Source organism: Strix aluco, chromosome 11, assembly GCF_031877795.1.
Source record: "Strix aluco isolate bStrAlu1 chromosome 11, bStrAlu1.hap1, whole genome shotgun sequence".
NCBI classification, from domain to species: Eukaryota; Metazoa; Chordata; class Aves; order Strigiformes; family Strigidae; genus Strix; species Strix aluco.
The window spans coordinates 5425927-5714284 of NC_133941.1; the positions used below are offsets into that span (position 1 = coordinate 5425927).

The window sequence follows — 288358 nt, forward strand, 5'->3', positions numbered from 1 at the left end:
TTCTGGGCTACAGTTGGGGTTCAAAACTCCCCTATCCCAGTGCATCAAATGACTTACCAGCACATAAATGGTGCTAAATGTGTGTGCCTGCCACCCACTCCTAAAGTAAAGACCCTGAAAATGTCCCTGTTCCCAGGGGGGTGGTGTATGCATGTCACCACGGGTAGGAGGGTGTTGACTGTGTAAGGTATGGCCATTGAGCTGGGGATTCAGAGCACCTCCAGAGCCAGGTGCTAAACTCTGCCACAGAGGGAAGGGACCCAAAAATCCATCATTGTGGGTGAATGTGCTCCAGGCTCTGTAACTATCCCAGCCCCATTTGGGACCCAACACCCCCTTCACAGGCTCTTCCCGGAGATATTTTCCTCCTCCCGTATGTCCAGGGAGTGTCTCATGGCTCTTGGGCACCGGAAGATGGTTTAGTTTAATAGTTTATTACGTCAGGCAGGTTCATCTAGGCAGGACATTTTTCCAACATTTGCCCATCTTTTATTTATGAGTGGTGAACATTTGTCCTCGTTCCCCAGGGTGGCAACAGGTTGCTGTGCTTGGGGGTGAAGGACATCAGCTTTTCTGCTTCTCTCTCAAATGGCTGAAACCCGGGCTAGCAGCGGTCATTTTTGGTTTGAATTGGCTGCTGGGAGGGAGCGACTGCAAAACCTCTCAGGAAACTCCCAATCTAACATACTTTCCATCAGACCAGCCTGCTTTTTAATTTCAGGTAGGGGTTTGCCCCGTGCCACGTGTTTGTAAGTGCCCTGCAGGCTGCTGCAATTGGCTACTTTGGGAGATATTAAAATACAAACTGAGGCCTTTTGGTGGAAGGTAAGTGGTGGGCAAGGCTGACGACCATGTAACAACAGGGGCTGTACCAGGGCAGACCATCAATTAGATGTCCAGAGACAAATCGTAAGATGTAGAGTGGAAACAACTGTGCAAGTGATAGCAGAAATGTCCTAGTACCTGGGGAATAGACAGTCTGGTCCCACCCTGACCTTGGGGAACAAATCAGGAAACCATCTTCTTAATTAATAAACTGTAAAAACAGCCATGAGAAAAGAAAATGCCTTTATTCTGAGAGGTGGGGGCTCTTACATCTCAGCTTGTATTTTTTTCTTTTTTCTAAGGCAGACATAAAAAGACTCCATAATTTATTCTTAGGACATCTGAATAGTTATTTATTGAGAAGCCACAGTTCTCACACTTTTACAACTGTCGGCTTGTATAAGGCAAAAAAAGCAAGATGGATCACTATTTTACACAGAAAGTAAAAGCTCTGGAGGGGGTACTGATGGACATGCAGTTACTGGTCAAAATGCAATGTACATGACATATATAAAAACCATTGTGAAACAGAGGAATTGTAAATTATGGTTACAATCTACTGAAATAAATATTCAATATATTATTAATTATAAACACATTTGTATAGTCTAAGATTGTAAATAAAGTTGTCTTTGTACATACACGGTTATTTGAAATTTAAACAAAAATGTAACATTTAGAGGAGCAAACGTCAACATAAAACAACTGCTTTGGACTTCTAATGTGGCATGATATATCCATAATGATAGGATTAATCTGGTGTGGCAATTAGAATGACTAATCCTTTGGGATGTAGCCTCTATGGAGTTAACTGCATATTGAAGGGAAGAACCTGGTACATTAACAAGGATGCAGAATGATTCAAACGGCTGTCTGGGTTTGTTTGTTTTCTGGTTTTTAAATGAACAGAGAGAACAAAAAAATCATTTGTAATTGCCTCGTTCTTCTTTTAAAAACAAAGCTGTTTTTTATTAATTTTAAGCAGTTGGCATCCACAGAAGAGAAACAAAGAAATGAAAGGACTCGATTCACTCATCTTCACAACAATTTACCATCAATGTATATACAGTACATTAATGAAGCATTGTTTAAACTTTAATTATAACAGGGACACACCTAGCATGTTTTCTATGTAGTTTTTCCATTAACAGTATTAAACAATGGTGCTTCATATTGCTTATGAACATATAGATATGAAATTAGGAAACCGATGAATCAAAGAGAGGTGCTAATCTTATTACCACACAGCTAACATGGCATTTGTATTGGTAAACTTCTCATGGGCATTTAGAGCTGACATAAAAATTCCTAATGTGGCTAACTGAGTTACAGACGAGGTACATGCACGGATACCAGGTGACCCCCAGCTGGTCCTCTGGGCCAGCCTCCCTAGTCATCCTCTTCATCTTCCTCATCGCTGTCCTTCATGGTGATCCCCTGGAGCCCTCCGCCCTCGCTGACCGACGCCGTGGCCTCCTCTACCGTCAGCCGGTTCCGGATGGTCTCGTAGGTTTTGCTGTTTAAGGTGGAGTCCAGCACGCCTTGCAATCGGAAATCCCGGTACGTTTTCTAAAGCAGGGGGAGGCACGGAGGAAGGAGGAGACAGCACAGAGGTCAGTGCTGACAACGGCTCCCTGCTTCACCACGGGATTCAGCCCATGGCCCTGCGCTCAGGCTTTGGGGCCACCAACGGAAGAGCCAGGGATGCCAGGGAAATCCCAGCCCCGGGGATGTTTTGCATTGCCCTGGGTAGCACAGAGGCTGCAGGGGGGGCGTCCCGGCCGGCCACCACTTTGCCGTGGCAGATGTCCCTTTAGGGTGCCTTGGGGAACAGATTCAGGCTCTGCGACTCCATCCCTGCCTTCGCAGGGCCCGCAGGGTGGCTGTGTGCGGGATGCTCAGGGGAGCTTTGCGTATGGTAGGCTGGGGTCTAAAAAGACATGGCAGCAACATGCTCCAACTAACGTCCCTTGTTTCTGGATACATTCATCCTGCCTGTAATGTCAGTTATTTTTCTTCACACAGCAGAACGCTTATCGCCCGTAACCGCATACGTGATTACACGTTCCCGGAATGCTCCGTATTAAACAATCCTACCTACAGTATTGGGATTAAATAAACTAAGTCCAGGATACCGGAGAAAATTGTTGATGTATAAACATAAGCACACAGCATGTGTTTCTTAAATCTCTCTTTCTTCACCTAATTCTGAACCTGGAGTTGTATTTTCATGGTTAGCTATATTTCCCTTGTTATTACGATTAATATCTCTCACTTTAATTTATGTTTAAAAACTTCTCGACTCTGTGAGATAAAACTGGCCTCGTAGTTCACTTAATTCAGCTCTGTGCTCTGTGTGGAAACTATTTACTGTTCTGCTATTTCAGAAAGTCCTTGGATTTGTTGTAGCTGCTTCTGAATGTAATATTGGTATAAATAAAGCACAAGGAAGAAAGCTTTCCTCAGCTAGCTGACAAGTAGAAATAATTTGTCTGTGCCTGTTGTTTTCAGTTATGAAAAGCACATTTAATACATTTCAGTTTTAATTTATTCATGCCTTCAATGTGTTCACTGCACACAAGACCATAAACATTATAAAATACTAGACCAAAAAGCATTAGATAGAACCTAAAATGATCAAAAATATATTTACCCCCTTCTGTGATCTTATTATTTCATGTAAACCACTGTGATTTCACACTGAAATAATTATCATTAGACCAAGGCACGCACATGCACACACACATATACACATACACGTGCACTCAAGGAAAAAAAATGTTACTTTCAGGGTATGTTATCTCACCTTTGTGATCTCTTAGAGTTGATTATATACACCCATTGTAAAAGAAACAACTTCAATTAACTATGAGAACAATCCTCATTTGCATTCCAACGATAATCACAAGCCATAGCTGGGTTAAAATGTTTCTAGTAAAACAGTGTTAAAAACTTTTGGTTTGATTTAACCCATTTTAACACTGGCGCTCATTGGTGTGATCAACATGTTTGTCCACAAAAAGGCTAGTTTTGGTGCGCTTACTGTACAGGTAGGGTCAAATAGCAGTAGAGTTTCCCTTTTTTCATGCAAGCAGTTACTTTGTTCTTATTTGCACACCTGTATTTTTCATCTATATGCATTTCAAGTTCCTGTTTGTCCTTTGCTACATACGCTACACACCAGTAATTTAATTTTTAAGAATTTTTATGACTGGCTTAATTTATTTGCCGGCGACAGTTTGCCTAAGAGAACACGCCTCACACATGCAGGCATACACACATGCTCCTTCCAACAGCGAGATGGGATTGAAAAACACATCGGCTGATTACCTTTACTATCCTAATGAGAGTTTTCAGTTGGTAAATGTGAAGCTGTAGGTCCATGCGGTCTGTCAGCCAGGTGCAGACAACATTCATCGAGCTGGTGTACCATTGCTGCAAGAGAGACAGGACTTCTCCAGCAACCACGTTAGGGCTGCGTGCTGTGCCCTGAGTAACACAGGCTGCACCCAGCACCCAGTCAGCACCAACCTTTCCCACCAGCCAGCCTGTTCATGGGGCGTAACAGACCTAGAGGGGGACGCAGGCACCTGCGTTGACACAGAATTTCCATGCATGAGCTTTTAAATTTTAATAATAACAACAAACTTATTAGGAGGGGTAACGACCAGCAGCAACACCGCAAGGTTTTTGTAATCTGGTTTTGCCATTGACGGGACTTGCCAGCAGTGGTGTGCGTTTGGCCCAATCCATTCTTTAACCCGTTCCCCCACCCTGTGGGAGCACAGTCCTGCCTTTAAGTGTGTCAGACCCACACTCAAGCTACTTACCATCTTGAAATTCAAACATAACCAGCCACGGGGTGAGTCTGGTTCCGCAGGGGAGGCTCATGCAGGGCAAGGTTTGGCTACAGGTGAGGATGCTGCTGTAAGCACCTACAGCCGCCGGCCCAGGCTGTGCGGGAAATGCTTTGGTTTCACCCTCACCATTATGAAAGATGGAAAAGCAGCAAACAAATGAGCTTTTTTCAAGCTACTGAACTCACAGGGCCCTTCCAGGGGCTGAAATTTTGCTGCTTGTCTGCGAAAAAGGCTTGCAGCTGTGTGGCAGCAGCCTGCCGGCCCTGCGGTGCAGGACGTCTCCGGTGGGCTGTGGATCAGCGCCCCGCTCACGCAGGGCTGGCACTGCACGTCTGACACCACACAGACGAGCAGCGAGCCCTCGAGAGAAGGAAAAGCAGGGGTTGTGGTGGGGGGGCGGGGGGGAATGACAAAACCTCCCCACGGCGCTCAGCACAACGGTTGATTACAAAGTGGTCTGTGTACAGAAAAACCCATCACGCCTCTGTATGCACAGTCACACCCTTCTCTCGCAATCTCTTACATGCACACAGATCAAAAATCTATACTGCAGACCAGCTGCAATTAATCTAGAACCAATTAAAGATGCAAAAAGCCCACTGGACCAGTTTATAAAAATCCTGATCGAGCACCATCCAGGTTAGTCTGAAATGCAGCTCCCTCCCAACTAGCCTAAAACCTCGCGTCAGTCTAACGCAGGTATTACTGCCTCCCTTCACTGCACCTTTGGGTGGGGGGTCTCTGACACAGAAACATGTCCTCTTCCCTGGCTGCTGCAGCTGCCAGCGCAGCAGGGGAATGGAGACAACTGAATATTCTGGAATTTCAAAACTGAGGCCAGTGACTTGCTAAGCCTCCACCCTTCAACACCGGCTGAGAGGCCAGCGCCTGCTGTGAGCCGCATGTGGGTGGTGCTGCTGGATGTGCGGCTCCACCACCATAAGCTGACCCTGGGCAGGGCTTAGCTGGCAGCATCGGGCCCACTGACACTGCTGTCCTGGAGCACCCACAAGCTAGCACAGGGCTCACCAAAGCAAACAAATGAGTCCAAGCTAAACTAGCCCAGCACCACAGCAATGTGGGCTCAACACACATTATCAAACCATACAATAATGCACCTGGGAGCTGCTACCCTCCACCAGGAGCAGAGGTTAGTCATGCTGCATGGGGAAGGGTTTTCCCCCTCACTTCAGTGAAGATGTTCCTGTACTATTTCTACATCACCTTTTAATAAAATGGAGGAAATAAAGGGGTGGAAGAGTCACCCAGGAAATAGCATGTGGTGATCTCTTGCTCGATGCTTACACCTTGTGCAACTTGTGGCAGAGTTTCCTGCTGGCCCTTCATCTCCAGGACAGAGACCTGGCAAGAGCGAAGAGCTCGAATTAAACTAATAAAGACAGGCAAGCAGGAGCTCTCTTCATAGCAGAAGTCAAGCTCAGACACTGTTTGCTGTCACTTGAGGTCCTGACGTCAGATTGGGGTTGAATTGTGAGTGAAGCACCCTGGTTAGCTAGTATAGGCCCGACCAGCATGGCAGACGTGAAGGTCTGGTGGGTCTTCATACCTTCCAATCCCTCAGACTAGTCTGAGAGGTTAGAGCATCCCTGGATATCCCCAGACAGCACCTGTGGGTGCTGGGACAATGACCCAGGACAGGCAGCGGCCAGGCTGGGAGGGCGGCACAAAGCAGCTGCTGTCACTGTGGAATCTGCCTGGGTTCATTTGTAATGCTGGCGGCCTACATGGGCAAAACAGAGAGAAATCATCGCTGTTTACAATGTCCCTTTTCTGCAATCAGCATGCTTAAATGAGTCATGCTTTTGGGTGACATTAGCTGTGACCCAGGGCTGCGCTGCAACACAGATGCCCAGGTCACCCGAACGCTTCCTTCCACCACCTCTTTAAATCAAAACCCACAGAGGAACAAAGCGACTGTATGTTACATACGCACACCCTCTCTCTTCCACTGCTGCCTCTTGTCTTCCACAAAACGATCTGCCGGGAGTTTATGTCACCTCTAAAGGAGATGAGAAGTCCCTGGTGGGGACAGGTCCTGCCCTTTCTGTTTGTCCTGTGCCACGCACACCTACACGGCTGTATGGATCTGAAACAGAAATTACAACCTCTGCCCGGAGGTTACTAGCAAGATGATTTTGCTGCTGTGAGACCTTCAGATTAAGCAAAATGAAACATTTTTTGTGTTTCTGATAGGCACTCCAACACGCTGGATTCTGGGGAGATGCAGACTCCTCTGAGCAGGATCCGAATCGTACCCCTCTCCTCTTGAGCACAGGCTGACAAGGGCTCAGCCAGGCGTATTGCTCAGCCACATGAAAGGAGCTCTCTTTCTCAAAGCTAAGTTACTGCAAAGACTTTCTGCTTTATGAGAAAAAGACAAAGTCTAATTCATTGATCTTGATACACAAAACCGTCACGTCACTTCATAGAGCACACACCAACTGCTGAATTTAAGCCCTGCATATTCATAAAAATAAGTTAGCCCATAAATTAAATGTTCCCTTTAGCTATCACTAGTGTTGATGTGCTATAAGACGCACAAGCCCTCTGATTCATGACTAACCTACCAAAGAAGATAACATTTGCATATGATTATATTATTAAAAAAACAACAACAAAGCCAAATGCTCTGAAACGGAAACGTGATCATTTCAGACAAAAGAGCACAGTGTGGTCCCGTCAGGACACCAGCCTCCTTGCTCTCCCTGGGTGGGTCTGCCATGCCCCGAAGGGCAGCGGGGTGTGTGCTGGGTTCCTTGGGGCTCCCGCTCCAGCCTTGTGGCTTCTCCCCATACACAAGGTGCAGAGGGCACAGCCCCAGTACTGAACTCTGGGGCCTTGTCATGGGGCTGCAACACATTTCAAGCACATTTCTGGAGCCCCAGTGCCAGCTATGCTGTGGCGTGGGCACACCGAAGTAACTGGTATAAATACGTTTTCTGAAAACTTCTCACACCTGGTTGTAAAGAACAAGTAGTCCTCATTGATGCTCCCAGGGCCATGGACCTCAACTCCACATATAACTTGCTGCTGCACACACACATTACCGATGCTAGCTGGCATCCCTGCCCATCGCTCGGGACAATTTACACTCAGTTTGGGGGCACAGGGTGCAGGATGGCTGTGGAGGGTGTGTCCTGGTGGATGCCACACATCCACTGGGATGTCAGCAGGGAAGGGACCAGGGACCCCGCGGAGGCATGCCATGGCCCCCGCTGCCTGCTGTGTTGTGTGGCCTGGCTAACAACAGAGGAGAGGCAAACAGACGCCCTTTGGGTGCTATCAGAGCCCAGTAACAGCAAGTAGCTACTGTATTTGCATGGCCAGGAATTTAATCCCTCTTTCAGGTTAGTCTTCCCGTTCCCCTTCTGTCTTTCACAGTGACCCTCATTGCTGGGTGCTTGCCTGGGTAGGTAAGGTGGGCCATGGGCTGGTTGGGATGCTCCTGGACAGGCATGAGAGGAGCTGGAACAGGACAAGGGTGGGCTTCCACGGCTGCCCATCCAACACCCCAACCAGCACAAGCAATAAGCTGCCTCATCCCCCACCTCCCCCCGTCTTTTTTTTTTTTTTGAATGCACAAGCATGATCAATAAGTTGCTGAAATAGCAAGTTTGTCTCTGAATACATAAATTGCAAAAATTGATATGAATAAATCTGCAAGTAACACACTGAGTGTGGCACATTTCATCAAAAAAAAAGCCCTGTGCTGGGTTCCTGCGCTTTCCGGGAGGTGGTGTCATTACACATACCCAGGAACATCTGCAAACCCCCGTCTTCTTTGGTGTGAGCTGAATGGAAGCATGACCTCCTGTTCCTTGCCATGAACCTTGAGTTCACACTCATATTTTACATGTTACAGGAAGCCACAGCTCACCCCAGGGGTGCTGCAAACAGAATCTTGTAAGCCAGATGCAACACTGCTTCTTAAGGCACCTGAAGGAGCTGTATTCTTCATTCAAAAGCTTACATACTAGTAGCTTAAGGTCACTTCAGCTTTTGTAAAGAGTGGGACAAAACCAGGAATGCTTATAGGGCTGGGTTGTCAGCAGGGTAGCAGAGGGATTACAAGGAACCTGTGACTCTGCCTCTTTCTGCCTTTACTGGTAGTTTTTTTGTGTGTGAACAAGTGCCATACAACAGATTGAGGCTGGTATAAAGGCCTGGGACTGTGCAAGAGCACCCCGCTGAGCCTCAGCTGTGCTTGCAATTAGCAATAGGCATGAAATGATTATTGTTGTGGTGGCTGATGGCAATCTGAAGTGACAAGTTTTATGGGGGAAGTTGTAGTAGGGATGTTCAGCAAGTTTCTGCAAACCATTAATCGAAGGCTGTAGCACAGTTTAGTCAAAGCTATTTTATGTCATTCCAAAGGTCTCACAAGGATGCTGAAAGAATATTTTTCTCTCAGTGCCTTGGAATGGAGTTTTTCTAGGTCAGGGATTCTTTACTGCCCTATTTAGTGTCAAAAATACCCATTTGCCTCAAATTAGCAGAAAGCTTGTAGTTAAGGGCTAGAGATTAGGCATACAAAATTACTCAGCAGGTGACTGCTGGGTGGATTTGGGGGTTGAGAAGTCTTTAAAACTGACTACAAGACATTATATACTTCCGACAAAAGAACATAGTAATCCTACCTGCTTGCTTTAACCACTGTTGTTTGTCTATTATTATGTGCTTTAATGCTCATAAGAGCAAAACTACTGGTGATACTACTCAATTACCATAGTAACTCTCCCCTATGACCTCTCATTTCAGTACTCGCTTTCCAACCAGAACCAATCCAAGCAGGGCAAATCTATTTAAAACTGTGTCACACACAGCACAAGGAGGCTCCGAACGCCGGCTGGCTCCCTCTCTTTGTCCGGGACACGGACTTGTTTTAAAATACTGAAAGGCAGCTTTGAAATGAAGCCTTGAATTCAAGGTGTTTCAAAGGTGAGGGACTGTTTGTCGGGCAGCTGCCTCCACAGCATCCCCGAGCCAGCACGGAGTGAGGGGACCACAGAGGTGGGAAGGGAGAGAGGAACGGGCTGACTGAAAACTGAACCTGCTCTCAGGCAACAGCCCTCTCTCAAAGCGACTTGAGCAGCCAGGAAAAAAAAAAAAAGAATAAAAAAATTACCGACTCTTTGTATCTGGTGTTTGCGTCCCCGTCCAATGGGCCAGAAGCTCAGCTGGTGGAAAGCACAGCGGGGCTGTGCTGATTTACAACTGCTGACAGTACGTGACAGCCGAGAGAGCCGTGTCCAGCCCCGTCCTGGGCGGCTCTGAGATCAAATTCGGTATTCGGCGTTGTCACATGCATTCACGGCAGCCACCTCCCCTTGGCAGGTGTCGTCTCCGTGGGGAAGGTAGGGATGCAGACGCCGCAGCTCAGGACCGTGCTTTGTGGGGACCAGCTCTAGGCACACAGCTGCCAGCGTTGCGTGAAGACTCGCTCGGTGAACGGGAGCAGGAGCTCTTCTGGTGAAGTCCTCCTGCCCGAGGGACCGTGCTCCTGCCTTTGCTGACGGCGTGCCCTGTACGCACACGCAGCCAGGTTTGTACGCACGAAGCTGGCTACAGGTCTGCAACCCAAAGCCCAGGCTGCTCGACGGACCATTCTCATTCCTCCAATCTTCTGTGGCCACCAAAACGTTCCTCTCCACCTGCCCTCAATGTTTCTTCCGCTGTTGATCCCAGGCAGTCATTGCAACTACAAAAACTTGGTAAAGACAGTAAGCGTGAAGCATAGAGCCTCATGGCCAATGCAAAAAGAAAGAGAGGTGTTCCCAGCAAGCCTGAACGTACATGGCAGCGAACGTGATCCCAGTTTGAGAGCCCCCTCCGAAGGCCAGCTCAGCCGGGACGCTGGCTGTGGATGAGGGCGGTGATGGGACGAAGTGTGCCTCTTGCCCGGCTCCCAGAGAGCACTAGCGAGGTCTCGGCTGGGCTGCCAGAGCTGGGCCCCAGCTATTTCTCAGGCTGTGTTTTGGAAACCTGGGTTTTGTCTCGTTGAAGAAAAAGACATGCTGGCCCCCAGGCTGACCCACAGCCAGGAGAGCAGGGGAAGAGCGGGAACAGGGCCTTGGTGACACAAGTGTCTCTGAAACTCTGAGTTAAGATACATGGCGGAGGCCTCAGAGGAGGTCATGGCACAGCCGAGGCGGGTGAAGAGCCACAGTCCCTCAGGCACACACATAGCTCTGGTCCCCAGTGCCGATGAGGAGACAGGGACAGGTCTCCTGCCATACGATGATGAAGAAGGAAGAGGCACATTTCTCCCCTGCAAGCATACGTTTTCTGGATGGCAAGCAGAGACCTGCCCACACAGCAATCCCCATCCCACGTGTTCATCAACTTTTCTTCCCACTATGCAACAAAACCCATCCTCCGTGCTGGGTATCACTCCACGGTGCCCTGCTTGCAGGCTCCCTGTCCCCTGCCATTTGCCGGGGGCCCTGGAGAGCCACCCAAAGGCAGATCAGCATTTGGAGCTACAAAATCTCTGGTGCAGGGGGCCAAACCTGCAGCGGGGTCAGGGGCTCATCCCCACAGGCAAAGAGCATCTGGCTCGGTCGTGTCCTGGCCGTGGCTATGGGTGGCATCAATAATAGCCCAGTCACTCTTTCGATTTACACCTGTCAAGGATTTGGCCCGTTCCCCCAGGCTGGCAGGGGCCAAGGCTCAGGGGACTGAGTATTGCATCTCTGTGAGTGCCTGGGTTTACCAGAAGCAGAGAAATTGGTGTGACATTGTCCATGTTACAGAAATGAAGTTTAGCTGCTGTGGATCTAAGAGCATACAGCTAACCAGAAAATAAGCAATGAGTTAATATCACAGGCATTGATCAGCTAGTCTTACAATTAATGCTTCCAATAAAAAAAAAAGCTCCCCCTTTTTATTCAACAGAATAAGAAATTAAACACTTGTGGGCTCATTCTAAAGAATGAATGAAATTGAATAAGCTACCTAGCACTTGAGATTCCCAGCGAGTGCTTGAATAGAGCAAACCTCCTGAGTTGAATGGATTGCCTTTTGGGACCAATTTGTCTCTTTTCACTCTTTATTCCTCCTTTTTTGCTGACAGATGTACAAAGGCGGAACTGCGCTGTGCAGCTTAGCTACATGCACCCACAGCAGCTGTCACTTTTGTCGAGCAAGTTAATCAAGCAAATGCCACCATATCCCACTTTCTATAAGGAACAACATGTTATAGACAGTAGTCTTGGGAGACGGGGAGGGAGGGAGAGAGACTTTATTTTAACTTTGAGTAGCTGGTAGTTTTTTTTTCCCCTCTGTGTGTAAAAAAAAAAAGAAGAAAAAAAGAAGCAGCCAAACCCGGTAGCACAAGCTGACACTTTTGTTTTCCCATAGAACAAATATTTAATATGATTTTAACTCTAATTTGTACTAGAGGGAGACCTGTCCGGTTTTAATTAAATTTAAGGGACTTAGGGAAACACGGTTAAAAAAGAAATGGAAGCTTTTTGTTTGCGTTAACGCTTGTTGATAATAATATATTGATTGTCAATTGCTAAGCCCAAAAGATTAGTGTAGTAAATACTATTATCTGAATGCCACAAGTGAAGTGTTAGCTTCCCGTCCCTGCTTTTCCCTTTGTGAGGCAGTTTGAATCACTCGTTGTTATTTATACATTTTCTTTGATAAAACCAACTTGTGTGGCTGATTTTTTTTTTAAACCCTGCCTCATTAAGTGCATAATAGCATTTACGTGTGGGGCTTTCTGCTTTTTAGCCTTTCAAGCTTAAGCTTATATTCCTCTCTCACAATCATGTTTCAAAACTTGGGATGTTCACAAACAATTGGATACACACCAATATTGTATATATCAGATGCTCTCTTGCTATTGCCAAAGACTAGAAAATAACAGAACATTATCCTCAAAGAGTAAATAAATAGTTATCATCCTGCTACGCTGCCGCATGCCAGATAACAACACTGTCCGATCATTAGGTAGCTCTTCTATTGCACATAACTCTTTAAGTGTGTACACTCTCGTTAGGAATGCAAAAGTCGACATCAAAAGTAGGTCTTTTGGTGTAGCTCTGCGAGCACACAACAGCAAAGCAGCGAGAGGGCTACAGGCAGCCCTCGGTTTGTTATTAGAAAGGTAATTCCCCCCCACACACAATTCACACACTTTGAAAGTATCTTCTCTTTCAGAAAATAAATTTAAGTTTTAGTAGCAGATTGCAGTGTGCTAATTTAACTTCTTTGCAGAGCCTTCGGGTTGGTACATTCAGAACAGAGCACACAAATCGGAAGTGTTTGGGGTACGTGAACTCTTTGCCAAACTCTGGACTCTACACTTGCCCCTCACCCGTACGAGCAAATCCTCCATCAGCCGTGCTTGGCAGGGCTCTGCCTACGCCTGGGCAGCAGTCCTCACAAGAGGCACCATGACCCTCATTTTCTGAATTAAACCTCTCTATTAAATTCTACATTAAATTCTAGAGATCTAGTAAAGTGCTAACAATTTAATAAAAATCCTCTGAAACCCCAGGGTCTTATTTTTTAAAATGAAATTTATGACTTCATTCTATCAAAGCCTTGTGAATCTGTCTGGAGTCTCCCAGGTCACACTCGCACTGAGCTATTACTGCAATAAACGGCTGCACGTTTTTTTCTGGGGATTTTTGGTATCGCTATAATGCTATCGCTGCAAGTACACACAGTGTATTCTTCAACATTCACCCCAGGGCTGTGTTTTCTGGATGCCTTTTACTCTATTTTATATTCCTTGACTATGAAATTTCATTCACATTGACAATGTAGCTATACGAGGAAGTTACAAAGTCAAAGGGGCTCGGTATTAAAATAATTTGTATTATTATTGAATAAAGTCACGGTCCCAGAGTTGCCTAATAGGGTTAAGCTGCTAGCCAGAGCGACTCATCATCTGTCTAGGATGCAAATGGCATCACCGAATTATATTATCTTCAGCCCCCCCCCTTTTCCCTTCCCAAAAATAAATCACAAAAAAACTTTGAATTGCACAAGAGCTCTGCTTTCAAACAGGGAAAAGAAATCAGAATGAAAGCTGAAACGCAGACCCAGGCGCATTGAAGTGCCGCACGCTTTTTGCAGTACATATGGCACCTGAGATCACCCACTGTTTGGGGATCTCAGCAACAGGGTGCGCTCAGGCTGGCGCTTCACCCTTAATTGGCTTGAAGTTGGACCTGATGGGGCTCGGCGGGTCGGTGCCACGGGTGTTAATGGGAGGGAGGCGCGGGGCTCCTTGTGGGTACGTTTGTGTGTGCTGGTGGGATTGCACAATTCCCCACTCGCCAAAGGGCCACAACTCACCCCGCACGCTCCTCGCTGCAAATTTCTCTCTGCTCTTAACCCTAAATAATTTTACTCCTTTTCAGGGAGGAAAAGGAGGATCAGCATCTTTCATGCCAGCGGGGCCACGGTCCCCAGCAAATCAAGACACCCAAGAAGATCATCTCTAACACTCTGCACTTTCAGTGCTGCACAAATCAGTTAACACCTACACGTGTTTTGTGCAGCTGCAACTCCACACGCCGTGGTGGGTGCAGGTTTGTTTACTCTGCCCGTCAGTGGCTTTGCAGGCGATCTGTGTGCTCTCATCACACAAGCAAACGTTTCCCAGTGCAGGTACACAGCCAGAGCCAGCAAGGGACCTGCAGGTGGTACTGCACCTTCACCGGAGGACGAGCAACTCCGCTGCTGGGGATGTAACACCTCGTACTTATTCAGGCGTTCCCGAGCTGTACGTCAGGGTGGTCTACGCGCTAGCCAGATGCCAAAATCTCTGCGTAGGCGAGAGCCACACACTCACATCCCTGGCAGAGGGGAGGGCAGGGCAGCCACAGGGCAGGACATGCCAGTGACTCCCTGAGTGGGGTGGATTGCAGTGAAAGAGCTACTGCAGCACTGGCAGATGCGGCGGCCGATGCTCGCAGAGATCCAGGAAGGTCACTGACAGTCCTGGAAGCACCTCCAACTTCTCTCTTATCCACTATGTCCTCAAAGCAGGGACACCCCATGCCTAAGCGAAGGCAGGTGCCTGCACATTTGCAGGCTCAGGGCCTCGGCGGGTGCCTCCTTTCCCCTCTGAGACAGGAACAGCCCCAATCCTTGGGCATCGCATTACACATCTGCAGAAAATGCTGCCTTTTGGGCAATCTGTCCTGGCTACATGTGTCCCTGAGCTGGAAGACTCTGCCTTTACAGGGTGTGCTGGCACACAGCATCCCATGTACTTGCAGGCAGGGGACTGAGCTCTTAATGGGGCCCTGGGTACATCATCAGGTTGGCTCTGGGTGCTGGGCCCTCGCTGTAGATACAGCTCAGCAAAGTGCACAGCACTTGCTGGGAACTGTCAAATAAAACCCAAAAAAACCTGCTGCTTTGCAGAATTTTGCAGACCTTGGTTTTCCTAAATGAGAGCTTCTGCATAAAAAAAATATAAAGGCGCATACACACAAACCCACTTCTGTATAGATGCTAGTTCTCAAATACTTTTTTTAACCTATAAAATATTCTCTGCTTATTTCCATTTTTCAAAAAAGAAATGAAGTTGACATGTTAAAATCTGAGTTTCTATATAAAGCAGCTTAGTAAAACACAATATCCACACAGCGTGCTGCTTTTTTCTGTCCCAATTCCAGGGCCCTGTTAGTGCAAGGCAGTGACGGTATAACTGGATGCGAAGTTGCTCAGTAAGATGCAATACAGTAATGCATGCTATGGAGTGCTTTAATTATACTTGTTATTAGGATTAATTGAAAGCTGTCACAAAGTGGACTTGGTAGACTTGAGCTGGTTCTTTTATAGCCTGCAAATTTCATAAAAGTAGCTAGAGGCTGCCTGGATATCTCAGTCCTGAGGGTTTTGTGAGCACGGGAGGGAGCAGCATCCCTGGTATCATTCCTGGGGTTACACACTGGAGAAAACGCATTCCCTGCCTGAATCCTGCTAAGCATTTTTGAATGCTGATATCATACATCCAGGGCGAGGTTTAAAGGAGCACCGGGAAAGGAAAGAGCTGCAGATCAAGAGAAACGAAGTGACCTGGGACGGCTAATCTCGCATGCATGGCTGGTGCGGGCAATGGCAGTGATTGTGTGGGGCTGGGCTGCAGGGGGAGAAAAGAAAAAGAGGGATTGGAGGCACTGAGGGAAATCAGACAATTCTTCATTGTCTGTGCAGGGCTCAGCCCCGCACATCTGTGTGCACCGGGACGTCCCGGCCCTTCCTGCACTCCTCACACCCCCAGACTCCCCTGGCACCCGTGTGGGTTGGGTTCACGGCGGACACCAGCACCTTCAGGCTCTCCTTCCTGACAACCCACAAGACTGGAGCTTCAATTAGCTAAGGTCTCTTAAACGAAGCTGGAAGGCAGCTTCAGCTCGGAGCGTACTATGCGACTCGTACACAGTTATAAATGTGCACAGGCAGCTCCTGGTCAGGGAGCAGAGAGGCTGCTTGGCAGAAGGCTCTCTCCGGATTGAGGATGCCTTGTTGCCTGCAATACAGCACGATGGCACATCTTCCCCAAAACCTACCTCGGCTACTCACACCTACCGGGAAATAAATGATCTTTCACTCAGTGCTGGTCCTAAAACAAAAATCTCTGACGCTCAAAAGCACTGTGCGGATGATGTTAGCAAGCCTATGCTGACCTTAACGTAACAGAGCAATCAGTCTGCCTTCTTAGAATGATTAATGGAAAATCTCCTCTGGAAAAGAAATCAAATTAACTGTCTTCAACCAAATGTCTACTGGAACATGAAAAGCTGTTCCAATAAAGACATTTAGGAGGGAAAAAAAGCCCTTACGAGCATGCAAAATCCAGTGACAGATCTAGGACTTATTTTATTAAGACTCCCTAAAATAAATTAAATGGAGCTTACTCAAATGAGCACTTCAGGAAAGAAGCCTTGCTAAGGGGAATGCAGGAGAGGTGGGAGGCCACGCGCGAGTGCATGCTTGCTGCCGCGTGAAGCTCACATATGGGAGTATAAAAGGACGAGGGTTGGCTCTGAGGAGCAGTGTCCGTGCTAAGCTCCTCTTTCCGCTCCTGTGTGGCTCCGAGAGGGCGCATGGGAAGAAAAAGAGGCTGCAGAAGGACAGTGCACGCTGTGACCCCTCAGGATGAAGAATTTGTCCTTTCCTAGAAGATATAAGGACAACTGCCATCACGATTTTATTTTTTTCCCCAGCAAAGGTCCCTGCAAGTGGGACTGATTCCAGGTCTAGGTCCAAGTCCTGCCAAGCCAGCCAAGGGCTGCAGCAGCCTCTGCAGCGAAAGCTGCACTGCTCCGGCTCCTCCAAAGATGCACGGGGAGAAAAAAAAAGCAAGCTGCACTTCCTCGAGATCAATCTGCCTAATTGTCTACATTTCACAACTCACTTGGGAAGGGGGGGAGAGGGAGAAGGAAAAAAAAAAGCAAAAAACAACGCAGAAGAAATAGCTCAGTGGAGGCCATATCAGGATGGGAGTGGGAGAGAGTTAGTGCCCTAATGAGCAGTCTAGCTGCGTAGGAGGGAAACAGGTTGTTGTCTGTCTAAGAGAAAGCGGTGAGTGCGGCTGCAAGCAGATATTAGATGGGAGCCCGGCGCGAAGTCTGATATCCGTTCTTCCCCTGATCCTGCAACCCGTCCTCCTGTGAGTAATTCTAACTCACAGTGAGTATCTCCACTGACTCACGACCAGGCTTTTGGGTTCGAGGAGGGGAAGGAGAAGGGAGGGTGAGAAGGGCTCTCTTTGGCATTTGATTGTGCCGTGCAAGGCTTACACTCTAGCAAGAAATGCCATTGATCCTGCAAGCACGCCTTGAAGGAGCTGCCAAAATTCAAGTGGGCAACCACGCTGAAGGAAAAAGCTTTGATTTTAAGAATAAGCTAATGCCTAAGTGTCTGCAGAGGACTTGCTGAATTAACCGATCTAGCGGCCAATCTGTGTTTTGTAAATTGTCCATATACTCAGGTGTGATATCAGGTTCTAACCCAGTAGGTACGGAAACATGCTGAGATGCCTGTGGAACCTCCAGTAAACCAGTGAGAAGTGCTCAGTCAGGTTCCTGGAATTTTGTACAAGGATTTTGCTGAAGTCTGAGACTCGCACTGCCCTGCATCCTTACTGCTTGATATCTCTGATATTCAGAAGTCAGTTACCAGCGAGGGCAGCCACCTTTGAAAATATGAGGACAGTCCTGAGCTGTACCCTCAGGCCCGGCACTCATGCTGGGCTCCTGGCTGGGGAAAGGAAACGAGAATCCACCAGCTGCAACATCAGCCTTGGGATATCGCTGCGGCTTCCTAAAAACCCAACTGAGCTGAGCCTGAGGGATGGGACCTGGTGCTAGAGCCCCAGCTGAGGGCTTGTGCCTCCCCGAGGGCAGTGGGAGGGAGATGCTGGCTCCTCTAACAGATGAGCAGTGGCTTCTCCTTTGCTGCTGGGAGAGGACCTGGAGTAACTGTCCCTCTGTACTGAGGATGGCACAGGGCAGAGCAAACCCCTGGTCTCCCCCATTGCCCTCCACGCAACGCCTGCCTGGACCCTGCTGATCCCACCCTGCCATCAAGATAAAAAAAAACGCCTCCGTCTTGCAGAGACGAATGGGCTCGCTTTCTCATTTCAGGAGAAAATACTCCGTCTGGTATCCCGGCTGTGACACAGACCTTCGAGGAAGCCGAACATACACAGTGACAGTGAAGTGGTAAAACTGCCTTCTGCAAAAAGCACCGTGACTACTGCCACCTCAGCGGGCTGTATCACTGCGTGATTAAGTTCTTACCAGACTTCTTGGTAAAGGCAACCTTCCTGATCTGATAACTGCCAAGGACAAGCCAAATACGCAGGGTCAATCTATGCACATTTAATCCCCAGAAGGCAGATTAAGTGTATAATTGACCCATATAATCCACATATCATCTCCAGTGAAATGTTTTCTATGTCCGGTTTAGGCAGACATGAGGCCCATAAGAAAGCGATCAGAGACACAGTATTACCATTGCAGTGGATTTCATCAGAGTTAGAGATGGCTTTTTAATCACTGATCTCAGAGACTGCTAGATTTAAGCAGATGAACTAGCACTAAGCACATCTGTTTTAATCCTTATCTTCTACTCAGGCTGGTGTCTTCAAGAAGTACAAGGAGGAAAAAAATAAATTAATTTTTTTTTAGGTCCTTGCAATCTTAGGAGCTTCTCTTAGTGTTTTGATCTCTCATATCAAAAGCATGTTTTTGTTTTTTTCGGTAAGATATTGAATTAATCATCAGAGAGAAAAATGCCATCTGCGCTATTTAGGGACTGCATCAGGATGCTGGAATTCACAGGATCTCGGGGAGCTCACTCGACATTCAGTAGCCTTTTGTGTACGTGCTACTCGCCTGCGGCTGGGGAGGAAATATTCTCGCTATGTTTTACATTAGTGTTTACCAATTTATGAGGAAGAAAGGTTGGCATTCACACTATCTACTAGTCAATCATAGGCTTTCTGGATCACATATGTTCTGACGGGTTGAAACCTATACTGTGAGTATCTAAGGGTGTGTGTAAAGATATACACACGTACACATATGTATAAATAACTTCCACTAAAGGACACAACCCTTACAAGTAAAACTCCCACTGCCTTCAGACAAAATTACGGATGTATAAACCCTGATCCTATGAAATTCTGAGGGTCCCGAGCCAAAGGGGACCCGAATTTTGCAGGATTGGTCTAAAGACTCGAGATCACTTTCAAGATATTTTCCCATGTTAAGATACACCCATCTGCCTCTGCCTCATTGTTCTATAAACAGTCACATTCTGTGTGTCAACTCTGCCCCCTTTCCGAGGAAAAAGTGATAAAATTTTACTTTCTATCAAGCATTATACGGAGTTTACAAACCTTCTGCATTGTGTGCAAAGTATCACAGCAGTTTAAATCCCAAAGCACCCAGCCACGTGCAGGAACGCAGGGAGCGGATGCTACGACACTGTTCTGAACCTCTCCTGTTCCCATTGCTCTCTACCAACGGGCCTTATTACAGTGTTTTAGCTTTAAATGTTATCAAATTAGTGAGCCAGGCCAAGTAAATAAGTCATGTTACTCTGCAGTAAACAGCACTGCCAAAAAGCTAGTTAGGTTTTGATTACCAGCAGAACTCCACGATCAATCTGTTCGTTCAACGATCCCAAGAATACAGATTTTTAAAATTAAGATGACTCTATTCTGAGGGGGGGAAACCCTGACTAATTTGCAGAATTAAGAGTATTAACACACAGACCACACAGAAATATTACAATAATCTTCCACAAACACCAGTATCTCCCAAAGAGCACAGCCCTGTTCTGTAGGTGCAAGCAGGGCACATGATGCAGGGGAAGAAAGATGGTTTCTGAGCTAAGAAATCATGAAAAATGCCAAAAAAGATTCATTAACCCAGCTTCTCTTGGGAGATGGCCTAACGCACTCTGCAGCCTCTGCTCCTGGGAGGAAACAAAGGGGAAATTAATGGAAATGCTGAGCAGGACTGTGGAGAAATGTGGGGATTAGGAATATCCTGGGAGCTGCCAACCCCACTGAACGTGCGATAGGCAACCTTGCACTGCACACCTCTGTTCTTGCACTACTCATGACTGCACAGAAAGGAGATTTAGCCCCATATTATGAGTGTCTCTAATGTGATTCCACTGAGACCAGAGGAACTGCCTGCAGGCAGATTTAAGCTGGTTACCTGCCACTGCTGCACGTATTACCATATAACATCCTACAACTGGACTAAGCTTTTGGCTGGGGTAAGCCAGCATTGCTGCACTAAGCCAGCGGAGGAGCCGGCCTCGAAAATGTTAATAATCTCATTGCCCGGAGAAATTTTGCAGCTAAGAGGATTGCTCCTCTGCTGCGCTGGGGGAAGCCAGAACAAAATCAGGCCCAGGTCTAATTCAGCATCATAAATACTATTTTTGATTATTCCTTTTCTCTCTCTTATTAGAAAGGTATCTAGCACCTAAAGCATCCTCGGAAATTATGTCCATTGCTGCAGAGACCAAAGGAGCTTAAAGACCCTGTGGCCATGCTGCTTCGCTGCGTTAGGTGAGGGGGCAAAGGGCTGCAGGGCTGTGGCTGAGATCAAGCTTGGGACAACAGTGTTAAGTGTTTGCTCCTGTCCTTACCAAAATCACTGACTTAAACAGGGACTAGGCCTAGGTGACACTCCACATACTCATAAACCCTGCTGCTACTGACCTGCCAGCAGCACCTCAGCTGTGCTGAGAGCTGACCTTGGGAACAATCAGCTTCTTCAGCTGCAACCTGGCAAAGATGATACACGACCGCTCAAAACATAATTCCAACTTTTGGGTGGCTACGGCTCGGCGCATCCCCCTCCCTCCTTGCGAACCGCTCGCGAGCACACACTCATGTACGCGAGACGTGCAAAGATGCCGGTGGCATCGGGTCCCAGCGCTGCCCCTCCGGCATGGGGAACGGCAACGGGAACGGGAACAGGCATGGGAACAGCTCCCACATGCTGCAGCTCCTGCCTGCCGCCGACGTGGGTCAAAACAGGCAGCGCAATGGAAAAACCCTACTCTTGATTATTTTATTCTGCATCGACCAGGGAGACTCAAGGAAAGCAGGGAGGGAAAGAAAGGTTTAGCACTTTTTGCTTTCCGCCAAGGTAGCTGCTCTTTTTTTTCATGTCAACTATTAATTTGTTTAAAATATGGCTTGGTAAAACTAAATACGAGTGGATCAAACTGAAATCAATATTTGTGCTAATTACAGCCTTTTGAAAATTGGAATTAATGGCCCAAAGGGTACAAACACACCAACTGTGAATCATAGGGAAAGGATGAGGGAAAAGGCAGTGTGGGCATTGAAAAGAACAGTCCAGATGAGCTCTGGAAATTTAACTGCTCATGGAATAAATTTCAACACAAACGAGCAATGCACTCGCAGGCCCGCTGCAGATGGAAGCGACAGTCTTTTGTTTTATGTTTTGTTTTTTCTCCCCATGCCTGCTTGATGGGTGATTTGCGTCTGGTGCTCTGCGCTGCAAACTCTCCCCGGAGCGAGCACGCGCGGCGCCCGGAGGAGGCACTGCCGTGCTCCGTGCATGAATGAGGCATTCTCAGTGGATATGGGTCATGCTAGTAGATGTACACAGTAAGATTATTTGACTCTAATTCATGCCACTTGATATAATGTGATAAAACATTTGACATGAGAGATAAGTTCCATTTTAATCCGAAAAGGTGCGGGGGAAAGAAAGAGTGGGAATTGTAAAGGAGGAAGAGGTTTCTAAGGGACAGGTAATGCGCAGAAAGAGAGGTGTCGAGTGAAGGAGGAAGTTGGTTGGGAAAAAAAGCAGCTTTCCCTGCACACTGAGGAAGCAAATGAGCGAGTAAAGAAAGCAAGGAAGGTTGTTACAGTTCCAGAGCTGGGAGACTGAGAAATGGCACTGCTGAGAGATGAAAGAAGGAAAGTAGGAACAGAAGCTGCTTCAAACAGAAATTGATATATGGACAAATACCCTAAAGGAGACTGAAACACTAATGCTACAGGCTGGCTGTCAACAGAAAACCTTCGCTATAGAACAGCTACGAGGACAGAAAGGCTATAACGCGACAAGAGCAACAGAAACAGAGATATTGGTTAACATGCATCCAAATCCAAAACAAACAGGCACCACAGGTCACTGTTCTCTTACAGTCCAATGAACTTATCTTGTGCAACAGAAAAATAGCTCTGAACATCTGGGTCAGTTCCTACCATTCCAATTTCATCAGGGAGACCACGTCTCAACTTTACCTTTGGTGTCAGACACCACAAGATGGTCCTCCTGAAATATGGAAGTCCATTCCTAATCAGATCTGTTTTGGTTAGATTTTAAAATAAATATTTAGTGTGCTTAATTTGCTGTCAGTTTTGGAGTGCTTGTCAATGAAACACACTGCAAAATGTGCAGAAGAGACGGCCCTTAGCAAACGCATCTGCCAAAAACCCGGCTCAAATTTTAACAGTGAGAACAATGACCAAGATGTTCTGTTACAGAGAGATTTTCCACAAGCTTAAACATAGTAAAGGGCTCTCTTAGAAGATGCTGTTCCCTTAAAATCCACGCACAGACAGACCAAGACACAGTAGACTAGAGATTTAAAGCAGGCAGAGAGCAGATACGAGCCTTAGTCAGAAAGAAAGGAAAGATTTATTTATTTTTTAAAGCTATAATCAATAAATTTTCTCAAAATGTGACTTATCCTCCTGTCTTATTTTGTCACATTTTGGGTCTCTCCTGCTTGGTGTCCAAGGAGGAGAAGGCATTTACTTACATCAAATAACCTTTCTATATACATCTCCTCATTGACCTTATCACGCAGGACATCCTGAGAGTGGCGGACAAATGTCACATAGGCATCAGCAACATCCATCCCCGGCTTCTGCATGGGGGAGAGAAGAGAGAGAGAGAGAGAGAGAGAGAGAGAGAGAGAGAGAGAGAGAATCATGAATAGGGGCACAGGGGGCAGCTCCTCTGTGTAGCCTCATTGCTGCTTTTCCTTCTCCTCCATCTCCTGCTGTCCTCCTGCAGTTCACCCTTTCCTTACCTGATGGACACCGAGTCCCGCTGCTTTGTGCCCCACGCCCAGCAAAATGCTGTGTGCAGCCCAAGATCATGCAAAGACACTCGCTTTTTCTTTTTTTTTGCCTCGAGTGAAGCCAGTCAGATGAATAAAGCTCTTCCTTGACATACCAATGCCGAGAAGTTGTCTCGTTACCTTTAATGCTGTTGATCTAATGAGTGAACCAGCAAGCAGGGCTGGGGATTTGTTGTTTTCTTGGGTCATCTTCTCTATGCAAGCCCTCTGGTTTCTGAAGGTAGAAAGCTAAGAGCCAGAGCTGGGCTTTTGCTTCTTCTTCTGCAGTGTGAGGATGTGTGTAATAAGCAGCTCGCGTTGCAGGAGGCATCCCAAAATCACCTTTTTTTTTTCTGTTCAGATCCCTGACTTTAGGTCACATTTACTGCTGCTCTTAAGAATGAATTGGGTAAATGGTAAGTCAGGGAATATATGTCTATATGAATGCTTAAGCTGCTGCTAAATGCCAGCAAGCATCCCTGTGCTGTCACATCTCTACGGCTCTGCAGAATTTAACTGATTTTAAACAGTAACTTACAACTGTGCAAGAGTTTGGGGACAACAGCATTTCTTTAAAGAAAATGGGAACTGAAGCAGGTGGATGGAAAATACTTCAAAAAAATCCTGTTTGAGTTCACATTGCTTGATATATTGGAATCAAACTTACCTCAAAGGAAACCCATTAAAATACTGTAACATGAGTTATTACAAGACCTGCCACAAAATCTTAAATTTCCATGGCACATTGTAAGTTTGTTAATAACTAGTGTCATTAGTTTCCATTACTGTGATTTACCTCAGATCACAGAGTATCATTTCTCTGCAAGATACGATTGTCAGCCACTGTAAATTGAAGTTAGTTAACACATCTGTGTAATTTCCAGGGTGAAAATGAGGACAGTTTGGAAAGCAGTAGGAAGGGAGTTTTTTAATACAAAGCAAACAATTATCAAGCAAAGGGCCAGTGCTTGGCCCTTGGGAAGCCAGTAACATTTCTTAACACCTACTGCAACAATGACAAGGTATTAATTTGAAAAACAATGAGGACAACACAAATGTGGCAGTAGTCAAGTGTTACACTTTCAAGCAATTTTCAGCACACTGATCGTGCCCATTTCAAGGTGGCATTAAACGGATTGGTTTGTACCCAGACAATTGTAATGGTGTTTGTGGAATTAGATTTAACCAATGGTTTTCTGTTCAACACTGGGATTTCCCCTCTGTTCTATAGTGAAACAGGTTTTTCTTTCTCTCCTTCCCCTAGAAAGGCAGTGGCTGAGGGACCACGGGGCATCCTCCCGCAAGGGTCTGGGAGCTGTGCGGGGCTGGTGGTTGATTTTATGAAAAATTTTGGGTCTGTCAAGGAAGCCATTGTAATGTGGCTTCACTTCCAGGGGAAGGTGGGGAAACAACCAAAAAATAACCCAGATAAATGATTTGTGCTCTATTTTACGCAAAGAACTGGAGCGTCCGACTGGCTCCGAGGACGGGAGCAGAGCCTCGCTCCTCCCACACGGCCATGATGCTGTGGACCTCCCGGGGCTGTCCCTGGTGCAATGCTTTTGGGAAGGCTTGAAAGGGTTATAGAGCATTTTACTGAGACCACTTCCCTGGAAAGATGCTTTACTTTCCAGGAACACAGATGCCTCAGAGAAGGCCATGTTTTGCCCTAAAAATTACTTAAAACAACTGTTCTGTGCTCAAACTGATGATGACTAAATATTTAAGATGCACTCAAACAACTAGGAATTTCAGCTGAAGGATCTCCACATTTTCTAGGGCTAGAAATGAATTTTGAGTCCCTCTTTCGAATGCTCTGAATATCTTGTTTCTATTACTCCAAGACAACAGGATGCCAATCTCTGCACTGGGATATTTTAAACCAAGCAAGACCTCTTACTGTTCAAGAGTTTGTCTTCCCCATGCTGGGCTAAAGATACGGCAATTTGGTAGGAAAGGTTTCTTTCGGGCTAAAGGGATAGAAACACCAAATACAGGTGATGTGGTCCAATATGTCTGATAAATTTATCATGCTGTCATGTGAGAGCACGCAGAGCAATTGCGTTCATGTTAAATGTACATATGTACATTACACATACAGCTCATTAAACTCAACTGAGTTATTCTTGATTTACACTGCCCAGTCTAACTGAATGCAGGATTTGGTGCAGTATCTTAAGATCTACTCTTTCTTCATTTCTAATTGCACAGGCTCTCTCTGCCTGTAAATGTTACAGTAACCCCTTACTCCAGCCAACATTCATATATTACACTTCAACTCAATTTAAATGTAAATTTCTGGCAAGTTAAGTGCTCTGTCTAAGAATGTTAAGGGCTCTTTTCCTTATGAATCAAGGTCTAATTAGAAGAGACGATGTACAGTTTTCCTATACCAATTACAGAAAAATGGAAAAAATTATTTTCATTAACAATTTCCCAAACACATGTTGCTAGCTCATCACCATTTCCCCAAAGTAATAAAAAAGTCATTTTCCGAAAGAGTAAAATAAACCAACAATTAGAAGAACAAAAATAAAATAGATTAGCTAATGTGTTAGATGTGTGTTGGCTCAGTTCTAACATGTCTGGACCTTTTTGTTTGGAAATTATACTGTATTTGTACAAGTCCAAATGAAGAATTAACAGAATGCACTGCTCCCATTTTTTTTAGATGTAATTCAAGCCAATTGCATAAATATGGTACCTTTTTGACACCATCTGCAAATTATTGCCTAAACAGCCTCGTAGGTCTCCATAAGAGGGTAACTGCTCATTATTAACGTCATAGAGATATTCTTTCCAGTTCAAATGTTAGAAGTGTGAAGGCCCATGGTTCAATCTTGGCTGTTAATGCATAACGTGGGTTGCTACACATGCCATAAACCAAAGCACGATGCAAATTACTATGACAGAAGTTGTTTAAATTGTGCTTACGGGTACATCCACGTATTTGGAAGCAGCCTTCACCTGTAAAAGGAACAAGAGGAGAGTTTACACCATCAGTACGTTTTCAGGTCTTTGTTTTTTCTTTAAACACCTGTAAGAGCTTCTCCAGCCAAGACTTGGGACAACATAATGCTGAGTGGGGGAGAAAGGGTGATAAAAACTACATTTCCTGTCTAAAAGAATAGGCAAGGGTGGTATTTTTGTTGTTGTTTTTTTTGAGAGGTAACTTTACTGCTGCTAAAGCTCTAATAGCAACAGATGATAGTGTGGGAGTTGTGCTTCTCCCTCTTCTACTTCAGCGAGCGGGGGAAGACGGGGTTTGTAAGTAGACATCGTTATTTTCTTCGGAGGCCTCATTCTCCACCTGATGCCACGTGTCTCTGAAGGCAGTCTGTGGTTCTCCCATCAGGATCCGCATCCCAGGGACCTTGGGAGCCCCTGGCAGCATGGGCACAACGGCAGGCAGGGCCGGTTGGCACCTGCACCAGGGTGGCCGCTGGAAAGTGCCCAGAAGACCCTAATTTTGCCCCCTGCCCGTAGTCCCACACGCAATGTGCTTCCCCCAGCTTTGCCTGGGGCATTATCTTCCACCTTTTTGCGGGCCCTGAGGCTGGCAGGAGGTCACAAACGGTGTTGGAGCAGCGTGCTCATGCCATGCCATGGAGAAGCGCCCCAAAGCTTTTCTGCTTCTCAGACTCTGAACAGCCACATTAGTTTCCTATGACTATTCCCCCCTTTAAAAGATGTTATCTGAGGAAGGGTATCAGGGGGTGGACGCTGCGCTCTGCAGTGTCCTCACACAGTGGTGGGGGCTGCAAGACCCCAAAATTACTTTGTCTCCGGTTTGCCATGCAGCAGGGTGCCCACTGCCTGGCACGGGAGGCAGGGTGGCCCCCAATGTCAGGGCCAACTTTTCCAACTGAGCAGTGCCCAGCTGGCCAGAGAGACCTTTTTCCCACTGTAGCATAAGGCACCGTGTCTAGAAAGAGTACGGCTGGGATTTTCCACAACACTTCTGCTTTTAATTAGGGTAAGCGTTGCCGGCCATCTTTGTTTGGGTGTAAAAGCTCACCTGCTTTTAAATATTTCTAAAGCTACCATTAAAACAGCCTAAATATAACACGCACACAGTTGCATCTTGGGATGAATAAATTATGTGTCCCGAATGAGAGAATGAATGTATGTGTGAGACAGAATGTGAGAGTGGGTGGAAGCACTCATATGGTGTGTGTGGGGGGTGCATAATTAAGCACAATGAGGCGATACAAAAGACCAGACTGGTGGTAATTGCTGAGGTGAACGCTGCAAGTATTGGCAGCGCCCAGGCTGCCGAGCCGGGGGGCAAGAACAGAGGGAAGGGCAGGAGGAGGGCACCGAGCGCCTGCCACCGCGATGCGACTCGGGGTCTGGCTGTTGGAGGGGATGGAGGGGGACGGGCACATCCCAGCACAGGAGTTTATGAAGGAGGTAGCAAAATCAGTGCCGAGCCCTCACTCCCAGTAAAGAGTGAATGCTCGTCTCTCCTCCAGGTATCCCTGTTTCCAGCCGGCCGTCTGGACACCTTGTCCTTTCACTGCATTTATCCTCACAACTTTTTTGGGAGGTAGAGAAGCACTATCCCTTGCTCCTGCTGAACAGGAGTGGAGGAGCCCCAGCCTCCATGCGTGAAGGCAGCTGGAGCCTGGCCAAGGGCTGCAGCTCTGGTGGAGCAGGCAGTCACGGCACACCCACGCCGGCGTGGAGCAGCCGCAGGCAGGGATGCCCAAGCCAGCTCCAAATAAACTCTTTTTCTGAGCAGCAAAGCTAAAGAACCAGGAGGAAAGCTCGGAAAACGATGTGGCTTGACAGCCCGCAGAATTCAAGCCAGGCTGCGCTCAGGGCTGCACTGTGCCACGCACCTGGATCTTCAGATCTCACACAGGGCACGAAGTAATGCAGCGGTACCCCAGGAAACCTGCAATCTGAGCGTGGATTTAGCACTCTTAGGTCCAGCTTAGCGCCACCATCTCAAACTACCTTCTCCAAAGCCAAGAGGCGACAAGAATAACTCAGTTGGCTTCCTGCAATCTCCCTCCTCCACCCACAAAAAAACTGAGCTTCTTCTCCTGCCCACTCCCCTTTAATCAGAATAATTACTTGTTTTTCTTTAAACTCGGATTTGGCTACATTTAGTGAAATTTCCAAACTGCCGGATGTTGTGTGATTTTTGCTAGGCTGCCGTTTTTCACAAAGTATGTGACTTTGCCATGAAACGTCTCAGTTTACCATACAAATTTTGCGCAGAACAAAAATAAGATCTTTTACTTCTGTCTCCCTTGGGTAATATGCAGTCTTTAGTTTTAATTACCGTAGGTGTAATTCTCCGCCTACAGAGGCCATCCAGATTAAAGGGAATTTTAGCAGCTGTCATTCCTGTGACTCAGTGGATCTGCACATGCAGACGCCCAGCCAGGGCCTGGGCTGCTGCCGCGGAGATGCACTTAAATGTAGCAACAAACAGAAAAAAAACCCGTCTGGCCAAATTTAGAAGGGTGTTTTCCTCTCAAAGTGCTCTGCAAGGAGAAGTGGCTAGTGAGAATTTATTAGGACAACAGATGCATTAATTTTATCTTGAATTTCGAGGCAAGAATTGGAAATGAGGATATCCTACTAGGTGATAAAACTGTCTGTCACAAGACCCCCGATTACATGTCACTTGCAGAGCGCCTGGAAAACACGCGATGAAAGAAGTCGGTGGAAGGGGGTGGGAGACTAATGCTTTCTAGAGCTCAGCGGCTTGGACCATCACACTTTGTTGTATTTGTTCAGACAGGGAAAACGTGGGAGGTGGTGCAAGCATGCTGTAACAAGAGAGAGTTTCTCTATTTATCATTGCAAAGACTAAACACAGCAAATCACATTACTACTGCAGGCAAGGGAGACTTTCTAAGCCCAGTGCAAAGGGGTCCAGGCTGTTCCTCTGCCTCTTCTTGTGGCTGGTGCTGCCCAGTGACTCCCAGCAAACAAGTGGGCCAAAGCGAGAGACATCCCTTGCCCAGAAAAGAGCAATCCTGCCCCCCTGTATTGCACCCAGCCTCCTGGCTGGGGGTGAGGGCTCAGCACCTTCCTGGCGATGTGCACACACCACGCACAGTAACTATCTGGATGCACATCCCTTCCTGGCTGGAAACTCAGGAAACTGAAGCTACGGTGCCAGGTTTAAAGGTTGCGGGGCTGCTGGAGTGGGACAGACTGGTTTGCTGCTGCTGGGGCAGTTAATCGTCAGTCAGTTTCTGAGGAGCAGCTGAGTGAGGAGCCTGAACCCCGCGCACCTACGTGCTGCCTCCTCACGGGTGCCCAGAGCCCAAGCATGGCCAAGGGGTTTGCTCAGCCATCGAAGGGAGCAGCACTCAGCAGCGTAAACAGTAGGATGTGGTGGGAGCAGTGCAGCAGCAACCGAGGAACAGCTTGGATTCATGGAGAAGGGCTGCACATTACACTGTCTACCCGGGCTGATGCTGGTACTTCCGATGCCTGGAAAGCTGCCGCCTCCACATCCTCTGCTGCTGGCACGCGAGCATCTCCTAACCCTCCGCAGCACTGGAACAAGGCAAGGTATCCACCCCAAGCATGTCCCTGAGCAGGGATGAGCACAGCCCTGGGGCTGTAACCATGCACATGCAGGGGTTATCCTGAGAAAAGAGCTGCACTGCAGGGCAGTGAGTGGGACACCCTCCCTTCCCCTCCTCCTCTGAAGAACAAAGTGCCTCCAGCACACCTGAAAAGTCAGGATGCTTAGTTTGAACCCTGTGGTGGTTTAGATAAGCTGCCAGACTTTGTGCACACATCAGCCCATGAGCAGAGTTTCTTGCCTCTGCTGGTGAGCCTTCCTACATCCATCCCTGTTTCCAAACAGATCCTACAAAACTGCCTCAAACTCAGTGAAAAGGGCCCAAGAGTAGCGAACAATAGAAAACTGTAAGTAGCTGAGACAACTCCTGAACGGGGCTTTGGAAAGCCTTCCCAGTCTGCAGAGCAGTGCCTTCTGCCTCCTGCCTGGTCTCTGTGAACAACTGAGTGCAGGACAGGCTGCACATGCAGGCACCGGGGCCAGTGGGTGTAAATGTCAATACAATGTTCCAAGCAACCCCAGACATATGTTTTGGGATGTACATCTGACTGTGAGCCGAGAGAATAGATGCCATATTTTGAAAGGGACACTCTTGTAAACTTTCTGGCATGCATTTTCAGAAGACCTTTGGAAATCAGCTGTTATGTGTTTGTCCTAAGAAGCTGTCACAACACTTTTCTGGAATACAGGTCATATTGCTAAACACTTGCTTGATGCTGAGGCCAATTTTCCACAGATATTGTTCTTGGCCTGTACCTTTCTAGGAAATATGTAATGTGATGAGCTGTGGGTTGGTTCTGCAATGTTAGGAAGAATTGTGGCATTAGAGGCACCTTGTGCTGTGTAACCTCATGGCATTTCCCCTACCTTGTTCTCTTTTAGAAACACAAAGGCACTCCCTAGATTGCCCTTATTTTGTTTTTTACTATGTGAGATGGTCACTGTCACGGCTAGAAGACTGAGAGGAACACACCCGTCACGCAAAGTGGCAACGAAGCAACTTCTTTAGTTAGGGAAACTGCATGTATGGTGCAATGATTTTTTTCATCTTCATATGCATTCTCAACAGAATAAACTCCACCAACCTGAACGGTAACTGAAGATGGCTTTACTCTGTGCTACAATACGATGGCCTATGCATCTTGGGTGCTGATGTACTGTATATCTGCATACAGGTTGTTTGTTTATCATGTGGGGGTTACAGTGTGCAAACACCACAGAATGGCAGAATTATTATGTAGCTGATCTAGCCCGGGGAGAGCAGAAGATTACAACTCAGGGGAAAAAAAAACAAAGAAGAAAGGAAAATATTGTCTGTACTTACAGTAAATGACAGGAAAGAAGAAAACAAAGTTCCTTCATCGTATCTAGACAGTTTGGCCAAGACTCCTTCCAAAATGGTGACAAACTACGAAGACAAAAAATACTGCAATTATTTTTAATAATTGAACAAGGGTGCAAAAATCAGCATCAGCTTCAAAGAAGCCAGTGGAGCTTTCACCATTGCCAAAGGAGCGGACAACCTGTCCCTGAGCACAGGGGGCTGGGGAGTGGGGAGAAAGGAGCATTGCCTTTCGGCTGCTACGTGGTCCACCTCTTGTTGGGTGAGAATCACCCCTCGGTGTCATGGGTGATGCTGGGGACAGGAGGTGGGTGCAGTGTGCGGGGAAGCCAGCACAGCCTCTCTGGACAGGGAAGCTGGTGGTTCTTGCTCCCAGTATGCAGTGTCAAGCACACAGCTAGCTGGGTATTCTTGCAGAAGAATTGAACTGGCATATGTTGGCGGATTATGTTTAAAGGTCTTCACTGTATAATAGGGATGACTTGTTCTCAGAAAGTTTGAAACTAGAGGAAAACACACCCCACCATCTTTCTCCCTCCATGCCAATTCCCCTCTGTGTTAGCACAGCACACCAGACCTACACAACAACCCAAGGGAAATGCTGGCAGCTGAGCTAGAGGAGCTGACTCTGATGAAAAACAATTTCCAAACAATTAAACCTGACATTTTGGAATGTCTTTCCCACTACTGTCACCTCTAAATTAATTTCTTAGAAGAGCATATGGCGATCTTGCACAAGACGAGTTATTTTGTCCGCGCAACCTTATGTGTAGGAGTGGTGACCACCTCTGCGTGCCACCCCAACGTCTACGCAGCAGCATTTAGCAGTGCCACCCCCTGACTGCAGCTACCCTCAGTGCCATGGGGTGATGCTGACCACGGGGTGTTACCCCATTAACATAACACCCATTCCTTAAAATCACTTCTGGCCCCAGTATGGCAATCCTGCTAGCAGCATGTTACATCTCATGCAGCTCCTAATCATCAAAGAGTCACCATGAAAGGACTGGGAGATGTATGATCTTGCCTGTGAGAAACAAGAAGCCAATTCAACATCTTCATGTGTTACATTTTAATGGAAACACACATATTAAAGATGCAACGTTAACAGTGAATCACTTCACCTGAAGCTGAAGGTTACCTTTGCCACTAGGAGTGTTATCATTTCTTTGACGGTTTCCTCAATTAGTTCATCTATTTTCGAATGGTACTGGTGCTAAAGAAAAATAAAAGGAGAGGGGGAGGAAAATATTAGCATTGATCACAGGCGAGAGCTGTACGGTTGTCAGCCTCTTCCCTTGGTAAACCACAATATGCAGTATCAAACCGAAGAATTATGCAGCTTATTACCCTGTGCTCCACTGTAGTGGCCAGTGAATACTTACACTTGCAGGAGAGACCTTGAATTCAGGAGACTCTTACACCAGTTTGCGAAGCATGGGCAAACCCTGCCCTCTTCTGTGTGCCCGCAGCTCCGGGAGCCACAAGCAGATGTAGGAGGGGAGGCTTTGCCACCCCTGTGAGCACCAGCACCCACTGCTCCTAGAGACCCTGAAGTGCTTTCGCTTCAATTCCGCGGACTTTGTCCTGTTCATTTTGCACATGGATCCCCCCTGGCAATGAGATACCCGGAGGGAAATGGGCAGCCCTTGCCTGGGGGACCACAAACCACACAGCCCTCGGCAGGGCACAGGGAGGATCTGCTGCACCAGGGGAGCTTGCAGTGGGGTGAACCACTGGGAAGGACGTTGCACCTTCTCACCCACTGCAGCAAAGTGCTTGAACCTGTGTTACACACCGGGTTCAGCAGGGACGTGGCTCAAATTGAGCACTCATTTAAACGTTTTACTTGGTGACTATAAGATAGATTTAAAAAACACCCAACAAACCAAGATGAATCTTTCTGTCCCATGCAAAAGCCAGCAGGCAGGGCAGCCCTGAGCTCTGGGTGTTAGCAGATCTGGTGGCACTAGCCCAGAACTGGCTGACCAATGCCAGTGCCTGCAGCATCAGTGTTTCTGAGTCTTCAACCCAATTTCTGCACATGCCAAACCTTGCTTAGCTTGGGAGCTCTGATGCAATCAGCTGCAATATGGCTAGAATAGGTACTAAAATACAGTCTTCTACTAATTTAGAAAAGACCTGTTTCCAATACAAGATTTAATTAGTGAAAACATACAGTATATTCTTATTTTCAATGGACTGAGAAAATACTGATTATGACTGCTTTCCAACACAAAACATTTGATTTTTCAGTCAAACATTTCAAGCACTGGTGCTAGTCACTATATTCATTACCACTTGGCATTAATATTGTTTTAAAATGTTAACATCAAATCACATTGAAAGAGACAAATCTGCTTTAAATACTAATCAGACTTTGGGAAGGAAGACTGTGAGGGCTTTACAAATGCTAGATGCTGGTCTCAGTGTCTGATTGTTAGTCTCTGAACTGCTCTACAGTTTGGGGAATTTTTTCTATGACAGTAACATTAATACATTAATACATTTGGAAAAAAGAAAATAAAAGTAGGACACACTTACCCACACTTTAGCAAACTTTTCAGATGATTGGGGACAGAAATAAAGAGGAAAGTGCAAAAGACAGGAAAAAGAACATATGAAGATAAAGAATACATAAACCAAAATCTTTTAAAAAAAGAGACATATGAGAATAACAGCATCATGCACAGAAACTATAAGCAATGGAAAATGAAATGTGATCAAAACCTCCTTTCACTGAAATACAAGAGATTGCTACCTTCAGTATTTGCAGGCAGTAAAACAGGGTGAAGGGACTGGATTTTACCTAACTGCTGAGAGTCTCTTACGGTGTTATTTCGCTCCGAAGAGGAAGGCAACCGGCTGTCGATAGGCAGGGTTCAACATGGGGGCAGCCGCACACCCTTTAGCAGGGGTGGATGCACCTGAGGAGCGAACCCTGCTGCAGGGGCAGGGCAGGCAGGGCAGGCAGGGCAGGGGTAGATGGTGCAGCACATCCTGGCCGATGTTCCAGCTGGGGCCACACAGAGTCTCACACACGCGGGAGGACAGGCTGGCACCCCACACCGCAGGCTGAGATCTGCTGGGCCCGCTCAGGGGGAAAAACATACACGAACAAGCACGTGATACCTGCAGCTGCAGTTCCCGTTTCCGTGCCCTGCTTTGCAGGTCAAGACATACATGAGTCCCCGATGGGATCATAGTTATGATTAACCTGTTTAACGCAGAGTTAGCCCTTATCAGCTCCCAGGATTGACCTGGCACAGCAGAGAGGTAGCTGTGGGGTGATGGGAACCTGTAACATCTGTGTACACAGCCAGGACCTCCAAAGGGAGATGAAGAAGGGGTTGTGCATGTATTGGCGGTGTCTTCCCCATGACATTTTGCGTCTGCAACTGCATTTTCTGTGTGCGGAAGACCTCGCAACCAAGGATTTAGCTAATTGCTTTCCTTGGGTAAGTCATTAACTCAAAGATGGCTAGCGACGTGCAAAACAACACACTGTGAAATGCACTGACCGATGCATTTTCAGTTAAAAGCTTGTTCAAAAAGCAAGTAAGAGCCTTGATCGAATAAAACCACAGCTCTGAGAGGAGGAGAGGACCCTGTGCACGCACCAAGGCGGTGTGGCAGGACTCTGATCGCTCATTCCCATCGTGGCTGCAATCCCTGGGGCAGACTCAGAGCCAGTTCCAGGGCCAGTGACCATGCAGGATAGGGCCCGTGTGGCCGCGGTCCTGCCCCGGGCAGCCGCAGCGATGTGTGCCCTGCACCGCCTGTGCTGCAGCCCCAGCTCCACCTCGGGAAGGCGAGCCCTGGCCAGGACAGGGTCAGAGAAGGCGGTGGTTTGGGAAACGACTGCCTGGTGCTGCTTTCACAGATGCCTGGCTCGTAAACCAGCGTTTCTAACAGCTCCTTCTGCATTTCTTTTGAAAACGCCTGAGGTTAAAGATCACATAACTGGTTTGCTTTACCCAGCGTAGGCCCCGCTTTCGATCGAGTTCCTCGCAGCTTTCTATTAGCTCAATTATTACAATCCATAATCAGTGCACTACAATGATTCAACTTGACTTTATGTGATGAGTATCTTGCCTTGTCATGTAACAGATTGTGTGTACGTTGTATTTCTCTAAGGACCATCTGACCTTAGATATTAAATAGAAACATACTAGACCAACTGAGAAACATTTAATACATACATTTATCCCCTTAGATGTATTAAAAATTCAGAGGAAAAATAAATATTTAAGATGGTAAAGTATGTTTACCAAATGTTTTAACAGCTGCCTTTAGAGACAAGGAAATGGAAATGAAATGATGGGTGTTTGTTTCACAGGGTAATGCTCGCAAAATGCATTCAAGTATCTGCTAAAGTGAGTGTAACTGAAGGTAGTCTTAAAGGGAAGGCCTTTGGGGTGGGAGGGAAATCTCAGGAGCGAGGTCAAGTAACATGTCGAGAGAGTCTCTGCCCACATACAGCTTTACACTGTCAGAAAAATCAGTGGTTTGTTTCTAACAAAAATGTCTTCTCCAGTTAGGTCTGGGCAAAGGCCCCTGCCTGAACACCATAGTGGGCAATGTGAGCCCTTTTTGCTGCTTTTGAACTGTCTGCAAAGGGACCACGTATTTTAGGAGCCGTGTGGCAGCTGCAGTGCTGTGGAGGGGCCCGTCAGCGAGTTGTGTCTGTCCCTCCGTCTCTGTCCATCCCTCCGCAGTGGGGCTGCAGGTAGCCCTGGCCAAGCTGTGTGGCTGCCACACACCGGGGATGGGGGTACAGAGGGACTCAACGATGCGCAGACCTAGATCTCCAAATTACAGAAGAAGACACAGGCTTGAAACCTGGTTTCTCTTCCCTCTGCTGTCTATCTGACTGTCTTATCATTTCTACTGGGAACTGGAAGAGACGGGCTGGCATTCTGTCCTCCCCTTGCGGGCTGTAATGACAGATCTATAGTTTAACTTTTACTCCCCCAGCACGACCATCTCAGTGCACAGGTTTCAACAGCTTCGAGAAGAGGAGATGGATGTAGCTGAAATACAGAGCGGCACAAGCGAATGGAGCAGGAGGTGGGAACACTCATTAAAAGGAAGAAAAGAAAAAGGGAGGGTGTATAAAAATCTGCAGCCCTAAATGGTAACTTATGCACTGATAATTTACATCTGCTTTACAGGTCTGTTAGTTCAGCTATCTGTTAAAAACCTCATGCCCCAGCAACTGCTGCTTGCCACAGGAGTTAGGCTGTCTCCGAGCTGCTGTACCAAACACCTTCTTGAAGCGGCACAGGCAGATTTGCGGAGCTAATCCTGCTGCAGCTGAGAACAGCAGAGAAACAACCGCGCTGCCGCCTGCTCCCCTCTCACTTGCAGTTTGACTCAGGCTGAACGTGCATTGTGACTGATGCTCAAAATTCGGAGGAAACTGTGGCAAGCACAGAGCATCACAAGTTAGCAGCGAGAAAGACGCAGCGAGTGCCTGGTCACACTATATCCAGACGCAGCTGATGTTATCAGTCTCATGACACCTCAATACTTAACCTGACAGTTTTATGAATGCAATGAGCTTGCTCTGACATGATATCGGCGTCTGCTTGATCTCCAAAAAGGGGACTGTGCTAGTATAGTGCACTGGTTTGTAGTGGGGAGCATTGCAACCGTAGCTCTTACTGGCTGATAAGGCACTGCCAGGCAGGTGCTGCAGCAGCTGCAGGCTGAGGGATTTGGGGAGATAAATGGGTATGAATATGGAACAGAATGTGGCAGAGAAGTTCATGTCCAAGCTTGGACAACAACAGCCCCCTCAAGATCTGCTTCAGCTGACCTGGAGGACAAGGGAAGAGCCTGATGATGAGCGGTATGAAACCTCCCTTGCAAGGTGACTGTCACAAATAAAATGTTGTAACGGAAATGTGTATGAGAAAAATAAAAACAACAGCTGGATCTGATCCAAACACCACTGACATCAGGGCAAAGATCCCTGGCTGCATCCAGTGGCCTTCAGAGCAAGTCCTCTCAGAGGAACAGGGTGAGGTAAACAACTGAAAAAAAACCCCCAAAACTTGCAATGATTCACTGCAAAATCTGACCATGGAAAGTTGTAGAGAAAGGACTTATCTAGGGAATGCTGACAAGCAGCAGGTTAGGAGAGCCAAACAGTATTTGTGAATTTATTCTAGACTGGTATATGAATATTTAACTTGGCTTGAAGCCACTGTAGCAAAATGATTATTGTGATGCATTTAATCTAGTCCAATTTACCACATCTTTCTAATTCATAGATCAATTCACAGAAACCTCAACCTGCAACTATGGCTTCAGAAGAAAAAAATCATCAGCAATTAATTAAAACAGGTTTGTTTAGAAACTTGAGTCATTAAGAACCTGGAAATCCAGGATCGTCAAGCGTGCTGATTATAGCCAATACTCAAGGAAGTCACAGCAGCTGGAATTTAAATCTACTTTTGAAGTTATCTATTTTGGTGGCTTGTTTTTTGGTTTTTGTTTTTGTTTTTTTTTTCCTTGCAAGAATCACAGCAACGACTTGGCATTTCTGTTTTCCTTATGTTTGTCTACAGAAAATAGTCATATACAGAAAGTGTGTTGCTGACACCTGGCTCCAAGGTGCAGTTAATGACTCAATATATATAGTTATCATGCATCAACCAAGCTTAAGAGATACCTTATGCATACCACAGTCCTTGCAAAAAGAAACTCCTAGGTGACAGGGATTCCAAATGTTCATATTCATTAGATTCATTTGAGTGCAACCCCCTGCATATTCATCTGCACACTCTATATGGAACACTAAATCCACAACTGATACAACATCTCTGAAACTAGCACAACAGGAGATAGGAAAGTTCATGACTCTGCCTTTAAAAGCTGTGAAAGGAAGAACCTGCATTTTTACCTCTTGGCCCATTTCCATACTGCAAAGCTTTGTTGACTGAGCTTTGGCATCCACCATGACATTAAACATGGTGCATATTGATTGAGGGACTCGGAAGTCTGTTGATCGGCTGGTTTTCTGCAGCTTTACTTCAAATGCAATCCTGGTTCTGTTAAGGAAAGTAGAAAAAGATGTTTCAGTTGCTTTTAAACATACTGAAGCTAATGATAATAATGTGAAATAATACTGAGAAGAGTTTGAGAAACCAGAAAACTGAATGTTTCTGTGAGTGTTATTGTAAAGCACATTGTTACAAATGTGCTTTTACTAAAAATGATTTTCCAGTTTAAAAAGAAACCCACTTTGCAGAATACACACTATTTCTAAAGTATGCAGTGGCTTCAGGGAAACTACGACTTTCTCATGCTTGATAAACAGTGTGATGATGTTACAAACAGCAGTGACAATGTACACCTATAATTTGGTTGCATTAGCTGATTTATAACCACAGGCAAATAGCAAGCCTGACGCATTAAAGAAAGCTCATATTGCTCCATGATATCAACTACAAATAACAGAAAATCATTCGCCACTTGACTAAAAGGACATCGTGAGATCATTGCATTTTGGGGTTCTACATGACTGTATTTGCTTGATGAAAGCTCCTAATGGTCTCATAAGTTCATAGAAGTGGTTTCTCTGAACCATACATATCCACCAGAAGACATCTGCAAAATGTGCATGGGCGAAGTCGTGCATGTATGAACACACACACACACACACGTCGCATGAGGCCGCGCCTCACTGCTCTCCTGAGGTTTCACTGAGCTCAGATTTGACATCCCCAGCAGTTACAAACTGTGTTACACCCAGAGTTTTGTTGGGCCAAAGTCTGCAGAATTGGATTCCACGTCGCATTTTAAAATACCAAGGCATTTGTGACTTTAACATGGGGAATACTCTGCAGTACGGTGGGCATTGCCTTGCCTTTCTTTGGAGCCCCTCTGCAGATTCCGGAGGTACTTCTCTAATCTAACCTAACACAGAACAATTATCACATCAGACAGAATCTGCCAACAAATTAACATAGGAGCTTCAATTTAGAAATAACAAATAATATCAGCTGCAGTTCAGGAATAACTCTGATCTTGAACGATCCCCCGAGGGTTATGTAAATGAAAACTCATTTACAAACGTGAAACTCCCATTCTTGGGATCAGATCTGAGCTGGTACATAGGTCCTCCTGCCTGGATTTATTAGCGAAACAGGCCTTCCTTGCAAGGGTTGCTTTCCTGACAGCACCGAAATACAACCAAGTGTGGAAGGCGGGGTGGCTCCTCCATGGTATTCAACAGTTCAGAGACAGACGCGAAGAAAAATGTTGTGTCAAACTAAAATTGCTAAAGAAACCTTAGCCAGGCCCTGTTTGCAGGTGATATAAATAGGGAAGGCAGCATATTGGTTTACATCAGCAGTGGCATTTGAACTGATTTAATTACCAGTGCCAGATTTAGCCTGGACTCGGGGACTAGAATCTTGATAATTACTGAAAGGACCCAAAGTGACTGGGATTTTCCATCTCCTCACAGAGATGAGCATGTTCCTACTTATGCTCAGAACCATTATATATAGTCATACCATTACAAGCTGGGCCAGGTTTTTGCAGAGGGGCAACATATTTGTAGAAAGGTTGAAGCAGTTGGGGAAAAAAACCCTGGCTTTCAGGCACACAAGCCCTTCTTCAGATGTACCTGGAAATGTGCTTATTTGTCCCAGTTAGTGGAGCTAACCTGGTCTGATTTCTATAAATCATCACAGCTATAACCGTACTGCAAGTGCAGCAAAGATGCCTTGGTTCCAATAAAAAAAAAAAAAAAAAAAAAAAAAAAAAAAGAGAGAAGTGTTTTGGTGGCGGTAGAGCAGAGAGCAGAGCTCCAGCACTGGGTTTGCTCCTAAGGGATGGTCTGACAACTGGACGACCACTGAAGCTCAGCGTTCGTGACAGCCACAGGACCAAAGATGAGCTGCTGCAATAAAGGGGGCTTTACTCAATGCCAAAGACATCACGACCATCTCACTGCACTTAAAACGCACTGGGGTTTATTCCAGAACAGTGAGAGAGCAAGCCTCGAGCTGTCTGCCTTCCAACGGGCGGGTCTCCTGCCTACATCTCGGGGACCGAACGTGCCTTCTCCTGTGGTGACATAGCACATCCAGACTGTGAGGAACGGGCAAACAATAAATGCCACGCTCACACTTGCAGAGTGGCCAGGCAATTGTGGTACAGAACAGCCACATCACACATTGCAGCTAATATTAGCATGTACCAGCTGTATTTGGCATCTATTCTTCCTTTGGTTTGTCTCTTTGTCTATTAATTTCTATTGTCTATTAATGGAATGCAAAGTTCATTTCTTCCTCCTGCCTCATCACCTCTGATGCTAAATGGACATAAATTACTGCGGAAAGGTTAGAAATTTAACCTCAACATTTTGCTTTCAGAGTGACAGCTACCTGTATGATTAAAAGTTTTTTAAAGAAACCTCTCTGTTTTGGAAGATCTGTAGGTGAATATCCTATAATGTGGCTGATGACACAACAGCTTTTCTCAATCAGCAGCAGATGTGAAACCCGTGTGCCAGCTACCCACTATCCCCTTTTTGGGATCACTTTTTTTGCTTGTTTTTTCATGGATCTGTGTTTTTTAGGTGGGTGCTGGGATCTTACTTAGGGCTATGCCTTCAGCACTCAACCTTGTTGACTCCAAACGGCATTTACGAAGACTTGACCTCATGTGCAGCACTGAAAATAAGTAACTACCTATAAAGCTTGAAAGAATGGGAGATTTATTGCCTTATTATAGGTGAATATGCACTGTCCAGAGTCTCAACAGAGAAGTGTTCGCTTGGGAGAGTTCACAATTCACAGCAATAGGATGGCTTTCCACCACGTCTGTGCTGGGCAGAGGTGAGCTGGGGTCACTGGGTTGTTGAAGTGAAGCTTCACTGATAATAAGACAGAATAAACCTGCATTCTGTGAGCTCCTATGAGAAACATGACTAGTTTGCTCACACGCACGTACCTTTTCACACAGGACTCGATCATGTCACTCGCCATAAGCTTCAAGCGTTGCTCTAAGTGTTTTCCAAACTCCTCCTCAGGCCAGTGCAAATCCCGAATGAAGGTCTGTAGGGCATCAAGTTTCCAGAACAGATCTTCTGAGGTGCCTGATCCATTGCTGGCAGGGCAAAATGAGAACAAAAGTCATAAGTGGCATCAAGTCTTTGTAACCTGATGTGGAGACCATTCCTGCAACAAGTGTAGAGCAGACAGTAGTTTCATACACAGGACAACGCTGGCAATCTCCACCATCAGGATTTTGAGTTTTACCATACAGTTGCCTAATCTACCTTGCTGTCATCACCCACAAAACTTTCCAGACCAGATGAGTAAGACAACATTATGAGTTACACATATTAACAGGAAGAATGTGTGTATGGTAAAAATCAGCCTTAGTTAATAACCACATTAACATATGTGATTATTAAGAATTAAGGCCAGAAATTGTGGTAGAAAATCCTCGGTCAATAATAACTGCCATACTAGACTGTATGCAGTTATTAAGATTTAGGGTTTCATGCAATTCTCCCCCCTCCAAATCATATCTTGAGTTTGCCTTGTCCCCCCACAGTGAGGCCCCGTTTCCAGGTAAGGGACAGTGCTAACAAGTGGTGAGCGAGGACACGCTTTATCTCTTGAACAGCTGAAAAAAAATCGGGGTAAGTCAATTGAGCTAAGAGCACTAGACATCTCATATCCAGGAGTTTTGGCAGGATTGACAGCTGCACCCTTTCACAGATCTGCCTCTTGCAAAGGCATCTACAGGACAACAAATTTCCATTTTTAAAAAATTTATTTTGCAACATCTTTGGTCTGTCACAAAACTCTGAATTTCTCTCCCAAGCATATATTCTCATACCCCCACCCCTGCCCAGATGGAAGTCTTTGGTCCTGCAGTGTGTAGCTACACCGGCTCTTTTCACAGTATAATTATATCTCAAACCTCCACTTACAGAATAAAAATACAGAACTGGATTGCGCTCTGTTTGTGCAGAGAAATTTATGCATCCATAACCCTTTTCTCTCCTTCTCTTCTTCTCCCTCATTTTTTTTTTTTTCAGAACAATTACCAAGGGAGCTTCAAGAGTTTCAACCCCCTCCTCGCATACCACTAATGCTAACACGGTAATTTATAAGATATTTAACACACCATGCATTACCACTTGTGCTGACATCATCTATAGAAACAGATGAGGGAGGGTGTTTCTATTGTGACAGATGCCAGCTGCATTGAGTTAATGCTAGAGGAGATCAGAGCTAATGCACACACGGCTACTGCCAGGTGAGAACCGTAGTCCCAACATGCTAGAGGGGTCCTGCGGGGTCCTGTGCTAACAGAGTTAACGAAATAAAGAATGTCTCAGTTGTAGGAGAAACATATCTGACACTAAGCAACAAGTAACATGTCCTTGATGGAGGGGAAGGGTGAGTAAAAGGAAACCAGGGAGATGAAAAGATAAAGAATCAGGCATTTCCTTTAGCCAGGGGACCAGTTTTTACAACAGTCTCAGTGTTCATCTACCGCCAGTTTTCAGTTGCGCCTGGTTCAAACCTGTGCTTGGGTATAAATAAGCTTCAACAGTCTAAACCCAGTTTTGGAACTGCATGAATTTATGTTTTAAATAATTAAATACGTACAAATGCAATAATTGGTATTTACTACAGCAATATTATGACATCCATTTGGTTTCAAAATTTTTAAAGTATTGTTCTTTTTCTCACTTTTGATTTAAGGCTCCATGCAAGTAAACAATATAGTATATTCATTTCCAAGATGCACTGTTAATATTTTGCTTGTGAGCACCATAATTACTCTAATCATGCAGGCAGCTTGCAATATACCACTGATGCGCAAGCGTTTTCAGAGGAATTATCCAATTTTCTGTCATGACATGATTCTTATCTTTTCAAGGGCAATACCACAAAGCATGCACAGAGAAAGATTAAAACTTTCAAGTACTCTTTACAGACAACTGCCTAAGCTAGCCTTTAATATAGCTATCTTAGCATGAATATGAGTTGTATAGCTTTGAAACATAAATGACCGTGCTAGTATTTTAAAAGTTTTTAAAATCTGTAAGAAAGTCAAACATCAGAGTTTGTTTTACTTTGGTTCATTACCACTGCTCTGCAATACAGCCTGCACGAGGCTAATGGCAGAGGCATTTTGGTGGACTCCAGGTGTAGATGTAATCAAGGGTGTTTCAGTAACACTGAAGGGGGTAGTTTTGGGGGGGTTCTTCAGTTTCATCTTTTAAGTGAGAAGGTAGGGAAAAAGCAACATATCCGTGCAGTGCTGGCTGAGACCACCCCATGCCAACCCTAAATAACCCTCCAGGAATTTAGAAGGCAAGATCTCTGTTCCTGTGGTAGGACATCCTGGGAGATGAGCTACCTCAAATGACGAGATTTGGGTTGATCCCACTGTGTTCCACCCTCCACACCGCTCGGTGACTGGGACGTTTAAGGGAAATCTGCTATAAGAAGAGAACTTGCCTAATCTGTGCTTGGGGTTTGTGGTATGTCCCCCCTGAGCTCCACTCGTGCACCCTGGGATGCTTGGACAGGGAGCTGGGAGCACAGAGCACAAGGCTCCTACAGATCAATTGCTTTGAAACCATGCCCGATTTTTGAGGCCATAATCTAAAGCTCAGGTTGAAAATATCTTTCTTTAGTTGGTCAAGGCATTGTTCAGGCTGTAATGATGGCTATGGAGCTTCAATGGCTCTCTGGGGCCTCCCCCAACATGAATAAAAACTGTTGCAGGGTGTTCTTCTTTGTTAAACTGTTTCATCAAAATCAAGACAAGAATTATTATCTGGGAAATGCAGAGACTGCATTAAATAAAATTCACTTTTAGATCTACATCTGGTCCACAGAAATTGGTTGACTGGCATTGAAATTGGTTCATCTTCTCTTTTGGACAAAACTGTTTGCTGAGACACATAATGTTGCATTATAAGTTCTGTGGTTCGTATGTTGTTCAGACCATGTCCCATTGTTGACAGCTATTTTGTAAAGCAAGATACTTGCTCAAACTCTCAGTGGGAGTAAGACAAATTTTCGAGATTTATACAAAAACCCTCAAAATACACATGCCAGAAATTCACTAGTGTCTCATTCAGAAAACGTCTAATTAACTGTATCACTCTTTAAAGTTTTATATAATGCACAGAAACAAACAATACATATCCATGCCAAGATTACTTTAAATTTAAATGAGATCTAATTTGAACTGAATACACACTCAGAATCATAAATAGCAGCCATCCATGACGGTGCAGAAAAGCTAGGCATTTGTGGGATGCCTAGTGGGATGTTAACTGGTAGATTTGGTACTTTAGGGAGATTCACATTTGGTAGATTCACATTGGGCAGATTACTTGTTAAACTCCTGTGGAAGAAACAGACAGAAAGAAAAAATACCATAACAGTGACAATGCAGATGTAGCAGAAGCACATGACACTCATAAACAAATCTGCAAAGTTCACAGCACAACAGTTAAAAAAACTAAAGCAAAACATTTCAGAAAGAAGCATGAATATGGAAGCTTAAGTGTACTGGGTTTGCAGTCCGCAATAAAAAGCAAGTTACTTAAAAAAAAAAAAAAAGCAGAATGAAAAGAAGAAGAGTCACAAAGTAGCAAATTAACAGAGAACTCAAACACCCACAGAAAATAATTCCACCTTCAAGTCCTGATACCATTTCAAAGTGCAGAGAGCAGCCTTTCCTCAGAAAAATCTCATAAGGAAATGAGCCTCATTTCTTACACGCTCAGGTTGGATGACAGAGCTAAACTAAGAGATCTACTAGAGAATTGTGATTCAAAATAATAAACAGAGAGTTTGACATTCCAGCCCTGCAGAAGTCCATAAGAGTTCTTCCTGCCACCAAATTCAGGAGTTGGGATTTCACTGCAAAACCTCTCTGTTTATTTTGTACTCTACAAATAACGAAGATGTGCTAAGCTGAAGCAAGGAAACGATGAACCACAAGGTTCTTTCTCAGTGAAGACTCATGCTCTGATCCTGCCCTTGTGTTCCTCGATGCGGAGAAAATGGGTCCCACAAGTTGCCCAGTTCTACGTGTGCACTTGAATGAATTGCACTTAATAAATCCAGGGCTGGTATATGAATGTTTCTTGGCGGGAAACGGGCTATGGGGTGATTAAGACATTCAAAGGTGAATTTATCAAGCATGTGTACTTGGGCATCACGCCTTCAATAAATTTTTTCAGACATGCAACTGTTAGGCAAATAGAGATCTTTTAGAAGTGGGCCAGTGTATTAATTTAATACCACATACTCTCCTGAAACAATGTGTGGTGTAACAGCACCGCATACCCGAAGTTTGCCACACATCCTGATGTTTTTTAGTGTGCTAGGTCTCTAGATGTTATAATTGGTCTAATTCTGTATTAATGAGTATCTCATCACAAATTCTAAGCAAACTAAAAATGTTACAGGATTTGGAAATCAGAAGCCAGTTCAGAAGTGTATGTTGTTTCTGCCTTAATCTTGTCATACGATATGGCACACCGGGACACAATCCATTTGAGGAACAAAACCAGATGCTTTGACACTGTTTTGACCGGATCATTACTTGGGCTCAGTGAAAATGGAATCAGGACTTCAGGATTTCAGCTTCACCCTGCACTGCTGAAGCTACTGAAACATTTCTATTGATGTGTGTGGGCACAGCTTCAGTGTTCCAACTTCCCTGCTCTCAGTGACCGCACCAGGACATGCCACATTAGGAGGTCTGTCCCATTCCCCTGGATTAAATTAGTTACAGTACAGGCAGCATTATCTGGACTCTTGGAAAACTATCAAATTATACACTATGTCTTTCAAGGAATATGAAAATCTTAGCAACTTCCTTGAGTCATACTTTGAACTCCGTTTCTTACTGCATGTTTTATATATCAAAAACCAAAATAATGGAATTCAGCTGGCTATACTGAATAAATGTTTCCTAACGTAACAGAAGATTGAACCACGTCTCTGCAAGAGCTTAGCTTGTTATTCATGGCAAATCTTAGGGAATAGACTTTATCCTCATCCTCCCTTTGTGAATAAAATCCCTTGTTAGGGAGGAAAACCACAATCCAAAGTATTTTTCTAGTGAAAAAAAAAAAGTTGTGGTTTTCTTTTGTTTCTATGATTTTTAGCAGATTCAACTTCACACTATCTGCTTCTCCTCTTTGTCAGGCAGTAAGCAGATATGAGAATTTACTAACGAACAAAGCTGTCCATTGTTTCCATTCATACTGTATCTGCTATTAAGATGATATGATTATTGAATGAGACACAGACTCCATAGTGATTGAGAGTGTTAAATCTTCAGAAATGGCAGTGCATGTGGTTAGATACTGATATGGAATAAATAAAGAAATAGCAAGAGGTGGACAACATATAAATGTATAAGGAAAAGCAACTTAAATAACTTAGCCAGATGGTAAATACATAAATCAGAGGACCTTTGGTTTTAATATTAAAATTCAAGAAGTGACAGTGTTATATTAATAAAAACACTGTATTAATAAAATATGACTTCTAGAGTAAACAGTATACTATATTCACACGGAAACATATTTCTTTTATACAACACATTATTTTGCTGATGCAAGGATATGTTGCAAGAATAAGTACTCTTAAAACAAAACAAAACAGCAAAATAATGGAGTATATTATGTTAACATACAGTAACTAATTTTAAAAATATTCTCCTGAATTGACATGCACAGTTTTGCAGGTTCAACTGATCTAATTATCTGGCTAACAGTTGCAGTGAGACCTGTAAAAAATGATTAATATTACCAACAAATGTTCCAGCCTTGCAGTTGCTCAGACCATAAAACTACAGGTCCAAGATGAGAAACTGTTTCTAGAAGCCAGCCATGCCTATTTAATATAGATGGCTAAATATAACCTCAGCCATCAGGCAGGGAATGTGGGCATTTGCATCAACAAGATGAGGGCTGTCTGATTTAAGACGACTCAGCTTCAGGACTGGATCCTGATACATTTGATAAAAGACGCATTCTCTGGAGCTGTACTGCTTGTTTTCTTGGCTTCTTCTGATTCACCCCCATTTGTGTCTGCTCGCTGTATAAATGGCTTTCACCTGTACTGTCTGCTGGGAAATTCTCAGTGCAAACAGATTGGCAACATACCCCTGGACAACATCCCAGTACTCACACTGTACTGTAGCACCAATCACAGAAAACAAGTCCAATTGCACAGGGGCTGCTCCTGTAGAGCTGCCCCAGTACTGAAAGGAGGACAGAAAAGTCACAGCATTTTTACTGAGTTGTCTCCTGGCTTCAGAATAGAGCTAAACGAGACCCTTTTCCATACTCAAAGGCTCAGTTCCTGTGGGATGCCTGAAATGATTTAGTGATGGAAGACACAAACGCCTGTCTCTTCCATCACTATAAATGCTTACTACCTTACTGCCTAGGCTGAGCAAATGCTCAAGAGCAAATCTTTTCACAAAAGCCTCGATATGAAGCAAAGAGCTTGATAGTGAAGTAGGCAGTCAAATCTGTGCTCTTCCTCTGACTGACACCCAGAATAGTAACAAAAATACTCATTTTCACTACAGCTGTGCTTCTTTTAAGGGGAAACATTTTTCACTAGCATTTTGTAGTAGTACAACCTCATCAAATGATTAGTATAATCATACTAAGTTCTTACATTTATATTAATGATACATTCATAAATAGTTTGCAAAGGGTTAGCGAGCAATTAATAGATGCTAAAGCCAGGACTACAGTGCAGCAGAAACAGCCATAGGTCAGTAACATCCTAGTCAAGCAATTGAAATTGGCTGTCATTGCACCGGCTTTAGCATTTGCTTAAAAAGATCTTTCAACACAGACACACACACAGAGACACACACACACACGTACGTGTCTGCTGGCTGCAAGATAAATCAGCGTTCTCTGAGAAGTTAGCATGAAAAAAACCCATTGCAAACCCTACTTTTCCAAGACCTCTCAACTCACCAGAGAACAGACCTACTCTTTATCCTCCATATTTGGATGACTGTGCGAAGGACAAGCGTTCCACATTTCTCTGCGTGGATTCATACAAGCACACCAGCTGCTCTAGCTATAGGGCACGGACCCCCTGCAAATTCAGCAGCTCTGCAGAGGCAGATTACATAGCCCTCATGAGCACATTACATCAATGCTTTTTCCCCCCATGTTTTCAATACTTAACAGTATCTCTCTCACTGTTTGTGATTTCTATACCTAACTTGTAGCATAAGGTGCAGAGTATTCAGCAATGAAAATAGAAGAAATACATGCTTGCAAACTGCCATCTGGTCAGGTTATAGAGGGCTACATATTTCAGCCTTGATTGCAAGCATGAGCATAGAGAAACCCTTTCAAAAGACTATGTTGTGGAATAATTTCTTGCTTAACAGGAGATAATGAGATTTCCTTCTCACAATTCACTGTAGAGATCCAAAGCAGGACAACAGTAAGCTCTGTGGAACAGACAGCCACGATGATCTATCTTTTCTGGCCAACCTGAAGTCCTTTCTTCAAAGCAGAGGAAAGCCATGGAAAAACACAGTGCAGTGTTCCCAGTTCCCAAAAAGCTCTGCTGGAGAGGTGGCAATGGAAGGCCATGGCTTGGGTGGAAATTAGCTGGTCCAAACTATTTGAGAATCAGTGGCCAAAAATTCAACTGTGCTGCAGTACAGACATGTGGGGGGAGAAGGCAGCAGATAACAGGAGGGCAAATCAAACAAAATAAGTCTCTGACCTGAGTTTTTCTGCAAGATCACTGTCAATCAGACAAAGAGGAGCAGGTGGTCTGCCCAGGAGGCAAAAGATGATGCCTTAGTTCTGAACAGCCCATCAAAAGTGTCATAAGATGCTAGGAATGACACCCCTCTTCTCCCTTAAACTGTGTGTGCCACCCTCTGTGCATTCGCTGGTGCCTTCCTTCACCGGGTCACATCGCGTTAAGCCAGCATTTGCAACTCGTGCTTTTGTGTGCAAGACACAAGAACAAAATACCAACTAGTGAAAAAAACCCCGGAGTGCACCTTTTCACCAGATGGACACAAGCTTCTTGTGAAAAGCACCCACTTTTCTGCTGGAAGAAATCTTTTAAATACCCAAGTCTGTAAGGCAGATAGTCCATCCCGGGCTTTCGCTTGAAACTGCAATGAGCAAAGCACTCGGTAACTGGAACTCCAGAACTGAATAACCATTACAAGAGAACTAAGAAAAGACCATTTATAACTATCAAAGATAACTTGAAAATGATAGATAATGGCATACCCAGGGACAAAGCATTCTGACAGGCAAGTACCACAGCCAAGTACTTATAGACATCTATAGTTAACCCACTAAAGTAATTAAAAGCCAAAATGATGTCAGCTTCTGACAAAAGGAAAAAGCAGAACTAATTGCTTATTGACTGCTTGACTGAGGCGGACAGGTACACAGAGTTAACTGCCTCTGTTTCATAACAGACAAGGAAATACAAACACATTCATTACTAAAGCAGAGCTCTGAAACTAAAGTTAATGCTAACTTCGAAGTGCAATTCTGCTTGAAGGAGTGGCTGTAAAAATGGCATTCTCCTACTCGAAAGATCTATTTCTTGTATGTTTTCTGGGTCACATCTGCTTATTTGAAACAAGATTTTTTAGGATTTTTAATCCTGTTAGCCTGCAGACCAAAGACAGCAAATGGAAAGTGAGAGAGGTTCCTGAATGCCAGCCACTTAACCCCACTCAAAACAGAGGGGATGATCAGGTGTCAAGAAAAGGCCTGAGATTTGGCAGGCAGAATCCTTATGGATGCTGAGGATGCACAAGAAAGAAAGGAAAAAACCTGGGTACTCAGACTCCAGGTTGCATATGGGAGGCTGGCTGCCGAACAAAATCTCTTTTCCTTGTAAACGGAACATATTTGGTGTGAAAAGCCCTGAAAGACCACACGTTCTTTTATACAGCAACCTCTGAGAGTGCAGCGCCACTTAACTTCACCTAGGGAATCACAAAAAAGCAGGGAAAATAGTCTCTCCAGAGGTCACCTGGTCCCAATCCCCTGTCTGAGGCACCATCAGACTCATGCTGTTTGCAAAGGGTCGATCTTTATCTTTGAATACCTTTATTAGAAGGAAAAGTGTGTTCTTTTCCTTTGTAGGATCTGATTTGGCTTTTTAGAGCAAGCATGACAGGGTTCAGCAATGCTTCAAAACCTGTGAAATAACAACAGTAATCCAAAGCACATGCCATGTTTTTATCATTCACCAGCTCTTGAGTTCAATTTGGGTTTCTCTCAGGCTACTCATTTCTTGCTGGTAAATTCCTCATTCTCCAAATTCAATAACTGATTCTGTTTGAATCATCTCGCCTGTGTTTTACTATGGTTTCTGCACACCTAATCCTACAGGCAAGGGAGCTGGGACCCGCAGAGCTGCCCTGGGACATGGGGACACGTGCAGCCACCAGCTGCGGGGCTGATGTGAGAAGCACAACGCTGCACTATTCCTCCATGGGGTGGGTGGCAAAAATGAGTATTGAGAAGAATAAATACAGCAATGACTCACACAGGGTACAGGGCTGGACTGAACACAGTGAAGCAAGGTTTTTTTGTTCTGAAAAGGAGCTATTTGAATTCAAAAGCAGCATTGGAAAAGGCCTTTTAGAACGGGATCCAAAAAGCCATGCCAGCTAAGAAGGTTTTCACATTTTCATGCTTCCATGTCCAAAGGCACATGGTTCAAACTGAGGCAGCAATGCATTTCAAAAAGCAAATACCATTTCCCTTATTAACCTGAAAACCCCAGAGAGATCAGGCCTTCTATTTTTACCATTAAACTAGAAAAATCTAAAGCACTTTCTGCATGTCCAGTCTTATGTTTGCTAATTCATCTCTGTATGAATCTCCATCCACTTGCACCCAAATTCCGATTGTATCAAAGGAGGTTTCCTTACTTTACTGGCTCCCATGACTCCCGCTCAAAGCCCCTGTGAATTGACTGTGCAATTGAGGACTCCATCAGATCGACATATCTAACAACAAGTGGAGCAAACAGGTCTTGGAGGTGTTTGTGGAATTTTCCATTGCACAAATTATCTAGAATAGATAAATAAAAGTATAGTAAGACACTACTGTTACTAGAACTTCTGTAACAAACCACAGCGTGGCACTTCATTACACAATGCTTTTGTCAGCGAACAGGGAGAAACTTCAAGAACATAACAGGAGCTGGCATCAGCCACCAGTGTTCATGACAAAGACAGCAGGAATGGCTTCTTACTCCAAACAAATAAACAGACAACGAATCTTCTTTTCCATTAACGTCAAACTTACAAATACATTATTACTTCCTGTGAATAAAATGGATGTAAGAAATACAGCATGGCAAAAATTATGGCTTTTTCAGGCAGCAGACTCATTTCTTCTCTGGTTACTCACTACCATGATGCTGGAAATTGCTCTCTGAGGATGAGTCCCTGGCTTTTTTACGTGGCTGTAGAAAGCAAACTGGGGCCCTGGTCTGGGATCTAACTGAAGGCAATGCCAGTTCTGCCACCAGCTTCCCGGGGAGTGGTCGGACCACGCAGGAGAGTGCCAAATTCTCATGGGTTTTGAAGGCATGGGCCCACGTGCTTTGGAGAAGAGCTTTATTTCACAAAGTGCTATTCTGAACTACTCCTGCTTCCATTTACTTTAATATTTTCCTCCCTTCAATAAAATCTTTTAAAGCAGGGACTGTTTTACTCCATGTTAAATAAATGCAGTACACACATATAAAACGATACACACATTTAATGACAGTGAGATAGAGTACCTAATTCCCTGCTTATCAGGCAGCTATTACCAAGAAACTTGAGAAGATGAAGCAAAATAAAAGTTCAACTTCTCACCTTTGACTGAGGCATTTGATTTAAGGGGTGTCTGTGCGCTTTTTTCTAGTGGAAATGGAACAAAACCAAGCTGATGCTAAAAGAGTATGTACTGTAAATCTCTACCCATCTCAGTTCTCTGTGCAGTACGGAGAGGCTGAAAGTATTATCAGTAACCTGAGCTGCCCACTGAAAAAGAAATTATCAAAATACAATACATACAGTCACTACGGAGGGAATCGTTTAGAAGCTGAAAGAGCGGAAAGCTGTCCCAGGTGTCTGGGGGTTGCACCTCTAACGCAGCATCCATATCCACTGCAAACAGTGACAGGAAGGTCTCCGCGTGCTCAACCATTAAGTCTGACCACCAGGCAAAGGCCTTCAGAGTTGGTAGAAAAAGATAATAAAGAAGTATATTAGTTATAATAAAGCACAAGGAAAGATGTTAGGCCACGTATCTCAAAAGAAATGTGCATCCCATGGAAACTACCTTTATTGTAAAGAGAACAGTGCTTTAAAGTAGTAGCCTGCACAGACAGTGCTAATCACAGGAATTAGGCACTGCTATTTTAATACAAAGATTTCTTGTAGAGAATCTATTCAGAGCTCCACCATAAAGGCACGCAGCTGTAACGTGGCAGAGAAGGTTTTGTCTGTTCAATTTACAATAAATGACTTCATTCATCTTTATTTATGCTAATTATCAGAAAAAAAATCAACTAATTCTTATTCTAAAGTACAGAAATTTGGGAGTTTCTTCACTGTGCTTGTGAGTTTTCTGCTGTGTTTTTCAACAGTTTAAATTTTATTTGGATTCACTACTTCTATTTTTCTTGAAAAACCAGAAGCCTAAGACATTAAAATACGTCCTAAATCACTCACAGTCTCCTTTAGAGATATTTCAAACATCACCAGTAGAAGTTATTACAGCACTGTTCATTTTACATGGTTAGCTATACACATCCATAGAAACACACTACCACCTTCATAATGCTACTGATTAGGAAACTGATTACAAAGCTCTATTATCAACATGCCAAGATAAAAAAAAAAATATCTACGGCAAGCCTATATTTTCACAGAGCCAGGAAAAAAATATATCTAAACTTGAAAACCAAAAAATATCAGTGAAGTAACTCATTCTCATGCACATGGGTCCTTAAAATTCACTGTACGGGCTCTCTGACGTGGCATTCACATCATACATGGCTCAGATGTGAATGCTGCAAACGCATGCATGCGTGTTTAGTAATCACTTCTGGCTGGGAACATGCAATATGAGGAGTGCTGTCGTTAGGACCATGTGCTGTCATTTTGAAGTGATAAGAAATTACTCAGTGACTTAAAGGACCTAAGAAACGGCTTTCCGGCACTTTGCAAGAAAAAGAAATTTCTAGCATAGGCACAAGACTGGAGATGAAACAGAAAAGACTGGGAATAGATGAATCAGTTCAAAGAGGAATTGCCAGTCAGGAAGGGTATTTTTTTCAGATTTTAGCAGACATGAATAAGCAGAATGGACTTTCACTTTCTCAGGATTCAGTTTTGATTCACTGATGAAGAACTGCACTGATGTGCAGAGCACAACTCCGGCTGCTGGTTCACTTGGCCGTGGAGAGGGAACAGTGCCCCAAAACCAGGTTACTTCCATGGTCCCCTTTAATTCTTCCTATTTTGGCCTCACTTCTCAGCTGCCAGTGATACTGGCAGGGGGTCTTTGGGACTATTTCCACTCCTTTGTTCCCCCAAAATATAAAGCAGACTGACATAGCTCTGCTATTATTCCATGAGCTGATACAAAACTGGTGTGAAGACATGGATAGGTTGGACGTGGCACTGGGCATTATGTGCCCAGAGCACATCCAAGATGTAAAATAACAAAAATAACCGAATAACCCCCAAAGTAATTTTAGTATGGGCCTGCCCTGTCTTGGGGGTGAAGATGTGGATGAGGCGGGCTGTGTCATGAAGGGGCGGGCTGGGCAAACGCCATGCCCGGAGCAGCAACACCGGCAGGTTACGGTGTCCCTGCAGTCATGGCATGGGGACAAGGTGGCTACACTGGGCTCCTTTGTCTGTCCCCAGCCCCACACACGTGGATGAAGCTGTCGGCACTGCCACAGCAACACCTGCCCTGGGGTGCTTGGAAAGCTCAGGGGCAGTGGTGACAGTGGCCCTGGGTGTTGGCAGAGTTGTTGCTCTGGAAAAGTTGAAACCGAGGTGAGGGAGCCTGGAGGGCTGAGCACGCGTGGCAATGCTCTTCAGATCTTCCCACATCTGGCGCTGGTGTACAAATGAGCATCGGAGCGCTGTGTCAGGAGGCATCGAACCGCTGTGAAACTGCACAGGAACCGAAAACATCAAGACCCAGGTCTGCTCCCAATGCCTGCTCAAACCTTCTCCCCAGAGCGCAGGTGGAAGACGAGTGGATGCTGAGCTGTGGGGCTGCGGAAGGTCCTCTTAAAATTAGTAGCACTTGTCTGTGGTTTTCAAGGAGGATGTCGGGGTGATCCTTGCTCTGATGTGGTTTCTCTGGCTGTGCCTCTGCCTGCCAAGAGCCTGCCATGCTGTCTCCCCAGCAGATACTGCCCACAGGTCTGAGAGTAAAGAGTGATTGCTATGAAGGACCAATGGCAACCAGCATTTTGGAGGGAGGGAAAAGAGGGGAGGCCAAAGAATATCTTCTGCAACACATCTCAACATAAACACTTCAGAGTCCTGCAATAAAAACCTGCTTCCATGAAAAAGGAAAAAAGAAAAAGCTAGTTTTAGGAGAAATTATGAAGAAAAACATGCGATCATTTGTGGGAAAAAAAAAATACCCAAACCAGTAACAGCTTCCCTTTTGCTGGAAAGTCAAATTTTAGCTCTGTAAGTCCCTAACTTATGTCAGGATCCTCAACCTCTTCCTCCCTACTCTCAATGAGCAGTACCTTCCTGCGGTGGGAGCGGTAACATCATACTTTGAAAATCTCCTTCAAGATGGTAACATTTCATTTATTTACCATCTACTTACCTGTTTTGCTCAAAACACAGTGGCGAAAAAAAGTGTGCTTTCTAGCCAAACACACCTATTATTGTATATTTTACACATGGATACACATGTATATATGTATGACCTCAAGGAGTTAAAATACATATATACATATACACATACGTATACATAGAGAGAGAAAACACAAGTTTAAAAATAGGTGAATGCCATTGTCTCTGGCATTTGTCATCAGTCATCCAGAGAAATGGAAAGGGAGGTGGGAGACGTCTGATGGGAGAGATGACACAATGACAGAGACCTCCCGCTCTCACAGATTACAGACGTAGGCACATGGTTTCTGCTGCGTTTCTGCCTGTGCTGGTTTGCTTCTCTTTTACGGGCAAGACAAACCCAACTGACTAGACACGGCACTTCTGTTGTAACGTATTTTGAACATTTTCCATGCTCTGAGTGTTATCTTCTGGGTTCTCATTAGGGAGTCTGCCTGGATGTCCATGTGGGGGAAAAAGGGGCATGTTTTAATTGCAAAAACTGTTGTTTTTCAGTAAATTAAGGCATTTCTTCAGTAAGCAGTGCTATTTAATTTTCTGCTGAACATCCAAAGTAGACTGAAGCGTCACACCTCGCAGCTCGAACCTTCTCCAGGTGAAAGGACAACATATCAAAAAACCCTCACCTGGAATAATTTGGGGGAAAAAAAAAGTGCAATACCTCAGCAATTCTCATTGCACAGTGAGATCATAATGTGGCTACAATGCATAATAAAAATCAGTGATAAACCACCCAGCCTCTTCTCTCTCTTCCTTTGGGTGCAATTCAAAGTATGCAGAGAGCTGGCCAACTGCCTGTACACTGCTGAAATGCCACAGCCACCCTCAGGACAGGGATTCAATAATGTACCGACAGCGTGCCGGGCTTCTGGAGAGATGAATTTCACCCTTCCAGGTCACCATTCAGAATAAGGGACCGGGATGCCTCCTATCCATGCTGGCATTAACCTTCTGTCTCGAATCAAAACCTTATGACACAAAAGATGCTGGAGAACAGTTTTGAGTCTTCCTCCTGGTGAGGATCTCGGCAGCGTGACTGGCTGAACGCGACCGCCCCTGTAACCACTTCCTTCAGAAACCTACTATTTTCAAAATAACCTGCGTTTTAAAAACAAGTCCCTCCTGGCTGGTTGTACCTCCAGCCTGTGCTGGTGAGGAGTGGAATAAAACACTCTTTATCCTTGGACAGGTTACCACAGTTCATGCGCAAGTGCAGCGCTCTCGAGCACCCCCTCGCTTTAGTAAAAATGAAGTTTATTTCACTCTTCACCCCGTATATTCTCTCTCTACATATAAATACTGTATATCCAGTACAAGGCACATACAGACAAAACCAGAGGGAGACCACTACCATTCTAGGCACTTGTGTAGTACTTAGTCCATCTCCACCACAGTGTACTAGAGGTTGGGTGAATGCAAAACAACAGAGGTAACAACAGGCTGAGGAGAGAGTCCAGGCAGGTAGGGTTGTGTTGGGATGTAACTGCAGCGCTCGTAAAATATACCCATTGCTACATGCATGGACCGGACTACTATGCCACATTTACCCTCCTGTGTCAGGCTACCAGCTCCGCAAGCAGCCGACTCAAAGTTGCTGTTACATTCCTCGGTCAAAGTTACGGAAGCGAGGGCAACCCGGGTAAAATCCCAGTAGGAAACATGGCACTGAGAGGGCATGCACGAAATATGACAGGAGTGACTCGTTTCATTCGGTTTAGTCACATACCTCTTTCCCCTGCCAGGATCATCCAAGATTGAATGAACAGTAGAAAAACAGGGAGGAAATTTAAATATGCAATCAGGCATTAGTTGGGTGTTGTGGATTGTTGTGTATTATCAATAAGTTAAATTATACTGCAAATTTAATATACACTGGAATGATTTTTAGGTGACTGTGAAATTATTTATCAAATGCTTTTAATGCAAAATATAGTGAGAGTATATATATATATATATCAACGGGAAGGAAAAGAGAAAATAGTGAATGAGTGTTACATTACCTACAGTCATCAACAATAACTGCTCACTCTGAATTTCAAAACGGTTAGCTTTTCAATATGCATCCAAGAGCATCAGATTTGTAGAAAACAGAGGACTCAATCCTGCAAATACTTACATGGGTATGCAACATCACTTGCTAGGACAGAAACGTCCCCACGTGCTGAGAGCGGGACTACAGCTAGCAGGGTCAGCTGCCTGTGGGGTCAAGTGTTTCCAGGATCAAGCCTCATGATTTTCTGGTCTATATTTGACTATGACATGATTTCAGTGGTTTTAAAACATGAATCTTTTTGTTAAAGTGCTTTGAAGAGTTAGGAGTATTTGTATTAGGCCTTAGATAATCCAAATAATGAGTAACAGAGAATAATTCATCCTAACCTCTGTGACTAGTAATTGAGGTATTCCCAATAAGCCAAGGCAAAAGAGGCTAACAGGAAACCAGGTGAGTTAATCATGTACCGCAGGGGCCCAGGGAAACCCCTGGAAACAACCTGAACGCTCAGAAAGGGACAAAAAAATAATTGTTTTGTTTTGTGGTGGTTTTCCTTGCTCCAGGTCTAGACAGCAGGAGCGGTAAGCTGCTGCAGGGACCCGCTAATGCTGTCTGGAGGCACAAACACATGACATTATTTGGAAATACGACCTTTCTCAAAAGTGCACGGGCTTGCTCTCGTATGTAGTTGGTGGTGAATACATTTGGCCAGATTCGGCTCCTGCTGGCGCTGGATGAAAGGCTGCAGACTGACGTAGAGGAGAGCAGAACTTAATTAATTCCTCCTGTAGCCCCCCCTCCCCTCTGCAAAAGCAATCTTCCTGAACTGTACTTTGCCTTCGTTGCACTCGAGCACCATTATTTCGGAATGCTTTCGGCTTTTAAAGAAGATAACCCAGCACCAGGTGGGAAGACATCACACAAATATACAAAGCTGCCAGCAAGCCACCAGAGCCTGCTGAAGACCTGGGGGACACGACCTCGCAGGGCACCGCTGCTCACCTCCGCATGGTGTTCTTCGTTTTGCTGTAGGACTTCAATTACCAATTCTGCCAGACGTATTGTATCTTCTAATTTTTTAGCTGGTGTGACTAACCGGCCTACATTTTCTGTAGTACAAGAACTCGAGTTAAAAGGGAGGCAGAATGAAAAGCTAGACGTACAGTAAGTTATTTTAGAGGTTTTAAAAAAATCCGATAATATTCTACAGCTTTAAAGATCTTTTCATGCATATGTTAAATGCTTATATAATTAGTACTGAGCAAACCAGAAAGCCACATTCGTTATTATACTACGAAAATACAGTGCTCCAGCTCCAAATTTCACAATACTGTCAGAGTTGTTTTGCTTTATGGTGAGATGGTGCCACTTTATTAGCTCAAATAAGAACATCGCATTCCCTAAAGACAGCATCTGGCCACTAATATACGAACAGTATGTATCCTTCAGTGTAGATGATGCTATTATAGAAATTATGTCTATATTATTTTAAAATTCTTTTAAGAAGATCAATTCAAACAAATCTGTCTGTACTTTTAATAAATTGTCAGACTCGAGCAATTTAAATGTCACCTGCTACTGAAAGCAAAAATTGCAGGTCTGCCTTGCTCCAGGATTTAACTCCACAAGGGTCAAGGAGTTACGCATGCTGGAGGGAGTGGAAAGTGGTAAATCCCACTAAGCGTTCATAGGTAAGATTTATATGGGAAAAGAGATGCAACTTTACAGCAAAAACCCCGCAAACAAACCAAAGAGTTTAAATCCTGGAGCTTGGTGTTAGCTATGTTGAGCTATTTTGCAGCATTTTCTGAAGACTTTTAAAAATAATTATATTCTTCTAGGTAATTTATATTATTAAACATCCGAGGTGCTAACAATCTGGAACATTTAGAGTATTTCACTAGAAATAATACAGAGAAAAAGAAAATAATCACACTTTCATCGAACTACAGCTTCTGCAGAGCTGGCTGACTGCAACCGAGGAGGTTTCTGTGAGCTGACACTGCAGCTCACTTCCCTGAGGTGTGCGAAATCTCCCTGCCATGGTCGCCCTGAGGAGAAGTGGAGCAGGAGACCTGCTCCCTGGGGAGCACCTACACTGCAGCACGTCACCACGTTAACTAGGAGACGTGTCCCTCTGGTTAATGACTGGCTGCCAGTCCCGGCTCTCTCGTGCAGCTAGGGTGAAGAACTGCATCGCACTGTGGTAGTACACCAGTCTATTCATGCCTCTGGGCATTATATTTTGGTCTCTCCATGATACCAAAGCTGGAGAATTTGTAAATGGGTGAAGTATCAAAAACCTAATAGCCAAATCAATCTGCAGCTAGCAGCGTACAACAGTGTGTCCCCAACACAGCAAAACCCTAGCAGTACATGCATCGAGGCACCACTACCAGCAACCACCCCAGGATTTCCAAAGCAGCCCAGCTAAGCCAGCAGCTCGGGTCGTGCTGACACACAAGATGCTGGATGGGCATCTTGCTCCAGCCTTCTGCACTCACTAATTTTTTTGCTAGTGTTTAGGTCTTCTTTACTGCTGGGACAGAAACCTGTGGCTGCATGCAGGTGGCACCGCTCTGCTCTACTGAGTGACCTGGGGAGAAACCCCTGTCTTGCTAAAGGCTCAGTGAGCTTCGAGGACTTAATTGTCCCCCTCAAAATCTTGCCAGCTCTTAGTTTTCCCTGAATACCTGTCCACAGGTATTTCCTGTAAACCATGAAAAGGAAAGACGTGTTTTTCAGAATGGTCACATTTGGGTGGTCGAGCGAGGGGTACATGGGCTGATTTTCAGAGGAGCTCAGCAACCCGGTCAGCTGAAGTCTGGCATTGCAGGCGCTCAGCTTGGCTGAGAGATGCAACATGGTAAAGCACCATGCAAATGAACTCTACTTTTTTGTTGATGTATGCCACAAATAGGGGCCTTGGGGGTTTCTTCTCCAATTTTCCTTTTGTTTCTTGTATCACTGGAAACAAACAAAAAAAATTATCCAGGTTCCCCTTACTATAATTTAGTGGGCAAATACTGAAATTGGAGGACTGCTGGTTAACTCCTCATTCTTTCTCCTATTCGATCCAGCACCTCACTAGCTACAAGAAGTAGAAACCTCTTCCTTTTGCAAAAGGAGTCCAAAGACATGTCCCTTAGTAAGCTCTTGTTGTTTCTGCACCTCCAAAGCCAAGGGGAAGCTTTTCCATTGATCAGAGCAGCATCAGGCCCATTCTCATTTGCAACACTGATCTGCTCTCAAATACAACTAAAAGACAAAAGTGTTAATAAGAACAACTGCTCAGAGATGCTGTCTTTAAAGAAAATATTGATGCTTATACAACTTTGGCAGCCAGCAGATGTCAATCTTAATTTTTTTTCTTCTTATTTTAAATATTTCCCTGGTTAAGTTACTATACATCAGAATATTCTGCTAAGATAGCTGGAGCACTGACAGTTACATGAAACGTATACGATATACTTATCAAACATTTCATCCAACATCATGTAAAGCTCATACATATTTATAGTTTTCATGCAAAATGTTATGCAACAACAATGTTATTTTGTGCTGACGTTGATATTTGAAAATGTTGCATATGTCAGACATTGCTAGACAAAAAAATGTGGACATTTTGAAATAAATGCTACCTCTAAATCTCTAAAACCTACCACATCGCACTAGGTATTTTGTATAAAGCTGCACATGAGAACTAGCTTTCTACTGCTACACAAGCAACTGCTAGACTAGAAAACCACTGAATAAAAGGAAGGAAGACTATTACAGTACTTGGCGGCTGTTTGGCCATGCCTTTGAGCATATGATTTATCATGTTAGTCTGCGTTTGGGATGATGGTGGCCCAGCCGGTGGCTTAGGCTTGGATGGACGGGCTGCTTGTGCATGACGGAGAGAGACACCAAAAGTAAAGAGACAAATGACTTCATAAACAGTGACAAAAAGATGGAAACTTCAAAAGGAACATAAGCAGAAATGATCAAATACAAATGGAATAAGCTGCTGGGTTTCTGCGTATCGGTACTTGAAGTATTACAGGGTAATGACACCATTTGACAACACATATTCTAGAAGTCAGCAGATTCGAACATCCTACAGTACTGTGCAATCAGAAAGCTAAAAATTCAATGCAAGTATGAAACTGCACTTCATGCAGCCATGTGAGGAAACTGAAATAGGTTAATTCAGTTAAAACTCTGGAATTCAGAAAAGGTGAACTAAAAAAGATGACTTTAAGTCAGCACCCCAATGCTTAGGTACATTTAGCAATAGAATAACGAGCCACAGGAATTAATTGCTTTGCAAATATCAATTACACATTTTAGAATTAAACGTCACTGTTGGTTAAAGGGAGCTATAAAATATTCTTGTGCAATTTAAACATGTAAAAAAATCTGTCACTTAAAAATGTGTGGTTCCTGATCGTTTCCAGCTCATTTAATTATTTTCAACTTGGAATTCTAGTGGCTTTTATATTCTGGGTTGAATCATATATAAAAACTTGCCAGCTCTATCAAATATGTTACTTGCTATTCCAAATGTTAGAATACTGCAATCAGGACTTGACCCATCTGTCATATAGTTTACAATATCAGCATAGGAAAAATTCAAAGAAAATAGCCTTTCCTTTTACATACACTCAGAGAATAAATTATATACTGTGAATATATTAACACAATAGTTTCTATTCCATTTAATAACAGTTTTTAGCAGCATTGTGACTATTTTTAATAATGCCATTTGCAAGGAATCTGGCATATTTATCTGGACATTCTATTGCCAAAAGTCCTTGCCATTTTGCTTGCATTTTCCAGTGGGGGAAAAAAAAAAATCGTTTGGCTTGTGCAAAGTAGATTTCTGATTGCTTTTAATTCTCACAGAATTATAACAGTTATCAAAGTATAATAAAGAATATTCGAGTAAAGCGTTAAAGAGTACGAGTTAGGTTGGTTCCCCTCTGCATACACAGAGATATACATACATACATAAACACATACAATGCGCACGTGCGCACACACACACACACATTTTTAGTCGTTTAAGCTGTGTAATGATTTAATTCAGACTTGCAGATTCAAGCTACCGGTTTCAGGGTTATTTTTTTTTGTTGTTGTTTTCTGATAACAGGAAAAGAAATCTATTTGTTCATCTCTGGGGTTATCCTGATCCTTGTTCAATGTTTACCAAGGGTGGCTTTGTCCCCAGAAACAAACCTCTCAGCCTCAAGTGACAAAAATAACTGATTTTTGGGCATTGGCCTAATGACTTTCACTCTAATTTAAAACATAAGCAAGAATTCAATTTGGCTACTCACTGATGGCTCCTGAGCTCCACATGTAGATGTAGGAAGAATATTTTACTGCCCATCACTACGGAGAGCAATTTCTGCCAAGGTGCCCAGATGGGGACTATGGGGAGAGAGAAACGCACATCTCCTCCCACCCACACCTGGCAACCACGTGGTGGGAACCCCTTGCCACTCAGGGGAGTCAGTCGGGCTCCAAAGTTGGAAGTATCAAAGAGAGACTGCTCCTCCTGAGTGCCAAAGCCAGGGTAAAACTACATCCCAGAACTGCATCCCACCACACCTCTCAGCACTGCGACCTTCAAGCACCCTTAAACGTGAGTCCAGCTCCTGCATCCCCAACAGCTACCCATTGAAAAATAGATTTTGGGCTTCACAGACATCCAGACCCCACAGTGGCAAATGGGCCTGACTTGTGCAAGTGTCTTCTGTCCTAGGGAAAAGTCATTAACAGAGAAGGAAGAGGAGGAAAAGGCAAGAGATGCAGCAGCACTGGGACTTCACGATTCGCTAGTGCAGCACGTACAAAACAGCTTGGAGGAGGCTCCTGCTGTGCAGTTGTCAGCACAGTGCCCCGGGGTGGCTTTCACCTCTCTGGGAGGCCCGAGAGAGATCCCCCCCAGCGCCTCACCCCTGCTCCTGGCATCTCCCCACCGCCACCGGCTCTTGAAAACAAGCTTCCACAAGGGATTACAGCAGGTTAAGCACAAATTCTTGATGTAATTCTGATCTGGCCCAATCGGCACAAATATTCAGCTCTTTTGTTCATTTAAATTTTTCAGACCCAAATCCAGGGCTCTTGCATGATGGCTGCAAAACCACCTGGAGCCAAAGGAGAGGAGAGGAGAGGAGAGGAAGAGTTCTCTCCCCTCCTGGGTGTGCTGAATGCCTCGTGAGCCCCAACCCATGCTTTTCTTTGTTGTCTCTTTATTGCATGAAAATTTAAAAGATTAAGTTCTGGCTAAGGAAAGTGATTAATTTCCTCTAAATTTAAATAGAAATGGGGACATGACTGCAATGCCCCATCAGGCACTGGAGTTTATGTGCTCCTCTGGGTCCAGGTCTTGGAGATAACACGTGAGGTCCCTATCACAGGGTGTCTCGGCTCCTGCTCGGAGCCAGGGAGATGCGTAAGGCTGGATGGGTTTTACAGCACTTGCCAACGATCAGCTGCAGTGTGTGTGGCAGGTTTCATTTCATTTTGGCTTTTCTTTCTTCCCTGTCCTTTTCCTCTCTAATCCCTCACCACAGCCAGTTTAGCATCAGGAATGCTCTTGTAATTTGTGGCTCACGTGTGTCAAATGGATCAGATTTAAACACTTCCATCACTGAAATCAGAGGCAGGAGCAGCTTCTTCCTTACTAACAACCTGACAAAGTGCTTTCCTGGACAAACTTCTGCCAAAGGTTTGTAGGCTTCTAAGTGATACTTGCTAATAAAATACTCACAGAAACTTGAATTACTTGGCAAATTCTGGGGTTATGCTTGCAATAAGCTTCAGCCTGCAATAACAAGTATATTAAAATATCTGTGCTACTTTGGGTATGTACATTGCATACAATTCATTGTGTGAGACTTTACGGACTGGAAGATTTTCAAACTACATATTTCTCACTCAGCACCATGATTTCTGCTAGATGGGCTACCAACACATCAGCAACAGTGAGAATTACACTTGCAATAGGAGAAGAGCATTATTGACTTTTCATATTTTTTAAAAGCGTAGCCACTGACTCAATGATTTCCTTGTAATAATTAAAAATATATGACCCCTGACAAAGGCTTTGGTATATAAGTGTTATGTGTGTGTTCATTTGCGAGCCAATCATGAAAATGATAAAAAGAGCTGCTGTTCTCAAGATAACTATAAAGAATAATGGACTTAGCCTGAGGATGAGGCAAAGCAGCCTTTTATTATATTCGTGAAATGAATTTGCATGTATCTGAAAGGGATTTCAGTGATTATATCATTTTGTCTTTCAAAATAAGATGTGTTATCTTAAAATTAAGAAAAATCAATATAAATTCTTCGTTTTCAACTGAGAAAGAGACTCTAACTCAGATCTCAAAACTCAACATACTGAAAAGAGAACTGATCTCCTGACTTTCTGATGATTATTCAGCCTATGAGGAATTTTTGTGCATATCTGAATTATATCTCATGCCTCAGGCAGCAAGTTGCTCTGCAGTTGGTAAAAGACTTGTAGAAAGATAACAGCACAATGCAGATCTTTGTGATTCTGAAGCTCTTGTAATAACTTTCATACTGCTTTAAACAGTAGTCTTTGAAAGGGCAAGAGGAAATCTCGAAAGCTGTGTAAAAATTCTTTGTTAAACACAACTGAACAGCACTTCAAGGGTGAAACAAATAAAGCAGCAGTTCAGCAGTACACAAATACAGGTTATAGCTATACCTAAAGTGCCTGACTTAAAAAGTGCATGATTTATTAACGACTTCAGTCTCCACTCCCTCATACAAAGACCGATGTTTTCATATATTTTGCACCCATGTTTATTTGGGCAATGTAATTATATTTTCTTTTTAAGCTTTGTGGTTTATCACAAATGCTAGGAGTGATTGCCCAGTGGCAGCTGGGCTGACAGATCACACAGGACCTCTCCTTGACTCGGACCAGGTTAATCCTGGGGCAGCTCAGCCCCTCATCCTTCAGCACACTCACTAAGAGTTACAGATATGTGCACAGAGCTTCCCAGGCTGAGATCCAGAAATAGGGAAGGCGAGTGACGTAAAGTGAACATGGGGACTCTGACAAGGGCCAGTACAAACAGCTTGAAAAATACCATTGCTTCTGAACAACCTGCAGATTTGCTCTAGTCAAAACCCAACCTCTTCTGCACCCTCAGCTGAGGACGCCTTCCACACCTGCTGGGGCGAGTGCTACGTGCAAGATGCTCCATGGCTGGTGCCAGCCGAGGCTGATGCAGCTAAAGTCGCCATGCTCTGTCCCTCTCCTGGGGGTGCACCCGTGTCCCCAGCCTGATGCAGGCACCTGAGAGGTGTCTGCCTCTGCACAGTCACCGTGGCTGCCCCTCACTGCTCCGTGGGCAGCACTGACCCCTGCATTGCTGGGTGTGTTTTGGAGGGAAGTCTGGCTTCCCTGCCAGCCTGGCTGGGAGAGACAGATCTGGGGAGGATGGTGTACACCAGCGATGCACCGTGGTGAGATGCTGTGCCTCCGGAGTCCTGCTTCCCTGGACAGGGGCTGGGGAGGCTGCAGGACAAGCAGAAACCTGGCATTTTTGGATAGCCCGAGTAGCTGATTTCCCTTGGTGACAGAGCAATAGGACTTCAGTGGGTCCATCCACTCTCCAGTTACTTTCTGCTTGCAGTCTGTGCCCCATTGCTCTGCCACTGTGGCACCGAGCAGAGAGGCCAGAGATGCCTCCACCCCCACGTCTCCTTCACATCTCATCTCTGTGTATCAACTCAGCAGTACCTTAAGAAGCTTCTCTTTACAGAGACCAAAATCAAATCACAGTATTAGAAATACTTAGTCTGAAAGCTAAAAAAAAAGTCTTATACTCAACACAATCAATTGTCAAACTGACAACTATCGCCTTGGTCGGCACCAGCTCTAAAGCTGCCTGTACTCAACTCCAGCAGTGCAAAAGGGCACTTGTGTTCATGGGATCCCTCAGTGCCTCGGCACTCCAACACAGAATCACAGAATCATCAAGGTTGGAAAAGACCTTGAAGATCATCTAGTCCAACCATTAACACAGTGCAGCACATTTCAAATGCTGTGCTTAAGGGATGGAGAAGTTATTATTTTCTAAAGGAACAATGGATTCCCAACGTATATAATAAGTAGACGAACGCTTATTAAGAGGTTGCACTTATTAATCTGAGTTTTAGTAGTTTTGTCTGATTAATAATTAAAGCAAATCATTCATCTTTAATTGTTCTAGCGTAGTGTTCTGTTTAATGTTCTATTTCAATATTTTTAAAGCCAGGCAAGAGACTACACACTTTTCAGGAGAAAGGACATCAAAGGGTGACATCTGTGTGTTTAAGAATAAGTTGTTTTCAGTATCTTATTTTTGTTCTTGCTTCTGGCAAAATAAATAAAAAGTCAGGCCAAAACCCAGGCACTCTTGACTCCACTTAAGCTGAGGAACTGATTTCAAGTTGAGTCCTGCTGACCTTGCCTGAAAATTTTTCATTTAAGACAATGGGAGATTTGTGGGCACGAAGCAGCGGAGTTGCAACTCCCTATGTCCTTTCACTTGCTCCAAGCATTGAGAAGAAGCAGTTTGATTTTTAAATGAGCTGGGCCATAGAAACATCCTGCTGAATTTCTAAACCGTAAGCACGTGGCGAGCTGGTGCCTGCAGCACGATGCTCAGTGCATTTATTGTGCTTAATGCATAGCAGCCTGCACTCACTTTAATCCTCTGTAGTTAATGGTAATAGCTGGGATTGTTCTATTTGCTATTTGTTTATTTGCACCTCATAGCTGTAAGGAAAACTTATTCTCCATTTCCTAAATATCTATTGCTATTCAAAATTACTTTTACTGTCATGCAATAGCTCTAGATCATGGGCCAAATTTGAGCTGCGAAGGCCTGGGGAAGCCAGGGCAGAACCTCGCCCAGCCTCTCTCGCTGCTTTTTAAAAGCAATTTCCCTTTGCAAACAGAGCTGAAATCAACCCGATTTTTTTTTTTTCTTTTTCCACAAAACAGAACAATCTACTCACAAAAAGAAATGAACAGTTCAGGTTTCAAGGACTTTTGAACTAGGACTGTGGGATACAACAGAAACGAGAACAGGGGCTGCAGAGCTCCGCCATCCCTTCTGAAAAGACGGGCACTTGAGCTGAGCCTTTGCCTTGTTACATGTCACCACAGGTTATAAACGAGAGACAAACATGACTTCTGTCCCACTGGATCATTTGTTACACATTAACAAAAAAATAGAAAATAAAAGAAAAAAAATTAAAAACCCAGTCCTCCCATCAGGGCATAAAACAGAAGATATGAAAACCAAAAATGAACGTTAGTTTAGTTATAAATGTGCTTGTTAGGTGTGTTAAATTAACGGCCAAATCACCAACATTTTCTCACCCAAAATGAACTGCAGTTCTTTTGGAAAACAAGAAACTTTCTCTTTACAAAGGCTAGAATCTCCTCTAAAATTATCTCCTAAGAAGATACTATATTTCCATAAGGTATTTCTAATCTACACTCTATTCTAAGGAAGGAGGAAAAGGAGATTATGTAGACAGCACAAATTAACTCCTTAAGTATTAATGCATCTCCATTTTCAGCCTGAAGGAGTACATATCTTAAGGAGCTATGAAAAAAGAAAACAAAATAAATATAACTCAACAGTCCTAGCAATTTATAATGCATATACAATTGTTCACCTGCGTCCTTTTGATTCTCTATATGAAAGAGAGAAAGCAACAAGGAGAGAAAAGAGAGAAACAAGAACAGATATGCAGGATTAATGAGCAAGTGGACCGCACAGCCCCCCAGTTATGCGTGATATATGACATTTGAAAAGAAGAAAAGTCGCCCCGTCTCGCCCCCCGCCCCCCTCAAAGCATGGGGTTACCAAAAGAAGCTCCTTTCATAGAGGTGAAAGAAAACGCTGCACAAATAGAAAACCAGAGAGGGTGAGCTCTGAGGACACAGAGGGGATCTCCAAGTGACAGCGGGTCTGGGATGTCCCCTCCAGAGCTCGGTGCAAAGGAGTCAGTAAAAAAATCGAGGAGGAGAGCAAGTAAAGCGCATCCTTCCGCTCGAGAGCTAACAGTCAGGAGACATGTAAGATCTGATGTACAGAGAAAGGACAGCCTTATACGATCTTATACACAGGACTGGGTAAAGATCTTATACGCAGGCAAAGGGACGGCTTTTTCCAAGTGTCCTTTATCTGACCTCTAGCTCACTTCTCCCCGATGTAGCTGCTACCTTTTGATTGTGTACCAGTGACAAGCACTTTACAAATTGGGGTTACACAGAAGCAAAGTAAAAATGCATTCAGGTCACGGACATAAAGAAGAACTGAAAAAACTCACAGACGATCTGAGTTTATCACAAACAGATGGGTTAATTGTCTAACCTGGTTTAGGCTGATAAAAAGTGACTGGACTTCTCACACTGGGTTTCACAGACAGAAGCAACAGACAAGCCAATGCTAAAAGACTTGAAGCAAGGAGAGTGAGTTGGTTTGGATCTGGACTTTCTTGAGGTAATGAAAACAGAAAGAGTGAGGACAGCATGGAGAGGAGGGTGGTAGGTACTCACGAATGGTTAAATCCATCACTTGAGAGGCCAAGCAGAAGACAGGATGCTCATACATTTCTCTCTTTTTCCCTATAAAAGAGGATTTGGGCATGCAAGAGGCTTAGGTCAGAGGTAAAGAGGTTATAGGCTATAGGTCAGAGGAAAACTTTATATTAGGTTAAAAGAAAAGTAGCCGTAGAGTATTTTGGGATACACACAGGATAAAAGGAAGAAAAAAAAAAAAAAAGAAAAAAAAGGAGGGTTAAATCTGGAGATCTACTGGATTAACCATTCAGCATGCCCATGAGTCACAAGAGAGGCTGTGACCATGCCTCTAGAGGTTTGCTCTGAACTGTTTGCAAGAATATAATGATCAAAACGTCATGAATAGAGGGAAATAGAATTTCATTGGTTTAAGGCTCCGAGATACTAAGGATTTCAGCCTTCAGTATCTAAGGCTTTCACAGGTATTTCTTCATAAGCATAGCCTCAAGCACTGCTGCCAGATTTGGTCCTGCATTTCTGACAAAACTCTCTTAAACATGTGACTATTCAAATGTCAGCTTTCAAAAGCAAGATTTCAAAGCCATGTATGGGCACGCAGGAATGCATCTCACTGAGGCAAATTTGTTAGTTGCTCTTCTAAAGAAGTATTTGAACATGTAGTGGACTATGCTCATGAGAGAAAACCTGATGCATGCAGCTGGCGGATGTTGGGTTGTTCGAATTAACAATCCCAGCATGCTTGGAAATTGGTGTTACAACCACTTTTATAGAGATAGTATCAAAAAGTGGCTGTGGCCAATCACGGATAAAGGAGGAGAAAAGCAGAAGAGAGCAGGTAGTGTGGAATGAACTATTTCTCTGAAAAGGTAGCTGGAAAAAAATAGGTTTGTTGCTTCAAAGTATTCCCAGACCTAAAAGTCACAGTGCAAAAAAGAGGGCAGATAATTAACACAACCAAGAAGAATTGAGGCACAAAAGGAAAAGTACACACTAACTGTTCTACTTTGGAAATGAATGCATTTTTACTTACAGATCATAAAGTTTGTTTTTGCATAGATTTATCTGAAAGAAGAGAGCAAATCTTACCAACGAGTTAGTGATATTTACACAGAGAACCTAAGGGAGCCAGCCCTGGGTAGAAGCATCCATCAACAGAAAAGCTGCTTTTGATTCTCAGTCCTTCTCCATCCTTGTCAAGTATATTTAAACATTGCATTTTACAGAATACACCAATTAAAATATCCTGTGAAGTTGAGTACTTCGATAAATTGACTGATAATACAGTGCTTATGAAACCTTCGTTCCTTCTCTATTTTTGTCACTCATTACCAAGTCAAGAGTTGATAAACATCCTTTTAGTGCCCAATTCTTAAGTGTTTCTCACTGGATGCATAACAATGAATTCATTACCACTGGTACACAATTTGCACCGTTAGACAGAAAAAAATGGAAAAAGAGAGGACATGTCATGTACAGAACCTGTACAATTTGTCGTATAATAACCCAATTTTTCATGTAAACAAGAACTAAGAACAAATCAGAGGGAGTTTTGGTTTTGTTTTTTTTTTCTCCTCTCAATATTGTCCTAGAGGCATACAACAATAATCTCAGCTGTGGGAAAGCTTCACATCACACATGACAGAAACCCAAAGTCTAGAGCAGAACATACCATTCATCTGGAACATACAAGGTTTAAGCAATTGGGAGCTTGGATAAAGTTGGGTAGGAGTTTCAAGTTGGGAATAGCAGCCAACAAGGTACCAACATAAACTGATTAACATGTAAAGAACGACTGGATCATAGAGCTTCAGCTAACACATATCCCCCAGCAAGCTTTAAAATGTCTTTTTGATGGCTACATGTGTCTCTGGTCACTGGCTATTATTCTCCCATAACTTAAAAGGTCAATAATATCATCTATGCCAGATTTAGAGTGACAAGAAAGAAATCTGATGCAAGTATGGGATCACTGATGCAATGCTATGCAAACTGCAAAGACAATGAAATACTCCCAGAAAAAAGACATTTTAAATTGGTTACAAATGATTAAGCATAGATTAAAGAGTTTTTCAGCTTCTTATTTTACATTTGTTTCCTGAGCTCCACTGTCACAAGCAATTAGCTGCACTATACCTTCAGCTGCAAAGATGACATCCCAAGTATTTCTCAATTTGTTTTTTAAAACCACAACATGAGTCTGAATACTATACCACTGGCCAAATCCACTAACAATGAAAAAAAAAACCAAACCACCAAGCTACAGTTCCTTTTAACTGTTTCCTCTCTCTTTTCCAGAAAAAGAAACGTTTTGCATAGCTTCCATTCTTAACTGCTTCCGAAGCCAACACCACAAAAATGATTCAGAATCACATCAGTTTTATTGACAAGTGAATAAATAGCAAATGAGCTTCTTTTAAATAGCTCCCAGCCACAGTTGCCGCCTAGAAACATAACAAAATTGTAATTTCACAAAGAAAGAGCCTTACCTTCAATTTTGGCATACTCTGATAGTCGAGTATAATTGACTAGAGCTGCTTGCTCCAAGCATTTACGGATGACTGTTTTTACCTCCTCTTGAGGGACCGGAGTAACTATGTCTTTCATCAGAACCTTGACACAAGAAAATCTGATTTGTTGTGGCATCGGGCACACACAACTGCTTTTCTCCAAGCCCAGCACATACATCCATTCCTACATCAGTGCTGCGTGGCTCTCGGGGTATGTGAACAATATGCAGGATCCGCTACAAGGTCACCTTGGCCAGCTTGAGACATGGGACCTACCCCTGCTGTATTATTCGCCTTCTGCATCTATACCCTGTGGTGTGCCCTGAAAGCTGTGCTTCTGATTTTTTAGGGCATGTCATTAAGATCTACCACAACTTTCCCAGTGCCAGACAATGTTACGCCCTTCCCGGGCTCTGGTGATTGACTTGGGTTTAGGTCTGGCCTTGGCCGTACTGCATGTTAACAGAGGTGAGAAGGATGTGGGAGCAGCAGGAAGGCAGAAATAGGGACGGGGAGGATGATGGTGAGCAGGTTTCCTATGCCTGAGGGGAATGAGCCTGCCTTGAGATGGGAATTGCACCGGACAGCAGCCAGGCATCGCTTACAAGGGTCTGCCGTGTAGATGCTTGCCAGCGAGATCCTCCACCATCAACACAGCCGCAGGCTGCGCTGCCTTTAGTGGCCAGACACACGCTGGCCTCCGAGCTGAAGCAGGAGAGATAACAGCCCCACCTAACACCCCCCATTTCAATATTAACTATTATTAATTACATGTCCTATGCAAAAACAACAGTTCCTCAAGCTCTTCTGGATAGAAAGATACATGAATACAGGTAATTTTAACTACTCTCTGTTATTCTTATGCTTACCCTTTCCAGCAGCGATAGAGTAGCTTTTAGTGCACCTTCTGGACGGCCAAATGGAAAGCAGTACCTAGAAAAACCACATCACGTTAACATCAGACCAGGTGCATGTGAACAAGCCCTTCCAGGGTGAGATGCTTTCCTAAATATGCCCAAGCCACGATCTAGTCCCTCTGACTGGATTGAGCAGTCTTTCTACAAGGTAATTTTCTGAAAGGGTTTGATGGTGTGGACACTAAGGCAGCAAAACAGAATACAGGGTAGAAATAAGCTGATAGTTTTAGCAGCTTATTAAATCTGGGTGTCACCTGGAGAGTTTTTAGATCTCATAGGAGAGAGTTAAATATCATCTCCTTGTAAGAACGGAAAAAAAAAAAAAAGCCCCTCTGAAAAAGACATTTACTTCCAGCCAGAGACCTGGCGATGCACCAGGCTGTAGGTAACTGGCTGAACTAGCCACTGTCCCTGGCAAGTGGCAGCTCCAAGGGGCTCCCGCAGGGACTCTGTGTGCAAATGCACATCACCCATCTGCGTGCAAACGTGCACAACCTGCCCAGGACGCCGCTGGTGCACAGGGGGCCATTCATCCCTTTTTGTGGGGGCAGTATCCGTCCTTTCTCTATCTACGACATTCCTGCAGAGAGCCCTGCCTGTCTGTATACTACAGAGAAGGGAAAATAAATGGGTAGTAACTGAGCAGAGGGGAAAAGAGAAATAAGAGGATAAGGGATTTTTTTGTTGTTGTTACACTTTAGAAAAAATCCACAGCGTTACCATGCCGCCTATGGGAGCAAGACGGTTTGAAATATCCTTTAAAGGTTATATATTTAAAATCACTCTCCGGCTACAAACGTGCTACAGTGGAAGCTTCACTGCCCTGTGTAGGTCTGTGCCACTTATGCAAAATTCCCGTATGCGTTCAAAACCTGTCTTCTTCCCTCTTATAGGAGGGAGCTGGGAGGAAATCAGTCCTCTCACATTCCGTCTGGGCTCTCTGCCTTTACCTAAAATGCGTGATCTGATTCTCCAGAAGCAAGCGAAGCCGCTCCTTGATCTCTTCGAAACGCTCTTTCTCGTCTACGGTCACAGTTCCTATCCCATCAGGCCTGGAGGAGAAATACCACGAATGACTCAGACTCCACCTCACCACCTTGGTAGCGCATCCCCACAGCACGCAGCGCGCTGCCCGTTCGGAAAGGGATGTCACCAACTCTGAGACCCGGGACAGAGGATGCGCCACACTGAGACACGGGTGGTTGCAGCAGCACTACTGCCGAGGTATCAAAAATAAACAAATAAAGAAATATCCTCTCTCAGAGTGATAATTTAGATGTGGAACCCCCCCTCCCTTCTTATTTTTCCTTATTTTTCAGTTCAGAAAAAAGCAGAACCCCCCTAAATACAGGTATATGACAGGAAGCACGATGCCACCTCTCACTTCAGGATTGGGTCCACTGCTGGCAAAATAGGGACTGAATTTCTGCAGAAAAATTCAGCTGCTAATTTAACACAATTCACGGTATAAAAGAATATTGACAACAGGTGTATATACAAACAGAATATAAAATTCTGCACTCCTTCACAACCGCTGAACCACCCTGATATAGTGATTTCCTGAAGTGAACCATCTTCAATACATGCTGCTGAAACGTGCCTAGAGAGCAACATGCATTTTGCATTTGAAAATGCAATGCCTTTTTGGTCATTTAATTTTAATTTAGAAAAATTAACACATTGATACATTTTATCAAGGATTTTCTCAGACTGTTTACAACACTCTTGTATTTCAGGAGTGCACAGGAGCGCGTTGCGAGACACCCAGGTCCTGCTGCCTTGGGGTATTTCTCATCTTTCACAGAGCACAGTGTGCAGGCGAACCCTGCCGAAGCTCTCCCGGGGCTGGATGATGCGGTGGTCCCTGTGCTCTTCCACCCTGTACCTCTGTCGATGCCAACCCATCCGAGAGCCGAAAGCAGCAATCCCCTCCTTCTCCCCCACACCCACACGGCAAAATACGCCGCGCAGCAGAACCCCGGGCGAGAGGAGAGAGCGAGTCTAATCCATCCACCAAAGGAATCGGCCAGGCTGACAATCAACGGCACCGCTTCCCATTGCCGGCGAGCAAAGTCTACGGATTTCTGTACTCCTGGGCAACTCTGCTGGCACAGGCGCTCTTTAGGTAATGTAAGACGTCTTAAAATTGAACAAATGTTCTTACTTAAAGGCCTCCTCCAGTGTTCAGCTTAAGCTGCATAAATCCGCAGTACTAGACTGGTTTGGCTATACAAAAGACTTGGCAAGGGATTACAAAGCTTCTAATGAACCTCCTGTCAGGGGTTAATTGGTTGGCTTTATTTTCCTCTTAAAGAATCAAAGGCCCTAAAATTTTAAAAAAAGCTATAAAAAATTAAAAGCTATAAAATCTGTACAATCACTTCTCCTTGACCCTGCATTTAGTAAGCTCCTAATATCATAAATACGAACTCTGATATTCCAACACAGGTGAATAAACCATTAAAACATTTCAGAACAGGAACTTGCAAACCGTAAATGATATTTACTGCAAAATTTTAAAGCTAAATATACGTTAAATAAAACTTGCAACTTGGACACAGAAAAAGACTTGGATACCAGGGGATGTATTTAAATTTAAACAGCATTTAATCAGAAATCTTTACTTGATTATTTGCCAAATTTAGTTGTGTATTAGGGAAAAAAAAATTTAAAAAGATTTAGGCTGAAACTTGGATAAAATGTCTCAGCTGGGGAACACATTTCATAAACAATTTTGGAAGTATGGATCTGGTCTCATTAGTACCTAATTAGGACTAGTTATTTTGAAGAAATGAGCAAGCCACAAAAAAACCAAATTAGATACCGAGCAAAAATTAATGTCTGAACATGCTTAATATATTTTTATTCCAAAGTTCCATAAAATATTTAGTATTCACAGAGAGATGTTCATGCCTTTTGTGATGCTGTGCACCTCACAGCGCCTGGTTTGCTCCCAAGCAGAAGAGCAGATAATTCAAGGCAGACTGCAATAACTGCTGCACATTAAGGGGCAGGGTTGAAGCCCTCATTTGACTTTTGGCATTCGGTTCTCTCCCTGTACCCATACCAGCTCACAGGGTGTCACTAGGTTAATTGTATCAGCGCTAACAAACGAGGTAGGAAAAGCCGCCTGTCCTGGCAGTGATTTGCTGGTGGACTGGAAATGGTCTGAAAGTTATGTTACCCTTTGCTGGGTCAATAACCTCAACTGGTGAGATTTAATGGCAGGATCTGACAGCTCGGGTTGGGTTGCAGCCCTTCCATACAAATTGCAGTCTCTCACTGTATTCAAAGGGCTTCGGTTTTGCCAGAACCGGTTACTTAGTGCTCGCCACATAACGACTCGTGGTGGACACCTGAAATGGGCCGACGTGACACCATCAGTCGTGTCCTGGCCGGGCAGTGGCAGCTCTGGAAGCATTTCTCTGAAAACACTGACCCACACAAAGATGAAGGGTGGGCTCTGGAGAGGGAACCTCGGGCCAACATGGCTCTCGCCCAAGTCACAACACCCCAAGGGATGACAACCCAACCACCGAGGTGCATGTAGACCATGTAGGCTTAACCCCCTGGTCTTTGCCTTTCTTGGGGTCTTTGTGAGCCAGGAGGACATCAAAACCGGTGACTCTGGCCACCGCTTCCTCCATGCAGGGCCCGCCGCATGGTGTAAACACACGCCGCTCTTGTGTATCATGCTACTGCAAACTTGAGACAATCTACAGGTCAGCTGTAGCCATTTTTGGAGCAGCGTGGATGTCTGGAAGGGCCTGCCAACCGAGAGCCATCACCACGGCAAGGACTCCCTTTCTCACCCAGCTGTGGACTATATTGCATCTGACATGATGAGCATCTCTGGAATCTACCTTTCAAATTTTCGGCAAACCATTTTCTCACTGTCCTTCACAAAGTTGACATTTTCGGCAGCATGATAGGAAAGATGTCATGTCGGCTGCTTTTCAAGTTGTTGTCACAGTGGTTAGCACCAGTTCTGTCATCTTTGCTTTCCTCACAATCCCCCATCTTGAGCCATGTCACAAATAATAATACTTCCAATGTTTTTGTCAAATTTCAAATAGTATCACCCAGCTGCACATCTTCGGATTCACTAGTTATGTTAATCTTTGTTGCTCATCTTCCCAGAAGCTGAAGCATTAGGAACTCATTAATTAGTGACAAATGCAGGATATACATAGAACTGGAAAAACACTACCCAAAGCCTTGCACTTAATTTATTAGCTCGATAATTTTGAAACCTAATTAAATATTCAAGTCAAATATACATTGAAAATGTAATCTTTTTGAGGGAACATATTTATTTTCCCTTTTGCAGGAACACAAAGGGTATATAGCTTAGCATCGCTATAATTTAAGATTCACTTCTGTGCTCTAGACAATTTCAGTACATGGCTGATGGGGCTGAAAAAAATCCCCAGGAGAAGCTCAAGTCACACCAGCTCATTCTGATGCTTACTGGCAATTTTGTTTTCAGAAAGGTGTCCAGCTCAACTTTGATATTTGCTATTTGATCTCATGGACAGAAGCACTGACTCCTCCAGCGAGCAGCATTTCTGCAGCAAGGCTAGCTAAAATGCAGCTGGAGGAAACGGATGTTCTCATATGCAACCGTTATTACTCTGAACTAGTGATGGGGAATGAGAGGAGAGCAAAAGGATGAAAAAAAGTTCTGTATGCACATGGTCTATACAGCTGCACAAGGGACAAAATGGACTTGGGTCTATGAATTTGGGTCAACAAACAACATAAATGTCTCCATCTGTGTGGAGACACAATTTCGTTCAAGTCTCTGTAGCTCCTGCTCACGGACACTTGAGGTGTATGGCAGAAGTTGTGGGCAGACAGGGAAGCAGAAGGGCAAAAAAGGCAAGAAAAATAAATAAGGAGATTTTTAATTATAAGTAAACAAGTTTCAGATCACTCCTTCTGCTGCAGATTCACTATGTTGGCTCTAAACTAGTAAATTCCCACTGTAAATATTTCATATGAAAAGTTTTAAATGCCACTTTCCTAATCCCCCCTTGTTTTGAAGTTTTAAGCCACGAAAACAACAACATCAACAAAGCAGGTGGTGAAATTAAAAAAAAGGGTAGCAATTTAAACAGCAAAAATGATAGTCCTTGTTGAGCTTAGATGGTTTGTGCAAATTCTGGGCTTAATTATAAATTGTAATTAGGACCTGTGATCCTAAGGCCACTGCTTTATTCTGCAAGCCCCGCCTCCCCCCATGCCCTTTTCTAATTATACCCCGTGCCCCCAGGGCTACTTATGCTGCTAAAACAAATATATCAAAATGATTTTTTAACAAAGACTAATATATGAAGCAATAGCATGCATTTGTATGCAATTATAAATATACAGTATAGCTCCAGTGGGTTAATCTCTTTGACATAAGCCTGTATGAAATACCATGGCGGCTTATAAATGAAAAGACATATCATCTTTTACACCTTTTATGTTTAACTTGTCTACACTTTTTTTTTTACTGGGGAAAATATTGCTTACACGTAGCAAACAGATCTTTGCACGCACTGTGAGCCCTGGCATACAGAGCCAAGGAAAAAAAAACAATGTCAAAAACTGATGCAAATAATTTGATTTTTTAAGTAACAACTCAAATATAAAACACGTGCTGCCTTCAGCTCCCTTGCTGGTTGCCAGGTGCAGCACATATGAGCTATACAGTAAACATCGATGATTAGTGCCTTGGACGGCATGTGTCAGGATAGGCTTTCAAAGGATCCCTTGCAGGAAGACTTGCCTGCGCGAAGTCCCACCGGTTGCACAGGGACTGGCTCTGGGGATGTGGGCAGGATCACAGCTGCCTGCCTGCTGCCTCCTACATCTCCCCCAGCAAATCTGACCTGAAAGAGCCCACCTGTTTAGACCCCTTGAAAAAAAAGCTTATTCAGCAAAACATCGATTTTCCCCGACTCCCCTTTCTTCTGGGGATTCACACCGTGCGCGAAAATGCCGGTTGAAAGCCCTTTGTTCAGCCCAGCCCTCCGCCCGCTCTCCTGGGCGCTGCCCCAGCCGCCCGCTCAAGATGCTGCAGAGCATGGGAGCCATTTCATCCTCCCAACTCCTGCCTTCATTTCGCTTGGGCTCTCCTCCACGCCGCAGCGCCGAGCCAAGTCACGGCTCATCGCATCTCATGTGCGATCTGCACCCCTGACGCACCGCGGCTGAACCGGATGGTTTCTGAGCACTGCCATCCTACACCCATTGTAATGAATCACGTCAGCCGGCCGCACAGGGCTGGTTATCTGCTGGTGGCTGGCAACCCACCGCCCTTCAGCACAGATGCCAGATCCTATTCAACAGACAGCCCTAATGCACGCCGTGTCACCGCGGACTCATCCCGGCGCTGGTCGGGACACGGAGCCAGCACCTAACGAAAGGTTACGGCGTTACGCCCTGCCAGATTGTAACCTGCCTTACTGCAGCCAGGGCGATTGATCTGAATGAGATGTGGAAACTAAATACAAAGTACTGTGGGAAGCATATGAAGACACTGTGATAAAGTGTTCATATATTTCCTACTTCTTTTAAGGGACCAAAAATGTCCTGTTTTGGTTTTTTAACTAGCTGTATGGAAATCTTGCCTATATGTGAAACAGCCAGATATGTATTAGAATACAATGGGAAAAATTACAAATATGTTATGTAGGCTTTTCAACTCCTCAAGGTTTATGACAATAACATCGTATCTGCTCGCTTACGGCTGTAAAAAACTAATGAAAGCTAATGCTAATGTTAATGAAAGAGTTACTTCTTGAAAACAAGTTTGATGCTGTAAAACACAGCTTATAGATGAAAGGGCAAGTCACTAATATACCAAATTAATTAATAGAGAGACTTGTAACTGCTTGGACCTTGGGCAAATAATCATATAACAACTCGCAGAGAATTATGCTGTTCAGTTGTTATTAGACTGGAGGGGATTCGGTCTGGCATCCTGATTTTGCTCAATGTCTGCTAATACTTAGCACGCGCACAGTCAATATTTTAGTCTTATTTCTAAAAGTTTGGGATGAGTGAGCACAGAGAGTCTTTTTTTTTTGTTATAAAATTTAAAAATGTAGTTACTATATGTCTAAATCCAGAAAAGGCACATGTAAAACCAAGGTCACTCCTGAAAGCCACTCCTTCGAAAGGGGCAAGAACTCCTGCTCAAGGTTTAGGTGCTAACTTTGGGCCTGGGAAAGCTGACCTCAACTTTCTGCTCCACAACACCTCTCCTGTGCACAGACAGGGAAGCAGTGAGGCTCCTCTAACACATCACTTCTCTGCGTGTCGAACGACACCAGCAGTACGTCATAGCCCTCCAACGTGAGGACAGCCACAAACATGGAAACAGAAGGCAGGGAAAGACCTGGGCGATCATGTAAAACCTCTCATAATTTTACCCCAAATCATGACATCCTCTTAAAACCATTCCTGTTTCTTGCCTTCACTATTTTTTGGAGGACTATCGATAAAGGAAAGCAACAGCCTCGACACTATGGTGGTGATACCAAATGCAAACAGACAGCAATAAACACACAGCGTGTGTTGTTGGATGCCTGAATAACGCTATGCATTTCTTACCTGTCACATAGGTGAATACATCAGAAATCACAACAGTTTTCATAATGGCAGGACTTTACAGAAGGCATCCAGTGATACATAGCGGACAAACCCCTGTTATCAACTCACTAGAGACCATACCAGTGAAAAAGCCTCGAGTTCCTCAGTCTTAGTGAAGAACCAGTACCTGGGTATCAGAAAATCAGGAGGATATTCAGCAATCTTTGGCTGGTCCCTGCCTTCCTGACAGCCTGCATGTTACATATTCAGGTATCTGCAGGAGGTGAAACTTAGGACAAGGAATTTACATTTAACTGCATTTTTACTTGGAAAAGGATGAACTTCACAGAAAAAATTAAGGGGACACTCATGCAAACAGCAAGTGATTTACAGCCTTGGTTTGGAGAGAAGATGTCAGCCTTTCAGGGGTCTGAGCAAGCTACATGAGCCCAAAGGAAGTGGGGAGACCAAACCCTGACATACAAAGCAAGAGGGCTCCAAAACGTCCCCAAAATCCCATTTTGACCATTTCACCTGCTGCAGCTGCAGGGTCAGCTCCAAGCTGGAGATGCACTTCCACCAGCAGCCGTCCTGCTCCTACCCCGGCTGCGGTGCGGCAGCCGTGCCACCGAGGCGGGGGCCGGACAGGCGAGGAGGCATCGTCCCCGCGCTGATGCCTGTCATCCTGTCAGCCTTGACCTTCAGGCTGTCCTCAGCATCCGCACCGCAGCCTGCCTGCACTTCCCCGCTGACTGCGAGCGACTGTTGTCTCGCTGCCTGACCTTACGCAAACACGATACAAAGAGACAGCCCACCTCAGCTCCATCACTGTCTGCTGCTAATACAGGAGATTGATAGCCACGTGAAATTGTCTCCCTGCTCGACCTTCATTACTGGGTGGCATATTCTGACTGACAGCCAACCTCATTTTGGGGAAAGCTAAACCACCCGTTTGGGACTTTTACTGTCTAAAAGTGAAGGAACTTCCTTCTGTAAGGTAAATTGACACTTTCTCAGTTTCAACAGAAGAAGCAGCCTTTGTTAAACAGAAAAATGTCTCGTAATTTGAATCTTTCCCAGACCACCGTGCATACCGATAACAACGCAATGCACGGCTGCTCCAAGATGCTCTGTCGGACACTGTGCCAGGTCCTGGGGCAGACGTGCTCCCGCCTCAACAAATTTTACATGGAAAGTTTTCAGCTCCACCATGAGCTGTAGGTTTCCTGGGGAGAGCACGGCCAGCCCTAAGGCAATGAGCAACTTACGGATGCAGCAGGTGGGAGGAAGGGATGTAGCTAAAGTGAACCTGGCTTTACACACGCCGCGAGTGCCAGTAAGGACTGCATGGGTAAATATTGGCTTTCCGTCGCTCTCTGGCAGCCAGCTCACAAATGCATGATGCATGTGGCCTAAACAGCTTTCTGAACAGGAATCGTGACTCTTCTGCTCAGATATCCAGATTTCTGATGGTAGACACGAGTTGCGCTTTCTCTCAGAACCCCCTGCGGTCCCTTTTTGTGACCTCCCGATAGCAGAAGGCAGAAACCGCACCCCACAGTCTCTGCACCAAACTCCCGGGTGATTATGCAGAGCCTGCCCTTGGTGAGAACGCGCAATGCCGCAGCCTTGCAGCTCCAGCACAGCCTCCTGGAATCCCCAGGCAACAGAGAGACGGCAGCTACCGAGGAATATGAACCTTCAGCCTTCTGATGTGAAGTCAACCATCAGCCAAAGACAGCTAAGTCATAGCAAAACACCTCATTCCTTTTGGAATATTTAAAGTGAATTACTCAATTAGCCCGTTCGTGGCCGGGTTGCCCCTTTGGCAGTGCCCAGCAGTCTCCCAGCATGGTGCAGCCACCACACACAGTCTTGGGCAGCTGTACAGGCACGGGACTGGGGTCTACACACCACACAGGTTTTAAAGCAAGCTATTTTCCTGAGCCAACAACTCTCCAGTCCCATGGGGAGGGAATGGCAGGGTGTCACCTTGGCTGGTACCATCAGATACCTCCTGCCACCAACCCTGATGAAGAGGAGGCTCCAGCTCTGGTTATACTGGACCTGTGAAGAGGTGTACAGGGTAGCCATGACCAGCATCCAACCTCCTCTCTGTTATGGGCCAACAGGCTTTGAGCCAGGTCCTGTCCCCAAAACAGCCTCCTGCCAGGATGAGCCCTGCCTATAGAAGAGGGGTGATGGAGGCAGCCAGTATCCCCTGCCCAGTCTCATCCCCTACACACCATGTGAGCCATCTTCTAAACAAACACCTAAAAAGCTCAAGGCCATGACCCCCTATGGGACTTGGGTGCCCAAACACCATCCAACTCCCAGGAGAGTGTAAGATCCGAATGCCAGTGCCACAGCTGGTCTCCCCGTGCTGCAGGGATGCAAACTGCCCAGTGTGCTCAGTGACCGAGGAGCCCGGTGCCCTCTACAACACGCTTCTGTGCACTGCGCGCTTTTGCTTACCTTTTAGGCTCTGGATTCGGCTGGGATTTGGAATCTTTCCTTTTTTTGGACTCCCTTTTGGAATCCTTTTTTGTCTCCGCTTCAGTGGCAGAGGCATGAGACACTTTGCCCCCCTCGCCGTCTGCACTTGGCTGTGACCCACCAAGTAATTCTGCCATGTATTGGCTTTGGGGGGTGATTGAAACGCAGGGGGCAAGGCCAGCAGCAAAAGTGAAAGAAACAAGAAGAAAGCATGAAAAAACTCAAAATAAAACAAAAGGAAACTAAACTGAAAGGAAACAACTGAAATCAAATACCAATTGGCAAAGAAGGAACGAACGAGCAAAAGAAAGTCAGAACTAAAAAAGAAACTAAGGAAGCAAAAACTCGGTTTCCATGACAAGATGTATGAAAGTAACTGCAAATGCAAGCAGCAGCCTTGCAACGTGAAACCTGGGCAATGCGTGTCATAATTTGGGATGGTATTTACCAGAGAGTTTTTGAAAACATGTAATTATTTTATAACATTCCTTTCTTCAGCAGCATATGCAGGATAGAGAGTGATATCTCAAAGCATATAATACAACTTGACAGAAAAAAAGCAGAAAAAGAAGCTGCAATAGATGCTACTGCTGTCAACAAAATAAATAGAAAAGGCAAAAGCACAGCTCCAGTTCCTCCCATCAAAGGTTTGTCACATTTGAGAGAAAGGAATGGGCTACTTCTGAAATTGCAATTGCTTTGCAACAGCAGCAAAATAAAATTTTCAGTTACATCTAAGCAATTCCTGAACTGACGTCACACGGACTTTAAATGAGACATGGGTGCCCAAGAGCTTAAAGCCCTTCTAAACACTGAAGTTTGATACTGCTGAAAATTTCAGGGCTGCAACTTGTCGGATCCTCTTGCACAGCAATTAAATCAGCACAGTGTATCATTTACTTCTATTTATTCAACCTGTGACAGTCACATATACTTCAACTCTATCTTGTCCAGAGCTGCATCTACCAGGTGCCTGGGTAAGAAAGTTAAAACCCCTCATTTCTGGATCTTCTACGTGCATTTTTATTGCTTACATTAAACAAGCAACGAAACAAACAAACAAATCGACTATGCCACTAGAAGCGCTGCTGCCAAACATCCACTGTGAAAACAAATTGGGGACTGTTGTGCATTATCCAAGGAAACCTGTATTTGACAAAGTCATCCCTTGCTGGCAGGGAGCTGCTAGTCAAGAAGAATTCCTTACCTGTTGCCATGAACATGTGATGCACAAAAGGCAAAGCTGTAGTGAAGTAAGGTGGGGTCAATCATAGCTCCGTTTTCTGCACGCTCTAGCAAATCTCTGAGGTAGCAGAGATGTCTGTGACAGCCTCTCACTCCATTACGTGCACAATACTCATCTAGCACAAAGACCTGGCCAGGACTAAACCAGCCCTGTTTAGAAATAAAGAGACTTGATTTTAAATATAAGTTATTAAATACAAAGGCTATCAGATTTGGAGGCGTAGTGGTCAACTGTTCTAATAAAATAAATACAAACCTAAGGCTATGTTCAGGAAAAAAGGAGAGAGGTCACTCTTAAAACAATACAATCTGTATATCATCACCCAAACACAGCATGTACACAGTGCAACTGTTAATAAAAACATATTATGCTACCATTAAAGGGAAATGTCAATTAAATGCTGAAAAGTTAGGCCAGTTCATGTCAGTGCCTAGCAAAAAAAGACAAAAAAAAAGACTTACACCTTTAAGAGATGACAAAGGTTTGGTTATTTAAACAGCGTGAAACAGTAATCTCATTTCGGGGATGGGATTGTACATTTGGCCAGGAGCAAGAAGACTGATCTGGGGGAGAACATGGACGATTACACTGAATAATGACTTCTCTTGCATCTGGCAGGTAGGAAGATCCTGCAGATGGAGGAAGGCAGCTCCACAATATCAGAAAGGGACGTTTCCCATTGTCCTTATTGCATACCGCTGGCAACGCGCTCTGCCATCGCCCACCTCCTCGGCATCGAAGCAAGGGAAGCTCTGCTCATGAGCAGGGTTTCTTTACACATCCAGAAACCTCAGACTATTTCTGTCTGTCAGTCCTGAGGGCCTGGTGACACACGGCTTGTGGTGCAACGTCCAGGCTCCTGAGCAGGACGTCCTTCCCCGTGAGGGGACGGCTCCGGTGAACGTCCCGGGACAGCCGAAGCGGAGCGCGCCTCTGCCTTCCGGAAAGGCGCTAGCGAGAACAAGAATATTCTTGTAGATTGCTTTTCAAAATGCTGCAAAACCATCAATATTTACATGGAAATTTGGGTGCTAAACAATTGCTAAGACGCAGCTCTGGAATGCATCAAGCTGCAAAATCTTTCATCGTTTAATTGAAAAGTTCCTGCAGCGGGCGGGAGAGTAGTTGAGGCAGAGCACTGCCCCTATAGGCAACTTCTTTGCCACCCCATCTGTTACCCCAAATGCTACATCTTAGAAACAACACTGCTGTGAAAGATTAAAATATATTTTCTACCACTCAGATGACACCAAATCTTTTCTAGATGCCAAAATAGCTGCTTTGAAAAGAGTTGAAGAAATATCAATTAAGAGCTCAAAGACATAGAGAAGGATTTGCTCATCCTTATTGGGCCAACTCCAAAACAGATTGAGAAAAGAATTAAAATAATGAGGGGAAAATGATAGATATAGGGAGTAGCTACAGTGCTGGGATCACTAGAAGTGCACATTTCAAAATGAAGACACAGAACAATGCAGATGGGACGGCACTCTGGAAGCCTATTTTTTGGGAGGGGTACATTTGCTTTCACCGCTTTTAATGGTATTTTTGTTTGCTTTTTGGTTGGTGGTATTATGCTTGATTCTGGATTTCTTTACGTTGCCTGTTTGTTACATCCGTGGACCGTCTCTTCACCTTGCCTCTCTTCACACAAGTCTTTGGTGATCAGGCATGGTAAAAATATAGAAATGTTGTAACTGTTCTGTGATAGAAAGACGTGTGCATTTGGTTACTGGGGTAGAAATGCAGTTGAAATCGCTATATTCACCCAATACATAGAGAGGATCCCTGTGGGGTGAAATCTTGGCCCTACTGACATCAGTGGGAAGGCTGGCACTAATTTCACTGGAGCCAGGTACCACACCCAGAATTTGGGGTGAAGGAAGCAGGAGGCTGGACCCAGCCATCCAGCGCAGCCACACTGCCCCGTGCATTGGGCTCTGAGAAGTGCTGGTCCTCAGGGGGACAGAAGGGATGGGGGCAACCACTTAATATCGCTGCCATGGCTCACTGAGGGGAAGCCTGAGCAGAAGCTCAGAGGTTCAGTGATGAGCCTCATACCATGATACCTCATGAGAGCATGGGCAGAGAGATCCAGAGCCCAGGAGGACCAGGTGGTCTCCTTTTGCACAGCAGAGGTATGAAATAAAAATCCTGCTGCTGAACGGGGCTCTAAAGGAGCAGTAAATCCTGCTCCCCGCAGCTCCAGAAAAAAATCTAAGGTTTGATGAAAGGTGGTATTCAGACAAATCCCCCACATCTTCAGGCAGATCCTGGCTCCTGATTAAGATTTGCCTGGCGCAACCAGCTGACAACCAGCCAGTCTGGCAAACGCAGCTGATAGTGATGACACGCCGGGTGTCTCTCCCCAGCACAGCTAGGTGTAGCTCAGCGTGGTCTCCCAGATGGTCTTCAATGGCATGAAGAAACCTGGCGGGGACAATGGAGGAAGGCCACAGAGCACAGGGAGCTCGACTGACCGTGTTCAAGAAGCTGAACTGCTCTGAGAAGGGGACATGTGTCCCACGCACCAGCAGGGAGTGCAACGGGAGCTCTGGAGCTGGGTACAGCAAGGCTCGCTCAGGGTTGGTGAAACACTGGCAATTTTTCTAATGGCAAATGCAGCTTTTCCAAAAAACAGAATTTTTGAGGGAATATTTTCATTTTTCAGTAGCTGAATTTTCCCATTTACCATAGAAAAAACAAAATAAGTTCATTTTGGTGGCCTGCCTCATGGACCTTTTAACCCAACTCCTTCACATCATCTCGGCTAGGCTGGGCACTCTGGAAGACCACCTTTCCTCAGTACGTGCCATGCTGTATTATGTTAATTCCACGAATGCTGACACATCATGGGAAATACAGCTCCAGCAGGGACCCAGCTGCATGAGCCAGATGCCGGCAGTGGGTTGGGAAGTCTTGGGAAGAGCTGAAGGGCAGTCTCAGAAACAACACACATCCAAGCAGACAGGAATGAAGACTCATGCGTGTATGAGGTCCATGCTAAGCTGAAAGAGCTGCATACTCTTCCCAAAAGTCCAGGAGGAGCTGTGAATGAGACTGTGCTTCCAGTCTGTGGACGATGGGAAGGAGCCCTCAGCAAGCTCTGCAGACAGCGCTCTTCCCCTTCCCCAGCACGGTGTTCTCTGCCAGCAAACATCACTTCTGCCATAGCTGAGATTAGTCAGCCAGCCTGTTTGTTTTCATAGGGATGCCTGGCTCAGCCAGTGAGTGGGCTCACGATAACGTTGTTTAACCTGGTTCCATGGAAAGGAGGCGATGCTGAGTTATCCTCCGTGTCAGGGTAAGCCACTGTGTCCGGGTAAGTCCTCCCTGGCACCTCCACGTCCACGTTTGAAAACAAGAAGAGGTGTGACGAGGCAAAACTCTGCAGTACATTGCATGGGAATGTCCTGTGGGGAGAATAACAATTGCCCAGAGGCACACAGAGTGGACAGAGCAGGCTTACCACGGGCTCACAGCTCCTCCCAGCCAGCCAGCACAGTGGTATCACCAATGTCCCATGGGCATATCAAGAGCAACGGGAGCTCTGTGCAGTTGAATTCAAATTTTGAGGTCAGTCTGGTTTTTTACGCCATAATCAGGACAAAACCATATCACAGTAAGTAAAGAAGCATGTGAAATCCAAGTGTAGGTGAACACAGCCCATTATTCTCTTCTTTATAATGCTCTGCAATGGGTGATTTGAAAGAAGATGGTTAATTGGTGATGTTCTGCTCCGAAGAGGCACAAGTCTTGGTGCTGAGGGGAGCTCCACCGCTCCAGTAGCTTCTAGCAAGGGCCTAAACATCTCAATAATAAGCAGAAGTGGCTGGTGGGTTTCTTGAAGAAAAACATTGTTAATCATTTTCAGTGATAGCCTTGCACCACTCCATGAATTTAATTCAACAGCCACAGCTCTCTCACCAGGCCCGAGACTGCACAGAGACAAACCAGCTGCAAGCCAACCTTCAGACATGCATGGATGGGGGATGGTCTTCCTAGGGTCAGCCATGCGTGGGGAGCAGAAGCTGCATGCCAAATTCACTGCCTGCCGGAGCAAAGACCTCGATGGAACCGGTGAGAAACCTGCTGCAGGTCTGACAATGCTCCCACCAAGCCTACTTGTACCACTTGGGTATCTGCAAGTAAAGTGCACGCTGCAGCCTTCCCCCACCCCATCCTTACCTCAAGGGACATCCACAACCATTCCTCCTAGCTCTGCCTCTCATCAGGAAGGTGACAACTCTCTATTGCTCATGGCATTTACTGGATCTTAGCCTTTCTGAGATCAGCCCTTGCGTGTGGTGCAAGGAGCAGAGCAGGTGAGAGGAGCACCATGGTGGAGGGGGACGTGGAGGGCAGGATTTGAGACTGACAGCCTGGCTCCCAACTGCTCAGTTGTGTTCCCAGGTTGCTGCTTTTAAGAGCAAGTCATTCAAGAGCCCCAGCTCCAGGGACTGCACAGCTGGCAAAAGATGAAGGCTATCAGGATGGGGTGGTCCTTCTGCTGAAGAAGCCCATGATGACACCTCAGTGAGGAGGTTTCTGTGCAACACTAGGAGGGCGGCAGAGGTCAGGATCTGTCCCATGCCATGTTCAGGACAGGACTTCCATTTCAGGCCCCTCTAGAAAGGCTTCATCCTGTTGTTTTCTCAAAAACTAAGAGCCTCTTCACCCTCCTCACTGAAACGGCTAAAAATTAATTTTTCAAGTTGTATTGTTAAAGGTTATTTGTCATTTAAACCCTCACAGTACCTATGAGCCGCCAAGCCAAAGGCTACAAACTGTCCTGGAGCATCTCAGTGCCACTGTCCTATAGACCATGTTACACAGCAGTGGGCTGAGAGCTGCAACCTGCACTCATGAGAATAATCAGGATGGGCATGCGACTACATGAGCACGGACAGACTGCAGCATCACTGCAGTTATTCAACTAATCCCATCTGTTACCTGCTTGGGATCCCTGCTCATAAAAAGACACAAAGCTGGGCCACAATTATTCCTGGTGGGACTCCATTGACATGGGAGGTGGTACCAGACCGTCATCTTTCCCCTGTTCTTTCATTCAGAAGACTCTGGAAGGCAGTGCAGGAGGCTGCAAAACACTGCTCTCTACTTCACATCCCCACACTGGAGTTTGCCTTTGCAGGAAGAAACATTTTAAGCATTGCAAACAGAAATGATAAAGACAGTGCAACTGGAGAAGAACAGCAGTCAGTTCACTGCAGGTAGCCTCTCAAAAGAAAATACCTCTGGGCCAAATTCAAACCTGGTGTAAACAGAAGTCAGTCTTCCAGCAACAGGGGGATTAGCCCCCACTCGCACTAGCTTTGACTTTGCTGCTTGATGTTTATATCACTAGAGACCAAAGAATATACTTGCCAGACAAGAATAGGAATCATTAAGTCTGTGGTCCAAAGTGAGGCGCTGAACCATCTCAAAGAGTGAAGCGTGGTCAAAGTTACAGGGATTGGAAGAGATAAATTCATCCATGCCATGCTTTTGAGCTCTATCTGCATCTGTTCATTTATACATATAGAGAAAGACACCATTTAGAGAGATATAAGACATTTTAGTTGACAAATACAACAGAAAAAAATATACAGTATGAAGCATGAAAGCTAAATATCTCCTCTTCCCTACATTGCCATTAACTTTTCTCTTTGCAGGCTATACAGTACACTTTTCACCTCCCATTGTCAACTTGCATCAGTTATGGACTATCTTATTGCATTTAGGCAAAAGATTTTAGAATTAACATCTTGTCAACTGCTCATTATAGCGCATTTATTCTGTACTTAAAACCAGAACACAAACCCAAGAACTTACTCTGTATCTTACAGTACGCTATAAGTTAACAGAATTTTGGCTCACATAAGTAAATTAGCTCCTATTTAGATAGTTGCGGTTAATTATAATAGATTCTGCCATTCTAATGAAGTTACAGCTGTAGCATTTTTCTCTACATTTACTAGGTTTTCTAGGTATCAGACCAGTTGCGTTGTTCTTTATCCAAATGCCAATGTTTGTTTCCCCACGGCAATTTTTTTCCTAATGGCAACTTTAAATGCTACCTCACCGAAACAAAAAGATGCTCTTTTAAGCATCGCTAAGAAGTTAAATTGATATGTAGTTTGTTGTCACTGAGGCAGTAACCCGATAGTGCGGCAGAGCTGCCAGTCATCCCGACGGAGGGACTGAATTTCCTCTGCCTGGATTACGAGCTGCCATTTTTGGGTGAATTAACAGCCTCAACGTATTCACACTTCTCTGCTTTGGGTGACGTTTACAGGCACTAACTCCTAGGGGCTAATTAATTAATCTCAACATGGTTAACTAAAAATACACCGAATTCAGCAGTTGAAATGAAGCCGCCAAGCCGGCCTGGGTGCGGCCAGCCGGGACCCTGCTGGGAGCAGGCTTTGTTCTACCAGCGGCTGGGGAATTAAAGGACACCTTTCACTCGGTTTTGTCCGTGCTCAGCTTCCTACTATATGGGTTCTTGCCAAATCCTTGACAAAGAAAATAGGATTTAAATCCTTCCCCTGTTTATAGCCTCCTAGGGGAACTGGGTGGCCTTGAAACAATGTGGCTGAAAGGACACAAAAATGCAGTTTTCCACAATAGTAGTATATGGTAACTGTATTTGTTTTAAAACAAAATCCCTCTTTACCAGAAAAAACAAAAATCCTTAATTTAAAAAAATAAATAAAAAAACAAAAAGAGCTTTAAATGATAATGAGACAGTGTTCTTTTATACATGTATTACTATTTAACATTAAGCTGTGAAGGATGGCATGTCTTCCTAAATACCTCGTTCATGTCTGTGCTCTCAGATACTACTGATCATTGGGAGCGATCTTTACATTTTCTGTATAGTCTGTCGTTAGCTATATACAAACTATATAAATAACATCACCCACTGGAAAGAAATCAGACAAATTAAAACATGTAACATTTCAATTAGCTGCTAGCAATACTTATTTCAGCAATAGCTGGCAATTTTCCTCATTAAAACTCTGATGAATAAACACTGTTTTTTTTCCTACAGCTGGTTAATTTTTGAGGGTCCACTCCCCTGTTTCGCACCATGCGCCGGGTCCTGCTGCCTCCCCCCTGCCTCCCTCCCTGGTCCCAAATCCCCCCTCTGCCTCCACCGGCGGCTCCATGCATTCAGCACAGGGACAGAAGAAGCCACCAGTGGTGCCAAGTGATGTGGCAGCATGAGGACTGGCTGGGGGGACAGGGACCACCTCCCCCATGAGCACATCACCTTCACGGCACCTTTCTAGCATCCTTGGGTGTGGGATGCAAAACCCACCCAGCCCTTGGGCTCACAGCACAGGCCAGCTCCTTGTCCGTTCTGGCAGCTTTCTGCCCCACTGTCTCTGTCCCTTTGGGCCGAGATCGATCTGATTGCATTCACTCCTAAAGAATTTGTCTATGCTGTTCCATCCCTAGTGCCCGCAAAATGTTTTAACAGATATTATCAGACTATTTTTAATGGCTTGCTGCTCTGCCCAGCTCCTCGGAGTTGACTGCAAGCTGACAAATTGGCTGGAGGCCTTCATTTGCCAGCTTCGCTCAGAGATTTTATTACTTTTCAATTAGGAGCCCTGATACACTGTCAATCCTCCTGCTCAGCCAACGAGGCTCTGAGAGCTGAGTAAATCAGCTGGAAATTTGAAGAGTCCTCTAGCCCTTTAGCTGGTGAACTTTTTTGAGCATATGTGCTAGAAAGCATGTTTGAAATTAGTATTTTTTACTCCAGACTAATTATCTTTTCCCCACTTTATGTTCTCTGAGCAAGGTGGGCACAGAGTAGACCTTCAGTTGGTGTGAACTGACTAAAGCTCTGCTGGCTTCCATGGAGCTGAGGGTCTGTCCTGGGCTTTTTAAAATCTCCCTGCCCAAGGGGCACAGACAGTTCCCTGCCAAGCGTGAGAACAGACACTGTGATTAAACAGCCTTCGTGACTGTCCATAATCAGGGGCAATTTTACTTTCTTTAACCACTTTGAAGCCACACCTTACTGAGCATCCCACTGGAGTGCCCGCTCAAAAGCCCATTTGCCCCAAATCTCCCCACCTCAGAACAACCACCTGAAGAGAGAAGCATCAGAAATGGCACTGCATGAGCTCAAGTGACCAAAAAAGTATGAGCCGCATGACTTCTGCTCGGTCAGTGGTTTAAAATGTGGTTTTCTGCCATGGGAAGGAAGATGACCAGCCACAGCTCTCCCTGCAGCAGCCCAGCGTTGCAGCTCTGGCGTGAGCAAACCATTTCGCATCGGCAGAGCTGCAGAGGATAAAGCTGGCGTGGTGTGAACTGGAGATGTCTTTGGAGAATGGTAATACATACACATATTTCTCTCAAATGGAATATCTGCTCTGGGCCAGATGCTTAGAATTCTTAAGAATAACTCGGAGCTGGTTAAAAAAGACAATGTTACACTAAACTCACCTTCCCTTAATTAATCGTTAGAAAATAAGCATGTCATGCAACTTGCAATTGATTTTTGCGTTTTGATTTTTCCAATGGACTCGTTTTTAAAAATGAAATTTAGGAATCCAATTATACCGAAAGCATTAAACTTCCTAGGCAATAGAAAAAGAAAAGGGTAGATCTAAATATATTATTACTCCACTCCAGACAGCTGATCTGTGATTTAAAATAATGCCAACATCTGCATATGAAATAAGTTTTATGTATAATCTACCCTCTTTCAAAATGGCTTGTACAGTTTGAATGAGATTTTAAACAAAGCACAAAATGAGAATGGCTAATATTCACACCAGACTGTACAGCTAATTTGTAAGTACTTTAAATTAATTGTTTCAGTCAAATACGGTTGCTTTTTTGACCCTGCTCTGTTATTCTACCTAAAAAGAAAGGAGAAACCAAAGAAAGAAAGTTATATGATGCTCCAGTAATTTACAATCCCTTCCCAAGGTGCCGTGCCAAGATCGCTGGTGCTTCTTTGTTCGGGGCCCCAGCCAAAATGCTGCTGCAGGCCCACAAAAGTTATCTTACATATTTAAACAAGCTGAACACAACTGCAGCTGAAAGGTGTTTGATGGTGGTCTCGGAAGGGAGGCTGCCAGCAGAGGGAAATGGGCAGCACAGACTCCACGAGCCTTTCTTCTGGAAAACTGCAGACTCTGGCCTTTTATATTACACTTGGTCACCTACATTTCGGTCTTTTTTTAAGACTGCCAGGTTTATTTTGTTCATTTTTATCCAGTTTGCATTTTATACTGACTCCATTAACCAGCCCCCTGTCACACACACACTCCCTACAAGTGTTTGAAATCAGAGTCTTAAAAATCTGCCAGTGTCAGGAACACAAAGATTTCAACAACAACAATAATGAAAATCAAAGGATTGTCCCACCATTTGGTCCTCTGAGGGCTGTATTTCTCTTTATCTAACTGTTATTTAAAAAGGAAGAGACAAAACAGTCAAATCTCTCATTCTTTTTTTAAATGTATTTCCCTGCCCTCTGCATTTCTTTTGCTCCAGCAATAATTTTGGCAGATTTTGCTCTGAGAGCGGTGAAGTTAATAGTGGGGGACAAGCTCCATAAAAGAATTCTTGTTATAAAAGGCTTTAGGTAGCCATTTTATTTTAAGAATTTCTTACTCTGGATTTATTTCTTTCCGTTAATGAGTGACTTTGTTTTAGTACCAAAGGCAACCGAACATCCAGTAAATTTTACGACACGTTTGTTTATTAAAAAACAAAACAAAACAAACAAACAAAAAAACCCAAACAACTGTAAATTAAAAGGTGACTTTGTATCTTACTCATCTGGAAAATGTGTGCTTGTCATATCTGCTTGACATTACAAGAATGAAGATGTGGTTTGGACAGTAACAAACAATGACACTAGTCAACCTCATCAGGAGACATGAAATAAAGGAATGACAATGATTGATGGCAGCTATTCATTTACAGATATTTCTAGAAAACTCTTCGCTGGCCTGGCCGGGCAAAGCGGGAGAAGTTTTCCAGCCTGCATGATGCTCGCTGGCAATGCACCACGGCAGGCGGGCGGGCGACGGCGTGCCCACCACAACCTGCCGCGGGCTCCGAGGGCCAGCGGGGTCCCCTCTGGCTCTCGCCGCCTAAGCCGAGCTAACGGACACGCCTGGGCTGTGACTCGTTAAACAAATACCCAGGGGAAGCGCCTAGAAACCTCGTTTTGTTCGGCCGTGTGGAGCGAGAGGTTTTACTAGCAAATACCGGTGTTCTGGAGGTGGTGGTGGTGGGGGAAACACAAACGTACTGGGACTTAAAACGCCAGGCTGTTGATTGTGAGCGAGCTGCTGGCAGTGTCGGCTGGTGACTTACCAAGTCCCCTCCTTGCCGTGCACTATGGCATTGCCACCTCTGAAAAGTGAGATATATATATATATATATATATGTGTGTGTCTGTCTGTGTCTGTGTGTGTGTCCGGGGCTCTGCAAACCTCCTCCCCGCCACGAGCTGCAGCCGCTGCAGCAGGCTGAACTCGCCTCTCAGCTGGATATCTAAGAGCTCTTTTTTTTTCCTTCATATTATTCCACGTTACAAGATAGCTTTAAATTTAATTGGCTGATTATTCCTGTGTTTTATGGCTTTTCCCCTGTCGCAAACAAATTCTTTTCTGCTCGAGGTACAATTTTAATAAACGATTATGAATGCTCCTGTAAATCACCAGACACACTAGGCACTGAATTGAAATCTAAATTATCTAATGTTTGGTAGTTAAATGAATAAGAATTTGTAGTATACACTTACATAATTCCTTGTGTGGCAAGTTAAAAACACAGTTTTAGAACAGCTATTTATAATATAAAACATTGTTTCACAGCATTTTTATAACTATTTAAAAATATTTTGAATTAGATGACTGCGGAAACCTGTGAATTTGTATTCCGTAAGTTAGAGTCCCATGCTTCTTAAAGCACGTAGAAGTGATTTACAGGCTAGTTTTAAATTCATGCAAGTTATGTGAGAACTGAATTAACATTTTAATTCTGCATTCCTGCAATGAAGCATCTGCAAGTTGACAATACAGAAGACACAGCAGCGTTCTCATGATATCTCTAACTATCTAAAAAAAATAAAGCAATTAAAGCACAAAACTAATAATCTAATAGGATAGCAATGCATTGTAGTGCAAATACATGTAATGTTGCCAGACCCAAGTTCATTCATTCATTCACTCTTTCTTTCTTTCTTTCAAAGTGGCAAAAATCTGTATTTCCATCAAATTAAACTTTTTTTTTTTTTTTTTTTTTTTTTTCGGTAAAGTCTGATAAGAATCCTCTTTGGAAATCCAAACATTTGGAAAACAAAAAAAAGAAAGAAAAAAGAAAGTGTCTGCTGAGAAGGAATTCTGCCTGCTGCCCAGGGGTATATTTATACACACACGCACATACTCACACACAGAAAAAAAAGAAGAAAACAGAAACAAAAGGAGGAAGAAGAAAAAAAGGAGTCTTGTTTGATGGCCAGGAGGGATGACACCGCCTGTTCCTTCTCATAATTGCATTCAGATACTCCAGATACATATTTGCCAGCTCTCATGACCCACTGATGCTATTCCCTCCTAAGGAAAGCAGGCACTCACCAGGTATTAGAGAAGCAGCTTTTAACACCAATAAAGGATTTATACTGGGTGTATTTAAGACTTGAACAAAGGCTAAGGAGAAGCTCTTTTACAGCACAAGTTTGGGCTTTTATCTTTTTCAAAGGAGGTATTCCAGTGGGAATAGGTAAAATAGTAATTCCCCTGGCTTATTCTTTCGCAAGCATTGCTCAGATTGGTGATTGAGACCCACGCTAAAACATTAATTTATGATAATTTGGGGGACCAGCAGCACCCCTCTGTGACTAATGTATTTAAGTCGTCACCTCCAAACCCAGGGTGACCCACAGAGCTGCCACTTGCTGCTGAAATCATCCCCTACCAAGTTTACGGGAGAGGCAACTACCAAACCTCAATGACTCAGGCTTGTTTTCAGAAGGCATATGCAGAGGGTTTTTTTGGGGGGCTCCTGTGGAGTCCTGCACCTCATCTGGTTCTCTTGGGGTCTCCTGCCCTATTCTTCTACACTTTGAGGTGTCCACGTTTAGCCCCACACACTGGTGCGCTGCACCAAGCTAATCATCGGCACAGAGAGAAGGGATATTGTCAGAGTGCAAAATGATCTGTTTTCAGGCAGGAAGCAGTCAACTAGATGTAAATTCCATGAAACAAAAGAAGGTATTATTTACAGTTTTATTGTGATGTTAATTAATATTTACATCTTGGAATGAAAAATAGAAATGTTAATGATTGGCTTTACTAAGAGGATCACTTGATGCCAATGTGAAAGCCAGGGAGAGAAGGCAATTATGCAAACATCACATGCATCCTAATTTCAGTATGGAAACTTACATTTCAAACCTCAATTCAGGAAAATAACATGGAAAGTTTGTACTACAAAATCTAAACATGAGAAAGATTTAAGAGAAAAAAAAAGCACATTGCATATGTCAGATAATCTAGTCTGATTATCTGAGCTGTGCTAGCTACAGGGAAGCACTTACCCTTGAGTCCAGCTAGAAGTTAGCAGGGTAAGAAGGAACAAACCAGAATAACATAAAGACTAGCAACAAGGCTCAGGAAAGCAGACAGGAGCCCTAACCTAGCAGCTAAATATTTGGGTTCAAGCAAAGAATGAAAAAGAAACTTAAAGAAAATCAAACCAACCGAAAAAAAAAAACCACTTAACGGCTGAAAATTTCTTAAGCAGCTCAATAAACCTCGCTACTTATTATGGGGGAACAAATCATTACAAATTCTCAAAACAACCAACTCTTTGTATATGGTGTGATTAACAGTCATTAAATATAAACACACATTAAAAAATGAAATATAACCACAAGTGATACGTAAAACAAGTACGGACCAATCTTTCATGTTAAAAAGAAAAGGGGTTAAAAAAAAAAAAAAAAAAGAACGTTGAGCATGTTTGGGAATTTTGTTTGATGCATCACTAACACAGAACGAACAAAGATTGGTGCTTTCAGACAAGTGACCACTTTTATGAAGCTTAAATATTGCCAAAAGGTGTAATATGTATTGGCAGCATTATTGACTATAATATTGTGCATGATTTCAACAGTAAACAAGAACAGTTTTGGGTTTTTTCTTTTATAATGCAAACATTGGAGAAAAGCACAGCTTTGCGTGAATGGAGTTCTTCTTTTAAATTGTAGCAAAACAAAAAAAGCAAAACTTTTCACTCTAACAGGTATTGTTCACCCACATAAAAGGAATTGTAGAGTCATACAAAAATCAATGAATAGCAGGATCTATTTTTTTTCAGTACTTAAATTGCAAATAAAATAAACTCCACCCTGGTTCGGAGCTGTCTGTTTACTTCCAAGTCAAGTGCTGCTATCGAACTGTGGATGAGAATTTTGAGTGCTGCTCGAACTTTGTATTTACTAAGTCAAAAGAGGTGGGAACGAAATGAATTCACTATTTCTCCCAAGTTTCCCCAACAGCAAAATATGTTCTCAAGTTTCTGTTTAACAGACAGCTCCATCACAGGAGCGAAGGGCTGGATTTTCTCTGCATGTGCATGCATGCGCATGTGCCATCTCGGACTGCTACAACATGAAAGCTCTAACAACAGTTACTCATCAAATGGCTTAACATTTACTTCTTTGCACATCCTCATTCACCATAGCCTCTAATAAAGCACAAAAAATATGACAGATATAAACATACAAGAATAAAATGTATTGCAAAAGTCCTTACCTTTCTGCAGGCAAAAAAACTCAAACAAACAAACCAAAAAACCCAAGCCAAAAAAACCCAATAACAAACCAAGACCCTTTTAAAAATGCAATACTTGATATGTTTGAATTTCAAGACTGAAGGAGCTGAGATATGTATTTGTGCATTTAAGACTCCTGACAAGGCATCATGTGTGCCATGCATGACTCACTTCTACTTCTCATTATTTAACTGCTGTGCCCGATGACTTTTGCAAGGAGCAGTGCCATGTACTAATGTTGGAATATGAAAAACGAGTAGCCCTTGCTGTTGAGCTGAAGGTGTACTATGGCATGCTGCTCTCCTCCTCTTGTAGGATGAATGTCCTGTGCCCAAACAGCTGTCAGAGGGATCTAGATCCAAAGGAGGTGGAGGAAGGAAGACCGAGGACAAAACACACTAGCCCAGAGGATGCTGAAGTAGCAAGTCATCATCAGACCGATGAGCTGACTGGTTTACCCCTTCCAGATTTTGGCACAACACAACCAAGAGGGTTTCCCAGTGCTCACAGCAAAAAGGGGGGCCTGAAGCCACCCCGTTTATGGGCGAAACACAGTGTGGATGGAAAGAAGGTGGTGGCATAAAAAAAGCCGAATGATCTGGATTTGGAGCTGGTATCAGCCTGAGAACAAGCGAGAGAAACTGAGTTCAGATCCTGACCCCCTCAGATGGCCTGGAGGGACCAGGGGGTGAAATCTTGGCTGTTTTCACCAGAAGCGAGGCTGAAGGACCCCTGCCTCCTGTCAGGCGAGCGAGACGGAAAACAAGGTCAAACCTGTGGCATTGCTATAGCTCTGAGCACAGTCAGGCTGATACAGTCTGCAGGACCACGAGCAGCACAAGTCTCCAGTGGACGTGCTGGGCTGTGGTCAGATGCAGAGAGGACTCCTGGGCTCAGTCACTGACTTCACTGTCCCCTTGCAAGGATGCAGACAGGCCAGCTGCCCCTTCCCCATCCCAGGTAACCTAAGCAGGGGGGTTCAGCTCTTCCACACACATGGCCCCAGGCATTCCCCTTCCCTCCCCAAACTTCTGGCAGACCTTGTTACAGCTGTTGCCAGCAATTATGATGTGTCTGTCCTTCACCCAACCCCACATATTGGTCTGGCAAAGTGAAAATTCCATAAACATCAGGAATTTACCCAGCAGGAAAACTCTCCAGGTCTGCAGGGATGTGAGAAGATTGGAGGGAAAGGTGCTTCCCCAGTTTGATGTTCTCTCACTGCCCTCATCCTAATCCACAGGGATCGTGCTGGGACAAGCAGGAGTACATCCTCTTTGCATCAACCACACAGCTAACAGCATCCTTCAGCATCACTTGTTAGGAGAGTGAGCCACAAGCAGCATCTGTCTTGCTACACCTTGAAGCTTTTAGCATGTAAAAAAGCAGCCATGGAAGGATCTGGGCCTGCTACATCCAAGAACTGGGGCAGAGGGACATACAACCCCTGGGAATGCTCTCAGGTCAGCACGACCCGGCCAGGTCTAGAGGCTAATCACAGCCAGTAAACTTCCCACTTGCAAGAGCCCAATTCCTAATTCCCATTTTGGCTTTCTGAGAGGCATCCTTCCTTCCTTCCTTCCTGACCCCAATCCTTTACACCTTGCACCCCCAAAGTCAGTGAGCTGACTGGGATGAAGAGGATGAGGGTCACTGAAATGAAAATACTGACTATAGGTTTACCACACTGCATCATGCTATGTCCTCACTGACAGCAGCAGCAATGCAAGGCAGAAGGGAGTCCAAAATATGCAGCATGTGGATGATAAAAAAAAAAAATCAGCAAGCAGAGGTTTTCTGCTGTAACACTGATTGCACAGCTGTATGTCTTGCATTGTTATTTTCCATAAATACATGAAGAAGTTAAACCAATATAAAAGACAGTCAAATGATATTGATAAGCAAGGGGCAAATTTTCTGAGTTCCTTACAACAAAATACTCCATAACAGGTTTACCGTGACTGTTTTATATCTTAGAATCTGATTTAATTAGAAGAACTTGCTAATATTTACAACTTTTCTTTATTTTACTCACATTTAATGATATTAATTCTTAAATTTTGCTGAAACTAGCAAGAACTGCTGCATGTTACATAACAAAAGGGCTCCAGATGCGTGATCAAGACCTTCAAGAAAAATGAGTGAGGAGGCATTCATCTGGTTTATAATCAAATTATTTGCAAGACAAAAGAAATTGCTCTAAATTTCAAATTAAGCAAACTGGGTATAACTGCACAGGACATGCAGCATAGCTACGACTTAGAAGATGATTGCTTTAAATTCACATCTAACTGGCCTGCAAAGCAACCTGTTAAAAATACCATATGTTTTCCTACAGTTGAATATTCAACAGGAGACCTCTTTTTGTGTGTGCATTTCATACTTGCAAGATTTGCACCTGTAGTTCTGAGCACGTGATGCATTTGATAGACAGCTAATGGCACTAATGAATCGCTCTGATCTGGGTGTGCAGTTTATTGTATGGGGGTAGAACGTGTGTCTGCAGAAAGCAAGCTGGGTCTCAAGCTCTCAGATCCCAGTCTCTTCTCCATCAAGTATTGCACTTTAAAATACTCATTGACAAGTTCCCCAAGGAATTTTGTTTCTTGGGTTTGGTTGTCCTGAACACACAGGTTAACTGCTTCTGTATCCACTGATGTAAAAAGCAGCTTAATGGTAATGAAAGAAACTTCATTTTGGAGTCAGAAACATGTGTGTGAATATTGATTTACATCAGTGCAGAAAATCTTTCCATCAAAGACTTCTGCTCTCTAGGAGAACTTATTTACTTACAAAATTGAGAGATTGGGGCGTCTAGCTGGGGTACATTTCCTCCTTTAGCATTTAGCTTTTGCACTTGGGTAGGCGGCACAGGTTTGTGAGACTGGCCGGTGGCTCGGTACATGGCTTGGACCCACAGGATACGGTCCTGCTCATCGTCACTTGCAAAAATCACCGTGTCTCCTTCCTTCACCGCGTTGAAGAATGCTCTGCCGCCCTCCAAACCTGGCAGGAGAGGAAGTGACAACGGAGTTTTGCAGACTTTGAGAGCAGCGAAGGGATCTCCCCCAGTTTCCCACCCCACTGCCGCCCTGGGTGTCCCCAGCCAGCTCCACGCTGCCCCTGGCCAAGCTCAGTCCCCTCCCCTGCATCAAACTCACCTGCGAGAGAGCCCGCTTGGTTGACAGGTAGCACCCTGCACTGCGATTACTAAAACATGCCCCAACACACTGGTATTAATTGCTTCTCTCACCTACAGCCCCGATTGTGCAGGTCCTGTGCAGGTGGCACCACTGGAGCCCATTAAAAGTGGGTTTTGAGGGGATGCGGTGGGGGGTTTCCCATTAGAGCGAGTGCATCAGTGCTCACACCACACTAAAGGTGGTTGGGTGATGTGCTTATTTCTGTCTTTGCCCTGATTTGGCACCCATCTTCCCATCTCCTTAACATTGGAATTAACTTGGAATCCAGACACAACCAACCCACTGTGTCTTTCTTCATCTCCTCTGGGGATGCCACTATCCAGGGCACAGTGAGGATCACCACGCTCAGCATGATGACCCACTGAGATAAAAGAAATGTGGTGCTCCTCCACTCAAAGAAGGGTCTCATCACTCAACAGGTACCTCCAGGTACCAGGGGGTTTTCTAATCCTGCCTCTTCCACTCACTCACATCTATCAGAGAGAAAATAGGACAGGCAAAAATGCTGGGTTGGTCTCACAAATATTTTCTATGATAAAGACAGGCATAGCTGCTAACCTTTTATTTAGGGAATATAACCTGAAGGCACAGGTTAGGATCATCACTCAATTTGATCATTCAGTTCACAAACAAATTTCACTGGGATTTAAGCGTCTAATTCACTTAGGCTCCCCAGAGAAGATGAGTCTTTCCCTCCTCTGGTGCAACTCCTAGCTCAATTCCTTAGATCTATTTATAGTAAAGTCATGCATAGCTAATGATCAGTATAAACACAAACATATTTATAATAATGCTGATCACAGTTCAGCTGCAAGCAGGGGGAGAAAGAGAGGGGACTCCTGTTTGGGAGCCGCAGGCAGCGTGGCGAGCACGAGCACCTGCGGGCACAGCGGCAAGCTGTCGGCCCCGTACCTGGCTGCGGGTCGGTGTAGTCCACAGTGTATCCGTCGAGCTGCAGCAGCTCTTGAGGTTCAGCTTTTTTCTCCCGGTAGCTGCACATAGCAAATGTATATTGACTAACCTGAAGAAAATCACAAAGCTAAGATGGCACCGGGTGATCACGACAAGGCAATCTAAAGCGCTTACAAATGCCGTGTGCTGACGGCGTGTTTACAGGGCCTGGGGGTGGTGGGGTAATTTTGACGGTCATTGCCCATACGAGACAGACTAAACTTTTTACCAGGCTTTTGCAAAGCTCTCTCTTAACACACCCTGCTGTGGCAGGCATCTAATTCTCTGCATCAGTACATACAGCGGTTTAATTTCCTCCAAAAGAGGAAGCTCCACGCTTTAAAACCCTCTATCATTCATCCCCAGACAAGTGCAAGAGTGACACCCTGTCACAAACAATGTGAGCTAAATTGCTAGGTGCCAGTCATATTAAAGCAATCTTAAGATCCCACTGATCTCGGCAGTTGTTGTCATCAGTGCTGTAAATGGCAGCTCTCACTCCTCTGAGGTACCATCTGCATGACACGATACATTCAATGTCAAGCTCTTGACGGAAGCCGACTCAGCTGCGGGGGCTCTGCCAGGCCCCTGAATCGCCTTTAGGAGGCCATCAGGCCACATCAAGACCCTGCGCGTACTCGGCGTGCTGCAATCTGGATGGTCGGCAAGAAGCTTGTCCAGGGAGGAGAGGAGAGGAGAGGATTCTCCGTGCCCCAGGCTAGGAACTCACGGGGAAATTTACTGTCAAATGATTTCAAATGACTTTGTTAAGGTTGTGTCACATCCTGGACGCCTGACGTAATTTTATTTGTCTGGACGTTTTCTTGACCTCTCGAGGAAACTTTAAAACTCTGGTGGGTGGCAATGGATCATGCTTGTCATTTTTTGGAAGTCGGGAGAGATCCTGAAAGACGAGCGCTGGGCTGGGGGATTTTGCCTTCAAACTCCAGAAAAATTCCTCGGCTACAAATACACATGCAGCACCTATTTCGGTGGCATCTATCACTAATAAAATGTCATTTATTTAAGTCAGGGGACCCATCTATTGGCATAGCATCTCCCAGTCAGCGCTCGGTTTATTGCTGCCCTCTACGGGCTTCTGCTAGCTGCCAGCCTGCTCTCAGCAGCCCTGCCTGCACCGTGCCTTCCTCCAGGAACAGCTCCAAAAGCCACCTAAGAATAAACCCTATCATTAACACATTTGTGGGAGTAAGACTAAAAGTGATGCTTTAAGCATCTTGCATCCTCCTTAAAACTACCAGCACTGACGAAAGATTGACAAGTAACAGACCAATAGCAGGAGCACACCAGTGCATATTCTATGCTATGAACTTTGAATGCATACCATCGTACCGGCAACACAAAAATTAAAAAGATTAACACGAAGAAATCTAAAAATAACCTAGTGCCCCACAGCACAACATTCAGACGACTCCTGCAGTGTTCATTCAGTTATACTTGCAGTATATTGCTGCCATCTCCTGGAGAAACTCTTGAATGTGCTTTATTTATGGTAAGATCCTGGAGATTTCATCTGAGCAGTGAGGATTTGATTTCTCTGTGTTAGACAGCCTGAACTTCAGGGACTGCGTGATAAATTTAATTCCTGAAATGAGTCAGTGCTAAACTATGCTGACATTGATTGAAAACATTAATACAACTAATGGTTTTTCCTTCTCCCGTACGCTCTATAGCAACAGGTAAAATTCATTCAGTACTTCAGTTTCTTCTTCTCTGACCCTGAACATGACGTCTGAATTTCAGGCTCTTCTTCATGGACAAATAATTCCTCTCATCTTTGGAATGAGAGGAAAATATTCTTCGTCCCTATCAATAAACCAACCATACCAACACAACAGTAATGTATGGAAACACAAGCAGGCATTTCAGAGCTTATACTTCTCATGTTAAAAGTTATAAAAGACATATGTAGACAGCAGACTCTGGTGGAGCCATCCTGGGACAGAGGCAAAGCAAATTTGTCTCTCCTGTTAGCATTCACACAACTTCCTTGGAAGAAGCTGCTCTATATCATTATTAAGAAGAGACCTCTAAGAGAAACCTACAGGTGGGTCTACAACGTGTGATGAGCCAGGGCTCATCTGGGTTCATGTCCTACTTCTCTGCTCTCACAGCTCAAGTGTGAAGCCCAAGCTCAGGATTGCCCGAGAGCCTGCTGGCAGGAGGCAGGCTGGGATCAGGCTGGAGGGAGGAGACAGCTATCAACGGCCTCTGGAAGAGGTGCCAGCTGTGCCATGTAGAGTGCCTGCACCTAAACAACTTGAGCTACTGACTTCAAGGACTGGCATACCAGCCTGTCTGTCCTATCCTGCCGCCTACAGCCTTTACTGCGTGGGGTCAGAAAGAAGCTGATGCTCTGGCTACCAGTGCCATGTGGCTCCTTCCATTTACAAGCAGTGGTAAAGCAAAACTTGACAAAATGAGATTCTAGAAAGCTCGATATGTCACGATCGTGCTTCACTGCTGAGCAGCACTGTAGGGTCAAGTGGAGATTGCCGTTTGCCTTTCATCAGTCCTCTAAAATATTGTGCTTTACAGAGCCTGCTTTCTGTAGAAGCTTGGAAGTGGCCAGACAAGTGAAACAGTTAATAGCAGAAATTAATCTTACAGCCTGCTGAGTTCACACTGAACCATAGCTGGGTATGAGAGCGAGTGAGCAGATGGGATGGGCAAGATGAATGGTTTGAGTAATTGGAAAAAACACAGATACAGAGAGGAAACTGGAGGAAGACAGAGGAGAATCTCTGCCCAGTGAGGGACTCTCAAAGCAGCTGGGATTTCATCCAGGGACTCGATGAGGGCCAGGAAAGGAGCATCTAAGGAAGCTGAACTGAGCAAAACTAAAAGAAGGGAAATAATCCAAGGCTGCCCTGGCTGGTTCATTACAAAAAAGGGAAAACGCTTTGAGAAATAATTTGAGACAAAAGAATAGAAGGAAAAGAAAGTGGGAAAAAGGAGAAAAAGACAAAGAAATTCAGGAAAGGGGAAGCAGACAGCGGGAGACAAATGCCAAAGTTCACTATTCCCAGGCTGCTAAATTAGATCTGACTTTCTTGGCACTCAACCATATTCTGTCACCAGCTATATAATCCAACTGATTAATAAATACAGTAGATATGTATTAACCAGTCCTGACTTTGTCCTTGTTTTTTCACCAGAGATTCCTGCTCTAGTGAGCACCGCTTTCCCCAGGATCCTGCTCAAACCTGTTAATTGTCATGCCTCACACTCTGAGCTCAGTCATTCACCTCCCCCTTTCTCACTGTTGACATAACACCGCCCCACTTGGGTTAAATTCTTAAATGGACCTTTCCTAGATTAACAGCATGTCTTTTGTCCCAAGGGAGAGAAACTGTGCTAAGATACTGCCAGCTGTAATACAGCTTTCCACTTTGATGGGAGACTCTTGTCCTCTGGTTGCAGCTGTATGTTGCCTCCCGAGCCCTTTCCTGACACAAATGAGCAGAGGAAATGATCTTAGCTTAGAGAAACTGTTGTTTTCACATCTCAGCACATCCATTCAGCCCGAAACAACTGCACGTAGCAGTAGTCCTAACTTCTTCCTTCAAGTAGGAGGTGTGCGTGTGTGCCCCTCGGGTAGGGCTGCGTGATGGGAAGACATCCCATGTGAGCATGGACAGGACATGCAGGACCTGCTGTAGCCAGGTGTAACAAGCTGTGGCATCTGTTTAACCAGCAGTTTCCAAACATTTTGCATTTATCAACACTCAAGGTTTCTCAAGAATCACCACCTATGTCCAGTTCTCAGCGAGGGTCTAACTAAAAACATGATTTAATATGATTATGGGGACGAGCTACGGGTCATTTACCTTGACTTGACGACCACAGTCAAGGACTGCTGGTGTAGTACACTGCAATTCTGCTGAATTATTTTCAAATTCTGTTGGTTATTCGGAGTTACTAAACACTTACTTCATTTCATTTTATCCCTAGTCAGCTTAGTTTTGCTAAAAGCAGGAACTGTCACTGTTAGTCTAAATTATAATGAGTTCAGGGAGTCTGTCACTAGAACAATAGATCCAGGCGTAGACACTGCAACTGGTTTTAATCTGCAGAGAGTTGATCTGGTTCCAACAACATTCTGCAAACACCATCAGACACAATCAGCTGAAAACTGCTTCAAGCTACTCAGCAGACATGTCATCCAGGTACCATGGAGTGTTACTTCCCATATGCTGCCAGAGCACAGAAATGGGGTTATGACAAGAGAAGAACAGATTCAGTCTGAAATCTCAATGTAATTAATTCACTTGCCCTTAAGAATCGTTATAAGAAATTTCCAGCAAACCCACCAGAACCAACAATAGTGTTGTTGCCAGTACAGCACATTAGACCTTGCAAAGAATTAATACAAGCTCTGTCAGCTATCAAAAATCCCAGCTTTTTCACAATCAAGGGTCTAATTGGCAAACTGGCTGAAATTTGTATGTGTGCTCAGGCAGCTGATATAGCAACATAGGAAACACTTAGAACATCTGTGATGGATGTACATTTTCTTTTCTAACCAGTCACAGAGAACTTTGCCCTAAATTGCTCCATTGCTTTCACTTACCACTGCCACTGGCATTACTGTTGCCTTTACGAAGCATTTTCCTCACTTGTGATGCTGCGGACCATTTCCATCCAAGCTCAGGGCCATATTCTGCCATCACTTTCACGCTGCATATCTCAGGATTTAAAATTAGGCAAGTAACGAGTCTCTGCCATGTAATTTACATCTAATCAGTATTCTGCTCTTCTGCTGCTCATCTCAAAGGGTGTCTACGAGAAGGGTGGGCAGCGTGCAGAGAGGACTGCGATTCATTCGGAAGAGAAAACTATCCCCTCTTAACGCACGGCTACATGCTAGAGGAGCATATGCAGCAGCTCTGCCAGCCGTGCCACGCTGTAAACCTTTCCAGAGAGGTTGAACCAAGTCCACCCAGCAATGCATGCACCGGAGAGGTGAGGCCCAGTTCTAGAAACAGCACAAAGGAACCGCCCTCACCCGCTACACCCAAACAAATCATCTCCACTCCTGTACAACCCTCGCAGCTACACAGACACAGAAGGTGCGAGGGATTATTCCACCCAAATCACAAGGCAGTTATTGCTCCTTTCCCCTTCTCTCCAGGGCTTACACAAGCCAAGTAGCAGTGGAAATGCTCCCTGCAGAGCTCCTTTTTCTACATACGCGCGCAAAGCCTCCGTTCATACCGGCAAGGCATCACTGACACAAAAGAGACAAACTGCCTTCAACACCTTCCTCCCTGGTGCCGCCCATGCAGTTTGGCACCTTTGTGCCTTGTTTAGATGGTTATGAAGAGTTTGAGTATTTATTACCATGAATTTCTTAACCACTGGTACCAGAAGGCAGAGCGGTACCACCCAATAGCACTGAAGGAACCGAGGCTGCGTCCATCTGAAATGGGGAAAGAGGGGCAGGAGAGGGCACAGGACCAGGAGGAGGAGGTTCCTCTGCAAGCAATGGGAGAGGAGACAGAGCTGCAGGAGAAGATGCTACAGGTAAGGGACAGAGACACGGGATCAGAAAGGAAATGTTTAGACATTCATCTGAACGTACAGCCTTGCCCTCTTGGCAGTGTCAAGGACTGACCAGACCACTGTGGACTCCATGCTCTGGACTCCACTTCTCAGCTCTGGTGCAAGCAGGAGCCTGGCGCAGATGAGCGAGCTCCTGAAACAGGGGCTGCTCCTTGTCTGTTCTTTACGTAACAGAGCCAGCTCACCTTCCTGCGGGGGTTATTTTCTGTCTGTGGTTTAGCAGAGTTCAGAGCATCCTGGACATCAACACCTTTGCTGCCAATCCCTGTTCGTATCAGCACCCATCCTTTGCATTGCATGAAAAGCAAATGACAAACATACGGACAGCAAAGTATTTTTATTCCATCTTTATTGCCTGCTGACATGTTCAATATGCTCAAACTACATCTGAGGGACTGCATAGAGAGTGTTTCTTGTTTATATTTGATGTACGGCAGAACACTTTACATTGCACCAAATGTTGAGCAAACGGTAACATAACAGAGAAGCTGCAGTGGCAGCTGGAATTTCTGAGGTGGGCTACAGAGACTCTCTGGGGGCAAAAGTCTGCTCATCTTATTCAAATGAATTGCTTTTCTGGCCAAATTCTGCTCTTATATGCCAACTGACGAATACAGACCTAGTAACATGAGAAAACATGGAATAACTCTGAAAGCTTCAATTCCACAGCAAGCTGAAGAATATATAGCAACTGAAAACTAGAGAAGTAACTGCATAGAATGGCCAGAAGAAAGGCTACTTGAGAGAGACATGGGAATCCATGTCCAAACCTGCAAACCCTTGCACAGAAGAGTATCAACAGATTTACTTATGGGAGAAGGTATGTTAGGAAAGAAATTCTCTGCTTCAGAGAATCCCTGTTCACAGGGAAAAAGGGACCGAGAACTTGGTCTAATAGGAATGAATCACCTCTCAAGGAGAAGCAATACTGGTTGCTCTACAGGTGATCACAGACTGCCACAGCACTTCTAACTTCCTTTCAGAACACAATAAAGGAAACATACAGAGAAAAGCAATCCCTCAATCCCTGCCCAAGAACAGGGTCACTGCATAATGTTCCCAAAAGGCTTTTCCTTCATTATGGCCTCTGCTGCTTCTTACTCAGGAGACAATCTGGGATTTACCTCCAGCGGTCTAGCTCTGCAAGATGCTGGGTTCCCTGCAAGGTGCCAAGCACCCTACCTCGCCAGGGACCTGGCCAGTCCCTGCATGGAGGGTGCATTTGCAAACCAAGTGCCTCTAGGAATAAATTACACAGATCCTAAACCCATCATTTTTACCTAAATCTAAAGATACTGCTTGGGCAGACAGAAGCATCTCCTGTGGCTGCTCCACACTAACTCCCCCACTTCTGTGGCCATTTTGACCCCATTTGGATTACAAAACAAGCACTTAAACTGTTGCTGCTGATCCTACTTGGTTATTGGACTAGGTACCAAGTGGCCTCTCCAAATAGGCTCCTACTTACATGGGTCACGCACATCATAAATCCCTTCTACCTCCCCAGGATAGATTTTCTAATCTGCCACATAGTTTAGTGCTGCGGAGGCCGGCAGTGATGGACAAACAGGGAATGCAATTAAGTTTCCTACTGGGACAGTTGAACTTGGAGTAATAATTAACTCAAAACAAACTAACCAGTTTACACCAGGTGATTTAGGACCAGACCAGCACAGGAAAGACAGCACACAAGCATGCTCCATCCCAAATGTGGAGCCTGGTGAACCTGGTTTACACCATCTCTGTTACACATGGGTGAAATCCCAGTCCCTCTGTGGCAGACCTGCTATCTGCTTCATCAGCTGTAGGATTTCACCCTCTGACTTGACTACTTTGGATCTGTGCTGGCACAAGATCTCAGCTGGATTCCATGTTATTCCATCAGAGCATCTTGGTGCTTTCATCACAGGACCCTGCACAAAGCTTTGATTTCTCATACTTGGAGACAACGTACCCTGGGGAACCCAGAGAGGAGGGAAAGAGAGATGGACCCAAGAGCCACCAAGTGGCTTTATCAGGTTGGTGTGAGGATGGAGCTGCTCAAACTGGGGCCCCACACTTCTGTGGCCAATGCAGTGGTTTCAGCTGCCCTTGGGAAGGTGAGGGAATATCTGACACACCAAGTACTGACCAGATCCTTTTAGGTTACAGAGGACATCTTCTGCCTGTTTCCTTGAAATTCTTAACCATGGTCTACTGAAACTGGGAGGGCAGAAAGTGAAAAAAAGAAAAAAGGGAAAAAGGAAGAAAGACATTGCAAAATGATCGATGAGAGCTGCAGACAATGCGAGGCAGTAATGAACATGAAGGCAAATAAATGTCAAGAATGATGTACTGACTCTGACGTAGCCAGTGATGAAACTACTGTACATTTGAATGGACTTCAAATTTTACCTGGAGGCTCAAAAGGGAACATTTGCACCCAAATACCTCCAGCCAAGACAGACCAAGCTTCCTTCTCATCTCATTAATTCCTCACTAAAACTGGTTCTTCATTTCACCAAGCATTCATGTGCATCAGGTAACTCATGGCTAGAGGTCTGCAACTGGGATATCCTTGAGAAGATATATATGTTTAGAAAAAAATCCATGACTTAACAGACACCCTACGCAGAACCACAGCTCAGCACCAATTACACAGCACTGAAAATGGCCAGAGGAAAGACCTAAATATTTAATGCTGCAATTTAAGATCACTTCTAGTTAAATCTGTTACCTGGACCAGGACAAAGAATCGTTTCTTCCATCTCTTCCAAACATTTTTACCAATGGCCCATAAATACCTAGGAGAAAAGAATAGGCAAATTCAGTACACAAGTGACTATGCTGTTCTCTTGCTTTTCAGTATGTTTTATTTACACCTAGAAACTGAAGTTAATGCACAAGCAGGAGTAATTACAAGACTCTTAAGCTCAGCAGCATTCATAAATGTGCTTATTTCTACCCTGAACAAATAACCTGTAAAGAAAGTGACATAAAAAGCTCCCAGAGTCATAATCTTACACAGTATTAATTCTCCCTTCCTCTTTGTCTTTCACAACTTGCTCAGAATTTAGAAGCCCTTTAATGCCAGTGAATACGACATGGTTGGATGGGTGAAGAATACATTTGCAGTGGAAGAATTAAGGGAGAGAAACCACAAATGTTGCTTTAAGCCTTCACAAAACCATTTGGCTGAGGGGAGCTGTCAAACAGGGGGATACTTACTACATCAAAACCAGTACCTGGGATCCCAGTATCCACTGGACTGACTAAGCCAGGACACTTTGCTGAACAGCTTAAGATGAATTCCTAGAAATTGCCTGGCTACGGATATTCAAAGCAAACTGAATAATTTCTGAGGAGTGAATTTACTGTTTTCTACAAAGAAATAATTAACTTTTAAAATTAATGTCACAATTTGCATTTAATCTTTGTGATGAAGCGGTCACTGTGACACTGTAATACAAACACTGGCAAAAATAGTGGCAGCACCAGAGTAATAATAAACGCAAGGACATTATTCAGCATTAATATGTTTTATGTATCATTATAATTACTTTAGTTCTGGCTCAATAGATAGAAAAACAATTCCTTTTTGGTTATGCTAGTGGTTCCTTATGCCAGAAGAGATACAGCATACACTTGGTGAATTTTTAAGCCACAAAACTCCAAGTCATGCTGAGGCTTGGCTAGTTCAAGAACAGGGTAATAATTGTCCTTTTTGTTATTGCTGCTAACATCAACAGAAAGACAATCTCAGTTCTGATAGCAAGCTAGTATTATAAACCACATAGTTTTAAGCAGCACCTTGTAAATCAAATGTTAGTTCAAGAAAGACTGAGAAAAGCCAGGACTGCTCAGCCCTGTTGCTATCAGCTGTGGTCAAGGAAACAAATAGGACAGGTGAACTGTCCTTTCTTGCTTTTGGTGTCTGCGATCTTGGTGGAAAAATTAAACCTCACATGTGGCTCCTGGCTCTGACCTCATTAGCAGAGAAGACAGGAGAAGATGGAACTAAAAAAAGATGAGTGATCCAAACCATCTAATAATGAATTAAATCTAACAAAACATTATGAAAATCAAAATGAAATAAAGTCACTTTTATAGCACCAAAAATATACCGGAGAAAGAGTTAATCAAAACAGTGACTTTCCTGGATGGTTACTGTTTTTCATCACATCCTCAGCTCTGAAAAGCAAACAGAGGAGTCTTGCCAATGGCATTAGCTACATCTTCCTAAGGATGATCTAATTCGTAATTGCATGGCACGAAGGTGGAAGCCAGAGGTGGTGGTCAGGGATCCCCCTGACCCCAGATCCTCTGACACTCACGTCTGGAGGGGAGAGGTTTCCCTTTTAACCTTCCAGATCATTAGTCCTACTCCAGGCAACTGCCTACTCCAGGCACCTGCTATTTAATTGTGCTGTGTATCTCTGTATAAATAATGATGATCACTCTGGAGTTTAAGTGGAAGGTGCACTGTGCTTTTGGTTCTGAGAAGTCAATACAGGGAAACACTGAATAACTTAGGAAATTATTCCATTCTCAGTAAGCGAGTCAGGCAGTTCACCTATTACTTCCTTGCAGGAAAAAAATAACCTAGCAATTTCCTGAGGAATACTGTTTAAAATTTAAAGTTTGGCTGATATGCATTGAAAGGACTATGCTAAGAATATGGAAAGCGCATTATAAATGAACTAATGCCATTTTTATATTTATCTTTCTTTTAACTTCCTGTGAACCTGAGAAAAAATTTCTCTTCCAGAATCTTAAAAGAGACATCTTCTAATGCACATTCAAAACAAATTGTTCAGATCGAGACAAGCATTTACCCAGAGTGCTTCATATTTTGAGGCTTATCCATTCTCACAGCAAGCTTGATCTTCAGGTCTTGATCCGGGCAGTTTTTGGAAACAGTCATTTTGTGCCACTCTGATTGCTTTGGGCTATTGGGAGTAGGGTGGAGAACAACCTGCAAATGTCAAAATCAACAATGTTAAAGGGAAAAATTATTCACAAACTGGGTTTTAATGGGGAACAAAAGCACATCAGATGAGCTACTTTTGCCCTAAAAGTCTGAAAATTTCTGTTCACATCAGTGAGGATGGATTTTTATCGCTTTTTTTAAAGTACAGTTTATTATTTTGAGATTAGTTCATATATTCTTCAGCTCCTCAACCTACCGTGCCATTGTTCATGGGGTTGTGCAGAACAGAACTGCATTATCAGTTCCCATTGTTTAAGGAAAGATCATGGTAAACAAACTTGCAGCTGTCCAGGTAAATCAGTCTAAAAGTGATGGTGGACTAATGTGATTAGCAAACCAGCAACAAGTTTTTTGCTGAGGTTGCCCGCTGCAATCGCCCACTTTCAGACTCAAAAAACTTGGTCAACCTCCAGCCTTCCTGGCATTTCCCATGTGAGGTGTGATGTTTCGAGGGCTCAGAAAGCTTTACCTAAAATGGTTCATCTATTGCTACTATCAGGTTGTGGGGAAGCTGGCTTTATTTTTTGCTTACTGTTAAGACTGGGTGCAGGACAACATTTTAGGTAGGCTGGACTGCACTACGACAGCAGATAAAATCTGCATCCCATGTCATGACATCAGTGGCTGCAGGACACTCTGCTTCCATTTCACGCAGCAAGGGAATGATGGGATGGTCTCCAGCTGGGGTGAATCAGAGCAACACCAGGGACTGCAGTGGAGCAGTGCAGATGAACACCAATGGAAGCGCTTGGCTTGTCAAAGAAACAGAAAGGCTCCAAGAGGCAAGTAATCTTTCCTGATCATGGCTGTGCTTTTCCCACCCACCTGTTACCCCTACAAAGCAGAGCAGCTCCCTCAGACAGCGAGCCACAGACTATTCTCCCAGAACTACACCACATCCACCATTTCCTCCTGGTGTTTCCATATGTGTCCTTGGACGTGGCTTAACCTTCCCCCTCCTACGCCCATTCCTCTTCTGATGCTTTCACTTTCTGAGGTGACTTTGCTTGGCACAAATTCATTCAAGTCTCCACTGTCCTGTAGTGAGATGAATCTCCTTTAAATCCATTAACCTTTACGCAAGCAAATTATTTTACAAATGGCAGCATTCACCCTTGTTATTTGATGTGCTGCCATCATTCATTCCTTGCTCACGCTTAGTCCGTGCTCCTGCCAAACTCCAGCCCAGACTATAATCTTGTATTCCTCTGCTCTTCAACTTTACCGCTGATTCAACAACCTACGGGCTGTTTTCCACCAAAATATCCTTGACATTATTACCCTCTGATGAATGATTTTAAAAATAATTTTATTGCCTCCTCCAAAGCCTGAGGTTAACATCAGTAGATTCTCTACTTCACCCTTATTCATAAACATTATTTATCACTTTTTTTATTGAATCAGACTAATGCTTTCTCTGGCAGGAATCTGAAGCTGTTATGAGTTACATAGATAACTGAGCAACACCAGCCTCTACTGCATCACTCTTGGAGAAAAACACATTTTAGTAAATCCTGAAGATGAGAAGTGAGTCCTCCCTGTGGGGTGTTGTTAGAAACAGGGATGGACCCAAACTCTGAGCAGTATCCAAGGACCCCCACTGCAAGGCAGGTCATGCAAGCACAGACTTGCCACTAAACCACGTCTCTTAAGGAGGCAGCAGCCACTCAGGGTGTTTGGGATGCTTTCTACTTTGATTTCTAACTCTTTTTCATTAAAAGGCACAGAAACTTTGCTCAGTGTTGTTGTAATTCATGGCTCTTCCCCTCCTTGCTCTCAGTAGTTGAAGTCTTGGCACAGATGAAATCTGTGGGAGCCTTGCCACCGGCTTCAATAGGGCCAGGATGTATTCCCATGCCTTCAGCTGCCCATCCAGCAGTTTAGGGCTTGGGAGCATTTTCCAGCTCTCCCTTCGATAAAAGTGGTGAAATGAGGAGTGCCGGCTGGTTGCCAACTTAACACTCGCAATAGAAAGTAGGCATTGTACATGCCTGGCAGAGCACAAAGCCGCTTCTCAAAGGGCGGCTGAGCATGGGTGTTTTTGTGTATAAAACCTGCTTCCCTCCTCTTCCCGTGCAGACAGGTTCGTGCCCACTCCAACCGCTAAACCAGGGGCTTACCATGCTCCCAGTTTCATTATTTCATTAAAGAAAAAATCCTGAAGCAGCCTGAGCAGACACGCGTCATTTCTCGGCCGCTCCAGGCACACCAAGCGTCCCTTTGAAGTTCGGCCGATTGAAAGCACTAGTGGCCACGAGCCAGGGGAAATCACCACCCGGTTCCCCGCGCTCGCTGCTGCTGGCCCGCATCCTTCGGCCCGCAGAAGCTCAGCGCCGAGGGATGGCTTCCCGCTGGACCAGGAATTAAAGCACATTGGTGGGGCTGGCTCATCAGCATTTCAGGGCAAGAGGGGTTGCTTTGGGGCCTGACGTCTTTCTCAGAACAACATGCACAGCTAATTGCTTCCCGAGACCAGCAAAGTCAGCACCACTCATGGCAGCCAGTAGAAACAAGACTTACAAAGCAAGCGGGTCTACACTGAGTGTAACCATTCAAGGGAAAAAGCCCTGAATGGCATCACGACCAGCTGGGTGAAAAGCTCTGCTCAGCATGCTGCAGCGGATAAAGGCAGGAGTGCTGGGCTGTTTGAAGAAGGTTTTGAAAATAATCCTGGAAATATTATGATGCTGTGCAGCTAAGCAACTGTAGGTCTTCAGCTGGAGTACTGCAGCCTAGAGTGGGGTCATCCCCTTTGTCAAAAAAGGAGGAGGACAGGGAGAAAAGAAGGATCAAGGCGTGAATGAGGGAAGTCCGAAGGGGCTGTGACTCTCTTTGAAGAGAAGATTGAGAGAAGAAAAGAAGGGCTAGCTTTGCTTTTCTCTCTCTCAAGTGCAAGAACAAAGGATGTTATATGAACGTGAAATCACAGATAGTTAAAATGAACATAAATTTTGTGAGACAAAAATCACATGCAGTGCTCTCCACCATAAAGATATAAACTAAATCAACAGCTCACTAGGACCTGAAAGAATATTTGGCACTTGTATGAACAAGATGAGCACAAAACCATGGTAATAAGGGAAAATTTTGTTGTATGGACACAGACTCTCCTATGTCAAGGCACAAGCTGCCACGGAGTTAGCAAGAAACATCCCAACAGGTTAGTCCATAATTGGAAATACCGTTCTTGGGCTTGCCACAGGATCAGCAACTTTCTTGGCCATAGCCATGTAGACAGGGCAAGGTGTGCTGCAGAGCTGGGCAGACAGAGCCCAGGCTGCTCCTGGAGATCACTCAGGCCATGCTGAGCTGTGACATGAGAGGTGCTAAGCCCATGTGTGAGGTGCAGCCTCCCTTACCCTGAACTGATTTTCATGAGGTCTTCAACCATGCTGATCTCACACCCCTGAAGAGCTGGGGAAGGGATGGCAAGGAGTTTGCTGCCACTTATGCCTGGGGCCAACACATATTATAGAGCTGAAACAAAATCCATGGAGGCTAACTTAAGTGTCCCAGAGCCACAGAAAAGTGTCATCCACAAATATCCTGGAGCTGTGGTCTGCAGCAATGGAGGGCCACCAGCCCCAGGGAGCTGGTTTAGGGACCACAGGTGAGGGGCAGAGATGGGGTAAGAAGGTCAGCTCTGTGGCCAGCACCCCATGAATCTGAGCTCTTTGTTGTTAACACCACCAATGGTAGCAATGAACCCCCATGTTTCACTTCCCAGTCCAGCCCCACTGAAGCCACCCCTTCAGCCACAACTCCCAGGGGAAGCCAGGATTTCAAGCCCTTTGCAGTGAGTACCACAGTCAGTGCTTTCAACTGTTCAAACTGTGCACCGGCTGCTCAGCAGATATGAGAGCAGCTTAACACTCTCTTGCCAAACTTAAATCCCCTCTTTTTGCTTCAGCATAATCCCCTTTTCTGCCTCAGGAATGTCCATTTCCGTAAGCAACTTCTAAGGCTTTCCGGACTGCCAATATCACACACAAGATCCTCTGCCTTTGCTCAGTGCAGGCACAGCCAGCTGAAATGCTGCCATTAAAAACTTACAACAAAGACAGCATGCGAGATACACTCCTTTCCAGCAGTGGAGAGCTTGCTTTTTCCCCCTCCTGAAGCTTGGCAAAAAAGCAGAGCATGTTGTGCTCCAAAGATATTTCCGTACAGGAGAGATTTCTCTAGAAAAGCAGGGCCAGAAGGAAACATTATTAAACTCAAAATCTTCCTACCCTCCCAAGCTCTTTGTCCTCCAGAGCCAGCACTCCCGTGCTCTCCGTGAATAGCTTCACCTTCACTGCAGGAAGCGCATGTGTTGTCGTGAAGTCTCCTTGGGTGCCCCAGCTGTGAAAATAAGGAGAGAGATGTTCAGCTCAACTGGCAGGTCAGCAGCACTACTGTTTGGGTGTGCAATGGTTAACTGAAAATGTCCTGTCTGGCGCAAGCTGAAGTCGCTGGGCTGTCTGAGTGACAAGGGCATTAATTATCTTCTTTGGGAAGCGTAGGACAGATGTTTGGAGAACCCATGATGGTTCTTTGGGGACAAAAATAAGAGTATTTGAGAGCAGCATGAAACCAAATTTAGGAGAGTGTTTTTATTTAGAAAGAATGATATGTCTCCTGCAGCAACTGCCTGTATAGCCACAACAGAAGTTGAGGATCGAGGACATCTGCTCCCAGGACATCTGTAATCGCTCATGCCTCTGCTCATCTCTTGGCTAATTTAATCTCTCCTTTCCAGGTTGATAGTGAGGTTTGCTTTCTCTGAAGAAACCCAGATTTAACCTGGGTCCTCTTCTGAGTCCCAGCCCAGCCCAGGTTTAAGTTCAAGCCATTATGTCTGGAGTAATCCTAGTTTGCTGGGACTGCAGAGCAGGACTCCAGCTCCTTGGGAATGGGATGGCAGTGACCATGAAATGCCACCTCTCCCACTACGTGACGAACCAAGACAACTATCTACTACTTGTAGTCCATGAGTCATCTCCTGGCTGGTCCCATGGCTTGGAAAGGAGCACTATGGAGGCTGAATGACCCACAGCATGCAAGAACCCCCCCTAGACATGCATGTTTCTAGAGGACATCTCCAAGCTCCTGCAACCACAAGCTGCCGAGTGTGCAGAGAACATGAACTCATTCCATGTCCTGCAGGGTCCCAGCCACAGTTTGCAGATATCTGTGGCCAAACTTGCCATTTTAAGTCTTACAAGGGGAACCCACCCCACAGCTGACCTTCCCCACATGAGTGTGGGACCCACAGCAGCCCTGCAGCCCGCCGGGGGGAGGTGTGGTGATGGGCCTGACCCTGTCACACTAGAGCTTTTCTCTCTCAGCCCGGACACCTGGGGAAGCTTTGAGAGCAGAGCCCCAGTTTGGCCACAGCTCACTGCACTCTGTTTCAGGGACTTTCCTCCTGAGCTCTGTTCCTGTCCCAGTGAGCTGCAGCTGGAGCTGCTGCCTGGTGACACCTGTGAGGGCTCACCTGAGCTGTGCCAGCAACCATCCTTATGGGGTTCTCTTAAAGATACCTGTGGACCTCATACAGCAATCAGCTTTGATTTAGAGAGATCGCAGGGAAAAGAAACTTGTGAAACACCAAGTCTGTTCAACATCCTAAGGGACATGGCTTTTCAAACAGGCTCATGAAGAGCCTGCACAAGTGGTGCCACCCACACCAACACGTCAAATTACTCACCTGTGCTAAGGTTTTTGAGATACAGGAAAACACTCCCCTCTGGCAAACAGGCATAGACCAAAGAGGGTCAGGTAACAAAAATTAAGTGGAACTTGAACTAATGCCTATTTGTAAGCTTTAAACAATTTTGACAGTAGCAGAGAAGAGAATACCTTCTACACTAAGGGGTAAAAAGTCATGATGCTTTTATGTTTGAGACTTCACAACTGTTTCAAGGCTTGCTTCTACAGCTTAGAAAGTTAGAAACTTATTAAAATAAAGCCAGACAGAAACTTCCAGACAAAGCTAAGCAAAGCACTGCTAAAACTGCACTTGCCCTTGCTAGCAGGGAACAGCTCAGCCAAAGATGAAGGGCAGAGGGAGGACTGGGGAAGAGTGCACCACTGCAAGGAGGATACTCCCAAACATCTGATCATGCAGAGGTCCAACCTGAAACTAGCAGATAAAAACAGCTCTTTTTACTTTGTTTTTTGTTCTCTTTGTCTTTTTTTATAATTCATTGTGAGCTAGATTTCTGTGTTATTCCCAGAGACCCTGAAAATTCACCACACTTCAAAAATCATGCAAAGTGTACAAGCAAGCTTGAAGAATAATCACAGACAAGGTGCTTTTTGTAAACTAAAAGAAACCAAGAGCACGCTGTGAGCAACACCTCCAAGTGATGAGATGTAACACACACTGCAACCTAGAATACTGCAAGTCAGATGAGAGATTATACCATATCTCAGTAACCGCTTCTAATCACCCTCACGCTACTAATGACACTTTCTCATTTTACACTGTCAAACTAGATCCTCTGCTGACAAAAGGCAGTTCCCTTGAAATGACTGGGAGAAGGCTCAGGTGACATGTGGACCAGCAACTAGATGTTCTTCAAACATACATACCAAACAGCAGGCTTTGCACTTAGAAAGTTAACGGGAAAAATAATTTACTCCCTCCTGTGCACTAGGAGTATGGGTTTACACTTGGCTCTCCACTGAGCAAATCTTGTCCAACTGAGCTTAGCAGATGAGCGTGTTCAGCGCAGAGCTGATTAACGAACTCAGTTTCTTTGTCAGCTTTGCTCTGAAGTTTTCTCCTTCAGTGTCACTGTTCCACATGTTTCACCTTTTATGACAGTGCATTAAACTGCCACCAGTGCCAGAGAGGAGAGGTTTGGCATAAATTATCTACAGCACTACAGGTCTGGACAGATCCTCAATATTATACCTTTTTTATGTGTGAGCCATCAGCTACCTAATAAACGTTCTAAGCATAAGAATCAGGAAACAGCATTATTTTCTAATTGCAGCTTCAGGTCACAGGTTTTATTTTCTCTCTTAAAAACCTGCATTGTCACCAGCAGGGAATGTAGGAAGATAATCTCGCTTTGGGTAAGAGGCAAAAGTAAGAGAATATCCAACCTTACGCCGTGTATTTTGACAGCATCTGCTTTATAGAACTCATATCTCTGTTTACTATTAAAAAGCTCTTATTTGCTGAAGCATTCCCAGACCATATGTTATCAACAAATGTTACTAACCAAATACAAACAGTAATTTTCATTAGGTTTCCTTCATGAGAACAACATTAACCACAAAGGGAAAAAATGTTTCAAATGACAGTAAACATACATAGCAAACCCTTGACAACACTGTGGTGCTTACATATTCATACCCCCAAAAGCACTGAAAAGATCCGCGCCAACAAATAGAGACCCTCAGAAGTTGGGTTTTGTGCAGGTTGAAGCCTGCGGTGATGTCATTAGTTGCCATAGTGATGCTCAGCATAAGGCCATAATTCATGTCACTGAAACATCATTTGTATTCAGTCTAAGTACGCAGTTTATCTGTGCTGTGTATTAAATTATTGTTCAGAAAATTAGCTCTGGACAGTAGTTAGGTATTAGGATCTTCTGAGGGACTAACAATGTAATAGTTTCACTGCCATATTTAATAATTAAGCAGGTTATCACTACAGGGGTTTATTTGTTGGGAAAGTGCCTTGGGACCCGTTCTGAACAAATCCTGTGAAGTAGCCACACTATCTTGTCCCCACATCACAGAGCTCATGCTGACACTTCAAAGAAATAACACATCTGCAAACGAGGACAAATAATGTCATTCTGGTCAAAAGGAGAGATACAGATATAGATATATAGACACCACAGAAAAGAAGTATACAAGCAGAAAGATCCTGTCACTACTTTCTCAGTTAGGACCATGTTAACTATCTGAATCCCACCTGAAACCCTCAGCCCAGCATTTGTTATTGCCCAGTGTACCCCAAAGCCTGGAGCTGACCCAGAAATGCTGTGATGCATAGGGACTTTGCTAGAATTATGGCATCTCTGCCGTTCCACTAGATCTACTTGTGTCTCCAGGGTTTCTAGTTAGACATCAAATTTAGGATGAGTAGCTAAAGTCTTCTGGCTGCAAAGAGCCAGAGAATGAGATATGCCCCAGGTGCTAACTTGACAAATACAGGCCCTTGTTTTACCTTTTACAAGCAAAATAAGTAGATCGTCACTGTAGACTTTGTGTCTATGGATTCACCTAGAGGTGCCCTCACAGTTACTAATCAAATAGCCTAAAGTGCTGAGATTTTTTTCTGAATAAAACAAAATTACACATATCCAGAGGGCGTGAGTGGACAACAAGGGACAAAGGTCAGCCTTGCCACCTGCCACCTCCATGGGTTCGTCTAACGTGGAGCACTTGAAGGATGGGCTTACCTGTCTGATTTCAGGAGTGTTTGGGAGCTCTCACAGGCACTGCCCTTACTGGCACACAGAGGGAAGCGATGCCATTGCTGATGCAGGTGCCAGGCTGCTCAGACCAAGCTGCTGTCAGCTGTTTCAAGCAACACACTGGTGATCTGGCAAACCTTCAGGTTGATGCTACTCAGCCCTTCCCAAATTATGGACAAAACAAGTAAGACCACCTAGGCTCCTCACCTTGCTGTTGTACCAAACTCTTAACCTTCCCTGACATATGGTCACTGCAGGAACAACTGTCTTCATCCTACAGATGTGAAGTGCTTTACATCCTGATCTTTGGTTGTAGCTTCTGAGTGCTACCAAAATGCAGACACAGCAATTACAAAGTTAAAATTACTACATAGCCAAAAAAGACAAAATCATGCAAATGCCACGGCACTGCTATGCTACAATGTGCAATTAAAAAACTATTTGGGATATAAATAAGGCTTGAGCAAAACCCTGCAAGGGTCCTTGTCCTGACTGCACTCTCGTATCACATGAAACCAGGCAGCAGGGTCTCTGACTCCAGCTGCTCTTCTCTGTGATATCCCACTTATGTGGCCTAATCTATGATTTTCTTGGCTGTTCTTGAGAGACACTGACTTAGTTATTTCTATTCACCTCTAGTGTGTAAGTTCCTCTAAAGGAAATTTTAGCACCCATGACCTTCCCAAAAGTGAACATACATGTTAATACCCAGGAAAATGCATTAAATTCAATCATTCATGTACTGTGGTCTCCAGCAAGTCTGCTTAGCCCCTGCCTAAGTTGAAAGAATAACCCTTCTTCCATCATTGCTCTTGTAACTCGATCTAGCCAGAACATTGATGCCTGTGATTTCTATAAATAAAGAACAAGTGCAACTGAATTATATCGCTGGGCCATGAATCAGCCCTGGTAACCAGCTCGGCCTGTCAGGAGGCTAACGTGGGAGCAGCTGCAGAGTGACGTGCTTGCGACAGGGTTGACATTTAAACGTGATCTATGGCCTGTTCTCATGGGCTTCAAAACTGCCAGAGGACACCTTTTCTCCTCTCCAGATATATTTATTGAAATGGATTTGCTTACCAGCTTGCATGGAATGAACATGAAAAAAAAATCAGAAAATAAAAGTAAAAATGTGTATCAAAGGAGAGCTACGCTCTTCCCTCTGTGGGTTCACTCCAGGTCCATGAGGTGCAACATACACAACAGTATCCTGGGACACGGCATCTCTCTACAGGAGATGCTGCCCTTCTGCCTTGTTCCCACAATTTTGCCGCTTAAGTAAAAAAGTCTTGCAGGATAATCATAGAATATCAGGTTGGAAGGGACCTCAAGGATCAACTGGTCCAATCTTTCTTGGCAAAAACATGGTCTAGATGAGATGGCCCAGCTCCCTGTCCAGCTGAATCTTAAAAATGTCCAATGTTGGGGAATCCCCCACTTCCCGGGGGAGATTATTCCAGTGGCTGATTGTTCTCCTTGTGAAAAATTTTCCTCTTGTGTCCTATTGGAATCTCTCCAGGAGTAACTTGCACCCATTACCCCTCATCTTTTCCATGTGACTCCTTGTAAAAAGGGAGTCTCCATCTTCTTTGTAGCCACCCTTTAAATACTGGAACATGGTGATAAGGTCTCCCCTAAGGCTTCTCTTCTGAAGGCTGAACAAACGCAATTCTCTCAGCCTTTCCTCGCATGGCAGGCTTCCCAGGCCCTTGATCATCTTTGTAGCCCTCCTCTGGACCCTCTCCAACCTGTCCACAGCTTTTTTTGTATAGCAGGGACCAAAACTGAACACAGTATTCCAGATGTGGAAGTGCTGATTAGAGTGGGGTAATGACTTCTTTATCTCTGCTGGTGATGCCCTTGTTGATGCAACCCAGCATCCTGTAGCTTTCTTTGCTGCTGCAGCACACTGTTCACTCATATTGAGCTTGTTGTCCACCAAGACCTCCAGGTGTCTTTCCACAAAACTGCTCCTCAGCCAGGGAGATCCCAGTCTGCCTGTTGGTCAGATTTGCACTAGTTTTTTGAGCCACCTGGCTCAGTATCGCTTCTCAAAGGTAACCAAATCAGCAGCAATGCATGTCCTCTCTCAGGCCAAGAGGACATCCTTGGGAATGCAGGACACAGTGGGCAGTTGTCTCCATCCCTGCAGGGGCACAGCCACCTAAACCAGCACCCAGTGCCACCTGCCTTCCTGCAGCAGCCAAGCTGGTTCTGTACACAGGCAGGGAGGTCCATCTGAAAGGCCTTTAATAGATGTGACCATGTCTGGGACAAAATTTGCAAGGCCAGCTTAACCTCACTTGCTGTCCTCTGCTGTCAGAATGGGATCTGGTGAGAACATGACTGGCCAGTCCAGCTGTCTCCCTCGTGCACTGCCAGTGCAGGCAGCAAAGGGTCGTGCTTCATGCGCTTCTCTTCATCCACGTTCCTCACCTCTTCTCTCCTGGCACCCACAGCAGCGTGTCTGTGTCCCTCCTGCTGTATTTGTAGTTCAGTCTCCAAAGCAAGCCAGCTGGTGAAGGGAAGCTCATCAAGAGGGTGGCACAGACAGCAGCCTGATAGACACTGCCTGTTTTTTGAGGAAACACGTGTCAGCAAAGTCACCTTTTCTGGGTCGTTGCTTCACCTCGTGTAGCATGATGCTTTTAATCCAGCCTTGGTTTCTTGGTTTACTGCAGTGCCCAGCATGGTGCCTGCTGGAGCTGGATCCTGCTCTGAGGATGGAGAGGTCTGATCCCGCTTCATCGCTGGGAGACTGAAATGCCACGTACAGTCTTGATTTAGTTCTTCCAGAAATCCTGCCTAACCAGTGGTGGTTTTCTTTCTTTTTGGAGGAGTGGGTACTCCTCCCCTTCCAGAAGACACCTTTCCAGGAAACAGCCTCAAATCTTGGGTCATAACCATCTATGTCCAAAGCTTGAGCACTGGGAAAAACAAAGTTAGAGAAGAAGCACACGAGGCACCGAGTTGTTTCTTTTTTATATATTCTGGAGATACAAGCAAGGAGGAAAATAAACCATTTTTAAACGTGTTTAACAGTTAACTGTATGTGAAGAAGCATACAGGAAAGCTTTTTGTTATATTCTCTAATGCTTTATGTATACCAGCCATTCAAAAACATGAAATAGAGGTCAATGACCAAGATTATGGTTATTGGTGATCTTTCTGAACTGCCCTTGCCCACACTCTGAGGCTGCAGTTCATTATAATGGAGCGTACACAGACCTACTCAGCTCAACAGCAAAACCTGATGCAGGGATGGCATTAATTCCACCAGGATGAAAATGCTTGCTTCATTTTCAGAAATGGGTATTTGTGAACTTCTAGGAATGACATAAATGAGACAATGCTGCCCATGTGGTGAGCCCTTCATAAGCAGGAGCTGGGAGAGCAAACAGCTCGTTCCTCTTTGTGAGCGGTGTCGATGAGGCACTGACCTGGCAGGGGATTTGACAGCACGGATGTGTCCATGACATGTGGTGGAGGCAGGTGCTAACACCTGCACCAGCTGGGTCACAAAGCCATAATATAAAGTAATAGGACATCCCAAAGCCTTTGGGAAAATATGCATTTTTTTGTAACTCTCGTGGTTAACAGCAACGGATAATAGGTTTTTGGTTTGTGTCTTTGGGATCTGAAAAAACCCAAAGGTGACAGAGTAATTCAGGCTTTTTTATAGGCTCTCCAAGAAAACCCACAGGCTGGGTCACACAGCTGGAGACCCCTGGGGTGCAGTTCCATGCACAACTCTGTTTCAGTGGGAGAATGCCATAAACCACAGCCAGTTTGGGGATACTGGGTGGGGGACAGTTACAAACTGGTTTGTGACTTACTGCAGTATGACTACAAACCTCGATTGAGATCAGCTGAGTTCTTCTAAGAAACATAACCTAGTGGGAAATGCACCATCTCAAGAGATATCATTATTGAAAGATAAAAAATGATTTAGTCAGAAACAAAATAAGGTGCTGAGTAAAGACACCAAAAAAAGAGGAAAGTGTGTGCTGCCTGCTCTGCAGCGTTCAGTGAGTGCATCATACTGTGGTGAAGTACAGGAGGTGTCAGTTCCTCCCACCAGCAGCAGCCATCCACCAGCAAAACAGAAAGTCATTTAATCTGCTTGGTGGTTTTTGTGGGACTGAGTTTGGATTTCACATGCCACAGAGGGCCTCAAATGGAACTATGGCTCCAAGGAAAGGATTTGATCTTTAGCTGTTAGGAGAGGATGCTGAGACAACAGACTGATCACAACTGTGGAAAAACACAAATTTAGGGGACTGTACTACTACGTACATGTGCCTATGTCACCTGCCTTGGGCTCCTGCTATTGTAAGGAGCAGAGATCAGCGGAGTTAGGCCTTAATTTGCCTCATCCCAGTTTGGAGACAGGAAGCAGATGAAATAAAGCCTACCTTAAAAGCGTCCATGTCTTTTCACTGCTAAAGAGTGGCGCTGGAGGTGGCTGCCACAGGTGCACAAAAACCAGATCCGAAATGAAAATCTCAAAGAGTATGTAGAGATGCGGAGAACGTTCTATGTTTCTGCTCATACGAAAATGTAAAATGTCCTGGGCTAGGAACTACAAGTCAGGTGCTAAGAAAGGTACCTTTCCACTCTGCCTGTGGAAACGGATTGAGAATGGTTTGCATCTGTAACACGGCTTGACTCCCAAGAGCTGCTAAGCCTCCTCTGGGATTCCTCCCACGGTAAAAGTTCTATGTGTTTACTCACCTTCAGAACAGGATAACCAAAGTCATCAGACAGATTGACAACACGGCCTATTTTTGTTCCCATTTGTTTCCTGTCCTCCCTTTCTGCTGACAGAACAGCCTTTCAGTCCCATCCCCTCGGAAGAAGCCGAGCTGAAGTGGGAGTGACAGCACAAACAGATTTGATTCCTCTCAGACTTTCCTGCGCAGACTTCACAGCGACAGTAAAACCTGCTTTCACCGATGCAGCTACTGTGCAGGTGACCAAGAAGCCAGCATCCCCGCACGCACTGGCCAGCAGCCGTGGCTGTACCTGCCTTCCCTGGAGCTACATAATGCTGAGTGAGGCCACGTCTCTGCCTGGAGCACTGACGTCTGCTCTGATGGGATAACCCAAGGACTGCATCATGTATGCATCATTTCCCGTGACGTCCTAATTCCGAGCATATAACACTCCCTCTGCTAAAAAAAAAAAAGCACCATTAGCAATTCTTTTGTTTACAAAAGGAAAAAGCTTTGGGTTTGTTTACTCTGCAGAAAGCACTATGGTGTTATCCAAAAGGGGAGCAGAGACAGCACGTCCCTAAGGACTGGTCTCCTCCTAGGAGCAGCTAAGGATGTCTTCCAACCTCCAGCATTTCATGGACTGCACATTTTTTGTTCCCACGGCTCTGAGACACAATGTAAGTGTCATGCAACGCAGACACCATCTTGCTTAACATCATGCAGCCAGCAGTACCAGACAGCTGAAAAAAGGCACCATCTCTCTCCAGGAGCTGCAACTCCCACATCCTCAAACTGGCTACGGCAACACTATGACTGCCGGCTGAGAGAGAAATATGTCTAGGAGAGCATCACATCTGCGTCTGAGTGTGCAAGGTGCAGAAGGAATAGGGTAAAGCTGACAGAGACTGCAGCAAAGCAAAGCCTGTGAAGGTCTGCTCTTGATCTGCTTGTGGCTCACACACAGTCCCCGCAGACCCTGTTCCCGTGCCAGCACTGTGTCACTCGGCTGCCAGGGCACTGCAGCCAAGAGGAGCTGCTGAGGCCGACGGCACAGCTTTAGGAACCCAAAAAAGGATGATCTTTGCTATACAGAAAATGCAGAGCTTGATTTCAGTATGAAGTGTTTCCTAAGCATAGCTGATACACAGGGTAAGCGTTATGGGGAAGTTGTAAGAAGGGATGGGAGGTAGATTTAATCACATAATAGCTATTTACGGCCACGAGATGGCATTCCTGCCCCAGAGATGTCCCTCTGCCATGCCTGTACCCAGCCCAGCCTCACCTCCTGTGCCCAGGACCACACACTCCTCCCTGCCTGTTTCACCCCAGGCTGTGCTCTGCTGCAGAAATCCCGTGGCTGGTTTGGATGAGGATTTATGGCAATGCTATTCACCACAATCTTCGGGGTATTAACAGGGAAACTAAGTAGCGTGATTACTTAGCATGATTTAAATGACGACTGCTTTTCAAATGCCCTGTGCTCTCGCTTAATACTATGATATTACAATTAGGGGAGAAAAGCTCAGCAGGAGGAAATGGAAATGTAAGCCCAGCAACCTTTTACTGGGAGGTCTGAACTGAAAGAATAATTGCTTTTACATGGGCTGCCTACTGTATGTGCTTAATCAGTGTATCTGCTTTCGATACAGCAGGAGTTAGAGTTTCATTCATGAAATAGGTCTGTGTGCATTTATTATCTGTGGTTGTTACCACTTCTTGTATAAGGCGACTGCAACGCCATGCACATGCTAACCAAAGTTTCCTTTGGCCAAAGACGCTCCACTGAACCAGCCACAGAGCCGTTCATTTCACAGAACAATTATTTAATTCAGATGTGGTTAATTGCTTCTACCAAATCTTATCACTCTGGTAGAAAACACAACTGCAAAGGGGAGCCCTGCAGCTAGTTAAGGCCTGGTTACGATTTAGACTTACTAAGGCCACGCACTGCCTGCTTTACAGAATCTCAGTGTCTTACAAGCACAGACCATGGAAAAGGAGAGAGAAATCCTCTGCCTGAAAGTACAGGATACTGGTTTTGTGCCAACATAGTCTAGACCCTCCTTTATAAAATTCAGTAGAGGAGAGCAGTGAAATATTTCCTAAATTTGAACACAGCAGAAAAAGGCACAAGGTACCCTTCCAAAACCAGCTAAAGAGAGAAACAAGAGGTGTGAGACTGTCTCTTCTTGAGCTACCACTCACATTTTTGCTGTCCTATATTCTTCTAAGCCTGGACCCAGGATAGGAAGCCGAGATCCAGCCAGACACTTGGGATGGGGCTTGTCTTGCCTAACTTCTGACAGCTAGAAGTGAAGTCATCCTGGCAGCTCCTGGGTCAGTGGGGATGAGTGGGCACTTCCAGCAGATGATGCCCACCCAGCCAACGCAGTCACGACTGTTTTCTCTGCTGTGGAATAGAAGCATTGCTCTAGTTTCATGGACAGGAAACCCAAAGTAAGGACTGAGTCAGGCACTGGCCCAGGGACACACAGCCACTGAGAAGAGCTAGAACAAATATGCTAACACCACGTCCTTTGTTTCGTGGGAGATCTGTCCCTAGACATGCATTTTGTGTCTCTGGCCTGACAATGGTAGCAGGGCTCAGCAACCCCTGACTTGTAGGACTTCATCCTCCCCTTCAGCAACCGTAAGGGGCTCGTGAGCCCTCTTCCCACATCCTGATGGATCCCACAGCTCCAGTGGCTGTGTGCAGCTGCTGGGATCCCCCTTCTCACCTCCTCTAAGCCATGAAGTGGGTGTTGCTGCAGATGCTCTCAGCTTTATTTGCCTACAAGGCCTTTTGGCAAAGGTCTGAAAGACCGGTGAGCCAGGCGAGACACTCCTGTGTGCTGTGTCCTGCTTTTCATGGATTTTTTCAATCTGAAACACCTTGGAGTTACTCTGGAAGGAATTCAAGAAAACCCTGCCATGTCTCTCTGCAGTCCTGCCACGTTTGCAAGCTCCTCTCTTCACGAGCATGCCTGGTCTTCTTTGCCCATGTAGTGACAACAGTACATAGCTCCCTTTAAGTGCTTTCACACATTGTGCTGCTGTTCATTGGGAGACTTAGGTTGTTCACAAAGGCAATGGGCCTCTCTACCTTCATTTCACAGAAAGGACAACTAAAATGTTGAGAAATCACTGTCAAGGTTGGCCTTCTTATTTAACCATTCCCTCTTCCAGAGCTCTGTCCAGGCAGGAGTAGGCACAGTACCAATTCTTTAAAGCATGCTCTCTATCTCCCTATGCTGCTTTGCAACCAGCAATAGCAGTACCCCTCATTAAAAAATAATGTGCACTACTTGTACACAACACTTAATAAATAAACCAACAACTGGGAACTTTTCACATGTCTCATCCCCTGCCTTTCCCTCAGCAAGTGACGTGCAGAACTTGCACTAAGGCATGGCTTAATTTTTTTTAAAACACCAACCATCAGCATTAAATAAGAAGACTGAACTGAACGTATTTCAGGACTTCTGTTTTGCAGCCCTCCTCTTAATTTAGCACTATTTCAGATCACTGAATCTCAATCTCATTTCAGTGTCCTTTTGGGCTTTACTGTCCCATCTTAAGGTTCCATGCATAGGAGTGATGAAGCAGACGGGTGTCAATGAAAATCGCCTTGGGCATCATCACACCTTCTGGAATACTTAAATTTGAGTGTATGCGCTATCACAGGAATACATAATTCCCAAGTGCATAGGAACACTCAAGAAATTAGACAACTGGCAAGAAAAGAGAGACATTCATCTGTGAAAGAGAAGGTGCATGAGCTCAACCCTCACTAGACACCAGAGAATCCATGCAAAAGCAATGCTATGTATGCTCTAAAGGTCAGGGGAAACACAGCCAGAGCTTGCACTTACTTGATACCAGAGAACCCAACTACAAGAGGTAAGTCTATAGAAACAAGCTTTCCTTGCTCTTCAGCACAGTTTCTAGAGTAACATTTATAGCAGAGGAGAGAGGAGGGGCTGCACATGAGACCTTTGGGAGTGGGACAGTACCTGGGATCACCAGCTGCAGTCCCAGCAGACTATCGTGCTGCTGTCCAGGAGACTGCACCACAGCAGTGTGGCTGTCTGAGCGGTACTTGAGGTAAGGGAATCCCTACAGGGCCTTGCCTTTATTCTGGGGAAAAACTCAGCTGTTTAATCTATAGCAGGCTTTTTGTCCCCTCATGGTCCCCAGGGCAGCAGCTGAGCCGTGTAAGAATCACTCCTGCAGCGAAGCTACAAGGAAGTGTCAGAAAAGGTTCTGAATTACTAATTAAAAAGGCCACTAAACCACTTGCACGAAGACTTCCCATAATAGATCACACGCTTGCACCTGGGTAATAACTTTTTAGTGCATTTTTTGCTGTGCTTAATGACTTGTCCACAGCCTACACTTTTAAAAATGGGAATTTCATAGCATATTTCTCAGAGGCATTATGGAAATATTATCACACACACAAAAGGTGATTTGAAGAGCAGGTCAAACTGAACTAACAGTGGAACCTTTCAGGTGCAAAGCCATGCACAGTCCCACGGCTCTGAGACACTGATGCTAGCTGTACTTAGGGCTCAGTCACCTACGTTGACACATTCGTAAGGCTCCTTAAGGTTTCCTAAGGAAAAAGAGCTGTAAACATCTACACAGCTGTGAAACAAAATCATGCAACTGGAAAGGCAAGCCAATCAGTCTGGGTAATTAAGACAGCTTATATTTAATGCTGAAGCCAACTAGAAGAAGGAGGAGGAAAAAAAAGGCAAAAAAAGCAGCTATCTCCTAAAATTTCCTTTTGCTTTGTTTTTTATCCAGCATCATGAATTTTGCTTACACAGGGCTTAGTTAGGCATGCAAACCTAAATATAAATGACTGCCTAAAACCATGTAGCCATGCAGGTCTTCTGCCTGAGCTTTGCCATGGTATGATGCCTCTGCAGCACAGCAACAGCTCTGAGCGTAGCAAGGACTCAGAGCACCCAGGTGATGCCAAGAAGCCTAAGGCAGCTGATTCTCCTGCCTGTCTGCAGAGCCCACAGGGCTGTCACAGCAGCCAGGACAGCAACGCTGAGAGCGGTGACCAGCCTCCTGGACTGTAGATCTGCACATATGGAAGAGACCTACTAGGCATGGCATCAACAGCTGTACTGAGGGATGCACAACATGAATTATGGGCTAAACTCTGCTCTCACGTCAGTGCAAACCCCTTTAGTTTAGTGGAGTTAAGTTAGTTCTACAGCATACAGAGTATTTATTTGTAATCTATGCACCTTGAAAGGACCTTTCTCATTTCACCATGGGATGTGTTCACAACATCTCCCAACTAACCGTGGCAGCAAAACACTGACTGCAACAAAATGCTCTTATCACGGTCCTACTCTGTGCAAAGCCACTGAGCATCACTTCAAACTCCAGGGCCTGAGGCAGGGGATTCCTGAATGAAAAGATGAGATCTTCCCCTTCTGCAAATGGAGAGAGGGCATCCCTGCTGGCCAGCCTCCCTTCCCGAAGGTCTTCTCCCTTTGCTGCTCAGAGCCCATCTCCCAGGAGGAGACAGTGACTGAACGGTGCTGAGGAAGGATGCTGTGGAATTCCTCCTCACGGTCAGGCAGCAAGCGCTGATGGATGAGGCACACTGATTCGAAATGAAAACCCTAGTCGAGTGATAAGCCTGGAGGTTTGGTGTAGGGATCCGGACAAGGGCAGCCTGTCACAGCAGAGATAAGCAGCTGAGCTGTCAGAGCACCTTGAAAGCAAATCAGGGAGCAGCCTCAGGAGCGAGCACAACAATAAAACAGGGCACCCCTGTCTCTTAGTGCAGTGGCTAAGGAAACAGAGATGGAGAGGTTTAAAAGTTTACCAAGGACATTACTTTATCAAGAGTGAATTTCTGGAGAGGGCATGAGGCCCAAGTTCTTGGTCATGGCAAACAACATAAGAAGTGACATGGAGTCAGATGAGACCCCTTGAGTGTGCTCTCTCCAGCACTGCCTGACAGCACATGCTCAAGAAAACTGCATGAAAAAAACCCCAGGCAATAAAGAGTGATCTTTTTTTTTTCAAAAATAACAAGCTCCATCCTCATTTCTCATAGTCTGAGCTACTGCACCACCCTTGCACTAGGACTGAAGAGGCTGCTCTGCAAGCGGGGATATATAACCTCAAAATGAAGCCACTTCCAGAGTCAGAGGAGCAGCTCACACCTCCGTCCCTTCTTGAGCATGCCAAAATGCCCAGACAGGTTGATCCAGATTGTTCCTCCACTAGTTATTTACTGTTTCTAACCCAAATGGTTCAGCTGAGCTCAGTGCAGGTACACCTGATTTTCTCTACTGTGAGCCAGAGGAGAACAAGACTTATCTGCATGCTGAAATATGTCTAGGTGAATATACAGCATTTATTCACAAGGCATGTAGGACCTTGCTGTTGTGTAGGTCTCTTTGTTTTCTTCTGTTCTGCTCACGTCAGAGAAAGGCAATATGATAAGATGAATCACTGGTATAGCCCGTGAGTGCTGCTACAAGCACAGGTCACTGTTTAAATATATCCAGTAGCCTCTTTAGAGGCCATAGGACAGGGGTGTTATGGCTGGACCTTTTGTGCTATTCCCAGACCCCTCGTCAACCCTGTTCTCAGGCGCAGCATTACTAACATAGATCCTGGAAGGGCAATGTTGGAGACATGCAGAGTCACCTTGCCCCTCTGTGCTTTGCAGAGGGCAGACATCAGGTCAACATGTAGGGAAGAGGGGAGTATAAACCCCTCAGTGATCTGCAAGAATACAGTTTCAGCGCAGAAAGCAGTAAAATCCTGCTCACACTGGGATTTGGGACATTTCATAGAGGCATCTGTGGTTAAGGCATAATACAAAGGTTTTTTCTTACACAACTTATCAAAAGCACTACTAATAATATACTGCTAGCCTGATCTGAAATAACCCTTGCTATTTCAGGTCTGGCTTCCTCTAGAACTGTGCCATCCTCTGAACCCACGCTGAGGTAGATAATCCTCACATGAAGGGACTGGGCTTAAAATGTCAGGAATCCAACATGGAGCCCAAGAAGAAATAGACCGGCATTTACTGCTGTCCCAAGAGCCACACTCCTCACACACAACTCATCTGATCACTTGGTATGCGTGGCTGCTAACCCTGATGCTACCCTGCCTCCTTCAAGATCAACAAACAAGATTCAAGCTCCAAAGCCACTAAGATGCCTTCAAACATCTTATTCTCAAAAACTGCTGGGTTTGCACCAGGGAAGATGAAAGGTGAATCTCACAGACTTAAAACAGTGCTTTTGGAAATCCTTCACTGGCTGGGAAATTGCCTTTTTCCATTAGGGGTGAGGAGACCAGGTTAGCACCCCTGGCATGGCATCGAGCTGAAAAGCAGCCACTGCCACCGGTGTGCTGTGACTAGGGTGTTTTAGCTGAGGGCTGGCATTTCATGGACACGTGAGAATACAGTGAACAACTCTGTAAGTCATTCTTAGATAAAAAGATGTCCTACAAGGTCATGTGGCCTTGTGACACTCTTCACCCCAGGACACAGGGCAGTCATAAAAAAGAGAAATCTTCCAGTGAACCTTACTGTTCAAGTGTAATTTTTTCCCCCGATATTTATGAAAAATTTAGTCTTGTGTAGCCCATAGAGCCTCCAGATGATGGCAAAACTGAATTTCAAACAGTTTGAAGACTTGTGGTTTAATTTAAGAAAATACTGCCTGTTTCCAAAAGTGTATTCACTACATCATCTGAGTACAGGCACTTTACTTGCATTTCTATTTTTTGAGCCTCCAAGATATAATAAGTTTTGGGATGTACAGGGGTAACCTGCTTCAGTATTTACACTTCCATAGTGCTGAGGCTCAAAATTCCCGCAGTGTGCTCCTCACCCCCAGGCCAGGCAGCATCCCCTGCCAGTGCACACAAAACCTGGGATGCCTGGGGAGCGAGCTCCCCGGGAGAGCAGCCCAGCATGTTTTTGCTGATCTAGTTCCTTTATCAATGAGTGTTTTGCTTATGATAAAAACTACACAAGCAAACACGGTGTGAATGACCTCAGTGAGAGTGACGTCAGCATCTAAAGAGACACTCCAGAAGGCTGTTTTGGCTGACCACAAATCTTCTGTCTGCAAGGCAGTGCAGCTCAAAAATGCACCAAAGACTTCTCTGAGCTGTTTCTATCACTGCCCTCATCACTGGAGTACCTGAGGGTCTTCAAGTCTTGTATTAAACAACATGACAACCATGTCACATCTGGTTCATTCTCTCTTTCCTTCTCTTCTGAAGAAGAGAATCTAAGTGCAGTAAATGGCTTTCATAGGGCTTTGGTTTTCCATGTCTGGGCTGTTGTGTCTGGGAGGGGAAGCAAGGTGAAAGAAGCACTTCTAATGCAGAGAGGAAAAAAGAACAAACTTTCTGCGATGGTCTCTGGTTTCTGTGGAAGGTTATTCTAGAGCCTTGGCTTGAGTGGTCTTTGGTTTTGGAAGTAAAAAGTCCCAGGACCCTCAAGGAATGCAACTGTCAAACCTACTCCCCTCCTAAGGCATTTCCATAGGTATTAGCCCAAGTGTTAGAGCAACCCAGAAGACTTCAAGCCTGACTCGCACCTCTACAGAAAGCCAGTGCAAAGAGAGGATGAGTGTGATGGACTTGCATAACTCGTATCATGCCACAGCATCCAGCGTTGGCTGCATTTTCCTGAGGGCTGATGGCTTCATGCCCAGACATTGTACATTTCATTATGATAAAAAGACCCGCTCAATTAAAGAGCTCACTCCTGCAGCCGTTATTTTCAAAACACTTGTATAAATGATCCTACGGCTGACAGCAAGAAGGCTTGCGTAAGGGAAGACAGACCCTTTGAGCAAAAGTGGGATGAACAGACTAAGCTAAACAAGCACACATAACCCAGCAGAAGTGTGCTTTTCAGTATGGGTAGTAGTAATTTCCCCTAAATAGAGCCCAACTTTCTCCACTGAAGCAATAAAAATACCTAAAATAGTGACAATTGCAGGTTCTTATGGAAATTTTCTTCCCAAGCACAGCTCTCCTACTTCCTCCTCTGAAGCAAATTTCGAAGTGTTTTGAAAAGTAAGCCAGGCTGCAGCACTTTCCCTGATTGGGAATATTGTTTTTAAATCGCTTACTGCAGATTCCTGCTCCTCTGGTACAGTGCAGGGCACAAGGCATCAGCAGTTTCTGTGCCTCTGCGGGAGGACAACCGCTGAGGGAAGGCAGCCTGCTTTCGGCTCTGCTCTCCTCCTGCCTGCATCAGCCGGTCTGGAACTGTTTGCCTGCAGTGCTCATGCACTCGCCTGTAACGCAGCCGCTGGGTGTTTTTGGCTTTCCACGGGCTTGGGAAGCTGCTGGTGAAACGCCACTGGGGACTGGTCACTCGGAGGGAATGGGATATGGGAACAGAGAGAGAATATCCCAACAGCAGTCCCTCCTGCACTGCTCCCCACTGCCAGAGGAGGCTTCATATCACCGTGGCAGTTGTCTGCTGTGAGGATGTGCACTGAGAATTTCATTTAAGAGTGAAATCTCTGCAGTGAACCAGAGTAAAACTGCCTCAAATCCATACAGATAGTGTTTCAAGTTAACTAATCCCACAAATCAGAAAGGAAATAAGCCATTCATCATTTTCTACCTCCAAATTAACACAGACCAATCACTACTAGCAGGCTTATAACAACATCTGGGTAAGACAAAAAAGCCAAGTATGGGGCAAAGGCTGGGGATTTTGGGACCAGGTCAAAGAGGACAGAACAAGATTCTGCCCTTGAACTGGACCAGGGCAGATAAAGGTTTAACTGAGTGACCTGAAGCTTTCCCCAGCTCCTCTTTCCCACCTCTGGTTGCGGCTGCCAGAGAGTATACCCACCAGCTGTTTCCCTTTCTTGTAGGACTGCTGAAACCCTGACAGTGAGGACAAGATTATGTACCTACACCTGACTGCACCAGTTCAGAGAGACACTCAGACAAGTATTTATCTAAGCACATGCTTAACTCCATCCCTATTTAGCAGAGTACTTACGTATAGGCACAAATTGATGTCTCTATGGCTACAAGAGACATAAGCCTGTCATTAACACTTCTTTTTCTCAGTCAGGGCTTATGTGCCATTCTTAGTGGCAGGACGACACTCTGCATATGTGGAAGTCTGTCCTCTGCTTCTCAGAGTTCCCTCTGGCCTCACCACGCAGGAGACAGAGCTATCTGCAGCGACTCAGCAGTGCAGAGATGGGGCAGAGGAGAGCAGGGTGGAGAGAGCAAAAGGCAAAGAAAGACTTACGTTGGCTTTGAGGCTTCAGCCTGGTCAGTCTGCAGTTTCTCCCCACCTTCGACTTCCATGGTGCAGTACACAATACGGTTGGGGGCCAGCGACTTCAGACCTTGCACCTCCATGATGACAACCTGCAGGGCAAAGAAAGAGGAATGTAAGAAAGAGGAGCAGCATCCTCCAGACCTTGCTCTGGCTGCTGAACCCACAGGGTGAGCCAGTGCTGGGGTCCTACACATGCTGCTGGATGTTCATGGTGGCAGGTGGGCAGGGACAGTGGCACTGCCCAGGCAGCCAGCGACGTCTGTATGGTGACCGGGAGGTCCCCCTCTGACTGCACATGGGCTTGTTGAAACCTTTGGAAGCCCAAGGCTGTACGAAGCTTCAGAGGATGGGCCTCACAGACATGGCCCTGCCCCAACTAAAAGTGCCTTTATATGTGAAATCCAGAAAAGAAAGCACACAGCTACTCAGCTTGTGCCAAAAGCCTATTTCCAAGATTAATCATAAAATGGTTCGGGTTTGACCTCTGAAGATCATCTAGCCCAACCCCACTGTCATAGGCAGGGATGTCTTTCAGTAGATCAGGTTGCTCAGAGCCCCATCCAACCTGACCTTGAATTTCAGGAAGGGGGCACCTACGACTTCTATGGACAACCTATTCCAGTGTCTCACCATCCTCATTGTAAACGTTTTCTTCCTTATATTCAACCTAAGTCTACCCTCTCAGTTTAAAACCATTGCCCCTTGTCCTGTCACTACAGGCCCTAGTAAAAAGTCTTTCTTCATCTTTCTTGTAAGAAACCACCATCTAAGTTTCTTGCAGGTAATTACTTTTTTTTTTAAAGGTGATTAATCCTGTTAACCACATACTTTTAAACTTTTGTATAAGAAACACTGTGGGAGTTTTTGTTCATATTTTATTGCAGCTATGAAGTATATACACAGGGGCTTAAAATTCCTCTCCTCAGGTCTTTCTAATCTGTCCTTGTGCTGAGGATTGCCCCCTTCCCTGGCACACAGAGCTCCACAAACCCTCTGATGAGCACACATTTTTGGTAAAAGCTCTCTTGCAGTAAGAGTTTCGTGCACAGAGCAGTGCACAGACCTGCCAGCTCCTGAAGTCAGTGCTTCACTGAGCTTCTGCTTCCCACCAGATGGGGTTCAGCTGGAGCAAAGCGTTTGAGACATCCCATTGTAAGGGCGAGTCCCTTTATGCACGGCTATACACTCTGCACAGGCTTTTGCAACAGAGAGGTCTACTGCTTTGTGATAGTTCCCTGCTCCCCCGTACGGGAACACTTTGAAGTCAGGCTTCATTTGATGCTGCTGTTGAAGGCACCATCTCTGGGTTCATAGCCCTATTTTTAAATAAGACTGAGCTGAATATTATACAGATGGTTTCAGACATCTCATGAGTTAAACTCTGAGACTGGACAACCAGTGTCATTAAGTTTTGCATTGGCACAGTATATATAACAAGAGACCCTTTAGGAAGAGAAATAAACAGGAAACTACACAAAAATAGAACTTTCTGATTTTTATGCATCCTACATTTTTGACCCCATCCTGGTAGCTGTTTTGACAATGTAACATAAACCCACTCACTGACAGAAAACAACAATCCTGTATAGGTGTGCTGATGGCTCCTTGGAGTAAATCTCCTGCCTAGACTGCAAATATGTTTGCGCAGAACAATTAAGTTGGCTGAAAACCGCTACTGCAGCAACACTGCTTTCAGGACCGAGACAGCCTGTGTCGGAGGTAACGGCGGGTCCCTGCAGCACCCTGCCTTCCCCTGGCTGTACAGACAAACTGCTCGACAGAGCACTGAGCAGAAAATCAGTGCTCAACACAAAGCAAATGGCAAGCCAGCAAAGCACAGTATTTCCACACACACTGCAAGCCAATCTGCTGGGTGCATTCAAACTCCAGCAGTTTTTAACAATTCTCCAAAGAGGAAGCAAGGCTTGCAGGGAAGTAGAGTGACACCTCTAACTGGCAATAATTAAACATACTGACATTTATGGTGTTGCATTATTGTTACTGGTTTCAGGGACAACACAGGCTCAGGGTTATGGCGCTACAGTCAGTAACAAGCTGCATGAAGAGGTCAGTTAATGATGCAGGTTTGGGAGCTGTTTGGTATACAGCAGCAGGAAATTCCAGATGGTTTATCTCACACAATTTGTTCCCACAAGATGGTGAGACACCAGAAAGGACACAGTGTTTGACCACAGCCAAAGCTTCTGGTAACTCAGACAGGAACCATTCCTCATGGCGATCAGTGATTTCTACTGACCTCTCTCCACGTGACTCAAGTTTGAACTAAGCAGAAGTTGGCTGCTGTGTGTGCGTGAAGCTTACCTCTAGGGAGAATGACAACACGACGTCTGACTTAGAAAGCTGGTTCTCGTTTTCTTCTCCCATGTCAATTATTGAGGTGTTGTGACTACGCTTCAGCTTCTGCAGCTTGAACTCGGAGCCTCCTTTAGACACAGGCATGCTCTCTAAGTTTGCCATCAGGAGATTGACAGAAGACTTCAGCTCCTCAATGTACATGTTTTCCATTTCTTTGGACACAAACTTTGGAAACTTGCGCTCCTTGGATTTGGAAAAAAAAAACAACAGAATGAATAGCTGTGACAATCAGCAACCACTTGTTGCACTGGGAAAATCCCCCAGGAGCATCTGCAGAGAGGTCTGCGAGCAGGGAACTCCCACAAACCAGATGACAAATTACAGCTTCCCCCTGTGTAATGTAGAAACATTATTGTTAGCTTCCCATAGAACTACTACTTGGTACTCATCCAACTTTACTGTTTCTTGCATGCACTTGCATTTCATTGATTCTTCTATTTGCAAATGGCCTTCCTCATATATATGTATTCGCAATTACAAACACTTTGGGTCAGATCTCAGCTGAACTTTGTGATTGACAGCAATTTACTAATGATTCAAAGGATGTTGACAGTTAGGGACTTATTTTCCAGTCTCCCAAATGTGCCAGCTCTTTTAAAAACACTTCTGAGCTCCATTAGTTTTCTAGGTGTGAAAGGAGCCCAAGGAGGGAAAATCAGCAATGTGTGGGCAGGAATGTGTGGTCCCAACTGGAAGAAGGGGTAAACCACCCTTTCCACTACTTGCCAGGGCCCGTGTCTCCCTCCAAGAGAACCTTGCACTGTGAGACCCTCCAGTGCTGCTTGTTGCAAACAGGATGTTTAAACATTAAAACCAAAGGAGACAGTGAGAGCAAAACCTGACACTTCCCAGTGTTCTCAGCTTTGAGCTGCTGCCCATGCTCCAGCTCTGTTAGGACTGCTGGTCTGAGCCCTACATCTTCTGACAACTCTGCCCATACCCCAAATCTGCTCAGGGTTTGAACTCTCTCAGTGGGTTACGAGAGGCTGTGCAAGGCGTACGACAGTGAGGCAGCATCTGCAGCCAAGGAACTTGAGGCTGACGTGCAAAGTATCTTAGTGGCAATTCATATTATTGTAAAAAGCAATTTGAAAAATGTATGCTAGAAAAGAAAACAAAGTCATGTTTCTTCTAGAAGACTGTCATCAGGCTGCTGAAAAAGTACTCCACTGCACTAGTTTTTGCATCAGCCCTCACTAGCTTACCCATTACAAGCACAGCTCACAGCAGCACTCGCACCAAGCAGTTAAAATAGAGTCTTCTGTTTCCAGTCTCAATCTTGGGAAGCAATTCCCTCATGTAAATTAGACCTGGCGTAAGATAAACTACCTAATCAGTCTGGTTTATTCTCTATGCATTATATAAGCTGCAAGCCACTCCTAGGAAAAAAAAAGCCACAACTGTTTTGTAGATTTTGAGAACTAGTGCTGAAGCAATGATGTTCAAACATTATTGCTTTTTCACCCCGCTGCTATCCATCTCTCCAGGGACTTCAGTTTTGGCACTGCCCCCACAAACCTCTTCAGAAGTACAGCAAGGACTAAGATATTTCACTGTGTGTCACCAGCAACTTCTCATACTAAGGCTAAAACCAGGTAGTTTGAAGTGATACGTAACAATTTAACTGGGACTGGGTCTGATGATGGAAATATAGAGATGCAAGTGTGGTCCCAAGTTATCCATCAGACTGGAGATAGAGCTGGGGGAAGTCTGGAAGAATATACAATCAAGAGATGCAGACAACAGCAAGAAAGGGTGTTAGTCACCTCCACATGTACTTGGAGCAGGGAGAGGACCAGAAATGGGGACAAGTGTGGAGAGAAGCAGAGTTAAGAGACTGTGAGGAATGACCAGTCCAGCAGGCTGGAGCAGAGTGGGTCCAGCCCCAGATGGACATATGGATCTGGTGTCATCACAAGGTCTCATTAGTTGCCCCTACACGTGCTCCTCCTTGCCCTTGAGGCCAGGTGACTGGGTGGGAGGAAAGGCACCATGGGACAGCAAAGCACTTGCTACTGCAGAGAAAAAATTATACCTCTGCCTTGGCATCACTAAGCTCTCAGCTGTAATGCTGCTCTCATTTAGCTCCTGGAAAAGTACAACACGCAGAGTGAAAAGCCTGTCCAGATTCAGCTTTAAAACATCTGCTTGACTTCGAGCGTGATCCTCAAGCTGGCTGGCTCCAAAGCTGGGCTTATGTGCTTTGATGGAGCCAGTCTCAGTGGGGGACCCTGCCTAATGCTGCACCGGTGCTGTGCTCAGCTGCACTCTCCTGGGCACATGAGGAGGTAAAAAGACCAAGAGCTGTGCCCTGGTATCCAGATGCAGGAAAGCTGGTGTGCACAGTGACTTGTTCAAGGTCACACGACAGGTCAGACAAGGGCCTGCAGAGCCACTGGTTCTGCAACGCTGCAGTCCCAGGTCCCATTAGACTCCAAGGCCTTTGTTGCCTCTGAATGTGAGTGTGAATTTCTTAATTTATTAACAAGGCATTAATTTGCCTTTAGCATGGAATCTTCAAGACAGCCACCTCAGGGCTTGTTTCACCAGCACTGTAAGTCTCCCTGTGCAGCAAACCTCCATTAAAAGCTGCAAATTTGAGATAAAATTGGAAACGTTGTCCTTTCACTGAGCTGAATTGTGAACCTGTCCTGTGCTAGAGGGAAAGCAGCCTTGCCTGGAAAGGAGGATACAGAGAAGGATTCTAATGTCATTTGGATGCCTCCAGAAGATGGTATTCATGGGTCTGAAAGAACAAGGTTTCTTGCAGGCAGGTGGTGGCGGGATCTGACATTCTGGAGAGGAAGCCTGCAGCAGTAACATGAAGGAGATTAAATATCAATACCTGCCAATTGGATCACAGGTAAATCACTTTTAGTCTAAATCACCCTCCAAGCTGCACAGCTGTATTTTAAAGATTGAATTCTGCACAGGGAAATGTCAGGTCGTGTTGAGGACTTTCCCCTGACTATCTCTTGCAGGGCCAGCAGTGGCATGGTTTGTTTTCAGCATCCTTGGGGGAGGAATGGAAATGGCAAACTCTCGTTTGCAAAAAGTAATTCATGAAGCTGCAGCCTCTGCTGGCTGCTACTGAACCATGCATATTGTTGTCCCACATGCCATAAAGAGAAAATGAAACAACGAAACCAGGCAATCTCATTCTGGCATCCAGTGCCTGGCTACCAGTGCCCATCTCAGAACTGGAGCAGCAGCGCTCCGCACAGGGGCTTACATTTTGCCACAAATGAAAAAATACTGTAGGTTTTCTTGACGATAAAATGGCAAAGGGCCAACTGCTGAACAAAGGGGCTGCAGTCACTTTGCTGCGCCATCGTTTGGCCACGTGGTCCTTGGCCACCTCGCTATTTTTGTCAGTGAAGTGGGAAAAAACAGAACCTACCTCCCCAAAGACGCAATGACTGGAGCTGTTTAACAGAAGCCTTAGTGAGGAGGAACTGCACAGGCGCTACCAGCATCCTGGCTAACACCTGACCATAAATGAATGAGCTCTGCTTTTCACACCCAGGGATATCAGTGTGGTTGCAAACAGCTCTGCTACTACTCTTCTCATAAAAACCCCCAATTTGGGCACAGCTCGATGCCAGGAGGACTGCTGCTGAAAGGCAGGGGCCCAGGCTGAGCTACGTCTCTCTGATTAGACCTTTTTCTTTTCCTTCTAGTAATGGTTTCTTGATTATCAAGAACAGCCAGATAGATCATTCCCAATGACTTCAGCCCCATTAGGGCTTTATCGGTGACTCAGAGCATCTGATTAGAGGCAAGGATAAAATATCAGCCATACTGATGTCAACAGGATCCAGGGTTTCTCTCCATCTATGGTCCATCGTAAATCTGCACTCTGTGAGGGTGTGATGTGCTCCCAGGGAGATCTCTCCTTACAGAAGGGTCTCTAGGGAGTTTAGCTGAGTGCTTGGTTATGAAAATTGTTTGGAGGTCCTGTGCCTGCTGCTCCAAAGAGCAGCAACGTCTGCATGGTGCAATGCTCGTCTGACTGCTCTCGTGCAAATTGTGAACATGTTTGGCACAACACATCTGAAGTACCTTTACTGAGGCAGCATCTACCTACGGGCAGGAAACTGTGGCTCCCAGCAGCCCAGCGAACGGCACAAACCCCATCAGGGGAATTCCTGGCTCTTTTTTACATGCCATCACCCACCTTATTGCCTAGCATAGAAATTTGACAAAGAGGACTCAGGTGTGCACTTGCAGATCCAGCTGGAGCACTTCAGGACAATATCTTCCGCACCACTGAGGATTTGTAAAGGATTTTGCAGGAACCTAAACTGTCCCAGCTCATCAGGACATTCCAAGAAATGCACATCACAACAGTTTCATCTGTACTTGTTGTTTTGTTTGTAGTTAAAAATCTGCTAATTTTTAACTGGTGATTACTGGGAGAAGAAACCTGTGAAAGAAGGACAGGACCTAGGGGGTGCATGAAACTGCTTATGTGCTTCTACGTGAAAAGCTTATTAATACAGAAAATTTTCCTTTTACCTTGGCAATTTGCTCTGCCATTTGAAGACGTCCATCTAATTCACGTCTGATCTGTGCTGCTTGCTCATCTGGGTTGTCCAACTGTATAAAAACAAAAGGCAAGGTGAAAAATTAACCAATGCAGCACCTTTACAAGCAGTTCAGTTCCTTGGGCTGACCATCTGTATTACGTTAACAATTAAGTATAGCATAGAGGGAGTGGTGACGGGCTCCTCTTTGGGACAGAGCCCCCCACAAAGGACACACACGGTGCTCACCATCCCAAGACAGACATGACCAGGGGACTCTACAAACTCTGTTTTGATGCCTGTCCAGCTGCCTCCTGGGGCTGAGCATCCTCATCCTGAGGTCTTAGACCCACTCTGCCCTGTGAGCTGGTCTGACAGTGACTATCTGAACCACTGAAAAGTGGGGTGCCCTCCAGAGGTTATCACTTTGCTGGTACTTGGGAAAACACAGGCAGAACACAGGGCAGCTCCAGATCACCAAGCCAAACACCCCCTGCCCCTGCTTGCCACCCAAAAGACGACAGAAGGGGGCTCAGCAGAAACGCACAGCAATATCATTTGCTTATTTTCTTTCCCTTTTCCTCCATATTGCTGCATCCTTGTGTTACCACCCAATTCATGCAACTGTTTTTTCTGCAGCCTTCAGCAGAGATTTCTTTTTTTGATTTTTTTTTTTTTTTTTGCAACACACTGCTCACAGCCCTGTGGTTCAGTGTTCAGTGTCTGCTTGGCCCTAAAAGGTCTTCTGAGGGTAAAACATTGTTTCTACCAGCTAAGCAAGCAATTACAGCACATGTGGAAGAGGCACAGTGACTGCTATGAACAGTTTCCCATTGGTAGGGCTCGGGGCACATCTGTTATTTTTACTGGGAATACACAGACATAAATTATAGAACACCAAAAAAGCACAAAATCAAACCAGCCCCCGAAGAAGTCGATAGCTGCTGTAATGAGGTGGCAATTTCATAGCTGCTTTCCAGACTCTAACCACTCTTTAGACTCCTTTGGGGTCATTTTGGCTGCAGCACAAGGCTAGAAATGTGCAGCAGCAGCCTGGTCATGGCATCACTCCACCCACGAGGCACACAACCAGGCTCAGCCTGGTGCAAAACCTCAGGGTTTTGGTTCACCTCCTCAAGCAAACGTGACTTCAGGTGGGAGGGCTGGCTTCTCCATCTAAATGCCGCCTTCATTTGCAACGTATCAGCCCCTTCTGGCTACCAGCAAATACAGTTGCCACAAGCTGCTGTAGGTCAGCTCTCCCACCGACTGCTACATGTAAATGAGCTTTATCCACTGGCTTGGGGATGTGCTAACTGCCTCCCCGGGTTTTATCCTCCTCCGGAGACAAACTGCTTGACAGAAGAAAGGCTTGGCTGGTGCAGTGCAGTCTGGAAAGTTACAGCTACAGAAACGACAAAAGTTTCAATTCTCAGCCTGATGAACGATGAGCTCATCCATTAGTGCTCCCTGGATGGGCTGAAATATGCCGCTTTCCCCCAATTCCGTCACTTTCCACAGCATCTTCTCAGCTGTCTGCCTGCGCATCCTGCATCTCCCCCTTCTCACACATGCTCGTGTAAACCTGCACGCATGCAGGTGTGTATTTGCACATTGCTTCACCACCAATGATTTGCCAGAGAGACGATGCTCATTACAGCTGAGATTGAGGGAAAGTATATTTTTGACTAGCTTTTGAAAGTCTCCATTACTGATTTAATTCAAGCCGGAAAACTACAAAGTGTCTGTGATCCAAATCCACTGAAGCTTCAGTGATGTCTGCTGTGGCCACCCAGGTTTCATTCATATCAGTTGCACCACATAACCTACTGCTTTCATCTTTATATTCCTGATCCCAAAACCAATATACAGAGCCATGGACCACCAGCACCTTTCAGGATCAGCTGCCCCCATTAACTTCTTCATGAACAAATGCGTCACACAACTGACCTCGACTGATGAGCATCTCTCAGAGCTGCTTCATTAAGGGTAGGAAATGTACAGTCCCAGATTTCCATTTTTTTGCAACTCTGAAAGACGGGGCATTATCTGAATTCCATCCGAGCTACAGTAATTGAGGTTAATCACACACTACCCAAAATAACTCACACACTAAATTTAGAAATCAAGGATGCTGCTGTGGAGGAGAGCTGTTTTTGTGGTATGATAATGAGCCAGCAAATTGCCTCACACTTTCTGCACTATCTTGATTTTGCAGATGTTTTCCAGTAACACTACAGGTGTCAAAAACCATGTCAAGGAAAGATTTGACTGCAGAAGATTATTTTTCTTAGGAGGCAACAAGCACTCTAGGCAGCCTCCTTGGTGGTGGTCGAGTGGGTAAGGTATTGCTTTTCAGGGCTGTGCTTCCCAACGTTAATTAGCAATGCCAAGCCAGATAACCTGGTATTTAAAGGAAATAAAAAAAGTCTTTCCAGGATGTATTTTCAATGACTCTGCATGACAGCTCCATGGCAAAACCTGATCTTTGGGAAAGCAATTGCAGTCTGTTGTAGCCAACGTAACCTTTTCTTCTCGTTATCTACAGAACGGTACTAATGAGGCAGCCTCTGCCTGCAGTCCCTGCGTGTCCTCCTGGCACGTTCAAGCAGCCCTCTTGTGACTAAGAGTAGCAGCCCAACAGCTCAGCCACTTACTGCTCCCGAGCCTGGGAAAGGCTCCTGCTGCCGTCAAAGCAAGCCGAGTACGTTTTACACGGTCGTAACACCAGATAGGGCTATTAAGAGAGCAATGCTGGTGCCCATAAAATATACTTCGCTTGTGAAACAAGGCAAGGGACAAATGTAAAGCAGGCAAGACCAAACGAACATCCAAGTAAGGCAACACAGACCCTAATATCATTAAAACTCAATTTCTTAACTAGAGAATCAGCTATCTATTTTCTGCCGTATGTATGCCCAATTTATATTCAAATACTTGACAGCCAAATATATAAATGATTTACAAAGTCAAGGAAAAATTGAATTAGTTTTGTTCTGCATTATGACTATGTTATGAGCGTGGTATGAATAAAGCAAAGATATAAATCATAAGGTTGCCCCAGTCAATTAAATGTGAAAAGTATTATAAATTTCAGTATATATATGATTTGTCATACGCACTGGGCTTTTCTTCAGCAGCATGCCACAAATATATGACGTACATAATTTGCAATTCTCAACTGATCATTACCCAGCTGCCTGCTGGTAAATTAGATGCTTTTGTACATCTACCCACATATGACATTAGTTCTCTGCTTGCCCTGCAGAGGTTATCTATGTTGGTGTAACAGTCGCTAAAGTTAAACAATAAAAATAAAATTATTTAGATCAGATTCTGAATGGAACCCAAAATTTACCAGCACCGCAGCCAGCCCTTCACTGAAGGCATTGCTGAGGGCAATATGCCAACTTTAACCCCTGGTGACCTCTCAACTGCAAGAAAAAGATCTTTCAAAAGACAGGTTTTTTACATATAAACTGCTAATAAGGGATAACTTTTAATGGGCATTAGTAAATGAAAGAAAGAGATTAAAAATGTTCATTGTGTGATTTTGACAGTTTTAATCCCAGTGAGAACCAGCTGCTGGTCTGCAGAAAAAACCCTTTTTGCTTCCATGACCTTGAAACAAATTCACTGCAAGACTTTTCCTCATGTTATCCCAGAGGGATGGAAGATAATCGCTCTACACCTTTGAAAGGCAGAAGCAAACAAACCAACCTAATTAAGTCATAAGATCTGCAATTAGACACATGAGCACCTACCAAATCCACACCTGAACTACTTGGTTGGGGTGTCAGACACCTCCAGTGCATTGGCCAACCTGAGCCTTGTGGTTTTTAAAGCCAGGAGCCCAGGCTCATCACCTCCACAAATCCCAGGAAATGCCAGAGGCAGCTCAAGGACGTTAATGGTGTTATGGGAGACTTTAAATTCCCCTGGTTTTGCAGTCAATGTGTTACATATTTAAAGCTCCAGCTAGGACTTCAGTTTACCACAGCTTAAAGCCAAACCACGACGATCACAGCCCTGGCTCCAAATGCGATGCTGGGGAGGTGCAGGCTGCCCTCCTCTTCCCTTCTTTGTGATGCCCAAAGCTGCTTTGCTCAGTTTAACACCTCAAACCAATCCGCCCGCCCAGGGCCCGAGCAGGGTACAGCCCTTGTGCTGTTGGCCACAGTGAGAGGACTGCAGCTGGGGCTGACCCACCCAGCCTGGGAACGATGCTGGCGGCACAAGTGACACACTGTATGCAGCACTCCGCTGGTCGGTAAGAGGAGAGTGGATCCAGCCATGCCACCAAACACGTACCGATGGGGCACACTCCCAACAGACACAGGCGAGTTAAACACAACGCAGCATATATATCCACAGTCTGAGCTCAGCACTGTTGGAAATAACGTTGTAGTAAGCTACGAGGATTTATAATGAAATAATATTGTTTTAAGCTATGAGGATTTCTAATGACATGATGCAACATACAGACACAACCTTCAATGATCAGCCTGGCATTTACGCGACGCGCCGTGGACATGAAGATATCATCAGTATAATTGCCACGAGCCCCAGCCAGAAACCACTGGGAACATTTAACAGATAATCCTTCCCTGCCAGTCGCTGCTAATGCTGATCCCTGCTTCCCAGCAAGTGTCACAACATCCTCATTCCTGAAGCATAACTGGGGCCTGTCTGAAAGCATCTCCCCTCCCTTTGAGAAAAGTTACAAGGTGGTGGTGAATCCAGCCGTGCTCCCGTGCCGCGTGCTCCTGCAGAGGACAAACCATTTGCAACAGGGTTCTGGGAAACCACGTTTCAAATGCTCTGGCAATGAGAACGCTGAACGGCAACGACCTGCTTGGCGCTGCATTGGGAATGGAAAGAAACCTGGCTCTTCACTTGCTGGAAATGAAAGCGTTTAGTCCAGCTCTCCATGAAATCCACAGCCACTGCCTGTGCTGGTTTTCCCTCGCAGCAGCATTGGCACTGGGGACAGGTGATTCCTCCTGAACAGTCGAAGGCAGGCATGGATGGGCTGTTACTGTGCAGGGACTGCTCTGCCTGGGGGCACTGTCAGAGGTCTCCAATGTTAATTTTCTCCATCCCTGTGTCCAGCACACCACCATGCAGCTGGGGGGTCTGAAAATCCTGCTTTGTGTATTATTTTCCTTGGGTGGAGGACAAGGACAAAAGCTGTGACCCACTCATGTCCTTCCTAAGCCTGGCTTAAGTCCTCCCAAATAATTAACGCAGCCAAGCACCTGTGTCATGTCTGGTTATAGGTGCCAAAAGCCTCAAATAGAAAGTTTCAAGGCGCTCATCCTTTGACATGCTGGGAGCTCTGTAGCTCAGCAAATGGTTGATTAAGTATTTCAAAGCAAACATGCTGCATGTGAAGGCTGAACAAGATCACAATATGGGTGACAACTCTGCAGCTTTGATGTAGGGCTTTAGGGGAGATCTTAGTCTCATAAAAAGTGGTTTTGCTTTGTGATGCTCAATGAGAGAAAATACTGAAAAATTCATAAGTCCCCATCAATTAATAATTAATTTATCAGTCCAGGTGTACTCACAACTTGTGGCATCAGCAGCACGGAGTGCTCCAGCTGAGAGAAACACGTGGCCCTCAGAGTGACTCATTGCATGCTAGCCCTCAGTTTCTTATAGGAAAACCACTGTTCTAGGAGATAAAGTGACATGAGACAGGAGAGATTGGCACTGTGAACTGCACACAGCTTCCTAAGACACACCCCATGCCACCATCACGGATTGCTCTGTAGCATCCTTTTCCCACCAACAGTAAATATTCTTCTCTACGAGTGGCAGCCTGGCGCACGAGGCTCTGACCTCTGCCCACATCTCTGAAGCAGAAAGCAGAGGAGGATCTGAATACTCCCTCCCTCGACCGCAGGTGGGATGCTGACCTCCCTTTTAAATTGGGAACACGAACAATGATAAGCTGCCTAGGTAGGGTAAGTCACTAATGCCCTGGGCAACACGTTAATCCTCTGAGCAGCAAATTGCAACACATGGACCACTGGCTGCCTTGGGATCTGAAATGGGAGCAAGGGAGAGGAAGCAAGGACAGCTTCCCTGTGTTACACACCTCCCCATGTCAGCAAAACCGGCAGCATCAACACAGCCTGACCATGGATTCAGCAATTGTCACTCATGCAGCTTGAGAGATGATTTTGGAAGAGCTGGAAGGAACCAGCAGGACACATCCTCTCCACCAGCTCTCCGGATTGCAATGCTGTACTATCCCCACACATCCCAGGAGGACCGCTCTCCCGGTACCACTGCCTGACAGGGATGCTCAAGGCTACCTCTTCTCCGGCCAGTCACACTTCCCCAAAGTCTTTTAGGCTCAGAGTCATGCAGAATATTTCTAGCACAATCTAAAATACCCCTCAGTTCAAGGAATTACAATCTGCACCTATTACTTCACCAGAATTTTCTTCTTCCCTCCCGTCAGCCTCAGCTCCTCACATAGTCCCAGGGCTCCAGCATCCCAAAAGGCGATAAACCCCATCTCCTGGAGAAAAGCCCACACCATTTTGTTCCTGTGTAGGTAAAATTGGCCCCGCTGCAGGAATCCAGTTGCTTCCAACTGCAGCTGCACATTGTCGGTTGTTTGCTGCGGATGGGTGCCTGCTCCAGTTATCCTGGCAAGCTCCTGGGTTATTTAATGAACCACTGCTGTCATGAGAGAGCATTCAGGGGGTCCAGGGGGGGTGATTTAAAACAACAGAAAGGACTTGGATAATTCGGCAAGGGCTGACGCTTCCCTCTCTAAGAGAAATCTTATTTCACGGTTCACAAACTTTAGGGTTGCACTAGACTCGTTGTTGAAAATATTCCCCGGGATGTACAGAGGCCCCTCCTTGCCTGAGCGCTGAATCTTATCATACTGCAATAAATCTCTGCGCTTCACCGGCCGCCTGGGCTGCGTGGGCTCTCTCACTCATCCCATCCACCGACAGATGCTGGGACTGCGTCCGCTTCACCAGGCGAGGTTGGGAGACCCACCCTTGAATTAACTCCAGTCTAAACGATGCCTTTGGAATAGCTGTTTATCCCACAAGCTGATTTCCAACGTATTTCAGAGGAGCACTGGTGCCATGTGAGGGCAGAGGTTTCTCATGCCCTCCTTGCTGCGGGCAGCAGCACCCACAGGTACCCATTGTTCATCTGCAGAGCGCTGATGAATCAACCAGCACGTGCTGGCAGCGTGGCAAGGGCAGGCAGGTGCTCGGCGTGGATCCTGTGTAGGAAAAGTGGACAAACCCCTGCGCCATCTCTGTTTCAGACCTGCCTACCACCATACCCCTTCGCAGCTTTGCAAGGCTGCGCTGTAGGGCTGAGGAAAGCTGAGACAAGCAAACACAGCATGCAGCTTTCCATCATGTTGTGTGTGCAGATACCTCCAGATTTATGTGTAATGATAAATGAAAGTAAATGAAAAACCAGATTCAGCAAAACGGGGAGGGGAAGAAAAAGCACTGCTTGCCTTTGCAAATGTTTTGCAAGCTGTTAAGAAAAAGGATGGTAGAGCACTTCCACTTGAGATGCAAGTCCTTTCCATCTGTGGCCAGAGAACTTCTGAACCCCACAAATCCCACTGCAAGATCATCTGTGAGAGGTGTACGACACTGAAAGGGCTTAAAAACTAAGCTGTTCAGAGGCTCTGACCTCTGAGCACGCCTTAATACCCTCTTCTTATGGCATTGCATAAGGATGCTTGAAGGCATATGGGCAGCATACGCTGAGCTACAGCACCACAAAAGAAACTGGAGCTCTGGCTGGTTGATGCAGCCTGAGGTAGATCACTACATTTAGCTTGCTTGTGTTTCCTTACAGCTTATCATATGCTGCATCTCACATCAGTTAACAGAATCACCTGAATTCTCTACACACAACAATAAACTACTATTTAGTTCCAAGTCACTTTTACAGGTAGAATTAGCTGCGATTAACTCACTCCAGTCATCATGGAAGGAAGATCTACATATCTTCAAATCCCCACCTTTTAATTAAAAGCTTAATGGTAGATACATTTGTCGCGTAATTGAAAATGGGCTTCAGCCTTTGGAGATAAAGCAACTTGCATGAGGACCTGGTCCAGCAAAGCTGCAGTACCTTGACACTCAGCAGGATTAAAAGGTGACAGAGTAAGACATGGGAACATCTCCAAATGTGTCTATCCAATGGGCAGGGCCAGGGCAAGGCCCGTGCATAGGAACTCACACCACCATCAAAAGTTTTCCCCTCTGTGCTGAAATGCGCTCAGGGCTGAGGTCTCACTTCCTGTAGATTAAAGCAGAGAACTCGGATTTTTCTGGCTCTTTCATCACCATATTAAGGGATTTTTGACTGATCTCCACGGCTGCAGCACCTGAAAGCCTTCCACAAACACAAGGCAGCAGCTTCTGATGGGCTTCGCAGAGTCATGCATATTTACACATTTCAATTCAAAACCTCTACTTGCTGATGCTTGGCAGAGGTGGGTATTTGGGGATGAGAAGGTGTCTTGAGAGGAGTCTCTCTCCTGCAGGGAGAAGTCCTTTTGAACTGGAGATGTTGGGTTCCCTGCTGTGCCGTGCAGCCCTTCCCACGGAGGTCTTTGTGCAGCTGGCTGTCCAGCCGAGCAAGCTTCGTTTCCAGCTCTGACAACAGTTCAAGGATCAGGCCTGAGCCATGAATGTAAAATTCCCTAACTGGCCTCCCTGTTCACACAAAATCAGATATCTTCCAGTGGCTGAGACCAGGTGGTAAAACAGAGACTCGAGTTCCTCTGCTACAACCAGGATGGTGCTTGGTAGGGATGATGATACAGGTAGATAACAAACTACAGATCATCTTGTGAATGATGATCACTTTTATGCATTAAAAATAGCTAACACAAAATTGAAAGAAAAACCATATTCAGAAAGAAACTTGTCTGTCACAGAGATGGAGCTTGAAATTGGATGGCAGTTCTCCAAAATAAATACTCAAGGCATACCTTGGAGTTTGAATTGCAACAATGGTTCTTGCAGTAGCACTGTGATAGATGCTTTTCTGCAGAAGCTCTGTGCGAGGAACTGGCAAAGCAGAGACTTTGGCCATGAAAAGCAAGGTTTTGTTTCCTTTTTACGCCAAACAACTGGGTATTAGCAGAAAAGGAGGAGAGATAATGTAGAGGAAAGGTTACAGCTCCCACTTTTTCAAGGACTAAGATAGCAAAAATTGCTGCGCTGCCCATTACGGTTCATTTTGGTATTTGTGAAGTTTAGATTTATCACAGCCAGAGACCTAAAGCGACCGTTCTCTTGAATGTGCTGATGTGTTTCACACTGGTTTGACGCAGCAAACTTTCTCGTGAGGTCAGGGAGAAAGCAGTTAGGAAAATTAAGTCTCTAGGCAGCAAGTCCTCAGCATGCAAAGAGGTCACTACATGTTCTCAGTGGATGGCATCCTAAGGGAGCTGAAGTTGCTGGTCTCTCCTGTGACTAACGCCACGCTTCTCCAGGAATCTGTGTATATGTTGTGATTAGAACCCTTCCTACAGCAACAGAGAACTGGAAGGGAACTGCCCTCCACAGCAGACCCAGCAGTCCCTCCAGATTGCACCTAAATTCATACCAATCAGTGGAGTGTTATCAAAATCCAGAGCAGAAACATCGCATCTGTAAGTTCCTTTTGTCAATACATAGCAACAACAACAATTATTAATGATTAATAAGTAATCATTATTGTTATTATGCTAAATTACTATATTATACTAATAAAAAGGTAAATTCCTTGCTTTTCTTAAGACAGTGCCCTGAGAGTTGTGCTCTGAGTCATTCAAAGGTTTCAGAGAAATTTACCTCGGGGGGAATTTCCTAGTTTTAAACAGAAGCAATACCCTTAGCCATACCAATCTTATCTAATTTATCACTGCATTTCACAAAAGCCACTTGTTTTTTAAATAACTAGCATTCAACAACATGAAAAAAAGACATGAGGAATAGGGATTGGAATCCTAGCTCCACTAATTGGGAACATCTGCCACCTCTTTTACAGCCTGATCCCCTCCAACAGGACCTACGCTGCCCCTGAAGAACCGGAGGCACAAAATGGATGTACTGCACCTCTGAGAAGGGCCACGTGGAGCCACAAGCTGTCGTGTGGAATTTAATCCTGCACAATGTCCTTGCGAGATGCTCTGGCACCTGCATTAAGATCAAGGATGTGAGAAGAATTGAAGCAGACGCAGAAAAGCAGCGAGAGGCATAGCTATGAAGAAGCAAACATAGGGAGCAAAAATGTGATGCTTTAGGTGAGAGGAGGAGGAGTTTAGCACAAGGTACTGTGCCGGGGGAGATCGTAGGAGATGGGGCAAGTGCTTCCATGGGGTATGCCGTCCTCGTTACCTTACTGGTGAGGACAGTCAGCATAGCAAGCCATCTATGCAATATGGAAAATGTTGTTACAGGTCCATATTAAACGTACGACAAATAATTTATGTGTACAGATGCTATAAGTACAGAAGAAGATGCTTCAGCCTGGAAGCAGCAGCCCCTGTAACACAGCAGAACACCCCACCTCCCTCTGCACAGCAGCCTGGAGAGCACAGCACTGCAGCTCCCAGGTCTGTGCTAGCTTTATCTAACCACCTCAAGCCATGGCAGTTGTGAAGCTGGGACGCAGACTGGGTGTTGCACCATCCCACCCCGAATCTATGCTTGGTGCAGGCCTGGCTGACCCCCGACAGCCCTCCCATCAGCTGAGCGAGTCGTGCCGATGCTCACGGTCTCCTCACGGGCTCCAGCTAGTCCTGCCGCAGTCACCCAGCCTGCAGCAGCGAAGGCATTGCCTGGGGCTGCGGGTGCAACCCCAAGGACAGGGCACTGCTCTCCGGGGAGATACACCCCAACAGCAATTACTCACCAAGGTCCAGATGGTGCTTTGCGCTTCCCTCCTTTTCCTGCCATACAGGCTGGCACCTCAGGTTTTTTAAGCACCAATGAATTTGTGTGTGACAAGGCTCCCAGGCAGCTCTGCAGAACAGCCTCACGGTGGATGGGGCTGGGGACCTGCCAGGAGGGCACCCCTCCGCCTCCCTGCCCCAGGGAGCCTCGCTCAGTTCATTCGAGCTCTCAGCCTCAGCCGAGATGTTGGGTCTTTTACCCTCCACTACACAAACTCTGTGGGAGACCCACCAAGAGAAATATCCTCATCTCAGCCCTGCCCGGGCAGGGGAGGATGGGCAGCGGGCATCCCACTGAAAGCAGGGATGGGCTTTTGGCGTCCTGGGGTTCCAAGTCCCTGAAAATGGTACAGTTTAAAATTCCTCCTAGGCTAAGAGCCATTACCTTCCACATCTCATATTGATGTTCAGAGCGGGCTCCTGGAGTGCAGCAATAATACATACATGCAGTGTCATGAGTCTTCACCGTGTTATTACACTGCGGACAATAAACATTTTCTTTTTGTCGGGGAGCCAAATGAATCCTAATGGCTTTCCTGACCATAACATACAGACAGCACTGGCTACAGACCTTGATTTCTGACACATCAGCTGTAAAAGGCAACAACCTTTAGATAAGAGAGCACTGAGGCTTTGGGGGCCAGACCCGGTGCACAGCAGTGAGAACAATTAGTTTTTTCCAGAATGTGTATCGCTCGTAATAGAAAATATTAACTCACGTTACAAATATTTATAAAAAGTCAGACATAATTAAGCAATTTGCAATTGAAAATTAACAATCTAAAAATTCAGCCGTGTAGACAGACAGTGTTAAATATAACTGCAGTTAATGTGAGCTGATTTAAATAGAGATAATACAGAAACAGCAAAAAGCAGTCAATCACACTCCCTGTTATTAACATCCTTCTCCATGTGGAATATTATTACGTGAAGCTTTTGAGCTGCTCTGCTGTCCCGGCGGGTGCAGGAGAGCCGTTTGCCCGCAGCCTGCTCTGGCCGGAGCGGAGGGACAGGGTGTCCGTCTGTCCACCACCGCCCGCCCGAGGCTGCACAAGCCGCCCTGCACACCTCAGCCCCAGCCAGCCACCACCACGAGATGGCGAATGGAGTCAGCCTGCTGCTGAGCACTTTAAAACGCTGTCTGCAACCCCACACAGCTCGCTCTGAGGCTCTTTGCAGACACGGTGGGTGACATGGACCCCAACATCTTGAGTATGGGGGGACCAAGGCAGAAAAGAGGCCGGTGCCGCCCTGAGAGTCTTGGACTGCGTTCATGAAAGCACCACTAGCTTTCCCCCAGCCCTGCTTCAGGCTTCACCCACTGCCTCTGAATTATCTTTTCCTAGAGCTCAGTATGGATGGAGCGTCCAGGCAGAGCCTTTCCATCCTCACAGGGATGAGAGCTGTTTTTCACACTGTTTTACTAATTATTTTTTGTATTTAAAGCCAAATAAAACACTAGTTGCCTGACACCTTCATCCCAACCCAAGCTGGACTACCTCAGCTTTGGCACATGCCAGGATCCAACACAGCTGGAGGAGAGGGAGAAGCACTGACTGACCACCCATGAACCCCAGAGGAGCCATCTGTCATGGGAGGGCAGGCACGGACAGGGCTGGGATGCCAGGGGAGACGGCACAGCCCTCCACGGCAGAGTTTCATGAACAAAAGATTGATTTAAGGATGGGACATGGGTTGGGTGGTGGGTCAGGCCTCACTGTAGCTGCACAGTAACTCTTCCAGACAGCTCCTCTGCAAGAAGCACTCTCATCTCCTGCTTTTTGAGGCAATGCAGTTTATTTCAAACTACATTCAGCAAGGCATGACCTCTTTCCTTTGAGATGGTTACCAGGGCAGGAGGCTTTTGCTTACAGAGTTAGGGAAAATATATTGGACACTCTGAGAGTACAGCATTATAGTCTCTGCTATTGTTGAGGTCTCTTGGTGGTTTCTGAACAGCAGTGCATTGCAAAAATAAGGTGATAACCTGCTCTCTGATCCCATTTCATCTGTATTCTATTCTCAGTCTTCCCTTTAAGCTTCCACCGTGGGCAACATGCTTCATATGCAAAAAGGACATGCAAGACAGTAGTGCAGAACATGCAGCTGGCATCCAGACGTGACCCAGAGTGCAACCGTGACTGCAGGTCCACAGTGTCAGTACCTGCCCATCTCAGACAGCAGCTGTGGTTCTTTTTAGAAATTAAGAAAAAACACAAATTGAGAGATTAAAAAGAAAAGCAATGCTTGAAGCATTCTCATGGGATTCAGCCTTTTTTGCATTCTGCTCTGTAACCAGGTCAAAATTGCACTGCTAGAGCCACCCTGTTACTTCAAATGAACGTACCATCAGATCTAACAGCTATAAAACCATGGGAATATACACGTATGGAATCTATGGCTGAAACTTTTCCCCTCTGTTTCTTATTATAAATCAAGCAGATCTGTGGAAATCAAGGGGAGGAAAGCAGTGTTCAGTGCACTGGAAAAAATAATGTGTGTGTGCAACCACTCGCAGAGTCAGATAACTGCCCCCACTGCCTACCGGTGCAGAAGAGCAGAGCCCTCTGCATCCCTCTCTGCCTCCAGCTGGAGTTATAGGGAAAAACAACAGGAAAAAGCAGCCTCCAAGGGGACTGATGGCACAAATACTGCAAGCTGTTAAGGAAGGTGGAGGGGAGCAGGAGAGCTCTTGCTGGGAACCGGTACAGCTGGGAAGCACCCGATACCTGCCTGTGCTGCTTCGCAGATGCAAGGGAATCAACTGAGGATTACGCTGTGACCTTGCGTGAAAGCTGAGGGAATAACTGAATCATTTGGCTTACAGGCTGAGCAAAATCCACAACAGATCCCACCCCCACAAAAGGCATTAATTTTCAGTTTTCCTTACTACATTTTCTGCAATCTAAAAAACCTAAGCCATTCTGACTCTAAAATTCTCAGATCCATTCTCTCACTCTTTTTTGGGGGAGATTTAGAGTGGAGGGTAAAATATTACTGAAACAACTCAACAAGTTCCTTGAAAATCTGAAAAACGCTTCATTCATCCCAAATCTGCCTACATTACAAACCATGTGCAGGCTCGCTCCACTGGATGCGTTTGCTGAAAACTGAGAGATGTGAGATTGCCTCTTCCGTATTGCACCAGGAGAAAACCAGCAATCCTCTCCCATCTTCACTGGAGCCATTTTCACACCCAGCCAAACACCTCCCAGCTGTGCCAGATGTGCGCTTTCTGTCGCAGGGAAAAATGAATGGAGCGGGCGAGAAAGCAGCCGGCTCTGCAAGATGCTGCCTCATGTGAACAGGAGATCAGCTGAAGAGGGAATGAGTGCCTAAGCATGGGGAAGGGAAAATGGGCAAAAAAGAAAATTCTTCTCTTTAAATTTATTTATTTTTCCTCTCCAGCTAAACCCATTTGCCCGGCAGGCAAGGACAATTGTCGATGCTGAGGTAGAGGCAGCAGAAGCGATGCCCGCTCGCAGTCCTGCTCGCTGAGCAGCTGCGTTAGCACACCCCACCGTGCTCACTGCCACCATCAGCAGGACAAACAGAAACCTGCCACAAACCTGCCACCACTCCTTGTGAACCATATTCTTTGCAGGCGCCCTCCAAAATCAGCACGGGGGACACAGAATCACAGAATCATTCAGGTTGGAAAAGACCCTTGGGATCATCGAGTCCAACCATCAGCCCTACTCTACAAAGTTCTCCCCTACACCATATCCCCCAGCATCTCATCCAAACGACCCTTAAACACATCCAGGGATGGTGAGACACCTCACGCAATAGCTGGTTTGCAAGGCTGGCACTGAAGTGAAGGTAATCCCCTCCCATCCCCACCCCAGTCATCACACAGAGTTATTCAGGTTTATGCTGCTGGCAGCTTTCTTAACTGCACAATGACACACGCTAAAAATATTTGCCGTTTGGACTAGATTTCATGTTTAAAAATGTATAACAAATAATTACTTGCACAGCACAAACCTTATAGCTTCTGCTTCCAAGCAGATGGGAATTTATAACAAACTTCATCTGGCAAAGCAGTGTCCCCTCATCTGCACCACCACGCAGCACCGAGCACGCCGTGCATCCCAGTCCTGCTTCCTAACCCGGGTATTTCCATAGTGAAGGCTTTTGGCTGCAGGTGACCAGGGAACAGCTTCAATCCGCCTGGCTGCAGGGCTCCTTTTCAGAGCCCACCACAATGTTGCTGCAGACTAAAATGAAATAACCAGCCTAGACATAGTTCAGTTAAATAACTGAACTATTTTGATTCTATATTCAGCAATAACATTGATACTTTCATGGTGTCCAAAACATGCCCAGCCACATGAGGCTGATGGGTTCCCAGCCCAAAATGAACTACCAGCCCCTTCCCGTGCAGTCTCCTGTATGTCCCTAGTAAAATTCAGCCTACAGTTGCTATCTAACAGAAAATATCTGCTGATATTCAGGAGAGAGAAAGGCTGTCACAACCTTTGCCCAGTTCTTCCAGCCCTGACTATCAGAAGAGCAGCTGACAGTGTCTGCTTTGATCCCACAGTTTTACTGTACTTGTACATGCACAGTTAAAGATCACTCCAATACATTTGCAAACAGATTAAAATTACTTGGGACTGTTTCCCCAGGTAAGCCAAACTGTTAGCCTTTCCTTATCCTTCCACGTGACTCCCAAGACCTTTCCAATGCATTTTTATAGCGCAGATCCCAGATCTGGATATAGTAGAGGTGTTTCTGCTACCCTGTAGAAGGATAACTGTATCCCCCAATGTTTCCCAAGGTTCCTCTGCTTAGCTAGCCAAAACCTCAGTAGCCGCAGTAGCTACAGCATTGCCCTCAAGTTCAGACTCGTTCATGCACAATTGTCCTCACAATCTTTTCAGAGGCTGCTCTGAAAGTCAAATCCTCTCCAGCCTGTTCAGCATCCCACAAGGGTGGTTAGTCTCTAACGTACACTCACCAGATCCCAAAACGTCCTTCTCATCTCCATCCCTCCCTCAGCACTCTTCCCCTTCACTCTTTGGAGATACATGTTCTTCCACTACACTGTTCAGTCCTTCAGTCTTCATTTCATCTTTGTCCCTACCTTCCTCGTGCCTCCATGCACACAGAGTTCAAAGCCTGGCTCTTCTCTCATGCTTTCCTGCAAGAGCCAAACCTTCACACATGCCAAAGGCTTGGCACTGTGGCTGGAGACCTCACACTGTGGCTGGAGACCTCAGCATACCCACTGAGGCTGTGGCTCTATCCTGTTCTCCTTGCTTACACCAACGCCCTGAGATCCCTCAGCTGATGCTCCCAAGGCATCAGTCATACACAAGCACTTTGAAAACCCTTCACAACTCAGTCACCACCTTCCTGGGCAACTCGTTACCTTACTGACAGTCTGACTCTTGCTTTAACAGTATTTCTGACAGCTCATACTTCCTCCTTGCTTGCTTTCCCTGTAAGTTCTCTCCAGAGTTACTTTTGAAGCAGAAAAAAGAAGAAAAAAGAAGGGGGGAGGGGTAAAAAAGGAGCTGAATCTTCCTCTAAAGTTTGCTAGAAGTTAATTGAAGGTTACAGGCTTGCATCCTGAGAAAAGCAGGGTAGCACAGTTGTTTCAGCTGCTGGAAAACAGAGTAGGCAAACGCTGCAGCAAAGGGGGACTGGCTGCACCTCCAGTTCACTGCGTCCACACACCTTCCCCAGGAGAGACAGTGGGAGGGTTTCACACCAAGACATCCCAGGGCAGTTGGAAAAGCTCTCCATACATACCACTAGTGTCAGACTAGAGGGATGGTTTTTGCTGCATCTTAAAGCAGGAATCATTACAGCCTGAAGACAGCTTTACAGCAGACAGCTAATGTCATTTTTTAAAGGCAATGTTCCTGTTTCATGCTGAACTCTCTTTTGCTTGGTGAATTTTTCTGAGCCCAGCCCTTGCTGTTATTTGCTGTTAGCTGCTGTACCAGCACTGCTCTTCCCTTCTGCGGGGATCATGTTGGCACAGGCCAATTCACATCCAGGGTTTGCCCTGTAGATTTCCAGTAACATCTAATTTAATGCTATCAATGGGCATTTATTCCGCTTCCAGCAGGACTTTATTTGACCCATTTTTCTTTTCCCCTGCTCACCAGCACCCCTCACCAGCAGTCTGACACACCCCTCCTCAGCAGCCTCTACACAGGAGTTCTGTTATTAACGATTCTTATGAACTCTCGGTCTTTGAACAGGAGTGGTTTACTTTTGATTGATATCTGGCATCCAGCAATTTCACGCAACAGTGGAGAGAGATTCCCTTCTGCTGTGGCATGCTGGTAAGGCATGAAGCCTTTAGAGAGACAGATGTGCTTTCTCTTCTGCCCTTGCATCTTGCACTGCCCCTCCCTAAATCATCTTGTGCATCTACTGCTACCCTGACTGCAGATGAGACAAAATTTAAGGCATTGAGACACCAGATCTCCTAGATATCAGGGCGAGTTACTGACTTGCAGTGGTTCACATGAGGCTTCATGTGACAGTGATAACCACTGATCTGGCCTAAACAAAACATATTTTGATTGTTGTCATCCAGAAAATGACCCATATTTTGAAGCAAATCAGGTCTTCCCAAGAGCACTAATAACGATGGCTAAGATTGGGCCCATACTCTGATGTTACAACGCTAGTGTTTCTGCTGGTATATTTGGGATAGATTGGGTTTTTTTGTTGTTCATTGATGCTGCTTATGTTTTTAGCCATACAATGGATGAAACTGCAACTGGCATTATGATAGGAAAGTTTAATGATCCCAATTATCTCCTTGAATGTATCTTTGACTATTTTCATCCACAGAAACAAAACCTCTACTGGCTGCCAGACATCCTCAGCTGTTTTGCAATCACTATACATAAAGGCAGAACAGATTGACCAAGCAATGACCCTGAACAATTGCCTACGTTAAGTGGTAATAAAGAAGATCAGGAGTTACATGGCTGGCAAAAGAAATGCACGGGAAAGGAGCAGTCACCTTCTGCCACCGACCAGGCGGTGCTGGGGGAGCAGCAGGGCTGCAGTTGGTGCCTCCCGGGAAGAACAGCAGCACATCAATTAGCCAAACCATTAGCAAAAGCAGTGGACAGTTTTCTCCTCTGGCTTTGCTAAGGACCACACTGTCAGTGGGGACTTCCCAGAGGAAAGCTGTTGTACCAACCTCAAAGAAGCCATGAGGTTCTTATCGCGAATACTGCAGATGTTCATGGCAAACACAGCCTTTGATACAGACCCTTTTCCAACTACTGCTGCTGCATACTCATGAGCGGTCACCATAATTTTTATTATGGATCTTTGACATCATATAAGCCAGTATTTAGAGTTCACTGCTCTTCTATTAATCTAATCTGTATTATGCTCTCTAACTCCATTCCCCCCAAGCAGATCCAAACCATTCTGTTCTTGTCTGACCTGACAGTCACTCTCCTCCACAAAGTTATTTTGGAATCATTTCGACAGTGGCAGCCACAGCTCCTTCAGCTAATTTACACTCAATTGCTACTTAACCATCTGAGCACAACTGTTCAGGGCCAAAATTCACTGTTAGGAAGAAAAAGGCCGAGTAAAGAGAAAATCCACAAGCAGACAGGCAAATGAAGAACCGAGTTAGAAGGTGACTGAAAATGGCTGCTCGATATTTTACATTTTTGAGCATTTGGATATGCACGGGGAGGGAAGGTAGGGAATGAGACTTCAAGCCACAAGGAGACAGTGGGTACAGTGTTGAGGAACTGTTGCTGATACTACACCCTGCACCAGAAAAAAAGCACCATGTTTTAATGTGATTTAAAAACATAAAATAAAGTGCTGCATTTGGCAAATGACATTCTCATCAGATGTAATGAGCATCATCTGATTTAATAAAATTATTGTGTCAATAGTTTCTCCATGAAACCACATATCTGTTTTGCAGCTATTTTATCAGTCCTGCTCTCAGCTCCACACGCGGGTGCACAAGACTCCTGGTAATGGCAGCCAAACACATGCCTGCAGCTCATTTCACCAATGTTGCACAACATGAGCTCGCCAGCAAACTGGCAGAGATATCAGCAGGATAAATGATTGGTGTCGAGAACAAATAAGAGATCATTTAATTACTCTACTATTAGAATTTTATAAATTGAAACCACCCGAAAGACTTTCTCGCTATTGTCTCTGGACTTAGCTAGGTTACAAAAGAAGCTAGTTATGTTTAAGCAAAACCCGCCACAAACACCAACAGCTCATGGTCCTCAACCTGGAAACAAGGCAACTTCACTGATGCTCTTTCTGCTAAGAAAAAGCCAAGAAGTAAAGCCTTACACTCAATACCTCCCTCCAGCTTCCTACTGCAATCTGTGTTACCTGCCAAGATCTCCTAGCTTTGTTGGTGACCTGGTATTTTGCTTTCTGCATCCTGCGTTTTACCTTTTTATGTTGATTCCTGGAGCAAAATACCCTCAGTATAGCTCTCGCCCAACCTCCCTTCCTGTGGACTAATGACGACTGGAGACCTGCAATATTGCTGCTGTGGCCAGTATAGCTGTAAACACGGGTGGTAGTTGGTCAAGATGCAGAAACAAGCGTGGGGCACATCCCAGCACCCGTGAGAACGAGCAGGTGCATTTAACCAAAACTCAGCAGGGCCTTGGGCAAAGTCTGCATGCGCTTCTCTGTGGGTCACTGTGCTTGCTTCCTCCCCAGCACCTTTCTTCGTCACAAACCTCACTCACCTGGCAGGCTGCTGGAAGAGGGACAGCAAAATTATGCATCTGCACATTGTTCTCTTTTGTTGTGGGAAATGCCTATGATTTCAGCCAGCCCCTTCTCTGCATGCTCTAAGCCAGGCTTAAGGCTCAAGCATGAACAGAAGAGCACACAGCTCGGCTGCAGCAGTGCCCAGGAGCCCACAAGGTGCAGGAACCTGGTCATGGCTGGGAGCTTGGTGACACAGGGGCACCTGGGGGTTCAGACTCCAACCTCCAGCCTGCACGGTACTCTCCTGGGCCGCCAGCACTTTGGACCCACACGGAGCTATGTTGGGAAGCTCTGCTCACTTCCCTGCCATAGATACCAACGTTTAACATCAACACTCTCCAGCTTTACAGCATCTACAGCAAAACACATGAGCCCCTGAAGTCTGACTTCGAGCTGGTTGCACAGACCCCAGAGAGGCTTACACTTCTCTCCCTTGCCTTCTAGGTCTTCCCATATTACATGAACTTCAGCTCAGTATTGCCTTTAATCTCAAAATACTCTTTGGAAGAAATGGCTGTCACACCATCCTACTCTTTGTTAAATAGAGGGCTGCAATAATTTTCCCTCTTTCGTTGCAATGACGTTTTTACAAAGACTTCACACTGAATGACAAAGAATATTGTGCCATCACCTCCCCATGTTCTTACTGTCCTCTATCTCAGAGACAAAAGATCTGGACCAAAGGCTACAACACATGAAAAACACAATCACAGATGACTCCTGCTAGGAAGCATCACTACTGACTTGCATTATACAATGAAATCTGTGCGATGGAGGCCAGCATGGTTTTTGTATGACTTTAAGCTATTATAGCTGCCTTTTAAATACAGGAGAAGCTGTATTTGAAGCTGTCTTGCATCCAATTCCCTGTTGAACTTGCACTCTAATTTCTCACAAAACATGAGGAAAATCAGATGTTCCAGAAAAACCATAGTATATTGAATATGAAAACTCAACACTGAAAGAGAGGTAAGGAACAGCTTACATAAGTTGCATTCCCTGTAGTTTGGGATACTGAGACTGAGCCTTTGAAATGCATGAAATCTAGTTTGCTGATCATTTCCCAATTTATAGTCAGTTCAGCGGGAACAAATATGCACCTACTTTGATGTCCTTTTGAAGAAAATTCTTGGCACCTCATTTCTCTTAAGGACTATCCCTATTCTTTTTATTTTGGTACTTTTTTAGATACAAACTGGAAGATTAACCCAGCTGTATTTTATATCCATGCAGTACTTTCAATGGCCTGATCCATCTGACTCCCAAAGTTTCTTCTGAATTAAAATTACACTGTCTATCACATCCCAAGCTGTGGCATGAAGCATTTGTCATGTAACACAGAAACACTGGTAGTCTGAAGAAAGAAATGTAGGGAGTGAAGGAAAGGACTGGTGAATAACACATCTTTTTTAAAAATAATTCTCTCTTCTGGAATACTGAACATGATATGGATTGCAAAGGCGTAGAAGCAGCCTTGGAGAAACCACATCTTTCAGAAATAGGATTAGGGAAAGCAGTAAATATTAACGCAGAACTTTCAAAATATTTGCTTAGTTGATGATGTATGTCACAAGAATGATGTCTTTATTTAAGACAATAAAAAGAAAACTGAAAGAGTACTGTGTAACATTAGGCTAGCACAGTGCAGTGAAAACCAGTCCAGGTTCTCCAACCAGACGTTGCTCGTCGAAATTAAGACCCTGAAGCTCTGGCCCAAGCCTCCAGCATGACCACGTATAACCCCTGCTATGTGCAGCTACAAAGGTATCTTTCCATTTTGCTCATAAGAAAGGCACTGAGTGTTCCCCAGGAAAGCAAGAGGATTTCAGTGATAAAATACATAAATGAGGGTTGAAGTGCTGCAAAACATTGAGGTTTTCATGTGGAATTCAAATTAGATTTAAAGACCTAGATGCAAAATTAAATTCTAGCAGCTGCATTGTATTTCCAGTTAAAAGGAAGAGAAAGAGAGGCATTAACATAGTGCAGGGTCATGCGCCAGTTATGTCTTATTAAGTATTCCAGCCTTCCTTAAGATAAGCATCACATATGGGTTCTTTTGCAGCTAGCAGTTCCTTGCTTAAAGAGAGAGGTCTGGATAACACCCCTTCTGTCTCCCAGGGCCTCCTGGGCTGATTGACAGGAACATGCACCGCAGGGAATAAATGCTGCTCAAAGGAAAAACAAGATTACTTTCTCCAAAGGGGGCCAGTGGGGTCATTTTTTTGTCACGTCTTCCGCTCACCGTCTCTGGTTGAGGGAAAGACAAAGAGGAGGAGTGACGTTTTCCTTTCCTAATAAAACACAGGACATGCTGAGGAACTGGCGTTTACGTACAGCGGCTTGAACTGAATTCAAAGTTAAGGAAGCAAGAGAGATTGCTCAAAATAAACATGGCATTTTGAGAGTCGAATCCCACCTGCAGGAACCAGGCCACGTGGAAGCCCAACTCAGAGTCCGCACTCCAACCCATCTCAGTTACGTTTTAGGCTGTTTTTTTGGGAGATCAGCAATAAACATCTGATTTCACGTATCACCTTTGGCTACCTGCCCCGTGATGGACAACACTTGGCTTGGCTTCTCCTTGGGCAGACCCACCAGGTGTTTTGAGACTGGGCCACCCTGCGCAGTGGCAACGTGCCCCACAAGATCAATGCGGTTCTCAGTGCAAGTGGTTTCCCTGAATTCAGCAACTGCTTCTCCACTTGCTTCCTCATTTCTATCAGTAGTTGCCTCTCTACCAATACAAAGTAACACCTCTAGGGTTTATATTTTGTGCCATCCCAAATCTCCTCTCCACTGAAATGGTTTCAAGCTATAATTCCTGAATGTTGTCACGTTTAACGATGCTCAAGAATTTTTCCTGTTTCTGTAGCTCCTGTGAAACCTTCCCCACTGCTTCAGTATCTCCCTCTGCACAGCTGTGCAGGAATGGTCCATCTTCCTGACCTTCCCCTCTGCTCTATTCCTACAATAAAGCTCAGACATGGAAGCAGCCAGGCACATGAAGAGGCAGCAGACACCACAACAGCTCTCCCAGTTAATAGTCTCAGGGCCATAGCATTTCCCTTCCCAGAGACCTCTGCTAGTCTGCAAATGGCAGCATCAGCAGATCAGCACATCACCAATTACTTCATTCCTTCGTACTTTTCCCCAGTTGTTCCTACTTAGAGCCAGGAATTCACCACTCAACTTATTCTTTCCAAAATGCAAGGTGGTGATAGAGAAATGGAATTGTATTAATAAACGTCCATTTGAAATGAGGCTCCTGATCTGATGGGAAAAAAAAAAAAGTAAATCTGGCTAAGCAGCAGGAAAGTCATGCCAACAACTAGATTTTCAGTGAAAGAATAGAATTAGCAGTCCCTAAATAGAGGGGTTAAGGTAGATTGAAAATGTCAAGTCATTGATATTTTATAAGGTAACCATGGTTATTTTTTATGCATTCCTTTGCAGCATGAATGCAGATGATGAAAAGTATTCATGGGCCAATTGAAACAAAAATAAAACTGAAGAGATATCTTGATGGTAATTTAAACCTTAAACTGCGGAAATTAATCAGTCCACACAGACAACGAAGAGCATTCAGCTGATATTGCACCACAAAAACCCCTCACTAAATAGATGAATAAAATACCATTTCACAAAGGATGAACATCTTGAAAATCATCCTGACTTTAGCCCTAATGTACCTGCAGGGATCAATACTGCTGGAACAGGATAGATCTGGTCTGATGCGTGAAGTTGCCCATGTGGCCTCTGGATAAAGCACAACCGTTTCTAATTTAATTTGTACAAGCTGCTGGAAATGCAGAGGACCGCTGGTCCTGGCATGCTGCAGCCCCTCGGTGCATCCCAGCGAGGGGGTCACTAATGGTCTGGATGCGTTAGTCTTCTCTACTGCTGCTTCTTGAGGTAATTTTGCATGCTTTTCCATTAGACTAACAAGCTCTCTTGGTCGCACTTACCTTGCTGGCAAGTGGTGTCACCCCTTACAGTGAGGGCAGAGGAGCAGCGCAGCAGATCAGAAGAGGGGGGATGGGAAATGTCGAGGGTGCCCAGTTGTGACAAATAACAGCCGAGTGCTCTATTAAGCAAACTACAACAGAGCTTTGGCTCAGAGTAGTCCACGTGGACTTTTGCAGCAAATAATGAATTAAATCCATGTCCAGAATCCCATGGTGGAGGGGCTCCCAGCAGTCAAAACGTTTTGCATGGCAGCAAAGACCAGAAATAAGAGGCTGCTCCTCCACTCCAGAACCTGTCTGGATGCTGCCCCTTAAATAATACACCATAACAAGCCACTGCTTGTTTTGGGGGAACAAGTGACATTTGGCTAGGCTGTGGAGAGGCATCCACACCCCTAAACCTGGGGGGAAGGCTGACAGGAGGTAGCGTGGGAAGGATTCAGTGCAGAAGACTTCTTTAGTCTAATAAACATCTCTGGTTAGTGTTAGAAGAAAAAGACTTTTCCTCTGCAAGTCTTCAATATTGTTGCATGACACTATAATTTCTCTGCTAAACATCTGCTCTTCAGATGCACACTCTAGCCTGGCTTCTGCAAAGGGACCGTGAAACCAGAAGATGTCCATAGTAGGGCCAGAACTGGAAGTTCCTAGTGCACGAAAACATACATCCCCAACTGGCAGCTAACAGGGTTAAAACACCCTCTGATTAAATGAAAGCATCTTTAATTAGTTTAATTGACCATGCCTCAGCCAAGACCATCTGCTCAGCAGCATTTGCCTGCTCTTTGCAGGAGCGATTGATCAGCCATAGCTAGAGAATACAGCATTAGGCTACATCAGATTTATTTTGTTTAATAGAAGAGCTAATTTGCTTTAAATTTAATTACAGGGGCCAAGATTGCTCTCTAAGTCCATAACAGCACAGAACATAAGCTGATCCTACAGCTAATGGGCGCACACGTAGGTCCATACGTGTCTGTGCAAATCAGATGGCTCAGGGGAGCAGGTCCCACCCTGGCAGACACTGATCACTGCATTTTCCTCCCCAAAAGGCAGCAGCACTGTGGCACAGTGCTGGGCTGGTGGGGCCACCCCACTTGCTGCCACATCCCCCACCAACCAGCTGAGCTCTTCCCTGCAGCTCTCCGGTGGATGCTGGAGGAGGCTGGGTGGCAGATGTCCCATCTCAACCACCTCTCCTGCTCTTAATGATAAAGACACTAAACAATGCATCACACGTCAGGGCGCTGTTTCTGCACCACATGGGACCAACAGGGACAATCAGGGGACCGCTCTGTACCTCCCGGGTGAGCTCCATCAGCAAACCTCTCCCAAATGGCGTGGCTGGCAGCTGAGGGTCCAGCGGAGCCAGTCATCACACTCACCCCATCCCTGATACTGCACTGTCCCTCCCGGTTTCTCTGCCCTCCCATGCCAATATCATTCTTCAAAATATCACACCACGAGCCGACAAAGAAGGGCAATTCCCCCTCCTCCCTGAAGGACCATGTGTATCTACGTCACGCTATTATGAGGGGGAGATTTCATTCACTTCCCAATGCTTTTTCCTTTTTCAATTTCCCGTCTGGTGTTAAATCACTGCCGTCTTTGGGAGATGCTCAAGCCCTGACAGGCATGCTGCGGCTGCCACTGGCTGCTACAGGAGTAATTACAACCCTGCAGAAGGCTCCAGGCTGCCATTTCCGTTTCCATGGAAATAAATACTGAATTACTGAAAACATAATATGATGCTTTATGGATTTTGAGGCTTTTGATCATCTCAAAACCCCTTAACCCATTTTTATTGGTGGTGGCTTTGTTTTAAGGCGGGGAGGGAATAACGCTGACAGCGTGGAAATAGGCAGAGCGATGAAAGGTGTTTTGAAGGAGTGAAAGAGGGGGGAAAAAAAAGCCAAGTGGTCTGGGTGATGCCCTTGGGATTTGCAAGGGGGACAGCGGTGCTGGCTGAAGCTGCTGGTTGTCCACAGCATCCAGGTATCCAGCCCTGGAGAGAGGAGTCCATGGAGGCTTGTTGGGCAGCCCCAGCTCACCACCACCATCCCCATGATGGTCTGTTTGCAGGGGCTCTGGGGCCAAAGCAAACCTCCCGCCCTTCAGGAGGGGTCATTCTAGCCAGCATTTGTGCTTAAATGCCCAGAACTGCAGATGGCAGTTGAGCTTCAAGATGAAGCTACCATAAAAAGGAATTGTTTTGTGTTCTTCAAAAATAATGGAGTGATCTGGTACTAAACCCCTGTATCTCTGAATTGAAGGGACACAGAGGTGTGCACAGACAGGTAACTCCATGCTGTGCACAACCACCCTGGGCTCAATTCTCATTGCAAGGCACGGCTAGGAGTTCTTCATCACAACAAACTAAATGAAATACGTGGTTTGGGGAGGATACACACAAACCAAACATTTCTTCTGAGGCCGCCTTAAACTTCATCTTACCGTCTGAGCTCTTACAGTGCCTCACAGGAGTTTGTCCTTACTTGTTTCTGCCCTAACTTGGGCTGCATCTTCCAAGTACCATACAGCATCTCTGCAACAGGCTCAAAGCACCACAGTGAGTCAAGAAACAAAGTTCAGGAAAATCAGCTGAACTGCAGAGATGAGAGAGGGGCAGAAGGCAAGACACCACCTCAGCAAATCATCTCTAATACTGACTTGAGCTAAAAATCAAATATTTGATTCGGGACAGAAATCCTAAATATCTTTTCTGCTAACACTTCTTAAACCAATTTTTTTGGCAGGGGAACTTTCTGCTTTGTGAGAAATGTCAGTCTTTGGACACAGTGTCCCAATTCAGCTGCAAAAATGTCAAAACAGTGAATTCTAGTTTTAAGCCAGCTCTGGTTGGCAAAATTTAGGTTGAAATGTTTCCTAGCTAAAAATCATAGGCCCCCCTCAAACTTACGAAACAATTCCAACTGCACTGGTTAGAGGCTTTCATCCCTTTACATGAAATAGCCACCAATCAGTAATGGGACTTGGTCTGCACTGTAGTCCACCCACACAAACATGCTTCTCTGATGTTTTACCTTCTACCTGGATGGACGGAAACAGATGCTGAAAAACCATGACCACGTGTTACTACGTGTTACTCAGCAGGTTTGACATGCATATATTTAGCTATTTGTTTTCAAATCTAAGGGAATTAGATGAAATTGGAAGTTTAGTACAGGTATTTTGCACATTTAACAGGAATGCCACAGTGTACGGGACACTTCAGGCCCAGGAAAGAAGAGAAAGTCTGATTGGGAACCCTGTAAATTCAGACAGTCCTGCAGGGACAGCCCAGAGTCCCACACTTCCTCCGAAGCAGGAGGATGGAATTGTGCAGCTCATCATAGATGTGATCAGCTACTGCTGCTGGATTAACTGAACAGCACTGTACTAGCTCCTTCTCTTCTCACTGTAGCTAAAAATGACTTTCAAACACAGCTTGAGATAGAAAAGTAAATCACTGCCCTACGGCTGGGGAAGAACAAGACGGGGAGAACACCACAGCCTGATTTTCAGAGCTGCTGCTGCAGTTCAGCAGTCATGAAGGTCAGTGGGAAACACAGGGCTCGTGCCCAAGGAAATGCTGCCTACAGCAAAGACCCAAGTTTGGAATTGCCCAATACTTACAGAAAATAGCTCCTGTCTGACTCCTTCCACAGTTGCAGGTTAATTACAAAGCAAAAGAGCTAAACCCAAGCCTTGCCAATGGGTTCTGAACCAGAAACCCAAGATTGATACACACTTCTCCCTCCACGATGCGTCTCCCCAGCAGAGGAGCTGGAGATACTAAATTCCCACTCTGACTCCAGTGCAGCAGAAACACTAAGCCACACAGGGTGTCTTATGCAAAAAACTTATGCCTCTGTGTATTATTTAAAATGTTCTAGTCAGAGGTCGTGCTTAACACCACAGTTATCTCCACAACCATTCTGCTACAACACCACTTCCCATCTTTGTTTCCTAAAAGCCTTTGATCTGCATCAATCCCTTTGGCTCTGTTGTTATCTCAGATCCTGCTATATCACCACTATCACATTCAGAATACACTTATCTCATATCACCCGGGGATATCATATTAACAAAAATCCAGTTAGAAATCATCCTCCTTCTGCACAAACAAAATACTATTTCAGAAGTCAATGGAAATGCTGTCCCAGTGATGTAATCATTATGCAATTAGTGAGTATGATGTAACAGGAGGCCACAGAGAGAAGCACCTTCTTCCAGACCACAGAAGTTCAAGCAAGTGTTTGGGGCTTTCAGCACCATTCCTGCTCGTTTAGGAGAACAATAACTAGGCAAAGGCATCTTTACCCCTTGCCTCCTCGCACAGCCTCTGGGGCAGTTCCAGCCTGCACACCAAAGCGAGGGGGAGCACGTCAGACCAGCCAGCCCCTTTGCTCCCAGCCAACAGGAGCAATAGGAGAACCCGATGGGCTTTGTTTTTCTAAGCTCAGGTGATTGACTGATAAACCACATTAACAGCACCACGCTGCTGCTCCAGAAAGAGTGATGGCATTCAGACAGTCTGCCAGGGAAAAGGCTCCATTTCCCAATTCCTCCCATGCACGGCAGACAAGCATAGGTCAAAAATAAGTGTAGCTTATACCGGTGCCAAACCACCGCTGGGAAAGCTCATGATTGCCCCCAGATTTGTCTGGGAGGTTTGCTCGGTCTCAGTGTAAAGCCTGCGGCTGGCACCATGGCAGACTGCCGAGCCAGGGGCCATGGTGGGCTCCGGCAGGAGTTGCCTGTACGCTGCCCGAGGGAGGAAAGCAAACGTATTAATCACCCACGTGTGTGCAACTGGAGCCTGCACAGCGTTTCTGGGAATATTGTCATTTCAGCACATCCACGAAAATGCCAGACAGTGTTTTCCTTTTACTTAAAACTTATTCACAACCAGAATATATAAAATATTTTGTTCTTATAAAACAGGTGACAGAAACTTCAATCAAATTATTAAGAAAAATATTTAAGTTGTACTTCCAATTAACTTGATGAGACAAGAGTCGGACCAGAGTCAGTGTGTCTTCAGAGGGAAGCAAACAAGGACTGCCTAGGCTGACTCCGACTGAAACACAATCTGGACTGAAACAAAACAGCATGATGAAAATAAATGACCATTTTTAGGGGTTGTGGGGCCAGTGCCCCAAAGCCCAATGGGTGTGCTCTGTGCTACAAGTACAGCTGCAGGCACAGGCTGAGAGGTGTTTGCAAACCCACTCGGGAGGAGAGCTCACTGCTGATTCCAGGACAGGCTGGCAGAGCAGAGGTGTTTACAGAAGATGGCTTGTCAAACAGAGGCACAGATGTGGCAAATGAAAATTTATGAAAACAGAAAGGGGGGGGTGACAGGGGGAGAGAGTGAGTGGCTGGAAGAAAGTCCTGCAGAAGCATGTCCCAGCCCTGCCATGGCCATAGCGCACATGTACATGCAAAGCAGAGAGCTGTTCCTCCTCTCCAGCTGCCCCAGGTCCTCTCCACCCAGCGTTCATCTGGGCTGCTGCAATGCTGTACATGCGGTTCTTCTCTCTCCAGATGTCTCTGGTTTTAGTGCTGTAATGTTGGCAGGTGCCTCTGGCTCCCTAATTGGTGTCAGACTTCCCATGTCAGAGATGCCGCTGGTGCAGAGTGGCTCAGCACAGTCCATGGGGTTACGGCACAGAAGAGTTTCCAAGCCATGAAGGGCAGTGCCCAGGGCTTGACTTGCATCTCCAGCCATCGGGCACCCAGCTGCTGTTGTGGCTTTGAAATCTGCCCTGTGTGAACACCAAGAGCTTTTGGAGTAGGAAGTAACTTGCTACTAAAGTTTAGGAGGGAAGGTGAAAAATCTCCTGTTTCAGGGCCAATGCCAAATGCTTCATCGTGAGAGATCAGGAGGAAGCTTTCATGGGGGGAAAGGGGCAGATTACAGAATCACTGCTCATTGCATATCATTTTCTGCTCTCTGCTGCAGCTCTGCCACAGAAAACATGCTAGCCAAGTGGCACGCACCTTTGACTTTTGCCAGGAACTCCCCATACAAGCTAAGCAAACAAAAACATTTGTAGGTTGGTAGGTTTTACTTACACCCTACCACAGACTGGCTGCAAGCAATGGCTGAGACCCTGAGGGAAAGAGTAGTGGTCAACAGCAGTTTTGGTGCTTCATGGCAAGAGGGAAGTGCAGAGCATTTGCTGCTGCTCTCCTAAGGGCTGCCGGTGGCTGGAGAGCTCCTGAGATCCCTCTGGTATAGCCCAGATGACGTGACCACAGGTAGCATCAAAATAAGGGTCCCCACAGCAAAGCCTGCAGTTTCCCTGGGTGCTCACTGCTGCCTTCCCTGCAGCACTGAACAGGAGAAGGAGCAGCAGCGACCTGCTCCCACCTCTGCTGCTTGAGGAGCAGGTTCCCATCCCACTGTGCCGGCACCATGGCACCGTAACCACTCGCACTGTACTCCCAGGAAAATACCAAACGGCTGAACGACTGCTGGCCTTGCAGCTTTCTGAGCTGTGCTTTATACAAAGGGCTTTCCTTTCTGCATAGCTAATCCTCCCTATCCAGGTATTAAAACCAGAGTAACTCCCGTGCTAATACTCACTTTCAACAGAAATTATGTCTTTCTCTAAAAGCTTAAATTACAGGTTTGCTGCTTCTGAGTGTTAGAGAAGACCCAGAATTAAATCCTTCACTTTCAGAGTAAAACCAGGACTTACTGCAGGGAACAGGTTGCTCGATGCAACAGGGCAATTTGCAGGAGACAGCCACTGGGTTCATGGTGTCAGCCAGAAAGGCTCTTGTAAGCAGAGATCATCCACAAAGCAGGGCAGCCATGATTAAATACTGTTTTCTGCATCACTGGGAACCACAAAGCAAGAGGGTAGGATCACACACACGCTCATACAAAACCACTCTAGTTCCTTAGCCAAGCACAGGTCAAGGAAGGATGACAGACACAGGGCTTGAGTTGGTTTAAGTCAAAAAAAAAAAAAAAAAAAAACTACTGCAGAACTGACTCAGCTCTCAACACATCACTGAAAACATTATAGTTTTGATTTTAAACAAGTCCTCCAACAGCGGACGGAGGCACCAAATCTGGTTTGTAAATATAATTTATAAGGACCGATGCAGTCCTCGCTGTTGCCTTTTTGCTAAGAAGATGCCTTACTCAGGGACATTTATTATCCTCTCCCCACTCTGCCATTAAGGTCTGAGGTGAAGAAGAACAAATGCAAGATAATTAAGCTCTTTACAGGAGAAAAAACAGATCAAACATAATTTGCTGTGTCTTGAAAAGGATTGGAAATGTCTAGACAGAAGACAGACAGAATTGGTCTCCAATGTATTAATTTCAGTAAGAAGTTGAAGCCTTGAATTACAGGGAAGAGATTGAGGTCTACTCCTCCTGTGAAAACTTTCCACAGCATTACCTTACCCTCCCTGTAATTCTGACATCCTTTATCCTGCCTGTGATATTTATATCTGATAGCAGGGGACCATAATCTGGGTCACCAACAGCCTGGACAGCCACTGACAGCCCTCAGCAAGAGCTGCTGGAAATGCAAGAGGCACTGCAGAGTCCCAGCTCCGTGCCTCTGGGGAACTGGATCTTACTGGGGGAGAAGAAGAGAGGAATGGGAAAGGTTTTCATCTATCTGGAACTCATAGGACAAGCAGGGCTGTCTTGACATCATGGGGGTTTGGGACACTCCCTCCTTGCACCGCGGGCACGCAGGGGTCACAGAGACTCCCTCTACTTAAGGAGAACCCATACAACCTCAATAAGTGAGTTTGCATAAGACATCCACCCCAGGGGCATCTGAGCTTCAAGTACTAATAAGGTTATTGCAGGCTGCAAGAACATACTGTCATTTAGATTGGTGATGTGACAGAGGAAAGGCAAGCAAGTCACAGCAAAACGGCCCACTTAGGCACCATCAAAGACCTGCTCATCCAGACACAGAGATGGAGGAACAAAATTTTCCCATCTCAGCAATCCTATGGGATTGCACAATAAAACAAACATGAGCAAGAGGAGGCAGCCCACTTGCATAGCCAGAGCAAAACTGTCAGTGCAAAAGTTCCACCATGAAGCAAAACCCCCTTCCTTGGTGAAAGTTCTCTCAAAAACACGCTGGTCAAACCCAAAGTTTCCAGTTCATAACAACAGTATTTCCAATTGGCAAGCCCCTCCCTGAGAAACCCTCTTCCATTCCCACCCAGCCTGGGAGAAGGACCTTACCTGACATGCATTGTACAGAAGCTGATGCTCAAATTTTTTGATCCCCAAAATGTTCTGAAACATCTCGTAGAGCTGCTCCTTGCTGAGGATGAGTTCCGAAGCAGCACTTGCCGTCATCCGGGCCTGCTGCTTGCGGGGATCCTCTTCCCCACGGTAAATAGCATCAAACTTTGCCATCCAAGAGCTCAGGACTGTCTCCTTGCTGAGGCCATCAATTTCTGGTAGGCTGCGCACTCTCTTCTCAATGTGCTTCTTGAAGACCTCCCGGGAGTCATTCGCTGAGCACCCTCCACTCTGCACCATCCTAGCAACACGGTCACTTTTCAGGAATACCTGCAAAAAAAGGGTGACTTCAAATGGTGTCAGTTAAAAAAAAAATAAATCCCCCTTAAGTACCACAAACCATGGTTTCACTGCTGGGAAGCCTGCTAACTGGCTGCTAGTACACTTCCCAACTCCTCACTCAACAACCACACGTTGCCAGATGGACAGAAGTTTCAGCCGTACTTTGGGAAGCGTAACAAAATCAGGTGAAGCTTTTGCTTTGCATGTGCTCAAATGGAAAATTTTGATGCAATTAGGACTTCATGCGATGTTGTGGTTGCACCTCACACGGTACATAAACGCCCTTTGGGAAAACAAGACTATATTTTGCTCTATCAAATGTTTTAATAAGGAAGTTACTGCACAACTACATTCACCTAGCCAAGTTCTGCCCTGTTAGAGGAAGCCCAGTCATCCTACTTAAGACAACAGCATTGCATTTATCCTGGTAGCCAGGCCCCTGGGAAACCTCTGACCAGTGCAAGGACCAGGCTTACATTAAGCTATTACACTGGAGATCTTTGCAGACTGCCCTGCTGTCACAAAATGAGAGGAATGGCATTGTATTAATTAATATTACCTTCAGTTAAGTAACATGTGTGTCCCCTCTTCTCCCATACCCTGGTCTTTCCAACCTGGGCAACCAGCACTGCAAGAGCACTGTTAAAACACAAGGACAAATGACCTGATCTTTGCAAACTGATGGGTAGACACCAAGCCAATACAGATCACTAAAAGGTGGCATGGCCACAGGTGGATGAGGCCACATCCCTTCCCGTTCCAGCTCTGCTGAAGTAGCACAGGATGGTTCAGCACGGCTTCAGGCTGCCTGGAAAGGCTTTGCAGAGAGAGCAGACTGCAAAGTGGAGGACACTGACAGCAGGAGGGAGGGAGAAGGAGTTTGAGGAAGATGCTCTTCCCACTGCAAGAGCAGCAGAATGGTCAAAACATAACAGACCCCTGCAGATAAGGAGAGGCCATGGGAGCAATGCAGAGCTGAAGGGTGAGAGAAGGACAGGGGGATATTGTGTTGGCTCTCCTCTCCCAAGCCCTGAACACAGAAGAACAATTGATGCCCAGTAAGAACTGCTGTTTTATTAATGATGCTGAGAACTGATGAATGCAGCAAGCTGCGAAGAAGCTGTGCCAGCACAGGGGTGTATCTGTCAGCTCTCAATAATTAAAGAGCTTGAGGATAACCTAAGGACATGGTAGATTATTTTTTTTTATACCACTCAGCAACATGGCACTCCATGTTCCCAGATGCTTGATGGCACAGGCATCTGTTGGTAGTGGTAGTGGGGTTTTGCTCCAGAACCAGCCCAGAAATGCTGCTGAGGAAGAGCTGGGCTGTTTCCTTTCAACATCACCATGCTGGGGAGCACTCCCTGCAGATGAGACAGGCAGGATGCCACCAGCAGCCTCGTCAGTCCATGCTGAAACAACACCAGCATGCACTTCATTTTCTTGCCGAGCTTAAATGAGTGATAACACCCCTGGTGTGTGCTGGTACTTTTAAGTAATAGGTGAGAGCTATCAAAATCCAAGCTCCTGACACAACCGAAGAAGCCCCCAGCACACTGACTACTGGAAACGGTGAGAGGTCACGGCAAACAGCCCCGCTGCAGCACCCTCAGGTCCCATGTCCCCTCTGGAATCCATGTGCTCCAGGTGCCTTTGGCCTGACCCTGTGTGACAGCGCTGGTGACTTCCCATACCTGCCAGCACCAGTGGCTGTTGTTAGCCGGGGTCCTCACCCCCGTTGGAGGGGTGACGGTGCTGCAAGCAGAGGGACTTGACTCCCCATCTCCCCTCAACCCCAATTCATCCTCCCTGGGTGTGGAGCAGCAGCCAGAGGAAAGGAGGGATGTGGCTGGCAGAAGGGAGGCAGGCGTGGGGGAGCGCCGGTCAGACACAAAGCAGCAGAAAAAGACCATGAAATAGGAAGATAAAAAAAGATAAAAGAGGTATTTTGTTCTGCAGTGCGAGCTGCTTTCTTTAGAAAATACCAGGTGAATTGCCTAGTAGGAATGCAGAAGTCTAGAATTACTGGAGCAAAATCCTAGTGTGGGTGTGTGCCCCAGCATGTGCAGAACTGGCCTCTCTGAGATGGGTCAGGTATCTCCTGCCACATCCATGGGGGAGCCCCCCAGGTCACCTGTGGTCCTGGCTCCGCCCACAGCAGAGTGGAAACAGGTCTAATGAAGCATTTGCATAATACCTACTGAAGCAACTGCTGCATAAAGTGCTAGTTGACAGTCAAAGCTTTACTCATTAAAGTAAAAGGACACGAGACAGGCTCTCCCGGAGCATCTGTTGGCCGTGCTGGGCCCATCTCACACACACAGATCCTGAGGGCACAGTGGTGGAGCCTGCTCAGCTCACTCAATCTCTGAATTTGATAGTGGTCTGTGGACTAGTCTAAGTCTGGCAATCACACGTTCACACCTTGACAGCAGACTTAACAGCAGAATGTGGCCATGCAAACACAACCATGGCAAGAGCAAACACATCCCTGACCTACCATGTCACCTTCACCTCTTTCTTTCTTTCCCCTGCAAAAAAAATTATTCCCCAGGTAATGATCTTATTCTGCACCAACAGTAAGTGAACCCCTTGGAAACATCAGCCATGTCCCGCACAGAGATTGCCAATTTCAGCTGAGCAAAAACCCCAAGTTTTAGTATTTTCCAAGCCACTGTGCAGCTTTACAAGTCAGTACCTAAATGCCAATTTCTAGTTAGCGTCCATCCAAGGGACACTTAAATGCACAAAACTGAGACTTGCAGGATCTGCTGTGATTGCACCATGGCTTGACCAAGGGTGGGCACCTCTCTGCAGAGAAGGGAGGAAGGACACCACCATCATCAGGGAACACTGCTCAGGCACTGAGAGGGGCAGAGGCCTTCTGCAGTGAGGCTTTGTCTTGTGCCACTGCAGATGGTGCTGAGGAAGAGACACACAGCCATGCTACAGCTGCAAAGAAGCTGAAAGTACACGGCTGTAAATTGAAGGAGACCAACACTTAAAAAGAAGAAAAATAAATTTGTGCAAAAGGACACAGAGCAACACATTATGCTTTTAGTGGCCTTTTTAGGTAGGACAGAGCAGGTGGAGTGTCCAGTTGAACTGAAGATGTAGGGTTTGCAGACAGCTAGTGCTGAGCAACAGCTCCTTGTTCGTTTGATTACTTGGTGTAATTTTACAGCATAGAACTTCTGGAGCTGGTCAGGACACACTTTTAGCCAGACCCACCAGGGAAACTGGGATGTATTCTGCCTGTTTTTAAGCAGTTTCCTTTTCCTGCTCAAGAGTCTTATCTGAACAGATTACACTGCTCTTACATCCTAAAATGCAGCTCACGCCATCTTGAAAACTTTCTCTGAGAGCATCTGTTTGGTGAAGCTGTGATAAACTGATGATCCCTTGGCAATTTCTTTTCTGATAAGAAATGTAAATTACTCTCAGCTTCCTTCCTGTACAAAGAATGATGGAGCAGTAACTACTAGGCCAGTTTAATTGAGTTAATCCAGGGATAATTTGTGCTTTCCTTACACAGAAGCAGCTGCTGCCTTTTTTTACAGAGTTAAAATTCTCTTCAGTTTTAGTATCTGATTTTGGTCTGCTCTTAGATTCCACTTCCAGAGAAATATTTTATGTAGGCAATTCAAAATCTTCACCTTTTATGACAGAACAGCTCTAGGGAGAAAGAAAAATGGTTTGCAGAAAGGCTAGCAAAAAAAATAAGCGACACTCCTCATACAAATCACAAGCACTGATTTCCTTCAAAAACAGAAGCTCTTTCCTTCTGAGGAAAGGTATGAAAGACAGCATTAAGGGCTGCATACAAAGAAGTGCAAAAAGACAGACATGCATAATTATTCTTTTGCACAATTATGAATGATGCTTCATGTTCTTTGGCATCATCTAGTTTTGTAGATGTACATCCTCCTCCCTCCCCCTTTGCTTTATAGCACTTGTCGTACCAAAGAGAAAAGACAAGACTCTTACTGAAAAGCCCAAAGTCAATTAGACACAATGCAAAAGCTTCAACAAGAACTGAATGTGCTGCCCAGTTCTCTTTTGGTATTTTTCACAGGGAGCACGTGACGTTTATTTTGTATTGTGCCATCTTCCCTGTCTCAGAGTACACTGCTTGAAAGTATCAGGAAGATATTTTTCAGCTTAAAGGAAGGGCGATCTTCCCCATAATCAAGCTATAGGATACACCATGGTGTAGGGGTTGCCATGGTTGCCATATGGTTGCGTGTTCAAACCCTGAACCTCACAAACTTTTGTGATGTACCAGACATCAGACAGAAGAAGCCTTGCACTTGCCTTTGTTTTGTGCTGTTTGATAAAGAACAATCCATTAGTTCAGAATTCGACCCTGTCTGTGAATAGGGGTGAGAACAGCGATTCATATGAATATTGTATTGCCTCTCCTTACCTCGTAGTAGCTCTGGACAGCGTTTATAAATGCTTCATCTGCCACAATCTGTGTTTCTCCGTTGAGAAAGGCCTGGAAACGATCTTTAATTGTCTGGAGCTGCTGCTTACTTATCTGCAAAACATGCCAAAAGCAGAAAATTAGTCAAGAAAGGTTTATGTATGAGGAAAAAACCACACTAATTCTTCTGCAATATCTTACTGGGGTGCTTATGATGTGCACTTTTGCTCTCCTTTGGGGACAGCAGCAATAGATGAGGAATCAGCCACATGTGGGTACACACACACACACGCACTCTTCACCCTGGCAAGCTCATTTAAGCATCATGAGCACCTAAACCCACCCTGAACATCAATTCTGAACAACTCTGCTGCCACAAAACGCACACAAGACTTTTACTGCTTCAGGTATACCTAAGTCAAAAGCAAGCTGCTGTGTGCATGCTTGGAAGAGACTATTCCAGTGCAATCTCTTCCCTGTTTAGCCTCTCCTCCCTTTCAGAAGATGAGGTTTCATCACTGAACAGGAAGCCTTGAGAGCTGGCTGTTGAAGACGGCACTCATCAGCACTTCAGGGCCTTGGTCTTTCCTCTTTTTTTTTTTTCCTTGCACATTTCTTTTGGCTTGTCACATATAAAACACCAGTCAGCATCAGTGCTGAAAGAATTTAATGCCATTTAATGCCAAACAAATCATATGAGGGCAAACCTGTTCTCCTTATCCAAGCAAGGACTTTCCCTGCTGTATTTGCTGTTCAAAACAATTTCTGTCCAGCATACAGCTGGTATAAATTACAAGACAGTTCTAATTTTGGCACAATGACATCAATAGAAAGTTTACAAGGGTTTGTTCCAGCCTTGTAAGATAACATGACATTATTTTGCCAATTTATCTGTCAGTTTGAAAACAGGTATAGCTAAAAACCCTCACCTCTTCAGCTTGTAGTACAGTCAAAGTCACAGCAAACACCTAAATCACGTATCAGCAATGCCAGTACAACATCTTAAGATGCAGATAACACTCATGCTGAAGCGCTGCAGGCATTTAACTGTAGTTGTGCCTGGTTTACCGCATGGCTACTTCAAGTTTGAGGATAAGAATTAATTTAGACAGAAGGAAGCAAACAAGATGTATATATGACAACTTCAAACTTAATGGGAAAAGAGAGCAGTAAGAATTAGGACAACTATTTAACAATGACTAAAAGGTCTAGAGAAGAGGGATTTTCTCACTGGTTTGCCAGCAGAAGAAACCAGCACATTACAATGGAAAAGAAAAATAAAATTAATCACTCTAAGTGTCTAAATGGCTTTGCATAAAGTATCAAAAACTACGGAGATCCAAACAACTAGAGCATAACGAAGCCTGGTAAACACAGCTAGTGATAAAAAGCAGGAGAGGGACCACTTGGCAAACGCAATGATAAATATCACTAGATCTAGATGATGCGCCATGCAGGGTGTTTAGGGACTGCAGTAACGAACATCATGAATACTGGTAATTAATTCTGCAACACCATGCTGAGGAGGGTTAGTGAGCAATGGCAATTTGATGTGATAATCTGGGATTAGTTTATCCTGGTGCTTCTGGAGAGGTGTTCATCAAAGTGACATAAAGCAAGACTCAACATACTCTGCTTCAGAAAACATGGAACAGTCTTTGCCATCTGTGCAGGTGCTGGAAAGATCGGTCATTCCCACCCCCAAAACAGCAGCCCACACTTCACAGGGTCTTACACATGCAACAAGGCTCAGCATCACAGGGCTGGAGCAAGGACCGTCCCTCTGACCTGACCCACCTCAGCCTCAGTCACCATCTGGAAAGAGCCCTGTGGAAAAGCACTGCTGAAAGCTCCTGGCAGGACCTAATTTTTGGCTCTAAAAGTCCACTCACCATGTCAGGCACCTAAAACCCTTTGTGGTGTTTGCTGGTAGCACCCTAGACATCATGAGCCTGTGGGCAATACGCACAGTGTCAGACATAAAGAAGGCTCCAAGTCTGTCTGAGCTGATGGAGGCTCCTGATGGAAATTTAAAAGAAAACTGGGTCAGCAATTAAGAGGAGCCAGAGACAATGTAGTGATTGAATGGGAAACACCCATGGGAAGACGTTAGGGTCTGTTTTTATTAAGCATTTAATTATCTGGAAGAAGAGAAAAGCAAGATGTTAATTAAATGTATTGACGATTTTGTATTAGCAGCCATTGCAAACATCAGGCAGAAAGGACAAGGTGATAGAGGCCCTAAGAAAGCAAGAAAAGAAACAGAAAAACTGCAGGTAACATTGAAATCAGGGTGTTGAGGCATAAAGACATACTAAAAAGCACAGACACTCTGAGCCAAGAGGCTTTTCATTTGGGATTTTAACAATGTGCATGGCTTTCCCCCCCCCCCCCCCCCCCCAGGTTATTTCTTAGGACAGCCTCCAGAAGTCCTTCCTTGTTCAATTCCTATAATGCCATCTAGCAGCAATATTTTATGCTCCTTCCTCAATATTGAACAGGCTACCTTCAAAACGAATGATGCTCCTTGAAATCCCTAGAAACTCCCAACACCCAGCTCACATGTGAGCTCCTGGAGGCTGTGGAAATGAATCATCGGATTTGTCTCTACTGGAGTGCCAGTTGCCTCCTCCTCATCCCCAAGCTCTATGCAAGTATTTTCCTCATCCAGGGAAAAGGAGATTCTCTCTGATCACACCAGGCTGCAGCATGGCCCAGTCCCCAGCTAACAGGACCCTCGGTCTTTCATCTCCTCCAGACCGTGAAACAGCACTGGTGTATTGATCTGTGTCTGTGCCTCTGTTATGGACATTATCAAGAAAGCAGTCAATCTGAGCTGAAATTAAACTGCTTTCGTATTAAATTTAACTTCTGCAGCACAGCAGCAGATGCCTGGTGCAGAAAGTCAGCACCAGCTGGGAAGTGGAGGGTGGTCAGACCCACAGATCAACGAAATCTGCTCAGCACACTCCACTTCCCATTTTATGCCCCTTCCCCTCCCTGGCAGGCACCAAGGGCATCACCACCAAATCCCAGAAGCACCCCTTGGGCAGCTGGGAGGCAGTACCTCCTCAGTAAAAGCTGGACCAGGGCAGGGGGGCAGCCTCAGCCCCAATGTCACGCTCTAAAGCCTTTAAGCAGGGCCAAGCAATGCCACCAACCCATCCACAGAAGCTTAAAAGAGCCCGTGCCCTGAACACTCACCTAGAAGCTTAAGTGCTTTAAAGGCAGGGGTGTTACTTTATCTCTCTCTATTAGAGGCACCAGTGATCAGCTAGAAATCCATATAAAGCAAGCCAACAGCTTCTGCAGATCCAGTAAGGCCACTAAGGGGACAATGCAAACCACTTCTCAGTTACTTTCCATAGCGTGCTTACAAACAGTGGAAAACAACAGAATTACTCCCCCTTTGAAGCAGGTCAGTACAATATCACAACCTTTGCACCAGCTACGGCAGGGGGTGAAACCCAGTTGGGTTGCAAGCCCAGTGGGTGTAAGGCTGGTGGGGGGCAGAGCCTCACTGCCCCTGATGCAAATATAAATCCAGACGCCGTCGCACAGGAGAGAAGTAGAGAGCTGGGAGTAAGCAGGAGTACTGTGGTGGATGGAAGAGATTTATTCTATTTACCTTCCCTTGCTTTTCCAACCCTCCCTGCTTTTCCCCATAATTGCTTTCAGTGTGTGACAACTGTTAGAGAAATAACAGTCATTTCTGTATTCGACAGAGGTTGCAGAACACCCTGCTTGCATACAGGGATTGGACCCAAGCAAACTCTCCCAAGTCAATATTGTGGTGCATTTATGCAGCAGTCTCACAACCTTTATCTGTCTAAAGCATGTGAGTACTTAAGTTGCCAGATACACACATGCATGTTAAAAATGTAATTAATTGAGTCAGTGATGATGAACTCCCGCACAGGTATGAGGCAGGGCACCCATGGACTTTTGGGCTGGCATCCCTAGTGGATTGCATGGCTTTTTGTAAGAAACTTGGCAGAGGTCTTCCCCATAACAGGCTAAATTATGGGGAAGAGCTCACCAGTAACTAGATCTGGGCATTCAAATGCTTTCTACCTTCTTGGTCTAACTGTTTTTTTTGTTTGTTCCTAAGAGAAACTGCATGTCCAGCCCCATCTAGTGACCTCAGAAATGGGGTGGAACAATCTCTGGCATGCACCATGTCCCCACCATGATCACGAGCAAATCACAGGGACAATTTCTTGAATTTGCTTGATGCAGATCTCAGCAAATGGCACAGCTGGGCCTTCTTGGGACAAATGCTCACCAGCAGCTTTCTTGCTACATGTTATTTTTGCACATATTCCATCTGACTCAGAGCCGAATGCAAACCTGAAGGCACAGAGCCATGGCACCTTCTCCAGAGTTGTTCCAGCCAGAAAACAGCTGGCACCATCTCTGTGCTTCATCTCCAGCCTCCTTCGCCTACACCGAGGGAGCACAAGCATTGCAAAGAAGAGCTGCTTGCCACAGGAAAGTTCCCTGAAAAAAAGTTACACACAGCAACATGCCTCACCAGTCCATATTCTCTCCAAAATGCTTTGCTGTGCCTGAGCACGCAGGAATAAGTAAGGCCATACAGCTCACTGCTTAGGGTCTACATTACACATACTACATATACAATGTTAGCTGGATTTGGGCTTTGTACCCCATCCTGTATCATGGATAGGCTCAAAGCAGAGTCCAGATTTATGTGCTTTGAACTTCAAAGAACTAGAACAACTTCTGCATATTTTCATTCTTTTAAAGTGAACTTCCAAATCTGCATGTGTGAAGAAAACAACATGACTTGCACTCACAGGACAGTTGTCCTTCCAAGCTTTGTATGATGCACATCAACAGCATTAAATGTCTAACAGCCACAGATGACATGCCTTGAAAGCTAGTTAGAAAGGAGAGTTTTGTAAGAATTTATAAGAATTCTTGCATAATGTTGCAGCGAGGATGGTCCAGCACTGAGACAGGGGCCCAGAGAGGCTGTGGCGTCTCCAGTCTTGTAAATTTTCCCAACCTGATCGAATGAACATGATCTAGTTTGGGAGGGAGCCCTGCTTTGAGCAGGGGAATTTGGCCAGAGACCTCCAGAAGTCCCTTGCAACCTACGTTACACTATGGCAGTACCATATCCAACAGAAGATTTGCAAGGAGAGGCCACCCTAGATTGTAGATTGCCAAATGTCTGCTGATTTGTCAGTGGCAGGCTACAAAATAACCCATCCACAGCTGTACGTGTACTCAAACCAGTTAAAGCCATATACCCAGGGGAAGCACCTCTGCCTTTTGTCTAGAGAGACCAGCACACAACCAAGAGCAGCACAGAGCTTTTCCTCCTTAGGGCACTTGCTGTGCAGGTACCACGGCAAGGAGGAATATTTAACTGCTCACTGTGCTGTTGTTCTGGGTTTGGTTTTGTAACATCTAATAAATATTTTATTACTCCTCAGCACCAGGTGATTTAGGAAAAAGCTAAACAAACCAAATGAGCATCCCTCACCATCACTGCTTCCCCAGTCATGCTTCCACCAGCCACAACATGAATGATGTGGGAGGGAGGGAAGGAGGTGCAGGGGCCAGAGCAGCCGGGTGCTGGCCTCGGGGGAGAGACCAGAGGCTCCAGCAATGGGGGCATGAGACTAGAAGAAACCCTATCAGGTTATTTTGCACTGGGAAAACACATCAGGTTCTCCCTGTGCTGATGCTGCTTTCCCCCCTGACGGAAGCAAGGGCCGCACTGGGGGTAACTCACATCCCAGCATTTCGGGCTGGAATTGCAAACTCTCCTGGGCAGACACGGCTGCTCTGCAAATGGCTGAACATCGCTGGCTTTTCACTGTTAACGTAAACAACCAGAATTAACTGCCAGTCTCAGGGAACTCTTCCCAGCTGTCTAACAGCATATTTTCCAGTTGTTTTAGAGAAGTTTAATATTTGTTACTAGAGCTCCTTGTGCTTTGGTTTCTGATAGCCACAATACATGGTGCACACACCCACTGATCTACCACCGTCTATACAATTCCCTCTTTGTGGGTGCTTGATGTGTCGCCTCCCTGCTCTGTCCATGAGTTACAGGCTCTGGTGCATCCACACTGCCCGCCCTCTGTCCAGCCACGCTCATCCTTTGTGGATGGCAAACAAGAACAGCACCGGTCACATCCCCGGCCACCAACCCTGGTGCCACCTTCTCCTCTCTCAGAAGAGGTTCCCAGTTGATTTGCAACAACTGTGCCATCACCATGCCTGGGTTTACACACATGGGGCAGGGAAGGGCACACACAACCCCTTCTGCCTGCAGCAGCTCGTGCCCTGCCTGCTCAGCCCACCTGCCATGTTGGGGATGGGTCAGAGCAATGGGGACCCTCCAAGGAGCAACACTCCTACGTACCCACCTGCCCCACACTCAGAAATCAGGCTGAGTTTGGGCACAAGTAACACAAACAGCCCCTGGGTTTTTACACACCAGACCAGCACTAATTTGCAGCTCAGAGACTGAACCAACCTCTCACTCAAGCAGCCTGACAATACAAGAAAAATGTTTCCTGACCTAATCGTAAATGTCTGCTCCAGCAACATGGCTGAAGAGGTGAGAAAACCCACCAGAGCTGCCTGCAGAGGAAGGAAACCCCCCTCCTCTGCCCAGTCACAGAGCTACCACCCAGCCAGGGCCCTACCACAGCATCAGCTCCGATCCTTGCCAGGACCTCTTGCCACCTCTGTTATTACAAACAAACTCCAGCAATTGTGCAGCATGAGCAGTGAGTGCTAAATGATTTTGGCACTTGCTGGAATATTTCTTCTTGGCTCAAGTATTGCTGGATAAGTAATGGGAAGGTAAAACATCAATCCCTTTGGTTAGGCCAGTTGCAGGCACAGAGTTTCTAGATCAAGCAGAGCAGATCTCTCCTTTCCACCGCCCCAGACTACATCCAGTAGCAGGTTTATTAGAAGAGGCAAAGCTCAGGCTCTGAGTTGCTCTCTTTGAAACATGTGGATGCTCTTTTTTGTCCTCTGAAACACCGAGTGCATTTCTTTTCTATGATTCACTCTGCCAGCTAGGCACACTTCTTTGACATAGATGAAAGACCCAAAACATTATTAATGGATGCTCCTACTTTCTGAAACATAGTGATACACAATGCTAGAAGAGGAAAGCAAAGCCAGGATTTGGGGCTGGGCCTTTGCCATGACGACCTTCTCCCTGGTGCTTTCCAATTTACACCCTCCTTCTGCAACCTGCCACCACAGGGCAAGCCTAGATGTAGACACATCAAAAGATACCTTGCCGCTGCCTGCTTCGCTTGCTATCTCTGTTCATACCAGGTGTGTCCATCCAACACTCACATGCCATCCATGCATCTTCCCCCTGCAAAGGGTCCCATTTTCCATTAAGATCAATCACACTTACTGGAAAAGGCAGCGCTGACAGCTTCAGGAACTTCCACTGCTGCCTGCAAGTTTCCTTCTTGTGCTATCTATCTCTTCTCCTGACTGGTCCCTCCTCTGCAGCTGGTGTGCAAGTGAATAACCCCAAGATGGAGCCACCTGACAAGAGCACAGAACACTTGGAGCTTCTCCCAACTTTGATCTTATTTTACCTAAGCAAGCCATTAGCAGAGTGAGTTTGCAATAGTTCCAACAGACTAAGCTAGCCCTTCTGGGTATTTTTCTGTGTATGATCAAACAAATATGTGCCCCTATTTTTTTTACTGATTAATAAAAATATGACTTTGATCTCAGAGGAATGGAGAAGCCAGCACAAAATACAAGCAAGAAATAGCAATGATGAAATACTAGGCCAGTGACTGAGCATGGGCTGAGGGGTGATTGCTGCTCTAAGAAACCTCCCTGGTGACTTCTGCTGTGACAGAAGCCTCGCCTGGTGAGCTCTGCTGGGTAAAACACATCATCATGATCTGGCAGCTTTCAGCAGAAAGCCCAGCATCATCCTGCCTGTGGTAAAAGTGTAGCTGCTCTGTTAATAAAACAGAAAAAACAATCCCATAAAAACACTAGCAGAAATACAGCTAGCAAATAAAACCAGGAGGCAAATAGAACAGAGGCTGTCTAGGATGGGCAGGGTGACATGCAAAGCCCCCAACACTGGGTGCCCCTCTGGGTGCCCCAAAGGCAGGAAACAAATCCCTTTTATTTCCTTGAGGTCTCCTCCAGTCTGGACTCTGCAGCTGGCTTCTCTCCTCCTCCTCTCTTCGGCCCCAACCACCTTCTTTGCTCCCTCCCAGTCCCAGTCACCCTCCGGTTAATCCCACGTCCTGTGGGCCTCTAACACAATCACTTACATAGCCCCCTCTGGAAAATCCTGCTAGCAAGGGCCTTGGTCAGAGCTGCAGGTCAAGTCATGTTTGCTTTAACTGGCATAGCAGCTCTCTGCAAATGCAGCAGAAATGTCTTGGCCCACCCTTTTCCTCCAACAGTGTGGTAGGTACAGTCCATTGCTGCTCTGACACCTCCAAAAAAATCTTAGCCCAGAGAACAGGATCAAGGGAAGAACTTCGTTCTTCTCTTGAGCCTTACAGGCAGTCTTGGAAAGTAACATTTTCACTTCCTTTTTTCTTTTGAATGGAAAACAACAGATGGTCTCTTGAAGTTTGTGAGTGTTGATGTGACACAGTTTCTAAGACATTACCTCGCATACTTTAGTGCCTCAAGACCATGGTGTGCTCTACGGTGGAAGGGCATGGTGTGGAGCTGGAGAAGATCCCAGGTCATCTCCCATGAGTCACCTGTGCCATGTCCCTTGGAAAAATCAGGGACAGGCTGGGCTATGAACCTACTAGAATTTATATTTCTTTCAGAATAATTCTGAGGACAACTTCCAGAACTTGGATGTTTTACAGCCTTACTGACAAGCAAAGTAAAAAAGACGGTTTGAGGTACAGATGCTGCACCGGTATTGCCCAGGGGCTGCAGTGCCCTAAGCCTCCTGCTCTATCACCAAGACAGGCATGTAAAATCTCAGTCCAATCATCTGCAATAGATAGCCAATACTGTATTTATTTAATAATAAAAAAGTTTTATGCAAAATCTCCTACAAGAGCTACAAAGGTACATTCAAAAATGATGCCCAGGTGACCAAAAGAAATAAAAGTGAATAGTTTTACTCAGCTGATCAAGGTGGCCAGGGCCCCTTTGACAAGGGACACCCTGCCAGCCCCTCCTGAGGAGGAACTAACAGTGGAGAACCTTGATACTACCCAAGTGTCTGTTCTTGGACTGTTTAGAGGGTGGGTAAGGCTTGCCATATCCTGTGTTTGGAGATCCCAAGCATAATTTAAGGACAGCTAAATATTCATAAACTAACCAAGTCTGAAAAGTGGGTGAGGGATGGGGTAGGAACACAAGTTGGTCCATGCTGGTGGGTCCCCCATAGAGAAGGGCAGTGTCCCGAGATCCAGGCAAGTCCTTGCTATCCAACAGCCCAGTTGTCTGCTTCTTTTGTGCCACATCTCCCATTTGTGAAAGCAGAATAACAGCATTTCACTTCTCTTCAGAAGCGGCTACATGCATGAATAGACTGAGAGCCTCTCACAGACTAGGATGATGGGCTATCCAAGAAGAAAAGCAAGCTACTTTTAGAGAGACACTTTTAAATCACTGTTTGAACTATTTTCATCTCTATGTTCCCACTCCAGGCAGACCTTACATACCGCAGAAGCTAATCATCCTTCCTGGTTAATATATACAGCGGCTCATGCTAGCTTGAAAACATTAAACAACCTGAGCTAAAGATCTCCTACTGATACTTCAGATCTCCAAACAAAAAAAACAGTCTTCTTTTCCTTAAAAAAAAGTACATCCACCATCACTGGAGTTATTTTTGTACCATTTTCATCATTAAACTGTAACTCTCCTCCATGTCACAATCTATGTTAAAAACAGTTCTTAGTGAGCAGAAGTGTCAGACAAATGAATGGAGACTCAAGGACTCCTGATGTGTCCCAGCCTCTGCGAAAGTGCTGTTTTCAGCCTGGCAAAGTTATCAGGGGAAGGAGTATCTTTGATAGGACTGAACAAGATTGCAAGAAATGGAGAGAAGCTTCCAGGCAGACAAGACTGAAATGCTTACGCCTGCCATGGGCATCCCGCACGTACCTACCACCCCTCACAGAGAGCTGGGGAAGCTACCAACCCCTCAAACCAGAGGGCTGCTGTCTAAACCAACTTGAAACTGGGCTGGTGGGGTGGAAGGGGAAGCACACACAGGTCTGAGCAGTATTTCTTTTTGAAAGAAAGCACATTTTCAAAGCAGCCCATCAAGAGATCTGACCTATTACACACCAGGGCTCTGGCTAAGTACAACTTATCGTGTTTGAAATTTTCCCTTATTCTGTGCATGTGCTATGATTTCCAGGAAACAAACAAAAAGAAAGAAAACACCCCAGAGTTTAAAGAAAATCTGTTTAAGAGCCAAACACATCTCTGATCCAGTAAAAGATAAGCTGTCTCCTTCAGACAGCACTTGAAAAAGGTTCAATCAATCAGTCAACCCAGAACAGAACTTGTTTCTACATGGGAAAAAAAAAAACAGAGAAAAGGTGTGAAACTGTAGTGCACCTCCTCCTCCTCCTCACATTTCCTGTTAAAGTGAGTAATCTCAGATTTTACAAGGGCATGTTGTTTGGAGCTGGAAGAAAAAGTTTGGTAAAAGGTAGTTTGTTCTGAGGCAGCAAACTACTGCAATAAAACAGAGCATTTCAGCTTTCCACCTCCACTGCAGAGACATGGGAATATACCTTTGCATGGTGGCTGGTATGTACCCAAAATAGCTGAGAATGCATGTCTGCTCCTACAAAGGCATTAGGGAACATTATCTGCAGTAACATTGTTCCACTAGGTTGAATTATTATTTAAGGAAATGCACTGTTAAAATTACCAATTTTTTTCTACAGCCCTAGTGTTTGGACCCAGTTTATGTCAGGAGGCTGTAAATGAAAGGGGCAAATCTTGCAAATTATCTGAAGCATCACAGAGACAGGGTGAGAGCCCCGTCGGGACATACCCCCCTCAAGGCTAGTTTAGCTCAAGCAAGTGCTCAGATTTCCAGGCTTGAAGCACATTCGTTTAGCAGGGGAGGCTGGAGGAAACAGTGGCCTTTTCTCAGCTTTGGGCTGTAAATAGAAATGAGACATAGCCAGGGAAATCGTGTTCACTATGGTGCACACACAGCGTGCGTGCAGTGTGTGCAGCACCCGCGCTGGCATCTGCAAAGAGGACAATTAGCAGCTTCTGTGAAATTAGGCGTGGAGTTTGATAATGATTTTTAAGATAAGAGAAAGGCCATTGGCTGGCTGACGGGCTCTAGAGTCTGCAGCAACCAGTCCGAGCCTTGCAACGCAGAGAGATCTGCTGGAGAACCAGTGGAAGGACAGGGACCTCCAGGAAGAGGTGTCCCAGCCATGCATGGCTTGGTACAGGGACCTTCCCCGCAGCAAACCCCACCAGTCAAGTGGAAGAAGCAATACCATAACCTACATGTGCTTGATGGAGCTAGGATGTCCCTGGGGGCATCTGTCAGGGGCAAGGGGGACATCTAGCTTCCCAAGTGACTATCCCTCTGCCCTTGATGCCTCTAGCGGGCATTCTGATTGGCTTTTGGCTTTCACCTAGTGCCAAGTTTAAGTAGAGGTAAATAACGCCCCCCCCAAGCTGCTTGCTGTGACCCAGCCCCAGCCATCCAGCCCCACGAGGCAGGACCCAACTGCAAAAACATCTCATGCTGGCTCCCTGGCACAGACAGCAAATGCAGCCAAATCTGGTCCAGTCCAATCTGCTTCCCCAGCACCCATCTGCAACCCAGCCTGGAGACAGAGACAGTACTGGTAAACTGGAAGTAAAAAAAAAAAAACCAAACCATAAATAAAGCCTTTTTTTATACCTTTGATGGCCTGTAGTGCCTTTTTTTGGCCAAAGGTGAGAGATACTAGTTTGAAACATCTAGATTTTCCAACAAACCCAGAAAAAGCAAGTTTGGTACCACTATTATATATCAACTACCTAAAGTCTGGCAGTTTTCAACACAACAGTTGTATATGGCCCTATATAAAGACCCTTTCAAAAAAACCATGACTACACATTAAAAATTCTCTTATTTAAAGCTAGGAAAGCTGTTTTAAGGATTCCTGTGCAGTGTAGTATATTGAAGGCTGTCTCCAAATGAAGACAGAGTAATTTTTCTTCTTTGGGCTTAAGGCAGGATATTTTTAAGGGCTTTGAGTGATGAGCTCTGGGCATTTCTGCTGGGTGGGATAGCCCACTGCTATCCCCATCCCATCAGATGAGCTGTCTCTGCTCCTCACTTGCTGCAGGTTGTATGCAAGTGGATGAGAAAAATTGCAAGCCGATGCTACAAGAGCAGTGACCTGCAGCTGACGTGGGTGTAACAGATGGAGTGAATACCCTCTTCAACACACCCCTGGAATATACTGTCCAAGCCCAAAAATCCAAATTTCTTATGTCTCTTATGCCACCTTTCTGCTGGCTGGAAAAGCCCAGGAGGAAGGAGGAGAGCAGAGGTAACAGAGCACACTCCTAAAGGGCAGGAGGGAAGAACTGCCTGTTACTACATCTGGTAATGAGTTTGTCTGCACGTTGAGAGTACAAGTTGAAACCCCCAAAAAAAGCAACACAGCTACTGCAGATCTGAAGCATATAATTTCAGAGGAGTGTTTGTAGGAGCAGAAAACACGTGGGCATACAGAAAGAGGAATAGACGAAATCAAATTATTCTTTGTAAAAGGCAGCTGTGCTAGAATTTGCCTACAGTATTCTCCATCCTGGAGCTTCATTTCTGCTCCCAGGAGCCCTGGAAGAGGTCACTGAAACCGTAAAGTCAAAACCACAAAGAGTGGGAAAATAAGCTCCCAAAATGAGCACAATGCATTGAATCACTACTCTCATTTTCCTCCTCCCAGTAAGCGTGAGGAACAGGCTATGTGCTGGAAGCAGGTCTGTGCAGGTGGCAGATCCTGGAGCTCAGTGGCAGCTGGACCACAGGACCCGGTGTGCTGCGATCCCACAAAACAGATCCCACGCTGTGCTGTACATGCACACGCAGTCCCAGCGACTCCAGTTTACCTCAGCCTACAGTGTGGATTGCCTTTTTTTTTTTTTTTTTTGAACTCTAACATTCCTATTAGAAACCTCAGCCTACGCCAAAGAACTAGAGATAACTGTTACCTGCGGAAATTGGAAGGAAAAATACTAATCTTAAACATTGCTTAAATAAAAGCTGCAGAACTGAGGATCTGGGAATACAGTCTTTTACCTGAAAATGCCCTAAAATATTTGAATGAGAAGAGCTCAGAGTTTCGCTCCTGGTGCTGACGGGCAGGCACGGGCACAGCCAGCGATCGCCTCTCCCTAGGCACGTGGCCCGACGACATATTGCAGAAGTGGCCCACACAGCCTGTGCGGGAGGAGGCGTCCCTGATTGACGGTTGTCTCGAAGACAAATGCCTTCGCACCCCTCTGGGATAACGGCAGCAAGCTTCCCCGGCAGCTGGGCGAGGGAGGAGGCGCGCTGCGAGATGGGGAGGGAGCAGCGAGCCCTCGGGGTGCACAGGTGAAGGCAGGAGCTGCCAAAAAACACCACACCGGGTTCGTTAGCTTGTGCAGCTCCTCTGACATGGCCTGAAAACCCCATAAAGAAGAGGGGACCAAGCTGAACTGTGACCAAGCAGGTTTTGTCCAGAAAGCCTGGCAAGGCTGGGGTGTGCACGAAAGGAAAGCACCAGTGAAGCAGCACGAATGAGCCCGTACCCCTCGGTACAGCAGCAGTTTCACACTGGCAGGGCTTTTTTTAGGGATGCCAACATTGTTTTGTCATTCAGACACTCCTTGTCTGCAGTTTCCAAACTTCAGAGACTTCAGTTGAGTGGGCAAGTATCCTGCCCACACTGACAAAGAGAAGGACAAAGTGGTGTGAAACTTTGTTCCACTTCCAACACGTTCCCAGCCAGGCTTCAGCACTTGGCTTGACCCACGCAGCAGAGAAAGCTGCCAGGTTCCAGCCGAAACCCTGGCTGCAGGCTTGGGAAGTCGGAGATTATGAGTACTGTGGCAAACAAGAATTAGCAACAAATTTCCCCCCACGGGAAATCTTGGAAAGAAAAGCGAGGGAAGCTGGAAATAGAAGTCACCCAAGAACCTCAGTAGCACTGCCCACCAGGAAGCAAAGGGGCAGATCCAGTCCTGAAGAAGGTACTTTTCCTCTCACTGACTCAAAAAAAAAAAAAAAAAAATTATCTTCATCAGGAGCATGTACTCCCTGGAAAAGCTCTCCAAGCCCAAACACAGAACTACTGGGCACAGGTCACACTTTCTGGTTGCAATGTCACTTCTCTCTCCCATGCTATCTCATGGGGTACACCTAAGCTCCTCTTAAATTTAGGGGGCAAAAAGAATATTTTATTTCCTTTTATCTTCTACACTGTGAAGACTTCTTTTCAAACCATGTACTATTTTGTTGAGCCTTGTGATTAATTCCTTAGACAATTTTCACCGAAATGTGATTTAAACAAGCAAAACAGATCCCAATTCATCCAGATACAACAGATAAGCAAAGAAACTGAAGGGAACATCAGAAAAAAACCCGCCACAACACAGAATGATAGATGCCTTGGCCACATTGCAGGCTAACAGCAAACAGACATATGCAGCATGTGCATGACAGAATGAAGACACTTATCTTGAGCAACCCAGAGTCTAGCCAACATGAGTCAGTAAGAGCAAGGCACCCACTAGCCTGTTTGGACGACCAAGGAGACTTTTGAATAAGTCTGGTAGCCGAGCTTTCTGCTAATCCTGTGCACAAATCCTACAGGCTGACATTTGGGTGGGCGACACAGGCTGCTTTCCCTGCTCGGGGGCTGCTGCTGTGCTGAAGAGAGACCAACATTCCCTGTAGCTACAGAGGGTCACAGAGAAACCCTCTGAAGCACAGTGTCAAAGGCTGGAGTTCAAAAGAAGCAAGACTCTTCTTCCCTCATTCTTAGTGCCTGCAGAGCCAGCATTAACCTCCACCACGCTCTTTGGTTTTATGGGCTCTTCCCAAGAAAGAAAATAACAGCACATTAAGCTGGCACAGTACATATGAAGCGATAGCAAGACCCCTTGCAGTAAAATCTCTGTGTGACGCAGAAGGAATTACCTCCACAATCCCATTCCTTCAAATCCTGCAGCATCATGCTGGCAGACAGCGGAGCACCACGCGGGGGGTGTTGTGCTGCTGATGCCAGAGCATGATTTCCATTAGTGTTAATAGGAACTACTGACAGAAGCGGCAGCCCAGAAGCCAAAAAGCCTCCAATCTCGATGATCGTCTTTGATAAGTACAGAACTGCATTGTCAGTCCCAGCAACTGTACCACACAGATGATCGTGGCTGTGAGCATGAGAAAACAGCCAGGACTCAAGTTCAACAGGCTCCAAAGAAGGGCTGGATCCCAGCTGGGGTGGGGACTCAGAACTGGAGCAGTGCAAACCGCCAGCGAGGTGTCAGCAATGCCTTGAGCCTACCCCCAAGTCCAGCGTCCACCTGGCCGTTGGTTACAGTCCTTGGGAGCAAGCTTGAAGGAATCAGGTGGCCACTGCAGCGTTTCCTGTGGCTGCTCCAGGAACAGCTACTGCCAAGAACTGCCAAGGTCCTTGGGATGGGGCATGAAGGCTGCATTTCTATCCCCAGTGGAAATGTAAGATAGTTCACAAGAAAAGTATAGGTATGGAAAAACAAGGACTTAGAATCAGAAGATAATAATACATCAAGAAACATAAGATGGTCCATGAGAAAACTACAGGTATGGAAGAACAGGGGCTAAAAATCAGAAGGTGTTGTTTTGGGGTTTTTTTGGCTATATCTAGCTTCACTTGCACAGCTCTGTAATAAGCAACCAGAAACAACCAGAAAGAAGTATTACTGCTTCCTAGCTAAATGCACATAAACATCATCTTGGGAGCAGCCTGTAAAGTCCTTGTTGTGCAACCTACTCACTCAGGTTTCCTCTTCCTACAGCCACCCCTGTGGTTTTCAGACCCCTTGAAGCTCAGGATCTCCAAAACAGAGATTTTGATTGAAAAAGTTAATAACCCTTGTTCAAACATGGCACCACATCAAGAGCCTGGGGTTCAGCTGGGCCTACCTCTGTTTCAGAGCGATACTTCAGTGTTATTTTTGCCTTGTAAATTCATTATACCAAGGGAATGACAGTTGATCTTATTTTCATTGTTTTTTAGCAGACAGCAATTATACAATCATTGCACCTTTACAGAAACAAATCCCACTTTAAATGTACTAATTTACATCCCCCATTATGGTCCAACAGTTCAGACATAAGGAAAAGTCCATCATTACAACCATCACTTCAAGTCATTGAGGCTTTTGGATATGCAAAAGCCTAGAGAAAATTCATCCCCAAGATATAAATATAGATTTTTATTGTTTAAAGGAAAAAGCCAGATACAAACCACAGTCCTTCGGGAGCGGATAAGCTACATGTCAAGGTTATTTTCTTCAAAACAGTTTAATAAGCAGGTGCTGAGCCTGCTGTGGCCATTTATTGAGTGTGCCACACGACACAAGTCGCTGGCACATCCTTGGCCCTTGCAATTTGCAGCAAAACCATCAGGTCTCACAGCAGCTCCCCTGCCAGTTTGAAGTGTCTTCCCACCACCTCCACCACTCGTTTCTCATCAGTTCTCCACAGACAGCAACAGATCATTTCATCCTGTTACTTAGGCCACAGAAATTCAGACTCGAGGAAAAATAGGCGTAACAACATTACATCATTTGAGCAACCAACTTAGCTGACTATATCAAATTCTGCCTGAACTGCTGGCAAGAGCAACAGACCTTTAATTAAACTAACTAGCCCTGAGCCAGAGAAATCTTTTCCTGCTGATTCGATAGGAAGCATTGTGATCACCTTCACAAACCAAAGTACTCCTGAATGCTCCCCTACAGCTCACTTAAACCCCTTGGTTGCAAATGCCTCTGCAGCAGCCTGTGTTTCCCAGGGACCTGCCTTGTTCCGTTTGCACCCAGCTCAGCTCCAGGATTTATTTTGGTTGCTGATAACAGACTCTTACAGCCTCATCATACCACTCAGTGCAGAATGGAAGTAAATAAAAAACCCCACCAGTCCCTGCCCCAAGGTACTTGTAGCTTGAATAATTTCATATGATAATCCATGAGAGCCAGGAGCAGTCCCCTTCACAGGGCTGTGTCAAGGACACAAGTCTCCATCCCTTGGGCACAGACTGATGCTGAGCTCTGGGAAGGAAGACCCAGCATGTGCTGATGGGGCCTGAACAAGCTGGGTGCAGGGGAGGGAGAGGGCACCTCCCTCCTGCCGTACCTGCACTTGCCCACATTAGGTTTGCCAACTACCTTAGAAAAGCCAGAATCTTCATGTGAGCAAACTGCTGCAGGAGAGAGACACAGTTTTGTATCACCCAGCATGATGCTCCATCATGTGGCACTGTCCAAGCCCACACAAGGCATTATCTTTTACTACACACTGAAGTGAGCTGTATTTTTTAATGCTTTTTTTCTTTTCTTCTGGAAAGGAGCTAATTAGAGTGGAAAAGGATCTCTATGACTCTCACATGTATGACTCCTGTACTTCAGAGATATTTAATTTGTGTTATGTGACTACCATGCACATGCTGTATTTGGAATTATATAGCGCATAACCTAATCAAACAACACTAACAATGCCAGGTAGTTAAATCATGCTGTGATAAGAAAGGAAAACGATTTTGTGTAGGCATGGCAAAGTCTCCCTTGCACCTCGGTCAAAGTGGCATCTACTACCAATTATCAAGTTGGCAAAATGTACCCGTTATTGAGGGCAATGGTTTAACTTAGCATGTAAAGTGCGTGGTTGGGGGTGCGTTGAGTCATTTGCAGAGTGCTCTTCAGCTGTCGGTGGAGAGGACTACAGGCTGAGCACAAGCAAAGGGAGGTGTATTGTGTTGTGAAAAAGAAGTCAAAGCATCATACAGAGATGGGTAGACAAGGGAAGAGGCAGAGGGAACACCCTCCTTCCCCCAGAGCAGGGAGGGGGCACCCTGGTGGCACTGACCCCCCAGGAAGGGGAGCAGGAGCAAGGCAAGGAGTGTGAGCCTGGGGAAGGGCTGAGGGAACTGCAGAGCTCCCCTGGGGAGGGAGAGGCTTTGAGGACAAGCGTCCTCGAAGTATGGAAAAATCTGCTGCAAAGAAGAAAATAATTCATTCCCTGTGTCCATAGTGAGAAATGAAAGGCATGTGCTACAGCAAGGAAGCCAGGCTGGATACTGAAGAAGCAGCCCTGTCCCAGTAACGATGCAGATGCACGGGAGGTGGCCCAGGAGCCTGTGTCCCCACATCCCCACCGGGGACGGCTGGACAAATGCCACCAGGAACGACCTGGGCACATTCCATCCTGCTTCGAGGGAGGAAGATGATCAGATAGCCTGAGGTCCTTCCAGCCTTATTTTTACAGGATTTCTACTCTTGACTCCAGCTACCCCACCATACCTCGCACGAAGCACCCCGCAGCCCGATGCTGCTCCGCAGCGGCCCCCGCGAGAGGCGCAGGCTATATTTATTCTGGTACATTGCAGTGGGAAGCTTTAATCTGTGTAATCGCCTCAGAGAAGATTTCATTCAGTCAGGGGAAAGCAATTACCATTTCATTTGCAACCAGTTGCCTTCCCAGGGTCTTCATCTATCAGAGCTGGAGGGTCCTGTCAGCCCCTGCACCTGCATGGACTTTTTTTGTGAGATAGGTTCATGCCTTTGACAAAAGTATTTGCAGATACTCAAGGTTTTCAGCCCCTGTTCAAAACAGTTTTTCTCCTTCCAGCGGCTATTGCTTTTATCTGACAGCATACACCCTGCATGAAGAAAACAACTGGATATAATCCTAGATTAAAGGGATTGTAACGCAGAATTAAATACAAGTCATACCCTTGATAGGGCCCGCTGTCGTCATTCACCAAGCACAGACCTCAGCCGTTTGGGAGGTGGGCAGACGGTAGTGGCATTTCTGATACTCTCTGCAGCTCCTGATTTTCCTAGACAGGCATTTATGTCTCCCCACATAGGTGGGAGGAAAAAAAAAAAAGACACCTAAAAATGAAAAAACCCCCAATCCTTAGTGTTTCCATATGATGCTGCATTCAAATCCCATTGAGATTTCACTCCAAAACCTAGCAACTAAAATCCAAATTCTCAGCAGGACTCTGCACGTGCCAGCCCTGTTGGAGCTGCTGCACCTTGGTTCTAAGAAGGTCTGTAGTCCCACAACGACCACGCCAGGAAGGTGACTGGGGCTTAAAACAGATGAGCAAAAAGTCCTGAGGAAAGGATATTCATTGTCTACTGCAGCAAGGACCACAATAGCCGAGCAATGCAAAAGCCCACCAGGAAATCTTTATGACTTTATCTTACCTCAGGAAAGCCACAATATACTTATATGCACAGCTGCATATCGAAAAAAAAAAGGCACTTTAATCTTCTGCTCTTTCCAGCCTGGCAGCCAAAGCAGCTTGACTCGATAAAGAGACTTGAGAGCTGTGAAAGCTACATATTAAAAGGAGAAAATTTCCAACTGTCTTTCTCTTGTAAATTGTGGCAGCCAAAAAATCCAACCCTAAAATAAAGACGTGCCTGAAGGTAGCAATTTTACAATCAGCAACATAATGATTTATATCACTGCTGTCATCTTTGTTGGGGAAAAGGAAGCCAGGTATTGTGATCATTAGCTTTTTGATACAGATGATCTTTTTAAATGAGGAAAAACACATGCATTTTAATAAGGAACTGAAGGAAATAGCCCCGAAATACTAACAGAAGAATCTGCAGCTCACGCCAAGATTTGCAAACACAGGAGATGAATATTCAAGCCAACAGTATCATTGGTGGCATCCTGAGCTGCTGCACATCCTCGAGTCGGTGCGTGGGAGCCTCACTCACCTTTGAAGCACGCGACCCCACACCCTCCCAAAACACACATCCCCGTGCCACAGGCACGGCCTGGAAGCCAGCCCCACTCCCACTGAAGCCCATGGGTGTTTTGCCACAGGTTTCCAGGTGCTGGTTCCAAAGAGTGAGGTGCTGTGGCTCCTGCTCAGGATAGGGTTCCCCAGTATCCCACTGACAACGGGCACAAAGCAGCAGCATCGGGTCCCACTGAGCGACAGCAGCTGCAGGCTCTCGGCTTAAAACAAACTGAGAGCTGAGACAGTCCTGGCTCTTTTTCCTGGAAAAGTCACAGAAGCAAAGTCTGGCCTTGCTGGTGCCTGATCTCTAAGCTCCTGCCTATGCCTTGGCAGACACACATGAAGTTGCAGGTGTACAAGATAGAAGGCTGCTGCTGCTGCTGCCTAAGGGTTAAAAATCAACTGAACTTGACCTTTAATGCTAAAATTTAAAGCAATGATGTGACTTCTCATGCTTCCATTCCCTAATGTAACCATAATCAGATTTGTGGCCGAGATCAGAAAACTGACTTCAGAGACCAATTTACATGCAGCCTTCAACAAGCCTGTGTGATACGACAGCAAGGACACCAGCACAAGCTTTCTCAAGCCCCTGATGGACCAAGTTTGAAGTTGGGATGCATTTTAAGGTCATGGAATAGGACTTTCTGCAGGTGACAGCAGCAGTACATCAAACTTTGCTGAATGTTTGCAGAGAAAAACAGCAGAGAAGTCACTGAGAGTGCTCAGCTGGGATGGGAAGTCCTTGTACAGGAACTCCAAACCAAACAACAAACCTCTGGTGACAAAACCACCCAGCCCTCAACACAGATGACAAGGATAGAGACCGAGTCTAAAAGCTAATTTCCACCTTGCCCCGTATTTTAATGAAATAAAGGAGAGGTTCAGCCCATACTAGAATAATTTTTGTTTATAAATCCCATATAATATGCAAAAAAACCCCCCAACCCTCCTCCAGAGAAAAAGCTGCGTCACCTCCCAGTTCAGGCTTGAATTGACAGTCAAGTAATCTCACCCTGTGTCCAGCAGTTTCAGACTTTTGACAAAGATTCCTCAGGCTGACAAGGATGCACTGAGGATGTCCAGCAGTCCAGCACCGTGGCATGCCGGTGGGAGTAGCCAGCAATCGTTAGGCAGTGTTCAACTCATGGATCAGCACTCCTGCCTCCCAGTTCTCAGTCTCCAAGTATTTCTGGCCCCGTGGGTCTGCAATACCTCCACTGCTGCTTGCTGCCCCATGCTTGCTGTTGAAAAGTGCTGACAGCAACAGAAGTTGGACTAGTTTCTGAAAGCAAGTCTAATTAAGTATGGTTCTACTCCGTGAATCCCCTGGGAAGACAGAGGAATACCATCAACCCTTGCACGGCCCTCTTCCTGCACAGCCCATCTCCTTTTGCCAGGTGTAACCAGCCGAGAGCAGATGAAGCCCTGATCTAACTGCCAAGATGTGCACCTGCAGCTGCATCGAGCAACGCAGAGGCATATGCCAAGCCAGAGGTGCCACGCAGTGAGGGCTAAGACACCTCTCATCCTCCCTGCCCCATGGGGGAATGGGGCTGCCAACCGTCCTTCTGCCAACAAACCCTCTCTGTCTCCATTAAAAAATCACACTGGTACCTCAGACACACCCATATCGTGTTTTTGAGGCTTCAGCAGGAAGCTGGGTATACGCAAAGCAGTCAGGATCAGGTCTAGAGCATCCCGGTGGCAGGCCCTTTCCCACAGCCAGGCTCTGAGCCTTTCCCTGCTTCCCTATGTCACCTCTGCAGGACAGCTAGCACAGATCTCAAGTGCTCACCTGGAAGTCCATCCCACTGTGTGCCATACTGCTAATGGCAAAAGTGACAGCAAAACCTCCAGTGAGGCAAACATAACCAGAGCACTGCCCCAAAACAAGAGTTACCACAAATGCACCACATAACCTGAAGCTGAGCACATACAGGGCACATTTAATTTACTTTAATTATGAATGAATGTGGGTTTATCTGGTGTTTACTCCAGAGTAATGAAAACACATCCAAAATTATAAATCCCCCTGAAAAGAACCATCACCAGTAGATGTGTACCTTGACCACCAGAGCCAGCACAAACAAGCAGAGATACAATTGAATGCCAAGGGCTGACATTTTTCATGCACGAGGAGTTTTCCTTATGTGATGTTCTTACATGCTACTGTGTGCACTCTCAGGAGATGCCCACCTACAACCTCTTCTTTCTTACTTACTCTTTTGCACAACCTATTTATTAAACTAAAGGTTGAAATGCAAGGAGGAACCCCACCCAGGAAGGGAACGGCATAAGGAAGGATTGCCTGGATTCACCAGGACAAACAATAATCATTGCTCTAATCTTGGGTTGTGATTGATTAGTTATAAATGCACATCACTGGCAAGGTACCAGGGCATGGAAAGAGCTTTATTGGAAAGGCACAGGGACAGACCCCAAAAACAGAGTGCTCTTGGCTCTCCAAAAGATAACCCTAAGTGCCCATTGCAAATGGGAGATCACATTTTCCTACTCACACTGGACAGAAGGGCAAATGATATCATTAAAGCCCACATTGCATCTCAAAGTCCTCGGAGGGAAGGGAAAGTGGTACTTCATATTTCTATAAAACAATTAGTATTGACAGAACGGACTATAATACAGCACTCAACCCAGAACAGTAATTAACTATCACGGCAGCTTGCTTACTGGATGCAGATAGGAAGCAAGGAGGCGGCAATTAGAGAGCAGAAAGGCAAGCCAGACACATGGATTTGCTATAACAAGGTATTGACCCGCGAGGCCTCTGCGCAGGTGTCTGACGAGACGTCACGTACCCTGCGTTGAGCACCGGAGCATCCCCAGCACAGTCGCTGGCCTCTCCCCACGCATGGCAGAGGAAAAGCTAGAGCCCAGCACCGATTTGGGAGCGCCTTCCCTGCACAGGTTGTGCTCAGCCTCTTCTTCCCTTGCCCTGGTCTCTGTACTCTAAATAAGAGGATGGCTATAAGCCAAGCAGAGAGCTCTGGCCACCGATAGCACTGGTGATGGAAAAGTACCACCAATGTAGGATGCCTGGGAAGTTATCTGCAAGGTACCACATACCATCAAGTACTTTTCCACCAAAGCTCAAGGCAACTGGTTTCAGCACCCTTCTGATTTGCAAATCTCTGAAAAATCCTGGAGACCAAAGCCTCTGGGACAGCTGGGGCTCCTTGCACACAGTTTCAGCCTCATGATGCTTGGTTTTAAACAGCTTTGGAGAGAAGAGATTTGCATCTCAGTTTGGGGTCCAGAAAAAAAGGACATTAAGCGCCCAAACCTTCTGTGTTTCTCCCCCTAAACCAGAGAGGTTCTGTGGTCCCGTTTCTAAAAAGTTTAGGAAAACCCACCTAACAAATAGTCTTTTCAATATACACTCAGTAATAGCTTTCTAAGCCTGCTCCTCTAAGGAGATATTAATAAGATCGCTGGTGTTCTCTAAGAAAGGTAGGAACCGTGGGGCAGGAACATGTCCCTCCATGCCAGCATCACAGCACGCAGAACATCAGGTACAAGGCACCAAACTCTAATGCCTGGGCCAGGGATTTGGGTGGGTTCCCACTCAGTACCCACTGTACCCTTGGGTAGCACCATCCCATCCTTGGGATGGGCTGATCCCTTGCTCTACCTTATTCTTAGCTGCTGGAGAAGTGTCCTGGCACAGACCGGAGGCCCTCCTCGTCCTTCTGCAGGAAGGTGAAGCAGAAGCAAGCGGTGTGTCTCCTCCAACACAAGCACCTTCCTCCCACCTCTTCTCAGCTCCCCTCTTCCTTTTCTCCCCCCTTTTACCATGGGAGGTTTCCAGCACAGACCAGTGACGCCCCTCCACAGGGCAGTCACAAATGCGTGGAAAACCAGTCCACGTGAAGCCGATGCATTTATACCCACATGTGTACTTCTGGCAAACAGCTCACAAGTTGGGCTGGCAAACACAATGGAGTATGAGAAACAAAGCTCTTTCCTGCTGGGAAAACAATTCAGCAGGCTTTTTCACACCGAGAAAAAGCCGGGGCTACAGTGAGGCCGGCATGCAGTGAGGAGTGAACGTGCAGCAGCTCCACGCACAGCTCCAGAGGCAGAAAACTATTCTGCAGTGATGCAAGTGACTGCTTCATTCCTGATATCCCTGAAACAAGGGGAGGAACTCGCCCAGTGAGGGTTTCACAAGGACATCGCGCTCTCCTAAGTGCGGGTGCCAAGGCACCATAACGACACTGTAATGACAAAGGGCAGCAAAGGAGCCAAAAGACATCAGGCATCACCAGGCCAGAGTGAGTACCAGAATGACTAAGTCATTCTCTCTGGCCAGCCCAAAGTCTCACAGCATGGTTAATGGTTATTTGAGAAACAGATCTGAATTTGGAGGCAACGCTCATTTCTGGCTATCCGCTCTCTGAACAAGCTGGGTAGGGAAAGCAAGACTGCTGCAGGGTCTGCTGCAAGCGGTTCAGGACACGAGACCTGCTGGGAGCTGGCAGTTCAGTAACCAGACTTCCCAGAAACCAAAGCTACAGAGACCTTGGGGTCAAAGCTGCGATTCCCACCATCTGATGCCAAACCTTGCCCAGCATTCAAGAGCAGCAGGGTCCCCCCTGCCACTTTCTCCTGACAGCAAACCCGAGAGGGCAGTTGGAAGAACATCACAGATGCAAATACAGCGTTAAGGTTTTGGATGCATGGGTTTTAAGGCACTCGCACCAGTTTGCTATTGCCATACGCACCATTTCACTCATCTGAGCAACAGCACCCGCTCCCAGGCTTTCTGGCAGCAGGGACCAGAGCTCTGCACACCACGAGGACACACAGGGAGGGAATAATGCATCTTCTAAATAATATCATTAAGTCAAATAATCTCATCAGCTCCGGGGAATCCCAGCCGGGTTCTGAAGCCGCAGCAGCTGAGGACAGACAGTGCCACATCCACGTGGCAGCAGCTCTCACAGAGCCATTTAAAAGCAGAGCATTTACTTTTCATTTCTTCTCTTCCCAAAATGCCACTGTCAATCCCAATACACTAGGATGAGAAAGCCTTGTTTTCACTGGAATATTCCACCAGCAACCACCTTTGCACTCCTATTCCATGCAGCATTAACAAAGTAAACCAGATCTTGGCCCCAATGAAATCAATGTGATTTTTTTACCACTGACAAATCACCACTTTATCTCATCTCAATGTCCCAGCTCATATGCAAAAAAGGTGCCTGTTTTCACAACACAATTAACTGTAGCAGCAGGTAACAGCCAACACACAACTCCTGCCAACACAAATGTGCTGGTTTCATCTTGGGACCTACTCCTCTCCTGATAGAGCTTGATATTGCTCCACTAGCATCAGTAAGCAACGAGACGGGCAAAGGAAATCATAGATGCGAAAAAAACGACAGCAGCAAACCAAAACACCCTGGTCCTGCTGCAATAACTGATAGATCCTATTGAGGTACCAAATCAGTTCTAAAGGAGAGGGTAAAGGAAGCCAGCGGGATATAGAATAAAATTTGGCAGCTGCAGTTTTGGTGTCAGAAAGGCAGCAGGGCAGGACTGTGGCTGGACAGCGCCGAGAGCAGGGGCAGCTCTAAGGCACTCAGGTCCATCCCACGCTACTTTACTACTACTCTGAGCAAGCAGCTCTCCCCCAGTCTCTCCTCGTGCAGATGATGTTAGGAAGGGAAGAAATCGGGAATCGTTACTGTGCCACAACTCTGAAATAATTCCCCCATGTAGGCAAGAAACTGCTCCCATCACAAAAAGTCTAATTTCAGCATGCATGTGCATGAATGCAAAAGGTAAGAACTTAAAATAGAGGTACCCTATTTCCATGCATCGAGTCAGCAGGTACAGAAACAGCGTAAACAGTGATTCAGCAGCAGCCCGTGTGATGCAGAAGGTTGTTCCCTCGCCTCTGCCTCCCTGTTTGCAGCCCTTCCGACCTCAGCTCAGTCCCCGACTCTCAGCAGCTCCCAAGAGTGATGCCCAGGTCTGCCTGGCAAAAACAGCCCCAACCCCATGGGGCTGGGAGAGACCTGCCAGCCACAGGGGACTTGCTGGCTGCTCAGCTCCCTTGGGAAGCGGGTGATGTGGGGTGCCCACAAATGCCCTTTTGGCAAGGTCCAGCTCCCAAGAACACAGACATTTATACAGCTTCCCTGTCTACAGCAGTTTTTCTAGTGCATAGTCTAGACACAACGATAATTAAGTGTTTTGCTATGAAAATAGCTGTATAATCCACATTTTTGCTATTTTTTCCATTGAGTTTATGAGCCTTGTATCTACAAATCTTAGTCATCTGAGCTGGGTACAAAAAGAGGCACGATGTACAACCACAGCGTATGGTTGCCATCTCTGGTGCAAAGTAGTGCTGTAACTCCATAAACACCCCTGATAAATTGCACAAGACGACACCAAGGACATTTTCAAGTCCTGTGAGATTTGCTACATAAACAGCTATGACCTTGTACACATGGTTTCAACAGGGACAAGTTGTTTTTTGCTGGTTCTCACCCCCAATTTTTTCATTAATGTTTGCTGAGAAGCCAGAAGGAGAAGCAGATATATGAAAAGGAGAAAGACTGAAGAGTAGAAACATCATTTTTCATGCATCTTACATTTCTAAAACTGTAACTTACCTCTTCGAGCAGAGAGAATTAAAGTATTTCAGAGCCTTCCCACCACCCAAACTCTCTCATTCACCCTTTCAAAGCCAGCAAAGGGAAGAAAAGCCTCCCAAGCACCTGCCCACTCCATACCAAGCACCTGTGGGAGCAATTCCTCCCTCCAGCCTCTGAAGTCCTGGGGCTAACGTGCTCCTTTCTGCTTTAGCAAACCGTGCTCTCAGCCCCAGGCACCATCTCTCCCAAAGGCACCAGCATGGTGGGGAAAATGCCCAGTCCTCTATTTAGTGATGCTGATGCTCAGCGATTTCTGGCTGTGGCCCCGCTCAGTATCGTTGCTCCATCCAAGCCACAGAGCATCCAGTGGAGCTGCCACTGGCCCCAGAGGGCTGCTCCCTGTGCCCTGACATCCTGCTGTGAGGTCCCCCCCCTTTCCACAGCAATCCTGGCTCTTGCCCGGGATAGGGACCAGGGTCGGTCATGCAGGGCTGGCAGGTCCCACAGGTCACCTGGGGAGGTCCAGCTGTAGCTCCCGTGTAGCATCTGCCTTTGCTGGATTTTTTTAACTTGCTTTGAGAACATGCCTGGTTTTTTAAGATCCCCCCATGAAAGAAACTGATTTAACCAAAAGCACCACAAGACAATCTAGACAAACCCTGCTGGCCAGGACACCCAAACCAGGATGCATCTCAGTGATGCCACCCTTAAAAACCTTCTGGGTTTTGTTGCTTTTCTGGTCAAAATGCATGAAACCAGCAGCATCACCAGGGGAATGCTCAGAGCACAAGGCATCCCCTGTACCCACCCCGTGGCCTCATGCTGCATACCCTGGGCACCGACTGCTGCACCCCCCTGCAGCTGGGGCTCCCCCAGATGATCCAGGTGGGGCAGAGAGGGGACTGTGCCCACACGTGTCCCATGCACCACTTACCTGCTAACACTCCATGCAAAAGTGATACTTAATAATCAAGCCATTACAACAAGGGGAGCTGTCATTACAGCCACAACTTTCAAAGTCTTTTTTTTATCATTTGAGGAATGATAGACCTTTGAGTATTACATGTAGCCTGTAGCCAGTACTACATATAGCCTGCAAGCCTTTTAACGCATGACAAAAAACATCATTGAAGGGTTTCCTTGCACAACTTTGACTTACCCCCACACCATTACTAGCCAGCATAACTGACCAAGAACAATTAAAGCACATGGGGATTTCACCCTAATCGTAGAATGGACTGAAGTCCTTTCTACTCTCACCTTGACATACTCCGAAGCCTGGATGATTTGCATTTTGACATCTAATTGAAATGAGGGTTGCTGCCTGGCAGGCCTTAATCTTCTCAAAAACATGGTTATGCCTCCCTCCCCAAAGCAAATATTTATCACAAGTTTCACCTTGAATACAGGTCACAGCATTGCAAAGCAAGTAATCAGAGCTGTAAAAAAAAAAAAAAAAACAACATTCTGTCTAGGTAAAAAAAAAAAGAAATTCAAAAGACACATCTGTTCTCCTGAGCCACAGCAAGGAAAGATTATTACCATTAGCATGAAGGTTATACAGTAGATGAAACAATTGGTTAAAGAAAAAAAAGAAAAGAAATCACTTATAGTGTCATCTTTCATCATTAAATTTTAATGGAAAAAACACTGCGATTTGCTTAGTCTGAATACATACGCAATGTAAAGAGACTATCTGACATCATCGAGGCGTAACACCACAAGATAAATGGAGATGATTTGCCACACTACTGGAGCAGCTGTAACTCCCTCCCAGATCTGCGGCAATCAAACGAAAGGGCATGGAAATAGCAAGCCACCTGCTTCTTGCTGGCCACTGAATCTTACGTGTTTGGCTGATAGGAAAGAATCAGGGGGGTCTTACCCTTCTCCTGCTCATATGGGCTTAAACGGAGGGCAGCTGAGCTGTTATGTTAGTTTAAATGCCCACTCTTGTTAGTCCCATTTTGGTTGTCCCTGCAAGCCTTAGCCATCACCACAAGACAAACATCTGGAGGCTGCGGTTTGCACCAAGGATGCCCTAAGCAAGGGCAGCCGGAGCACACGCATATGCATCCAGAAAGCACCCGGCTGGAGCAGAGACTCGCTTCGCAGGCTCCCAGCAATGCAAAACCAGGCTCAGCGCTCCAGGCTGCCTTCCTTTCATACAGCAGTTGGGTTTTGAGAGCATTAAAAGGAAAGAGAAAAAAGTGAAGCAGTAAGGCTGAAGATTTTCCTGTCCTGCTTCCACACTAGAGCACAATTTTCCCTGCTGCACCCTCCTGAAGGATGGCAGCACCCGTGACAAGCTTGGGAGATGACAGAGGAGTGAGCTGCAGGCAAGCCGTGCGCTCCCCTGCATATGGAAACACCGGGAAGCCTGCTGCCCACCTTCCCAACTGCAAACAGAGAGGAAGAAAGGGCACACAGCTATTGTGCATAGAGTTGGTAAGATCTATACGAAGCCCCATGTGTGTAAATGAAACATCGGCTCCTTTTATCATCAAGTGCATACAACTTGCAAGCATGAATTATGCAAGAGTATTAACTGTCTTATAATAAGAGGGAGCAGCTGTAGAAACTGCTCGGAGGACACAGCAAGTTGCAGAAGGGGCAGCCTGTGGATGCTCAGTGTCTGCGTGTGTCTGAGCTACAGCACGGCCACTGGCATCAGGTCCAGTCCGAGTGCTCCCAGGGACCCGCACAACCTGCGCTAAGCAATTAACTCAGCATCTCATAAGCTCTCCCTGTCTTCCAGTGCTCTGTGAAGGAAAGAGAAATATTTTCACCACTTTTTTATTGATGAAAGCTTGAAAAAGATCTGGAGAATTGTGCGAGCTTGTGAAGGAGCAAACAGGGAGCTGAGCCTGTAACCTAACTGAAACCCAAGCCCCAAGCCAACACCCAAACTGCAGAGCTCTGCCTCCGCTTTCACCCAGGAGCACAAGGAACCTGAAACAGCAAACCCCCTCTGCGACCAGCCTGCTCCAGTCCCTGCTTCAGTCCAGTAATTTGCTCTTTGACTAATGAAGTCCCGCGCTGAGCTGGAGCCCTGGGGTGAGGACACCAGCCTCGGGCAGCGCTGCACAGCCCAGGTTGCGAGTACCCCAGGCCACGGGCTGGCAGCACGGTGTGCTCCCCTGCCCGGAGTCCGAGACCTGCAGAGCACCACAGGCTACTTAACTCAGCCCGGTCACCAGGTCCTAGCTGAGCTGACACCACGCTTAGCAGATGTGCTAAGGTTGCTGGGGGCAAACTCTAGCCATAAATTACCTACAGGGTGAAAATGCTTTTGATACAGTTTTACATAAAATATTAATCTCTCTGGTCAATAGAAATGCTGTTGGGATTGAGTGGTGGAGCTGTACGCAGCATGGAAGTGTTTTGGAACATAACAGATGCCAAAAAGGGAGGCACAGATCAGTATTAAGACCAGTTTCATTTACTGTATATATCATGGACTTGGAAGAACAAACATCAAGCACCGTGATTACATTTACTGATGATTCAGAGTTGTGTGGGCTCCTCAATACACAAGAGGAGGGCAATAAAGTCCCGGACAACTGTGAGCAAGCAAGCACCTCGGGAGATAATTAAATTAATTCAAGCTATGGAAATGCTACACAACAAGGCTAAAACATAAAGCAAATAACATCAAAAAGGACTTTGGACTCAGAGACTATGAAGCAAACCCAGACTACTGCTCACTCCCAGTTATCTGCCCAGGGTGCCAGGCGCTGTACAAGCACAAAGTCCATGTCATGACCATCAGAGAGAGTGGCCATCAGGTGAAAACAGGTGCAGAATACACACGAAGCATTTAAAAAAAGCAATTCCAGCTATAGCAGCTGTACATGCCCCCAGCCCAATACACTGTGGCTTTAGAAAGGGGCCATGCCATGCAGGGACCACTTGCAATGCAGCAGCTCCTGGGCCACGCTGGCAAAAAAAAATAAAAAAAAATAAAAAAAAAAATCTATGCAACCGACCTCAGGTCACAGTGGCTGCCTCCCACTTTGCTTACCAACTCCCAGTCCTTATTACCAGCTCTTTTTCAGACTCTTACCCATTGCTCTCCGTACCTGGATCACGTACCTGCCTCTAATTGCCCGGGCAGCCTCACCATGCTAACCAGCCCTGCCTGAAGCAAGGCAGCTGGCTTAGGAGACACTGAGGCATCTTGCTTGAGCCACCCTGCCCAGCAAAAGGACTGCTCCAGGGCATCGCAGCAGGCACAGAGCCCCTTCCAGGAGATGGGGCCCGACAGCACGTTGGAGCGAGACTGGGAAACACAGAGCATCTGGAGCAGTAACATGAGAAAGGACACAGGAGAACAAGTAAGAAGTGGCAGAGCTGCCCAAGGCCCCGAAGGCAAGGAGAAGATGCTAAATTTGATGAGGTTGAGGAAGGGAGCCAAAGGAGGAATAAATAGAGCTAATGAGAAAACAAGACATGAGCATTCAAAAACCTTTAACACACTGCTAAACAGCAATAAAAAGGCAATTAGAGTTCCGAGATGCATGGAGGGTGATTGCACACACTATAAATAGGTGGTGGGAAAACTGTCCTGCTCAGCAGGATCTGATTCACTTTTGGGGTGACTTCTGTGTACACAGAAATATTCTGGTGTGAGACAAGCTGAGAGAACAGTTTACAGAGAGATGAGATTACAGGAAGAATTTCTATCACACACATCCTTCTGCATGAAACATGCACCAAGCAGAAGCTTTACAACAGAGGCTTCGGAGGTCTGAGCTTGAGGAACTCTTACAAAAGTGCAGCAGGAAACATGTGAAATAGCCTTAGAAAGAACCATCCATTTTATGCCAGCCAGTAACATCTCTGGCACTGGAGTCCGGGCAGTTCAGTGGCTGCCACTATTGATGGAAAGACTCCCTGACCACGCTGCTCTCCAGTGCCCACGGAGATTGTGTCCTGCTCAGCTCATAACCCTTGCGTGAGCATGTGCACACAGGCAGCTGTAACAGCATTTAACAGCAAGCAAAAAGGTTTAAAAGTGGAATTCAAACATCAAACCCACTTGAGCATGCTCCTCAGACTGCCACCAACGTGCTCTTTCTGTCTCCTACCTGTGCCTCAGGTGTGCTCGCTCTGCTCTGCAGCGAGGAGCACGACTGCTCTGCAGACACATTACCCTCTCCCCTGGGCTGGTGTAACCCCTCAGGGGATGCCCATGTCTTGTGGGTACAGGCTCATGGTAGCCAGTGCAAGCAGCTAGCTCGCTGTTTCCAGAACAATCTCTCTGATGCCATTCCTTGCCCAGCCTTCCCTCCCTAGGCCAGCTAGGCTGGAGAAAATACACCGACTGCAGTGAGGCACTCTCCCTCCAGGTACATGGCTCAGGCTGTGGGGGAATGTGCCATGAGAGGTCCTGGGCGAGAAGGAGCCCTCAGAACAGATAAAACCCACAAGACCCCAGCTGAAGGTAAGGGCAGGGTCTTTGCAGCATCGCAACTGATATCTTTAACAACAGAAGTCCACGGAACCTGCCAACAAGCAGAAATAGTACTGGGCAGGTCCCTGGCCAATGTAAACCACCACTGCATGATAAGCTCGAAGTTTTTGAGGATATCAGTTCTCTTTTTGCTACAGCTAGAGGCTAGAAAAGTACTATTCCCCACCATTTCTGCTGGGCCCCGGGCCATGCCTGCTGCAAAGCAAACAGGAGAACAGAAAAGGAAAACACAGCTGCACCTCAGCTGTGAACAATTCCTCCTCCCTGCCTCAGCACCTTCACAGATACCCTTCTGGACGGGAACAATTTGGAGACTGAAGCACCAAGGGCCCAAGAAAGGGAAGGAGCAAAGCTGTCACTTCCCACCTCCAGACTCCCTAGGCCAGGCCCAGTGCCCTTCCCAGCTCCCCACCCCTTCCCACCGCAGAGCATCGGCATCAATACATGCTCAGGAGCTGCTTTGCCCTCGCGAATGACTGAGCACACACAAAGTCTCTGCAGTCCTAACTCCAGCTAGCTCTTGGCTGTGCACCAAAAAACAACCCTGTGCCGCTCAGACAGCTGCACGTCCCCAGATAACAGCAGCAGATGGCTTCTGCCTAGAGGTCCCACTGGCAGAGGGTGGTCTGCGGTTCTGGGGGTGGGAGGCACAGGGCTGGTTTTTGCGGCACGCACCATTGGTGGGTCACGCAGCCTCGCCCGTGGCTGAAGAAGTGCTGGCTGTGTCCTTCCTTCATCCTTGCATTGTCACCATGCAGGTAGCAAAGCAGCTGGCTCCTGCTGCGTCACCCCATTAGCTTCCTCCCGAGGCAGCGATGAGTCTGTCGTCTCTGGTTGCAAGAAGGGTGGGAGCAGTCTGCTAGGAGGGAGAGGAAATCTAGGGGTGCAGGCAATAAAAGCAAACTCCGCGCGTGCAATATGCAAAGCATTTGTGCCCTCTTGCTGAATCAGGAAAGGATATTTGGCATCTTAAAGGAAATTTGCCTTTTGCTTGATGTTCTGCTTGTGTGATGCCTGCATCACCTTCCAGCTGCCTAAATCCTCTGCTGCTGAGATATGAGAGCAGCTGACCCTCCCCGTAGCACGCCAGGCAAAGTGAACCCCCCTTCTTACAAAAGCTAGCCCCTGTCAACATCAACAACAGTCCCAGAAGAACTTCTGAACAGCTTCACTTAATTGCTCCTAAGTCATCCAGTATTTTCTATACCTAAAACACACCGCCCAAACCCTCTCTCCTTCCCGGCCCCCACCTGTCAGACAGGGACATCGGAGGGGAGCGCTGAGTGGCACACAGGCTGCATCTGGCTGGCTGCTTATGGAGGAGCTTCTCCCTTCCACAGCCACCTGCACCAGACACATGCCAAGGTTGGCCAGAGTGAGCCCAGAAACTTCTTCCCAAAGTGTCTTTGCAGTATTTCAGTTTACTTGGCCAACTGGCTGGACAGGGCTGCCTTGAATCTCTCCTTGGGATGTTTGTTTCCAAGCAAAGCATCAGTTGGAAATAAGATGGGTGGCAGAAGGGATAGTGCGGTCATGTACAGAAAAATGCATTCTCTATATAGAAGGAAAAAAAAAAAAAGTTTTGACCCCACATCTACCTCCTAGTTGAACTAACATATCTCACTCCAGTGAGCATCATGCTATATTTAAGAGCATCAGTTTATGTTCGCTCTGACAGCCAAATATCAAACTCGAGTCCCTTTATCTCACCAGGGTGCCACCAGCCAGGCAGCTTGTCCCCTCCTGTTCCCAGACGGAGCCTGTACATCAGCTGCGACTCCTTGGGCTCCAAAATGATCCTTGTGCATGCACACCTCCATCCCTCCCAAACACCCTTCTCCGAATGGCTCCAAGGAAAGCAAGGGGCTGATCCCCTGTGATATGGAGGTGGGGAGGGCTGTGTGTTGGGGTGTAGGATTTTACTATCTGAAGCACCCCAATATGCGGCCACAGCCTTGAGACCTACATCCCAACACACAGCCTTCTGTATCTCAGGGCAATGCCGACTTAGCATCATCTGGACTGATAACATATTAAATTCCCCAGGGGAGGGAGAATTGCTTCCTGCAGGAGTTAGCCTGCCCCGCACACCTCACCAACTGCAAACACGCATTGCAACTAACAGAAATCAGTGGTTACTACAAACTTAGAGGATCTGCAAACTCCCAGTGCCATCCTCTTCAGCTCAGCAGGTGCTCAGGATCAAATTCAGATGCTAGAGCAGATGCCACTGATGCTCTTCACAAGGCAACATGAGAGATTGTTTCAGTAAGACACTTCTTAACATATAGCTTCTTCTATCAGTAGTTCCTCACATGTGAGCCCAGAAAACAGCCTTTTCTCCCGACTACTTTCCTCCCCTGCACCAGACAAGCCATTGGGAGCCAAACCACTCCCTTTAAGCCCCACTCTGAGGGACCGAGCTGAGCCTGTGCATGCCATGGTGCTGCAGCTGCTCTGGATGAAGGGCTTCTTTGTCCTGCAGAAGTACATTAGGCAACAACAACATCCAAAACAAGTGCTTGTTTTCCACTGCCAAAAAGTTTATTGATTATTTTTCCCCAAAAATCCTTCCCCTGGCTGAAGACAAACAGCAGGTGATGGGCTTGCAGGGACAGGGTCACTCTGCTCCATGCTTGTACAGGATCAGATCCAGTTCATATCAGTGTTCATCCTCGCTCATCAAGTGTGGATCTAAATCCCACCCAAAAAGGGGACAGAAGGTGGAAACAGGGGGTCTACGGACAAAGCTAGACCTGAAGACTGTCTTCCCATATTCTGAAGACAAAGAGAGCTCTACCCTCAGGTGAACGTCACCCTAATTTAGCAGATGAGATCACGAAAGGCCACTGCTGGACCATTAGTGGGCAGCCCTGTTTGCCAGGGTGTTTGTACAAATGCATTGTGGCATCAACCCAAACTCTTACCAAAGTCAGTGGGGCTCCTTCAAGATCTACACACCACATTTCCAGAAAATAAACACTGCAGCAGCAGCATTTAAAAAAACTCCACCCTTTAGGCTAGAAAAAACATGACTAAATCTAGATTTCATTAAGTTTGTTCATCAAACACTAATATTTGTGTATAGGCAGACATTCAGCACTTGAGCAGTTGTGGTCACACGACTGTCTTGAAGCACACGGGTCAAAGTCACTGAGCTGTATGGCCCAAGTCACCGAGTTCTGTGTTGGGGCAGTTTTCCAACCCCTCCAGGCTGGAGGTGGCCTGCACTAATGTCCCCTCACAAGGATCCTTATATACCTCATGCTACTGAAAGCCCAAGCTCCCAACCTTACTGTGAGGTAGACAGACAGGTTTTGAATGAGAACTACAAACACGGCACTGCTTACCCCAAGCTGAATAAATATTTGCATGACATTTTGACTCAGGTGTTTAAATTTTAGAAAACATCTGACTGTCAGCCTGAATCACAGACAAACAATACCAAACATTATCACTAAAAGCACCTTTTCAAACACCAATTTCACACATTCACATCAAACACTCAGTGACTGCACTTACATCTTGCTCTAAGAATGAAGCCCACCCAATCCATCAGAAAACCCAGTCAAAGCACCCCAAGTATCCCATACCCACAAATAACTTGCTTTTTCCAAAGCAAATGCCAGGTTAGGATGCTCCATGTATTTTTCTCAGTACCTACAATGTAATGACACAGGGAAACTCCCCAGGAACCTGCCATTTCTTGCATCTCCCCTCTCCCACCCTCATGAAGACACAGCTGGACCCTGCTGCAGGTCCTCAAAGCATGCCCTACAGGAAGGGTGGCCCAATTCTGACCTGCTGGGAGCTGGTGGTGCCACCTGCTTTGTGAAGCAGCCACAGCGAGGAGACAAACTGCTTGTCCTCCCATGCCTGCACCACGCACCCCGAAAGCTGGGGAGCGAGGTGTCGCCTTCCCTTGTGCCTCACCCTGCTCCATTTCCAGGAATGGAAGACCTTTGAGGGGCCACCCATCAAACACCACCCATCCTCCTGGGTGACAAACGGAGAGGACCTGCTCACCACCACGGAAGGTCCCCTTGTCTGCCGTTTTAAGGGAACTCTGCTGTTTTTATTAGTCTTAGTTTTTAAAGACACATTAAAATATACATGGTTCCTAGAGATCACTTTGTGGGTGAAACCTTGGCGCAGCTGAAGCCATTAGCTGAATTTACATCAACACCAACCAAGCAACAGCTTTATTGATTATACTATATTGATTGGCTTAACATATTAATCAGTTTACATAATTAAACAGAAATAGGATGTTTACCTTGTACCCCCCTGGACTAAAGCATTGGCAGTAACTGCAAGGGGTTTGTATACATACACTGCTAGTAGCAGTGTTGTGATGGCTGCATTCCTACTGCTAAACCATACCAACAGCAAATTAAATACTTGTCCAGCTAACAAAAAATTACGTAGGGCAATGACTTGCCGACCACTTCCCGCTTAGGTGAATGGGGAACAACTGACTCATCATTCAGCAGAAGGAATTACAAGTTGTGCAAAAGGCAAAGTGCTTCGGGGAGAGCGTCTAGACTATGCAAAGCAAAGCCATAAATAATACCTTATGGAAACGACAGGCTTTAGCAGGGGTTGGAGCTGCACGATCTCATGAGTCTTCTCCACTCTTATTTCACAACATCTCTAGCCTGAGAGGTGCCACCCACAAAAATTGAATCGTCAGGCTATGGATCAGGAACTGCAAAGTTTTACAACAGCCAAAGACCAAGCTCACAGCCTATTTAATTACCTGCTTCCCAATCCAATAAGTTGCAAGTATATAAATAGCCAAAGTATGACAAATATTTAATATCTGCTAGAATTAAATTAAGATAAGGCACTGGCAAAATAAATGATAAGTGTTTTAACTGAAAATAACAATTTTTCAGATTCCAGACAATTTGAGCACAGCGATCCCATTCTGCACTCCACCCTGCTAAGGAAAACCGCATCTCAGATGTGCCAGACCTCCTTCCCCACAGCAATGCTCTCCAAGCAGCAGCGAGACACGGGCAGGGTCGACTTCACTTTAGGGTTAGCACCAAGCTGACCCAGGGACAGCCTTAGCCGAGAGCCCAGTCACACACACAGAGCCCTCATCTGATGGTGGCAGGGGCCAATGCCTACACACAGCCAGCTGAGCAGCAAAGGTAGCCCCTAACTACTCGTCCAGGTTTTTATGGGCACAGCACTAATTATCTTGCAAGCTTTGCTGCAACTACAAAGCTGTGCAGAGGGTCCAGCTCACACCTGAGACCTGCCTGAACCTTGCATCTCCTTCTTAAACAGCACTAGAGAGCAACCAAGGAACAGACAGAAATCAAGCAGAGCATCATCTTTACCTCTCTTCTCCTGCAGAGCTGAGAAAACCACAACCCCAAGGGTTCTCTGGGGCCAGCAGAGCAGAATCTGACCATAAAAATCGCAGTTCTTCCAGCAGAAAGCTGCTAAGACAAGTCCCATCACTACCTGAGTCATGGTCTGTCCCAGAACAATGTGTCAGTGGTTTTAAGAGAGAACTTGTGTAAATATGGCATAAGAGTAACAACCTAACCCATGATAGGGAAGAAGTATGTTATTATTTGGAAGGCTGCACTAGCTTTACTACGTTCCTAACTGTTGTAGCATATGCGTGCATGCCAAAATGGCACAAATTCGATATTTTAAAATGCATCGTAACCAATTTAACAGAGTTTCTGATCCCTCACACCTGTTCTGCATTAAGCACCGTGCTTAAATCAATCACCATTCAGCAAAGCACAAGCTTAAGCACTTTGCTGAATTTGACTGAGAATTTTGCTAATGCACCTGACGTCATCCCACAGGCTTACACAAGGACCCAAATCACAAGCCACTTCTCCAAGAAGTAGCTCCAGTAATCTGCAACTAAGCTGGAACTTTTTTCATCCCACATTTATCCCGCTTGGAACTGATTTACTCTCCCACATGCCGCCTGCTCACTCCCTTGTTCTGCAGGGAGGAAAACAGGTGATGATAACCATGACTGCGGAGATGCCTGACCTAACGTGTTCTCCACAGTTTATCTCCTAAGGAGTTCTCCCTGCTGCCCCTTTCCCAGCAAGTGTTTTCAAGGGGCTGGTAATAATCTGGAGAAGATCTCCCAGTTTATGCTATTTTGAATGAGCAAACACCAATTCCTGAGTTGCGCTGTGCCTTTTGGCTGCCATGCTTTGGAGGTATTTAGCAAGAGGTATAACCCACATCCAAGTGTGCTTGGTCTGCATCATTACAAAGACATACTCGTTGCCCAACTTCCCCAGGCTGCCGGCTGAGCTCTCCTCCCAAAGGCTTCAGACTGTTGGGATCAAGCTAGGGGAGGCACAGAGCACGGCCAGTCGTCTCAATTCTACTTCCAACAAGTCAGCGTGAGCTAGAGAAAAGACTAAATACATCCTGGGCAAGCGATTACCAAGCTAAGTGCCATCTGCAGTACTAAAACATGTTGTTCTGAGAGCAACAGAGCTGGCGAAGTCGCTTTCCTCCTGAGCTGCACCGCAAGGCTGGAGCCTTCGGTGTCTGGCAAGGTGTAAACTCTGATGGGAGCTTTTCCTCCTGGGCCACACATTCAGTAGATCTCTTGCTCAGATTCCCCAGCGTCTAGTAAGGGCTGCCCGCATACTGCCACCTTCCTCCCACATGGGATAGGCGATAAATACAGATTTTGCTGTTTTCACTAAGCTTTTAAGGGACGCGTATCTTGCAGACCACTGTCTGCCTGTCAAACGTGCCTGGAATTCAGTGGTGGCTTAAAAAAGAAATCCAGGCAGGAAATAAGACAGCACAGGCAGGTATCTAATAATCCTTTTTTTTTTTCTTTTCCTTAGGAAACAATGCTAGTGAGATATAAATAAACGAAATCAGAGGTAGACATCACAGATGTCTGGTTACTCAAGTGAAGCCTTACCACATAAACATCAAGATAAACCCAAAACAGAGGTGTAAGCTTGAACACACTGATCTAAAAACCAATTTTTATTCTGTTGCTGAAATTTCTGGAGTGTCAGGATCAGAAAAAATACCAGCTCCGAGTGTCATTTTCTTGACTTCATCTTGAAATCTAAACCAGAGTTTGTTACTAGTGTAAACAAGCAACAATGTCATGCCCACGTGCAGTATATACCCAGCTATGCTGTCCATTCACACATTTCCACTACTCTCTTTGCTCTCATATATGTTATAATTTACCAAACTGCATGCAATTATCTTTCTGTTGCAACAGTACCTTAAGTACACACTTCCCTTTATTCCAAGGTGGTTCACGAGCGCTGTAAAACATCAGGCTGTATTTCCCAGCTCCCGAGCACTACACACAGGCGTGCTGCTACATAACCGGTACCCGCGGTGCCTGAGCATTACACTGCTGTAACATGTGGCCCCTGGGGCTCAGGGTACCGGCCAGCTCTGATACAGCAGTGCTGCAGGATCAAGGAGAGAGGATTACACACCTCAGGGGAGGTACCGCGGGGATCTTCAGTCCAGGCAAGAACTTCACTGCTGTGACTGCAACAAAATCAATTGCCTTCTTTTCTGAGAAAATTGCAAAGGTGAAGCTATGGAAGCAGCCTAGGCTCCAGGAGCTCGGTGAGCCCTATGGTTCTCCCATGGAGATGGGCTGCCTTTTATCAGGTAACCCAGAGACGCTGGGTTGTGCCAGGCAGCTGATGCACAGGGTGACAGCCGCATCTGCAAAGCCACGGTCACTCTGCTCGGGCTGTGCTCAGAGGTGGCAGCATCTCCTGTGCTACAGGGGAGAGCTGTGGGCCAGGTGAAGCCAGAGCTTGACCACCTCCTCGCCCTCCCAGTGCCAGGCAGGACCTGCTAAGCGGGGCTGGGGACAGGTCACCAGCCCTCAGCGCTGCACAGCTCCACCACAGCACCTCTGCAGTGGCTGCTCAGCACCTCCCTGACGCAGGCATGGGGTCTGGGCCCCACGCCTCAGCAGGGCTCCCAGCATCCTGGGAGGCAGTGAGCGCAGCAGGCAGATCAGCAGGGCCAGACCCTCACATCTCCAGGGTGCCCACTTGTGAGGTGGATCAAGCACCTCCCTCCACAGCCCCTCCATCCAGCACTGACGGGAGAGGCGGAAGCACGGTCCTGTGTGCCGGCCCTGTGCAGAGCAGGGACCGCAAATGGCAACACTTGGGGGTTTTCTCCTTCCCATTTCTCCTGGGATGAAACCCTTCCCTCACAAATGGCAGGCTGTGAGGGTAGAGAGGCACATGACACATGGAGAAAGAAGCAGTTTATCCCCCACTCTGCTGATGAGGAAAATGGAGACAACAGCTCCCATCAGAGCAGGACCAAAACCTGGGTTTCTCCCATCTTTCCCCCGAGGAACAAAATGCATTTGCTCCACTCTGATGGGTCCTGGAGCATCTGGTATTTCCACCATTACCAAAGGTCAACCAATACACGAACTCCCCAGAGACCGTTCAACCTGGCAGAGCCACCACAACAGAATCTCAGTGCCCAAGAGGAAACGAGTCCCACACCTTCGCCCTTTGGTCCCCTTCGAGCCGGAGAAGGAAGGGTGGGCTTTCCCAGAGGGATACGTGAGGAAAGCAGAGGAGCACATGGAATCCAGCAACAAACTCTGGACTCTGGCAGTCCTTTAACTGACTTTAATAGAGCCTTGACTAAGGAAAAAGGGCAAGGATTTACTTCCAGGAACCTGTATGACAACCGAATGTAGGTATATACAGAAGACGAAAACCCAGAATGAATTCATCTTTAAAAGGGTGAATTTAATTTGACATGTGTTGTCAAGTTAAATTTAGCTTTCCCAATTCCCTCTCACTACTAAGTTTGAGGGGAGACAGTAGGCCCCCGAGACACACCTATTTTAGCTATTTGTATAAATAAGTCAGACGCATTTCCCTATGTTCTTCATCTCACAGAGAATGGATTATTTCCTCCCAAGATCCTGTGTAACTTCCCCATTCCCACAAGTATTGCTGCCAGTTTATAATTTTTCTCATTACTCCTCATTTCTTTATTTCACCTGTACTTTATTTCCCCCGTTCTCTCTCCCTCCCCTCTTTCTATTCCTTCATAGCGCAGTATTTTGAGTCCAGGGACTATGAACCACCCTTCTTCCTGGCCACTCTTCTCCGGACTGCTAAGACGCTGCCTGCTCCTTTGGAAAAACTCCTTTTCAATCTCAGTTCACTTTTATGTGAGAAACAGTTGCAGGGCTTGTTTGTTTGAATTTCTGCAAACCTAGTAATTACTTAAATTCCATCATCTTTCTGTAACGCGAAGAAGTTTCACAGGGAACAAAAGCCAAGACGACTTTGAAAATCCACAATCTATTGAAAAGGGTTGTAGGCAAAAAATAAAGCAAAAAAAAAAAAAAATCTCCAAACTTAGCTATATTTTCAGCTATGCACTTTGCTCAGCAAACAAAAGCAGATCATTCAACCTTCCAGCAACACCAGATTGTCCTATATTGCCTTTAAACTACATGCAGTACGGATACACTTTCCTACCTCCGTATGTTGCAATGACTAATAATAGTCCTGTGGTGTAGCAGAACTGAATGTCGTTTGCATCAATACATCCAGGAGCCTGCCTGATTTGCAAAGGTCATTTGTGAACACAGAATGATATCAAGGCTAAAACTGCAGTCTAAGAAACTCAACTGAAAACAGAGTAAAAAAAAAAAATCAGCCAGCTGTTCCAGAGAGCTACGTCCCATCGCAGACCTAACTCTGGCTGCCACGGGGAAAAAAGTTGGCTGCATCTGAGTGAAAGGTGCCCGTGTCCGCATCCCGGAGAAACTTAATTTCTGCCCTGGCCCATGAGCTCGTGCCTCACTGGGGAAACAAGCTCCAAGACAGCTCCTCGGGATGGGGAGCCCAGGCAAAGTGCTCCCGCCCAGCCTCTGCCTGGAGCAGCGTGTGGCCCTGCCGCGGTGACGCACTGGGGGAGGAAGAGTCAGGATTGTGGCAGCGACTTCATCTCAAAGCTCTGCTGCCACGTTTTGCCAGGAAGCTGGCGTCGGGGAGCTCGCCGCACATAAACACTTGCAAGAAGTTGAAATGAGACTCAGTAACTCCCCAACTCAGTGCCGGCACTCCCAGTTAAGCAAACTTTGCAGCGAGCATGGAGTTGCAGAGTCCCTTTGCAGGAGGCAAGGGCACGCGCATGACGTTTTCCAGCAATATAACCCATTTCTCTCCTTTTGACAACCTTTAGATGGCCAACATCCCAAACTTCCCGAATCCCAATGTTGCGTAACTAGGAGCAATGCCATATGTCAGCACGCTGGCTCCATGCGGGGAGCAGCACCAAGGGGTGGCAAATGGGCTGGGGGCTTCCCTGTGCCCCAGGACAGGGATGCTGCCAGCAAACCCCACCCGTGCGGGCCCAAGGTGCCCTGTGCCGGGATTGCCCTTGGGGTGCCCAGGTGGCTGTGGGCCTGCATGGGGCTGCTGGGGAGCAGGATGGGACAGGCAGGGGGACAGGCAGGAGGGTATTTAGGGGAGCAGGCACGGGGGTAGGTAAGCAGTTAGGGGAGTGGGCTGGGGGCAGGCAGGCAGGAAGGTTGCTGCCAGGGGGCAGGGGCACGGGGGCAGGCAGGGAGTGGGTGATGGGGTGCTGGCAGGGGAGCTGCCGGGGCAGGGTGCCGGCAGGGGAGACCGAGCTCGACGGTGCAGGCAGGGCAGGGCAAGGCCGGGCAGGGCAGGGCAGGGCAGGGCAGCCCGCACCGCCGTACCTTCTGCTGCCGGCGGGCCATGTCGGTGGGCTGCTTGGCGTTGAAGGGGTAGGCGATGCAGCGCATGACGAAGACGTAGAGCTGCAGCTTCCTCTTCCTCTCCTCCTCCTCCCGCTGCAGCCGCTCCAGCTCGTCCTTCTCCTTCTCGCTGGCCACCGAGGGGCTGGGGCTGGCGGGCCGCGCCGCACCGGCGCCGCGCCCGCCCGGCTGCAGCCCCCCGCTGCTGCCGCCGCCACCGCCACCGCCGCCGGCACCGGCACCGCCGCCGCCACCCGGGCCCTCGCCGGGGCGGCTGGGCGAGAGCCGCGCCGCGGCGGGCGCCAGCGGCTCCTTCCCGCTCTCCTCCTCCACCAGCTCCTCCGACTCCTCCTCGCTGGACGACGGGTCCAGCATGGCGGCGGCAGCGGCGGCGGCTGGGCTCGGCCGGGGCCGGGCCGGCTCTGGGCTGCGCTGGCTCCGCTCGGCGCGGCTCTGCCCGGCTCCGGCTCCGGCTCCGGCTCCGGCTCCGCTCGCCGCCGCGCCCGCGCGCGCCCCCGCACCGCCCCGCCCCGCCCTCGCCCCGCCCCGCCCCGCGCGCGCGGGCGCTGGCCGCGGTGCTGCACGGCGGGGGGCGACGGAGGGAGAGCGGGAGGGAGAGCGGCCCCGCCGCGCATGCCCGCTGGGGGCCGGCGGGGCGCGGCCGCCGCCATGGCCGTCGCCTCCGGAGGGCTGCGGGGTGGGCGCCCGCCGCGGCACCGCTGTGGCCTCGGGGTCCCCACAGCCCCACACCGACACCGTCGTGACCTCAGGGTTCCCGCAGACTCACACAGATACCACGGTGTCCCCACAGACCCCACTGTCTACCAGTGTCCCCACAGCCGCACACTGATGCCGATGTGTCCTCGGGGTCCCCACAGACACCATCGTGGCTTTGGTGTCCCCACACCGACACCGTCGTGTCCTCGGTGTCCCCACAGCCACACACAGATACCACAGTGCCCACAGTATTCCCTCAGACCCCGCTGTCTACCAGTGTCCCCACAGCTGCACACCGACACCGATGTGTCCTCAGGGTCCCCACAGACACCACCGTAGCTTCGGTGTCCCCACAGACGCCGTCATGTCCTCGGTGTCCCCATAGCCACACATCAGATACCACACTGCCCACAGCGTCCCCACAGACCCAGACCCCACTGTCTACCCGTGTCCCCACAGCCACACACCGACACCGCTGTGTCCTCGGGGTCCCCACAGCCCCACACCGACAGTGCTGTGTGCTCAGTGTCCCCACAGACCCCGCTGTCTCTCAGTGTCCCCACAGCCCCACACCGACACTGCTGTGTGCTCAGTGTCCCCACAGCCCCACACTGACACTGCTGTGTCCCCACAGCTGCGTGAGCCACATGAACCCCTGCAGACTTGAGGCTCTGGGCAAGTTTGCTGTCTGTCAAGCCTTGCACCTCAACACAGTTAAAAATCTTAATTGAAAAGCGATACTGCTAATAAATATTTAACCCAAGTCACTAACTATTACATGTGTAATGATATCGTGGTGTTCTGCTTTGAAGATTACCTGGAGCGAGCTGAGGGCTTCAAGAGTAGCTCTGAGGGATGAATCAGTGAAGATGTCATGTGTGTTCAATATTTTAATTTTCAGTGATTTTCAGATCTGATTGAGACTTCACTTGCACGTACATTGTATTTGTGGTGGGTGGGTGTTTTCAAGGTTTGTTTTTTCCTGCTCAATTAGCAGCGCTTCTTTTGTAAATGTCAAAATGCCTGTCACCTGTTACACATATTAATAAATGTTTGTTTCACTTTTGGGAAGAGTAGGTAAACATTGATTCCTGGTGCTGAGGCTGTGGTATTAGCTCACAGGATGGGAGATGGGTGCCGCTTCAGACCACGTGTTTCAGGATTTTCACATCAGCTGGGCTTTCTGAGCTTCTTGTCTACTTACAATTAAAAGCTCAGCGTAGCAGATGAGAATGGAAAAACTTCAGAGCCTTGCATTCCGAAAGCCATGAGAAGCAGATGAAAAATTGGTGCAGAGGGGGAAAAGTGGCTTTCTGTGTTTCTGTTAGCCTTACCTGCCGGAGCTGTGCCATCCTGCACACCCCACGGGGCTGCGCGCAGGAACAGCCACGCTCGCTGGCTGGGCTTGCTGCCACCGCCGTGACAGCCCCTTCTCTCATGGGGACACCGGCAGCATGAGGGGGGCCAGTGGCCAGCTGCAGCCCCACGGCTGTGCGTGCCGTGGTGTGTGTCCTGCCTGTGGTGTGGGAAGTTCTGGGGATGCTGAGCTCTCTGCAGGGAAGAGCAAATTCAGAGCCTTGCAGCCCTGGCAGTGCATGGAGACATCCATGGTTCGGTCCTCTTGGGACCAGCCCCCCCGGAGGGTATCCTGCCCAGGACGTCAGGGTGAGCTCTGCAAGGCACAACCGCTGTCCTTTGTACAGCGCTGGGCACTCCCCCCGGCTCAGCCCCAGATCCCATTGGGTGTCGATGGGCTCCTACAAGTGCCAGGTGCTGACACACACCGACACTCCAGGCAGACACAGCTCCAGCCCTGCTACACCTTCACACCCTTCATGTTTGCATCACTCATTGGCAACTGTTGGAAGGCAAAGCTGCATTTTCTGCAAGAGCACAGTCAGCAAGTCAAATAAATACTGCACATCAGACTGGAGATGTCTAAAGCTGGAACAGGCACACAGCTTGCTCTGCCCAGCTACCGCTTTCATCTGAGACCACCTCCAGAAACAGTCCTTTGTTGCCCAGTTTCTCTAGAGCTGCTGCCAGGACTGTCGGTCCAACCCACAGGCTGACAAAAGCCAGCAGAAGCCACCTGTATCGGACAACCCGCAGTCTGGCTGGCGTTTGGGGATAAACAGCGTGAACGGAGCGCAGGGTGCTGGTGCTGGCAGGCAGCTTGCTGTGCGAGTGGCAGTGCTGGCTGCAGGGCAGGATGGTGAGGATGGCTGGCAGCGTGGGGCATTATATTACATCTGCATCTTCCCATCAGTCTGGAAAAGGAAAGGACACACGGTGTGGTGTTGGCATACAGAGGCTGGTCTAGGTTGAGGTTAGGAAAGGGTTTTTCAGTCCCTCTCAGCCTTCCTTAGTATCATTTCAGTTCATGCCTCCCTATTTACCATCTCCCCAAACAAATAAAAGTACCATGAAATCATTGCTGTGATGGGCTCCTTCTCGCCCAAGGGCCATGTCATGTAGTTGTGCTGCCAGTCCCTTGTGATGGGGGCAGGTCATACAGCACCTCCTAGTGCCATTTGGCACATGGCCTGGCACATGGCCCCTAACGTGACTAATGCAAGGATTTCTACCACAGGGGTGATGGGAAAGTCCCAGAGATCTCTTCCTCAGCAAAGTTGTCTTAATTTTCTAAAGTCTCTTTTGAGGTTTTTAAAACTGATGCCATTTTCATATTATCCATCAGAAAAACTCACTGTCCTGAGTTCTGTTGTGCCAACTGTGAAGGCAGAAAAAATAGACTCAATTACATCAGTGCCTGTAATGATATTACCTATAGGTAATCCTACAACAGAGGAGAAGCCTTTGTCTTTGGGGTTTTCAAGAAAGAAATGCCATTTATTGTACTGGAGTATGGAGAAATTTCTTTCTGCGACATGAAGCTGCAGGTGCTCTCCCTCATAGTTGAGGAGGTAGGTGTTCAAAAGCTGCAGCTTTCCATCTTCCCTGTCCCAGACATGACAGCAAATAAACTCTCTGAGATGATCAGAGGAAAATTGGACTTTTTTAATGAAAGGTTTTCTTTCAGTAGTGATTGTTCTGAACTGTTTAGGTAACTCTGCAGAGGTGGATTCGCTAGAGGAAAGCAGCTGGGGATGACAGAAGCAACTTTTGCTGGTAGGAACATCACAGACATTGCGTATCTATCTGTAGAGACAGATTGACAATCTGTCAGAAAAGATTTCTTAAATTAATTGATGCAAAATAGATACATACAACCACCCAAAAAAATGTGGTCTTCTTTAGGAGCTTTCAGAATTATATTTATCCTTTAGTGGGTGAGATTTTGCTCACTGGAGAACTTTGAAATTGGATATGCTTGAAGGGGCCTGACTAGACATCCAGGCACAGATTAGTCAGGGTTCATCTGGAAGAGCTGCTGGTCCAGAGAAGCAGGGACACATCACCCTCAGTGTGATCAACACTTTCTCTTTCCTTAATTCGCACAGCCGTGCTTTCCCAGTGGTTATGTCTGAATGTACAGTTACAACATTAATGCTTTTTCCTGAGTAAAGGAAAGAACAAAGTCAAAAAGTCTCAGGTCTCTTGCCTTCCATTTCCAAATGCCAGTTCTGCCCAGGGAGGTGTATCCAGCTCCCTCTAAAACACCTCCCACTTACAGCTGTTTGCATCCTACTGCAAAGCATCTCCAGCTGCAGGAAAGATCCCCTCTGATGACACCAAGAGCAGTAGCATTTTCAGTAGCTTTCAGTGTTAGCCTCCCTGCACCCATCCTTGTGGCACTTCTTGTAGGAGCCGAGAGTTCCGTGGTGTTGAAAAATCCCAAGGAATATTGCACTGTTAAAAACACAAATGGCATGCAAACCTTGAATTTTGCCTCTAGAAAGATGATCTGAAACATGGCTGGGTGAGCCAGCAAAGCAGCCGTGCAACAGGCACGACTGTCCAGCATCATGCAGAAGGGCAGCAGCACGTGTGGAGCGATCATGAAAATTATGTGTGCATAACTTCCAGTGGTAATATTTCATGGTGGGTAATTGTGTAATTACCCATTATGAGTGGGTAAATGTAGACAAATGAGAGCATTAGCTAAGTAATTTTTGGTATTATATTGGTGTATATTGCTGTTTGCTCAGGATACTAAAACAGACGCTGTTTGGGTTAAAAGGATGCATAATGTTGGGCAGCTTGTTTTCAAGATGCAACACAGCTGCAAAATCCATGGTCCTTTCTAGCTTATCGCTTCGGAGCAGGTTCCAGGAGGTTTCAAAAAATCTGCCCCTATTTGTTCCCAGCATGGTGAATTAATTGCTTCTTCTAAAATACTTTCCAGAATAATTACCTAATGAGATCCAAAGAGCCTGAATTGCCAGCTCTCTTGCAGGTTCCAGTAAGAGACAACGCACACCATGCGGGAATACTCGACCTCCGTGCCTGCTCGTGTTTACACGACAAACAAGGAGCAGCAAATACACACAACACCCGGCAGCGCCTGCGCCATCCCTGCGGATGGCGAAAAGCTTCTCACCTCTCCCAGCTGGAGACACTGCAGCTGCGCAAAGGAGATCTCAGGTGGCCTCAGATATCAGAAGCAGTGTCGGCTGAAGAATATTAAAAGTATTTTGTGAAGTGTTTCAAATCTGTTTCCATTTTTTACAGTGTCAAAGGGAAGAATTTGCTGATATTAGAAAAAATCACTGCTGTAGCATTCGTATCCCTCTCCATTTATTCCCATTAGATGGGGCAACTCAGTGTAGATAATGATTTGTGGAAATGACTGTAAAGAAAAGCAGAGCTGAAGCAGAGGCCCTTGCTTTGGAAAGAGAGTGCTTGTGTACGTGGCGCTGGGTGCTGTGGCGCTGCCTCTGAAAGCAGGCTGGCAGGACCCAATGGTTTGGAAGAAACCCTTGAAAAGACTAAACTCCATTTAAAGCAGCCGTTTGGGAGAGCTTAACCGAATAGCTCCCACAGGGAAGTTCACATTTGCATGAAAAACAAACAAACCCTCACTCTTTTTATTAATCCTGGTTAAAGGCCTAAAACAGAGTATTTATGAAAGCTGGAAGCAATTAGCGCCTTTATAAAGTCTATGTGCACCAATGGCAGCGAGGGGACAGTCTAGAAGGGAAAAGAGAGGGTAAAGCGCAAATCTTGTGTGGTTTAGCCTCCCCTGAGATCCCTCGTGGCCACAGAAAATCGCTTGCACTGAACATGAGATTTGGAGAGTGAGGTGAGCGTGCAGGCTGCTGGTGCTGGGGCTGCTTCTCCCCACCGGTCACCTACCGCACCTGCTAGCCCCTGTCCCTAGCCCAGCTTGGATGGTGGTGGTTAATTGAACCAGGGATGATTTGCCTTCTACCTGCAGTATGCTGGGGTCGGATCTGAAAATGGTGGAGGGCTATGCAGCAGCCTCAGTTGGGATTCACCCTCACTTTGAGACCGACTGCAGAGCAGCTCCTGATTTCGAGTGATGTAGGGATGGGCATGGTGCTGCCCAGTGCCAGCCACCGAGGAATCACACACTGCCTGCTGGCTGCTGCTCTCAGCATATATTGGAGTCCAACATCTGTGATCATTTGTTCTTCTGGCTGTTACTCCCTGCAACCCCCGGCCCTTTGGCAACGCACCATCAAAATATGAAATAAGTACCTGCACCTCAGCTGTATCTCTTGTTTTAGAAAATCAGTTTTGCAATACAAGTCTGAATTTTGTACAGTAACAGATGACAAGGGGAGGGGAAAAAACAAGAGACACATTAAGTGGCAAAGAGTCTACTTAAAAATATCTTCCAGTTCATAAAAATGAGAAGTTTCAGCAGCAACTGAAAGAGGAAGCAGAGGAGCTGCTGAGGGCCAGCCTGGCTGTGCAACAAGTAGTACCGAGTAAATGGTACCTTCTCCGGAGGACTTGCTGTGATGTCCTTGGACACACGCTGCGAGGGGCCGAACAGTTTGCACCTTGCATCTGGGCAGATTAAAGAACAGCAGTTAAGACACTGGATAAAGGGAGTGTGTGAGTGGGCAGGTTCAAGTAACACATCCTTTCTTTTAGGCATGAATAGAGTCCGGCTGCAAAGTGCCACTGTGAAACACTGCCACTTGGTAATAACACTAATTTACAGAGGGGAAATAGAAATCCTGGTGTGTCCTAGGCTCCATTTGTTTCACTGTCTCCTAAAATAGCACAGAAAACAATCCTTGTTTCTTGGTAACAGCCTTATATAGATTGCTGTGTCTTCCAAACAGAATGGCTTAAAACGGTGCTCTTTTCACCCGTTCATGCACGCTCAGCTAATATTTACATTGGGATCTGACTGCATCAGAGCTGTGCCAGGAGCAAAGCAGGGGCCAGCGAGGGCTGCTGGCCTTGCTTAACCCCTCGGCATCAGGGAAGCTTGGAATGGGGAAGGGAGGCACCACAGGACACCCAGCCGCTGCAGCTGGGGACAGTGCAAGAGCCGGGGTGCCACTGCTGCAGCTCAGCATTTCTCTTATCGGAGCTGTAACCTTTGCTCAGCCTCTTCCCTGCCCTGCACACAGAGTATTCAGAGCACAGGGCTCCCTGAATTGCAACCTGGGCAAGAAAGTTTCTTCAGCAAACTGCCATCTCAGAGGTCAGCTTCCAGTCAGTTGAGGGTCAGTCTCTCCTCCATGGTGACACCGGTTATGTGTGTCCTGCTCACCACAGCTGCCTGCTGGGGACCGGCAGAGCCCTCCTGCCAGGAGAGGTGGAGTGTCCCGTGCTACTGGGAAACTGGGGCTTCCAATGAGGTCACCTCCTAATCTGTTTCTAGGTAGTGTGTTTGAAGACACTTTAGGAAAGCATTTTAGTCCCTTGAAAAAGTCTGTTGAGCTGTCATTTTCCCTCGCCTCTCCCGCCCTTGCAGGTGCCGGGTGCTGCTCTCCAGACCTGCTTAGCATCTGCAAGGAAATGAGAGCTCCCACAGCAGCCAGGCTCCAGACTCAGAAATAGCCATGTGTGTTGAGATAGCAGTGCTTATTCCACCCTGTAACTGGATTTAGACACGCCGCAGCTGCAGCTGTGTGTGGGGTGCTGGTGGCTGGGTTTGAAGCAGCCCTGGCCTCTGGAGGCAACGCTGCTGCTCCCAGCCCTCTGCCTCCCACAGTCCTTCTGCGGGAAGGAGGCAGCCAGCACATCGGCTTTCCTCTGCCTTGAGGCTGATGCTGGTGATGATCCACCTGATGCATTTCTCCCAGTTGCCTGCTGTTGCTCCAAGGCACTGGGAGAGCAAACACTGCAGGGAGAGAAGGGCTGATGCATGATGAGAGGCACATCAGGGCAGTGGCAGAGGAGAGGTTGAATAACGTCTTTGATAACACAAGGCAGAAGATGAGGAAATTTAACCACAGTGGGAAACATACTGCATGTTCTGGGCCCCCTGCCCTGCTGCTCTCCTCCGCTGGGCTTGGGCAGAGCCTGCTCGCCATCGGGGATGCGCTTGGCCCTGATGCTGGCTCCGGTTTTGCAGCCTTTTCCTAGAGTTTATTATACCAGGTGTTAAAATAAATAACACCAAATTAGCCTGACCCAGCAGGCCCTGAAAGAGGGCAGACTCGATGTCTGTGGCTACTCAACAAAATCCACAAGTGAGCTGTTTATCTCCACTTTCTGGCCAGACTGCCAGCATCATATCCGTGTCAGGTTCAGCACCGAAATCCCTTTTCCAAACACTGTGGGGAGGATTGTAGCAATATTTTGCTGCCCAATCAGCGCTGGCTCCCAGCATTTCGAGGCGTCTATAATTAAAAATGACTGAGGCTTATTGCAGATAGGAGGACCACGAGAGATTTATTAAATGCACCCTACTCTGCTAGCCCAGAGCCTGGAAATAATTGCAGCTGATCTATTCCAGCATGCACAGGGCTCCTACAAAACCTGGGCTGGATTGCTGCTGCCATTCAGCACCTGATTGCCATCCCCAGGGTCACTGCAAGTAGAGGTGCATCTATTTACTTATTTTCAAGTTTCTTGTGGTAGTTTTTCAACTGGTCCTCACATTTCAGGAAATTACACGGAGAAGGTAGCAATCGATTTGTAGCAATTATGCTCTGGCTGAGAGATTGCTTCTCTGAATGTACAGTACTCCCACTGCTAAGGAAATAACTCCTAATTTCTTCTAGGCTTTGAAGTGTCTTTATTCTGGAAGGGCTGATTTTACTGGTCTTCAACAGATCACTGCAAACTTCCAGCTAGTGCTTTTTTTTTGCGGTAATTATGAACCCTTGAATTTCCCTTCGCACGAGCCACTTCCTCAGGTTTACAGAAGTGACTAGATGCAATTCCTCTGGGGCCATGAATCTCACTTTTTATTAAACAGCCCAATCATAATGAATGCCTCAGAGTCACCATTTTAAAATAAACACATTATCAGTACTGCAAAATCTATGTGAATTAATATGTAATAACAGTAAGTAGGACGCTCGAGCAGTATTTTAGGCACAGAATAAATATTTAATGATTTCTGTTCCAAATTTAGTGTGAAAGTGATTTAAATGCACAGTATGCTCCCTGCTTACATATCAACAATTTGACACAAATACCAGCCGGCTGTTTGCGTGCTTCCCGGCGATGCCGCTCGGGTGCTGCGGAGCATCCTCGCCGGTGGCACGGCCATGGCTCACAGCACTTTGAAAGTTCTCTGCTATTAATTTGGCAAAAGACTGGCTGATACTGAGCAAGCAGACTTGAATGCTGTTCATAAGGACCTTGCTGTTGCCAGCATATAAGATGCAAATAACATCTGGCCCGTTGAGTGTCCCATCCAGGAGCCTGCCCATGGTTGGCAAGAGCAAAAGGGTTTGCAGAGGTAGGGAGTAGGGGATGTAATCAAACTGAAAGCTCACACACCTAGAAAGGGGCTGTTTCTGTTATGGTTATTTTGGAAATGATGGTGAGCATCTTGACACACCAAGGTCCATTGGGAGGAAAGTGCTTGGGTCCCCTCCTGAGCTGTTTAGGAATTGCTGGATTTGGTTGAGTTTTCTCAAAGAAATTCCTCTTTGACCACTCCAAAGGATCATTTTCTAATTATTCACATGGGCAATGCTACAGCCAGTGTTCCTGTGAAATTCCTGGAGTGTTCCCCTGGGAAAGTTTTAGGTTCCCACAAATACAAAGAGGTTGAAAGCTGCTTTTAACCAATCCCTTGCCAAGTCTGACAAAAAAAGGAAGACTTCATCTGGACCAAACAAATAAAGAAACTCAGCTTCATGCCTTTCACTTTAAATCACCTAGATATTTCAATCTCTCAGCTACACGCACATTTGGATGAGTTAGAAATGCAGCATCAGGGCACTACAATGTAAATCTGAAGAAGCCTGAGGCTGTGGTTTTACCGGTGGGGGCTGCTGCGTTCAGGAGAGCTGGGATGCCTTTGGAAAGCTGGTGAAGAACAATGCTTGACTTTTTCTTCTCTATTTGCTACAAGCAGCCAGCTATGGTGAGGGGCTGCCACAGCGGTCTGGCTGGTGCCCACAGGCACAGCCCTGCTGTCGCCTCACACTTCCCACTATGGGCTGTGCCTTCCTCAGCAAAGCAAACGAGAAAGCTCTGTCTTATAAAATACCCCTTCACAACAACCTGCCCTAAGTCAGGGATGTGCTCACCCAGAGGAGACGCAGCTGATCCAGGCTCACAGAGAAATACAGGCCAACTACAGCCCTGGTAAAGTGATAGACTGAAAGAGCTCCTGAAGTTTGCACAGAGAAAGCGATTTTCCTGAGCAATGAAAGGTCTGGGTCTGTACTGCCGTGTGTGTTGGCTGTGCTCGTGCTGCACATTTTACAAGCTGGTAAAGCATCTGCTGGGTGAATTTGTCCCTTAAAAGCATATTAATGCAGGGAAGTATGCCTCCTTACACCATGGAAACCTACTCTAATAGTTTGATTACACTTTGATTCTCTAATTTACTGATGGAAAAGGTGCTGAGTTGCACAGATTTCAGCCTTCTAAGTAATTTGACATCTCTGTACATGATATCACAAAGCAGCAGCAACAGAATGGGAAGGTTTGATGTAGGTTTTAAAAGCATCAGTTTGGATCTCTTCCAAGCATTTGTGCAGAGTTCACGTTTCCCATTACTCCCCAAGTATTTTTGTTGAAGCAGTATCTTTCAGGTTAGATGCAAATTTTTCTTCTTCACTGAGAAACTTGATCCTGGGGTGATATCAAGCACTGTATATATATATACATACATATACACAAATGAATGGTTCTACATGTAAGTGGTGGTTAAGAGGATAATAATAGCAGTAAAATTGCTATAGTACTGTCTCAGCTGATTACTTAAAAAGATTATGGTCTTTGTAATGATCCTAAGACATTACTAATTTTAAATAAATTATAAGAATAGTCAGATCACTTAACAAAAATAATTCTCATAGATCATGGTTTCTGTAATTCACAGGAACATCTTTCTGCCTTGGTCTTGGACAGTGCTCTGAACTGAACACCATTTGCAGAGATATTACACAGAAACAGAAAAGAACAGGTTTAACAGCAAATCAAGCTGCAGCAGGTAGCCAGTGTCATAGGACATAGTTTTTCAGATTGCAGACTTGCTGTGTTGCTTCTGCCACCACCCTCAGCCAGGGCATGGTTTGTCCTGCAGAAAAATCCTATTTCAGCAGGTGGTTTGCGGCAGCTGGTCTGTGATACCAGCAAAGCCCTGGTATCAAACCGGGACAGCCGCTCCCATCTCCCAGGGCTAACACATCTCTCCCCATCTGGTGTTGCCTTGAGGGCTGCACATGCTCTGGGTACAAGGGCATCCCAGCTTGCAGCCACATGGGTGCTGGGTTTCCAGGACACCCACCAGCTCCCCGTCAGTCTTGGTGGGAGCTTCTCCACCTGGACCCTCTTCACCCTCTGTGTATCAATCAATCACACATCTTTAGGAAAAGTCCTAAACCAGCAGTTTTGCAGAGCCAGGCTTCACTTCTCCAACAGGATTGTGCTGATCAAGATAGAACTTATTTCTTCTAAACAGCAGGTTTTGAAGAGCAGGGCTGAAACAGTGTTTGAACACTCGTTGTTTTATTGGCCTCACTGGTATAATCTCTGGCAAGCTGATTTACTGCAGCCGTTTTACTGTGTGCAGAGCAGAGGGACCAAGTCTGTATGCCTCCCTGGCAGCGCTTTGGACTGCATGGGTAGACAAAAACAGCTCCAGTCAGCCCCATGCCGTTATGGTGGGACGGGGGGGTAAGGATGAACAAGGTAATGTGGTCCTTGGCTGGGCTGGGAGCGAGGTGCAGAGACACCCAGCTGCACAGGGCAGCCTGGCTCTGTCAGGGCCATCAGCACTGAACCTACTGGGGAGTTCAGCTCCTCCAGAGCCCCTTGGGTGTCTTCCCACCAGGCTCTAGAGGGACCTGATGGAGGCTTGTGATCTTGGGCATTGTGCTGTACACATGCTGCATGTGCTCGGTGCCGCCTGTGCGCTGTCCTGTACACATACCATGCTTTATGTATACCACGCTGTCTGTGCATTGTGCTGTCTGCACTGTGTTGTACACGCACAGTATTTTATGTACACTGAGCTGTAGGTGCCCTGTGCTGCCTGCTGTGTAAGCACTGTGTTGTGCACACACCGTGTTGTATGTGGACTGGGCTGCATGTGCCCTGTGCTGTCCATGCCATGTCTGCTATGTGCACAGCAGCCCCTCCTCGGCACCCAGCCTGCACACAGAGGGCCAGCCAGCCTCTGCGAGTATTTGTGAAAGCAGGGCTGGCAAAAACAATGTGAAAACCACAAGCAACAGCTCACGCTAATGCTGACTCGTAGGAGGGTTAGCAGCATTGCTGAGGGCAGGGCAGTGTTTTACAACGAGTACATGGAGAAGAAAATAACTATGAAGGCAAATAACTCTAGTGGTATTTGCGATGAGAATGTAAGAGGCAATATGCTCCCTGGACTCATCCAAATTCCCAAACACATCTTCAGATGGGAAAACAGCCAAAATATTCCCCCAGGGAGGCCAACGATGGCAGAGGGGAGAAGCAAAGCAACATCACTCACTAGATTTTGAACAGCTGGAAAAAAGTTAATATCAGTTAAACCCTGCAGCTTGAAGCGCAGTGGGAGGTAAGGAGCTCTTCATTGGGAATAACCATAACTACAAAAAACTGCCAGCAGACTCCCCAGTCATTGCAGGAGCCGGCACTTGTATCACCCATGCAAGCTGTCCCTGAGAAGGCTTTGTGCTGTGTCTTTTCCTTGCAGGATCCCACTGCCGTTCCATGCTGTCCTGCCAGTGCGCGAATGTGTCTGTCACTGCAGACAGTAACCCAGAGGGCTACCCCACTGTTACACAGCAGGAAACAAGCTACACGCTCCTGTGTGATCAGAAAATCAGGGGCAAGTAGGCAGGGACACCTCCCTGCAGAGCGGGGGGAAGGCGCCCAACCTTCCCTGCCCTGCGATGACACTGCCCAAGCTGAAATCAAAGGATACAATCAAATGGTTTTTGGTCACAAGTGATGAGAATGGATTTTTGAGGCTGACTAAAGCCTCCAAACCTGAATCTCACCTAGTAATTCCTGACTGAACATGCCAGCACTTCAGCAGCACCTTAGTTCCGGATCCCCAGTCCCAATACAAAACCCTGCAGTGCAGGAGAAGCTGGTGTATCTACACAGTTTATTAAATATTGTCTTTATTAAACATTTTTTGCCATCTTAGCCTTTTGTCTGGGTTCAGTTCCCATTTTATTGTGCCATTTTCTGCTAGGAGACAACATCATATACTCCCCCTGCATAGACTCGTGTAGGCTCTGGTCAAGTCACCTCTTAAGAGGCAATAATTTATACCAAAGTACCAAAGATGCGAGGCTTAGGATTGTTCATTGAATGCTTGTCTGGCTTCTTTGCACTGTTTTATGTAAAGTTCTACAGCACTGCAAATACACCTTTCTTTTATGTAATATTTCCTATATATGAGATAGCATGTTTCTCTGTCTAAAAATATATAAACCAATAAAGGTGTCATGTTTATTTCTAGCCTTCCCACTGTCCTTCATGTCTTAATGTCTTATAGTTGTAGAAAGTGAGAGAAAGAAAGCTCTCACAAGACCACTTTCCTTAATGTTTGCTGCCCTTTTTCCCTCTGAAATAGAAAGTGGATGACTAGGTAAATATTGCTGCAGTTTATCAAGCCCAGACTGCCTCTTGCTATCTAATTTCCCATGGTAATTCACAGCCGAGGAGCTGCTGCTCCTGGTCCCCTTGGCAGAGCATCATCCCTGGAGTCAGGGAGGGCAGGGAGCAGCAGACTTCTTCTTGGAGAGCTCTTCCCAGTGTCACTGCCTCATGGAGACCATTTTATGAGGGAAGGCTCCAAAACTTCCCCATTCCCAGCATTTATTGAGATTTACTGTTTCACGTGCTCACGTACCCTCATTTTGGGGTGATGCGCAGGGGATCTGTGCCCTCTGGGTGTGGGGAGACAGGGCGAGCATTTCAACACTGACGCTCTCCAGGTGGCCACGACAAGGATGGGAGTCACCATTTCCCTCACAGGGAACTGCAGTACATTCCCCATACTGCTGATATTTACAGTCTTTGCAGGTTTATTTTCTTTCCAAAAACATGTGTCGTCTCGTACTCTGAGAGCTTCTTCCATTTCTGCCTTGCTCCAGTCAAAGAATGGTGCTAGGCCATTTTTCATGTCCTTTTTTTTTGTGTGCCTTTTTTTACATGTTCTCTTCTTGTCCACAAATCCCCCCACATGCAGCTGGCCGTGCCTTGCCTAGCCATGCCTCGCCAGCCGGCTCAGCTGCTCGGCACTGGATGCAGGACGATGTTTGAAATGGCGACTTGGCGCTCAACCAGTCATGGAAACAGCTGAGACCACAAACATTTCTGAGACCCGCAGGGAAAAAAAAGCAATCGCTGCTGTCTGTGATTTACAGGTACCGCAGGGGCCTTGGCAAGCCACTCTTTGTGCAGCCACATTCACCCCTTCTGTAAGAGTAATCAAGGAATGAGCCAGACTCTGAAAATGCAAATACAGTGTATAGTCTTCAAAGATCTGGTACTACTCTTCATTTTTTGCCTTTAAACATAAATCCAAGCACTTCTTTATATTAACAAAAAATTGGTTGATTGCAGCCCGTTAGAGGTTCCATTAGTGCTCTTGGTGCAGAAGAGCTTTGGGTAATTAACTTATGAAAAACTGGTGCTAAAGAGGGAGTAAGATACAAGTTTGATAATGCTACACAAATAATGAATCTTCCCTTAATGATATACTGAATTTGTCTAACATTTTTAAAGCATTTTGAAACCTAATTTAATCTGACAAGGATGAATATGAGCAAACAAAACATGAAATTTAGCAAGTAGTTGCCAGTCATACAAACACCCCTGTGCTAGCAGCTTCGTGTCTTAGTCACTTCACTGGTTTCAACAGGCTTTTGATGGGTTGCACAGACTCAGTGTCACACTGTCAGTGCGATGCTGGGGTAGGAGAGGACAGAACGACTGAAGCACCTACCTTTTCTATCCCTTTAATTTCCACCTTATTCTATAACACTATGATATTTGAAGTCATGCATTTGAATGTGTTAATATAATGCACTGCAAACTTTAAAATCTCCTGGAGGTTTTGGGTCTTGCAGGCAGTATGGAAGTCGAGCCTGTAGGCTGTTTTGGGGCAGCAAAGCAGAGCAGAAGAAATCCCCAGGCTCTGCTGCTTCCAGGTCTCCAGTCCATGTGGCCACAATAATAAAACTGCAGTGACACCGATCACAGCACAGGGGCTGTTTCAGGGCAGGGAAGTGATGGAGGAAGCAGGAGACTGAACTGCAGACAGGAGTCTGCAAAAGGAGAAAGAGTAGGAGGGCTGACAGGCCACAGTCATCCCGTTAGCTCTGGTGCAAGCACCCTCCGAGCCATCACCAAAAACTGCTGGTTCCTTACTAACAAGGACCATCTTTTGCAGAGGCCGCAGCACAACAGGCACTTTCAGGCTATGGTTGGTCTCCTTTTATGATAGGTATCTTAAATGTGTCTGATAGCTCCTGCCTTAGCCGTCTTGATTTGTCTCCTTAGCTATGAAAGGAGCTCATACCACTAATGGAGATGGAGATGTTTATAATAATGTCTCCAATGTCAGGGGAGATGTACTGCATCCCAAAAGCCACTGCATTTTGCTTGCTTCTGTGTTGTGCTAAGACACTTTATCTGACAAAACATTTCTCCTAATCATACAACACTTCCTATATTGCATCCATAGCTTGAGGTGCCTAGGGAGAAATATCAATGAAAAAAGCTTTGTCAAACTGCAAGATATGATCCATTTATGTTTGACTTCTCCAGTGAATCTTTACATTTCTGGACTGCAGCCATGCTGACATTTCCAAAAGAAATCTCCAGTAAAATGGAGTATCTAATATTAATGTGATTGACCTGCTGGCCTTGCTGAAGCTGCAGGGAAGTTAGTGTACATTTAATCAATTTTGCTCTGTATGTAGAGGTCATTGTTGTGAGGGGGCTCCTGGAGATCCTGTTCAGTTACTTCTTCTCTGTAGAGAAGAAGATTTTAGGTCCTGGCATTATCTTGAGAATGCAAAATGTCCAACAAATGTCTTCCTGTAAGAGCCTGTTGGGAAGGACCTTGATGCTGCAGATGCACATGGTGGCCTGTGCTTTGGAAATGTGGCTTCTTCCCTGCCCCCTGGTACCGTGAGCACCCCTTCACCTGGCACTTAGTCACTGCAGAGAGCACACCCAACTCTGCTGGCTGCAACATTGGCCATATGAGAGGTTCTGGTGTAAACAGAGAAGAGTAGCATTCCTGAGAAACTCAATGGTTGGGAAATGCATGGACTGGCATATGAGACAAGGAAGATGCTAGTAAGGCTTTGCTTTAATAGAATGCTTTTTTATACTTAGCATGAAAGTAAACAACACAGACTCTAGGGTTTGGGCTTTTTTTGCTTAAGTAAACATGTGACTTTCTATAACAGTTTTAATGTGAGCAATCAGAGTTGACGTTTGTGAAGTAATTTTATTTTATCTAATATCAGTCTGATCTGACGGCTAACTACGGATAGATAAGGCCCACCATGATCCTGTGTTGTTAATATGGCATTGCTTTCTATGTCATTTGAACTGCAAGTTCCTAGCACAGTGGGTATTTTTATATTTTGCATTTATGCAGAGCCTCGCACAAAAGTATTACTAGAAAATAATTACAATCTAGTGACATTAATTAGTGGAGAACTACTTATTTGGCTCTGGTGTGGAACAAGCAGTTTTCAAAGTGGGTAGCCATATCCTGGAAGATTAAAACTTCTCAGGAATATAACATGTTATTCTCCATTTATTCATAACCCAATGTGCTATTTTTTTTTTAAGAGACTGTGCAGTGTGAAGGAAATGGATGCAATTTGTTTAAACAATCTGACCAAAATGCAAAGAAGGGCATCTCCATTGGAGAGGAGGGTGTTGTCTTCATGGTTTGCTGGCCTTTGTCCACTGCTGAAATCACCAGCAGGGTGCATGACCAACTTGCATGCTATCCAGACCTGCTGAATTTTGCATTGGGAGCTTGTTATCTGAGAAACGCACAGAAAACCTGGAATGCCTGTATTTGAGGAGGTGGTTAAAAAGGGAGTTTCCTCAAGGCTGACACTGTGTGTTGAGTACAAGTCCCCAGAGTCTGACTGAGATGCAAGAGGAAAGGTGGCATCCCAGAGAGGAGATGTTCAGGACAACAGATGCCAGCCCTTGCACACCCAGCCCCAGATTTGCAAGTTTAGGTGGCCTGGGGAAGGCAGCAGCTGGGGGTACCCATCCGAGCGCTGGATGGGCTGCCAGGTTTCCTTGCTCATCTCACTAATTTTTTGGTAGAGACAACATGGTGGTGAGCACTCTTCCTAAAGGAAGACAATACACCACCAAATCATCACCTGTGTCAGGAGTTTCCTGTCAACCTCTCTTCCTCTTTCAAAATCCGACCACTGAGAACATTGTGTGGCTCTGACAGCAGCAGCTGGGCCAGACTCATGTTCTTAAAAATAGCCATAGGATGACCTCTGATAATCTAGGTCTGTTACCTGAAGGCAGAAACAGAAATAATTGAGAAAATGTGCTGCCTGTCCAGCAGAAAATGCTCAATTGACAAATTAACCCCATGCAGAAAAGTCAGAGTCGGAAGGCCCTGGCCTGCTTATCCCAGCAATGAGAAACTGTTTGCATTTTTGGGGCATCCTCTTTTCAGCAATAAGCTGCTGCTCATGCGAGTGCACTTATTCTCACAGCCCAGCAAATGTGTGCAGCTCAGGGTGCTCCTCTGATGGAGGTGGAAGCTAGGGATGAAAACATGACATGAAGCCAAGACACAACCAAAGCCTCTGAAAGCCCCAGTCCCTCCTTTGGCAAAGGATCTCGGAGATGGTTACAGAAATGAAACGTGTCTCAGAGAAACAATGAAAGGAGCAATGTTTGCATCCAAATAGAAAACAAACAGAAAGGGGAAAGTTGCAATTAGTGTAATTTGGAAATTAGAAACTGGATAAATTAGATAAGGGAAGGGAAAGAGTACAAGAGACAGGCTACAGCTACAGAGAAAAGAACAGTAAGAAAAAGTTTTTAAAATATAATAGGGATGAAGAGAAGCCAAACAATGTCTTTGGACTATTACCAAATTGAAATTATAGAAATGGCGATAATTATGCAGAAAGGGAAATGTTTTTAATGAACAAATATTCCCTTTCTGAATCTGGGGAGAAAAACAACCACAAATGATGCATTCCCGTCAGATGATGATGATACAACAATTTGCATAACAGCAGAAGTTCAGGGGGTAGCAAGCAATCGTTACAACAGCTAAGTATCTTCAAATCAGCAGTCTAAATAATTTGCATAGAAGTGTTTTGAAGAGAACTTACTGTTTTTTCTGGACTGCTAGTGCTGTTTTTGCAGAGATCATGGAGTACAGGCAAAATTACACCAGGAGAAGGAAAGCTGCTATTTAAGCGAAAGTTGAATGATTTGGATATTGATAGGCCTGCTGAGCTTTGATCCTGGGGAGATAACTGATCCCAGACAATGAGAAACAACTGCAGAAATTAAAAAATACAAAGGGACAATATCATTAATGCCTATCAACAGGGACTGATGAGGAATAGATCTTCTAAAACTAACTGGATTTTTTTTTTATAATGAGATTACAATTTTGCTTAATAAAGGAAATAGTGTTGATTTAAGCTTCTGTAAAATATTTGCCTTGGTATTCCACAATGTAACGTTCCAGAAGCCAGTTCAGTACTAAATCAACACAGCGCACAAAGTGAATTAAATACGAGCTAAAAGAATTACCTGTCAAAGACCAGTTGATGTGGGTATGTTTCAAGTGGGATCCTCACAGAAATCAGTCCTTGGCCTTGAGGCAGGCAAAGTTTTACTGGTTACCTGGAAAAAATCACATTAAATCCCATCAGATCTGGCTGGTTGCTGACCTGTGCTGTGGCGAGGAGTGGAGAGGAGAGGTCCCTGATGCAGGGGCAGGTGTCCTGCTTAGCTGAACGTGATGGAACTGTGCACATTTTCTTTTAGTTATAGGTAAGGTCATGCACTGAAAGAGACTGTGGCACTTGTGCTTGGCAAGAATGGGGACGTGGTGGAGCTGTGCCCAGGAGATCAGCTTCTGAGAGAGAGATTTGGGTCTGAGGATGTGTAATTAGCTATTAAATGGCTAAAGGGCTAATACAGGGGAGGCCTGAGACAATTACTTCTGAAACACTGTGCAGTGGGAGAGCTGCTGGCCGCAGCAGCATGCTCGTAAGTGCTGAGGTGGATCCGCTCACAGTGGAAATGTTTTCATCAGGCTTTGCAGTGAAAAACAGGATCTTTTATTAAAACGATGGCACAGCTGGAGACTGCAGCCACTGCTATCAGGACTCTACCTATTGAACCGAGATCTCTATTTTTTCCAATATCAAGTTCAATGGTTTTCTTTTTTAGCAGTTACTTCAGTGCAACAAAACCAGCATCTTATCTCTTGGGGAAGGCTCAGTTTGGTGTAGGCAGATTCTTCTGTCTTTTCCCTTCCCCTCTGTTTCACAGAGTCGTTTCATCTCTTCCATGATCAACTGCTGAAGCACCTCATCACGCATCACTTAATAGCTGGCGCATGTAATGATTTTTCAGTCATTTGGCTTCCATACACTAATGATGGATTTCTGGTTATTTTTCTTTCTACTAGCTGCTATGGCTAAAGTGCTTTAGGATGTATTTGCATCCAAGCAGCTCATTTTGCACAGCCTTTGGCTGCAGATCCTCACTGTGGGGGTCCGCGCACCCTGGCACCAAAGGCTCGGCTACGGTTCACCTGGGTGATGCACTGCTGGTATGGACAAGGTGAACAGCTTGCCCTCCGCACCAACAGAGCACATCACTCCTTTGGAAAATATTTAAAAGTACCCTCTGAATCCACGTCTCCGTATATTTCTTCCAATCTTTTCTCTTAAGGTATCAAGAACTGTGAAGGGCTGGTAAAAATCAAGTATCCTGAGTTCAGTTCTCATGAAAGTCTGGATGTCACAGACCTAGCCTGAAGCCAGAAGATCAGCCCTCATATAACTAAAGTGATGTCAGCAAGCTGTTTTCTGGATGGAACATGTTTATAATAGTTTAAAAGTATTCCCCAGCCTTTTTCTCCACCGTTTTTCTGCTACTCTTAGGCAAAGCCACAGAAAAATACCTGAGCTGGCCTGCTGTGTTCATGTGTCAAGCAGCAGCTCTGAGATGTCCATTTTTAACCTGATTTGCTGGGGTGGCCAGAGCGAGAATTTGAGCTCTGGCAGATTAAACCACGCCATAATGTCTGCTGGATCCCCCAGATTTAAATTCAGTAAGAAAACCAGCAGCCCTGGTCCTTCCTGTTGCAGAGAATCAGTGCTGGAACTGCTGCATCTCAATCCCTGGCCCAGCTGGGAGGTCATCTCACTGCGGTAGCTGTGGTCCCACATCACACCCGCGTTTCTCGTGCTTTCTGCCCTCTCATGCTGCCGAGTGCTGTGAAGGGAACCAAGCCACCTTCATTTGGTTGCTTCTTTTGGGAACAAAAATGCTCAAGTGCAGATGTTTATTGCATTTCTGATGCATACGGACAGCCTTCATACCAGCAAGCAGCTTTTGGGGATGAGGGCTTTAATTGAAATAAAGAATAAATCAACCTGCACCATCACTGACAAATAAACCAAATCAGTCCTTGGCACCATCACAGAGGCCTGAACGTAAACGGGGTGCTCATCTCCCCTCCTGATTGCGGGCTGGGTGCCAGCGCTGAGCCAGGCAGCGAGGGGACAAGACCCACGCAGAGGTGACACGCTCACTGTCTTGAAGCATACGTATGGATTTCAGCAAAGGCAGGTCTGTGCAGATGCATCTGCCAGTGGGAAGGCGGAGAAGAAAGGCAATTAGAGCCATTATTAATCACTTGTGGACTGACTGATTACATGGCATTAATAAGGAGGGAGTAGTGATGAAAAATGTTGCACCAACCCTGCTGCCTTAGCGTTTGCTCACTGGGGATGTGCTGTGCTCCCGGTGAACAAGGCGCTGGCAGGGATGGGGAGCTCTGTGGGGTGCAGGAACCATGGCCCTCACCCTGTCCCCAGGCACAGCCATGGGGATGGAGGAGCCCGACTGCTCCGGCCCCCATGCGACATGCCGAGCCTCTGCACCCCGGAGCCAGCTGGGGCTGCTGCTAGTCCCTCCAAACAAACCTCCTGGCTACGAGGCACCGCGGTAGGTACCGGCCATCCCATGCAGGGTGCCTCAGAGATGAGTCCTCTGATGGCACATCCTTCCCCGGATGCAGTTGTGGGGACACTGCAGGGCTCAAAGGCAGGCCTTGATGTATTTGTGGAATTAGGGCTGTGCCAAAGGCAGCTGAGGATGCTGAGGTCCCAAAGTGAAAATCTCCCCAGAGAGATGAAAAATTGCTTTTCCAATTTTAACTTTTTTTTTCCCCCAGCTGAATATAGCAGAGAGATCAGAGCCTAAAAAGAGAGTAAGCTTTTAAACAGTAGATTTCCCGATGACAGGGAGGGTTGCAAAAGTATTTGATAGTTGTTTTGACTGAAGATGAAAGCATTGCATTGCTCAGCCACACAGGAGGCCACAATCCTGTGACAGAAACAGTTACTTTAGAAAGGAAGAAAACCTAAATATTTGATATCGTTTCTTGGAAGTAATGATCAGAGATTTTATTTACATTATTTGAAGATGCTGAATTATTTATTTTGTGATAAGTATTACTTAAAAAATTCTGGGAAAACAAATGACTTAACGGAGATCCCCCAAAGCTTTCCTGCATAGCTATTATTTCTCATCCTTTTTGCAAAGGGGAAGTCTATTTAAAGTTTCTATTTATGATAGTATTCAGACAGCTTTATCTGAGAGTGTAAAGCATTTCTTAGTCTCATCTGTCAATGGCTGCCACTGAAATCAAAGGCTTTACCAGGGGGCCAAACCCGTTGTGCTGCTTTATTACATATTAGTCATCCCTAACTCTCCTCCAGCAGCTGAAGATCACAGTGTGAGTTGTCCCCAGTGAAGCGCAGCACCGTGCAGCTCCTCCCACGCCTTGCCAAAAGGGTATTTCCTTTTGATTAGACATTAGCTGAAAGCAGCTCGTCTGCAGGATCCTCCTAAACGTCGCCCTTGCTGGGCTAACAAAGCAGGAGTTTGCGGGGGAGCGCACAGCTCCCCTGGGGATGGGGGAAAGCACCCCAGCCCCGGGACCTGATGCACACAGTGGGGAGTCTCAAATAGAGTCCCAGCTCTCGCAGGGTGGGTGGTCTGATACATATGTAATAAGAAATATATAGAATTCCCAGCCAGCCCAGCAGCCAGCTCTGTGCACTGGCCAATCTCTTGAGGTGCTCATCTCAAAACTGACTTCTGCTTTCAATGCCGCTCTTTCTTGTGGAAAGCTTTCTGCTGCTGAGCAGTTGTACGTGAACAAGAGTCACTTCAGCTTCCATAATCTGGAAGCCAGGTGAGGCGAGGAGTCTCAGCTCCCAGGGCCAAAAGCAGGACCCAGCACCCTCCTGCAAGGCCATGTCCGGTGGGGAGGGCAGCTCAGTCTCCTCCTGCTGCTGAGCAGATGGGGGAGGACAGCGTGAGCTGGAAACACAGGAGTGCAAGGTGTCACATCAACCTTTGCACTCCAGTATTTCAGTTAATGCAAGCTCATTTTATTACCCTATGCAACAAGTGCTACAGGAGATCACCTTCCACTCCTCCTCCTTCCCCAAAAAAGCAAACCAAAGCCACTATGTCCCTGAGCTGGTCTAGAGATGCCTCTGCTCTCCTCTACCCCACACCCAAGTGTCCTGGCCACAGAGGCAGGGAATACAATTTGCAGGAGAAACTCTACCCAATTAGCTGGTGCCCAAGTGGGTCAGAGGTGGGACTGGGTTCTCTGGGGTGTGGAAGCCTGGTTTGGTGTTCTGAGATGAGGCTTCCTTTTTGTTTTGTGGCCTCAGAAAATCTGAATCAAAAAAGCAAGTCACCTGCCCTGTTTTTATGCAGTCCATCCATGGGCATGAAGCCAGGCAGGATGGAACTGCAGCCATCTCATCTTCTCATTCAACTGCACTCGAGCTGCTACATTTCTTCTCATATTCTCCAATTGCAGGAAGAGGCTCCCAGCATATGCCAGATGTTCTTTGGAGCTCATTTACATTTAAGTATCTTGTCCATAGCAACCTTGCAATTAAATGGGGTGACATTTTCCTCACTGAATCCGAAACCTGCCTGTCATGGCTCATGGCTGACACTCAGACTGTCAGTACCACACACCATGTCCTTTGTCCTCAGCAGAAGATGCTGAGAAAAGGAAACCTGCGCAGAAGTCAGGCAGCTCCAGGTAAAACAGTTTTGTTCCCATTCTGAGAGTAGAGCAGGAAATGTGTAAGGAGAGACAATATTTTACATATTTGATGCAAAAGTGTAAAAGTTTCATAGCATAAAGAAATATATAGAAATACACACATTCAGTCGAGTCTGAATGGTTTGTGGGGATCACCCTGGTGATGGATGAGTGCTGGGGCACTCTGGCTCAGACATAACCCAAGTACTAGGATCTGATGGGAGCTACAGCAATATTAACCCACAGCAGCTGGTAGCAGAGACTGTGTGTAATGGGGTTAAGGTCACAACTCTCACTCACCAAAACTATCAGGCAGACACCTGTATGTGGGAATAGCACCACTGAAGTCAATGAGGCAACGTAAGTACTTGCATGGCAGTAGCTTTAAGTGCAGACTGAATCTGTTTCTACAACATCACGGTCCTGTAACCCCCATTTCAGGAATAGAAAGAGTTTGGGAACTGGGTGAACTTTGCACAACATTATTTCAAGGTGTTATCCCTCCCTTTATAAAAATATCACAACTTTTAGGGATTTTGAAAACTTTTCTTCTCCATAACCAAATACTACCTGGGTAGAAGTCAGAGACGTATATTGGGGGTTTACTGTCAGAGCCGTGGGATGACAAGGAGTGCATAGGCAGGATGGGAGACATACAATACAGTGACATTATAGTGTCAAAATCTATGACATTTGAAAGCCTCTATCAGCCCTAAAGTTGCTGAACATCTCTGCTGGTGTGCACACCTCCAGACACCTGCCTGGCCACGACTAGCCCTGGTGTCTCTGGGACAGGCAGCTGGTGTGGGGGCTGGAGCTGAGCAGGCTCAGTGGACAGGGATGCAGTGGGAATGCAGATCCAGTACCTCAGCAGCAGCAGGAGGCCGTGCCAGGGGGGTATTAGGAGTGTGCGATAGCCAAGGGTGGGAAACATCACAGACACCCTGCCCCTGTACTCACAATCTGTGGATGCATCCTGCCAATAGCTTCAGGCCCTTATCAACCTGGCCTTTCCTTTCATACAGGATTTATTAAAATATTTATCAGAATCTCAGTGCCATTTTTCAGGGGTGAAGCTTATTGTCAATTCAGGCGGAAATCAGAAAGGTTTCTGTGCTCACAGGCAGTGCCCAGCAGCCCCTGAGGAGCTCTGCAATCAGATACTGCACCAGTGAAGCAGCCGGGCCAGGGCGCTGGTGACAGGCACGAGGAAGCAGCACCAGCCTCTTCAAGAATTTAATACAGTCATCAGTAACAGGGAAACAACATAGCGTATGTCTGCCTGCATCTGAGATGTGGGGTAGATAGGAGTGTGCGAAGGCACACACACATTCTGGCGATCCCTGTGTATTTTATTTTTTCAAAGTTGCTCCTTTTTTATTTTAACAATTTGGGTGAAGACTTGTTCTTAGAATGATGTTTTTTTTCCTAGAGGGCTGAAGATGTTATGACTCTGCTCTGTTTGTTGCACTGCAAGGGAAAATACGAACATGAAAAAAAAATAAACACATAAAATGGATTTTGAACCCACATTTTTGGAGTGATTCAAAGTAATTGTAGCGCTTCAGATTTTCAAGAGTGCTTTGAGTTTCTGGGCTTGTACAGTTTAGAGCAATTTAAAATTAATGGAGTACTTAAAGTTTTTAAGAGCACTTCAATTTGCAAGTGATCAGAGTTCAGGGATGCAGAGAATAAAGCAATTTAAAATAACTGGAAGTGCTTTTCAGAGTGTTTATCGTAACTCTGGCATAAACGGCACCATGCTTACAGGCTGCCAGCACTTTCATTGTGTCCTGTGTGACACAGAGTTTTCTCTCTATGACAATCAGCTCTTCAATAAAATGACCTGACTGATCACAGCCTCTTAAGAGACAGTCTCTATATTTAAACAGCCAAAAAGCTGAGTATGCTTTGAGCGTCACTTCTTTGTCAAAGGCTTCTTTCCACTTACTTGAAAGGACTTAGGTGCAGCTGAAAAATTAAAGAAAACCTCAAGGTCAGATTGAAGTCTGCCACCACACTTGCTGCTGGTTGGATTTGCTGTACAACCACCCTCATGTGCACACCCATGCTCACAACAGCTTTCCACCTTTTCTTGCCTCATTACATGTTTAGGCTTTATTTCCAGTTCTCTGGTTTCCCCCAAATGCCCTGCTGCAGAAACACAGCAGAAATCGCATTCTCTCCTTCTCACAGGGGTGGCTATAGTAGTACCTACAGGCATGTGAATACACACAACCTAAAAAACCTGTTTCTGAACACAGTAGTTTAAACTTAAAAAGTGAAACAATTAGATCTTACAAAACCAAAACAAAATAAAATAACCCTTTGAGATTTCCTGGAAGAATACCCTTGTGAAGGTATCTTTTTGTGCTAGGAGGAAGGTAGATACACTGCTGTGAGAGCTCTTGCACAAATTAAGTCTAATGTAGCTCCTCAATGGACTACCAGGGCTTTTGCTTGTGTATCTATTGAAACGTGTGACTAAGAAATTACTTCTCAGTTGTTCCATTCATGTGCAATAAATCTCATGACTGTAGATGGAAAGATGCCATCCTGAAATTACAGCTTTCCTGTCAATGTGCTTGAACAGGTTACCCAGGGATTGTCATTTTTCATCTGAAAGCAGACATCTGAGTTCCTTTTTCAAAGTGTTATTTGAAGTAGTAAATGATGTGGAGAAAAGAGCTGACAGCAGAGAGGAAAATAACATTTGCATGTCTTGCGCAGCAATTTGAGATGAGGCAGGTGCCAAAGGAAGAGCTGATCTGGGGTGGGGGGGGTGCCGAACTGCAGAAGGGGAGTTACCTGGGCTTGAAGCCCCATTTGACATCTTTCTAAAAGTTCAAAGCTTTTGCTGTTTGTTTTCTTTAAGCAGGCACTTAACAAATCTTGTCAAGAAGAGCAGATAATTAGTCTCAGAAATAACTCAGACCACAGAAAGTGCCCACAAACCTCAGCACAGCGAGTCCTTCTGCCCACGACTGTGGTTTCTGAACACTGCAAGAAAAGAAGAGGAGGAGGATTTGAGGAGGAGGATTTTCCTGCTAAGAGAGCACTGAAGAGGCAGAAAGGATCAGCTGGAAGAAGCAAGGGGTTCAGCAGACCTGCCCAGTCTTGGAAATGGGGAAGGTAAAAGGTAAAATAAAAAGAATTTCAATGAGAAATTTTCTAGTTTCTCATAACCAAGCTACATATTCTTAAGAGAAAAAAAGAGAAACAAGAAGCATAACAGAGAACGCAGAGAGAATCTCAACTACTAGCAGATATCGCTATCGCACTTCCACTCCCCCAGATCAATGCTATAGAGCTACCATCATGCCCTGCCTTTGAGATGGAGCCTAATTTATGGGAAAGCAATCACCTGAGTTTGTCTGCACCACCTGATTCAGCAAGGCAAGTGCAGGTGGGAGCTTCCTTCCCCAAGAGGTATTCAAAGACCCACCAACAAAAACATCCAAACAGCTGGATTAAAGCCAATGAATTCCCTATTGCATACAACCCAACTGTATGAGAATTCCCATGCGAAAAAAGCAATTGGGTTGGAGCAGAGTCTCCCACTGAGTGGCACCAGTAGCCCTGCTGGCAGGCCCTGCATGGTCCCAGACCCTGGTGAAGCACATACCTGACAGGTGCTGGCCTTCAGGAATGAACTGAATCCACCTCAAGAGTTGAGAGGATGAGTCTCTTGGTGAAGGAGCTCCCTTTTATGTGAGCCATGATAGACATGCAGCTTCTGCAGCCCAGCAGAGAGGTGAACACCAAGTGGGGAGTCATAAGGGACAGTCCCCCCATACCTATGTGAGTGCTGCCTCCTTGCTCTGCTCCTTCACCCACCCTCCTGTGAGCAAAGGCACAGAAGAAGACTGTTGGAGCACCTATACTTAGGATATGGGCTGGAAATGGAAGTTACCTGATCTTTTAATGATTCCAACATCCCAGTCCCACCCCTTCCTAATTTGCACTTGATTATCAAGCTGTTTAAAGTTAATCACTCATTGCAAAACTCTGTGCAGTATCAGGTAGCAGCAATATGTGCCCTATTAATTAGTCGTCTTCATAGATGGATGATGTGTGTATGCTCACAGGGAATATTGCTATCCTCTGGAAGGATATAATCAGGCCTGCTTATTTCCTGTGGCCCTGGGAAATAGCTTAAAAATCAGTAGTGCTGCTTTTAGACTTATATAATTTATTTAATATAACTTATCTAACATATGTCCTGAGTTATGAAAATATTGGAGCCTAGATACTGCATGTGAAAATGTGAGATACAAAGAATATTAGTTATGGCATATGATACGTAAGTCTACGTACATGTTGTTAAGATATAAGTCTACGTACATGTTGTTAAGATATTTATAGCTAGATTTTTATAAGAAAAAAAAATATGCCTGAGATACAAATGGGCAGTTTGTTGGGATTTTGTAAATTCCCTGTGTATCTGGAAGTTGTGAGCAAGAAAGGACAATGCAAATTACTGCCTTGTGGATGGGTTTTTATTAAAATTAACAAGTACCTTTGGCTTTACAGAACTCGATGGAAAGCCTCTATAGGATAAACAATGCAATTATGTATGGGAAAGGCAATCATATCTCCTGCAGAATAATTTACAAGGACGTTAACTCAATAGGCAAATCATAATTAATTAAGAAGCTTAATTTGTTGACTTTTTAATGTCTAATTATACATCTATTTATATCAGTTACAGGTAAGAGTCAAAGAAGTGGAGGCAGAATGCTTTTTAAAGAGTTCTCCCTGTTTTTAAAAAAAAAAACATTTCCCAGAGGAATGTGAGATGAGAGCTCAAATTACGAAAGGGATAAAATAAGTGATAAGATGATGAAGCAAGAGCTTCATAGATCAAAATTTAAGCATATTGTATAATAAAATATTTTTATCATTGAAAAACCTGAATGTAAACTTAGCTTCCCTGTTGAAATAAAGTACTTCAGGTCTCTGCCTTTCCAAACACAAACATCGAACAATTTGACTTCAAATTTAAAATAGGTCTTGTATAATAGACTTGAGGTTTCTGCTCCTCAGGAATGTGCAAGAAAGCCATGTTAATCAGCCAGAAATGCTACCACCTTCTTCCATCACAAACTGGATTATGGAGATGAACCTTATTTTTTTTTTAAAATGTTTTTTCCATGTCTGGTGAATGTAGTTCTTCAGTGTTTTCACAGACTTCCTAGGGTGGAGGAGCTCCACTGGAGTGAGGACATCAGTAATTGACCCCAGAATTTACCAGAAACAGTAAAAGGGCTACCGATGTCCTCTCCTCTGTCCCTTCCATCCTCCCACGTGCTCCAACTGCGCAAGTGACCTGTGCCAACACGAGACGCCTGTCCTCACGGTCTCTGAACATGCTCTGCAGCTTGCTGCAGGCAGTGTGACCAGCAGAGCATGCCCTGAGGTCTGATGCTCAGGCCTGAGTGGGTGATGGACCATCCAGGAGGCACACAATGCGCCAGAGCTGGGGCTGAGCCCAGCTGGGAGGACAGACCAGACTGCCCTGCCCCAGCTCCTCGCAAAGCCAAACCCTCTCTGTGCACAGCTGGATCGAAGCGAAGCCCTCGTTCCTCTATCCATGTCATCGCTGTACTGCAGCACCCAGCACAGCAGTGAAACAAAGAGCTTCACTCAACAGTCAGAATTCAGAATAACTGTTGAGCAGGTAGTCTTTATTCGCAGCGCTGGGAAGCACTAGGGATCGCTCCACAAGTGTCGCACTTACTAACAAAACACTAATATACACAAAAAGCATACATATTCATCAGATTTCTCAGAAAAAGCAGTCTTATGCTAATGGGTTGTCAGAATTTATTTACATAGTCTGAGCATGCGTAGTAAAAATAGAGTGAGGGTCTTCTCCCCTCCTTAGTGGTCCACATAGCCTTTCTCACACTGTCTGTTAGTTGAACTTTTAGGTTTCTTGTGTCCATACATGGTCACAGAGTTACCTCCTCCGTCCTTCAGCTCCTGTTTGTTCCAAGGAGGTTAGTTTAGACCAGCTTCCAGTCGCTTATCTTGACACTGACGTCTTCTTAGACACTTGTTTTTTAGGTTCCTGCTATTAGGGATGTACTCAGGGGGGTTTTCAGACTGTCCAAGGTCTGTCTTATCTTTACTAGGCAAGGACTTAAAGGTTTCAAAACATCTTACAAGTGGGTAATGACTACAGAGGGTAGTTAGGAAAAAAAAGTATAAATGAAATTACATACATTGCAGTAAAATACGGGAAAAATAAAAGCTAGTAAAACGCAAGTGATGGTTAACATTAAAACTAAATGTCCTACTTTACAGGTCCCTGTACATTAGCAATTTTCAAGTACACTTGTAGCAACTTCCCTTCAGCAGCACCTAGCGTGGTGTGTCCCCAGCGTGTCCTGGGGCTCCCACTCCCTAATTAACACCCAGCACAAACACATCCCTGCTGTGTTGTCAGGCTGGCACTGCTTTATGTGCGTGCCAGCATGCCCCGTGTGCATGGGAATCCTGGTAGCTAACCCGTTTTACAGAAAAAACACAAACTATGATAAGTAATTTACTTAACACCTGCTAAAGAATGATCTTTTCACTAGATGTAATTTCCTGATCGCAGTCTGGTTTTATTTCAGTTTTACTCTATGGCCCACAGATTCATAAAGCCAGCTTGTCATTATAAAGCACTACAAGGCACAGAATATGAACTCTTCATCTTCAGGGTTGAAAAATGTCACAAACTGTATGAAGAGGCGTTAAGTTTTTTATGAAGAGAAGGATTTTATGTCTATTTAATGAAGAACGACATTAAAACAGGAAAAAGGAAGGAAGGGAGGGAGAAAAGTGAGAAAACGTCAAGAAGGAAATAAAAAACTTTTTTTTTTAAAAAAAGAAAGATGATTTACAGAAGGAAATATTTGAGTTACTTCCTAGCCTGCTTCTTTTCCCCATCACGGGCTGGTGTCACTTCTTCAGTCCTAATTGCAGGCTAATCTGTCAGGCTGCCCATGGCAAGGGATGAGGAATGCAGACTCACTGACCACATCCCAGTTGGTGATGTTCCTGTAGGGTTTAAGTCACAAACCTGCTCTGATTCACAAACCCTACTAGATTTAGCTGTGGCTGCTAGCTGAAAGCTATCTGACCTGCTTTCTCCCTTCAGGTCTCCCCTTCTTTATCACTGCAGGCAGAACGGGCAGGGTGTCTTCAGAATATGCAGCCCTGTCCATTGATTTATATCACCACTGCTTTAAATCTGCATAATTTCTCTGAATATTATTAATTCTCCACTTTCCCAAGGACAGAATTGCTCACTATAAATCAGAGGTTTTCTTCATAAATTCTCCTTGTCATCTGTGGGCAGCACGGATTGAAGTTCATTTTTGCAGACCAAATATGATGCCTGTTGTCACTCAAGTTCTCCATGTACTCAGCATCAGTAAAAATGACAGCACTACAAATACTTCCCCGAAAACCATAAAACACAGACAACCTTTTACAAATTCAGGTATGGTCTTTGCCTGCAGGAGCCTTACCGGCTTTCCCCTGTCCCCTGTTTGGTGGCGGAGGTGATTCATAGCTACACAAATAACGCTAAACATAAAATGGGAAAATGTGAATAGTTTTATCATCACTCCCACCAAGATATTTTTCAGAGAATGAGTAAGTCTTCATCTATTAAACTACGTGTGTTTTATTAGTTCTAGTAAGAATGTATTGGACTGACAAGGATCTCAGAGGTATTTGTCTTTTTTTAATACCCAGGCTGCTACTGTAATAAGAGCTCCAGAGCCAGGCGGTCCAGAAACCATTGTGCTTCATCTGGTTAGGAAATTAAGTGATGGACGCAGGGTGCATTCAAATGAGGAGTGCTGCAGTAGGTCTGGAGACCTTAGGGGAAGATTAGTTATAGCTCATACTCATTTTAAACCTCTTTCCAGCCAGCAAAACATGGAAAAGAGTTGCATTAAAGAAGGATCCCCATAAAACTGTTGTTGGATTCTGGTAGCGGTAACAGAACAATGGGAGAGAGTTAATAGCAATATAGGTTTTGATACTGAGGTTTGTTTATTGTGAGCAGTTTGTTGTGAAAATGTCGTTTTCAGAAGTAGCCTCAGGAATAAGACAGGTTCATGAGCACTGAGCTCTGGGAGGGGAAATCAGCTCCACAGACATACGGTGACACAGACTGATGATCTCTTGGAGAAGAAAAGTCGAAGCAGACTGGAGGGATGAGAAAATTCAGGATGTTCTGGGAAAAGCAGTTTTTCTCTCTGAAGAAAGTGAGGGTATAATAATGTCAGTTACTTCTAGTAAAGTCACCTAAACAAAAGATTTGAGTTGTGAAGGTCTGAGATCAATTTTCTTCACTGTTTTAACAGTTTTTCCTTAGTTGATGACCCCTGAAGGGTACCTGCAAGCCAATCAAAACTGACGTTTTTTACTGCTGGCAATGTGGCCAAAGCACTCAGCAGCTTCTTTTCCTCACTGCTGAGAAGTATCCTTCATGCCTACGAATCCTCCATGCTTGAAAAAGCTGGTTAGAATAAATGGACTTAATTATCAAGCAGAATGAACTGGAACAAAGATGATTAATTAAGTAAACCCAGAAACCTCAAGGAAAGAAAAAAGCCTGTAAAACATGTGAAGGTGGCCAGACTTGTCAGTAGTGGTGTTTGGAAGTCCCTAACCATAGTCGTGGTTCAAAGGGAGGAGGAAAGCAACATTTTTGCTCAGCCAAGCCTGCAAGCAACAAAAATTACTGAACTAGAAAGACAACCTGTGCTGCTTCAGTAGGGCCATTTCAAAAGAAAACTTTCAGCAACCTCTGCCAATATTTTGCGATGAGCAAACAGCTAATGAAGATCTGCAGTTAAAGAAGATACTAATACCAGATGAAAGCTGCCTCACTGGGCATGTTCCTCACCCTGTAGCTCGAAGCTAAATCCTGTAGCTGAAAGCACAGCCAGCCAAGAAATGTGTGGTATTGATGGTTTTTATTAAAGCCCGTCAATAGGGTGCAATATGGGTAACTATTAAGTATGATTTTAAACACGTTTTTGAGTTGTTAAACTCTGACAGTCTGTAAAATTGATTGATTACTCATTCATAAATTAGCAGCTGGTTCTTTATAATCTATAAATTCACATTTACTATTAAGTGTCATGACAACTGCTGTTTGCCATGGCATCTGCACCACCCCTGTGTACGAAACAGCAGTTCCCTGCTTACTCTGCTCGGTCACCCCGACATCGTCCCCCTCGCTCTGCCTGGGTTTATCTCTCACAAGGAAAAGGAGATTTCTGACTAGCACCTTTCCTATCCTGCCATGCTGAGAAACATAAAGTCTGGTGTTCCACCCTCCAGCCAGAAGCAGATATGTTGCTGTCATGAGTGGTATTTTTCCCCTTTGACTGAAGATGCATCACAGAATTTAGCTTATTTTCCAAAAGCAATTCCACTAATTATTCATGTAGAGTGAAAACTGGAGGCCTTTTAACATTTTTTCTGCCTCTCACTGTCAAATTGGTTACTGGTTCAGCTCCACTGAAATCACCAGCCAAGGACAGCCAAATTACTTTTACAGCATGAAAAGCAGAAAACAAAAACTCCCTGTTAATTTAATTGGGTCCTTTCAAGTGCTTCAGAGATTTTGTTAGCAGAGGTGCTAACATTATCATCTTGTGCTACTTAAAACCCAACACATTTCTCACTATGTTTTCAAACATAACACTTGATTTTATTTTTAAATATTGATGTGGCCTGTGAAAATTTCTCGGAAATTTTTTATGGAAAGGGCAATTCTGAGCAATTCTGGTTTTAACTTTAAGGGACCTTTCAAGTACTGTGTGTGTTTTTCTCTTCTGGGAGAATGATAGGCAAACACTTTTCTTAATTAGCAAATGCTTATATAACTTGCCTAAATATAAAATTAGACGTTATTTTCAAGCTGCTGACCTGCTAGATTTCTTTGTGTCATGTGGAGTTCTGGCACAATAGTAACTGTGAAAATACTGCTAAAATTGGAGCTGCAAAAATTGACTGCTTTATTTTTTGCTTTCTTATGTACACAACAGAAACGGAGGGTCTAGCAACACCAACGGTGCAGAGGAAAGCTGGAGTGGGATGTATCAAGCATGGAGCAGGAGGGGCTTGGCCTTCTCTAAAAAGACTGAAATCTGTCTCCGTTACAGCAAGGAGTTGTTTTGTACTGGACTGTCTGGGCGGAGGATAAAGTCTCTTTAATGTTCAGCAGAGCTGAACATCTGCTACTTTTAACTCCAGTTCTCGTTACTTCTGCAAGCACTGAGAGCATGTTAGTACACAAGATACTACTGGGGAGATTTTATTCAGCCAAACTCTAGCCAGACCCGGTCTCTGCATACTGCTGCGAGGCAGGCTAACCTCCACATCGTACACCCTTTGGGAATATCCCATCTCAGCTTTGCATCAGGTGCTGGTTCCTGCAAGAGCCCCTGGACCCCCAAGCGCTGAGCATTGCAGACATCCAATCCAGAAGATCCAAAGCTGCAGCTCTCCAGACCCTGAGTCACAGTCCATGAAAACGACAGTTTAAATGAGGTTTGCAGGAGGCTAAATTAGCTGCAGTTCAAGCTTTCCCGTGAATAATTCACTGCCCTGTGAAGTATGTGACTAGTCAATTCAATTTAATATCCCAGTCAAAGAAATCAAATGAAAGGAACCCAATACATATATTGCAATCTCATTTGGAACGTGCTGTTATTTTAATTTGTCTTGTAACCTCAAGCACTGAATAAAAATAATATACCTTCGCTATTCCAACTGCCTTAAGGAAGGAAAGATGCTGGAACAAAATGTTTTCCACTCTGAAATTAACTGACAGATCTATTTATTCATCCACGAATTGATCACGGAAAAGATACAAATATAGTGCAAATGGCACACACATGTCTGAGCATAAGCCACAGATAAACAACCTCACTAGCACGTGCCTGAGTCCCCAAGGGGCCAGAGGCAATGGTCCAGGAGTACAAGTGTGGATAAGGCATTGACGTCTTCCCAAGGGGCAAGGATGCTGCCAGAGCCCAGCCACGTGCTTATCAGCCCTGTCCTTATCTCACTGCCAGAAAAGCATTCAGGAAATACCATGTTGTGAAGACCTGTGTCATCTAAGAGTAATCTTCTCCAGTGGCACCCTTGGGATGTGCAGCTGGGGTTGAGGGTGCAGGCTGGGAGACCCAGATCACTTGGTCTCATAATTACATGGTGCTGGACATTTGTTCTTTAAGATTTTTAAATTACAGCTTTTGAAAAATGCATAGGAGAACACAAAACCTCCTGTGAAACACACAACTCGTGAAAATCCATAAACTCTAAAAAGGTTGTTCATACTGGGAATGAGATAGGCCAGTATCTGAATATTGGAGATTTTGCTTGCTTTAGTCATAAACCCAAGGAAAACAGAACATTTTGCCTGAACAGTGACTGTGCTGGAAAGTTGAGGACTCCCACCTCATGTTCTGACATGAAGTTTTTCAAGTTTGTTTTTTTTTATGCAACATTGTGGGAAAAAAGTAAAAAGGAAAACCCACTGAAGCACTCCCAGATCATCCAAAGAAGCCAGCAAAGTACAAAACCAGACTCTGGCCATCTGATAAGGAGGAGGGGAAAAGGAGGACAAATGACAAAGCTCAATTCTGCCAGTCTCCTCATAAGGAAATTTAATTTTCTGGTCTAATATGTTTTGCTTGACCTAGCTTCCAATAAGTTTGAGTGACACTGTCAATATAATTTATGTCAGTGAAGACTGGAAAATCATTATAGTTAAAAGTTATCAAACACATTTTTTGTAATTTCAGACCAGGGAGGAATTTGATCCTTTCCTCTTGGAAGCAGGACTTCCCTTGGTGTTGATGAGTTGTAATAAGGACTCAGCATTTATCAAAATATCTCTCTGTCAACTTTTCCTGTAGGACAATTATGAATAGAGATATTTCTAAATTTTTGTAAGACTTGGACTGGGAGTTGCAAGCAGCTGAGTTTGCTCAGAAATTGAGCTGAGCCATGACTGCAGGCGAGGAGGAGTGCAGGGCTGAGCCGAGGCTGATAACCATTCCACTTGCTGAATAAGTAAAAGTAAAATAAAGTTGAAGTCCCATTCTGTTCCCAGCTGTGGTGGCCGAGGTGCTACACACCACCAGGTCAGTGGCCAGATTTCGTTTAGTTCAGCATCTTGGGCTCTGCAGCAGAGTTGGTTGAAACAGCACTAAGAAGAGCCAAGAATCAATTATGGATCAGCAATCTGGGTGCGGTGTATTGCAGTTCAGTTGTCTACGGGCAGGTGCGAATAGGGTTGCACTGAATAATGCAGACATGAATGGGCATCTCCGTGCTGCATTTTGGCTGCTGAACTGGCTGTGTGCTGGTGAACTCTTTCAAAGGAGCCTGATCCCAGGGACAGCCTGAGGACACCCTTTAGCCACCCTGGGGCTCAGCATCCATGCAAAATGGGATACTTTTGCCTCCAGACCTTGAGCAGATATTGCAGCAGAGGGAAATCCTTCCTGGTGCCTCCTCATGGCCGTGTCCTGGCTGCCACAAGCTGACCTTAGGGCAGGACTTTCTCAGCCCCACACCATGACCTGCAAAGGCAGGCAGAATTTGAAAAACCTGCAGCTCACAGTCATTTCATGCTAGACCTTGGCTAGTCCTACCCCCTAATATACTGAAGTTCATGATACACAAAATAAGCACAACAATATCAATAACCATTAGAATGATAATAAACACAGCAATAACAATAAATATTAATCCAGAGAAGTACCTAATAAATGACAGCATTGCAAAGATATTGGGTAACCTAATGCACAACTAATGGCTTCTTGTGGTAACAAAATTACAGATAAATTACAAACTATTAGAGCCCAACCTGTGCTGTCTCTAGAGCTGTGAGCTTTTGGAGCTGTGCTCCCCGAGGAGCATGGGGCCACCGAGGCCACTGCCTGAGCTACCCCAGCCTTGGGTCTGTCCCACTGTGGCAGGATCACTGCATTTGTTAACCATTCTCAACTCAGCATCTGTTACCTGTATCCAAGTTCTAGCATTTTGCCATACCAGATGCTTTCAGAAATTCATGGCAGTAAGTAGCTTCTGACACATTTTTTGGTGTGTTTAACTCAAAATTGTATTAAACCAAATAAACGTGTTATAAACTAATCACTGCACATCTCTGGGTGTGGCCCCAAACTCACGAAGCCGTATGTGGACAAGGGTACAGGGCCACGCAAGGAAATATTTGCATTACAGCAGATTTGTCACAGCTTCCAGAGCTATAGGGTGAGTTGGGCCTTTTCCTATTAAAGAAATGGGTGCTACAGCAAAGGCTGAGATTAGGCAGATGAACAGGCAGCGTGGTAGAATATAGACCTCAGTTTTGCTTCACACCTAGAACAAAACATCCTTTGAAGTAATCAGATGTTAAAGACAAAGCAATAACAACAGCCTGATTCATAGGCTTCCAGTTTATAAATGTTTACATTGTAAATAAACAGCTGAAATATGCTGTTTATCCCAGACATAAGCAATGCCTCAAAAAGTAAAAGTAAACACAAATTATGTATTACAATACTTATATTTCTCATTTTTCATCAGCAGTTTTCATTTTCAAATTTCAATCTGTTGAGAGTACTTAGGAATCTTGTTGCAAAATGCTTCATTGGTTGCTCGAGATTGCTTTCTTGATGCAATATTGAAAGGGAAACAAAATCCCTCCCCTGTTAGGGCTACTCAGGCAGTGGTATATTTGACTGTACTTTGACAGATTTTTCTTTAAGGGCCTGGTAACAAATAAATGAAGAGTTTTAAACCTACATAATGAACTCTTTGTTCTTTAAGAGCTTTACATTATTTAAAGTCTTTCACCCAGCTTAGGTCTGCAATTTTTTTCAAAGCATTTTCTTTTGGATACAATGGTATCTAAAGATGGATGTAAAGGTTAAAATGCAAAATATTAATCTGCTGAGCAGCTGGAAATCGCACGGACTGAAGGTGCTAAACCTAAAATAATTCCTCCTTGGAATTATCAGTCACCCTGTTTTTTTTTATAGAAGTAATTTCAAGCATATTGTGGTGGTGTCAAGACAACGCATTAACATGGCAGCACGAATAAACCAGCTACTGAACTTTGCATATGGCTGCAGATCCATCACAGCCTTGGCGTACAGCAGAGCTGGCATGGGGCCAACCGAGCCACTCTTGTCTCCATAAGTTAAGGAGACGTCTGAAACTTTACCATAGTCATTAGCTCTTCCCAGAGCACTTCAGAGCCAGCAGTCCTTATGGCCAATGTAGAGAAGATTGCCTAACAGCAGCTCCCTAGAGAAAATGGGAATGAAGAATGTAAAAAACCCCATGAACTCCATATGGATATAAAGGGCTTCCCACAGGGCTGAAGTTGCAGGAATGGTGATTAAGTATGAGTTAGCCAATATCTCACAGTATGGCTTGGGCTCTTTGCTCATTTTTTGCTGGACATAGGTTTTTGTTTAACACTACTCTGATTAAAAAAAAACAGTAAGTAGAGTCAATGAGACTGCAAGAAGTCATGAATTGTCTCAATTTTAAAGTCAAATTGCGCTATCTCCTCCTTTCACTCACATAGCTTTGGCTACAAGACTAGAAATAAAGCTGCTATTTAATCCCAGCCCTTCCTTAGCTGGCCTAATCACATTGCTTGTTTTGTTGTATGGACTGTGCAGTCACTTGCAGAGTACATTGTAAAGCCATAAATAATGGTAATAATTGTGGTAATTGAGTGCAAGATTATTCTCCTGCTAACAAGGGATACTCAAATGGTTATCTTTTGATGAAAAAAAACCCAAAAAAACAAGGAAAAAAAGATTAATTGCTATATTTCCATCCCAAGCCTGGAGCAATGATTGGTTAAACTGCAGGGAAGTCTAATTAATACACCAGCTTTCCTTGAACTCCTCAGTGACATGATGAAACGCAGTTTTCTAGCTTTTCAAGGAGTAAAAAGAGAGCCCTTCAGAACTGATGGTGCAGAGTGAAGGGGACACCACTGAATTATTGCCAGGCATTGTCAGATAATGTTTCACAAACACGTCTGGCTGATTTTCTGATTCCTGGAGTTCCTGGACTGAGTCCTAGATATGGTGCAGTGGCTGGAGAGCCCCTTGCAGCGGTGGTGCTGACAGGCATCCTGCCATCCCGATGAGTTATCTCCCCCAGCTTTGGTCTCGCTGGGACTGTCAGCACCATCCTCCCGTTGCCAGAGGCACTCAGTTATGGCAGATTGACTGCCTCCCCGTCGGTGTTCACACAGACCCCCTCAGCCCTCCAAAAATGGGAGGTAAATTGCCTCAGATGAAGCCTATGATGTGCCGTACCCTGTGGAGCCTGGCTGACTTGACCATATGTCAGAGCTTTGTACTGATTGCCCACCACCATGTCGCCCTGAAAGACCCCAGCCCAGGAAGGTCAAAGACTCTCTTGCCTCTAGCAAAATAAAGGACTACATTCCATGTAAAAAGCCATACTCTTTGAGTAGCACCTCCCCATCCTGCCTGAGGGAGCCAAGTGCATGAGTCAGGGTGGGACTCATTCTGTTTTGCTTGTTATCATCCTCATCCTGAAATTAATGGCAAAGTCTGAAGAGGTTTGAGTACCTATGGGTCTGTCATACTGTGTGCCAGAATTTGAAGATGATTCCAGAGAATTTGCTCACAAATTCTTCTTTAAATCCTGTTCTAGGAATACAACTGTTATTGAGAGTCACATTTCATACACTGGGTATTTTTAACTTTCTCTTGTTGGAGTAGCCAAGCACCAAGCCAGAGGCTGAAAAGCTTGAAGGAGGGTTATCTCATCTGTCCAAAGTATTTTTTAAAACCACAGGCCTGTAGGGTTGCCCCTGGAATCCCATACCCTAGTGGAAATCAAGTTCTCATCCATTTTTGTCATGTCCTCCATGTCCCCTGCTACTGAGAGCAAAGTGAAGCAGAAGAATTTCAGAACGGACTGGAAGATGGATGCTTGAAAGATGTCAGACCACAGGCATAATCTCTGCTTCACCTTTGTGCCCGGTGGCTTCAGAGCTTTCCTGTCTCCCTGTCAGCTGTAGTCTCCTTGCCTTGATCCTTAGGAAATGGAAGGAGCAATCAGACTGTGAATTATTTTTTGCAAGGGGATACATTGGAGGCCATGCCTATTGGCAGCTTGAGAAGCTCAAGGAATTTTTTCCATTCAAGAAACTGAACGGAGATGAAAGTGTTTCTATGCATGCAAATTCACAGTGACACCATTGATTATGATATCAGAAAACAAGAAGCCGGAAGAATGTATTTGCTGGTAATCCAATTATACAGAAGAAGTAATTGCCAGTCAGTCTTATCTGCATTGCGAATGTCACCAGCTAACAGACCTCAATATGACCCAAATTGTAGTATGCTGCACGGTCATTTAAACTAGGAATATTTGTTGTGCGTGCACGGATTTCCCTTCCACATAATAGAGACAGACCTTGTTTGGGTTTTATTTATTTTTTAAGGAGATCTGCCCTAAGGGTATGGACTGTCTGTTATAGGCTAACAGGACCAGACGTCAGGATTTAGGATGAGAAATAACTTAAAGTCAGATGCAGATCTGGAGCTGGTGATAATGTAATTTCCTTAAAAGTAATTTGTACCTTTAACTGTGTCAAAGACTAAACAGCAAAAATACTTGTTTGCATTATACGGTGGCATGGAGGAGTTAATCATGGGAAGATATTTTGAAGCTGGATTTATTTTTCTTCTAATATTCTCATTAGCAGACTTATTTCTGATATCCATCAAGATTGCCACAGAGGTTCATTTATGGTGTGATTCAAAGTCTATTCACAGAATCAGTGAGAAGACTCATTGATTTCAAATAAGTTTGGGTCTGACTTTTAATTTTATTGGCTTATGTGGCAATTTATTCTGACGTTTCTTCTGCTTTTGCATTACACTTCAAGGATTATTTCTTCCTGGATCATTCATTGTACTATGTATCTAATACCGGAACTGCCAAATGCCTTGAGATATATGTGGCAGAACTACTGGTATTTTCTTAGTATTAATTCTAGTTTGCTTTGGACACAGGAATGTGTTGCCATACTCAGTGGCATAAGCAGCGTTCTCTCTTGTACGAGAAAAGAAGGATCAAGCCCTGCAAATGTTTTGATAGGGACTTGGTGGGGAGAGCCCAGCTGAAATCAGTTTAGATCAATGACTTTGAGCAATTTAACTGATCAAGTCCTGCTGACTAACACTGAGGGGTTGGGAGGTGATGCTTCAGTTTTTCAAGTACTGTAGTTGTCAACTTTCTTCCTAATTACCCAAATCTTGTTTGAAAAGCAACATAAAACAGCAACAAGAATCCTTTTCATTCAGCAGCTCAGAGCACTGCGCAGGGATTACTCTGAGTTCTACTATTAGGATGAAGCTTGGAAGGGTTTTTTTAAGAAGTAGACAAAAGCATTTCTGACTGTCATAAGCCCAACTTCTCCTTTCATGTGACACATCTGGGTTACGGTGAACCTCCTCGAGGCAGACGGCTGGCAGTGGTTGTGTAACGTTACAGTTCAACAGCCTGACACCAGGCACAAAGGAGCAAAGGAAGAAAAACATATAGAAAAAAAATTAGATCATTTAGCAATTAAAAAATAATGACGCAGGGGATAGGGAGGATGAAGGGTGTTTTTCATCCTGCAGTGGGTCTCATTTCTAGAGGAAATGTCACTCGTTGCTGCTTTTCTGAGCCAAAATGTTATTTTTGGCAGGGCTCAGGCAGCCGAGCAGGTGATGGTGTGTGGGGCTCCTGGGGCTGAGAGGCTCAGCCCCACCAGAGGAGACACGCAGTGCTGCTGGCGAGCTGGCAGGGTCTGCTCAGAGCCATGGCATCCAGCCTGCTGCCCAAGGGCTCTTGTGGCCAGTGTGGAGGAAGAAGAAAGCAAAGGCTGAAGTCTCCTGCCTGAGGTTTTTCAGACTCAGACCAGAAATACAGGGAGGGAAATAACTGCTGCTGCCTCTGCCTTGCCCCTGGCAGCCTCAGAAGCAGTGTTTCACCGTGACACTCTCATGCCCTTGGAAAACATTCTGCTTTTTTCAGGCGATGTGAGCATTTACATTCACTCCACATTGGGCTTTCAGTCCAGGGTAACACAGTGCATCACTGTACAAAAACACTACAGGAAACACAGTTTTTCACATTTTTAAATCAGTGTAAAACAGTTATCAAGCAACAGTTGTAACATGACCTGGGCATTCGAACAGTCATATCTGCCTTTGCGTTTGGTGTCCAGCTTCCCTGCAGTGCTCTGCTCTCTATCTGCCACAGGTGCTGTTGCAGAAGTGGAGAAAGCCAAGAAGCAATCAAAGGCACGCCATCACCCTGTGGACAAGACAATGCAGCAGTACACATTTGCTGAGTGGCCCATGGGGTCACAAAATTTTGGACTACAGCAGTAGTGGACCGGCAACTACGGCTTTCCTCCGATGACAGTAAGCCACAGCTGCAATGATCATTATTCACTGCTCAGAAATGTCATCCCCTAATAACGCATTCACTTTCTGTGCTTGGATTCCTTTAATGCTTTTATCTTAGCGAAGAAAGGACATGAGTTACTTTTCATTTTAAATAGCCTCCTCTGGTAATGTTATTAAAATGCAAACTGAAGAATGACAAAGTGGACAAATGCTAAATAAAAATGGAAATGCCAGCTAGCTTGGAAGCACTCATAGCTTTTGAGAAAGGCAAAATTAAACAGGAAAATAATTCTGGAAGGGCTCATGATTTTGCAGAAAGCAGAAAATACACCGTCCTTTCTGAAGTCTAGGTTCTCCCTTGTCCCATAACTTCCTTAATTCAAACATCAAATCTTTCATTGCGATTGTGTTTATAAACTCATGAGAAGGGATGTTTCAGTCACCAAAGGCTGAAAAATGAAACTGCAGACATGGATTAGCAATTCTGTGTAAGATCCCTTACAGCCTTCCTGCCTAGCCTTGTAGCACCGTTGCTATTTTTAACCGATTCTTGAAGAATTGCCACCAAACGTCCTTTTCTGTGACCATTAGAAATATCAATAAAAGCACTATCATTAGATAACCTTGTTGAAGGGCAGGTGACGAACGACATCACCGGAGCGTGGCACACAATGACTGACTGCAAAGCAACCTCTACAGCACTTTTGGAGGATGTGAGGCTCTGCCTTGTCTCTGCTGCAGTGGATTTTCCACCATCAGAATCCCTCTGGGCAAATTCCCTCGGGCTCCCATTCCCCCTCCCCACCAAAGGGGTTATTCTCATCACTCGCTGCATCTTCTTCCCAGGGTATCAGCAATAAATATTCAGCACTCCAAAAGAAACAGCCATACATGGCTAGGATCACTCAGGGAACAAGAAAATATTTACACTTCAGAGCTAGAAAAGCAATTTCAATGCTACAGGACATAATTTCTATGAATTTATTCATATTACTACTTTCCAGAGAGCGAAAATGCCTCTGAGCCTTCCCTGCTACTGAAAAATACTACAGATAGTCTATAAGTACATAGAAAGTTGATGGTAAGCTATTTCCCTTTATTTTCACAGATTTTACGAAGCAACAAGGTATTTGATGCTTCGAATGATATGGTGACATTTTTGGGGTACCTTCTATCCAGAACCATGATTTATGCTTTGGAAAGCAGGGAGGCTGCTTTGGGTAAGCAGAAAGGGGAAGGTTTGGAGATGTGCTCTGGCTGGCTGGAGCAAAGAGATAGTTACGGTTTTGTAACTGCACAGTAAAAAACATAAAAGCACAAGGAAAATGCCAGTGGGCCCTTTGGGTAGCCAGGGATAGGATGACCTCCTCAAACATGTTCCTCACAGTGCTCATAGGCTGCAGTGAATTTCCCATACAGCTCCGAGGCTGCAGGTGCCATATTTTGGATGACTTATTTTAATGCAAATTGATCATCCAAATGCTTTTTGCAGTATAAAAATTACAGCCAAGATTAAAGTGCCTTTTAATGATGACTGCTCTGGTTTACAACCCTGAGACATCCAGGAGCCTGAGCTTTGGAGAGTATGTCCAGATCCACAGAAAATTGTCTCGTATGCTGGTAGAGATACAAGACTGACAGATATTTCAGGCATAAGACTCTTTACTCTGTGAATCCTACAATTTTTTTGTGTCTGTGGCATCTGAAAACACATGAGGATGACAGTTGTTGGGAGGAAGTCCTTAAAATCAATTTTCATAAGCTTTTTTTTAATCTCACCAATATCAAGTCTCTAAAGGAAATTATATAAGAATGGGAGAAAAAAGAAGGAGTTTTTAAAATCTCTTTTAATGAAAGTCCGAAAAGACTTTAGCTACAACCAGAAATGTGCACTTCTCCAAAGCATGATTTGGCTCAGGCATCCATTATGTGTGCTATGATGGCCATCTGCCATGGTCCTTTAGGCTGAAATCTGGAATTTGTGCCCCTTCCTACTCCATAAATCCAAACAGGAGGCACTTGAATAATTTTGTTGAGCACAGGAGGTTTAAAATGTCCAGCTCTTTATCCCACTAAGGTGTTTGTTTGTTGAAGGAGACCAAGAAAAGGATTATATGGGAATTATATGGGAATTCTGTCTGGTTGGGCATGGCCAGTGTAGATAAGACCCTTGTGGGCTGTGTGTCTCCTTCTCTGGAGTTTTATAGTAGTAGTTTTATAGTCCTCTCTCATTTTTTTTCCACCTTTGATCATTCCCGTAAGTGTTAGGCAGTGCTGACAGCAGGAATTTGTGTGAGCACAGATTTGCCTACCTTTCTTTCTAACTTCTTCAGATTTTCTTTTGGCTCTCCTTAGCCAGAGTCAATTCTGATCCTCCCCTCCTACTACTGGGAAATGACATAGCTATATATTGCTTATCTCCTTTCATATTTTAATGAAGGGCATGAAAGATAATGGCTGCATTTGTATAGTGGCAGAAGAAAGGACTTGGTAGATGATGCTATTGTCTACACATGCACTGGGTCTCTATAAATACAGAAAGTCTGTAATTATCATTAGAAGGTTTGTTAAAATTGAAAAGTAGAGGAATGCCAGTTACCCATTAATGGAAATCTCTCTCTTCCCCTGTTACCCTCGGAGGAAGCTGGCAAGCTGTTCCCTATTCTGCATATTGTTCCCCTACCTCCATCCTTTTTCCTCTCTTCCTCTCATTTCCATTCCTGTCAGAGCCTGCAATGCCTTCAGCATGATAAACACACTGCTCGTGTTCCTCCACTCCTATCTCACAGAAAAAGATGAGGCTCATTAAGTGCTAGCATTTTTATTTAACACAAATGCATTGTTTCACTACCATTTTATTTCCTGCATATACCCCAGTGACCGTGTGCTCAGAGTTAAATGTCTGGGAGCTTGTGTATGCCAGTCCCAGCCTGGAGCCCACGTCCCTTCTACTCGGAGCTGGAGCATCTCCATGGGGCCAGCAGTGGCAACGGTCACCTTCTCTTTACAGCTGCACCTTGTAAGATGTGGGCATGGTATCAGGATCCAGGTTTGCATCCAGGTGTTTCTTCAGGAGACTGCATCTGCTCAAGGAGACTTTTATATATATATAGAGAGAGGTGTATTTACACATGCATGCATGCACACACACACACATATATAAACACATATATATTTCTAGAAATATATATTTATACATTTATATATTTATACATTTATATACATATATATAATATATATATAAAATATATATATAATTGCAAACCTTGGGAGTAAATATCAAAACCTGGACACAATTATGGGTAAAACTAGGCAAACTATTTTGGTTATTAATTTAGATTATTGAAAGTGCTCCATCTCAGTATGAACCGTTATTAAAATTTTTATTTCTATCACCAGCTTCACAGTTGACGTTAATATTGCTTGGAAGATGAAGTGCAGGATTTTGTACTACACGATAAACATCGGTGCCAAAACATTTGGACAGTTTCAGAGACTTTTTCCTCTATTTTGAGCTAAGGAATCCAGCAAAACTAGTCCATTCCCATGAACAGTTTCATTTATGAAGACCTACCATTTCTGGGGAATATATGTATAATCAAAACACATAATCAGCTCTAATCTTAATCTGAAATTTGAAAAATCAGATATGGATACTCAAGATTTCTCCTACACTTGCCAGTAGGATGTCTAAAAGAAAAAGCTTTTCTCACTGTGTTTCTCAAGCCCCATCCTGAGCCAGGACTGAATAAATGAGTAAATACACGCAGTTGTCTGAACATCATCTGTGCGCAAAGAAACGGCCGTTCCATTAGTGAAACGGGGAGTGACTCCTCCGTGCCCCGCAGAGGCGAGTAGCCGGATCGGAAACACAACACCGGGAGCAGAAGCCATTCTGCTGTTGTGAGCTCTTCTTCATCAATGGGATGAATACGGTACAGCCCGTGGGGAGATAGTTTCCCTAAATTTTAGCCATTATTCAATATTGTGGTTTATCCAGTTCTGAGTAAGTGCCTGCTCTGTTTTGGGGCACTTAGCTGAAACATGACAAGACTTCCAAAAATGTGTAATGTGAAATACAATTTTGGTGAGACAGTGTTAGACCTCTTTTACAGAGGTTACAATAATGTCTTTTCATCTCACATTTTCTTTGAGCTAAGAGCACACTGGCAGTTACTGCATCTCAGCAGCTGTGGGGTAAGGTGTGATGTGTCAGGATCCCAAGCACATGGGGAATAACACAACACGCATGTTAATTTATATTGAATATATATTTTAAGCACCTTCACTTTAAAGACCTTGATTTTTGCATTGTGGATGACATAGAAATGCTCCAGATCTGTTTGACATTTAGACTGGAGCCACAGACCACTGATAATCACGTAGCCACATGCTAAAATATCTGCAGCAATGAATATACAGTATTTCCATGCACTGATCTTTGGGGCTGTAATCTGTCTGCTGGGGAAAATCTGCTCTCCTTAGTGCTATTTGCATCCCTTATTATTATTATTTAGCATTCAGATGACTAGGCATCAGTTTAGGATCTAAAATTTAGACATCAGTTTTAGAAAATATCCTTCTAACTCTTTACATGGAAAGGTCACTGTGCTGCTTGTTGTATTGCCAATTCTGAGGATGCCACAGCTGCCGGGAGAGGCAGAAGCCCCACTTGCAGACTTTCAGAAGCAGAGCATTTGCATTGTTGGGCTGAATTTCCCATTATCCTTATATTTATTTTTCCCTTTCATCTGAACTGGGATGTTAATCATCAGGGTTATCCAGGAATTGCAATATTTTCACAAGCTGCTGTGTCACAAGAGTAAAGTAGAAAAGATAAAATTTGGAGAAATATCAGTAATGCAATAATTCGTATCTATATATATGTAGATTTTTAGCCTAACATATGCTGCTAGTATGTATAATAAAGTTGTTGGATTTTTTTTTCTTTTCAATATACCATACACTTGAGATAATATGATTATACTAGAATTAAAATAAATATAATTCCAGCTCTGAAGCACATTTAGCATTGCAGAGGTGAATCTCATTTGGGTATTGTTATGCATTTCATTTCTTCTGAAGCTTTGCTGCCCAAGGCCAGAAACATTTAAATAGGTCAGGGATAACTGCCCTTATCATACTGCATTTAGATGCTCCCTTTATATGACAACACTTGTTCCGCTTTGATCATCAACTTGTCTTGGTGTGCATTTCAATAATTATTTGAATTATCTCCTAGAACTACCCTGTAATCCCCACTTTTAAAAAATACCGCGTGCAAGAGGAGGAGAGATCTAGAGACAGCAGAATGACTTGGCAATACTTGCCGTTCCCAAGCTCGAGTTCTCTGTCCCTACTTTTTCATAACCAGAAAGAGAGCAAGTGATCAGTTTGACTGTCACAGCAGCAAACAAGTGTCCTTTCTTACTAAGTTGGGATGCAAAACTCCAAAGGAGTTGCTTAAAACTGATTTTTTCCAAAAAAACTGTGTGAAATTTCCCATCACCAAATCGCTCCAAGCACCTATCAACCTGGTCACAACCCTGCCTCCCCAGAGCAAAAAATGAAACAGTGGAAACCCCACTCACATTTGCTGTATTGCTGAGTGGGTTTGTCCTTTCCACTGCTTGTGCAGTATTTGTTTTGTTGTATTTGAGTATGCAAACAGCGGCAACGTTAGTCTCTGGTGCTCATCTAGTGCCTGTTCAAGTCAAGCAAAAGACCTTCCCTGACAGCAGTGGGAGCCAGCATGGCCCAGAATGGCTCTAATGAGCTTCCAACAAGCACTTATGAGACTTAATTTCAGGAGAAATCTGTCTGTAGTTACTTAAACAGATGCTTATTTCTCTAAGCACTACAAACTTGTCTTACTACTTTCCAAGACTGGTACTTTTGGATTTACGTTGTCAACCAGTGGTAGAAGAAACTCAAAATCAGAGTTAGGTTGGAAATGGGGAGAACTGCTTTCCCAAACCAACTGGATGCTCTGGGCCTTGAACCAGGCTGCAGAAGGGGTCTCTGCGGTGGAAGGGGGCCTGGGCTTGCACTGGCCTAATTCTTGGATGTGGCACAGGTGGGACTTGGGAGGTCTGAGTGCTGCCTGTAAATATTAGTGTACCAATGTCAAAAATATCCACTTCCAGACAAAAACAAGGGGGTGGAATTTCTAGGAAAATGGGAGGGGAGGAACAAAAGGCACGTTGCAGAAATTGAAATGGAAATTAATTGCTTGTTGGAAAAGGTTTGAAACTGAATATTGGACAAATTGAATCAAACCGAAACCAAACATTGGAGAAATCAGAGCAGCCCCCATCTCTGGTTGTTCTCTCCCCTGCTCCATGGGTGTCCAAGCGCAGTTGGTTGTAAGAGCAATGGATGTCCAGACCGACCATATGAACAGCAGAATTTCAGCCAGCAGCACACACGTCCCATTAAAGAAGATCCTTTGGCCTGTGCTATCTCTTCACTTGTGACATGCTGGCTAACAAAAGATAACATCAGAAGCAAGATAAATAAAAATTTTGATATATTAAAAATTAACAAAATGTGATTACCTCTATTTATCCTTGTTTAAACATCAAGTCTTTGGCCTTTAGCTAAATGGCGTCAAGGAGTCTGTTGCCCACATTTTTTTCAATCATTAAGAGGTTTTTGACCAGACACACCATGAGTACTATCTGCCAGTGCAAGGCCACTGCCAGGAACATGCAGGCATGTCAAATCTGTATTGTTTGTCTCATTTAGCATCTGTGGACACATGAATTTTTAACCTATTTTAAATTGAGTTGCAAGACCATGGCCATTTGGCAGCAAATAACCCCAAAGTGACTGGCCACTGTGTATAATGTGCAGTATACTGCACTTGATCAAGAGCTCCTGCGACCGTGCCAGGGGAGAGCTGGCACACGGCTGACCTTTCCTGCAGTAACTCAGAGAATGACTCGGCTGACATAATATTCCCAGGGACGAAAAGCCCACTGCAGCTTCATCAGGAAAAGGCAGAAATGCCAGGATGCAGGAGGGCTGATGGCCACCATGGGCTGTTTGGTTGATGGGTGGTGCAGTGATGGATGTGGCAGCAGTTGGAACCATAGAACATTAAATCCCAGCAGGGCAGAGTGAGGCCAGTTGCAAACCTCAGGGCTCGAAGGATCTCTGACTTCCCTCCAGGCAGTGGCACTGCCACCACCATCACTCTGCTCTTCATGAAAGTTTACAGACCATCTTTTTAGTGCTCGATTAAAAGAGCTTTTATATCCCAACCACAGTGGTGTATTCTCCAGTGTAACGGTGGAGAAACATCAGCTCTGTCCTTCCTCCTTTCCTAAGCTGTAGGCAAGGCCTAAACTGTTTTCTACCCCTCCTTGGGAACTCTGCCCTTCCTAAAATTTTCATTTCATTACCTGACTTGGCAAAAGCCAGGTGCGTGCTTTTCTTTTAAATGATCTTTTCAGCTCTGGTAATTTATCACAAATTTAAACTAGCAATTCTGGAAACAATTTTGTTTAATAGTGCTCCTGATGCTCACCCTTGCTTCATGGTGGAAGCAGCCAAAGTCATCATGCGCAGCAAGTATTCATTTCTGCAGTCAGATTTAAAGGAACTTGGACTACAAGATGCAACACTACATTTACAAATAAAACTGAGCATTTACAGAATACATGTGGAGTTGTCCAGAAATGATCTGTAAGGATCCTTCTCCCATGGGCAACTCCCTTCTGTCCCAAGACCCCAAGTGTGCCCTGCCAGCTTGCAGTCAGTGGGCCTTGTGCCAGCTGCATACTCAACTCTCAGAGTTACCCACTCCCCTCTTTTTGATTAATTAGGAATGAGAAATAATTTATTTGCCCTCTGCCATTCCTTTCCTGTCATACCATCATACATAGGATATCACACTTGCAAAATTAGACTGAAATAGTACTTTTCATGAAACATAAAGAATTTTATTGACTATCTAGTTAGTATCCCTCTAAAATCTTAGCCTTTCTGATCCCAGCTGACATGTTCAAGCAGTGCGATGTACATCTCAGTGGTTTGACTTCCCCACAAAGGTTTACCTTGCTCATAGGCTCCTACCGGCCTGTTGGTCTGAGGCTTAAAATAGAGCTGTCAATACTGCTTTTCTGGGAAGAATACAGTGCTGCTAGGCCGTTATTCAGTATAAAAAAGAGTAGAGCTTCCAAAGAAAACATTCTGCTTAACGTAGAAAAAAATTACACAAAAACTACTGAATCAACAACTGGACCTCTCTCCTTTTTGGTCTGGGTTCCTGCTGTAAGTTACCCTAAGGGAATCAATGGTCTCCCAACATCAAAAACAAAAGAATAAATGTTATTTGTCTCTGTCCTCCTCAGGCAAAGATGATTTGATATGAAATTTGTTTGGTAGGTGGGACAAATAACCTTTTGTGACTACAACGTTTGTGTGTGAGGAAGTGGGCAGGTCTGTGATGGTTCCTAATGCATCTCCCTGTGGCAGCTGCACATTGCTTGCGTGGCTGTGCAGCCCATGAGCCCTGTGAGTAACAAGGCAGGTCTGCCCAGGAGCTCGGGGGGCACTGTCAGACCCTTGGCTGGGCACTGGGCACATCCTGCATGGGGCTGGGCTACCACATATGGATACGCGTGTGCAAGGGGGTCTCTGTGCACTGTGGGATATGGGCTCTCTGTGCCCTTAGCTACTCAAATCCCCCTGAAATCCATGCCGTTTAAGCATCCAAACTCCTTTGGATATCTTGCCATCAAACCAGAATCAGTTTTGGGTCAGGCTACTAGACTATTCTGAGGCTTGTGAAGATGTAAGTAGGCAAAATGGTGTCCTTGAGCAATTCCTTTATTTTTTTCATCCTCCCGCGTCCTCTTCTGTGTGGCACATTTGCAAGTGAGCTGCCTTACTTCATGGACTATTAGAAATCTGTTTTTATTCCCCTATGGAAATCTTATATAATATGTTCAGAAAAATTGAATATAATCCTTTAGAAGACTTATTTAGTAGGGATATTCATGGGGCACAGACGTTTATAACTCTTGCTGTGTCACTAGGAATTTGTCAAGAGATAAGTGATTATCAAATGGTTAGTCATGTCCCTATTAAAATATCTTCAGTGCTTTCCAAACACAAAGGGAGTAAGACCTACCAAAAAGGTGTTTATGATTTATGTCACAAGATAAAGGGGGATTAAAGGCTTTTATAAATATTGTTAACACATTTAAAATTACTAAGACCTTCAAGACCAGCCTATTACTCTGTCAAAAAAACAGTTTGTTAGCTATGTCCTTTGAGATTCTAGGTATGACCTTGGAGTGTTTCTCATGAGCAACTGAAAAACAGAAGTGGGGAATGTATAGAAATGAAAATTTCCTGGATTAATTCCCCTAATAGGAAGGAGGTTCATGTTTGGGACCAGGGCTCGGGGAACCCAGGGCTTCTTCTGCTGTCCTGCCCATAACACCTTCCCGCCGAGCTGTACTGATGGGAGAGGAGAGGTGTGAGAGCAGAGCAAACCCTGCCCAACACTGCTCTGTGCTTTGGCTTTCCCCACTGCAGGCACAGCCCCTCGCAGCCTCTTGGCCCAGGTAGTGAAGTAAATGAAGGTGAGAGACCTGGGTTATTTCCAAACAGCTTGAGAGAGAATATTTTTACAGAGGGGTCTTGCAGGGTATGTTCTGCTTCTCTATTTGCCCATATAGTCCCTCTCTCTCTGGTATCTGGGAAAGACAGCATCATTGCACCGTCCCTTAAAAATGAAAGAAACAGCACTGAATTTGTGGTTGGAGTCCTTCAAGACTCACCTCCTCATAGCTTGCAGAAAGTTTTCCTTAGAGCCTTGGAAGCTGAGATGAGTTTCTCTTCAGACTCTCAACTTTTTTAAATCTCTCCAAGAACTGGAGAGCTAAAACCCCACCATTTTCTCCCAGTCACTAGAATACAAACAGGGCTTGTAGGACATCTTCCATTCCCTCTGGTGCTAAAGGTAACACTAGTAAATAATGGTCATCCCCACAGTACAGATGAGGGGGCCAAAAGAGCAAGTGAGTTGCTCAAGGTCAAAAAGAAGGAGATGACATTTTCTCTGGCCAGCTTGCCTTCCCCTTCAGCCCTCAACACCTTCCTCCTCTTATATCACATTAGTAGTACATCTCAGATTTTGTCAGACCTTTTGAGCTGATATGTGTGTCTCTCTACCTTTCCAATCTTCTAGGCATAGTGTGTAATCAACACAAATCGTTGCAGAGCCAGCAAAACCAACACTGTCTGTTCTACAGGTCTGTGCCTCGAGGGAATCTCTCCCACATGCTGTCTCTGCTCTGGCACAGCTTGGAGCTTGGGAAGAGCCTTTCCCCAAGAGCAGGTTCCTCTTGCCACCTGGAATTACCAGGGGATTACAAGGAGACAGTCTGAAAGAAAATGAACGTGCACACATCTGTAGCACACAGTGCACATACCTATAGCACACCATGTATACACCTACAGCATGACCATGCGTGAAAATCCAAGAAAGTTTAAAAATATACCCTTCTATACAAATAGTATTATTTACGGAAATGGATTCAGAAGATGTTTTGCTGCCCTGAAATCTCTGAGGCCAGGTGTCGCTCTCATAAGGCAGCGAGAGCCTTGCCTGGGTGCAAGTTCCCTTTCCTTAGAGACTGGATCTGGCCTCTGCTGGAGACCAAATGAGCAACCAGACATGCATTGGCCTCAGAGAGCTGCAGAAGAGCCATGGGCTGAGGACAACCTCTGTGCACCCGCCGCAGCCTCGGCTGCTGTTGTTGCCTCTGCCACCCTGGCTGTGCCCCAGCTTCCCACTCTGAGTACAGAAATGGCATCGCCACTGAGCAGCGTCTCCATGCAGCTCTCTGCTGGCAGTTCTGGCTTCCCATTAGTATCAGTCAGTGATTTAAATTGGCTCAAGGAGGTTTTCTCAGCATCAGCAGGCTGGGCTGGAAGCAGCTTTCATAAAATGGGGCTGTCAGCCCAAAACCAGGGTGCAGAGGTGCTCTGAGCAGACATCGGAAATAGTGGCACGTTCTGCTGCTGTAGAAAACCCAGCCATATGGGTGTTTTAGACAGATAATTACAAATTAGCTTTCTTGGGCTGAGGTATTAATCCAGCCACAGCTGCCCCACTGCCAGCTCATGACTTTGTTTAAATTTTTATGAGCTGTTCAATAGTTATTAAACTTGGTGCACTTGCTATTCAGCACAAAATTGTCATAATATGTCACAAGGAGGGAGTACTTGAGGAAGAATAGACTCTGGCGACATGAGAGAGGGATGAGCTCCCTGGGCTCACTGCAGCACCCTTCATGTTGCAGGTCCAAAGCCATCTCAAGGACCACAGGGAAGGTGGCATGAGCCCCTAAATCACTGCCTGCTGGGAGCTGGTGATCGCCATACTGCAGTGGCATGGCTGAGTCAGGATGGCAGAAATCAGGTGAGTTATTTGCAGAGTGAGTCATACCAGAAGCAATTGTTTCGCAGAATGAAAAATTGCCAGAGGGCAGGGAAGGCTTTGGAGTTAAATAAGCAATGAAGGAAGTGATGGAAAACCACCAAAGTTGGTTGAAAACTTGTTGGTGGCTTGGAGCCACATGGAAGGAGGGACAGGGCAGTGTGCTGAGGTGAACACCTGGAAACAGGGACCTGGGAGATAAGGATGATGGCTTTGTGTTTTGGGAGTATTTTGTGTTGAATGGCAATTGTTCCAAGAAGAAGAATGAAGGTGATTGCCCTTGCTGAGAGAAATCTATTTCCAAAATGTTCACTTCATCTAGGATTTTTTTTTTTTTAGCATTATTTTTCCAGTTTTTTCACTTGGAATAAATCGCCCTTTCATGCATGCTGAATCTCACTCAGCATCCCAGGCCACAACCCCAGATGTGAGAGGTATTTTAGGCACCTAAACTTGGGCAGATAGACTCACCCTTGCTCTCCCAAATCAACATGATGACCTTTGTTGGATTTTTCTGAAACTGAAAAAAGTCCCAGTGGGAACACCTTGTCTTGGGGAACCTCAGCATACGGTGGTCCCTGCACTACACCATTTACCAGGCAGGCTATTGACCACATCTGAATGAATGACTAACCTTTGCTATAAATTTTCTATGCTAATAGCAGCAGTGACAGTGAAAATTGTTTAAAGTTTCATATTTTTTAGCTGTCTAGAGAGTTTGTGATGAATCACTGAAGTGAGGATCTACCGTGTGTAAGATCAGGACAAATAAAAAACAAGCTGCATTTTGTTTTGATCTGGCACCAACATGGCTAAGTTATATACAACTTGGCTTTCCTCTGCAAGTCTGAGATTTCTGCTGAACAAATACAGTCGTTAAGACGATATGCAGCCTCACAGATTCATTTAAGCTACCCTACACCCAAACCCAGCCCCAGCAATTTGGGATTCTTCAATCTGATTGACTTTAAGTGGGCTAATTCCTCATGTAAGGAGCCTTCTGGTGTGTACTGCAGTTCTGTTGAACACCTTTTCTGACACTTCACATTGTCTTCTTCTGTTAGACTCCATGTTTTTTGTTCTCATCTTTGCTTTTCTTTGAACTTGAGCCATTTCTGCTATTGAGGTTTCTGTCTCGTGTGGGACTGTGTTGCCTTTACTCACTTTGAAGGTAATATTTTCAGGCCAGTTTGGAAAGAGACTCTCTACATTTCACGTTCTGAATTTATTTTCATTGCTTGTAAGTTCCTGCACATATTTCTTCTGTAACTAATCAGCTTTGCCATTAATTTTGTACCTGAACATCATCTTTATTCCAGTGCCTTGCTTACCTCAGTCCTTCTGCCTCAACAATATCCTCAGTGTCCTCCTTACCATGGCCTTCCTCAGTTGTTACTCTGCGATCAGAGAATCACCAGCTGGGATTTTTCTTAGAGAAAACAGGGAGTTTTGCATTTGATTTTCACAAGGTCACTAGAATGAGATGACAGTAACTGGGTTGTCACCAAAATGTCTATTCAGGCCTTTGATCCAGAGGCAGAATGATATCACTTTGTATGCTGACTTAAAATAAAAGGGTGTTTTGTAAGCTTTAACAAATTTGTGGAAGTAAATTTCTTTTGGCAAGAAGGAGGTAAATAACTTTCTATGTAGAAAGTTAAATGTCCAACTTTAAAATCCTACACCCAAATGATTTCAGTAAACTACACCCACCCTGAGCCAACAAGTGCTTTTGAAAATTCAGTCTCAGTATTGCACTGGACAGAGGTAATGAAACTGTTCTCTAATATTGCTTTTCCCTGGGTTGTAAACACCAGAGACAGATACCAGAGGAAAGGAAATCAATCGGACACAGAAAGATGAGAAGATGAAATCTTGTCACTGCAACTAGTGTAAAGTTGGAGACATGTTCGGTCTTGTTGGTTGGTCCCACTAAGTACCGTGCTTTGTTTACAACAGATAAACTTTCCATGAACTCAAAACTGTTCATAACAATAGACACAGCAAAGGGAGCTCACTCAAATATTCTCTTCCACATACCCTTCACTGACATCCATCATCATTTAGAAGAGAGAAGATGAAAATTCCCATTAGACCTCTTTGTTTAATTGCTCTTATTGCTTCTGTCACTTGATGAAAGCTTAAGTGATACGTGCACTGATCCAAGGATACCCTGTCCATCAGAGGAGTGTGACATCCATCCAGACGCACCACAGAGATGGTGCGCCAAAAAAGCGTATCTATAGGGAGGGGGTATAAAATGCAGAGTTGCTTCTTGGTGATTAGCTGGTTTAATGAAGAGGATCAACCAGCATTTATTTGTAGGGTCAAGAGCCTGTTTGTGAGACCACTGATGCAGTGACAATGCTCACCATTTGTTTGCCATTAAAATTCAATTTGTAATCTGTCATTAAAACACTCTTCTGTTCCCAAACCAACTGCTCCTAGAAGCTATGTGAAACTACCCTTTCCATACATCAATTTGCGCCCACCTTGGATGTCTGTGAAGCATACGGAGAAGGCAGTACTCTGGGGGTAGCAAGCAAGCAGCAGTGTCTGAGCTGCGGGGGCTCAACTGCCTCCCTGAGAGAGCTGGCAGTGAGAAGAACCAGAGCATCTGTCCATGTCCCACTGGTGGGATGCTGTCCTTGCGCTGGTCCCCACATGAGCCTTATACAGGGGTTCACAGAGGAGCATTCTGAGAAAGCATTTGCCTTTTTTTTGCTCCGTATAGCTCTCACTAGGGATAACTCAGTTCAGAGCAAAGGACATCACATGGTTTTGAACTCACGTGCCAGCCTCAGCAGGGTGCCACCAAACCCTGCTGGCCTGCCCTTCAAGCAGTTATCTATACCAAGATCAAGTGCAGGCTTGCTCTGGAAGTCCCTTTAGGTTTAGTGTAGCCAATCCAGGCCACGTCTTGGTTTTGTCTTCATTTTTTTGGACAGTGACTTCCAGGCAAAACACACATAAAAAATAATAGGTAGTCTGCAGGTCGATCATGTCCCACATATACCTGATATATCCGTCTGAATCTCTTCTGGGCACGCTGAGCTGCATGTTAAGACCTTCTTTGGGAAGCTTCTGTAAGCACCATGAACCTTCTCCAGCAGGGTAGAGAGCCCTAGTGTGTATTTATTTGTTTCAAATAAAAATAATACGGGGTGTGACAGGCAGTCGGTGTGGTCTGCACCATATGTCTCTTCTGCCTTGTGTTTGCAGCAGGCAATAGGACTCATCAGACAGGTGAAGCACCAATCCCTCCATCTTTTGTCCTCCAGGAATATCCAGGAGCTCAATCTGTCTGCAGGCACAACCTGCACTGAGAGGTGCTGTGAAAACTGTTTGCCACCAAAAGCCATCCTGGAGGACGCATCTCTGAGTCAAGACATCTCCACTGCACCCTCTTCCCACAGCTGGGAGGGAAATGGCTGAAATTCCACTCTCTGGAGAAACAGATGATTTTCTTTCTCCTATTAAGCATCAGCAGAGGTCTCCAAGGAAGCTACACTGAACATGCTGCTTTGTTTTTTTTGACCTCATTCTACCTAATCAGCTAAACCAACCTGCTGATGAAATGAAAGTGGGCCTGGCAGATAGGAAATGGGGCACTGAAAGTTATTTATTAATATACTTCAAGATTTGTGATATACTGGATCCAAATTATGATATCTGCAAGTGGGTCAAATCTCCTTCCTCTAAGACGGAAAAGGAGTAGAAAAACACTGCAAGACTGAATTTCTGCTCAAATTACCAGAACACTTAGGGTAAGTGTTTCCAGGGAGAAACAACTCCATAAATGACATGGGTAGTCTCAGGAAGTACATGTGGGACAGGTTCTGACAAGGGACAGTTGTCACACGAGGATACAGATGGCACTTCTAATGTCTACAGTGACTTCTACATGAGAATGCATCATCACTCACAGTGTAACCTAACCAACCATATGAGGAGCCAACATATGCCAGCCTACATATTGCAGGGCTTTTGAGGTTTTCCAGCTCTGCTGTTTGTCATCTCGGAGATGCTTTTTCTTAACCACTTCCCTGCTGGTCTCCCATGGGCCTCCTTGGCATCAGGTTCTCCTTGGGGGGGCTGAGGTCCAGCCCAGAGAACTGCAGGGGCCTTGTCCACCCACAGATGTGACTTTCCACACCAAATTGCTGATGTTTCCTGGTTGCAGGTGTGCACACTTTCTAGGGAACACACTAACACTAGTGCTGGTGAGATGTTCACGCACAAATCTTTTAGATGAAAAGGACAGTTTGGGTCACAGAAACGGTAATTTGTCTCTGCTGGGAATAGGAAAAGCAGCATTTGCCCCCTGGGGGTTTGCCCTTATTTTCTTTTTAAAGAATTCTGGCCCTCCAAGTACCTCTCCTGGTTTGTTTTCTCATCATCTAAAAAATGGAGCCCCATGAAATTATACATAACAGACACCAAAACCAGAGCAAATCTGCAGCAGAATTGATGCCCTCCAAGCTTGGAGCAGATATCACCAGGACTTTCTGAGTGACTGCTGCATTCATGCAGGAAGGCTTCTGCCTGACAAATGTGTTTGAATTCTGTGAGTACATTGGGGCATTGCTAGATAAGTATGTAATAGAGGACATCATCTATCATGATTTCAGGGAAGCGTTTGACAGTGTGCCACAAAGGGAATATGATTTACAAAGTAAAACAAAAATGGTATAAGGAAACTATTGATATCACTTACAGATCAGATTGGCAGTTTGAGGGAGAGAATAGGGATGAGACATACAGCAGAAGCAGAAGGCTGGACAAAGGCTGGATTTCTTTGAATAATGTTCAAAGTAACCCTAATCTAATCACGCTGAGTACTTGGGACAAGGAGAAAAGAGAAAGCAAATGTGTAGAAGGTGAGCAAGCTTGCCTGAAATGAAATTGCGTTCCAATATTCAGCAAGGCAAGGGAATAGGAGGCAAAAGCAGTCAGGAACCATACTCCATGAGCCATCAAGAAAACCTAATTTGGAGGGCGACTCAGCATAGCAGACTCCCACGGGACTCTGCAGCCACTCCACATCAGAGACAGGACTGCTCTGACCCTGCTGGGAGCCCTAAATATGAACAGAGTGAGTACATTGCTATTGCAAAATAACCTAGTACTGGATTACTGGAAGGTACGTATGAAAACCTTGTTACAAATAGGCTTTGCCAAAGTATCTGACTCTCTAGACTCTCTAGCATGGCCATTTTGGTTGAAGGGTGCCTGGGTGCCCTGGGTGCACATTCCCTGGCACAGGGGCATTTTGCAAAAAATATCTGCTGTGAGCTGGTCCACTCACAAAGCCCATCACAGCAGAGGGAGGTATTGTGCAAATGCAAATCAGTGGGATTTAATCAGGCTACTGATAGCACTGTTTGGGGAAGAGGGATGTTTTTGTTATCAGGCAGGGGGATTTAAACACCTACCTCTCATAATCATTGCTGTGCTCACCATCATGGGCATGCTTTCCTGAGCCTCTGCCAGGGACAGGCAGCAGGAGAGCATCACCAAAGTTGTTTTGGCTGGAACTGGCTGGCAGTTTGGTCCAGCATGTTTTACAAAGAAAGGTCACTTGGAAGAGGAAGGCAGAGAGCTGCTGATTTCCTAGGACCTCCAAGACACAGGTGGGGAGTTATTTGTGGCTGCAGCTCAGGAAACCTGGATCATCTCCCCACTCCTGCCTCTTGCCTCCCTCGTCTGTTCGGGCAGGAAAGTCTCTGGAGCAGGACTGTCTTTCTGAGGGGTTGTGCAACAGTTTTGCAAGTGGACTCCTGGCCGTTGTGGCTACTGAGCTGCCATGAACCGATGCCATCCCTGAAGGGCTCTGGGAAGGTCCCTCCCTCTCGCAGACGGCTGGCCGGAGCGATGCTCCTTGCCTCCGTGCAGGCTCCCGGTGCTGCCTGCGTGGCTGGTGAATGTCAGCCTGGACCAGCAGTGCACAGCCCCAACTGGCAGAGGGAAAGGCGCAACAAGAAATTTCTCATTTTTGCTCCTGCAAGGCTGGGGGTGCAAAGCCTACAATTTGTGCTTGTTTTCTGTTTTTTTCCACTGCCTGATTATTGCCAAGTATTTCATATAGACACAGCAATTTAGTTAGATTGATGGCCCTTGTCTCCCTAGTGACAAATGCAATGCCTGCCAGACGCTTGGCTCTAAACTGTCTTTACAATCATTCTGCTTTTTTAAAAGTTTAAATGCCCACTAGAGAAAAACTTAGTTTGTCATTTAGATTGGCCTTGGCTAAATTAGTTCACTCCTGAGCAACTGTAAGATACAAAATGAGTACACAGTCTGGGAGGCAAGGGGGCTTCTCATAAAGAGCGGCTACAGGATGGATTTAAATTCACATCGAGGAAAACCATTAGAGAAGAATTTGGGGCAGGAAGGTAATGTTGTAAAGCAGATCTATACCCAGCAAGCATATCGTGAGAGTCCAGGCTGCATCACAAGGACAGCGAAAGACAGAGGATGGTGTCAGTGAACAAGGGAGGGACCTTGGTCTTGCTGCTGTCACCAGGAGCAGTGTCACAGCGTCTCAGCGAGGTGCTGCATCAGCATCAGGGTCTTGTGAAGCTGCACAATCTGCAGAGGAACCTTCTCCTTGATTTAAGGGCACCAGCATATAAACCCCTCGTGGGAGCAGGAGCAGTGTCTTACCACCTAGGCTTTATTAACGTTGTACTGGAAAATGGAATACTACTCTTAGAGCACGTAGGATCAACTGGATGTATAAAGGACCTTCCTGCATACCTCAGAAATGTTAATTGCTGGCTCCTCATAAGCAATTGTATTTGAGATCCTTGGGTTTATACTTTTAGGAGAGTTAAAGTGCAGGCAGGGACCTGAGACCCATGGTAAGAAGTATTCACATGAGTTAGGTCTCAGGTTAGGAGCAGAGGCTACCCACACTGCCAGTGCAAGGAGACTGGTTTGCCTGTAGGTGCTCTTTGCTCCTCTGTCCTTGTGAGAGCGCAGACGCCTGACACAAACCTCCTGGGTGGCTTTTACCTGCAGTCTGATGCCCGTAGGGCTCCTGTCGCCCTCCTGCCATGGACAGAGGTGGGCAGTATGTACTGGACCCATCTGATCCCTGCTAGTTGCATGAAGCATCTTCTGCATGGGCTTTGTTGGGTAAGCAGATTGAGCTAACAGCGCCTGTGGAGTGACTCCCTCTTGAAATCTGGCATGTCGAGCCAGCTTCTACCCACCCCCCCGAATGGCTCATCTGAAGTGAATGAGCTGGTTTTGGTCAAGCCCTTGAGGAGTGAGAACAAAGTCTATCCCTTAAATAAAAACAAAACTAGAAGGTTCCCGGGGGGGCTGAAAATATTTATTACTAAGAAAAGCATCCCAACCTGTCAACTTCCAATTCCCTTTATTTTCATGCAACTTTAAAAAAACCCAGCCATACACATTCAAAAATACACTTCAAGAATTAATCTCTTCTTAGCTGACACTTTAAATGTCAACTCTGAGCCTGGAGTAAATTTTCACAGTCAAGTTATAAAACTCTGAAAACAGGATTTAATAATGGTAATGCTGACAAAGCCTCAGCCGCAGCAAAGCTAGTAGGTGCCTCTGTGTATACTCACCAGACAGCTGGGCTGAAAAATGGGTAAGGGAGAGCAAATTTATTGTTATTAGCTAGGTGCACTTCTGAAAGTTTCATAATTCAGAGACCTTCCATTTCAGATGGGTAAAAGTCTGGATCTGGAGACAGGTTAATGATTCTAATTTCTCCACCTGTGTTATTTTATTAGACTTGCTATGGCATACTGGCATTGCCATTGTTAATGGGTCCTGCATACCTATTTCTCTATGCACCGCATGCAGAATGTGCTCCATCGTGCCCATCTGAGTAACTTTGTTAAAAATACCAAACAGGCTGTGCCTGATAGTAGAGTCGAAATGAAAAATATCTGGCAGGAACTGAGTCTGGAGCAAACAAGAATTTACTTACACTAGGGGAGAAAGTATGCTCTGATTTAGCGTTCAGCTTGGGTGCATGTTTTATGCATGTGCATATAGAAAGAGAAAATTCATTGATTTGCTTCAGAACTAGTTTGTGTCTTGATGGAGCAAAGCATGTAAGTGCCTGCTTAAGTCTATTCCTGTTCAATAAAGTGTTTAAGCAGCTGCCTATGTCCCACTGATACTAATATAAGATTTAAGTGTCTACTTAGAGTGAAATGTTCTCAGAAGCTTTGTTGTATTGAGGCCTGATGCATGCTGCTATATTCTGGACACGGTTGGTCACACAGACTAAGGATGCAGAAATGAAGACCAGAGTGGTCATTACCTTGTCACCACTTGATGGCTTGTTCAGACTTTCTCCAGATAAAGCTCTGGGGACATATTTTAAGTGTTATCAGCACACGTACGCAGGGATTTATTTTTAAATCTTTCACAAGTTCTCAATGATGTGAGTAGTTCCTCCCCAGAACTGTAGCAGAAATTTGCAGGATCAAGACTGGTATAGGAATGCTCTCCATTGCAGTGATGGGCGTGAGAAAGCCAGCACCAACCTCTCTGAGGTTATCCAATGCCCTCCTCCTCTTTGTCTCTTTTTTTTTTTTTCCCTCATCTGGAGTGGTCTGGGAAGGGATTTTTCTCAGAGTTACTTGATATTCAGAATGATTTTTGCAGCATGTTGCTGTATTTTAGGCAGTGCTGCAGGGGGCTGCTTTACATGTGTGGGATGGAGGTGATGCATGGACCACTCCTGCTTGGGATTGCAGCACACCATGGTGTGATGTAACTGATGGGTGGTAGCAAGGGAAACCCTAAAAATATTTGGCATGATATTTGTGAAACTGTCTTCTTTGGGAAGGAGGCCATGGCAAAGCCCTGGAACAACCTGCTTCCCCACAACCAACAGTGTTTTGAACAAGGTAACAAGTCTGCTGGCAGCATCAGAGAATTTGTGCAAAATGATCAATCCCCCCCCCCCCCAAACAGTAAAAGAAAATACAGAGTGCTAATTTTGAGGATCAAAGTCACCTAATAATTTTGCTTATAATGTCTTTGAATGAAAACTGGCCAATTTTTCAATGTCGAGTTCGCTTTTCCAGCTCAGATGGGACAGTCAGGGTTCAGTCCTGCTTGGGGCACATCACCGTGGTTATCGTCACCCTTATTTCCTGGTTTATCTCCAGGGATAGGCAGCTCAGCAAAAGCAGCAGCTCTCAGGGTCTGACCCACACACTGATAGAAGTAGAAAGTCTAGAATTGATGACGAAACCTTGTTGCTTTTCCAAGCTTTGTAACAGCTTTGGGAATGGTCCTTATTTTTGCTTTCTCCCATGCAATCAGTGCTGAGATTAAAATTTACTGTTGCTGCTATTTCCAGAGAAGAGTTGGGAGCTGAGCTGGGTTTCCTTTTTTCAAGTGGTTTTTAGTGTTGATAGTGCGGAAGAGTCATCTGTGACGATTTTGTTTTTTCTGTCAGTGCAGCTTCCTACATGGGATTTTTTTTACAGCCAGGATCCTTCAGAATATTTCTTTTTTTCAATTCCATTTTCATTTAGCAAAGTAGCTTCTGTGGGTTGTCCCCACAGAGACATTTTTATACACTCTAGAAAGCTGAGCTGCTTTGCTGATTCTGGGAATGAATTGCCATCTTCTGTGCATTGCAACAGGATTATTTTAAATCCATATTAGTGTTGCAGATTTCAATAGGAATTTTGCCTTGGTCATTGCCAATGTCAGCCTGTACAAAGATCTGAGTTACACACAACAACGAGGTTTTTTCTGAGGTGTGATATCTGTGGATTACTTGACCATGAAATGTGTTTATCAGATAAAATATCACTGTGTCTTCTCTTCTTTCTGGTCATCTTTCTTTCTCATTTTTTTTCTCATTTTCCGTATCTTATCATCTTGTGTTGAAATTGCAGATAACTTGTGGCAAGGATCATTATGTTTTATTAGCAATATTGCAAGCCAGTTCTGAGTAGAATTTATGTACAAATGTAAATCTTTACATTTGAGGGAAAGGAATAGCTGTGTAATAGCAACTGTAAGCATTCAGCTGTCCAGGGGCTCATTAGTCTTCTGTGCTTCCCTGGAGTCAAATTAAATGGTGAACACCAGTGAGCCCTTATAACACACAACAACGCTTTCCACAGGGCACGAGATTACACAGTCACAGTGCCATATATAGTACCAAGCCTCTGGTGTGGATTTTGCAATGTCTGCCATTATATTTCAGATACCAAGCAAATAAAAACATGTATTGCCATAGAAACTGTAATGTGTTGCTGAATACTGCCCTTAAGTATGCAAATATCTCTTCTAGTATAGCCAAGTGAGGCTGTTACTATATTCTAAAGAAGAACTTGGTGCCATATGCTGATATATAAATGCTAAGCAGTTACATATACCCTGATATCTGTATTTCACCTATGAGTTCTACCTTTGCATGGTGCATGATGAATTCTACCCAACATGACTTAGTGAACAGCCATGCTGTGGGGCTGGCCAGACACGAGGACCCAGACTAAAGGACTGCCAGGGAAGGGGCACAGGTGTAACACAGACCCAATCCCATGGGCACCTCGAGGAACCTGGGTTGCTTAAAATTAAAGATTTAAAAAGAGATGTCATTCCACAGCTGCTAATAGTCACAGGATTAAACAGCTAATATGAGAAAAGTGGAGGGACTAGTAACATCTGCTGTAATGTAGTCTGTTGTCTCTGTTATTCCCAGGCAGATCTTTAATTTTAAAACGTCATCGCATCTTATCTTTTCCCTCACAGAGCAAGTATCCTCTCTGTTGTCCTCTCTGCAACCCTGCAGGTAGAAATGGGAGACTAATGCATTCTTCTTCTCAGGGGCAAAGTAATTCAGGTTTAACTAAAATGAGAGTAATAACCATTAGATGAAACAATTCAAGAAAAAAATTGTTTGAGTACACTTGAAACTTTTTGTTTGGCTTAGAATGAAAAGCTCTGATTTACTGTACACAATTTAATGATTTTCTTTCATTAAAAATTCAAGTCAGATTTTAAAAGAAAAAAGCTATTCTTTCAAATGAAGAGTCTGATAGAAGTTTAAAAGTGTTGAGACAAGATGCTTTATATTTACAAAAACTTTGTATTTTTAAAATTGACAAAATGCCATATTTCCCCTATTTTATTCTCCACTCCCCAGTTCTTTTCAGCTGGAAGTTTCACATTCATAGTTTTTTCCCTCTGAAATGCACCCTGTGCAGAGATTTTAATGTCATTTCAACGAGTAAGATCATTATCCAACAAATAACCTCTGCTGCATGAAAAATGCTAAAATGGTAGCAAAACCCAGAAGGAAGCATGACAGTGGTTTCCAAGTTTCACTCACAATCAACAAACTTTCTGTAGGCAGGGACAGTATCTCAGTGTTTTTTGCTTCCCGATCTTTATTACATCAAAAGAATCTGCCATAGGTAGATGCTGCTCCTGGATGATCATAATGGTATTTCCAAACATTTAATCATCAAGTCAGCTGGGAACAAAATGAGGATAGAAGTAAATTATATGCTGTCTATTGGAGAACACGTAGTCTTGTCTTTAAGAATTTGGAAAAGATTTGGTCTAAGTTTACTTACTCATTTCTGAAAAATTACTTCTGTTTTGAATTGATGTTGGGGTTAAAAACCTTGAATTTTTTAGTGTTTCACTTCCAAAATCTCCCGTTTGAAGGCAATGTTAATAATTAATGACAGTGAACAAGCACAGTGTATGAAGGCATTCCCCCAAATTACAGCTTGCAAGTCACTGTCTTTTAATGTACTCACAGTGCATAGACTGACTGCTGGCTCTTTACATGCCATTTTTCATATTGTTCTGGCTTTTATTAACTATTAGAAAATTCAGTCCTTCAGGTCCAGCCGTACAGAGTATGCCATACAGGCAGTTGGGCTTGCTCTCAGATGTAAATACTGATGCAAGAGGCTCTGCAGCACACTAAAACTGAAAAAATCAATATGTATTCTAATAGACAGGAACAAACTGGGTCTTAAAGTGTAAATAGGGCTGTGTAAAATACAATAAAGTAAATTTAACTAGTGAACTGTATTAACTGCAGTGATTATTCTGCATTCGGGGAAGGTGATTTATGTAATGATCATCAGTGCTGTTGGACTTTCCACCATAGATCTTGAAGGTCATCATCTGAGCTGGGACCTGAACCTATCCAAAGGTAAAGAAAATCTTTTCAATTAGATTAAACCTCATTATTATTTTCCAAGTCATCTCGCCTCCATTACACAGCCGACTTCTGGAAACAGTGTGGGATGGTGTTGTTTAGTCTGAAAGCACAGCCAGTGGCACGCAGCATTTGCCCGGTCCCTCAGGCCAGCAGCCACGTCACAGCGCGGGCCCTACAGCTACTGAAGCACCAAACCACAATTTATTGATTTCCTCAGCTCAGGGCTGGTTTTCTCCACAGCAGAAGTAGGAGAAGAAAGAGTTTGGGAAATGTGGCTCCCTTCCTCTAGGCTGTACTTGCAAAAGAAGGCTGTGATTTCATGCTAATAAATAACAAGCGAACCCATTGCCGAAGTAGCAGGTTGCTGCCTTAGAAATGCTCTTTTAAAGAAAAGTGGCTTTGGATGAAGTTTTTGAAATCTGAAATGAATCATTTTGACTTACTCATTTGTCTATTGTGTCAAAATACTTTTTCTCATAATAGCTTGAAGTTGTTTCACCTGGACTTTGATATGGTAGAATATTAGCTGTAATAATAGGGTAAGTACTAGACTATAACTATTTTTATGTTATTGAAACAAAAGTTAGTGCTGTATCAGAACTACATGATCCAATATTAGTAAAAAGAAACACTCCCATGTTCCCAAACCAAATAAAACCAAAAAATATC

General features: G+C 45.4%; 1 protein-coding gene across 4 annotated transcripts; it reads right to left on the reverse strand.

Moving 5' to 3' along the window:
* Positions 1-1051: 1051 nt before the first annotated feature.
* CADPS (calcium dependent secretion activator) lies at positions 1052-222411 on the reverse strand. Of its 4 annotated transcripts, XM_074835818.1 has the most exons (31): positions 221922-222411; positions 179055-179168; positions 174281-174613; positions 142364-142444; positions 137792-138028; positions 135437-135558; positions 116234-116345; positions 111847-111986; positions 109749-109815; positions 101408-101516; positions 100086-100298; positions 88857-88993; positions 83433-83620; positions 82205-82369; positions 73096-73197; positions 72098-72161; positions 71208-71331; positions 68737-68805; positions 67851-67868; positions 58152-58258; positions 52334-52490; positions 51197-51338; positions 44474-44620; positions 41189-41344; positions 38127-38274; positions 32358-32432; positions 31199-31282; positions 26253-26285; positions 23016-23123; positions 4156-4260; positions 1052-2394 (listed from the first exon to the last, which is right to left on the reverse strand). In XM_074835818.1, the coding sequence occupies exons 1-31, from the start codon at positions 222312-222314 to the stop codon at positions 2215-2217; spliced, it is 4230 nt and encodes a 1409-aa protein (XP_074691919.1). In that variant the 5' UTR covers positions 222315-222411; the 3' UTR covers positions 1052-2214. The 4 variants fall into 4 exon arrangements, with proteins under 4 accessions (XP_074691919.1, XP_074691920.1, XP_074691921.1 ...); XM_074835819.1 differs by lacking the exon at positions 82205-82369; XM_074835820.1 differs by lacking the exons at positions 68737-68805; positions 82205-82369.
* Between the last annotated feature and the right edge of the window lie 65947 nt (positions 222412-288358).

Coding starts and splice junctions, on each gene's coding strand:
- CADPS (XM_074835818.1), bottom strand. CDS start 222,314: ATGCTGGACCCGTCGTCCAGCGAGGAGGAGTCGGAGGAGCTGGTGGAG. Junction 38,275..41,188: donor ATCGAGTCCTGTGTGAAAAG/GTACGTGCGTGT, acceptor TTTCCTTAACAG/AACCAGGATTGCATTTGAAG. Junction 26,286..31,198: donor CTTCTTTCCTGTCATTTACT/GTAAGTACAGAC, acceptor TTCCTTTTACAG/GTGAAGGCTGCTTCCAAATA.